The sequence below is a fragment of the Scardinius erythrophthalmus genome, assembly GCF_964197995.2.
Source record: "Scardinius erythrophthalmus genome assembly, chromosome: 6".
NCBI classification, from domain to species: domain Eukaryota; kingdom Metazoa; phylum Chordata; class Actinopteri; order Cypriniformes; family Leuciscidae; genus Scardinius; species Scardinius erythrophthalmus.
The window spans coordinates 23,161,857-23,378,918 of record NC_138226.1 but is presented as its reverse complement, the minus strand read 5'-3'; the positions used below and the strand labels follow the sequence as shown (position 1 = coordinate 23,378,918).

The 217,062-nt window shown below is 39.2% G+C and overlaps 6 protein-coding genes across 9 annotated transcripts; all 6 read left to right on the top strand.

Annotated features, from left to right (window-relative positions):
- The first annotated feature begins 57,624 nt into the window (after positions 1 to 57,624).
- Positions 57,625 to 119,839, top strand: LOC308692706 (protein mono-ADP-ribosyltransferase PARP4-like). Of its 3 annotated transcripts, none has more exons than XM_081368988.1 (35): positions 57,625 to 57,893; positions 58,145 to 58,277; positions 58,431 to 58,626; positions 59,067 to 59,181; positions 59,317 to 59,395; positions 62,657 to 62,755; positions 62,868 to 63,026; positions 63,144 to 63,281; positions 63,372 to 63,530; positions 63,666 to 63,817; positions 63,898 to 64,029; positions 64,626 to 64,724; positions 64,841 to 65,024; positions 65,120 to 65,267; positions 65,605 to 65,747; positions 66,203 to 66,334; positions 66,424 to 66,510; positions 66,600 to 66,764; positions 66,860 to 66,903; positions 69,244 to 69,322; positions 69,442 to 69,579; positions 69,703 to 69,910; positions 70,075 to 70,145; positions 81,925 to 82,112; positions 82,195 to 82,294; positions 82,407 to 82,577; positions 83,037 to 83,117; positions 83,229 to 83,309; positions 83,403 to 83,498; positions 116,602 to 116,733; positions 117,064 to 118,438; positions 118,554 to 118,699; positions 118,789 to 118,891; positions 118,983 to 119,115; positions 119,189 to 119,839. In XM_081368988.1, the coding sequence occupies exons 2-35, from the start codon at positions 58,152 to 58,154 to the stop codon at positions 119,388 to 119,390; spliced, it is 5,661 nt and encodes a 1,886-aa protein (XP_081225114.1). In that variant the 5' UTR covers positions 57,625 to 57,893; positions 58,145 to 58,151; the 3' UTR covers positions 119,391 to 119,839. The 3 variants fall into 3 exon arrangements, with proteins under 3 accessions (XP_081225114.1, XP_081225113.1, XP_081225115.1); XM_081368987.1 differs by having other exon boundaries at positions 57,748 to 57,893; positions 116,602 to 116,739; XM_081368989.1 differs by lacking the exon at positions 116,602 to 116,733 and having other exon boundaries at positions 57,748 to 57,893.
- Positions 119,840 to 120,482: 643 nt separating this feature from the next.
- LOC308692440 (protein mono-ADP-ribosyltransferase PARP4-like) lies at positions 120,483 to 134,076 on the top strand. 2 transcript variants are annotated; one of them, XM_081368452.1, is made up of 35 exons: positions 120,483 to 120,586; positions 120,856 to 120,988; positions 121,142 to 121,337; positions 121,647 to 121,761; positions 121,895 to 121,973; positions 122,341 to 122,439; positions 122,552 to 122,710; positions 122,824 to 122,961; positions 123,052 to 123,210; positions 123,346 to 123,497; positions 123,578 to 123,709; positions 124,246 to 124,344; positions 124,461 to 124,644; positions 124,740 to 124,887; positions 125,198 to 125,340; positions 125,808 to 125,939; positions 126,029 to 126,115; positions 126,205 to 126,369; positions 126,464 to 126,507; positions 126,643 to 126,721; positions 126,841 to 126,978; positions 127,102 to 127,309; positions 127,480 to 127,550; positions 127,878 to 128,065; positions 128,150 to 128,249; positions 128,362 to 128,532; positions 128,981 to 129,061; positions 129,153 to 129,233; positions 129,327 to 129,422; positions 130,296 to 130,427; positions 130,867 to 132,166; positions 132,282 to 132,427; positions 132,519 to 132,621; positions 132,713 to 132,845; positions 132,919 to 134,076. In XM_081368452.1, exons 2-35 carry the CDS (start codon positions 120,863 to 120,865, stop codon positions 133,118 to 133,120), a joined length of 5,586 nt encoding a protein of 1,861 aa, XP_081224578.1. In that variant the 5' UTR covers positions 120,483 to 120,586; positions 120,856 to 120,862; the 3' UTR covers positions 133,121 to 134,076. The 2 variants fall into 2 exon arrangements, with proteins under 2 accessions (XP_081224578.1, XP_081224579.1); XM_081368453.1 differs by having other exon boundaries at positions 120,574 to 120,696.
- Positions 134,077 to 136,165: 2,089 nt separating this feature from the next.
- LOC308691814 (protein mono-ADP-ribosyltransferase PARP4-like) lies at positions 136,166 to 169,849 on the top strand. The gene is made up of 36 exons (XM_081367377.1): positions 136,166 to 136,383; positions 136,646 to 136,778; positions 138,982 to 139,177; positions 139,294 to 139,408; positions 139,540 to 139,618; positions 139,898 to 139,996; positions 140,106 to 140,264; positions 140,378 to 140,515; positions 140,606 to 140,764; positions 140,900 to 141,051; positions 141,132 to 141,263; positions 142,207 to 142,305; positions 142,414 to 142,597; positions 142,693 to 142,840; positions 144,394 to 144,536; positions 144,995 to 145,126; positions 145,216 to 145,302; positions 145,392 to 145,556; positions 145,652 to 145,695; positions 145,799 to 145,877; positions 145,994 to 146,131; positions 146,255 to 146,462; positions 146,650 to 146,720; positions 161,066 to 161,253; positions 161,332 to 161,431; positions 161,545 to 161,715; positions 163,355 to 163,435; positions 163,509 to 163,589; positions 166,185 to 166,280; positions 167,117 to 167,248; positions 167,616 to 167,799; positions 168,146 to 168,340; positions 168,619 to 168,764; positions 168,858 to 168,960; positions 169,053 to 169,185; positions 169,259 to 169,849. Exons 2-36 carry the CDS (start codon positions 136,653 to 136,655, stop codon positions 169,458 to 169,460), a joined length of 4,665 nt encoding a protein of 1,554 aa, XP_081223503.1. The 5' UTR covers positions 136,166 to 136,383; positions 136,646 to 136,652; the 3' UTR covers positions 169,461 to 169,849.
- Positions 169,850 to 177,792: 7,943 nt separating this feature from the next.
- Positions 177,793 to 192,598, top strand: LOC308692441 (protein mono-ADP-ribosyltransferase PARP4-like). Its single transcript, XM_081368454.1, has 34 exons — positions 177,793 to 177,880; positions 178,509 to 178,704; positions 178,821 to 178,920; positions 179,036 to 179,114; positions 179,394 to 179,492; positions 179,605 to 179,763; positions 179,879 to 180,016; positions 180,107 to 180,265; positions 180,429 to 180,580; positions 180,661 to 180,792; positions 181,723 to 181,821; positions 181,930 to 182,113; positions 182,209 to 182,356; positions 182,667 to 182,809; positions 183,274 to 183,405; positions 183,495 to 183,581; positions 183,671 to 183,835; positions 183,931 to 183,974; positions 184,132 to 184,210; positions 184,330 to 184,467; positions 184,591 to 184,798; positions 184,964 to 185,034; positions 186,357 to 186,544; positions 186,623 to 186,722; positions 186,835 to 187,005; positions 187,458 to 187,538; positions 187,604 to 187,684; positions 187,778 to 187,873; positions 188,597 to 188,740; positions 188,840 to 189,722; positions 189,826 to 189,935; positions 190,029 to 190,131; positions 191,001 to 191,133; positions 191,207 to 192,598. Exons 1-34 carry the CDS (start codon positions 177,866 to 177,868, stop codon positions 191,406 to 191,408), a joined length of 5,019 nt encoding a protein of 1,672 aa, XP_081224580.1. The 5' UTR covers positions 177,793 to 177,865; the 3' UTR covers positions 191,409 to 192,598.
- Positions 192,599 to 197,429: 4,831 nt separating this feature from the next.
- vtcn1 (V-set domain containing T cell activation inhibitor 1) lies at positions 197,430 to 199,099 on the top strand (the record flags this gene model as incomplete). Its single annotated transcript, XM_081367376.1, has 5 exons — positions 197,430 to 197,461; positions 197,570 to 197,634; positions 197,740 to 198,099; positions 198,435 to 198,689; positions 198,939 to 199,099. The coding sequence occupies 5 exons, from the start codon at positions 197,430 to 197,432 to the stop codon at positions 199,097 to 199,099; spliced, it is 873 nt and encodes a 290-aa protein (XP_081223502.1).
- Positions 199,100 to 202,322: 3,223 nt separating this feature from the next.
- On the top strand, positions 202,323 to 214,201 carry trim45 (tripartite motif containing 45). The gene is made up of 6 exons (XM_081368131.1): positions 202,323 to 203,070; positions 204,976 to 205,727; positions 211,573 to 211,702; positions 212,630 to 212,744; positions 212,860 to 212,986; positions 213,082 to 214,201. Exons 1-6 carry the CDS (start codon positions 202,592 to 202,594, stop codon positions 213,231 to 213,233), a joined length of 1,755 nt encoding a protein of 584 aa, XP_081224257.1. The 5' UTR covers positions 202,323 to 202,591; the 3' UTR covers positions 213,234 to 214,201.
- Positions 214,202 to 217,062: the final 2,861 nt, after the last annotated feature.

Genomic DNA, 217,062 nt, shown 5'->3' with positions numbered 1-217,062 from the left:
TTTCATTCTTTCCACCAGCCAACAAACCTCAAACACATGTCTGTGTGATATACTGTAACAGGCAGGAAAGGATACATCTGTGCTGCTTTACTTTAAACTTTGAATTGGGATGTGCCTTAATGCTTCCCTACCTCTATATAGCCTACTTCCTATGAAGTTCCCAGGTTTTAGAAAAGAGTGGTTCCAGAGAAGATGAGTGGGGGAGATAACTCACTTTAAAGGATTAGTTCACCCAAAAATGAAAATTCTGTCAGTAATTACTCACCCTCATGTTGTTCCAACCCCGTAAGACTTTCGTTCATCTTCAGAACACAAATTAAGATATTTTTGATGAAATCTGAGAGCTGGATCACTCCTCCTGCAGGCTTATGGACACTATAACTTGCTGGCCCAGAAAATGCATTAAAGACATTGTTAATATAGTCCAAGTGACTCCAGTGGCTCAATCTTAAGTTTATAAAGCGGCGAGAATACTTTTTGTGCGCAGAAACAAACAAAAATAACGACTTTATTCCACTTTTCATTTCCTTCTCTCTGGACCTCGAGTTTTTTTTACGTAGTGTAATAGCGTAGTGCGTCTGTGTTTCACGTCACCACGTATCACACATGACCAGAGTCGCCCAATAGTGAGCCTACGTGGTGACGTGCAACGCTACGCTTAATCAACGCATGTGTAACAGAATAATGGATCCGTGCGTCGGGTCTTAAAGTTTGACAACACAATACTTAATTTATTATTTCAGCAGCCTAATATACCTGCAGCCGAATTATGAGATAATATTAAAAATATCTATATGGCAGATTTTTTCCCATGTCAAAATTGTGGCCAGTGAAAGTGGCTAGTAACTTTGGAAAATCACTAGCCACAGTGGCTGGTAAGCAAAAAAGTTAAGTCAGGCCCTGCACATCACTATATATGTATATATATATTATTATTATTTTTTTTAATTTATGTGCTCTCGTAACCTTTAATCAAAATAAATTATCTCCTTCTTGAAACAACATCTCTTCTCTGATGGCGTGACCTGTCAATCACATGAGATCACAGAAATAGCAAACCACAACAATCCAATCAATTCCCGGTGGACACAATCAAGTCTTGCCCATATTTTGGGGGGGGGGGGGGTTTGGATACACGTCACAATCTGACTAGAAACTTCCATTTCATTAGCCTAGAAATCTAGACGCACCCTAGCGGCAGCAAAACAACGGTCTTTCGAATCGGCTTTGGAGTTAAGTTTTTCTTTGAGAAAAGAGCAAAGAACGGCACTTAAGTCATTCTTAAAAAAAGGAAGATGTGTTCGTCGTTTTGCCGGCCAGATATGGCAAAAGTTGAATCTATCAACTAAGCTCCGCTGTTGGGAAAACGCTCTGGTTGGTTTAAGCGCTGTCCTATTGTGTGCAGAGGGAATTTGTAAGACAGCCGTTTATCCCGCCCCTCGGATTGAGCCATGTCTATGGTGAGTTTCCAGACCTAACATCTTGATGTAGGTCTGGCTTGCCAGGCTACCATTTCATGACAACTTTAAATGAATTTGAATCATTACATTATTGTCCACATCCCAGCTGTAGTATAAATAGCCACATTTTCAACATTGCCATTATCATCATCATCATTATCATTATCAATTCAGCTGTTAAACATCTTTTTTTTCCTGTTGGGGTCACGGTGTCCTCCAGAAGTCGCCGCTATGAATTGTTTGCTCTCATCAAGAGAGGTATGATGATGAGGAGTCCAGCTGCACACCGAGCCCACCTGTTCTAAGCACAACGCCAATCACTCCTCGCCCGACGATCCCGGGCAGCTGCAAGAGCCGGGCACAGCCTGGCAGTCACAGCATCTGCGCTGATGAACACGCTGAAGTTTAATCACTCCCGCAGCATGCCCGATGCTGGACGTTTCACAGCAGTAGCAAGCTCTGTTGAGCGACAGTCAGTTATGTAATTGTTTTTTCAAGCTTGAGAGGGTGTGAAAACAGTGGGCTGGTTTGGGACACGCAGTGGAGGTGAAGTGGTGGTGGACGAGGAGGAAGAGAAGGATGAAAAGCAGAGAGCTGAGCAAGGAAAAAGGAAGGGTTGAGTGCTGATGATTAATATGTAGTGAGCAATATTCACTTAAAGGAATAATTTACCAATTTTACTTACCCTAGTGTTGTTTCTAACCCATATGTAGTTATTTTTTTCAATGGAACCCAAAAGAAGTAATCTTTTTTTCATAAAGTGACGGTTCATAGTGACCAATGGCTGTCCAGCTCCAAAAAAAATAGCTCTATAAAAGTAGTCCATATGTTTTAAAAAATATTTTATCAGTGGAATAAGTTCTCCCATAAATGAAAATTCTGTCACCATTTACTCACCCTCATCTCGTTCCAAAACCCAATGAAAGTCTGAAGAAAGTCATAACGGTAAGTAATTGCAAAATATCCCATTGTTTTTAATGCATTTTAATGCACATGCATTATTAACTATATTAACTTTTCATTAACTGTATTAACTGTATTAACTGTACATTTCATTTTGTTATACAAAATATCAAGCCTGGCATCTACAAACATATAATACAAAAACCTCAGTTGGTGGATGTATGAAATCAGTAACCACAGGTGTATTTCATCATTGTAACTATGATCCACAAACATTTTGCATTTATTAAAAACAAATCTATATTCTGTTTAATCATTTTACACTGGAATAAATGTGTTCAATGTTTTGCTTTAAAGGTTTGTTTGTGCTGTCTTTAAAATTGATTCACTTGGTTTGATAACGCAAAGAAATCTATTTCATTTAAAGTGTGGCCCAAGTATGCAAATATTTGGGACCACTGCATGTGAATCTGTTCTTGTTAAGATGTTTATCATATGTTTGTAGACACTAATTAGAGCTTTATGCTCCCCAGATGATACGCTCTAATTCATTGTCTTCAATATGTATGTGTACTTACTGGGTACTGAATACTAAAGTCCTACTAAAGCAAACACAGACAGCATGTTGTAATCAAAGACTCACTTGTTTTACATCAAACTGTTTTAAAGGGGATTTAGAAAGAAACATAATTTTAGAGTAAAGCAAGCTGGAAAACATACTAATTTTTAGAAACAGAAATGCCTTGTGTCTTTTGCCACTGAATCAATAAGTTGCATTAGCACATATGCTACATGATGCACGTGACTATAGGCCTACAGAGCATAGAAAAGCAGACACGGTGGGACACAGACTGTGTTCTAGCCAGGTGGACCCGGGAAGACTAAAATTTTACTGTTTAATGTTATTTTTTTGTATTTTTCTTTATTCTTTTTCATAATATTTTCATAATGTATTTTGTGAAGTAAGAGTATGTTGTATGTGTGCTGATGAGAGATATGGGATGAGCTATATTTTGCTTAGAGGTATGTGTGCAATGCAACATGTTCACTGAGCAGAGATGTTCCACTAATGATGATACTTCAAATGTTTGAAACCACAAATGTATTCACCGAGGAATAGTTTATTAATATGGAACGTGGATTGTACCATGTGTAAGCATGAGGTATACGTTCCATTTTTAAACATAAGCAACATGTTTTTCTACCTTACAAGGAAGTTGTAAGTCCTAGAGTGGTGTATATAAGCTAAATCCTTACTGTACCACCTCAGAGAAACAGAGGCATGAGGGGGTGAGGGAGGAGAAACACAGAGAAACCATTACAGCTGGCATGATGGGGTGAGGGAATAGAGAAATAGGTAACAGAGAAATCTGGAATGAAGACCACCTCTCTTGTAGCCTTATTTTTATATGCCTGTTTCTCTCTGTCTGATACAACATAAATAGAAATCTCTTGGCAAAATATCTGGTGCAGCTTCTGTGACTCAACAATTACGGGGGAAAGCATGATTTTCAAATCTACAATTTGGCGTCACGAACATAGATGAATTTGCGGACAGTTGTCTCAATAATTTCAGGTATGGCTTTTTTAAAATAGTTCTAAGTCTGCCTGGTGAGAGAAAATGACTGAAACTGCTTAAAATAACCGTGTTATTTAAAGTACCATGTTGTGTTGCCAATGAATAAATGTGTCAAACATAGTAAAAAAAAAAAAAAAAAAACCTATAGAATTCAATTTAATTTGCCATATTTAAGTTTCTCTGAAAAGTGGATCTTTGAATTGATGCCAGTAATGACTTTCATTGACTTTCTGAGGTGCTTGGCAATTTCACAGGCAGGATTTATTTGGTAGAGATTATAGTTCACACTGAGCTACTGTCCTCCCTAGCAGCATTTGTGTGCATGTGTGTGTGCTTGTCACATAGACAGTGTGCCTCTCTCTCTCTTTTAAAAGTTCTGGCTCTCTCCCACTCACTCAGAGTCAGATTCCCATCTTCTTTCTGTTCCCTTCACTCTCTCCAATTGTATAATGCACTTAGCAACACACAGAGGGAAGAAAAGGAGGAGAATGAAAGACAGACAGGAGGAGGAGGAAGAGGAGGAGGAGGAGGTAGCTCAGGGAGAAATAAGTGGCTGTAGCTCATCCATAATGCAGTGTCCTGGTCAACAATCATGTCACTTCGGGTAGAACTGTCCAAAATTCACTCCATATGGCCAAATGCAAAACTCCAAAACCATTTCAGACAAACAATGTGATGATACACAAAGCAAAACTGTTGTTGAAGATGAAACGGATAAATAAATAATAATCTTGCCTAATGCAGAATGCACATGCTGCTCTGTGTCGTCTAATACATATTACATCAAAGACATTCACGCCAGCCACATGCCAGCTAGAGTCTGGCTTTAATTTTTTTCAGTTGTTGATAGTAAAATAGATGTCATTCAAAATCAAATTCACATTACCTAACAGTTCTCAAGTGATATAAGTGGAAGATAAATTGAGTCACGTGTGTGTGTGTGTGTGTGTGTGTGTGTGGTCTTGGTAAATCCTACATTATGGGGACAAAATGTCCCCGACAATATCCAAAATCCTTGTCCTTGTGGGGAGATTTTCTTGGTTCCCATGAGGAAAACAGCTTATAAATCATTCTAAGTAATGTTTTTTTTTTAAAATCTAAAAAAAAACGTTTTGTGATCAGTAGGTTCAGGGTTATGATATAGAATATACAGTTTGTACACTGTAAAAAATTTGCTGTAATTTTGCAGCTGTTTGCCAGTAACTTACTGTAGATTTAAATTTATGTTATTTACTGGCAACAGTTTGTTCAAAGTTAAATGAACATTATACATTAACAAGTCTTTGTCTTTAAAGAATAAAATGATAAAATAACAATCTAATGCAAAGCATTCTGGGAACCAGAAATCTTCATCAACCTTTTTCTGTTTTTTTCCTTCAGATTTTGGTTCCCAGAATGCTTTGCATGAGGATGTTATTTTAGTTTTATTCTGTAAAGATAAAGACTTGTTAATGTTTAATGTTCATTTAATTTTGAACAAATTATTGCCAGTAAATAACATCAATTTAAATCTACAGTAAGTTACTGGCAAGTAGCTGCCAGTAATACTGTAATTTCTACAGATTTTCACATCTGAGTCAGGTGAAAAGCATCCTCAGAACATTGACTATCCTCTGAAGCACAACCTGTCCAATGTTTGCATATGCATAATTTGGCTGATTTTACAAAGTGACATAAGAATTTGTGCCAAAATACTGTAGAATTTGAACCTTGAAAAATCTCATGTAGCCTACTTATTTTGCTAAATACCTTCATATGTATTTTTGGTTATGCATGTCATGCAAATAAAGTCAAGCAGTGTATTTTAAATGCAAATAGCAAAATGATATGTTCAGTGGTAATTAGCAAGTGACAGTTATAACAGAGGCTTATGTTTTAGGCATATATGATGCTCAGAAATGAGAGGGAGTGCCAATGTCAATCACCTCTGAGCATTAATACACACAGCAAACATCTCTTCAGTCATGGGGCTGTCGCAGTAATAGCTGATTGAGTTTGTCTCTCTCTTCTCAATACTTAAGCTGTCTCAGGTGTAGAGCACCCAGAGGAGTCAGTCACCATGACAGCAGCTCAGCCTGAAAGAGGCATCGGGGAGGAGAGCTGCCACTCATTCCTTCAACAACACTAACCACACACTCCAGCCTTGAACGTTCACAACCATTCATCCACAATAATCACATACAATGAATCTCCTGCTAAAACATCTTTGGTGGTAGACATTGTCTTGGTCATTTGCATATCCTCTAAAAAGTAAAGGTTCTAAAAGTTTTTTTTTTTTTTTTTTTTTTTTTTTGCATAGAAGCCATAGAAGAACCATCTTTAGTTCCCCAAAGAACCTTTCAGTGAACCGTTATTAAAAGAACAATCTCTTAGTGTGAAGAACATATTAATAATGTAAAGAACCTTTTTCCACTGTAAAGAGATTCCATGGATGATAAAGGTTATTCGTGGAGCCATATGCCAATAAAGAACCTTTATTTTTAATAGTGTATGTTATTTATTTGCAATAAATAATTCAAGAAATCGTTTAAAACATTTATTTAAGCCTTACTCGTAGGATTTGTTTGCGTATCAGTGAATTATTTTATTTGTTAATAATATTAAATAAAACAATAAAATAAAATAAAAAACAGATACACAATATGGAGTTAACTTAACCTAAAGATAAAAAGTACAGCTAAATGTTTCATTTTCTCTTCCACATTAAAACACATTATATAAAATACATTAATGTAAATACGCATTTTGCAAAACAATAACAAATGTGAAGCTTGATGACGCTATGAGATGTCGTTTTCATCATCCAGAGATATATGGTATAATTCTTATAATTCACAAATCATCTTCACGGATGAGGTAATATATTAGTTTTTTTATTACCTGTACGTTTGATCACACTATTCTATGTCATGAATGATGAATGTAATGAATTAGCTGTAAGGAACGTGAAATGTAATGCTATATTAGCCTGTTACTGATATGTGACTATTTTGTGTATTTGCGAGTAATGGCTAAATATTTTTGTTCAACACATACTGTATTTAATTTCACTGCCATAGACTTGGTCATCAAAAAAGCGTTACTGAAGTACAAACAAAGTGCAATATAACTGTATGTGTATAGTACAATATATATTTGCTTAACTGTCTATTAAACACATGCGAGAGCAGCGTATCTGTCAAGTCCAAGTTTGTCGCAAAGCTCTCTCCATCCTGAAAATGCCACGCTGATATTGATCCTAGTTTTATTTCTCTGTTTTTCCCAAAGCCTGCTTGCCTCAGCTGATCTACGTTTACGTTGTTTGTTTGTTTTTTGTTTGTTTTTTCTGTACTCGCAATCAATATTTTCGAAAATTTTGGGAAAATGTACACAACTGCATGGAATATATCACACTGTAGAAGTGGTTTTTGATTTTATTACAAACATCTTACATATTGTACCTTTAACATCAAAAATTACTTTAGTGTCTTTACAATCTAGTGGATGCCCCCGGTTTCACAGATAATGCTTAAGCGAGTCCCACTAAAATGCATGTTTGAGCTGTTTTAACTGAAAGCAACTTGCCTATAACATATTATCTTAAAATATATCAGTCCCATGTTTTGTGCACACCAGTATTTTTTTCTAAGGCACGTTTATAAAAGATACTTAAACGTCCTAATTGAACTAAGGCCTAATGCTGGCTTAATCTAAGCCCTTTCTGTGAAACCGGGCCATGGTGTTATAAGCCGTTAAAATGCAACACACATGTAACCGGTTTTCTGCTCTGTTTTTTTTTTTTTTTTTTTTTATCCACCAGGGATCTTGTTCTTGAACAAGTTTAAAAGACCCCTGGAATATAATTTGCTTTTATAATAAATTTGTTTTAGCTCTCTTCCAAATGTATGCTAGTAGACATAGTCAATAGAACTGTGCATGATCCACAGAGCATTAGAATAAACAGATGATTCACTTCACAGGAAATGTTTAGAGATGTGGGAAAACGGAGGCAGGGCAGTGTATTGTGCTCCACAGGTCCAATGGAGCTCTTGAAGTATGAGGTGTGCAGATCACAGTGTAGGGAGAAAGACATGGGCTGGCATGTTGGTGTACTCAAATGGCAGTGAGGGAGGACTGAATTGTGACTCAGTCATGACTCAGACTTTGGCAAACACTGTTTTAGATCCACAGCAGAGCTCTCACAGTGGCCGCCAGTTAAAGCTCTTCAAGCTCAATGCTAACAGTTACCATGGAGATCTCCACAGGGGCACATACTAAAATCTATCAGTTTTAAGTGTGAAAAAAAGTGCTTTTATACCATGTAGTGTGTAGTCTGTGTCTGGTGGTTGCTACAGCATGGCATGCTCAGGTCAGGTAAATGTTATCTTTAATAGCTGCAATAAAAGGATGACAAATAACCTGTTGATCCACTTGGTCACTCTCAGATCCCCTCTGCAGTCTGATTTCAAAGATTTGCCCACCATGACTTTTGTCTCTTTGTCCCACAGTCCCTGATTCTTGTTTTCAAGGGTTGCTGTGTCTCTAAAAAGCAGAACTGTTTTCAAACGGGTTTTCTGGACACTACCCATAACAGATAATCTCATCCCAAAACTCAATGGTTGGCTTAGACGTCATTGGTTGAGCTAATATTGCTGTTTCAGGATGGAAGGGTCATGGTTCAGATAATTGCTCCTGTATTATATAGATATATGATGCGCAGGGACCAGGAGTCATCGTTGAAGAGGGACACTGTGGTGGAGCTGATGGTGGGAGGAGCCAGGGTGGAGCTTTGGCTGAAGGGCTGGGCAGAACCTGGGGACTGACAGACGGAGGCAGAACCAAGGTGCTTGGAGTATCCAGCGGAGCAGAGAGACAGATGGAAGCGGGCCCCGAGGCAGAGACGGGAACTCAGCTGACCTGGGCGACGATGGAGCGAGCGAGGACGACGGGGAAACCGGAGGAATGGAGTAACCCGGTGGAACCGAAGGGGTGGAGGGTCGAGGCGCAGCCGGAGACCCGGAAGTCAGTGGCGGAAGCTGAGCGACTACCGACTGAGGTAGATCTAGAGGGACGAGCCCAGAAGAGTCCCTGGGCAGACAAGCCACGGTAGAGACGAGGGAAAGCAGAGCCGGTGCGAGCTGACAGGCCGAGGTGGAGACATAGGCCTTGAGGCCAGAGATGCCGCCAGGGACTGGTGGAGGGGAAGCCCGAGGCGGAGCACGGAGCTAGCTGCGGGGGCAAAGCCAAGGAACTGAGCGACACGAGTAGAGCCGATGGATGCAGGGAACTGGACTGAACCAGCGAAGGGAATGGGACCAGGAAGTCAGGCGGGAACATTGGAGGAGGAAGATTTCGTATGGGACCGGGGCATCCAGATGGCCGGACAGGACCGGCGGAAAAGAATTATACTCTAGGGTGGGGACTTGGGAGGGAACTGGATCCGCAGACCACAGATCGATAAGGCACAAGTCCACTCCCTGCTCTGAGATAGACTGAGCAGCTTGTGTAGACTCTGGGGTATTGAAGGAAGTCGGCTCTGGTTCTGGGACGAGCTCGGTGGGTGCCTTGGGCTCACACGCTGTAAGGGGGAGCATCCAGGCAAAATACTGGGAGGAGGAGAAAGCACCATGCTGGTGAGTGCATTATTTTAATATTTTGCTGTTGCAAGGACAAATAGTTTTTAATTCAAGTGCACACAGGAAAACAGAGATTACAGCAATGAAACATTGACGACAGAACCATGAGCAAAAAAAACAGGAAGTAGATAATATACACAGGGAACCAAATAAAAACTAATGTGTAGTCATGGTAACTAACAAGAACTAATGCAGACACAACAGGAACTAAACTAAACATAACATGACTTTTTTTTTACTTTGAAGCAGAAACAGGGATCCATATAACAGTGTAAAAGGGCTTACACACTTACACACTTGCCACTTGCCTTTCAGCACACTTTATGTGTGCATGTGTAAATGTGCAGAAGATGGGAAGTGGAAAACACTGTATCAGATACCTTCACAAAGTTCACAGAAAAGCTTCTGCAAAGAGAGCACACTGTAACACAGAAACGCAAGCCTAACATCTCCCCCAGGAAGCAGTTTTTCTCCCCAATACGGCAGTGTTGCGAGCTAGAATCTTTCACCTGCATTGACAGATCATGCGTAAACTCTCACTGTAGGTCACAGAGAGAATCAATAAACAGCTTTGCAGATGACAGTTCAATTGCTGGCAATAAGACAATACTGCAGCTCTCAGTTTTATTCCCATGACTGATAAAGTCAGTCTTGTGTAAATAACGTCAAACAGCAGTGATGCCACACAGAAGTGATGAACAAGATGTAAATAATGTATTACATCATTTCTCTATACAAAAAGCAGTTCAGTAGTGGTTCTGTCAGAAATGTTTTGTACTTCGCTGTTAAACAATTGCAAAATTATACAATGTGCTCATTTATACTGTCTGTATATACATACTGCCAAATACACATTCAAATATGGGAGTATTGACGATATAAAACAAAGGTCCCAATTACAGAACACTGAAATCTGCACATACTGCACATGTTTGATGCATGAACATATACAGTCAACGGCCACTTTATTAGGTACACCTGTTCAAATGCTTGTTAATGCAAATATCTAATCAGCCAATCACATGGCAGCAACTCAATGCATTTAGGCATTCAGACATGGGCTGTTTCTAAGTATGTGTTCTTTAAAGTTCATTATGCTATTTTAAAGGTTTCTAACTTTGTTTTGAAGGTCTCCTTCAAACAGGTTTACATGCAGCAAAGTTAAAAAAACACTTTCGTGTTCTCATAATATACATCACATCACCTCATTTTTCATAGTCTCTAAAACAAACTCACTCAAATATTTAGCCTCTCTAATGGCCCAGTCTGTTGTGATTGGTCTACCGCTTACAACGCGTGTTGGAAACGAAACGTCCATTACCATAACTGAATTTCAGCTCTGAAGGCTTCCTACAGCTCAGCGAAAGTACACACCCGACCCGAGCTGACCTTGCCGAGATTTGAAAAGCAGTCGTCAAAAGGTCAAACTGTTGTATTGCTGTTTTACCGCTGACTCTTCACACCCTCATCATTTGGAAGAGTATACAAAGAGAATTTGCTTTTGAAGAGCAGAAAACAGCAATCTTAAACTGGTTTCTTGAACATGACAATGAGTGCACATTACTCAAATGGCATCCACAGTCACCAGATCTAAATCCAATAGAGCACTTTTGGGATGTGGTGGAATGGTAGATTTGTATCATGGATGTGCAGCCGACAAATCTGCAGCAACTGCATGATGCTATCATGACAATATGGACCAATATCTCTGATGAATGTTTCTAGCACCTTGAATCTATTAATAATTAAGGCAGCTCTGAAGGCAAAAGGGGGTCCAACCGTATACTACAGTAGCATGGTGTACCTAATAAAGTAGCCAGTGAGTGTATATATGTAACCAGGGGTGCAAACACATGTATGGTCAAAAAAGAGAGAGGTAATCGAAGCCCTCGTCCCGCGGCATATATCCAGATACTACATTGCCACCATCCCCAACCCACCCCTATAGGCACACAGAGTCAAATAGAAAAACTATCTTGCACTTCTACTTCTTGCTTTATGGCTACTTCCTGAAAACAATTTCACCTGATGATTTGAATAGCTCTTTTTGTAAAGAATTAATAATTCTAGGATGATTGGGGTAATTGTGTAGGGTAGGCCTAGTGCATCTGCATAGAAACTAATAAACAAAATACAAATATAAATACAATAAAACACAAATACACGAGAAATAAAGCAGTGCTTTATGTTTTTCAGGTAAATTAACTGTATTAAGTATTAATACAGTTTATCTTTTGACAAAACGTGATTTTTCTCTTTCTCTTTTGTTGTTTGATTAACTTTGGTGACACACACAGCTGCAGGTATATTGGGCGCTGTCCCTTTAAGACGAATGCGCGTATCTAATACCGGTAATGACACGCATCCGTTTTATTTTGACTGCGTTTACGGGGAAACTCGTTAAAACGGACACTGGCTTATTTTTTCGTGCACATGTCTGTTCAAACACAAATAGATAAGAAAGAAAAGGGAATTCGGTGTTCACGAACTTCACGTGCGGTCTGCGACTGCGTGGCTCTGTGCGCCGACAGACCATCTACATTTGGATGTTAAACATAATATATATAGCCTGATACAGCAAAGACAACGTCGGCAGTATTGACGGCAAAATAGGCTACAGAATATTTCGTTCTGTAGGCCTATTGACGGGGCAATATTTGAAAATCGATAATTAGGTCTATTTTTTAAATTACAATTATATATGCATTTGTCAAAACCGAGAGACTTCCAAGCATCAAAATGTAATTTATTAATATGTATTTGCGCCTTCTATTTTGTCTGAAAACTTCCAACACTCTTGCGTGTCGCGTGAAAAATAGGCGTCGGTTGCGGTTCTATTTCTAGCACACGGTTTCGGCGCGACTCGAGAAGTGTGTGTGTCACGCAGGCATTGTGCTCTAACACAAGCTCTAACCAGTTAACATGAGAGCCGACATAAAAACGGACACTCCACGCCACGCAGAGAGAAATGTGATGCAGTGGCAGATCCAGAGTGAGACAGAAACACTAGAGGTTCACGCTTGCGCACATACTGCTGGTTTGGCGCGCAGTGTTCTGATTCGCTTATTTCCTATTTTGTTGGAGGACGCAATCCAGAATTACTGTTGGTTAAATTATAATCAGACCCTCTCAACCCCCCCCCCCCCCCCCCCCCCCCCCCCTCCTAAAAAAAAACCTCTTCGGATCTGCACGATTCACACAAGTCACCCAAACTGACGTGAAAAAAGCGGGAGGCGCCGAAAAGCGCGCTGTTTGCACCCCTGTGTAACTGTCATAGGCAGTCCCCAAAAGTATGGCAATCCCCAAAAGTATGGCAATACCAGAAATCTTTGACCCCGTGGGGAAATTTTTTGTCCCCTTGAGGAAAAAACCTTATAAATCATATTAAATTATGAAATATTTTTTGAAAATGTAAAAATGCAGAAAGTTTTCTGTGAAGGGTAGGTTTAGAGATAAGGGACAGAATCCACTGTATGGACAATGAGACATTTCTCAAAATATCTTCCTTTATATTCAGAAAAAAAGAACATAGGTTTGGATCATAGTGAGATTTAGATGAGATTGGGAGTTTGTTAAAAAGGTTGATGTTGTTTGTAAAAAACAAAGCTGTGTTCTGTGAAACAAAAATTAACCCAAACTTCCTCAGAGAAAATGAGTCCCATCCAAACAGGGCTAAAGGCAGAGGGCTGTGACTGAAGAAAACAGGCATCTGTGGTGATTACTGCAAGGAAATATATCAAATCTACAACAAGAGACTGGCCAGCATACATTTAGAGTGACTAAACCCACCCATTGGTCTGTGACTAAGTCCATTATACAAAATGAAAAGCATAGAAACGGAACATGCTGTAATGAGGTAGATGACAAATCACTGAAACATTCTTGAGTTTTTCCATTTGCTTCTATTTTCTTCTTTTCCATTTGCATACACAGATTTGTCACAACTATGAGTGGATTAGCAGTCTTGCAGTTCAGCCTGCAAAGAGTCAGGAGAAAAACAAAACTGTCAGAGGTCGCCAATTACTAATATATCAAAAAAGCATTTTTGAATGACTGAAAATAATATTTTCATGAAACTTTACACAATTGCAGAACTACATTCAATTGAATTGAATTTGAGTGTGTCTTATCCTGTGAAGTGATTCAGAGTCACCGATGCACCAGATCTCTGAAACACCAGCAGTCGTCTCAGGAAGACTGTAACTGGGAATAATGAACCACACCGTTGTTGTCATCCTTAATAATTCTCAACATTCATTATGACTTAATAAACCTAACTGTGTCTGACTGGCCAAACAAGCTGCCTTCAAAGCTTCCGAGGTATTGGAGAACTCAAGGCTGATTTAAGCTCTCCAAACAGTCTCATCTCCAAACAGGTTCATCTGCAGAGTGAATCCACTGAGATGTAGGTTTGAGGACTGAATATTCAGATAGTGAACAGTAATATGTTTTGCATGGCAATACAATATTGCTCATGCTTAAAGGAGAACTCCGGTCAATTTTAACATAAAGTAGTCGATTGCCGAGTTCACGCGCATATGTTTAGTTACCTATGATCACGCGCATGAACTCGGCAATCGATTACTTTGGACTTCAGCCGAAAACAGGATGTAAACACAGGTATTTGCGCTGGCTTAAATAACATCATTTTTATACATATCTTTCACATCTACTGCAGTCAGATCCACTCGTGTTCACTCAGAAGGAATCACTCACATTTTCTGTGCACTTGTAATGACACATCAAGGATGTTAAGAGGCTAAAAGCAGGTTTAGTACTTGCCCCATTGAAGTCAACAGGGTGCAAATTTTCAAAATAGAATAACTCGGTGTAGGCAACACCGATTTTTGTTGTTGTTCTCTGTATTGACAGCACTCCAAATGTACAAAAAAATGAGCTCAATGTTAAAATTGACCGGAGTTCTCCTTTAAGAGTAGTTAGGAACTCAAACAAACTCCTCTTCCTACAGTAACTTTGGCTCTCAACTCGCTTGTGATATTCCAATGAGGTTTAAAAAAACCTGACACTCTGACAACCACCAAGAAAAACCTAGCAATACCCCAGAAGACTCTGGCAAAAAACAAACAACCCCTTAGCAACTACCCAGAACACTCTAGCAACCACTAAGATTTCCATATCAACCATCCAGAACACCCCAGAACACTAGTAACACATAGAACACCCTGGCAACCACCCAGAATAATACAAAAAAATACCATCATCTACAACAAAAAAAAGCCCAAGAAATCATCCAGAATACTCCAGCATCACCTAGAACACCCTAGCAACTACCCAAAACACTATAATAACCACCAAGAACAACCTAGCAACCACCCAGAATACTCAATGACCCAGAATTTACTAGCAACCACTCAGAAAAACCCTAAAAATTACCCAACACACTATAGTAACCACCAAGAACAACCTAGCAACTACCCAAAACTCAATAGTAACCACCAAGAACACCCTAGCAACTACCCAAAACACTATAGTAACCACCAAGAACAACCTAGCAACTACCAAAAACACTATAGTAACCACCAAGAACAACCTAGCAACCGCCCAGAATACTCAACGACCCAGAAATTACTAGCAACCACTCAGAAAAACCTAAAAAACACCCAACACACTCTAGTAACCAACTAGAACACCCTAGCAACTACCCAAAACACTATAGTAACCACCCAGAACAACCTAGCAACTACCCAAAACACTATAGTAACCACCCAGAACAACCTAGAAACTACCCAAAACTCTATAGTAACAACCAAGAACACCCTAGCAACTACCCAAAACACTATAATAACCACCAAGAACAACCTAGCAACCACCCAGAATACTCTACGACCTAGAATTTAGCCTACTAGCAACCACTCAGAAAAACCTAAAAATCACCCAACACACTCTAGTAACCAACTAGAACACCCTAGCAACTACCCAAAACACTATAGTAACCACCAAGAACAACCTAGCAACTACCCAAGACACTATAGTAACCACCAAGAACAACCTAGCAACCGCCCAGAATACTCAATGACCCAGAATTTACTAGCAACCACTCAGAAAAACCTAGAAACCACCCAGAACACTCTAATAACCAACTAGAACACCCTAGCAACTACCCAAAACACTATAGTAACCACCAAGAACAACCTAGCAACTACCCAAAACTCTATAGTAACCACCAAGAACACCCTAGCAACTACCCAAAACACTATAGTAACCACCAAGAACAACCTAGCAACCACCCAGAATACTCAATGACCCAGAATACCATAACAACCACCCAGAACACCCGAGCAACAAGCTAAACGCACTCAGAACACCTGAAAAATTATTACATCATAACTGCAATTTTGGCATGATCAAGCAGCATTAACATTTTCTTCAAAATTATACAAATTAATTATCTTGTTGCAGAGTACAATCAAACACATAAGTGTTGCACTAAAGTCTTGTTGGTGATGGCCATATTGCACAATATGCCACAAATGTGACTGAAGCACCCATACTGCTTTATTGATTGAGTATCATGATGGCTGGATGTTGAGGTGTGTGTGTGGGAGGGGAGGATTGAATCTGGCCCCCTGAGGCAGGTTCCCTAGAAACCTGGCATATAAAACAATTTCATACTGTATTCTGAAATGCACTTTGAGAACAAGCCCCAACGCTGATCCTGTGAACTCTGATTCTCTCTCGTAAATATGAATCACTGAGCATGTACTGTACAGTATGAACCACTTGTCTTTGTTCTTGCATGTCACACACTGTCACTGTCCACGGGCCTTTGATGGTGTGTGACAGCAAGCTGTGCTGGTCTGAATGTCAGCCAGATGTGGGTGAGAGGATGAGCATGAGGAGCAGATGTCCCCTCTCATCACTCATCAGCCACTGCTTGATGATAACCACCTCAGGGCACATCAGCCGTGACCACACAACTGCTCTTTCAGCAGGCTGTCAGCAAAGCTCTGGGATTATGCTAGATATTCAGACTCCCCATCAGCCAGACAAGTCGCACATTGCAATAAATAAATAAATAAAATATTTAGAATTTACTTATACTGCTTTAATGCTACTTGTTTTCTAAGAATATATCTTGAATTATATTTATATTAAAAATATAAATTTGAATATAATAGAAAAGATATATTCTTTTTTAGAAGAAATCTGAAATTAAATCTTATAGTTGGGTTTATGATTAATATGTTTGAAATACATAATGAAATAATAATATTATCTCTATATTCTTTATTTTTTGTATTTAAAGTCACTAAAGTAATATAATATAATATAATATATGTTGCATTGATCATTATTTTCCTGTTTATGACTGTAAAGCTGCTTTGAAAAATTCTGTATTGTGTCACGGAATAGTTGAACGTGAGACGAGGATTCAAATGCAGAGGAAATTTATTAGTAACTTGCAGACAAGGTACAAAACTCAAACTCAGATAGCAAGCGGGAAGGAAACACCAGGAACAGGTAACTTGGACAACGAACCAGCACAGGACTACAAACACAGGGAGGCTAAATAGGGGAACAAACAAAGGAGGGTAATGAGAAAGACAGGTGGGACAAATTAACCAATAATCAGATAACAAGATGGGAGGGGCTAGACAATAGACAGAAAAGCACATGGCACAAAACAACAAAACACCCATGTGCAGCACAAGACAGGACAGGCATGTGACATTACCCCCTCCCTACGGAGCAGCTACCAGACGCTCAATAAGACCAGGGCGGGACGGGAGGGACAGAACAGGGCGGGAAGGGAGGGACAGACCAAGGCGGGACGGGAGGGACATACCAGGACGGGACAGGGGAAACAAAACATTTGGGACGCCAGAGCGGCCCACAGGGTTCGGGAGGCCACGGCGGAGACGATCCCTCGGGCGGCCACGGCACAGGAACTGGAACGGACCCCGGCTCAGGAACTGGAACGGACCCCGGCTCAGGAACAGACACCACCGGCTCGGCGGCGGTCATCTTCTCCGAAGACACAGGCTCGGCAGACGTGACGTGAACAGGCTCGGCGGCGGCCATCTTGTCCAAAGACCCAGGCTCGGTAGGTGTGACGTGAACAGACTCGGCGGCGGCCATCTTGTCCGAAGACACAGGCTCGGCAGACGGGACGTGAACGGTCTCTAGCTCGGCAGATGGGACGTGAACGGTCTCTGGCTCGGGAGAACCCATGTGCTTCTTCCATGCCTGCAGAACGGCCAATGCGTAGAAGGTGAAGACAGCCCTCTTGACCATGGCAGGACTGATGGTGGGAACGGTAGGCTCCGCGATAGTCCTCCTCCTCCTCCTCCGCTGTTTACGAGGTTGTGGCGGTGCTGCCGCCTCTTTGGCCACCACCGGACTTGAGACCCCCGATGTCGGGTCCTCTCGGACCACCGGGCTCGAGACCATCGGAACTGGGACCACCGGAACAGGGATCACTGGACTCTGAACCACCGGACTCGGGACCACCGGAACTGGGACCACCGGAACTGGGACCACTGGACTCGGGACCACCGGGACTGGGACCACCGGGACTGGGACCACCAGACCACCGGGACAGGGACCACCGGGACAGTCACGGAGGGAATCTTCCTTCTCCTCCGTTTCGGGACCACCAGAACTGGGACCACCGGAACAGGGACCAGCGGTGAAGGCTCTGCGCTGGACGGGACCAGCGGTGAAGGCTCTGCGCTGGACGGGACCACATGCACCTGGCTGAAGAGTGATTGGACCCTGGAATGACGTTGGGGTTCCTGACGACCATGTCCCCCTCTACGACCTCCCCGAGTCCCAGAGAATCTGGCCAAGCGGGTTCCCTCAAAGCGTTGTGGGTGTATAGGAGCTTTAGAAGAGTTGCCAGTCGCAGTACTGGGCTTACCCCCTCTCAGCTGACCGCCGTCTGCCATGGTCTCCTCAGTCCTTTGAGCGCACCTAGCGAAGTAGTCAAACAAGGAAATTGAAAATCCTTTATCCTCTCCTGGAGAAAAAAATCTCGCTCTGCTGTATCCACATATTTTGGCTGGTTCGTTCTGTCACGGAATAGTTGAACGTGAGACGAGGATTCAAATGCAGAGGAAATTTATTAGTAACTTGCAGACAAGGTACAAAACTCAAAAACTCAACACCAGGAACAGGTAACTTGTACAACGAACCAACACAGGACTACAAACACAGGGAGGCTAAATAGGGGAACAAACAAAGGATGGTAACGAGAAAGACAGGTGGGACAAATTAACCAATAATCAGATAACAAGATGGGAGAGGCTAGACAATAGACAGAAAAGCACATGGCACAAAACAACAAAACACCCATGTGCAGCACAAGACAGGACAGGCATGTGACATATTGTATAAAGCCCTATAAAATAAAAGTGACTTTTGGAAACTTTTCCTTCGTCAAAGCAGAGACCAGGAGATGTTGGGATATCTTTCAAGCAGAAGTTATTCTTTATGGAGGACTTCGCTGTGCGTTGCTGTAGTCATCCAACAAGTCTGACTAAGGAATGTTGCCTTACAATTTATATACATTTAGGGGGAGGGATTTACATTGAGGTTGAACAAAGGATGTAAATGAAGTATACAAGTTGAGGAACCCGCCCTAGACTCCAGAGTGTTACCAATCCTAATCCAATCATCATAAGTATTCAAACGCATATATGCTAATCCAATCAGCCTAACTATTCAACGACTGGGGCTGGGGCTCGGGCTCCAAGAGCCATTAAAGACAAAAGGTGAGAGTCTTTAACTTACAATAGAAAAAACAGGTCTGGCAGGAATCTCTTGCTGGAAACTCAATAATCATCATTTATGCCTCAAATGCTAAAATCAGTCTGCTAAACTTTCTCAGTTTATATACTATTGTAGTGGAACCTAAATTAAACATTTAATAAATTTGTAATACAACACTTCACTATAATATAATATTCATGATATATTCTGAACATATTCTTATTATTTGCCTTGTTTTAAATTTAGCTTGTTTTAAGATTGTTTAGATGTTTTTACTGGAAAATGGTAAAAAAAAAAAATATATATATATATATAGAGAGAGAGAGAGAGAGAGAGAGAGAGAGTGGTTAAGAAAGTATTATTTGCTGTGACACAAAGAATCATATGAACTTTTTATTTGAATTAAGATCACATGTAGCTTGTAACAGACTTGATAACTATCATTCATCAAACAGTTGACAAAGGTTCAGTTGCTGGCAAATGCAAGGAAATGTAGGAAATGAGTAGTGCAGTCTGGCCTGGCAACCCAAAGGTTGTTGATCCAAACCTTAGAAGATGTAATCCGTGTTTATGAACAAACCCCTTCAGCCAGCCCAGGTGGTTATATAGACAGTATATTTCATGCAGTTATGATAATTAAATAATTTGTTGTAATCACAGATTGCAGCAAGTCTAATACCCACCTACACAAAGCTCTCACTGAGACACAAACTAAGATCTCGATGCTGTCTGGGAACTGCAAGATCCTGTTTGTTTGGTCTCTAATTGTGGAGCAGCATTGTGGCAAATGGGAGACGCATGCTCAAAAACACAAAGAGGGAGAAACTAATTGGTGCAGCGAGCGTGTGGATGGCAATGAAGCGACCCAGTGATGGGTTTAATTGATTTAATGAAGTCATCAGCTCAGTGGATCCGTTGCTAGCACCTGTCACTGTCGAACATGCCGCTGCGCTAACAACGAACGGAGGCATGGGAGGAATTAAAGAAGCTGTTTTTTGGAGATAGGAAAACAAGCTGAGACGATCTTTTGCCTCTAGAAATGTTTATGTTGTAATGTCATTAAGAAAAAAGACTTAAGGAAACACTCTGAGGGGAAAATGCCATGTTGACAGAGATAAACACAAAATCACATTTTACCACACAGGCCCAAATGTTTTGTCATTAGCTGTGTGATAAGAGCAGACGACTTGTCTTCAGCTAGTTTCTCCTCTCACACAGGATCTTCTGCAAGGGGCATTACGGTGAAATGTCATATTGACTGTGGCATTTCTTCCCTTCGATACCATTATTATTACTGAGGGACGCAGGTGAGCGTGTGAGCTGTCGTCAGATAAGAGTATTGGGTTTTAAGAGTTTTTAGATTGAATGGAGGATATATTTATCTTGTCTATGACTGACGCAATTTATTGTTTAAAAAAAGATTAACTTTCTTGGCAACATGGGATGCATGCAATATTGCTTAAACTAGCCTAATGCTTTCCAGTAATACCAAAAGATTGCTCTTGCTCTGTGTGAAATGACATTTTCACTTTTGTGTCCTTGGTACACTTAACATTTCCACTATAATATGACATTTTATTGTATTTATGAGTAAGTTTTGTGGAAACTTAAACCTATTAGGTTATGTAGCCTATAGTATTTTGTAGCTTCAAGTACAAATGTCAACGAGAAGAACAAAAGTGAGTTTTATCCTTCCTCCACAAATAATTCGAGTCACTTTCCCCATAAAATTGCTAGTGATGCTGTTGCCTCAACAATATTTGTGCCAGCCATCCCAAGCGTCTGCCGTCAAAGAAGCTCCCCTCGCCGTGTGCCGCATAAAATTATATGCTTGAAAATCCCAGTGCATTTGTATACCGTATGTCTCCTCATTACTAATTCATCCGCTCTCTGTGTAGCTGTCACTGTTATTTGTCTGACAGGGATGCAAAATGATTTATTGAAGACATATTTGAGTAATTCCACAATGAAGAATTGCAATAATGATGCTAAAAACAAAACAACATAACTTGGGAAAAGCCAAATGTCCCCACTGTCAGAGATTGTTGGATATACAAGCCTGCAAACTGTTAAAAATGATATGTGTCTCCATTTACATGCCAGTTGCCACAGTGTCTTGAATTAGGGTTGCTAAGCAATGCTACTTGCTACTGTCCTGTTTTGTGTTGTATACTCCATCATAAACCATCTACAATCTGCTAATTAACTGCTGTTCGTGCAGGACGATTGTGCCGTCTCACATGCCCACAAGGCTCACATTATGAGATACACCTGTCTGTAGGAGAAACAGATTTGAACAGCTTATTGCCAAACTTTGGAGCTGTATGGAGAAGATTTCACTTCATATGCACTGACAGTCAAAAGTTCAAGTAATGATATCGCTGTTGAGTAGAGCGGACACATCCTACTTGTTCAACTGATATTGCAGTATTGCATATTATTACAGCAAATATTACAGAATGCGCATATATACAAAAGATATAGGTTGTAGGTTTTTAAAACGATCCCCGTTCAAACCAGTTCAAACAGACACATGATTAAAAATGCTGTATTAAGCATGCCAGGCCAGTAGTTGACAATGTCACTTTGTAAAAGAAACATACACACCTATAGACTGAACATGTAAATACGCGTGACGTCACCATTTTCACCAATTCGCGTTTTTGTAGTTTACACAGAGATGATAACGGTATGGGTTTCAAAAACATGCACTTTGAAACCCATTTTCAAAGTTTGTGTTTTCAGGCCCCTAAAACGCTGTTGTCATGTAAATGAACGGCCAAACACATAAAACATTTTCCGTTTTAGTTGGATACGGTGTCATATAAACAACCCCTTAGGCTGGTTTTAATGAAGTAATTGCTTAGAAAAGCAGCCTTAAGAATTCTAAAGAACTTCGCTGCATTTAGCAAACAAAATTTAACTCATTTAATTTTGAATTCACATTCAATTTTAAATGTAATTTAATATTTTTTAACTCTTTATTAATTAACGTTTTAATTAAAATTGTAATAAATAACTAAACATTTTATAAAAAAAAGAAAAACAAGCCTTGCAATCCCCTCAGTGAGCAAGCTAAATGCAACTGTGGCAAGGGGAAAAATATTAATAAGATATTAAAGTAGATGAGGACGAAACCTTGGGAAGGACAGAGACAATAGCAAGTGTTGAGCAAGGTTGTTAACGCATTAATTGTCCACAGAATCATCACTAGGACAAAACTGATGCTTCGACCACACAAACAATTAGTGAAGCTGACAATGATTCATGATGGCCTTATAATAGAATGTCCTTGCAGCATTTGAAAAAGGTTATAAACTGTTTTGTCAGCAAAGAAATAAAACTTGTTTGGTCTGTGCCCAAATTGAACCACCTGGTCTGTGCTTAAAAACACAAATAAAAATCAAACATAATTACATTCACAGCCATTCATCAATATTTCCATTATGTAGCTGTCAAGAAGGACAAGTGCTGAAGTTTGAATTTTTCATAAAAATCTATTTATTTTTATGTTTATTAGTTTATTTTTCACAGGCAAACGATGTTCAAAAACAAGTACATACACTAGTGCCACTGACAGTGGAAAGCACAACAATACCTTTCTGTCAGAACTAAATTGCAAATGGCTCTTACAAGTCGGTCCGAGACTTATTCATTTGTGACTGACATTTTAATATGTTGCACTATGGCCTCAAAATAGCATTAATTTTACTCCTACTAATTTATTATACAGCGACTTCCATGAGAGAACAAAGAGTGACCAAAGATAAAGAGATAGGAACTCCCATTCATTAGCACAAACACATTACTGTACTTGTGTTCAATGGCTGAGAGAAGCCTTGTTCAATGACAGCGCCCATGTTCTGTGATTTCAACTAGCGAATCCGCATTATTCAGTGTTAAGAGCCAGTTGGAAATAAATAGGCCAAATTTGCAAGTGTAAGTTATTAGTTAAACGCACTGTGAATAACAATTTCACTAGTTAATTCGAATGATTATATAAAACTCTGAGCCTTTCTTGCAGGCGAGGGTGATTTAGTTGATGTTGAGTATGTTAGAGAACTCTACAGAAACACTCGGATAGCATGGCTACACAATATATGTTTCCGGACATTTTGTAAACCGTGCAAATCATCTGCTATAAAAAGGTTTACCAGACTAGTGATTCACTCGCATTCATTTACACATAGAGAGAGGAAAAAGAAGAGCGCATTTATAGGAAAAGAAGGAGAGAAAGAAGAAGAGGATTAAAAAAGAAAGAGGAAGAATCAGAGTTTCCATGTGCACAGATATGAGTATAATGTCTTTTGAGGAAAGGCCTTGTATCTCCTTGAAGTGGGTTGTCACCGTAATGCCCCTGGATGTTCCTGGACCTTTGTGGCCGATTAGTATCTTATCCTTCCCATCATCCCCTGAGAGGAGCAAACATCCCTAAAAGCTTCCATCTTTCTGGGAAGACTTACCACTGGGTGTTGTGGGAAAAATATATGATTCTTTGTCTGAACTTAATTCAATTGTGGTTCCATGGTAAATGTAATTTTCCTCTGACACACAGCAAGATAAAGGTAGCATTGGTAGGTTATGGTGTTGGCAGGAAGTGCAAGGAAGACGAGACTAATCCTCAATCATTTCAGCCCTATAAACACAAGATCTACAATGGTAACTCAAACTCAAACTCCCCCAGATTAACAAACCCACTTTGGCATATTGCTCGGAAACATTTAAACATTTTGATTAGATGTTAAGAAAACAGAGCAGAAAGAAAGATGCATTCCTAACCGTGTCAAAAAATTTAATTGAGAGAGTTTTGTTACCAAGCATGGAAATATTTCTCCCTCACTCCCTCACATTTTTGCAATTTAGATCTAGATAGATAGATAGAACAAGGGCATGTTGACGCACTAACACTATGTATTCTCCACTGAAACTTACAAACAACTTTCCACTGTTGCTCCATATACAGAGTTTTTGTTTTGTGTGATTTTCTTTCCACTTTACCAGCAAGCTGTGTCCCAGGGGATGCTAGAATGTCTATGTAAAAGATTTAAGAAATACACCCATTTGTACAAGGGGTTGGTGAGCAAAACGAGTACATGAGTGTTTGGTGGCAAAATGAAGGAAACGCTTTCAAAATGTAGCTGGAGATGGAAAGTGAGATTTTACTGGCAGAGATGAGAATGCAAAAGGAAAGAGAAGAAAGATAAGCGATAATGACCTCCGGTAATGTGTAGATGCAGGTGTGAAGAGGAGTGTGTGAAAGAGAGAAAGAAAGCTTTTTTTAGACTTTCTGTAAATATGCTGTGGAGACAGCAGAACATTATGCAATAGACCAGATTTTGCAAAGGCTTTTGCATATATTACTGCTTTATGCTCTTGAAATTTCAGTTAGAAAGCAAAGATTCCTGTGTGTCAACCAGCATTTAGTCACAAGCACTTTGGCTGTTTTTTATCAAAACAAATAATATATAAATGCATCAAATATTGTGCTAAACTGCGACCGGTATTGCAAATTATGCCTGGAGGAAATCAAGCAAGAATGACAGAAAGGAATGTGGAGTGAAAAAAAATGGGTAGGAAATAAATGTATGGGTGAAATCATAGGAACAGAGAGGAAAAATGAAGGATGCAAGGCAGTATGTGAGTTAAAAACTGAAAAGGGATCAAGGCCTTGAGAAAAGATGAGAGAGAATGAGCTTTCATTTCACGCTCGCATGCATGTGCTGTCTTTGGAGATAGAGACGAACAGAGAACAGTGCCAGGAGAGATAGGTGACTTTCTCTGAATACTACCTCCCTACATCTCTATATATCTGAACTGCAGCGTGCATTCAAATATGTGAATTTGCTTTGATTAAAGTAAAAGATAGAATGTTTGTTGTTTATAAACTAATTGAGGACTTAAACTCAAGAAGGTCTATCACACCTGAAGATATATATCCATTAGCATTGCCTCAGTGGCAGTTGCTCCACTGTTTCATGACTGCCCAAAAGAGAGACAACTGTAATGATACATGGCAAATTTGAAAGGCCATCATGAACAAAGCATCTTAGCTATCTACTATCAAGCTGGACTATGATAACCACCATTTATGGAAGCCTGTTTCCACCACTGAGTAAAAAGGAAAATGTGTGGGATAAAGTTTAAGATAAAGAACAGTCACACTGATATCAAGTCACAAATATGAGAAATAGTCATAACTACCACATAAAGTCACATTGCAAGATATAAAGTCATATTTAAAGTAGAATTTGCGAGATATAAAGCTATAGTCACATTGTGAGATATAAACCAAAATTATCAGAAATAAAGTGACAGTTGGGAGATATAATGTCACAAAACAAGAAACAGTCGCAATTGTGATACATAAATTACAAGAAATACAGTTTTATTTGTGAGCAATACTCACATTGCAATATATAAAGTCACGTTTACAGTCGCAAAATGAGAAACAGTTGCAGTTGCAAAGTATAAAGTCACGTTGCAAGATATAAAGTCCTATTTAAATTTATTTGCGATATAAAGTTACATTGCGATATAGTTGCATTGTGAGATTTAAAGCCACAATTAGGAGAAATAAAGTTACAATTGGGAGATAAAGTCAAAAAACAAGAAACAGTCGCAATTGTGATGCATAAATCGAAATAAAATTGTGTTTTTGAGCAATACTCACAATGTGAAGTCATGTTGTGAGGTATACAGTTGCACAATGAGAAATAGTAGCAGTTGCAAAATATAAAGTCACACTGCAAGATATAAAGTTGCAATTATACTTTCTTTTGTTTTTACTCTGAGTCTTCTATAACCATTAAACTGGTTTATGTAAACACTCCCAATCAAACTACAGTAAAGAAGAAGTCACCTCATTAAAAATCCCACCCAGAACTCATTTGAGAAGAAAACACAAAATCAAGCACTGGGTCTAATGGCCATTATGGGACTTTGTCAAGAAAAGTAGTCATTCTAATTGTATCATGAGCTCATAATATCGGTATGGTAAATATGGCATCTTGTTCCCCACAAGAGAAACAAGAAGACAGCCCTAGAGGATAGTGTGACTGATGTGTGACTGAAGCTCTCTTGCAGTGTGAGTTAAGGATGTGAAACCCTGCTCGTCGCCCAGCCGCAGGAGTCCTGCTATGATGGGCACTGGTTTGGGTAATTTCAAGAGCGCCTTTTTGATCATTCTAAATGTGCCTATGAAATCAGATAGAGTGAAAGGTAGGAAGTCTGATAGAGAAAAAATATTTTGCATTCATGCACTGGTTAAAAAAATAGAAAAACATTCAAATGGCTGGCTGAAGTTTGCTTACAATTCAGTAACAACAATTACCAAACCAAGCCATTGTTAGTCTGTGTGTAAACACTTTACCATTATTGATGAAAAGCAGGGACACAGACACATTCTCTAAAGATTCTCTAAATTGCTAGCACCATTGGAGGCAAAGCTCTAACACTGAAGGATTCATTGCTGCTCTTTGCAGAAATGCACTTATGTATAGGCTACTAAGTGGAGGTGGAATCTATCCACATCATGAAATCAACACATACCTACTCTCTAGCTTCAAGGTAAATGTTTTTGCAGCCACAAAGCTTTATTTAAGCTTATAACCATATGGTGAGATCTTTTCAGCCCTGTTCACAATGTTCCATTAACTCGATACAGCTCATTACACTTCCTGGTGCTTTAAAAGACAGCTGACTGGAGATGATTTTAGAATGATAAGTCCTAATTGGACAAAAGATGGGTAGTTAATAAGGCTTAGCAGTCTAGTCTAAATAGTGAAATGGTTGTAAAGACATAACATAAACATTCCAGTTGCAGTCAGTATGGAGATGCTAAAGCAGTGGTTCTCACTTTTTTTTTACTCCAAGGCCTCCCTTGTCCAAGACAATATTTGCAGGCCCTCCTATTTAAACTGATATGTACCTCTCTTACTTATAATAAAATGTAATAAAAAAAATAAAAATAAATGATGTCAGTTTAATGTTGTCCATCTTTTTTTTTTGTGGGCTTTTTAACATTTTAAGATAGTTAATACAACTAAATGTAAAAACTTTTAAGACTTAAAATTATAGGTGCCCCCCGGAAGTTTGCTGAGGCCCCTTAAGGCCCTGAAACACCAATCGGACGTCAGCCAACATCAGGCCATCGTAGAGCATCAGCCGACCCAGTTATTTAGCACTAGTTGAGACATCGTCTGGGGATATTTAAGCCAATTGAGAATGTTGAATCAGCGTCTATCAGCACTGGCGCCATCAGTGAGAGAGAACTCTGATTCAATGTTCAGCTTAGCGAACAAGTCAGTGCATGAGAATAAAAGCAAAAGTGATGAACGCGAGTCAAGATGGCACAGACAGAAGGCTGCATTCATTTTATGTCGTCTTACCTGAGTATTTTCATAACATAAGCCACCAGGAATGAAGAAACTGATCAGCATGATTGATATTCAAAATCGTAAGCAAGTGCTGCTTTGTTTACGATTTGTATATTTGCAGTCCATTGAATGATGAGCTGTGTGAATGGGCCTACCTAATTTGTTAACTTAAAGAGAACAGTTTTTGGTGGGTCTCGAGCTTGATTATACTCTTGGTGGGACCTAGTGTAACCCCTCTCACCGGGTCCTTCACACCCCGCTCCGTGCGGGTCTCGAACCCGGGTGTTGCTAGAGCGCCTATTGAGATCAGAGGAGTGAGGTTTACTCGCACAGCAACTACTAGCTGGCCTCCGTTACACTAGCATAAAAAAAGTTTGGGAACCTCTGCCCTGTCTGCTACCCATCATGGACCACATCCCTACCACGTGACCTAAAGTAACAGTTATCATGCACTGGCCTTTTACAGTATGGTCTAATGCACAGAAGCCTTAACCTAATGCTCTTTATAATAGCACAGAGTCATTCCTCTTGAATCTTATGGTCCTGTTTTCCCCTCCAGTCTCCACAGGCAAATTCTACAGCCTTTAACCTCACAAATTATTCACAAGCATGCACTTTTCCATTCAAAGGCCTCAAAGAAAGACATAGAGTTTGCATTAGTCTACCACTTAGAAACTCTGTAAAGAAGCTATTACTAATTCCAGAGCGCTGACCCCCTTAAAATGGCAGAATAGAACAAAAATAGACATTATTCCACATAATGGATCATATTGCCATATTTTACAATTCAAGTATTTTTGGAAGCAACAGTATGCCATTGTGTGACGCATTGAATGACGTGTCATGAAATCAGAGACACATCTCTCGACAAAACCTGATTGCAGGTGGTCACAGAAGACCACTTAAGACAGGTTGTAAAAAGTTATAAAAAGTAAATAAAAAGTTAAATAAATACACAGTAATAGCTAGAAGGCAAATAAAAGATTGACAGTTACGATTTATTATCTTTATCTTTGCTACATGCCGTTTAATTGCTGCAGAGTGCAGACATTTGGGATCCAACAATAAGTTAAAACTTGGTTTCTGTAAAAAACTTGTGTTACTATATGCTAGCTTATTGTCAGGGGGAGGATGTGAGCGTTTAACCAGAGATGTCTCTGACATGAAACTGACTGCAACTATGAAAGACAAGCAAACTTACACTGACAGGCAATCCCACATGCATACAGTTATGATGCTTTATTTATTTAAACAATACTTTTTAAAGCAACCCTAATGAAAAAATATACTTTATTGTATTTGAAATATATTCCCTTTTTCAATAGTACATTGCACATATACCAACACATTTTTTGAAATCTTTAAAGCTGCAGTCCGTAACTTTTTTGGGTTAAAAATTTTCCAAAATAATTTTTTGAGCAAATACATAACCAGCCAGTGTTCAAAACTATCTGCTTGCCTTAGCTCGATTCAAAACGGTAAGCTTGTAATAATGTTTTTAATTCCAGTGGTACTGGTGGATTTCTGCAGGAAATTCGAGCATGTCTTTGCGTCATTACGTCACATCTGTACACATAAAGAAGGAGTCTCGGCTAGTAGGCTATATTGCGTGTGAGGATGTTGGAGATGGAGATTTATAGCCTTTTCTTACAGCACTTGATATATTTAAACTCATCAATTTGATGGCGGATCCAGAAAGGTTCAAACGACAATCACCAGTGACAACTGGAGATTCACCCGTTGTAAAATGCAAAAGACTTCGGACTTTGGAGTGGCTACAGAAAAAAAAGAGACTGCAACCGGGCCCATGCAAACAAGGATAAATATCGGAAGGGCATTAAGTGTAGTTGCGCAATGCTGATGTTGTTAACATTAACCATTTGAGAACAAAGTATAATTTGCACGGTTTGATGTGATATGATAGTTAGATCGTTAGATTTAATCAGCGTGATTTACTGCAATGCTTTTTTCCCCTTAGTTGGTCAGAACAAAAGTGGATGTTACTTACTTGATCAGACGACATTTTCAAGTGAAAATTCTTATGTTGGTCATACTTCCAAAAAGTAGAATCTGTGATTGCAAATGACAGTATCCACACCAGCACGGTGACTGACAGCCGCACATTCTCCTCAAAACATTGGATTCATCCGCGCTGTGCCGTGCCGAGGCACAACCCACGTAAAGTTGATAATTCCGCGAATAACTGCAATTCCAGATTTCGACAGAGATGGCAACAAAGAAGAAAAACTACGGACTGCAGCTTTAAATATATTAAAAGTATAGTAGCATCATGCTTTTACCTATTTTCACAAAACAACATTTAACACATTTTCAAATAATTGTACTTAAATATAAACTAGAAAAATATACTTAAAGTGTAAATTTAGTTTATTTTTTAAAAGTGTATTTATTTGCACTTTATTAAAAAAATATTTTAGGTATATTTTACTGGAAATGATCATTGTAACAATGTATTGAAAGTATACTTTCAAAATACATTAGTATACAATAGTATTTTGTACAAAGTATAGCTAAGTATTATTTGTTTATTAAAGGGGTCATATGATTGTTCTAAAAATAACATTATTTTGTGTATTTGGTTTTAGGTTAAAAAAGGTAATTATTTTACACACACTGTACTTTATAGTTGCTACTCTATGCCCCGCCTTTCTTGAAAGCGTTGATTTTTACAGAGCTCATCATTCTGAACACTATGGGGCCATTATGTAAACTTAAAACCATGTCTGCATTTGTGATCGTAGAAACAAACAACAAGTGCTATACTCTACACTGCTCAAAACTCGCGTTTGAATAGTCAAATTCCTAATATATGTAAACATACTTACAGGCTGTGTCTATGAGTCAGAAGAACCAGAATGTACTAGCAAAGATGGAATTGCCCCACTTTTTATAATCAGGGAACCAAGGTTATGTTAGTAACAGAGTCGTTCCCTTTCGAACGGTCAGTCGTATTGCGTAGCTATACGGTATGCGGAACCAATCCAATCACGCTGTGCTATGTTAAGCGTAACGACATGTTCTATGACCCAAGTTGGGACGCTTGAAAAAGGGTCCAAAGCAAGGGCTTAAGTCTGACATGACGCCTTGATAGGGCAAGACCCTAATGATGATGGCCTGGCTCGTGCAGAGGCTGGCTCAATCACACAGAAAGGACTTTTAAGTTATAAAATCTGGTGAAGGTAGACGGCGAGGACCAGCCGGCCGCCGTGCATATATCGCCAATGGATACTCCACTAGACCATGCCCAGAAGAAGGCCATGCCTCAAGTGGAGTGAGCTCTGACGCCTGTGGGCATTCCTGGCCCATAGAAGCGTATGCTACAGCGATAGCGTCCACCAGCCATCGGGATAATCTTTGCTTCATGACTGGAAGCCCTTTGGTGCAGCCAACGAAGCTTACAAAGAGCTACTCCAACTGTCTGTACTAGGGCTGTCACTTTTGTGAAAAAATCCTGTTCGATTTTTGAGACATAAGTGTTCTTTGAATCGATTGTAAAATCGATTTTCCATGTCTAAAGACGTTTCCATTTTAAATGCAAAATATGGGCAAATCCACGGACAACTAACAGAAATTAGGACGAACGTAAAGAGGGCGCTTGAGACGCGCACAAGTCTGCAATATTTCTGATGATTTATTGGCGTGAAGTTTCGTACACAATGACAAACAGGAGTGCAACATTCTCGAAAAACAATAAGCAGAGTGGACTGCCATAGCATAAATGAAAAACATTACCTCAGTCTTCAACATGGCTATGTTTACGATTAGAAATGTCAAACAAATTTCGCCTACGTAGGCGATTGTAGACGCGTAGCTCGAATTTGTATCTGAATGCATGAGACTGTCAGCATACAGGCAGAATTCACAGTTTTGTAGTAAAAAGAGACGCATTATTATGCAGAAAGATAATTTGCTGTTATGCGTGTTTGTCAGAGCCTGCAGTTGCTGTGTGACGCGCGTTCGCTGCGGGCGTATCGTGACGAGCTGGACGCGCTCTGAGAAAAGACCGTTAAAATCGATTCCCTATTTTCGTTTTCGAAACTTGCGTTGGTTGGTCCAATCGATTGTGCAATCGATTTCCGAACGTAAAGTGACAGCCCTAGTCTGTACTGGGCGGTGCATTGCATATAAGTTCTAAGCGCTCGAACCAGGCAGAGTAGGTGTAATTGTTGCTCGTCTTCCTATGTGGGAACAGCAGAAAGTGTAATTACCTTTGAACAGGGTTGAAAGCATTTTGCTCACGTAGCAGTGTTTTGGTTTGACGATGACTTTAGAATCGTCCAGACCAAACTCCTGACAGGACGCTTGATTGATGCTATGGCTAGCAGTAATGCAGTTTTGAGAGAGAACGGTTTTAATTCGGCCGATTGTAGCGGCTCGAATGGAGGCCCTTTGAGGGCCCTGAGGACTGTTGATAGGTCAAAGGGAGCACTGTAGGGGGGCGTGGAGGGTTAAGCCTCCTTGCTCCCCTGAGGAAGCGGACAATCATGCTCCTCCTTGCTCCCCTGAGGAAGCGGACAATCATTTTCCCTATCGACTGGCCAGCCACTGGGGGATGGCAGGCTGCGATGGCTGCCACATAGACTGAGCGTGGATGGGGTACGGCCTGCATCCAGCAGCTCTTGGAGAAATTAAATTATCAGAGATACTTTACATAAAGTAGGGCTCTGGTTCCTAGTTGAGCACCAGCCGGAGAACACAGACCACTTAAGAGCATAGAGACGTCTAATAGATGGAGCTCTAGCCTCGCTGATTGTGCTCAGGACTCAAGCCACACATGGAGGACCCATAGTTTTTGGATGGCGGTGCCAAATTCTCCTGTTCGCCTGGGAAAGAAGGTCTTCACTCAGGGGTATTGGCCACGGGGCTGATGTGAGCAGCAGAATCAACTCTGGGAACCAAGGCTGGTTCCGGCAGAGGGGGGCCACAAGTAGGACTGTGTGTCTGCCCTCCCTGATCCTTTTTATGACTTGAGGGAGGAGCATGACTTGAGGGAGGAGCATGACCGGTGGAAAAGCATACAGGGGAAGACTTGGCTATTCATGGGCCTGCGCATCCCTGTCCTTCGAGAAAAATATTTGGCAGTGAAAGTTGTCTTTGGAGGCGAAGAGGTCGACCTCTACCCTCCCGAAAACATCCCAGATTGTTTGAACCATTGGAGGGTCCATTCCCCTGGGGACTCTTGCCCGGCACATGCATAGCGAGCACAGGTTGCTTTTTGCCCATAAGAGGAGACTTCTGGCAAGTTTGTACAGACGTCTCACCTGAGCCCGGCCTGGCGGTTTATATAGGACATCACTGTTGTGTTGTCCATCCGTACAAGGACGTGGTGACCTGCCAGGTGTGATAGAAAGGTTTTGAAGGCCAGCAAAACCGCCAGCATTTTTAGGCAGTTGATATGCAACCATCCCTCTGTGCTCGTCCAAGAGCCGGAGGCCGGTTTGCCCTCGCACAGAGCCCCCCAAGCTGTGTTGGAGGCATCTGTCATGACCACCATCCTTCTTGACACTATCCCCAAGCTTACCCCTGACTCCAAGGGGCCACGGCTCTGGTGCAGCGGTGGTCCACCCTGATATGAAGATGGCTTGAGCGCCATGCCTGGGGAGGAACCTGTGGTTTCAGGCAGCACTGCAGGGGGCGCATTTGAAGCATACCCAGTGGAAGTGCTGATGACGCAGAGGCCATGAGGCCTAGCATCCTCTGAAAGGTTCTGAGGGGGCACTTGGTCCCCACTCTGAACGAGCTCGCGAGCCGCTGAATAGCCAGAATGCGTTTGTTTGACGGCCACGCCCTCATCTGAGCAGAGTCTATAACTGCACCCAGTAAGGAGATCCTCTGACTGGGAAGCAGAGAGCTCTTGGCTGTGTTTATTCTGAGTCCCAGGCATTCCAAATGGCTGAGGAGCACAGATCTGTGAGCGTTCAGTTCCGTCTCCGACTGAGCCAGTCGTCGAGCTAGTTCAAGATGCGCATTCCCTTCTGTCTCAATGGGGAAAGTGCTGCATCCATGCACTACATATAAAAGTGGGGGGCGTGCCACGACTTTGTCAGTTCTTTGTGAACCTCAGGGAAGAACGGTGCAGATCTCTGGTGAGGGGCTCTGCATTTGCCACAGCCATGGTGCGACATTTGAATCAACGCCGCTGCTCTTTTAGAAAAAATACCACCTTAAATCAGCTCGCCAGGGAGCGCAGGGAAACAGCGTGACAGCTCGCTGTGATGATCCGCCAGCTGATTGAGCGTGCTGGATCTGGATACAGTTCCGCTGCTTGGCTCTGCTGTTCACGGCAAAGAAGGCGAAGGCTTGTAGTAGAGCAGTTCTGCGAGGTCAGTAGATCGTCGCTGAAGGAGATAAATCTGAATCTTTGGCGATATCGAGCGTCTTTTATAAGCGGATGAACCGCCTTCTCTGGCGGGCTCTGCGCTCAGCTCGGCGGGCTTGCGCCAATTGGTTCGCGCAGTTACGCCATAGGTTCGTGCAGTCACCACTGACCAGCCAATAGCGTGCGATTAGTCTCTGCACTGTTATGGCTGTGAAGTAGAACTGCGTTATTATACAAAAGACTTCAGTATTTGGAGAAAAAGGAGTTCTCTTACGAGAGTTCTCTCGTACTGCGTTTTTGCTAAAAACGCTATGGGAAAAGTCTCTTTTCACGAAAACACTGAAGCAAAAAATTATCCTTAATTTTCATATATGTAAAACGCGTTGCGGCAGCAGCAGACAACTGAAGCAAGACGTCTGCTCATTGGCTGCTCTGCGGCAACTGCATAAGCCTATCGAGCGCAGGCTGATGCAACATCAGGCCAATGAGGGTGCTTCGCGCCCTCCTCGCCACTTCCCGCCGAAACGGGCGTGGCTTATCCCTATAAAAGGAGCTCGAAAAGGCTGATTCACTCAATTTTGTTCTCTTCAGCAGAGCGCACGCATCGCTGGATCACGGAAGCAAGCGTCGTCGAGGCAAGCATCTCAGCGGGACGAGCACTCGAAGCTGCTGGCCAACGCCGCCTTCTACAGCCATACCTACTGCGCTTTCCGACGCATCATATCCTTTCTATTATTGCTCTGTTTTTCTGTGTGTGCGTGTGGTGTATCAGTTACACTCACCCCTAAAAGAGCGGCGTCTTTTTCAAGATGCCTTCCTGCGGCTCGTGCAGAGCCCCACTCGCCGAGGGAGACAACCACCTCATCTGTGTTTCCTGCCTCGGTGAGGACCATGCAGCGCTCGCGCTCGCTGACGGCGGCTGCCCTCACTGCGAGCTTTTGCCGATGGTGGCTCTGAGGACCCGCCTGGCATCCTTCGCGAAGCCTGCATTCACCGCCGCGATGCCGCGCCGAAAGAAACGGCGCTCGCAGCGGATCCCGGAACCCGCTCCAGCCCGACTAAGCTCGCCGGTTCGCCCGCTAGCTTCACCGGCCTCGCTCGAATCACTCCCCGATGCTCAGCGCCCGCAGTCTGCCGCCGCTTCATCTGAGGGGGTCGTTTCAGAGGCCGCGTCGGGGGATAAGGATTCCTGTTCTCTCCTGGCTTCGGACAGCGAGGATTGGGCGGTCTCTGAGGATCCCGCGCCTCCTGCCCAAAAGCCCTCGGTGAGAGCCAGCATCGAGACGGAGCTCATGCGGATACTCGCACTGGCCGCGGCGAGCCTCGGCCTCGAGTGGTCTGCACCGGAGCCCCCCTCTCGCACCCGGCTAGATGGTAGCTTCCTCCCCGGTGAGCGCTCTTCTCCGGAATCAAAGCCCGCTCCTTTTCTTCCTGAGCTACATGAAGAAGTTGCGAAGGCCTGGAACGCGCCCTACTCTGCGCGGACGCGCTCATCTGTGTCGCCTGCATTTTCCTCGCTGGATAATGCTAAGGACCGAGGCTACCTCTCCCTGCCGCCGGTGGAACAGGCGATAGCGACACATCTTTGCCCGCCCTCTGCTGGACGGCGGACTAAACCGGTGTTGCCTTCGAAAGCCTGCCGCATGACGTCATCACTGCTCGCGAGAATTTTCTCCTCTGCTGGGCAAGCAGCGTCAGCGTTACACACCATGGCGACCTTACAGATCTTCCAGGGAGATCTCCTCCGTAAGTTGGATGAGATGGGACCTGATGCTGTCTGTTTGGCGGATCTAAGGAGTGCTTCGGACCTTACGCTCCGAGCTACCAAGGCTGCCGCGCAAGCAATGGGACGGTGCATGGCTTCCGCTACTGTCGCTGAAAGGCACTTGTGGCTAACGCTCACGGAGATGGCTGATTCCGAGCGCACAGCGTTTCTCGACGCCCCGCTGTCTTCCGCTGGCCTCTTTGGTTCTTCTCTCTCCGAGTTCGTGGAGAGATTTACCGAAGCCCAGAAAGCGTCCCAAGCCTTCAAGCACTTCCTACCGAAGCGCTCTGGTTCTGCGGCGAGTCGTGGAAAACGGACCCCGCGGAGCTCTCAGCCTCAGCCCCCGCCTTCGGCCTCATCTTCACAGCAGCCGCAACAGCGCAGCTCGAGGCCCCGTTCTCGATCAGCCGCCCGGCGCCCTGCGCAGGGGCCGCGACCGAGGATTGTGGTGAAACCTGAGGTTCCGAAGAAATCCTAGCACCGCTAGGAAAGCGCAGGTGTGTGAGTCCCGTTGCGGCCGGCCTCTCACCCAAGTGCCTCGCTGTTTCAGCCCCAAGATTCGCGGCTGTTCCAGTGCTACCTGCAAAGTACAAGCCTGTTCTTCTGCCCGCTTGCCTGCACACAAAAGCCGTTTTCACGGCTACCCAGATATATCCCAAAATGAGTGTGATTTCTGGTGTCCCGGCCACGGCCGATGGTGCTATAAATGTAGTATCGATGCCCACCCCCCCGTGCCCATCGTTACACACAAGCACAGCCCTACATTTAGGGCTCGCGCGAATAAAATCGACTCTGGTCGATTGCGCTTCCAACATAGTAAAAGTGCCCACTGCCCAGTGCCCACGAACACTATGTCTATCAGATCACAGGCTCTCCGTAAAAGCGAGACCTGTGAGCGCGCGCGCTGCTCACACAGGCGGCGCGCCCAAATCAGTAATGTGCCCGCTGTCAGCCCACATATACTTGCACACATGAGTCCCACGGGACTCTCGCAGCCCTCCCTCACTCAGCTAAACACTGTTGCGGGGTCGAGGGCGAGCGTTCCGCCCGCTGTATTAAGCGCGCCCCCTGCCTCAAATGCCACAGGCGAATCGCCTACGTTTGCGAGTCCCGTAGCACCTCTGTCGCACGGCGAACAGAGCGAGCTCTGTATCCGGCCCTTAGCCAACCATGCAGAAGCATGGGCAGCGCTTCCAGGGGTTTCGGACTGGGTCTTAGGCATTATAAGGAGAGGCTTCTCGCTACAGTTTTTTCGACGCCCTCCACGCTTTACAGCGCGCGTCGAAACCTCGTTGCCGTTGAAAGTAGCACACCTACTTCGCGCCGAAATATCAAAACTGATAAGCAAAGGGGCGATAGAACGTGTTCCCCGTGCGCAAAGCGAACAGGGGATGTACAGCAGATACTTTCTAGTCCCCAAAAAGGACGGTGGTATCAGACCCATTCTGGATCTAAGACGACTGAACAGAGCGTTAGCGAAACGCAGTTTCAAAATGCTCTCGACCAGCAAAATTCTCGCGCAGGTTCGCCGAGAAGACTGGTTCATATCGATAGATCTGAAGGACGCGTATTTTCAAATACAAATAGCGTCGCACCACAGGCGATACTTGAGATTCGCCTTCGAGGGTCAGACATACCAGTATACAGTCCTGCCTTTCGGCTTGTCCCTGGCACCTCGTACGTTTACGAAGTGCATGGACGCGGCGCTCGCCCCTCTCAGAAACAGAGGCATGAGAGTGCTGAACTATTTGGACGACTGGTTAATCCTAGCCCAATCACGATCTCAGCTCATAGAGCACAGAGCCATCTTACTCGATCACCTCGAGAATCTTGGTATCACGGTCAATTGGGTGAAGAGTTCACTGATCCCCAGTCAAACGATTTCGTTTCTGGGGGTAGTTCTGGACTCACTATCTATGACAGCACAGCTGTCGCCGCAGCGCGTGCTGAGTGTTCAGAGCGCGGCGAGGTCTTTCCGCTGCGGCGCTTTAACCCCGCTCAGGAAGTTTCAGAGGATGCTGGGTCTTATGGCCTCAGCATCATCAGTTCTCCAGCTGGGCTTGCTCCGCATGCGCCCGCTGCAGTTCTGGTTGAAAGCGCGGGTACCACGCGGAGCATGGGTAACCGGTCGATTGCGCCTCAAGGTCAATCAGGGCTGTGTCACAGCCCTGGTACCTTGGTTGGCGAACGACTGGTACCGGTCAGGTGTAAGCCTGGGGACTTCCTCGAGGGTAACGATGGTGTCGACAGACGCATCCACCTCGGGATGGGGAGCGCTGCTCGAGGGCAGACCGTGCTTCGGCCTATGGTCGGAACGAGAAAAGCTCCAACACATAAACTGCCTGGAAATGATGGCAGTACACAACGCGCTGACGCGTTTTTGTCCCCACATCATGGACCAACATGTCATAGTCCGTTCGGACAATATGGCTGTGGTGTCCTATATAAATCGCCTGGGCGGTCTGAAATCAGCGTCCCTGTACAGGCTGGCGAAACGCCTCCTAATATGGGCTCAACACAACTTACGTTCGCTGAGAGCAGTGCATGTGCCCGGACTTCGGAATGTGGGCCCGGACAGACTGTCCAGGAACAACATTCCCCCAGGAGAGTGGTCTCTACACCCACAAACAGTCCGGCTGTTGTGGGAGAGATTTGGCAGAGCGGAGGTGGACCTATTCGCGTCCCACGAAAACGCTCACTGCCCCGTGTTCTTTTCAAAGACCAGCAGCGCGCTGTCCCGAACGTGACCGCGCTGCCCGCTATACGCTTTCCCCCCCGTCTCACTCCTGCCACAGGTGCTGGAACGGATCAGGGAAACAAAATGCCCAATACTGCTTGTGGCACCATTCTGGGAAAACCAGGCGTGGTTTCCGGCTCTGATGCAGCTAGCAGACATCGCTCCATGGCCAGTGCCGGCGAGGAGAGACCTCCTCTCGCAAGCCTTGGGCTCGATTTGGCACCCACACCCGGAGTTGTGGTCCCTTCATGTGTGGGCACTCAACGGATATCCGTTGGTCTCACAGGGGGAGTCTTAAATACCATCACTGAGGCTAGAGCGCCGTCGACTCGGCGGCTCTATGCTTCGAAGTGGTCGGTTTTCTCCAGCTGGTGTACGGCTCGGAGTTTTTCACCCCTCGAATGTGAGGTAACGGAGGTTCTCTCCTTCTTACAAGAGCTGTTGGATAAGGGCAGATCCCCTTCCACGCTTAAAGTGTACGTGGCGGCTATCTCAGCGTTCTCTGGTTCAGCGCTAGGTCAGTCACTGGGAAGGAATGATTTAGTCATCCGCTTCCTCAGGGGAGCCAGGAGACTGAATCCGCCCAGACCTCCTTCAGTCCCTATTTGGGACCTTTCTACAGTCCTGGCGGCTATGAAAAGTGCCCCTTTTGAGCCTATTCAGTCTATCAGCCTCAAACACTTATCTCTTAAAACAGTGTTTTTGATGGCTCTCGCTTCAGTGAAGCGCATAGGCGACCTGCACGCGCTCTCTGTGAGCCCGACGTGCTTGGAGTTTGGTCCTAATGACTCTAAGGTCATACTCAAACCTAAGCACGGCTATGTGCCGAAATCCCTCAACACGCCTTTTCGGGCTCAGGTTATTTCCCTTGCTGCCCTGCCGGCGTCGAGTGAGGAGGGGGACTCGAGTTTTCTTTGCCCAGTTAGGGCTTTAAGAACTTATGTATCCCGCTCTGCTGCCTTCAGACAGACAGAGCAGCTCTTTGTCTCGTTCAGCGGTCGTTCCAAGGGAACGGCTGTTTCGAAACAGAGTCTATCCAGATGGATAGTTGACGCCATTGCGCTGGCTTATACTGCCAAAGGCATTCAATGCCCGTTGGGAGTTAGAGCGCACTCCACGAGAGGCGTTGCTTCCTCGTGGGCTTGGTCTAGCGGGATTCCCTTACAAGATATATGTATGGCGGCGGGCTGGGCCTCGCCGTCTACATTTATTAGGTTTTATAACCTAGAGGTTCCCGCCCTGCAGGCTAAGCTTTTGTCGGTGTAATCTGCTTACAAGCGCTATGCGCTGCAGATTTTACTGGGCAAACTACGTAAGACCCACGTTTTTCCGCATTAGTGCAGGCTCCTTGCCTTGGCTATGTGATGTATTCGTGTCTGAGGACATGTCTATATAAGGACGGGGGGAAACCCTTTTCGTCTTTAGACTTTCCCCGTGAGGTAATGTAACCCACGGACGCTACAGTTTAGGGAATTTAGGCCTCCTCCCTTATTCCCTGACTCTGTGTGAGTCTATCCGGTGATTATGCACTGTATGCCTGAACTAGCTTCCGGTGATTGGTGTTTTTGTCCCGGCACGCACGGCGTTTTGCAAGGGGTTCCCATAGCGTTTTTAGCAAAAACGCAGTACGAGAGAACTCTCGTAAGAGAACGTACTCGGTTACTAACGTAACCTCGGTTCTCTCTAGAAGAGGGAACGAGTACTGCGTTCCCTGCCGTGCGTTTGGTTTGCTCTGGTTCGCTTCAGCGATCAAAATTGAGTGAATCAGCCTTTTCGAGCTCCTTTTATAGGGATAAGCCACGCCCGTTTCGGCGGGAAGTGGCGAGGAGGGCGCGAAGCGCCCTCATTGGCCTGATGTTGCATCAGCCTGCGCTCGATAGGCTTATGCAGTTGCCGCAGAGCAGCCAATGAGCAGACAAGCCGTCTTGCTTCAGTTGTCTGCTGCTGCCGCAACGCGTTTTACATATATGAAAATTAAGGATAATTTTTTGCTTCAGTGTTTTCGTGAAAAGAGACTTTTCCCATAGCGTTTTTAGCAAAAACGCAGTACTCGTTCCCTCTTCTAGAGAGAACCGAGGTTACGTTAGTAACCGAGTACGTTTTCCCCATAGCGTATAGCTACGCAAAACGACTGACCGTTCGAAAGGGAACCATGTCCACGACATGGCGGCACCGGCAGCAACAATAATACCTATAGTCAGAATAAAAGTTTTGCCTTCTTTCTTTGCGTATACATTTGGGCGGTGTTATGAAACTCTGCCCCCACATACTAACGTATATTTGTGGGGGTGTGTTTAAACAAAGCGTTTTAGGAAGGCATGGCTGAGTCTCAACTTTTAAAAAGAATATCTCTTTAGGTTTAACACTTTGAGCTTTGTAACTCTGCAAATCTTATACTTGCACTAACAGCTACATAACACATTAAAGAAAAAGGAAAACAGGAAATCGCATCATATGACTCTGATTGGTTTATTTCACGTTACGCCCAAACCACACCTATGAATAATGAAGCTACTTCAGACCAACCCCTTTTAGATTTACGCCAGGCGCAAGAGTCATTTATCCCGCCGGGAAAATAGCAACAGCGCCCAAGACCCACCCACAAAGTTACTTGCGCTTTGCACTTGACACTTGCGTTTCAGATCGTTAAAATAGGGCCCAAAGTGTGCAATTTGTAGTATTTGGAATAAGCCAAAGGTATTACTGAGCACTTGTTACTCAAATAAAATACATTTACGGTTGGCACCGATAGCCTCGTGGGCGAGTGCGCTGATGTAGTGCCGTTGTGCTTCACGAGACCCGAGTTCGAGTCCTGGCTTGTAGTTGGTTTGTTTGTTTTTTGCCTTTTTTTGTATATATACACACTTATGGAATATTGCTTGTATCTTTCGAAGACACTCATAATTAATTTGGAATGTACTTGTAACACAAATAAAGTACACTTTAATATCACTAATCACACATATAATTAGTCCATACACATATATTTAAAGTATACTACACTGTAAAAAGGTTTTCAAGCAGTATTTCATCCAATTAATAATTTGTCTTTCAATTCAGTTTACCATTATTTGTTTTATTTTTCAAATAATATTTTTTTCGTTCAAAACATAGTTAAATATAAATATTTTTCATTAAGAGCTCAAATAAGAAATATTTGTTTCGACGAATGTACAATTTCAAGGTTACACACAGGATTGCGCATGGGCATTAAACACAAATCTTCTCGACGACCACGACCAGTCAGCAGACCGATGTAACCGCTCTTCTACGTTCCGTGGATCACTTTGCTGCTCCAGAGAGAATCAGATTTCATCGCGGATAAACTGAAGTAAGTGAAGCAAACAACCATTTAAATGTGCTGCTGTATATTCTGTACAAGACATGTTGCTCTGCCGAATTTATCTGGTAGATATCGTAATGTAACTTACATTAACGTTAGTTTAAAAATGTGTTAGCTAGCTTAGTTTACACTAGGCAAGTTAACGTTAATGTGTCGACGTTAATTCCTGACCGATTGCAAAAGGGAACATATACGTTTACCCCTGGCTTATTTTGATTTTACAATGATAAGAATGACGTTCTCTGATTAAAACCGTAGAAACCTGATCAACAACTAGGAGCTCAGCTAACGTTAACTTACATGTAAAAGGACTGGCGTTCACTTGTGATTAATGGTAACGTTAACTAACACTTATGACTGTCGACACTCACAATGGTCATCTATTTATGGATTGTATGCTTTTTATTTATGGAAGTATTGCTCCATTGGCGCCAATCGGTTGATGTCAGTTGGTTTTCAAAAAAGTGTAGTACTAGCCAGAGGACACTGGGGGCAGACATTTTTTTCGTGGCGTTAGTAATAGGATTGACACACTATTGAATCATATATTGTAATGATTATTATATCAACTGATAACGTATATTGTGCTAAAGTTTGTTGACCATAATGTACCCTCATGCCAAATTTGTACTATCTTGATGCAGGATACTGACACACCGCTACAAAGAGCACTTAAATATCTCATCCTTTATGGGAGAAACAGTGGAGGACCTCATCAAAGATTTCCTGGTAAGGCCAGATTACTTTAGAGATGTGAAAACGCTAGATATGGCTGTCCACTTCAAAATTAGCCATCAGACTATGTTCAGATATATGTCTGAAAACAGTCTGAAGGCTAATTTCAAATATAGAAACAATTAAGTTACTTTCAGCTAAAATCAGAGTCCCATGTGCTGGAAAGTTTGTGCAACTTATATTTATGTCAACAACAAATTGGAGTAAATTTTATAATTAGTTATAAGTATTAGTATTATGTAAACTAATTTGGGGGGAAACCCAAGTGGTATTGATTCCTTATTCTTTTTTTTTCTTTTTCTTTTCTCCTTCCTAAATTCTTTTCCAGGTGTTGGAGAAGGAAGAGGCTGAAAAAACTCTTCAGCAGAAACCATGGAAATCTTTGTCATCAGAGATGCACAAGCTGTATACCCACAAACATTGAAATCATACTTGAGGGTCAAGAGGTTCTGAGGGACTTGCCGTCTGTCGCAAATGTTGAAAATCTGACACGAAATTGTGGATGTGTGGAAGTAATGTATATAATAATTCAATAAATATCGATTTAATGAAAATTATGTGTCTTTTTTATTTGATTTTGGACAAGATTAATTAATGTTCCTTAATGGGAAATATGTTTTATTGGATCCATATCTTTTTGTTTGTTTAAAATAAATAATTTCTATTAACTTGTATTTCTAAAAATGAGAAATATTGTATTATTAAATCAATATCTATTTAATTGGAGAAAACAAATAATTTCTAATACATATTTATTAAATGAGATTTTTTGTTTTGATTAAATCTATATATTTTTGTTTAGATCAAAAATAGAATTTAAATTAATTGATTTTTTTCAACAAGAAAAATATGCTTTGTGCCAAGTGTTATAAAATAGTTTTCATTGACATAGAAAATATTGGTAAGGGCAAGTTATTTATTTTTCATTGGCTCAAGTTATAAAATATAGATGTGAACCATTACCCTAAAATTTTTTAATTGGATGAATGAAAATCTTTTATCAGTGTAAGCATACTTGAAGTTGTTCAAATGTAGCACACAAAAGCACAGTAAATACACTTAAAGTTATGCTTTACTAATTAGAACTCAAATATTCTACTTACTAAATATACTACATAAAATAGCACACTTCAAGTTAACTAATCATTAACACACTTGAAGTATACTAAATTAGTCTGGCTGCAATATACTTAACATATATATTTTTTCATCAGGGAAGTGCTTTCTAAATCATACATTTTTTAGGTTATTCATCTTGACAAAACACAGGGCCCAGTTATTGAGGTTCACCCCTTAGAACATTCCCATTCAGTCTCACTGCTTTATTTGTTGGTTGTTGTGCCTTGTCCTCACCTTTTCTGGCCTTTAATATCTGTGGCCATAATAGCATGTGACTGGAGGGTTATGAATTCTGAAGTTATAGTTCTGAACTCTCTCAGATGATGAAGTGGTGATTCTTTGTTCTCTCAGAGCATAGTGAATATCTGATGCTGGTGTAAATAGCAAGATTTAAACTCGCAACTATGACTTTATAATTCACATTTACGAGTTTATCTCGCAATTATGACATTTTTTTTATATATTCACACGCAACATCGTACCAGTAGTCTAATTTGTAGAGTCAGTCTCCTTAAACTATTTTAATACTTTTATATAAATAGGCCTATACAGTATAATATATAAATAATATATAGTACAAATAATATAGTATAAATAATATATAATTTCAAAATGTGCATATATGAACATTTACCATTTACCAAACAAATACCTTTGTCTTTTTAAAATGCTTTTTTTTTTTTTTACATCAAAATTTGAAATGTTGGGATTCACCTCGTAACTGGTTGGTTTGGTTCATGGCTTATAACATTCTAAAATGAAAACTTTTTTTTTAAATACATATGGGAAAAATGAATGGGACTGCAGTGCAGAATAAAGTTATTGTTTTCAACAACAAAAAAACCTGAACACTTTTCCTCTTTGCCATTGGTCAAACGAACATATAGTCCTGCCTCAATCTAACACCATTGGTTCAGTCAGTGCTGCTGTGTTGAGGTGGTTGGGTCTTGAAATGCTCAAACAAACAGAACAGTGCCACAGAAGTGAATCAAACTTTGAATTACTTGAACTTGTCTCTGAATTTTAAGTTGGATAGGAAAAGTATTTAAACATCAACAAAATTACACATCCCATTTAAATATTTAACAATAAACATAATTCAGCTTCACAGGTCCTGTATTGTGAATGCAAATGCTGTTAGATGATATGGATTTGTTAATATGATCTCTATGTTCATAGTCTCCAATGAAAGATTAGCTATTTATTAAGATAGAACAGCAAACAGAATCTGGTCTTTTTCCTTTCAGCCTGTGTTGCACCCAGACCCAGATGAGCTTTCATTTATTTATGCCAGAGTCAGTTTCAATTTTATTCATCTCAGTCCCTTCTGTCTTCAACAAAGGTGGATTAAAAGAGCTGTTCCCTGTGGTTAACGACAGACACAAAAGAAAAGCAACATTTCCCTGGGAATGCACATGCACATTTCTTTCCCTTGCCAAGAAAATAATAGATATTTCACAAGGGCGAAGAAAAAAACATTAAACCAAATACCTCAATTAAATGGCACCCAAAGCAGTGTTTTCATTCACTGCACAAACACAAGCATTGTGATATTGTTACTCAGACACTAAAGCTAATTTGCTTGTGCTAAATGAATACAGTAATGTGTGTAAACTGCTGTGCAGGCCATTAGGCCAACCTCTGGATAAAGGTGATGCTAATGAGTCTCGCAGAGAGGATGAGTTTAACGTAAGGTTCTGAGGGGTCACCTGGCACTCCACCAACACTCCATCAGGATCTTCAATGATCAAACACACAATAACATGTTCTTAACTTTGCACTGCTCACCCACAAATAGTGTGGGATTCTGTATAGTGGAAAAAAACAGGGGTTGGTTTAACATACAGACAAACACAGACATCTAGCTCAATTAACAGCTTTTGAACCACATGTTGTATATTGATCTGTGTTAAATTCACACTTCACATTATGTTCTCTCAACAGCACACTGAAGGCATTTGAGGGGCCTCATAGCTTGAACCTTATTGCGCATTTTTTATATATACTTGCAATAACATTGTCTTGTTTTAATGCACCTGTTTTTTTTTTTTTTTCAATATGAATACATTTAAAGAGGACCTATTATGCTTTTTTACATGATTTACATCAATCTTCCTTATGTTGCTGTTTGGCCATGAAAAGGTCTACAAATCACAAGTCCACTCTAAAGGGAAGCACTGTTTCTGAACTCTCTGAAACGCCTCGATTGTAGGCTTGAGTTATGTCACAATATTCTATTCCTAATTTAAATAATTCACACCCAAGGCATATGCAAAAAAGAAAAGAAAAAAGGAGTGAGGCCTGGTTGAGTTGTGTTAATAGAGTGTTAATAGTTGTTTTTATGGTAAGGGGCGTGAAATTTCCGAAAACAAGATGGAAGTGGTTGACCGAACATAACACACTGGTCCAGCTGACCAATCAGAGAAAATTTAGCTTTTTTAGAAGGAGGGGCTTTATAGAGACAGGAACTAAACAAAGCGTTACTGACAGACTGGGAAGGTGCTGCATGCAATAATGTAAAATATGAGAAAAATAATGGGTTTTTAACCTAATCTAGTTGACCACCAAAAAAAATCAATACTTTGTAATAGGGCATATATGGCAAAAAAAAGTCTAATCGCCTTTGGTAGTGATGGGCGTGTTCGCACTGCTTCATGAAGCTTTGAAACCTTTTTGAAAATTATGTTTCAAATTTGTGGTCCGAAGTGCATAACAATCTTGCCACGTCATGGGATTTTGGCAAACAAGGCTTTGTTATGTCATTGTTTATCTTTGTTTCGAATCTTGGAACTTGGAATCTTTTAGAACTGAGGATTCTTTCAAATGTTTAGTGAAACCCTGTGGGCCACATCATTTAAACATGATGAAATACATTGAGGATGGGCATCCCGCAAAACACGTTTTATAGAAAACTATTATGAGTACTGTCTTCAGTGTACATCATTCAAATGACGAAATATAATTTATTTCTTAATGTGTGTCAAATTAGTACTACATTGCTGAATACGCCATTAAGGAGACTGTAAGAAAATACGGGAAATAAGGAAAGATTGTTCACCCCTCATCATTTGCCTCTATGTCTCTCCCTGTATCTCATTTTCTCTCCATAAATATGAAACACATGGCTCTTAAATCAGATCCAAGCCATCATAAAGGCCATTAGGAGGATATGGACATTAGCCATGTGAAAATGCATCTAGGGCTTTCTCACAAAACAAATACAGTTTATGGATGACTGAATGTCCATTTTCAACCTATGAAAGTGCAATTTCAGCTGAGAGAGAAGAAGAACTTATCAAAATGTCAGTGGAGATGTATTTAGAGTTGTGGGAGGTGATAAAGAAAATTCGGGAAAGAGCTCTGAGGGAATAGGCCTAAACAAAGAGGAGGCAGAAGATTGAGGAAAACTCATGATCATTTACTGGTTGTGAAGATGGGCAAATTTTTTTCTTTTATTTGTTTTCTGTCAAGTCACAAACTGAGGAAAATTTGTGGGCTCCTGGATGCAAAGAACACCAGCAGTCAACACTTGTTTACTACTTGTAAAGCCATAATGTGTTTTAATCTCTTTTCATTTTCTGAAAAGCCAAAAACTCAGAAAATAGATGTTTTTTACAGTATGTATGTGGGTGGACGCCTCTTGAGTGTTAATGCTGTGCGTTCAGTACTGCTAAAAGTGTGAGAGAACCTCAAGTTGAGGGTGTTTTTTTGGAAGAGCCAAGGCAGTGGGTCGATCATTTTGAACGAATCTTTAATATGAACCGGGAACAACGAGTTGCCTCATAGAGTGATTCAGTCATTTTGTGTTGAGAGCACACAAGCAAGATCTTATAGGTTCTGTGCTACTGGAAACAGAAATTATTATTTCACCTGCCGAGTCTTTGGGTCCAACCCGTTCGTTCATCAAGTGACAGCCCCATAGGCTAAGGCTATGCAGTCTGTATCGGAAACAGAAATGATTAGTTGATTAGTTAGTTGGTCTCAAATTTCTTACAATTTATAAATTAGTGAATTTCTGTCATGGTTCTTTTCCATAACACTAGTAATAAAGAGTTGGCTGACACAAGATGAATGAACGACTCTGACCCAAAAACTCGAAAGCGGAAGTGTTTATTTCTGTGTCCGGTACAGACTGCATAGCTTCAGCCTCTGGGGATGTGACGTGACAAAATAACGAAGGTGAATAGGTGAGAGGTGAACTAACAAACTGCATAACCTGGAGACCCAGCTATGCAATGAATTAATCATTTCTGTTTCTCATAATTTGGCTTTAGCTGCATTATCGTTTTTTTTCTTATTCGAAATGTGATCAACGTTTGCATAGATGTGTTGGGGAATTTGGCTATGAACATGTAACAGAATGAACAGTTATATTCTACTAAAATGATCCGTACTTCCCATCACAAGGCAGGGCATTAGTATTACAGAGAGAAAAAAAGCGTTCAATTTCTGAGCTGACTTGCCTTTCTGTGTTTGTTCCAGACAGACTGTCAGTCTGAGAATTAGTTGTGGAGATTTTTCAGTGGCGACAAGTCACTGTCTTAATGAGTGAGTCATTTGAATCATTCATTCAGCCAATGCATTCAAGACACTGATTCATTCAGGAAGGAACAAATGACTGTTTTTACAAGTGAGTCATTGAATTATTCACTTAACAGATTCGTTCAAAAACTTTAAACACACGGATTCAATCAGAAACAAAATCAATGAAACAGCCGATACTGTGTTGATCAGAGATGCATAATAGTTTATTTGGAACTATTTTCATTGACGAAACAAAAATAACCAGCAATTTTGCATCTGAACTGTAAGAGATATTCAAAATAAGCATATCGCTTTAACATGTATAGGCCTAGCTATTCAGTTGAAACTTCTCATAGACATACATATCGGCCCCAAAAATGTTTGGACAATGAAACGGTATTACATAAGAAAGAAAGTGTAGCTATTTTTGCAACTGGTAATTTTTAGTTAAAATATAAAGTCTGTTCCCTCAAGTTAACAGCAGGAATGTGTCCAAAATATTTTATTTATTTATTTATTTATCTATCAGTTTATTCGTCCATACATTTATTTGACCAAAATTAACATTTGGTCATCATTTTAAGTTGTTTTATCATTTAAAACCAAACTTTTGTGAAATATTTTGTTTGGAGAGCGAGTTTGTGCTACATTTCTTTAAAAATAGAATGGTCAGTCTGTCGTTCATATAGGCTACTGTATTTTATGGTATGGCTTAAGGGCCCAACAAAATATATTATATGCACAAGTACAAAAAATGCTTCTAGATGGTAAATTACTGGAAGTTGGAAAGGGAATAAAGAAGGTTTGTTGGGTTACAAAGGAACGCTGAGGGAATTGTCCATGTTGGCAGGAGCTCTGGCCTGGGGAAAGGAGCAGTGCAGGTGTCGATTTGTCCTAGTTTTCAGGGCATAACTGTTTTCTGTAGTGAGGAGAGACACTGTAAAAGAAAATGGCAATGGTAGGACGGTAAGATTATGATTTTCCCCACATTCATTTTCGTCCTACTGTAGATGCTTATGTCTGTGAGTGAGGAGAGCTGGCAACCAATTATTTCCTCTTAGAGTGTGATGATGCAGAGCCAAAGCACCAGACGAGCAGAAAGGTTGAGAGGACAGATTCAATCACAGCTGTGTAGAACTGAACCAGAAGCCCACATTTCCTATGCCGTGTGCCTTTAAAAATAAGCCTTCAGTAGGCTATTATCAGAGTTTTAAGACATCCTTGAAAATGTAATTAAAAGAAAAACGGCAAATTACATACTTTCACACAAGTACACGATATTAATTGGATATTGTGGAAATTCAAGATGAAGTAGCTAATGAAATTACACTCACGGGGAAAAATTACCCAACAGCTTGTCACTGGCAGTACACTCAAAGGGACATATTTACCCATAAAAGATAGTACCGTAAAGGGTACATATTATTAATATTATGCCAATCTAGAGAAAAATTCAAAGGTCAATACAAAATATAGGGTGAAAAGAAAGGGATTCAAAGGACAGGTACTTTTTTTCTCAGAACAATCAGACTAGTTACAAAGATGAGACTCTAGCAACATAAATACACCATCAACACAAGGGGTTTAAAGGCTTTGTTTTTGTTGTGATAGTTCCGTGTGCGAAAGATCCCAATAATAGCAGTGTTACCAAGATCATGTGAGTAATAAGCTAAAAATAAAACTGTATTTCTAATGAAATGGAGTTTCATGTGAGTATACTTGATTTTAAACATACAACATTTCTCAAACGTAATATTTATCCTTTGAGGGGTAAAACGTTTTACAAAATAGAATAAGACAATGCATTTTTAAATACGAGTAAATATGAGCTGACGAGTCACCAGCAGAAACATTTCTTATGAGGACAAATGCCTCCCTCTAGTGTTCAAGAAGGAAGGTTCAGGAGAATATCTGTCAATCATTACATCACTTTTTTTTCTGACCAGTTTTCTGCTTGACATCATTAAATTTCAAATCATGTGGAGAAACTGAGAGATTTGACATTGACACTTTGCCATTAAGGTCAAGATGCACAAAAGTAATGGATGACACATTTCTCGGAAAAGGAACACAATGAAACACAAAGAGCAGCATGATGTACTCTGAGTCATGTCATTATCTGAGATCACAGAGTCTTCATTATGCAGAACAGAAGAGTGTTCCTTTGAAGCACTGCACCTCAGTGACATTCTCCCAGGCACAATTGCTGATTTGATGAAAAAGCCGAAAAAAATTATTTTCAGTTTTAACATGTAAATAACACCATCAAACCCATGTTTAGCATTGTGTGCTGAGAATTTATTAAAGTTAGATTATGCAAATTTAAACCAATATTCATGTCAACAGACAAACAACCCACAGAGCAAAGTGACTAATCATTTCCTTTGGAGAAACCTGGAGTCAATGGCACAATGGTGATAGTTCACGGCTTATTCTGCAGGACTTTATACAGCAACCTCATACTCACGGCCTTGAGCTTTAGCCAGTACACCATATATCAAAACAGACATGGCCCACAAATCAGTCAGTCACAAAATTACTGCAACTGAACAGCTGTGACTTCAGTGTGCTTTTTAAAACTAAACAGAATATATGAATACAATTCTGCCCTAACAAGTAGTGAGGAGGAACCTCATGTGGAAATAAAAAATCTGACATCCACCTTGGCACATAGGTCAATATTAAAACATTCATGGGCTGGGATAACAAATATTCAAAAAGTTAATTCATGACGCATGTAATTGTAGTTCATAAAATGCTATATAAACACACACTGTAAAAAATTTGCTGTAGTTTTGCAGCTGTTTGCCAGTAACTTACTGTAGATTTAAATTTATGTTATTTACTGGCAACAGTTTGTTCAAAGTTAAATGAACATTAAACATTAACAAGTCTTTGTCTTTAAAGAATAAAATTATAAAATAACAATCTAATGCAAAGCATTCTGGGAACCAGAAATCTTCATCAACCTTTTTCTGTTTTTTTTTCCTTCAGATTTTGGTTCCCAGAATGCTTTGCATAAGGATGTTATTTTAGTTTTATTCTGTAAAGATAAAGACTTGTTAATGTTTAATGTTCATTTAATTTTGTACAAATTGTTGCCAGTAAATAACATCAATTTAAATCTACAGTAAGTTACTGGCAAGTAGCTGCCAGTAATACTGTAATTTCTACAGATTTTTCTAACAGTGCATGCCATTGAAGTTCTAGTTGTCTGTTGATAATACCACACCAATAAAGCCTACAATTACCCCTATATTTTAAACGGCATGCATTTTGTGGAAAAACATTGTTTTGTGACTGTGCTGATGAATATGGTTATCCGACTGATCATAAAACATTCACTACTAGGCTTAAGAGATATAAAAGGATCTCAAGCTGACTAGCTGAAGATGTTACTGCAGCTATCCTCATTAACAGACAGCACTTCTTTGAAAAATAAATTCCAGCACAAGTGCTACAACCAGTGTTAGGGAAGGTTATTTTTAAAAGTAATGCATTACAATATTGCGATACTCCCTAAAAAGTAACTAATAGCATTAGTTACTTTTTTATGGAAAGTAATGTGTTACGTTACTTTTGCATTACTTTTTCTCATCTGGGCCTGGTTAGCTTGTGTCACAATTCATGTCTGTGTTCCCCTGTCTCATCCTATGTTTAGCAGTTCCCCATTATGTTGATTAGTCTTCCCAGGTGTTTCTTATTTACTACGCCCTCTTGTTAAGCTTTTTTGCCTTTGTATTTATACCCCTGTGCTTCAGTTGTTGTTTGTCGGCCGTTGAAGCTGTTTCTGGTTTCTTGTTCCTGTCCTGAGTTCTGTTATTTGCTGGATTACCTGTTTGTTTAAATAAATTACTGCTGCATGTGGATTCTCTCACCACTTTGTTCCTACCTCACCGTAACAGCTTGTTTGTTTTTTGACAAAAAAAGTTATATTTTTGGCAAATGTAAAGGCCCTTTCACACCAAAAGTTAAATGAATAAGCCTAAGGCTGAAGGAAATGCAAATTCACGCGTGTAAAATAGAGGGGGCGCAGCTCAAACAAACCCTTTAAACAATGCAGAAGAAGAAAGTTCACCAATAAAAACCAGGTTCAGAAAGTAAAAGTCCTCCTCAGTATTTTGTTCCAATCACCTGGATTTGCTAATTAGCACAGTTTTTCAGCCAGGAGATAGAACTAATTAGTGCGATCAGCTGGCTGAGTTCATGGGTGGAATAAATATATGGCAGGACTTTTACTTTCTGACCACTTTACAAACAAACAAACCCCAATGTGATGTTTGATTAAAGTCATTTTTGCTTATTAGCATGGTTGAATTTGATCATCGAAGGTCAGAAGCAGAGACAGAAGTTAATAAAGTGAGATTATTTGTATTATTTAACATATTTGAGTATCGCAGGTTAGCATTATATTCTGAGTTTGCATTTCAATGTTTTTATTCATATTGAGGAATACTAAATCTGTTTTTGTGCAAGTGAGGTGAGTAAATGCACGCTCACTGCTCACATTTAGTCTAGAACTACAAAAACCATCATGTTCACACAGCGCACACAGCATTGTAATGCTTTACAATGAATTATGTTAGAGAGCTACATATGCAATTTATCTGTTCAATAAAATACCTTACATTTTGAGTAATAAAAACGGCATCTCTGCATCGCCTTTACAAAATTTCACATCACTCAGTTCTTCCCATCTCTGAATAGCAAGACAATGTTGACTCTCATTATATTACAAGCTCTGTCACGTTCTCTTTTTGCCTGCAGACTCTCCTCCTCATACTCTCCATTTTAAATGGGTGATTCTCCAGAGGTTCAAGATTCATGGTGCTCCCTTTTAACCTTTCCCACTCATTGTGAAAACTAACCTATGCCACTCCCACACCATACACGTGTCAAAGTAGCCGGAGCAACTTTTCTCCATTTACTGATATGACGAGACCACCCCGTCAGGTCTAGAATATAATCTCTTATAATAGGATTACCATAGTGAATCAGGGTAAGATAAAAACACGTTTGGGAATGGTTGACGATGTGTTCACTCATTATTTAAATTTTGTTACATAGTGTACATTTAACAAACCTTCACCCATATTTGTAGAAAGAGGACACAAGCTTTTGTGTTTAAAGTCATGCACAAGAGTAATGTGCCAAATAGTCTCACCTTTTAACCCATTAAGTTAAAGGGTTAGTTCACCCAAAAATGAAAATTCTGTCAGTAATTACTCACCCTCATGTTGTTCCAACCCGTAAGACTTTCGTTCATCTTCGGAACACAAATTAAGATATTTTTGATGAAATCTGAGAGCTGGATCACTCCTCCACAAGCTTATGAACACTATAACTTGCTGGCCCAGAAAATGTATTAAAGACATCGTTAATATAGTCCAAGTGACTCCAGTGGCTCAATCTTAAGTTTATAAAGCGACGAGAATACTTTTTGTGCGCAAAAACAAACAAAAATAATGACTTTATTCCACTTTTCATTTCCTTCTCTCTGGGCCTCGAGTCTTTGCACGTAGTGTTTTTGCGCAGCGCGTCTGTGTTGTATATCACCACGTAGGCTCACTTTTGGCCGACGCTAGTCATGTGTGTGATACGTGGTGACGTGCACAGACGCGCTACGCTTAAACACTATGTGAAAAGACTCGAGCCCCAGAGAGAAGGAAATGAAAAGTGGAATAAAGTCGTTATTTTTGTTTGTTTTTGCGCACAAAAAGTATTCTCGTCGCTTTATAAACTTAAGATTGAGCCACTGGAGTCACTTGGACTATATTAACGATGTCTTTAATAACTTTTCTTGGCCAGCAAGTTATAATCCCTTAGAAGCCTATGGAGAAGTGATCCAGCTCTCAGATTTAATAAAAAATATCTTAATTTGTGTTCCGAAGATGAACGAAGGTCTTACGGGTTGGAACAACATGAGGGTGAGTAATTACTGACAATACCCTTCAATAATATTATTGTAAAGAGAAAAGTGAATCTTAGTTCACAAAGAAATAACACAATAATATTATTGTAAAGAGAAAAGTGAATCTTAGTTCACAAAGAAATAACATCCACATTTATATCTAAGGATTTTTTTATTATTTTATTTATAGAATCAATTAGCCTATAGAAAAACACTTGCCTCAACTACCATTATATCTAAAAAACATTTCTTCAAGTTGCTGCCCCCACACATACTTAAAAATAATAACTTTAGTCATAATAAAATAACAACAGACAAACAGAGAAATAACTACTGGAGTCCCAGTCAATTTACTGAGGCTAGGCAAAAAGTTATGGATCTATTTCAGAGGTCTTCAATACAGTACAAAGTTTAAAAAATTGTAAAAAGTTTAGCAAAAAAAAAAAAAGATCATACTGTTTTTAAGTTTGGTCCTTTTTGTTGTTGTTTAGTCTGAGAGTTTCTCATACATTATACAGTACATAGTCATGAGTTACTTTTAAGTCTTTTTTGGTTCTTGTGCATTGGATCTGAAATACTTATTGTAACAATAACTGCATAGCAAATGCATTTTCATTCACCCTATAAAAACACAAAACATTCTGAGGCTAACAGCACAATTTGGAGTCGGTAAGAATTAAGTTTTTGAAAGAAGTCTCTTATGCTCACGAAGACTTATTTGATAAAAAATAAAGTAAAAATTCAAATTTAAATAGCGGTTTCCTATTTTAATATATTTTATGTCATTTTTAGCACCATCACTCCAGTCTTCAGTGTCACATGATCCTTCAGAAATCATTCTAATATGCTGATTTGCTGCTCAAGAAACACTTATTATTATCAATGTTGAAAACAGTTGTTCTGCTTAACATTTTCTTTGATGAATAGAAAATTCAATAGAACAGCATTTATTTGAAATAGAAATCTTCTGTAACATTACAAACGTATTTACAAGTTTTGTTGTTGATCAATGTAATGCATCCATGCTTAAAGTCCACATGAAATCAAAATTGACCGTATTTACTTTGTTTGCCTAAATTGATCGTTTTGTAGTGAACAATTCATCCATGCAAGTCAATCCACAAAAAAACATTTTTTGGCTTCGTAATCTTTAATCAAAATCTGAAAATGCTCCTCCCCTCTGCTTTGGAGGACCTTCCCTGATGACGTATGTTTGACGGCTTGGTTTGGGAAACGCTTAACCACTCCCCTCAAACCGTTAGTCTGTTATGAGCAGAGATGGAGAGGAGGAGCGCTAGATTAAAACCCTGCCCTCTGTTCAATATTCCGTTTCACTGGGAAATACGTCACAACACTGGAGAAAAGTCGTTTGCAACTTCCGGTTCACACAGACTTTAATAAAAGTATCATTTCTTTCAAAAGAAAATCTTACTGACCCCAAATTTCCTCACACAATAACCTACTCGTACCTCTGTACTTTATTTAGAGTTCTATTAAACCTCTAAATGTATGTATAGCACTTTTTTTGCAATATAGAATGTAATATTTTGTAAGTTTGCTTGTGTCTCAGTATTTAACATAAAATAACACCACAATTAAAATGTGTTTTTATAATATGCAAATAAATGTGAAAACCAGTGATACACCATTACTTTGGCAAGATGCAGGTAGTAGGCTCAAAACTGAAATTGCCTATGGAAACTCTGTTAAATGTAGGGCCGGGTCTGATATTTGATGCCACACATCTTTTTCAGTGTTCCCTAATGGCTGATACTGAACATGACGAGCATCGCCCTGAGTGGTGTTCATGTGTGGATTCTCAATGTTTCTCAGTGAAATATCACTGACATGCCTGGCTCTGTCCACTGCTTTTTCATGTAGTCTCTCCTCCAGAATGGCTGAAGTCTCCCGCTCCAGATAAACCTCATAGATCGATTTATAATACGGCTTCCATCGGGTCATGAGAGATGAGCTTATCGTCAACAAAAATGAAAGGCCAAGAATAAGAATTAGGCCAATTACCTAGAAGAAGAAAAAAACAACTGAAATTGAAAAAATGGCATAGGTCAAGGTCACAATCTATTTACCCATTTTACAGGCCTCTCTACCATTTGGTAGAACACATTTAGTGTAAAAAAAATATTTTTAAATCAACTTTACAATACACTATTTTCACCAGCATCATTTCAGGATGTTAGCAGCAGTGAAATCCATTACCGTATGATCATTTTCATTCATTTTAGAAAGGTAATAATTTATTTTGTAAAAAATATAGTTTCAGAGGGCATAGTGAACAGATTAAATAAACTTTTTTTTTTTTAAGAAGGAAAACATGCTCAACCAATTGGTAGACATGTCTGTTAATTGTAAAAGTGAGAACACTTTCAATTCTGCTAGTATAACTAAAACTGTTAAAAACAGTTTTCGGTAACTGAAAATAAAGCTGAAATAAAATATAATATAAAAATGAGATGAAAAACTTAAAAAAAAAATGCTGCCTTGGCAACTAACTGAAATAAGTTAACAAGCACATTCTGTCATTTCTTGTTTTCGCCTAACATATGTAACCAGCAAAATAGTTATGGGTTTCCCCTTTTGGAAACCAAATCATTTTAGGAAGCCAAAAAAAAGAAAATTCTTCTTCTTGTTTTTACCAAAAACTTCCCAGTAGAAAGTTTTGAGAACCGAAATTGTTAACTGTGTGATCAAATATGAGGGATAACAATATAATAAATAATAAATAACACAGATCAAATTTACCCGTGATTCACTGTCAAATTTTCTTAGAGTCTCTGCTTCTCCTGGAGTTGGTAGATCCTTGCACGCGATTTGCTCCCCGGTACCGTTCGCATTAACGGTCCGCATGCAAACGTACCAATCCCCGTCAATAAATGCAACGACAATCCACAGCGATCCCGCATAAAATACATTGAACAGATGCTTCCATGTAATGCCACAGTAATACCATCCTTCCTGTCCACAGTGTTCTGGATGATAACAGTAACCCCCAGCACAACAGCAGCATTCAAAGGTATCGCAGCACTCACTTCTACAACATCTGCTCTGGCTTCTGACGCAACATCTGCAAACGTAACATCTGCACATCTTCAGGAGCTGAGCGTTGATGAGGATCATAACAAAGAACAGTATGCCTATTGGCAGACACAGGTAGAGCCAGCAGTGCAGGAGAGTTATCTCGCGAGTTGTGCAAGGGCACGTGAACACATATTTGAAAAAGATAAGCATAGCCAGGACTATGACAGCTGTCCTGACGGGTACATTTCTGAGTAACGTTACATAAGTTGAAAAAAACGTGTGTCGAGCCATTTCTGCATTTACGCTTAACGGAACCCATACAAGAGCTGTAAAGCACCGCGGACTGAAAAAAATCTCAGTAGTTCAACAAACATAACACGGCTTCCTGATTTCCGCTGCTCCGTCTTCTCAGTGGATGTGGAAGAGGAAAAGGAGGGACAGTTAGGATTTATCCCACAACAATAGTAAGGTTGGAGAGATGCAGCGCCCCTCTTTGCTTGTATGTTTTAGGAAACTGTATACAGTAATCTCTGTAAGGACCGTTTCAACCACTGGATGGAGCCCTGTGTTTTTATAGCAGGGAGGTGTGTCTTTACAGGAATATGAGTCAGGAAGCCAAAGCACTATTCTAATGAAACTTACACGGGAGATTGTTTACTCTTTCTTTAATGGTATTTTCTTAAAATCTAAACGTATCTAAACTCGACTCTGACTTCACGGTAAGATGTTCTTCCGTCTGCTGGCATGACAGCACGTATGCCGACTGTTTAACTTTATATCAATGGAAATATAACTATGTGTATGTGAATACAAGAATTATAATGTCTGATTTGTTAAATAAATAGTCCAGGTCGAATATGTTTATGTTGATAGTATCAAATAGAAGGAGTCGCACACAGACGCTGTTTTTATTGTGTGATTTACTGTAGCCTTTTTTTTTTCTTGTCGTTTTTCTTGCCATGTTCTTCAGTGGCATCATGACAGTGTTTGAAAACTGTACTGTAGTGTTAGATGTGAAGAATGTGCCTTATAAAGAGAAGAACAAGCTGAGATTGGCTCTTCTGGAAAATGGAGGAAACATATCTTATGTCATCAACAAAGAGGTTCGTATCCCACAAATAACATGGAAATGGGAACTGCCCTTCATGCTTTATAATGCTTAAAATAGTGCCTCAAAAGGTTAAAACAATTAAGTGAGCAATAGTTCCTACTAAAGATCTGTAGTGTCTCTTCTGACCTGCTTTTCTCTTCTCCAGTGCTCTTTTGTGGTCACTAGCAGTGTGAATGACCTGAGCAGTAACCGGCAGCGCAGCATCCAGAAGCTCCGGATCCCAGTGGTTGGGACGCAGTATGTGTGGAGCTGTCTGGATGAAGGGCGTCTCCTGCCTTTGACGCAGCATGATTTGGCCCCACAGCTGGCTTGTCCCACCTCTGAATCCATCTCTCATCCAGGTAGAAGTTTCATTAACCTAATTTATTGAATTCTCAGATTTTCTTTCTTTGGTTAGAATAGATATGAGATGTTTGTGTCAAGTCACATGAGATGTGTAAACAAAATGGAGGAACAGAATGGATGGGAGTGTCACAGCCAGGGGTGCGTTTCCCGAAAGCATCGTTGGCCAACTATGGTCGCAAGTTCCGTCGTTACCAATAGAGTTCAATGGACATTGCGATGAACTTGCGACCATAGTTGGCCACGATGCTTTCGGGAAACGCACCACAGATTAGTTGTGTTTGCTTACTGTGGGTGTGTTTTGTTCTTTTGTTGTACTCTTCTGTTGCAGCACATTTTTGTTGAGAAATATATTTGATATATTTAGGTATTGAGTAAATGAGATTAAACCATGCGTTTTTGTGGAGCTGTTGACATACTGTTGTTTTTCACCATAAAGAGGGAAAAGTGTCGACCCAGATACAAGAAAAAGAGGAGTTCAAAGGTCAGTCTGAACTCCCAAAGACTGAGATTGCGGCTCTTGAGAAGGGCGGACCCAGTCTCGGCAGGTTCAGGTATATTCTCTTTTTTTTTGTCACCGTCAGTCCTTGAGTGTTATTAAACAGTTTCTTTATTGTTCTACAATTTTCACATAATTTATTTAGATGTGCTAGTTTACCTGACTGCATCTTTTCATTTACCCAATGCAGAGTTTACAGAGGCGGCGAGCATGAGCTGCCTGAATTTCCTTCATATTTTCAAGTGGCCAAATATTCAGTTTTTGAGAGGGTGAGTGAGTGTCATAGTGTGTCACATCATTAAGGGGGGGGGGGGGGGGTGAAATGCTCATTTTCACTCAATCTCCTGTTAATCTTGAGTACCTATAGAGTAGTATTGCATCCTTCATATCTCCAAAAAGTATTTAGTTTTATTATATTTATAAAAGAAAAATAGGCTGTACCGAGTCTTTCCGGAAAAAAAACGAGCGGCTGGGGGCGGGCGAAGCTAAAGCTGTGTGCTAACGCGCCACACTAACAACACAGAGACATTTGTATGGAATGCCAAAGCTGTCAATATTAAAAATAAATAAAAACATAAATAAATATACAAATAAATGTAAAAAAGAAAAAAGAAATATATATATAAATATATATATAAATAAATATACATAGAAAAACAAAAAAACGAAAATAAATAATTATTTATACATTTATTTCCTTATTTATGTATTTATTTATTTTTTTCCATATTTATTTATTTATTCTTTTATTTATTTATACATTTATTCATTTATACATTTATTTATTTATACATTTATTTATTTTTACATTTATTTATTTATTTATACATTTATGTATTTATACATTTATTTATTTATTTCTTCCTACATTTCTCCCTGCATAGGGTAATGAGGAGGGGGTGGTTTACCTCAGACATAGCAATCGAGCTCAGAGTAAGCGAAGGGTTGAGGCCACAGTGACACCCTGTGGCGAAATACAATAAGTATAGCTCACTGACGTTGATACGGTCTATGACTGCGAGGTATATGGTCAAAATCCTAAATCTTACTGTGTGACATGGATAGGCTACTCTTTATTCCGGACATGGCCGTTGAACATCGTTTGTCTGGATTTGTAATTTTCGTTTTTTTGCTTTTCTATGTATATTTATTTATATATATATTTATTTATTTTTTCTTTTTTACATTTATTTGTATATTTATTTATTTATTTATAATATTGTCAGCTTTGGCATTCCATACATTTGAAGCTGTTTTACCAGTTTTACTCACCGCGGTTCCAATCACGACCGCGAACCTTTATCATTGCGACTGCTCGATCCTTAAGCATTAGACGATCTGCAAATCCGTCGATCTGGGCTTTGTTTATAAAACAATCATCGTCGAAATGCAGGGAACAAAGTCTTACACAGCTCCGTTGATGCTCAGGAAAAACAAACTCCATCCACTGGTCCCTTTAAGGGTTTCCGCGGGGTTGTAAAAGGTAGTAAAACTAAGGTAGTAAATTAAATTATGCCAAATTAAGGCCAGTAAAAAGTAGTAAACGTCATCTGACGAGGTAGTAAATTTTCGAAGCCCCATCTAACTGGGTCTATATCATGGTTGTCCAAATTACGGCCCGCGGTCCAGTTTTTATTGGCCCGCAGCCAGGGTCCGAAATTAACACCCGCCAAGCGCCAAGTGCGGTTAGATTTTCCGTTTGGCGAGTAAATCTCAAAAGGCTATCCGCCACAATGGCGGGTGAATGTTCATCATACCAAAAATAGTAATAAAAAATATTACAATTGCCTTTTGTGATGTTATGATGCCTGGAAATTAGTTCAAATCTCCTGCGAATCTAGAGCGAGCAAGCGAGCAAAAGCGTGCGGCAGAGAGGGAGAGACCTTGCGTCTCTCTCTCTCTCTCTCTCTCTCTCTCTCTCTCTCTCTCTCTCTCTCATGCTGTGATGACGCGTTCATATAAACGGCACCTAGACGCTGTAAAAAAAAAAAAAAATTATGACATTCTAATTGTTTATTAATAAACAAGTGTTTCTGTCTCAGCTGCAAAGATGAAGTTGACACTGACTCGCGATCTTCGCAGTAGCCTAGTGAACGCGCCGGAGAAAAATGCATTTCTTACGGATTATAGCCTAGCCTACTTTTATTTAGTTTTGACTGGTTCTGTTTAAAAGTAGAAATTTCAAGCTTTCTGTAGATAATAGATATAGGAAATTTCTAATTTGTTTAGGTCTGTGAGGCGAGTAGCCTACTACCTATAGCCTATGCTGAGTTTCGGTTCATGTCTGAACGTGTTGTGATTATACAAAATAATGAAACATGGATTAAAATTAAGATAAAATTAATTAATACAAAACGAAATTCGTTTCAAAGAGAGGCTTTGTGTTTTCTGTTTGATGTCTCTGTGAAAGTTTTAAAAGCATCCTAAATGGAGAACGAACGGTTAGGCAACATGTTTTTTTCCTCAGATGCAAACACGAAATAAAAGACAAAATACTTTATAAAAAGACAAACCGTCCATTTTTGGGGAAAAAATATGGATTTAAAGCTTTTGAAAAAAAATATAGATGGATTAATAGCGTTTTGGAAAAAAATATGGATGGATTTATAGCGTTTTGGAAAAAAATATGGATGGAAAGATATTTCATGTCTTTACTTGTCACTTTACTTAACACTGCTACAGTTGAAGTTCGAAGCCGTGGTGGTAGTAAAAATATTGTGATGGTAGTAAAATAGGTGGTAAAAAGGTAGTAAATTCAATTTAAGAATCTGTATAAACCCTGCCTTAACGCTGGGTTCTTTGGGAATATGTGCAGGGTTGTCTTGCCCTGGCAACCAAAAACACACTTCTTTGGTGACATTGACTTCCAAAAGCCGAGCAGAGCGCTTTGATGGGCGTACTGCTTTCGCTATCTTGCTATGGTCTACGAGTGCGCGCGCGCCTGTGGTTCTTCCGGCAGAAGTGCCCTTAGGACCCATATAAGGAAATTCCGCCCCAGCTGACGTCACGAAGACCCATACTCGAAAAAAACTTTCCGAAACTTGTGACAAACCGGAAGGACAATTTTTGGCACAGAAATACTCCTTCAAACGTACAATTACATTTTTTAAACTTTGTCCATGTTTAGCATGGGAATCCAACTCTTTAACAGTGTAAAAAACTCAGTATGCATGATATAGCATTTCACCCCCCCTTTAAAAAATGTTCCTTCGATTTTCCCTTAATCTTTTAATTATAAGAGTTAGTGTATTATGAAAAACACACTGTACATTTCAGAACTCAAAGTAGACCATTTATTCAAAATACACTGCACAAATGACTTACTTTCAACTTCCACAACTTTCTGAAGTCAGACATACATGCACACAACACCCATAGGTCATAAATTTGACAAACATAATAAGTGGATCTAGGGGGGGAAATAAAATAGTAATAAAATGTATGATGACCAGTTTAACACATTCCTGAAGTGATTCTTGTAGCCTTCATCACTGCCTGAGTTTGAAGGAGTTTTCATGTCTGTGTTGCAGGTCAAACCCAAGACTTTGTCTGTTTTGGAGCTGCAGAGTGCCAGAGGACGAAAAGGCCAGCAGTATCGTGTGTTGTCTTCAATCTTGCGTGAAGCTGAGGTTTGGTCATCTCGAACACCGTTTAAACTGTTTAGATGTTGTTATCATAGGACTCATATATTGTGAGAGAGGTAATGAACTCTTGACATGTCTTGACACTCTCTCACTGTAGAGCGCAGTGGTGCAGGACAAGCTTGTGTACTGCGTGACGTCTGAGGATGCTGTGGAAGCGTATCTGCTGCTGATGAAGGAGATGGAGACGCAGGGATTCACAAGGACTCACACGCTTCCTCCTGAGGTTGAACGCTTGGCGTCCTACAGCCTGCAGCAGGTTACACAGAAACAGATCTATGAAGATCTATTTTATTCAGTTGATACTGTACAGTATGTGTGCATATATATAACGTGTCCGATGAGTGTAAAATCAGTTCACTCTTTTGATTTGCAGCTTCTGTTGGAGGAGAAGCTGAACTGCTGCTCATTATCACAGGAAGTTGGCGTCTTTGTGGAGCTGGTTTGGACCGAAGCTCTCGGTTCCCTTAGTAACATCCTGACAGTCCCTGTCTCCAGAATCAGCCTTAATGATGTGAGAATGAGCCTTAAATAATCACACACACACATCCAATCATGAAGCTCACAGGAATGTTGTGTGTTTAATGTCTCTGTGCTGTTGCAGGTGAGCAGGGTGGAGGGACTGTTACTGCAGGCACAAAAGACTCAGAAAGAGGATGAAGTCAAGGCCCTGCTAGAGGAGGTCAACACTCTTCTACCCCTCAGAATGATCGACCCTCCTTCCAAACACAAGCTTGTGTCTCAGAAACTTGATCTTTGTCAGGTAACATTTATGCAATTATAGTACATGGTTAAATAGATTCCTTCATACTTGGGGATTTTGGTAGATTCTTCAATATGGATTTTTAACTCCACACACAGTGCAGACTGGTACTTTAAAGTCTTCTGTCGTCCTCAGCTGATAAGAGACATTCTGAATGTGAGTGAAGCCACTCTGGGAAGCCCCTCGCCCTCGTCTCTGGGAAAGTATCGAGCTCTGAGGTGCAGCATTGAGGTTGTTCCACCACAAAACCCTGAGTTTCATGTTGTCTCTCAACTGCTTCAGGAAAGGTAAACTTGATTGTGACGACTGTGGTCTGAAGTTCAAACATGAATATATTATGATGGTGTTAATCTTGTATCCACTAAAGGCCTGTTCAGATTCAGCAGATACTGCGTGTAAGCAGAGGGGTGGAGCTTCAAATGTTTTGGGAGGATTTAGGAAACATTAAGCCTCTCCTTCACTCCACCAGTCCCAGTAGTTTTGTTGGAATACTGTCACGGTAAGAGCATTTTCTTTAAAAAATAATATTTACACACAGTGACAAAACCACACAAACCTGTTTATGACAGACCATATACTGTGGTGGAGCAAGTGAAGACAGATACAGTCGGTTTGGTTGAACCATGATTCTTGATATGGCTGATAGTAAGTGAATTTAGAAATAATAATGTACAAAAATGGACATTGTTGTTGAGATTTGCATTAAATGTAATAAGATTAAATTTAACCATTTATTTTAACCAGTTTAAATGCTGTTTAAAACCCAGTTTTAATACATTTATCAAATGTTATTAAATGATTAATAAATTATGGCAAATTTATCTAAACATAAAAATAGAGGAAATGAGCATTACTAAAAACAATGTAGACCAACCCTGAAAAACTCTAATATCTGTCTATAAATTGACAGAAATCACTTATTGTAATGTCTATTCAATGATTTACTCTTCTGCAATAATCATGTAATGTCTTTTGTTCATTTTTGGGATTTTCTCAGCAAGTGTTAATGCAATTCATTGTCATTCATTTGATTGCTTATTTGTTTTATCATGTAATTAATTAAATATACATTTTTTAATGGAATATTCTATGTAGAGGTCTGTTGCTGCCCAGAGTTGGAGTCGAACAGCATGGAATTGAGAGGACGGATATCGGGAATCTAGGAGGAGGAATCTACTTCAGTGACTCTCTAAAGTCAGTGGTCTTTTGCATTATTCAGGAATCTTTAATTGTGACAGATTTGTAAATACTCCACTTTCATGACAACTGAAGACTTGAGCCAGTCAGTAAGTTTCTGCTCTGTGTTAAAGCACTAGTTTGAAATACTCCAAGCCCAGTGTAACTGACGGCTCTCGGCTGCTGTTGGTGTGTGAAGTGGCGTTGGGTCGCTGCAAAGACCTGCTGAAGAAAGACACCACTTTGACCTGCGCCCCTGTCGGCTACCACAGTGCACACGGAGTCCGCCGCACACCCAACAGACTCTCTGAATTTGAGGTGCTAGTCATTTTCTCTGTACTCAATTATTCTGCTCATGTTTTTGGGATCTAATGTGATTCTTGTGTTTGTGTGTGCTGGTTTCTATTTGACAGGATGATGAGTTCGTTGTCTATAACACAGAGCAGATCAGACTGAAGTATGTGGTTCAGTACACTCTGGAGGGAGACGAGTTAAAAGAGTTCCAGCCTCATATCAACACAGTTGTGGAGTTCACACAGCTCACTGACACGTCTGACGTCTGTGAGTAATGTCCAGTGAACAGGACATGTAGTAAGAGCTTTTATATGTGGAGGAATCTGTTGTAGATCTGTCAAATCCATTAAAAATGTAATCAAATTACATGATGACGGAGCCCATATTGTTGTGTGCAGCACTCCAATATAAACTTTTAATATATAGCGCTACAGCGCTTTGGGTGACCCAAGTTTGAGTCCTGCAGAACAGCCTTTTAACTGTGAACTTTGACATAGCGGAGGGAAAAATCATTCCTCAGCGACATCTGATGCTCTGTAAAGCTGAATGCTCTGATTTGGATTTGTTAAATTGATCATTGGTTTTGTTTAATGTGTTTCTTTAGTGTCCAGTGATGACAGTGAGGGTTTGGAGTCCACTAAAAACCCTCTGGAGGAGATGACTGCAGGTTTGCTGGACAGCAGTGGTCAGAAAATTCCTCTTCAGGCTGTCAATGTGAGGTGCAAGCTGATGGACCTGCTGTGTCAGGTGTGATACTACAGCTGGACTGCGAGTGTATGAGCGATACAAAGCAGCTGTGTGTTTTTCAATCAAAGCATCACTGTTTTCTCTCACTGCTAAGGTCAATCATGTGTTCAACAATGTTATGAAATATAAAAAGTGAGAATAAAGGATAAATAGAATACGTGAAATATCAGAAAATATAATGATTAAAAATATGAACATTTTAATTAGTGTTAAAGAGGCTGACAGCAAATATGGGGTGGTGAAAAATTTGTTGTAAAATTTTAAGGCAGATGAAAACAAAACAGCAATGGACACAGTTAGGGCGTGCAATAGGGAACAGAGACATGACATGGTGATCAAGAACTTCAAAGTAAAATCCAATAGGGTTAACAAAATAAAAGAAAGAACCATAGTAAAATTATAATGACAATTTCAAACTGTAACCATAACCAAAACTTTCTCTGTTCTGTCATCAGGTCATCATTTTTCAGACCTACACAAACAAGAGTGCTGTTCCCATTGAAGCAAAGTACGTTTTTCCACTGGAGGAGACGGCTGCAGTGTGTGGGTTTGAAGCCTTTATCAATGGAAAACATGTCGTTGGAAAGGTACAAGTCATTCAGAATCTGTCGAATGCAGCCTTTGCTCTTCATTTCTGCTTTCTCATCAGTTTTCAATGTCTTTCTTTGTCCTGTAGGTAAAGGAAAAAGAGCAGGCTCGTAAGGAGTACAAGCAAGCCATAGAGAAAGGCCATGGAGCCTACCTGATGGACCAGGATGCACCTGTGAGTTACTTACTACTGTTTCTTTCTCTGATGCATGAGTGATAATATATCAGAAGGCTTCTTTAAGGTCATGTGTTTATGTGAGGCAGGATGTATTTACTATCAGCGTGGGGAACCTTCCTCCCGGAGCCACAGTTTTGATCAAGGTGACGTTCATCACTGAGCTGGTGGTGAGATCAGGCTTTATAGTCTTCTCACTGGCTGGCAGCGTGGCACCATGGCAACAGAGCGCCGCCCTTAATCTGACAACTCAGGTACGGCACGATTGGTCTTTAGTCACTGTAGTTAAACTATTGTATGGGCTGCTGTTAGTTACAGTGTTTTGACTGAGAGTTTTGTTGTATTTCAGGCAACTGTTGAAAAGATTGGTGTGACGGAGCTTCAGTCAGAGGGGTGAGAGTCTCAAACGCTGGGGAATTCACAGGGATATTCACTAAAGATTTACTAAAAATCTAAATGCATCTGCTGATGATTTACAATATTAAATTCAATTAAAGCTGCAAGCAGCCTTTCCGGGGCCAAGCCCTTCTGGTTGTTTGGCTTGTTTGTATACATTATTTTTTACTAGGAATCTTTTGAACATTGCACAATTCACATGGTTTAACATTTGCTACACATTGGAAATGATTTAACAATCTTCAAAGTTAAAGCCTTTTGCTTTACTTAGTATTTGGTTTACACTCATACACTGTGGTTTGCTTAATAATTTTACAGAGACTTAAGATGTTGAAGGTAGAATCGCTGTAGCACAATGCGGAGCCAGAAGAGCAAAAGATTAGTAGAATGCTTGAATACAAGAATCGACTTGACATAATACACAATTTTATGTAGTCATCCTACGAAGGATTTGAACCCCCAACCAGAATGGTTTGGGACTCATAGCACATGGATTAACAGCTTGCACCACTTAGAGGACATAGAGTTACAAGCTGCAGAGGAGAGCATTCACTGTAAGAATGAGCACACAAAAGCAAGTTAACTAGATTAGCATGCTAAGCTATCTTAATGCTGATGTAGCTTATGGCTTATGACGTGGTACATCCAATCCTAACAAAATAGATATCCTCGGATTCAACATGACGCAAGGAATCGATAGACTAGCAAGGAATTTATGATTTTGTGACAAACGGTTCACAAATTACAGCCTCTGAACCAATTTTGGGTCAACCTTGTTAAATTTGATCTCATCTAATCCCACTGTAAGAAACATTAGTACAGCTCTTACCCAGATAATAAAGGAGCTCAAATTCCAATTTATACACAATTTTAAAGTTGCCCCACACTGGTCTCGAACCCACGACCGCAATGGTTCGGAATTCATGACGCATGGTTGAACCGATTGCGCCACCCAGAGGACTTGTTTTACAATGCTGCAGAGGAGAAGCTTCAGTGTAAGAATGAGCACACAAAAGCAAGTTAACCAGATTAGCATGCTATGCTAATGTAGCTTATGGTTATCCTGATAGCTGAAGAGCCACATTAGAAAGAATGGCATCTGGTTAGCATGCTAACCAATGATTATGCTAAGCTAACAAGCATAAGGCAACAAACACAGGCTAGGTCAACTTTGGAGACGAATATCTTGAGAACGGTAGCGAATATCAAAAATCTGTTCACTCACGTCTGTGCGGCTTACTCCAAAGAACATCTGATCAAAATTTGGGCAAAATTGAGCAAGATTTTAAAGAGGAGTAGCGAAAAAACAGTTTTTCATTTGTTCCAATATGGCTGACAGTCACATTGTTGGAAAATGACAAATTAGATGTCTTCTCATGGACCTTCAGGACATTAAGTCGATGATCCATACTAAATTTTGTGAAGATATGTCAAATAGTTTAAAAGTTATTGCAAATTATAACAAAATTCAAAATGGCGGACACGTGGTTCATCCGATCTTGGATAATTCGGCATCCACGGATTCGGCATGATGCAAGGAATCCATAGATACCACATTTATGATTTTCTGACAAACTGTTCAAAAGTTATTGGACAAAATAGCAATCTTTCATATCTCATGACACGTAGGCGGCGCTGTTCCCAACTTTGGCAAGGAACCTCAGATCGTCCTTCCGATGAAGTGTACCAATTTTCGTTTCGATTGATCAAACTTTGGCCGAGATACAGCCTCTTAGCCGATTTTGAGTGGACCTTGTTAAGTTTGCGACATCATAACTTTTGAACAGAGATTAATAAAAAAAATCTGTTCACTCACTTCTGTGCGGCTCAGTCCAAAGATCATTTGAGCATATGTTTGGACAAAATTAGACCAATTTTGAAGGAGGAGGAGCGAAAAAACTGAATACTGTACTTTTCAAAATGGCTACTACTGTAATGGGTGGAGTCTTAATGTAAGATATTGGTTCTGATCAGCATGATGAGATTAATCAGGTGTACTAAGTTTCATGTCTCTAGATCAAAGGGTTCAAAAGTTATAACCATTTTAATGTTTAATTTTTTAACTGGTGGTGGCGCTATAGAGTTCGTCCTAGAGACACCAAATTTGGTCCAATTACTATTCATGGCCATCTCTATCACTGTGCAAAATTTCATCATTTTACTATGTACGGTTCATAGGGCTGCCATAGACTTCCAGAGGAGGAATAATAATAAGAAAACTAACAGATACAATAGGTGCCTTGCCCCTTCGGGGCTTGGCCCCTAATTATTTCATTTAGCAAACCACGTTGTCTTTATAATATCACAATCTCTTTCATTCGTTCCCTCTTTCTTCAGGGAGTTTTCTCTCTCTATGTCCATTGAAATGCCTTACGAGATCATCAACTTGAGTTCTTCACACTATTTCAAATCCAAGGTTATTTTACTTATTTTTGTGGATTGTCTTACTAAATACTTGTTGTGTTCTCCAAAGGAAATAAAACATATTTGTTTATGAACAGTATTAATAACAGTATCAGTGTTTTTCCCGTTCAGATGACCGACTGTAAGGTAATGCTCAGCACGTTACCGGGACAGACTCTTGGATCTGAAGGGTTACAGGTGTACTTCAGTCTTTCTAATATCCACATGCCCAGGATGTTGGTCGAGAACCATCCAGATAAATATAGTCAGGTAATGAAATAATAAGTCACATCTGATTCATATTGCAGACAAAAATGCCTCTTTTTCTTTCACATGGCCTGATCTATAAAACACACAGAAAGGTCGTTCTCTGACACTCTTTGATCCCTACAGGCCTGCATGCTGGTGTTTTATCCAGACTTTAAGTCAAGCGGGGTTTCCAGCTCTGGAGATCCGTCCAGTGTAAGCGATGTGGTCATTCTACTGGACTCGTCCAAGTCCATGCGGGGAGATGCCATGCTGAACGCTCGCAGGATTGCCCTTCAAGTCCTTAAATCTCTGGACCGCTCCCTGAAGATCAACATCATCTCTTTCAGCACTGGTTAGTGCTCACTGAAACAGTCTGCTGTTGTTCTAGTGATCATCTTGTAGACACTTTCATTTCCCTATTATTCTTGTGTTTCACAGTGAAGCATTATGGGTGAAGAACATTATATGCTGGTACTTCATTCACACAGTGTTAATCTTAAAATATTTGTTTTTAAGATTACAAGGAAGCTTTTCCTGCACCAGTGCCTTTAGATGAAGCATCTGAACCAGCCAGAACATTTATAATGGTGAGTAATGTATAAAAATGGTTAAAGATGAGTGTTTCTTGGCTTGGAAAGGAGGCATATTGAGATATTCTTCAGGTTTTTTGGCTTCTTCCATCAGGAGACATCATTCGATTCACATTATGCATCATCTTCACTTCATTTCAGCTTTTCAGTTGTTGCTCATGGACACTCAGTTCCAACTAGAGCAGGGCTATTCAATTAGCTTCATTTCGAGGGCCGGATTATCAAATCGAAAAGTTGAGGTGGGCCGGTGGGTTGGTTTGGGGATTTAGCTTATTTATTGAAACATAACAATTTCAATAAATAAGTTAAAGTAACCTTAAAAAAGTATGGTATTTACATGGAAATGTGGTACCCAATAGTATGCAGATATATAAAACCATAATAAATAAAAACTTGATAATTTACAGCTGTGTACAACTATTTTTCTTGGAACAAATAAATAAATTATACAAAGTCGTAGCTGTTGGTGAGAAATAATAATTATTTTATTTATAATTGTTATGCTTAAAATGAAAATATTCTGACAGTGAGACTTGATAACCACAGGCTACTCACTCCCACTGTATAAAAAATGCCTAAACACAAGTTAAAAACTATACACACCATTACAAAGAAACTGACATAAATTACAATTACAATTACACAATTACAATTACAATTTTTTCATAACAAACATTAATTATATATTCCTCTACCCACCTAATAAATCTAATGCAATATAAATCACTATATTTATTTATTTATTTATTTATTACTAGGCCTACATAGTATTCAATATAAATATTGCACATTTCTGCCCAACCATGGTAAATTACTACAGTACATTCATGGTAAATGTTTGTAAGAGTGATTATGGGATTTAAAGTCTTCTAATTTCATTCATGCCACAATGTTTCTCCTGCTTTCCTCATCAGTATTGTTGGGAATGTTGAGGCTGTTTCATCTGATTTAATACTAAATCATCGAGTGATTTGTGGTTTGTAACAGAGGGGTTTCTGTCGAACTGAAACGCTTCCCACTGGTTGTCGCAACGCTGTTTGGGTCATTATACGAAAACGTGCCATTTTGTGTCCCTCAGAAAAAAAAAGTTCTGTAAATCTTATTAAACCATAAAACAAATAAAATATTTAATAATTTATTTTCCATAATATGTCTCATAATATAAGAATAAATTAATTTCTGTTTCTTTTGTTTTTAAAGGATTTTAATCACATTTTTGTGCAAAGCATCTTGCAGAAATGTTGAAAATGGCCTGTCCCTCAGTATGATTTTTTAACTTCTACTTGCTATCGAGGCCAAAAAAGTCAAAATATCATAAAAAAAACATACACTTGTATAAAGCCTTAAGTGTCAGTTCATTAGTCATGAATGGATTTTATTCTTAACGTGTCAAATTTTGAAAAAATACACAATTTAGTCGGGTCCCTAGGTTCTCGTCAACCCTGTTACTTTTTATGAAAACACCTCTTTAAAGATAATGGACTGTTCCAAAAGTTGCATCAGTTCCGGGAAGTGACATCATCTGCCTTTCATGATGTTGATGGTAGAAGACAAGTAAGTGTTATCTTCTTTTAATTAATTTTCTTTGAGTTTATGTAATGTCTGAAAGACAAGGACACGCTCACTGTGTCAGCCCTGTTACCAGAAAAGCATACGTTAAAAATTTATTTGTACATATTTAAAAATGTACATATATAACAACATTTAAGCCTCTCATTAAGGCACATAATGTGGTGTCATTACCTATACCTCATGGCTAGTAATGGCCGCCAATAACATTTTTCGTCAACCCTGTTACCATTCCAGGGTAACAGGGTTGACGAAAGTATGCTTTTGTGTGTCTTACCCATGTTGTATACCCAAGAAGGGTTAAATCAAGGGCAACTGGACTTTCATATTTGAAGATGTTTTGCCTTTCATCCAAGGGGTTTCTTCAGTTCTAAATGACTGATGGGGAGTGCCAGGTATTTAACCTCTGTGGGGTTGTCACCCCTGAGCCAACCCTTCTTGGATAACTATGACCTGGATGACTGAGAATTTTCACAGACGTACTTTTCTTACTAATAGTATTTACATAATATACAGTGGGGAGAACAAGTATTTGACACACTGATGATTTTGCAGGTTTTCCCACTTACAAAGCGTGTAGAAGTCTGTCATTTTTTTCATAGGTACTCTTCAACTGTGAGAGACAGAATCTAAAACAAAAATCCAGAAAATAACATTGTATGATTTTTAAGTAATTCATTTGCATTTTATTGCATGACATAAGTATTTGATACATCAGAAAAGCAGAACTTAATATTTGGTACAGAAACCTTTGTTTGCAATTACAGAGATCAAACATTTCCTGTTGCTCTTGACCAGGTTTGCACACTCTGCAGGATTTTGGCCCACTCCTCCATACAGACCTTCTCCAGATCCTTCAGGTTTCGGGGCTGTCGCTGGGCAATACGGACTTTCAGCTCCCTCCAAAGATTTTCTATTGGGTTCAGGTCTGGAGACTGGCTAGGCCACTACAGGACCTTGAGATGCTTCTTACGGAGCCACTCCTTAAGCCTAGTTCACACTACATGATTTTAAAACGTCGGGCTGAACTGTGCGGTTCACACTACATGACTTGCTCTCTGTGAAATCAGGAGTGTTCAAGTTGTTGAGCTGTTCACACCACACAACACAACGTGATTGATCCACAACAGGAGGTAACGCACTACACGAGTTGACAACAACTCTGTCACCCAACGATTCTATCTTTTCTACAAACCACGTTTTGTCACGAAAAATCACACGATAAAACGAACCGGAAATGATGCAAAACAGCGCGCGCGCCACTACCCAGCAAAGACGAAAAAGAACACAACACGTGAATATGACGTCAGACAGACATTAGTGCTGCAAACTGTTTGCGTGATGATTTGCTCTGAAAAAAAAAAACGCAAAAAAAATAAAAATAAGATAGTATGGGCGAAAGAGTGGATCTGCATACGCGAACAGCAGGGATTGTCTGTGCTACAGAAAGAGTTGGAGGTGAGTAGGAGGTGAGTAGGCTACAGCATGTTTATATCGGAGATGTAGCTACATGCTTATGTTTGGCTGACGGCCCGCGTATTTACTTTTTTACAGTCTATGGTATTTACCCGGTGACCTCAACCCATGCCTTGCTCTGACTGCCTGTAGCTCATGACATCACATGAGATTGAGTCGTGCGACAGCTCCGGATATCTAGCATGCTAGATATTTTTCTGGGCTCTGCGAGGCGTCTGCGAGCGTCTTTGATGCGTTGTTGGCTCTTTCATACTAACAGATTGGCGAACGTTCATCGCTCGCTAATCCCCCGCAATTTGCACGCGATAACACCCTGACCTGTCGACGAGCTCAACGATTTGCAAATCGGGCTTAAAATCGTGTAGTGTGAACTAGGCTTTAGTTGCCCTGGCTGTGTGTTTTGGGTCGTTGTCATGCTGGAAGACCCAGCCACGACCCATCTTCAATGCTCTTACTGAGGGAAGGAGGTTGTTGGACAACATCCATGGCCCCATCCATCCTCCCCTCAATACGGTGCAGTAGTCCTGTCCCCTTTGCAGAAAAGCATCCCCAAAGATTGATGTTTCCACCTCCATGCTTCACGGTTGGGATGGTGATCTTGGGGTTGTACTCATCCTTCTTTTTCCAAACACGGCGAGTGGAGTTTAGCTCTATTTTTGTCTTATCAGACCACATGACCTTCTCCCATTCCTCCTCTGGGTAATCCAGATAGTCATTGGCAAACTTCAGACGGGCCTGGACATGCACTGGCTTGAGCAGGGGGACCTTGCGTGCGCTGCAGGATTTTAATCCATGACGGCGTAGTGTGTTACTAATGGTTTTCTTTGAGACTGTGGTCCCAGCTCTCTTCAGGTCATTGACCAGGTCCTGTCGTGTAGTTCTGGGCTGATCCCTCACCTTCCTCATGAACATTGATGCCCCACGAGGTGAGATCTTGCATAGTGCCCCAGACCGAGGGAGATTGACCGTCATCTTGAACTTCTTCCAATTTCTAATAATTGTGCCAACAGTTGTTGCCTTCTCACCAAGCTGCTTGCCTATTGTCCTGTAGCCCATCCCAGCCTTGTGCAGGTCTACAGTTTTATCCCTGATGTCCTTACACAGCTCTCTGGTCTTGGCCATTGTGGAGAGGTTGGAGTCTGTATGATTGAGTGTGTGGACAGGTGTCTTTTATACAGGTAACGAGTTCAAACAGGTGCAGTTAATACAGGTAATGAGTGGAGAATGAGTGGCTTCTTAAAAAAAAACTAACAGGTCTGTGAGAGCCGGAATTCTTACTGGTTGGTAGGTGATCAAATACTTATGTCATGCAATAAAATGCAAATTAATTATTTAAAAATCATAGAATGTGATTTTCTGGATTTTTGTTTTAGATTCCATCTCTCACAGTTGAAGTGTGCCTATGATATAAATTACAGACTTCTACATGCTTTGTAAGTGGGAAAGGTCAAAGAAGGAGAGTTTTTTATACTTTTTTATAGTGGCCTTTAGTAAGTGATCGTTTGTGTTTTTTGCTTATTCTGTTAAGGCCAAACATGTTCAATTGGTCATTTAATTGCAATGTAATGTTAATGTTTTAATAAAACAATTGGTTTACATTTACATCCGCAGAATCATCATCATTTTTCATAATTTTATGCTAAAATATCTCAATAGAGCTGTCTCCAAAATATGCTGATTAGTCATGTTGAATTAAAGGTTTATGAATGTCCAATTAAGACTCTATTGCACCCATAACTGTAACTCAAACAAACAGTATAACCAATACGGTAACTGTTGTCAACCCTGTTACTGATGTGTCAACCCTGTTACTTGTATAATATTCTAATATCATTTAAAAAATGAAAATAAAAATGTAATCAACTAATTGTAAATGTTTAGTAAGAGAGGCTAATAATCCACTCAAAATTGAATTGAGGTCTTTTATTTTTGTTTCTATACATTTTTCTTAAAACAGAAGATGCTGGGAGAGTGTCATTTGGAAATGAACGTAGCCTATTCATCCACTAAAAAAAATAAAACTTTCAATATTCTCAATTCACAAACACTCTTAATGTAACAAGGGGGGGCTTATCTTTCACAGTATATAAGATTTGTTCTATATATGTATTTAAAACCTTTTCAAAAAGTAATTAATATGTCGGTAACAGGGTTGACCAAACACACACATTTGCGTTGGTTATATGAAAATAAAATAAAAAATAAGATAGCCTGAGATGGCACGGCACATTTTCCTAAGAGGTAAGGGTCTACCAAAGAGTATAGAAGCCCAAGAGGCGAAACTCAATAGAACGCTCCATAGCAACAGTTGCCCCCATGACGTGACGGCGCGGCCGCCATTATGGACTGAAAACTGAAGGAAAACGCCGAAAAATAATGGGAGTCAATGGCACTGAAAAACTTAACATAACAAAAACTTAACATAACTTAATTTTTTCTGGCCGTCATATCTCAATATGAAAACAATTTAAAATACATTAATGAGGATGACCGACGTTAAATGACGTTAAATGACAGAAAATATACGTCTATGTGTTGGTTATGCATGGCCTAATTACCCTTAGGAAAATAGTATTTTGGGACAAAATATTACTATAGAAGTACTATAAGACTACTATAGAAATACTATAGAGGTATTACAGAACATAACATACTTCTGTGATTTTCTGTAATACCTCTATAATATTTTAAAGCTGCTACAGTATTTATATAGTAGTCTTATCGTACTTCTGTAGTATGTCCCAAATTACTATAGTATTCCTATAAGATTACTATAATATTTTGTAATATTATAGTTTTTATAATTTTGTCCCAAAATACTATAAGATTCCTATAGTACTTTTTAGTAAGGGTATGTCCCCCACCGAATCGGCTTCATTAGCCTACCACTTACGGTTTGCAAAGATAAAATTATAAAATTACTGCAAAACTTTAATCTATCAATATTTATGTTCTATTATGCATTTTCCTAGTTATATGACTAACAGAAATTCATGAAATAATATAGGCTATAGGCAGACACACAGTAATAAGATATAAGTAATAAGATGTTTATTCAAATGTTGATTTTGAAATTAGTGAACATCACCATATATATGATTTGGAAAAATAAATAAATAAATAAAATTATAAATGAACATTTCTAAAGACAGTTAATATTTTACATAGAATATCACAAAAATATTAACTTGTTTTTTCAACATCTTCAGTGAAAGTGCACACAGTGAACGTTTCAATGGGAAGAACAAAAACAATCTGTGAATGTCCTATTACAGGCGGAAAGGTACAAAAAAGATGTGCAATCTAGCAAGTGCACACATGAACTATAAACGCCTATTAAAATGGATTTTGCCATTGACTGGCGCTAACGATTTCAGCAGCTTTCAGTCCATAATGGCGGACGCGCCTCCGCAGCGCCATCTACAGACTGTTACCCATAACACAACAGAGTTTCGCCTCTTGGGCTTCTATACTCTTTGGGTCTACTTCATCCAAAAAGGGGCTTAAAGATTTTCAAAACAGTACTTTGAAAATCAAACATTAAAAGTGGGAAATGGCACGTTTTCGTATAATGACCCGTTTAATAATAGTGTCCGTGACCGGGAGAAAACGCAACTATTTGTTGTTACTGTGCTGACCGAGAAACCGCTTCAGATGATTCAGCGACGGAGCGGTCCAAATGAATCCGAATAGTTTTAGACCGTTACTGACCGGCCACTTTGACACTCTCTCCCATAGTATACATAGACGCCCTATTGGCCGCTTTGGAACGTTGCTGCGATACGTCAACGCGTCCGCCATTTTGTGGAGGGCAAGACTGCGCTGTAATCAAATGCAAGTAAACTGCTGAGCTGCGGTTTTTCTGTATAAAAACCAAAAAAAATTACATTTATCAACCGATTTCAGTGGTTTGTATGTGGTGTACAAAAAAAGTTCCATCTGTAGTTAGTTAAACTCTCGATAGTTAGACTTATATATTATTATTATTTTTTTTTAATAAGGAATGGCCAAAGCTCTGGCTTGTCATGTATTTAGCTTTTCATTCTTGGATAAGAATTGTGAACACCCCCATACTGAGATATAATTTAATTTTCACATTAAATTAAATAAAGTTTTCTTATTGTGGGAAAAGCATATTCTGTCATTGACCCGATTTTAGCAATAACAAAGATAACTGATGGATCCTTTATGGTAATATGATATGGTACAACTACAGTGCAATGCAAATAGTAAATATAAGATAAAGTGAGAGGTAGGCTAATAGTAAATAGTTTAGTCAATAAAATAAACAAACAGTATACAGTAAATAAAATAGTAATGAAAAGTATAATTATATAATATCATAATATAATAATAATAATAATAATATATTGATAATAGCATATAGTTTATGTATACTTTAATAATAGCAGTAGAATATGAAATATCAATTACAGAATATAGACAATAAAAAATAATAGGTTAAATAGTTACTATGAATAGTAAAATAATTTGACAGCATAACTATAATAGATTGATAATTGTAAGTGGTATATTATTATAATAACAATAATAAATAATGTAAATTTATACATTTTAAAATATTATTACATAGGCTATATAAAATAAAAAATGACGCAACCCTGTCTCTTTTTGTTAAATTTCAGTTTTTAAAAGGTATAAGAAGCTATACAAATCAAGAAATAAAGTAAACGATCCAGTCAAACATACAGCAGGCTACACTGTTATAATAGCCTAAATATATTAAGTTATGAAACTTCACTTTGCCCTCAGCCAAAACAATCTGCCAAGGAACAAATTATAGATTAATGAAACCAAAGATCGCCCGTTAGATAAACACAAGACGAATTATTCTCACTAGACTGACAGCGACTAACGTCAGAACTCAGAAGCGGTGTACGACAGGCACTATAGCCGAGGCAAGGCTGTTCTCGGCGGGGTACATGAGCGCTGAGCGCCCGCGGGGATCGCTGGATCTCACAACTCCGAAACCGTCAGATAACATTTTTAAAAAGGCGCTATCTTTATAAATAAACCACAGATTTGAGCTTTAAACAACTACATTGTCGACTGAAAAACTCTTAAAACTACATTTCGTGACACAATAACAGTATTTTTAAATTTCGTGGCCTTTCTCCTCTGAAAATAAAAATAGTAAATGAAATGCAACCAGAAACAAATTTTCAGTTTTGCTTGAGAAAGGTAATTCCCTGAGACCTGTTTTCAATTGTGTGGCGATTTGTAACAAGTGGTACTCGATGCAGAGCCAAATGGGAGGAGCTAGAGCTCCAGCTCCTCCCCTCGCTAGAGCTCCAGCTCCTCCCCTCGCTGGATTTAGTGGGAGGGGCCGCGCATGCGCAGGTTAACTTTCTTGCTATCAAAGAGTTACGTCACGATCTTTTCCCGCAGCGTTGCATTCCGGGAAGGCGCCGCCATTTTAGGTGGTAACTCTATCAGTCAAAGAGTATAATGACAGCATGAAATGCTGCAGGTCGTAAAGTAACGTAACGTAAACAAGGTTAACTTATATAAAAGCAAATGCTGCACTGCTAACATTACATTACTAACTTAGTCTAACATGATAATTCATACATGCATCACAGTATGTCCGGATTCGTAAACAGTTGGACGTTTTACATATGTTATAATAATATGAAACACAAACAAACAGATCCAACTCTGAAATTGCAGTTTATTATTAAGTCAACAAGAAATTACAAACAATGGGAAATCTACGTTAATTACAATATCTTTACAGAATTCGGCATAACAGATAGCGGGTTTTTTGCCTCCTGGATGCGCGCGCATCCGGTATTGTTTGTATACAAGAAACCCGTGTATACTCTTTGTATCAGTTGCCATGGTTACTTCTACAGTGAGGCCAAGATAAATAGCAAAAGAGAGAGAAAAGATCAGCTTGATATGCGTTTGTATTTTAGCGATATGCCACAGTTTCTTGGGAAGATATGGAGAAGAAAAAAAAGCTTAAAGAAACGGCCTATCACGTTAATGACGTAGCCTACGACATTGCCAGAATGTACGATCTGTCCGCACACAGCAGGTCCAAAATGCACATCCAATATCAGATTTATTTCCACATATAAATAAACCCCAGGCAAAATTAATCAGTGAGGCCCATTTTTTAAATATATTTTATATAGTCCTATAATGTTTTTTATATAATATATTAAAATGTATATTTGTTAATAGGCTATCTTCATTGCCTAGATATAATTAAACAAAAACACATCTAACAGAACATAACCTGAGTTGTTCATTTTTTACAATATGTTCTTATTTATTTTTTATTTATTTATTTTTTCATTAACGAAATGTCAATCTTCGTCTTTGTAACAGAAGATACAAAAATCTTCAGCCTATTAGGCTACATGTATAACGGATTATCACCTTATAAACAGTCCTTTGTGGAATAAGGCCTAATGCTATATAGAAATAGCATAGCCTATGGTTATAGCATCTTAATTTAAACTTTATTTTGGTATTAGGTAATTAAAATGCTAACTCGTCTATGTAAAGAGCTGGATACTAGGCTACTTAAATAGTATGTCATTAAATGTAGGCCATCTACGATAGACTAAATATTTTTAACGTTAGTCATTCATTTAAGCAATGACTAATATCGCACGTTAATCAATCCTGGGTGCAGTTCAAGCATCAAGCACCGGCAAAAGTAGGCTAATGATAATAAATGTGTCTAAAACAAAAAATAAAGCATTTTCATTATGTATTAATAGGCTGTGTACAGTATCAGTATCATAACACTGAACAACTCAACAGAAATCAGATGATTTAGATTAATTCACAAATAACACACACGTAAATGCAGTGGACAAAAAATAAATAGGGGTGCACTATCTAAGCTTTCACAGCCTTTTAAGTCTAGTAATTTACATAATAATAGCAGACGCTTTTGTCCAAAGCAGCTTTAAAAGTGAGTAAAACAACGAAACCGTTATAAAGATAAAATAATACATAGATAAAAAGTTTCAACCGTTTTGAAACACACACACACACACACACACACACACACACACACACAGTGTGAGCAATGTTCTTATTAGGTGTTTACGCATTTGTCACAGAAACGATAAATATTTAATCATAATCACAACAAATATTAGAGAAAAATACAATATGATGTATGCCAGCATATTGCGCATCAAAACAAACTTGTCCTTCCATCACGGTTGAACTCGCACTAGATCCAGCAACAGTGAGCTAGCTCTAGCTCCTCCCATTTGACGCTGCAGCGAATCCCCGCTCACTAAATTTAGCAAGGTGGAGTTGGAGCTCCAGCGAGGGGAGGAGCTGGAGCTCTAGCTCCTCCCATTTGGCTCTGCATCGAGCACCATCTCATTTGTAAAGCCCCAAGCAGCACAAGAAATAGGCATTTTTCTCAATTCTCGTTATGAGAGGTATGGGAAAGTTGCCCTCCGCAGTATGGCGGCGCCGTTGACGTACGATCCAGCGGCCAATAGGGCGTCTATGTATATTATGTCTATGAGTGTACACACACCGGACGAGAAGCACAGTGCGGTTCAATTCGGGGTCTGTCCGCGGCGCCCAGCAACGGCTCAGGACCGTGTTCAAAATCCTGCCGCGACACAGAGCGCAGAAAAAAGTGTTCAGATCACAGACTCAGCAACTATTGTATTTAATTGTACAGTATAATCATAACATAGTACAGACATTATCTCAATTCCATAATGTCCTTAAACATAATGATATTGCTGGCCATAAACTGAGAAAGTGCGTGTCCGGTGTGCAATACCTCGAGTTGTCATAGACGCGACGCGGCTATTATTTTACTAGTCATCATGGAATGGGAAACGTGACATTAACTGTTAACAGGGGGTTTCTGTGTTCATATATTTAATAAAGGGTGATTATTAAAATTAAGAACCCCGTTTTCTTTACTCATCTTATTTTTGTATTTGTATTTGCACTTGATTTTTTTATTCAAATCTGCTATCTGCATGACTTTATTGGCGCCAGTGCAACAACAGGTTTAAGAGCTTTTCAGTTCTTCAGGAAACCTCCAGACAGTGTTTGGCTTCAGTTTGAAACCAGATAAACTTCACATGCTTGTCTTCCTTCACAAAAATTTGCCATAGATTGAGTACGCAAGAAGTAAAAATGCATGTGCCTTGTGTTTATCAGTATCGATGTTTGTTGGGTAAAAAAGAAAAACTATAAACAAAGTAAAAATTAATTTGACTGATAACTACCCCCCTCCCCCCCATAGATTCTATAGATATCGCGATATATCGATATCGTGAATTCTTTTGGCCACAATAACCGTGGTGTGAAAAATCTAACATCGTGACAGCCCTAATTTGAACCAAAAGAATGCTTCATTCACGAATGATTGGTATCGCTGGTTTAGTCGACATAAATTCGGGACACATATAATAACTGCTGAAATGTTCGCACGTAAAACGTTTCTCAGGTCAATCGGAGTAAACTAAATTTGCCGCACCGCCAGGAAAAGAAGAAGGAGGGAGGTTGGTGCCGTCGGGCCGGATGGAGATGATTGGCGGGCCGCCAATTGAATAGCCCGGAACTAGAGCGAGATGTTTTGCCACCATAATGTTGTAGTTACAGCATCATCCAGCAGGGTGTAACTGTACCACATTAACCAGCTAAACCTTGAGCCCTTGGTTAATGACTAAAGTTCATGTTCATGTCATTGCATGTGTGGTCTCTTCAGTCCTGTAGTGGCGCTGGTGGCGGCACTGAGCTGTGGCGGCCTCTCCAGAGCCTGAGCCTTCTGTCTCCCAGCCGGGGCGTGAGGAACATCCTTCTGCTCTCTGATGGACATGTTCAGAACCAGCCTCTGACCCTACAGCTGGTCCGAGAAAACTCCTGCCACACGCGCCTCTTCACCTGTGGACTCAGGTCTGCCTTTGAAGAGTTCAACACAAATCTCTTTAACACTTCAATTCATTTCTGAACCTACAGTTTGTGTTTGTTTGTCTAGCTTGACAGCTAATCGTCATATGCTCAGAGCTTTGGCTCAAGCAGGGGGAGGAACATGTGAACTTTTTGACACAAAGATGAAACACACTTGGGCAGAGAAGGTGAATCACGCTGTTTATTGTATTGTTGTTTTTATTTAGAAAAAGGGAACATTATCAGTTCAACATGGGCCGCTCTGAGGCTTGAGTTCACCAGATTTGCTGGTAATTTCAGGTGCGCGCCCAGGTTCAGCGTATGGAGTCTCCAGGCTGCAGATCAGTGGCAGTGAAGTGGCAGCAGTTTAATCCCACAGCGCCTCCTCCTGTTCAAGCCCCCTCACAGCTTCACGGCCTCTTCAGTGACTGTCACACTCTCATATACGGCTTTGTGCCGAACTGCACTCAGGTAGACCTGCGCTATTTACCAGCTGATCTGATTGTGTTGCAGATGGTTGTTGCTTATTGTAGTTCGGACTGAGTAATATATTGTAAAATTCACAGTATATCCGAAAGATTTTTCTAAAACTGTAAAATTAAGAAACATTACGAATGTAGCTATTATTTTAGTATTTTTTACTATTAAAGTTAGAATTTGATGATGAATTATTTCCAACTGTTTCATAAAATACATTCAAAGCTCTGAATCAACAGTTTGTGTGCATTATCATGTTCATGAAGATTTTGTATGGCATTTTTGATATTAAAATATTTTTAAATATACAGTATGTAGGTAAATATTGATGATTATTTTGTCAGTATAGTTATATTGTTGCATACTATTAATGAAGTAATTAAATATTGTTCTTCATATAGGTATGTTAATTTCTGCTGTAAATTTTTAATTGTGTAATATTCACACTTTTAGGCCACACTGTTTGGTGATTTGAGTGGGAAGGAGATCAAAACAATGGTTTCCACCACAGAACTACAAAAGACAAAAGGAACTGTGAGTGAACATCTTAAATAGTTCATATAATCTGAAATATCATCAATTTTTGATCGTGTGTGTGTGTGTGTGTGTGTGTGTGTGTGTGTGTGTGTGTGTGTGTGTGTGTAGTTCCTTCACAAGTTAACAGCAAGAGCGATCATCAGAGACTATGAAGATGGCATTCTAGGCAACAGTGAAGCAGAACATGAGGTTCAATATTTTACTGATTGTTGCTGTTTTTAATAGAACTGGCAAATTTGCTATCAGAAGAACTTGACTTGCTGTCTTGTATCTCTCTATCAGGGGAAGAAAGCAGAGCTGAAGTCCTACATCATTGAGCTCAGTAAAGAGTTCTCCATCTTGTCCCAGTTCACAAGCTTTGTCGCCATCGAAGAGAGGGTATGATTGCTGATAATGTAGGGGTTATGTGTTCAGATCATTCATTCTTTTTTTTTTTTTATGATTTATTTATACAATTTAAACCATTACAAAAAATACAAAAATAAAAATACAAAAAATAAAAATAAAAAATAATAAAAATAAAAAAATAAATTATATATATATATACAAAATTTACAGAAACAGGGGAAGATGAAAATACACAAACCATTACAGAGAGAAGATGCACTGAGGGTTATTTCCCCCTAAAAAAAAAGTTAAATAAATAAATAAATAAATAAATAAATAAAGAGTACAGTACAATCACATACAGTAACAGTAAACATAGCAGTGTATTGGCCAGGCAATACAAAATTATAATCAACATCTAGATTGGTGAAGGATGTGGGGGTAGAAAAGGGGATCACACACAAAAAGCAGGGTCAAGCTGGACAGTTTTGATATGTTCACAAAGGGGTTGCCAAAGCTTGATGAAAATGGTGCTAGGTCGGTGAAGAGAGTATCTAATTTTCTCCAGTTTCATAAAATAAAGTACATCTCTTATCCAGCGAGTGTAAGATGGAGGGTGAGGGCTTTTCCAATTCAATAGAATTAAACGCCTAGCTAAAAGAGTCAGAAAGGCTACAAAATCTGAAAAGTGAGAAGGCAAAGAATGGCCAGGCGGCAAAACCCCAAATAAAGCTGTGACTGGACAGAGTGGGATATCCGCCGAAGTGATGGCTGACAATGAGACAAAAATTTGTCTCCGAGGACTTCCGGCTGACATGTCAAGTCAAGTCAAGTCAAGTCAAGTTATATATAGCGCTTTTCACAACATGGGTTGTATCAAAGCAGCTTCACAGTAATAAATTAAAACAATACATCAATGTTTGTTTCTAGTGGAACGTCCACGTTTGGTAATGCTGATCAATAGTATCGTTGATTGATTAATTAAATTAAATATTCCCAAATATCCCCAACTGAGCAAGCCAAAGGCAACAGTGGCAAGGAACCGAAAAACTAGATTCATGAACTAGAGGTCGGATTTAACTGTAAGATTAAAAGTATTATATGAATGCCTGGCTGAAGAGATGCGTCTTTAATCTAGTTTTAAACTGGGAGAGCGAGTCTGAGCAACGAACAGTATCAGGAAGGCTATTCCAGAGTTTTGGTGCTAAATGTGAAAATGCTCTCCCTTCTTTGGTGGATCTGGATATCCTAGGTATGACCAAAAGCCTCGAATTTACTGACCTTAAAGAGCGCAATGGATTATAGGGCGATAGAAGATCCGTTAAATAGACTGGAGCTAAGCCGTTTAGGGCTTTATAAGTCAGTAGCAATACCTTGTAATTAATACAGAACTTTATAGGTAGCCAATGTAGTGATGATAAAATTGGTGTTATATGATCATATTTTCTTGATCTAGTTAGAACTATAGCGGCAGCATTTTGGACTAACTGTATCTTGTTTATTGAGGATGCAGGACAACCAGCTAATAAAGCATTACAGTAATCTAGTCTCGAGGTCATGAATGCATGAACTAACTTTTCTGCATCAGAAACAGATAGGATATTACGTAGCTTAGCAATGTTTCTAAGGTGGAAAAAGGCTGTTCTTGTAACATATGAAATATGATTTTCAAAAGACAGGTTGCAGTCTAATATAACACCCAGGTCTTTTACTGTAGAGGATAAAGTAACAGGACATCCTACTATGTTAAAGTTGTATTGTGAGAGGTTTTGTGGGTGGTTTTTTGAACCGATGATTAGTACCTCTGTCTTGTCTGGATTTAATAAAAGAAAATTGCGCGTCATCCAATCTTTTATATCTTTAACACACTCTGTCAATTTGGATAATTTAGCGTTTTCATCTGGCCGTGATGAAATATAGATTTGAGTGTTATCAGCATAACAATGGAAACAAATTCCATGTTTCCTTATAATATTTCCAAGTGGCAGCATGTATATTGAGAATAATAGAGGGCCTAACACAGATCCCTGCGGCACTCCATAGTTTACTGGAGTTATGATCGATTTTTCTCCATTTAAATAAACAAAATGGTAGCGGTCAGATAAATACGATCTAAACCAGCTTAATGCTTGTCCTTGAACACCAGTATAATTTTGTAGTCGATCTAAGAGTATTGTGTGATCTATAGTATCGAACGCAGCACTAAGATCAAGTAAAACTAGTATTGAGATACAGCCTTGGTCAGAAGCTAAAAGTAAATCATTTGTGATTTTAACAAGCGCAGTTTCAGTGCTATGATGCGGCCTGAACCCAGACTGAAACTTTTCATAGATGTCATTTTCTTGCAAGAAAGAGCCCAGTTGAGCGGACACAGCTTTTTCTAGTATTTTAGACATAAAAGGTAGATTTGAAATGGGTCTATAATTTGCTAGATTATGTGGATCTAATTGTGGTTTCTTAATGAGAGGTTTTATAACTGCCAGTTTAAATGTTCTTGGAACATAACCTAAAGATAAAGACGAGTTAATAATATTGAGGAGAGGCTCTTCCACTATAGGTAACACTTCTTTCAAAAGTTTAGTTGGTATAGGATCTAGTAAACATGTTGTTGTTTTAGATGAAGTGATAAGTTTATTTAACTCTTTTTGTTCTATAGTTGTAAAGCATTGTAATTGTTCTTGCGGGGTGATAATTGAGGCTGAATTATAAGACGCAATTGAGGATTGAACGTTTACAATTGTGGTTCTGATGTTTTCTATTTTCTCAGTGAAGAACTTCATGAAATCATTACTACAAAACTGTAACGGAATATTTTGTTCAGGAGACATCTGTTTATTTGTTAGTCTAGCCACGGTGTTAAATAAGAACCTAGGATTGTTTTGGTTGTTTTCTATTAGTTTGCGGAGATGCTCAGACCTGGCCTCTTTTAGGGCCTTTTTATAACGTGACATACTGTCTTTCCATGCGATTCTAAAGACCTCTAAGTTAGTTTTTTTCCATTTACGCTCTAAATTACGGGTTTCTTTCTTTAGAACATGCGTAGTATTGTTGTACCATGGTGCTTTACTTTTCTCTCTGACCTTTCTTAATCTAATGGGTGCAACAATATCCAATGATCCAGAGAGAATGGTGCTCATAGTGCTAGTTAATTCCTCAAGTTCATCTGTTTGTTTAGGTTCACTGAGCAGCTGAGACAGATCAGATAAGCTATTTGAAAAATTATCTATGGTGGATGGAAGGATTGTTCTGCCTAATAGATAACGTGGCGCAGCATGACATATTACAGGAGTACGTAATATGCAAGTTACCATGTAATGGTCAGTGACATCGTCACTTTGTGGAATGATATCTATATCGGTTGGATCGGTTCCATGTGATATAATTAAATCGAGTGTATGATTAAAACGATGAGTTGGTCCGGTAACGTTTTGCTTAATCCCAAAGGAGTTTAATAAATCTGTGAACGCAGCCCCTAGCGCATCATTTGAATTATCTACGTGGATATTAAAGTCTCCAACAATTAATGCTTTATCGAAATTAACTAATAGGATCGGTGTGCATGTGAACATGTGTGGGGAATAGCAGCATTTCGCCCGTGCTCCCACAGTTTTCAATTTAAAGTTTTTTTTTTTTGGCCCATCAACGACTTGATTATCCATTTAATCAGCCAGCTAAATACTTTGAAACTTTCTGGGCGAAAATGGCTTCGAAATCTAGACAAAACACCAAGAAAGGCGAAGTTAAGAAAGACGAAACACAGACTAGCGGGAACTTAGCAGATATTGCTACCCTGACGACGCTGTTGGAAGAACACCGTCAGCATTTTCCACCTTGGAATCGAGACTCGACATTTTACATACAACGGTAAACGACCACGAGCAGAGACTTTGCTCACTTGAAGCAAATAAAAAAACATGCTAAACTCAAAGCCAAGGTTATGGATCTAGAAGGGAGGAGCCGCAGAAATAACATACGAATCTTTGGCTTACCTGAGACGATTGAGGGCCCTCGTCCGACTACTTTCTTTTCTGAACTCTTAGTGGAAATTTTTGGTGCAAGCCAATTTACCTCTCCTCCTGATTTGGATTGTGCCCATCGCGCCCTCACAGCGAAGCCAAAGTCGGGGGAGAGACCTAGGTCTGTGATAATTCGTTTCCACAAGTTCCAGACCAAGGATTTGGTGATTCGCGAAGCCCGCAAGCTAAGAGGAAAGCTTCAATATCGCGGCAATCCGGTCTTCATCAATGAGGACTACAGTCCCGAAGTTTTGGAGATGCGTGCTGAATACCGAGCGGTGATGAAGGAGCTGTACCAGCTTGGTCTGAGACCTTCTCTTCATTTCCCATCTAAACTTTTCATCACGACGTCGGATGGTAAGAAGAGGCGGTTATCGTCAGTTCATGAGGCTGGTGAGTTTATCAAAACCCACCGGCGCGAGTCGAGAGAAGCTACGTGAGCTGTTGACTTTTCTGACTAACGCTACTCGCGCCTACTCACACGATGCTGAGTTTCGGATCTAATTTTTTTTTTTTTATTTATATTATCATCTAGTAGGCTATACAATATCTGGACACCGAAGTTCGTAGCTATTTGTTATGATATACAAGATTCGTAGTTTTCGCTCTTTTCGCTCATCTTGCTCCTGGATGATCATAAGACTGACAAGACTGTAATTTTTGTACATCTGCTGCCCAGGAGAACTTTCATGCTGACTGTTAAGGGTCATATACAATGTTGTTTTGTGTTTACTGGTAGTTTGATTTTGATCAGCTTTTGTTTCTCATTCATGGGCTAAAATACATATTTTTATGGAGCTGGGGTCCTTTGTGCAATTTGATAGTAAATTTTGTAATTTTGAAAAATTGCATTGAGATGCTGATGTTTAGCAGGTTCTCTGCGTGGTTCTGGGTTGATATGTTAGGAATGGGATTTAGGATTTTGAAATGTGTTTTTGTTTCTTTCTCTTTTTTGAATGTTATGGCTTTCCAAATCGCTTTGTGTTTTATTTTATTTTCCTTGAAGTGTTTCTTTTCTCCTTTATTTTTTTGCGTTTGGCTCAGATTTGAAACTGTCATGTGGCCGATTGATAATGGCTAAGACTCGAGAGAGTTCCAGTATTCGTTTCTTATCATGGAATGTTAAAGGGGTGAACAATAATATTAAAATTAGCCGCATTATGTCTCATCTCCAACATCTGGGGGGATGTGTTCTTTCTTCAAGAAACCCATCTTAAGACAAGTGATATTCAACGGCTTAAAAGAGCATGGGTGGGCCATTTATATCATTCAAATTTTAGTGCTCGAGCAAGAGGTGCTGCTATTCTTATTCACAGAAGTATCCCTTTCGAGTTGGCTAATGTTATGTCTGATCCTAATGGGCGTTATGTCCTAATTACTGGCAAACTCAGAGATGTGCCTATCGTTATGGCAAGTATTTATGCCCCTAACTGGGATGATGAAAAATTTATATCCAATTTCTTTTCATCCATTCCTGATATTGACAGAAGACATATTATAATAGGGGGTGATTTTAACTTTGTTCAAGACACTGTTTTAGATCGATCCTCGAGCAGACCTTGTGTATCAACTAACTCGGCCAAAACTTTGAATACCTTTGCTGGGCGATTGGGCCTGTCCGATCCCTGGAGATTAAAATTTCCCACAAATAGGGCCTATTCATTTTTCTCCCACGTTCATCAGTCATATTCACAAATAGATTTTTTCCTATTAGACAATAGACTACTTTCAAATTTATCGAGCTGTGAATATCACAGCATTGTCATTTCAGATCATGCACCCACCTCTGTTGACGTTAATATTTCTCAGATCACACATTCTCCCAAACAGTGGTGCTTCCCCCCTCTCTTTTTGGCTAATGATGATTTCAAGAAATTTTTGGCGGAGCAAATAGCCCTATTTTTTTAGGTCAACGATATGCCAATTATTAATAGAGGGACTCTCTGGGAAGCATCTAAGGCATATTTGAGAGGTATGATAATTTCTTATTCTTCTGGTAATAACAAGGCTGACAAGCTTAAATTAGATACAATCCTTAAGGACCTACAAAGTTTAGATCATCAGTATGCTGTTGATCCAAATAAAGATCTGTATAAAGAACGCCTTCGTTTACAAACGGAATTTGATCTTTTGACCACGAATAAGGCTGAAGTGCAGTTGCTTAAGGGTGCTTTCACATCTGTAGTTCGGTTCATTTGGTCCGGACCAAGGGAGAAAAATTATACTTTGTAGCATTTTTCAGGCGTTTTGGTTTCTTTTCACACCACACTTATCGCTCTGGTCCGGATCAGTTTATGAAATGAACCAAAATGCAGTCATGTGACAACATCCACATCACTCGTTGGCCAGATGGGTCTTGAACGTATTTTCATAACTGCACTTCGATTGTCAGAATTAACGTGCGGGAAAATTCCAACAGAACTCCCGGAATTAAACAAAGAGGAGGAAAATCCGGCAGACAACACGCCACTTTTTACTATGGAGAGACGACTGCGTGGGCTGATTGTATCCTTGATGGTCATATGTTATTATAGTTTACACCACTTTAGACAAACAATAATGTTTGAGAATGAAGCGAGGATGCGGCTGTTAATAATTTCTATCAGGCTCCACACATCCTCACAACTCCAAGTTTGTCCGCGAGTGCAAACTGTCAACAAACATTTCTCCTCATCCCATAATCACAGCGCAGTTGACTACGGCAACTGGTTTAGTCCAAAAATGCGCATTTCTTTGGCAGTTGGTTCTGTTCGAGGTCGGATCACGTTCTCACCACAAACGAACCGCACCAGAGTTCGTTTCAAAGCGTACCGAGACCACCTCTTCGAGCAGGTCTCGGTACGCTTGTTTGGTCCGCTTTTGGTGCGCACCCGAGTGCGATTGCCGCATTCACACCTGCCCAAACGAACCAATGGGGAAAACGAACTCTAGTGCGATTCAACCGAACTAAATGAGGCAGGTGTGAAAGCACCCTAAATCTAAGCAATGTTTTTTTTTAATTAGGTGATAAGGCAGGTAAATTATTAGCTCATCAAGCCAGAGCGTCAGCAGCATCAAGGCTGATTAATGGAATAAGATCGCCACAAGGAGACGTGTTTCATGATCCACATAAAATTAATAACATTTTCCTAGAGTTTTACTCAGGCCTTTATACTTCTGAGCTTTCCTTATGTTCTGATTGTGGGGAATGGCCCTTGGATAAGATCACTTTTCCCAACATTGATAGTAACATAGCTAAGACCCTTTGTGACCCAATATCAGTTTCTGAGGTGGTGGAAGCTATCAAACTTTTACAGAACGGCAAGTCACCAGGCCCTGATGGGTTAACTACAGAGTTTTATAAAGCATTTTCTACATCCCTAGCACCTGCGTTACAGAATATGCTTAACGAGCCTTTTTCTAAAGGCTGCCTGCCTCCCACCCTGTCGTTAGCGTCAATCACTTTAATTGCCAAAAAAGACAAAGACCCTTTACTGTGTAGCAGCTATAGACCCATTTCACTTTTGAATGTGGACTATAAAATTTTAACTAAGATTTTAGCGTTGCGTTTACAACAAGTCTTGCCCCAAATAATTTCGGATGACCAAACAGGTTTTATGATTGGAAGACATTCTTTCTTTAATACAAGGAAACTTTTCAATATCCTCAATATGCCTAGTTCAGATGTGCCAGAAGTGGTTCTGGCATTAGACGCTGAAAAGGCGTTTGATAAAGTCGAGTGGGGATACCTATTTCGTATAATGGAAAGCTTTGGTTTTGATGATCGTTTTATTTCCTGGATCAAACTATTGTATGTCTCCCCACAGGCATCTATTTTAACTAATGGTGTGGTTTCACCACCCTTTGTGCTTCAGAGGGGCACTAGGCAGGGCTGCCCTTTGTCGCCTTTGCTTTTTGCCATTGCCATTGAGCCCTTAGCTATCTGGCTTCGTGAGGATGTAAATTTTAAAGGTATAAATCGGCTAGGTAGAGAGTATAAATTATCCCTATATGCAGACGATCTTCTACTCTTTATTTCTGATCCAGAGACTTCTGTCCCCGTTATTCTTAACATTTTAAACCATATCGGTAAAATTTCAGGGTATAAGATTAATTTTCATAAGAGTGAATTGTTCCCTGTAAATTCTTTAGCGAATAACCTTGCACATTCACTTCTACCATTTAAATGGGCGGCTGATGAATTTAAGTATCTGGGTATTACTGTGACCAAGTCTTTAACTGGAATGTATGTTTCTAATTTTGTCCCCTTGCTTAAAAAGGTTGAGTCTGACATGGAACGTTGGGCTAACCTCCCTCTTTCCCTTGCTGGGCGTATAAGCCTAATCAAGATGACTGTTCTTCCCAAGTTTTTGTATTTATTTCAGCATATTCCAATTTTTCTTAAGAAAAAGTTTTTTATGGATTTGGACAAACGAATAATTTCCTTTTTATGGGGAAATGGACCAGCTCGAATTAAGAAATCAGTTTTAGAGCTCCCTAAAAATAAGGGAGGTCTTGCACTCCCAAACTTTTTGCACTATTATTGGGCCTGCAATATCCAGAAAATTGTATACTGGAGGAACAATCTGAATTCTGAACCCCCTTGCTGGGCCTACCTGGAACAGTCCTCAGCGCGCCTCTCTGCACTCAGTTATATATGCTCTCAACTACCATTGCCTACCAACATTAGTTCAAATTTAGTAGTATCTCACTCAGTTAAGATATGGACTCAATTTAGAAAACAGACTGGGTTGCATAGGTCTTCTACACTCTCTCCGATAATTAGAAACCACAGTTTTGCACCCTCTAATATGGATGAGGCATTTCGAATATGGTTTGATAAAGGCATAAGGACCATTGATGATCTCTATGAGTGTGGAGTTTTCTCGTCCTTTAATAACCTTTCCAAAAGATTTGACTTACCTAATTCCCACTTATTTCGTTTCTTTCAAATCAGGCATTTTGTGCAAAAACTATTCCCTCACTTTCCGAATCGCCCCCCTGAATCGCCATTGGATGATTTCTTAAAGCTTGAACCACATTCAAAACACTGTATTTCTGTAATTTATAATTTGATTCACAATAATAATCCAGCCACTACAAGTAGGACCAGAGCGGCATGGGAGGGAGACTTGGGATTTGAAATCTCTGATGAACATTGGGAGCGCATTCTTGCTCTCATACACATGTCATCTATAAGTGCAAGACATGGCCTGATACAGTGTAAGATTTTACATAGGGTTTACTACACAAATGCTAAACTTGCTAAAACATACCCCTCTGTCAGCGATGCATGTAATAGGTGCAAACAATCACCAGCAGATCTCATTCATATGTTGTGGGGATGCCCTAAATTATATGATTATTGGACTAAAATATTCAAAATTCTGAGAGAAGCCTTTGCCATAGATCTTGACCTAAATCCTCTTCTGGCCATCTTTGGGATGACCGTTGAAGTTAACCTTTCTGTAAAGGTTCAAAAGGCTCTAGCCTTTACCACTTTGCTAGCAAGACGTCTCATACTCCTGAAGTGGAAACATGCCTCACCCCCTTCTTTTGATTCATGGCTGAAAGAAGTGTTCACTTGCATTAAATTGGAAAAGATCAGACTGTCACAGACTGGATCTTTAAGGACCTTTGATAAACTGTGGCGCCTAGGGGTGGGAATCTTTTACCATCTCACGATTCGATTCGATTCCGATTCTTGAGGCCACGATTCGATTCAAAATCGATTTTCGATTCAAAAAGATTTTCGATTCAAAACAATTCGATTTTATTCATAATGATTTCTAATCAGGTTTCTGAGCATGATCTACTCTCATCTGCTTTGCTATACAGAATGACAAACATAATGACAGACATTAAAGTGTCTTTTTCACATTTATTAAGTTCAATTCTCAGGGAAGTGCCTTTTATCAAAAACATTGAAAAAATGTTTTTACTTGGTACTTTTAAAGCAAAGTATTTATGATGACACATAACGAACTTACTTCCGATACTTCCTATATTAATTTTATTAAAAAAACAAATGGAAGTGATTTGGCAAGTCAACTGTAAGGTTACATTTGCCAGCATATGTCCCAACATTGCTGAGAACCAACAGGAAAATAAATGTGTGCTTGTACTAGCAGCATACTTGTAGTAAATTAATACAAACTTCAGCATATTCTGAATCTCTAGCATAGTAGCATTTAATAATAGACTTCTAACCAACATCCTCTTGTTATTTCCAATTAGCAATATAATCCTTCAGACATAAAAAACATTTTGCTGTAGCAAATTCACAAACAGTTTTCGTTCAAAAATATATAATTATGTACCAGAAGCTATCATAACGTATAATGCTTGTGGACTTATGCATATTCTGAATAATTAGTAACATACAAAGTCGTTCTTGACTTATAGTACACAACTAAATAATAAAGAGTTATGACTTGAAATGTTTGCTGTATACCACAATCAAAAACAGCTTATACAAAGAAAGTGAATGAACATCTGCAGAGAGTAACTTATAGTCAAAATGTAACTTTTTGTGACTGGCATTGCACATTTGGCGCTCAGCCATCATGCGTCCGTTATGTGCGCGTCTCTGTTATGTGCACGCCACAGACTGTCCGCGCACGTGCACGTCCGCTTCAGAGTTCCGCCTTTTGCGTTCCGTCAATGTTACGTTATTAGAATTTTTTTTTTTTTAGAAAATCGATTTTTGACATTTGTGAATCGATTCAGAATCGTCCACGTCCCGAATCGCGATTCATCTAAGAATCGATTTTTTCCCCCACCCCTAGTGGCGCCCCTTTTTAGACTATTTACTAGCTAATTCTCAAGACACTTAAGCTGAGCATCCCCTGATGATTTATCTATTTTATTTTGAAAATGCTTTAAGATATCAATATTGTATTATTATTTTTTTATTTTTTTATTATTATTATTTTATTATTATTATTATTTTTTTTTATTATTTTTTTTTTTATGTAAGTTGCTGGGGTTTTTTTTGGAGGCTGTAGGTTGTTTACTTGAGGGAGGGTTTTATTGGGGTATTAACAGTGTGGAACGATTATTCTATAAAATCATTGTTACTATACGTTGACTTGATGTTCCCAGCAGAAAAAACAACAAAGAAATTTAAATAAAAATTTGTCTCTAAAAGGAAGGCAGGGCAGGGCAGGACCAGAACATGTGAATTAAAGTGCCTGAACCAGAATGACACCTGTCACACTCCGAGTCAATAGACGGGTTAATGCGTGCTAACCTGGTCTTCGACCAGTGGGCTCTATGAACCACCTTGCACTGTATTAGCCTGTGACGTGCGCAGAGGGAAGAGGAGTAAACCCTGTTCAGGACTGCCCTCCATGTCTCCTCGTTAATCTCAGTACCGATGTCTTGGGACCAGACAAGGCGTAAATCATCAGAAGAAGATTGCAATTGAACAATTATATTCACTAATTTACAAATTGACCCTTTAGTACAAGGATCCACACCTAGAATGGTATCTAAATCTGAAGGGAGAGGTGCATTTGGAAAGTTGACCTTTTTTTTTGTACAAAATCTCGAATTTGTAAATATCTGAAAAAATGTTTTTTGGAAATATTAAAATGAGAAGTCAACTGTTCAAAAGAGGCAAAAACAGCATCGATGTAAAGGTCAGCAATAGAAACCAACCCAAGGTCTCTCCAAGAGGTGTAAGCAAGGTCTAAAATGGAGGGGTAAAACAACGGGTTAGAATGTATTGGGGATAACAGGGGGGTATTATGAAGACCAAAATGTCGCAAAAATTGGGCCCAGATTTTAAGACTGTTTTTAACAATTATATTATTTGAATATTTCATTGGGGACAATGTGTATGGGAGGCATAAAAGAGCCGCCAGGGAAGATGATTTACATGAGGCATTCTCGATATGCAGCCAGGATGGGGAGTTGACAGAGTTGTTTGGCTGGAACCAGTAATAGTTGGGGGCCTTAAGCACATAAATAGGTAATTTCGCGCAAATTCATCTAAAAGCGCCAAATTTGGCACAGATGTAGCTCAGGTCATACCGAAATGATTTAGCTAGGGCGCCGGAGCCAGCGACCCTCGGAGCCAAGATGGCGGCCAAATCCAATATGGCCGCCGCCCGAAAAGGGTTCCGGCTTTAACTTTTGAACCACATGAGTTACAAATACAAACTTGATATGTTTTTCAGCTTAATTGATCATGAGAAACACATAGGAATGTTTATATTTATGACCCAGTATATCTGGACCCCTTGATCCTCCAATTCCAATATGGCTGCTGTCCAAAAAAGCAGTTTGGGCTGTAGTATGGGGCCTTACACACCATTGTTCGCGCAAATTTATCTACAAGCACCAAATTTAGCACAGATGTAGCTGAGGGGATACTAAAATGATTTAGCCAGGGCGCCTGAGCCAATGGTCCCTGAGACCAAGATGGCGGCCAAATCCAATATGGTCGCCGCCTGAAAGGGTTTTGGCTAAAGCTTTTGAGCCAGATGAGATACAAATACAAACTTGATGTCTATTTTACCTTCTTTGACCATGGGAAACCCATAGGAATACTTACATTTATGATTGGGTATATCAGGACCCCCCAAATTCCCTAAATTCAATATGGCTGCTGTCCGAAAAACGGTTTTGGCTACAAATTTTGAACCAAATGCGCTACAATTGAGGATGTGGTGTCTATTTTATGTTTATTGACCACAGGAAGTCCATTGACATATTTATATTTATGCTTGTGTAAGTCTGGAACCTGTATTCTTTTCAAGACTGTGGTTGAAAATCCTTTTTTTTACCACAACCTTGAAGGTTATTCTCAATGTTGATTAATTTCCTTATAAAAGTGAAATGGTTTTCAGTTTACCACAGGTGAATACATTTCAAAGTGTAACATATAAGAAAGAATAAGACACAATTATTATTGCAAGGCAATATTTATATTATATCAAATTGTTAAAATAATAATATAGTCAATTTTTCCAAAACTCTTAAAGGTTTGCTTAGCATAACAAAAAACAGCAATAAAATAAAAAAGGACAGTGAATTCTCATGGTCTCTCACATGAATTATCATTATCACTCACAATCACTGGATCTCTCATTGTCTTCACCATCATTGTTTGTATAAGCACCCTCACATGCACATATAGAAGTGCAACGAACTCCGGCTTTACAGCACTTACAGTGCCCTCTACATGCTGTCTTGCAGCCACAGTGGAGGAGAATGGTGCAGGCTTTACTGGCGTTTCCGAGATTAGTCCAGTAAGGTTCCCAAGTCTTGCTCGTAGAGTCCCGAAACCATCCCCATGCATTGAACTTTGGGATATCTTGCTGGACAGCGGTTGCCTAATTCCAGTTGAAGCTGGCCTGCAGCAGTGCTCTTTTGATGTGCTGAATCAATGCAGCTTGGGTGGGTGGCAGGTTCTCGAGAGACTTGGTACCATTCGAGAAAGGGTGATGTCTAGCTTCATCTACACGGCTGGAACCACTATATAAAGAGTGGTGCGTATATTTGCTGCCCAGTAATATATTAGAAAATTAGGAAGAGCTAGACCACCTAATTGTTTTGTCTTCTGCAGAATGCCTTTTCGAATCTTTGGGGTCTTTTTATTCCAAAGAAAACTAGAAATAGAGCTGTCGAGTGTAACAAAAAAAGACTTTGGAATAAAGATAGGAATACACTGAAATAAATATAAAAATTTAGGGAGCACGCTCATCTTAATACAATTAACCCTACCGATCAGGGATATAGGAACGCTGATGCTGTGTACACACTACGCACTGATATGTGTTATGATTACGGCGCTAAATATTGCCCTGTATCCTCAGTGCAACCGGCTATTCTGATTACGTATGCACAGTCGATGTCGCTATGCCTCTGACGCTGTGTTTTTGTACACACTAATGTAAATTCTATTACGTTGCCCTGTACCCTTCAGTGCACCTAGCTATCCCATCTAACTGTGCATAGTCACAGTTTGTCGTTACAACGACTTGCGCTGCATTTGTGTACACACTGAAGCGTTATGCTGTTATGTTGCCCTTCAACGTAACTGACCATTGTGTTTGAACTGCGCATATTCATGCCGTTTCGGTCGCTACGGCGACTTGCGCTGCATTATACACACAGATGTTTAAAATGTGCACACTGTTGTGTTATGCTGCTATGTTGCCCTCTATAGTGCAACAACCAGCTATCCTATCTAACTGTGCATATTCATAGCTCTGTCGCTACGGCGACTACACTGCACTTATGTACATACAAGGACGTGTTTTTGCTATTTGTTGCCCTGTTTCCTTCAGTGCAAAACTAGCTATCCTAATCTATCCGTGCATATTCACAGTTTCTGGATGTATGCACGTACACGGATGTGTTATGCTGTAATGCTGCCCCATTTCCTTCAGTGCAGCTAGCCATCCTAATCTAACGGTGCATCTCAGTTTCTGTCTCTACACAGTTTCTGTCGCTACTTCGCTGCGTTTATGTACGTACATGGATGCGCTATTCTTATGCACTTGTGTTATGCTGTCATGTTGCCCTGTATCTTTCAGTGTAACTAGCTATCCCAGTCGAACTGTGCATATTCACAGTCTCTGTCAATACGGCGACCTGCGCTGCATTATTACACATGGATGTGTTCATGCTGTGGTGTTGCCCTGTATCCTTCAGTGCCTATACTGAGCTAACTGCTTATATTAAGTTGGCGCTACAGCGACCTATGCGGTTACGTGCATGTGCTACGTTGTTATGTTGCCCCATTTCCTTCAGTGCAACTGGCTATTCTGTGCTAACTCGTATATTCACAGTTGTAGCTACGGCTACGACTGTGTTTGTGTACTTACTGAGGTGCATGCTATTATGGGGCTATTATCTAACTGCGTGTATTCACAGTTGTTGTCGCTACGGCCACTGGCACTGTGTTTACGTACATTCGGTTATGTGTTGATTTGCACTTCTGTACATCGGCTATAGAACATCGCTATGTTCTACAAGGGAGTGTCAGTTTCTCCGGTCCACAGACCTGAGAGAGTTATGGGGCTCCCACATAACAATCCCCCTCAGGAGGTCCTGCTTCTACAGGCAATCGGCACGATTGGCACCCCAGCCCTAAGCTGTGGAACCTTCTTGTGTGTCCGCTGCTGGGTCCATAGTTGAGCAAGACACTTTACACTAACAAGTGCTGAGAAAAGCTCTCCCAGCTCTCACCCCAGAGAAGCACTTTGGAGACCTACGCTCATTCTAAGTGAATGATGTTGCATTGTCTCGGACCTGGTGACTGCAGCGTCACTCTCCGTCCGATACCAAGCTACGTTCCAAAGTCGCTTAGCACCGTTCAGAGCACAGATTGATCCCTGCCCGCCTTATCTGCTGAGCCGTCAGCCTCGCATGATGCAGATGCTCAGAGTGCTGTTGGCCCTGTAAGGGCTTTGCGGATGTACGTGGTTCACTAGGCAGCAGTCTGACCAGCTGTTTGTGTGCTTGGTGGATGGTACTAGGGACGTGCTGTTTTATACAGAGACTTTCTCACTGAATTCGACGCTTTTCAATGTTGGCTTATGCCTACAGGATTTAGGTATGCTGGCTGTCTTCTCAGAACACGTTCTAACGTCGCCAGGGTTTCAAGTTTGATGCACCGCCTATAGCGTCGTGGGTTCGGTGAGTTTTATTCTTGTACTCATGAAACTGTTACCTCCAGCTGTGCAGTAGTGTGCATTATGCAGAGTTACCATCGCTGCTAACTCTGTGTTATGACTATAATGTTACATAGCTGTTTCCAATTACGCAGTAGTTTCCAATACTGTTAACTCTGTGTATGGCTATAAGGTTATGCAGCTGTCACCGCTAATGCCGTCGACACTGTGTTAACTCTTGTGCTCGAGTGCTTATGGTGTTGTGCGGCCCTGTCCAGTGCAGCCTTCGCTTCATTGCATTGGATATGCAACTTTGGTAAGGTGGGAGCAGACGTTTCTTGGTCTAGTTTCGCCTATCAGTTTTGAGTGCTCCTAGCGGCGCTGCTGGCTTAGAACTGTTGTCTCTTGTTGGAGTGTAGCTGACCCCGTTCAGGGCTTATCTTCACTGCGCTCACGGCGGGATTCTATACAGTTACCATATACGTCAGTATGACGTAATGTCGAAGTGACCACCTTGAAAGGGAACGTCTCCGGTTACTTTCGTAACCTCGGTTCCCCGAGAGGCGGGAACGAGACATTACGTCAGCCGCCGTGCTCACCGTTTGATCAGCTGTGCTAGCGTTCAGTCTTGATTCTGACGTTATTGTCGCGCCCATGCTATTTATACTGCCCGCGGTCCGGTCAGCATTTGCATGTTTCGCGTCAATTGGCCAGCTGTCTCCAGCTGGCGTTAGCCTATAAGATTTCAGTGGAAATGGAGAAGGAAGGAGTTCCCATATGCGTCATGCGTAATGTCTCGTTCCCGCCTCTCAGGGAACCGAGGTTACGAAAGTAACCGGAGACGTTTCCTAACTCCTTGTCCTCCCATAAAAGGTGCATAACCTCAATAGTGATTATCAGAAATTACTGACAGACATTCTTTAGAAACAAAACTAATGCAAAATATAAGCGCAAACTTTTAAAGAAAATAATAATAATAATAAAAAAAAAATATATATATATATATATATATATATATATATATATATATATATATATATATATATGTATATATATATATATACAGGTGCTGGTCATATAATTAGAATATCATCAAAAAGTTGATTTATTTCAGTAATTCCGTTAAAAAAGTGAAACTTGTATATTATATAGACTCATTACATGCAAAGTGAGATATCTCAAGCCTTTATTTGTTATAATTTTGATGATTATGGCTTACAGCTTATGAAAACCACAAAATCAAAATCTCAGAAAATTAGAATATTACATGAAATCACACAGTAATTACACAGTAATCCCATGGTCATTGAACCAGGTTTTGGTTCTTTTGGCAGTGTGGGCTGGTGCAAATCCTGCTGGAAAATGAAGGAAGCATGAAGTGCTCTAAAAATGTCCTGGTCGACGCCTGCATTGACTCTGGATTTAATAAAGCACAGTGGACCAAAGTCCTCTTTTCTGATGAGAGCACATTTTGCATCTCATTTGGAAACCAAGGTCCCAGAGTCTGGAGGAAGAATGGAGAGGCACACAATCCAAGATGCTTGAAGTCCAGTGTGAAGTTTCCACAGTCTGTGTTGGTTTGGGGAGCCATGTCATCGGCTGGTGTTGGTCCACTGTGCTGTCCACTCAACGCAGCCGTCTACCAGGACATGTCCAGAGCACTTCATGCTTCCTTCAGCAGACAAGCTTTATGGAGATGCTTCCTTCATTTTCCAGCAGGATTTGTACCTGCCCACACTGCCAAACGAACCAAAACCTGGTTCAATGACCATGGTATCACTGTGTAATTACTGTGTGATTTCATGTAATATTCTAATTTTCTGAGATTTTGATTTTGTGGTTTTCACAAGTTGTAAGCCATAATCATCAAAATTATAACAAATAAAGGCTTGAAATATCTCACTTTGCATGTAATGAGTCTATATAATATACAAGTTTCACTTTTTGAATGGAATAACTAAAATGAATAAACTTTTTGATGATATTCTAATTATATGACCAGCACCTGTATATATATAACTTGGGCAAAAGGACAGTAAAACTAGCTGTCCAAAATTAGCACACCATGTATGAATTAAGCTTAATCAAATAGCAGGGACTTTGTGGTGAACAAGTTCAATATAAAACAACTCAACTTTGTCAAGTTTAACAAACAATCCAATGTCAAATTCACTAAGCCCACATTATCCTTAACAAAAAGCTGAAATTAACAACAGTTCTAAGCCAGCAGCGCCGCTAGGAGCACTCAAAACTGATAGGCGAAACTAGACCAAGAAACGTCTGCTCCGACCTTACCAAAGTTGCATATCCAATGCAATGAAGCGAAGGCTGCACTGGACAGGGCAGCACAACACCATAAGCACTCGAGTACAAGAGTTAACACAGTGTCGACGGCATTAGCGGTGACAGCTGCATAACCAGAGAAACAAACTTGACTAATAACCGACTTCCAAAGTTATAGTGCCACCAACTGGCATATATATATAGCTGCGAGCAGTGATTGCGGGCCCAAGCTGGTGGCACCGCCACCCTGGTGCCTTTAGTTACACTAAAGCCACCGGGGTGGCGGTGTCACCGGCTTGGGCCCTCCATCGCTGCTCGCAGCTATATATATATATATATATATATATATATATATATATATATATATATATATATGCCAGTTGGTGGCGCTATAACTTTGACTCACAATAGTTACATCCATCTGATCGGCCTCTTACCACAAACACACTGCTGAAGTTTCATCAAGATCAGTTAACGTATGCAGAAGTTATATTACTTCGTGTTTCGCTTTTCTCGCCATTGTTTCCTCACCACGGTCAAACCGTTCAAGATATCAAAAATCCGTCCGGAATTTATCATCCTCAATGTCTTGACTTCATGCTGACCGAGTTTGGAGGCGATTGGATGAATTCTCTAGGATGAGTACATTAAATTCCACAGCATGCGTTTTTCAAACAACCCATAATAGCCGACATCCTGTTGGGCGGAGCTAATAACTTAGAGTGCGGAAGTTGTTCGGCCCGATGAGATCTATATGTGTACCGAGTTTCATATTAATTCATGCAAGCGTGTTTGATATATGGACCAAGTTTTCAGACCGTGTCCAAGGGGGCGCTGTTGAGCCCCCCTGCCACGCCCGGGTACCAGCTTCAGCCCGGCTCTGATGACCGTGGGTTCTGACCTGTGTGGAAAGTTTCAAGAGTTTTTGAGCACGTTAAGGGCCCCAAAAGCCCCTGAAACCTTGAAAAACAAAGATTAAATGGAATAGACAAATCCCCCCCTCCCACACACACACAGACACACAGAGAGAGAGAGAAAATTCTCCAGAAAATCCACATTCAAACCAAAATATCTGACTTCCTGTGGGTCTGAGGTTATGACTGTAAATTAGAAAGGTGTCCTGCTTGATGAGAACAATACACCTACCAAGTTTTGTGATTCTAGGAAAAACTAAGCCCCCATTTTTGACTAAAGGTGGCGCTACTGAGCCATTCCACCACGCCCATTTCTGAAACTTTGCACATGTCTACTGTATAATAAATGTGATGTGTCTGTCGAGTTTCATGCATTTTCAAGCATGTGAAGAGTCTCAAAAGCATCCGAAAAGAATATTAAAGTTTGATGCATTGCCACGGCAACAGTATCTAAGATATCAATAATCCTTTCACAGGTCTACATCTGCCGTGTGTCTACATTATACACATAAAGTTTTAAGCAAATCGGGTAAAAAAAGTGATTTCAAAGCATTTTGAAAGTGACACACTTCCTGTTGCCAGTTGGTGGCGCAATAACTTTGACTCACAAAGCTCACATCCATGTGATCGGCCTCTTACAACGAATACACTGCTGAAGTTTCAGCAAGATCAGATAATGTATGCAGAAGTTATAACACACTTCCTGTGTCCCATTATTCACCATAAATTTGTTTCCTCGCCACGGCCAAACCGTTCGAGATATCAAAAATCTGTTCGCAAGAATTCATCCTCAATGTCTTGACTTTATTCACACCGAGTTTGGCGGCGATCGGATGAATTCCCTAGGAGGAGTATTTCACATTCCATTGTATGCGTTTTCCAAACAACGTATAATAACCGACTTCCTGTTGGGCTTTTCTAAAACTTAGAGCACGAAAGTTGTTCGGCCCGATGAGATCTATATGTGTACTGAGTTTCATATTATTACATGCAAGCGTGTTTGATATATGGACCAAGATTTCGGACCCCATTCCGGGGGCGCTGTCGAGCCCCCCTGCCACGCCCGGGTACCAGCTTCAGTCCGGCCCTGATGGCCGCGGGTTCTGACCTGTGTGCAAAGTTTCAAGAGTTTTTGAGCATGTTAAGGGCCCCAAATGTGGCAAAAAGGCAAAGAAAAAAAAATATATAGCTGCGAGCAGCGATTACGGGCCCAAGCCGGTGGCACCGCCACCCTGGTGCCTTTAGTTACATAAAGGCACCGGGGTGGCGGTGCCACCGGCTTTGGCCCTTCATCGCTGCTCGCAGCTATATTTATATATATATTTATATATATATATATATATATATATATATATATATATATATATATATATATATATTAGGGCTGTCAATCGATTAAAAAATTTAATCGCGATTAATCGCATGATTGTCATGAGTTAACTCGCGATTAATCACAAGTTTTTTATTTGTTCTAAATGTACCTTAAATTAATACTTTTCAAGTTTGTTATACTCTAATCAACATGGGCATGGATAAATATGGATGCTTTATGCAAATGTATGTTTATTATTGAAACCATAGTCAACATAGAGCATGAAGACGAGACATATTTCAAAGGTCATAGATGTTTTTCAAAGAACTTGTTCATGTCTATTAGACACATATAGAAAGAACAAAGAAATACCAGGTTCCCATTACTTCTCTTTCTTTGCACTGAGCAATTCACTAACACAAACATGTTGAGATTTTTGCATGACAGGGCAGCTCTTCTGAAAATGCTAAATGTACATTTATTATTTATTATTACATTAGTGTGTCTCTCTCTATGCCCATTTTGATGAAGCTAAATTCTCAATAAAACTGTTTTCATTGGTATATTTTACTGTTTCTGTTGTCAAACAACGGAATGAATATGAAATAGTGACTGAAACGCGACCCATTAAGACATAACCAGCTCTCAGCGCGTGCGCGAGAGAGAGAGAGAGAGAGAGAGAGAGAGAGAGAGAGAGAGAGAGAGAGAGAGAGAGAGAGAGAGAGAGAGAGAGAGAGAGAGAGAGAGAGAGAGAGAGAGAGAGAGAGAGAGAGAGAGAGAGAGAGAGAGAGAGAGAGAGAGAGAGAGAGGGGTGCGCGCGTGCTGGGAGAGCAGTATACGACCGGCGGTACCGGTAGATTCTCACAAACTAAATATGGTTTGGGCGCTTTTTTGAAGGGAAAAAATCGCTAAAGGGGTCTGCAGTGTCGCTAAGTTGGCAACACTGTGTATCTCCATTTCTCCAACTAGGGGTTGGGCCACGGGTCAAACAGAAAATACGCGCTGCGTTAATCGCGCGTTAAAAAAATTAGTGCCGTTAATATGATTTTGCGTTAACGCGTTATTAACGCACTAACTTTGACAGCCCTAATATATATATATATATATATATATATATATATATATATATATATATATAAAAGACAGAAACCTTATTACCTTATTCTGATTTTATGATACACTCAAAATATCCCACAACAAATCTTTTAAATTTAATGTAAAAATTAAAACGAAAGTAAGCACTGTTGGGCTCACGTAACCCTCTCATTAGAATCAAAATGTTTCAGCATTTGCGATGTATTTGGATGCTAAACTATTCTTTATTATAGGCTTTGTTCTTCACTCGTGTTCCAATATCGACAGAAAAAATCATCCTCTTCACACGCGCAAAAATGTGCTTGAAACATCACAGTGGAGCGGTGCTTACTGTGAATGTACGAATTGTACTACTGACTATTTAGAGCAGTGTAATTTTTATATGTTAGGTTAACTATTTTATTATTATATTTTATTAAGGCTATAATGAACAGGCTGCGATGTCAAGATTGCAATGCTGGAATGTGTGTTTGTGTGTGTGTGTGTGTGTGTGTGTGTGTGTGTGTGTGTGTATGTGTGTTCATGTTTTTCTATCCCGGTGGGGACTTCAACCTGAATGCACACAGACTCATGGGGACTCGTGTCACAGTGGGGACCTAAATAGAGGTCCCAATGGGTAAACAAGCTTATAAATCATACAGAATGAGTTTTTTTTGGAAATGTAAAAATGCAGAAAGTTTTCAGTGATGGGTAGGTTTAGGGGTAGGGTTAGTGTAAGGAAATAAAATATACAGTTTGTACAGTATAAAAATCATTAAATCTATGGAGAGTCCCCACAAAGATAGTAAACCGTGTGTGTGTGTGGGTGGGTGTGTGTGTGTGGTGTGGGCGCGATTGAACAGTGGACACATAAAAACATACTCTGTCATTATACAGGACGACATTCAAACTGCAAAGTGTTAACTTATATTTGTGTACAGTTGCAATAAAACACAACATTGTGCTTTTGTAAAATAATTTCAAGCAATCAACCCCCGAAAGGCGCTAATTTTAAAATTAAACTAAAATGCTCATGGCTGCACGGGCATTCATAACGGTGCGCATCCACGGTGAGGAACGAGCAGAACAGAGTGAACGTTTTTCAGTTAATTCCTACTTCCATAGGAATTCATTTGAAACGCTCGCTCAACCACTATCAATGTCAGTGTGGACGAACATATTTTACTTTCGTTTTTAAGTTGGCGATTCAAAAGCCTCCAGCGGTGTCACACGTCGATTAACCGGTGGTAAAATATTCTCACCGTCACATACCTAGTATATTTTTATGTAGATACAATAGGCCTACCTGATTTTGAACACAAGAGGGCAGTATAGCCCTATGTATGACTTGACTTTTATGGGACTAAATAGTACAATTACTATTTTTAAACTTATAAATATTTATTAAATTGAAAAAAAAAAAGAATAAAATGGGTTTAGTTGTGATATTTTTATACTTTTATATAGAAATAAATGGTGTTTAATTACATTTTTAGAAGATGAGGCTTTAAGTGTTACTTTACTTTAGTCCCTCACTATAGCAAAACCGTTTGAGATGTTTAATATCCGTTCACAATTTAGCATCTTTAATGTATCTTTATCATTTTGAAAAAGTTTGGTGTGAATAAAATAAAACAGTTAGGAAGAGTAGCTCAAAAACTCAGAGTCTGAAATATCCAAAAAATCCACATTCAAACCAAAATATCTGACTTCCTTTTGCTCTGAGCTAATAACTGTAAATTAGAAAGTTGTCCGGCTCGGTGAGACCAATATATATACTGATTTTTGTAACTGTTGGTAAAACTAACCCACCCACTTTTGTCAAACGCATGTTGAAAGTGACACACTTCCTGCTGCCAGTTGGTGGCGCTATAACTTTGACTCACAATAGTTACATCCATCTGATCGGCCTCTTACCACGAACATACTGCTAAAGTTTCATCAAGATCAGTTAATGTATGCAGAAGTTATAACACTTCGTCTCCTCTCTTTTCTCGCCATAAATTTGTTTCCTCGCCACGGCCAAACCGTTCGAGATATCAAAAATCCGTCCGCAATTTAGCATTCTCAATGTCTTGACTTCATGCTGACTGAGTTTGGAGGTGATTGAATGAATTCTCTAGGAGGAGTACATCACATTCCACAGCAAGCGTTTTCCAAACAACCCATAATAGCCGACTTCCTGTTGGGCTGGCGTGAAACTTGACAGAGGGAAAGTTGTTCGGCCCGATGAAATCTATATGTGTACCGAGTTTCATATTAATTCATGCAAGCGTGTTTGATATATGGACCAAGTTTTCAGACCCTGTTCAAGAGGGCGCTGTTGAGCCCCCCTGCCACGCCCGTTTCTGAATCTTTTCACATGTCTACTGGCTAATAAGTGTTATGTGTCTGTCGAGTTTCATCCAATTTCAAGCATGCTAAGAGTCTCAAACGCATCCGAAAAGAATATTAAAATTTGATGCGTTGCCACGGCAACAGTATCTAAGATATCAATAATCCTTTCACAGGTCTACATCTGCCGTGTGTTTACATTATACACATAAAGTTTGAAGCAAATCGGGTAAAAGTAAGAGGGAGATTTCAAAGCATTTTGAAAGTGACACACTTCCTGCTGCCAGTTGGTGGCGCTATAACTTTGACTCACAATAGTCACATCCATGTGATCGGCCTCTTACAACGAACACACTGCAGAAGTTTCATCAAGATCAGTCAATGTATGCAGAAGTTATAACACACTTCCTGTGTCCCATTATTCGCCATAAATTCGTTTCCTCGCCACGGCCAAACCGTTCGAGATATCAAAAATCTGTTCGCAAGAATTGATCCTCAATGTCTTGACTTTATTCTCACCGAGTTTGGTGGCGATCGGATGAAATCCCTAGGAGGAGTATTTCACATTCCATTGTATGCGTTTTCCAAACAACGTATAATAACCAACTTCCTGTTGGGCTTTTGTAAAACTTAGAGCACGAAAGTTGTTCGGCCCGATGAGATCTATATGTGTAATGAGTTTCATATTATTACATGCAAGCGTGTTTGATTTATGGACCAAGTTTTCGGACCCCATTCCAGGGGGCGCTGTCGAGCCCCCCTGCCACGCCCCGGTACCAGCTTCAGCCCGGCCCTGATGGCCGCAGGTTCTGACGTGTGTGCAAAATTTCAAGAGTTTTTGAGCATGTTAAGGGCCCCAAAAGTGGCAAAAAGGCAAAAAAAAAAATAATGAAGAAAAAAAAAAAATAATCCTTACGAAAACAATAGGGCCTTCGCCCTTTCAGGGCTTGGGCCCTAATGAAGAAAAAAATATATATATAAAGCTGCGAGCAGCGATTACGGGCCCAAGCTGGTGGCACCGCAACCCCAGTGGCTTTAGTTACCTAAAGGCACCGGGGTGGCGGTGCCGCCGGCTTGGGCCCTCCATCGCTGCTCGCAGCTATATTTATATATATATTAGGGCTGGGGGAATTAACGCGTTAATCTGTGCGATTAATTTGAAATGTTTAACGCGTTAAAAAAAAATAACGCATTTAACGCAGCACTTTTTTTTTTTGCCTCGTTTTAATGATTTCCTGTTGCGGCTGCTATTGAAAAGCCGAAAATATGTGCATCGGGTTTCATTCTCGCGCAGCTTTCATGAGCGGGTCTTTTCCGCTCCGTGAGCGCCGCCGCACTCTCCGTTCCGTGTGTCTGTGTGTGTGTGTGTGTGTGTGTGTGTGTGTGTGTGTGTGTGTGTGTGTGTGTGTGTGTATGTCGGCCATAGGTGTAGGCGGCTGTGCTCTCTGCTCAATGTTCGACTCCGTGTTTGCGCTGCGCGTTCTGCTCTGTCGTTCACGGCCCAAACGCTTCAATCATGTACCGAGCACTGGAAAAGCAAAGTCCGCTCAAATAAGGTGAAATTTCTCTTTAGACTTCTGTTTGCTGAGCTGGTATAGTAGGATATTGCTGGGCAACAATGTTAAAGGGATAGTTCACCCAAAAATGAAAATTCTGTCATTTACTCTCCCTCAAGTTGTTCCAAACCTGTATGATTTCCTTTCTTCTGCTGAACACAAAACAAGATATTTTAAAGAAGGTTGGTAATTAAACAGTTGCTGGTCCCCATTGACTTCCATAGTATTTTTTTTCCTACTAACGAATCAATGGGGTCCATCAGTCGTTTGGTTACCGACTTTCTTCAAAATATCTTCTTTTGTCTTCAGCAGAAGAAAGAAAGATATAAAGGTTTGGAACAACTTGAGGGAGAGTAAATGATAATCATACATGCTCTGGTAATAATAGCTTTTTTAGGACTATAGTTTATTTTTATATCGGGTTAAAAAAAATGGAAAAAAAAATCTTAAATTGATTGTTGATTGATTATTGAAAAAGAATAATACATTGATATATTGATGTTTAATATTATTTTAATATAGGGCTATTTTCTGTTCCTTTTTTTCCGGTGATTCTAAGTTTAATTATTGATGATTACAAGCTTGGAGGAAATGCAATTAATTGCAATTAATTACAGCAAATTGTGCAATTAATTAGTTAATTTCTTTTAATCGATTCCCAGCCCTAATATATATATATATATATATATATATATATATATATATAACATTTTTAGAAGATATGGGGCTTTTAGTTTTTACTTTTTTGACATTATTTAAATCCCTCGCCATAGCAAAACCGTTTGAGATATGTATTATCTGTTCACAATTTAGCATCTTTAATGTATTTTCATCTTGTTGAAATAGTTTGGTGGGAATAAAATAAACCACTTAAGAGGAGTGGGTAAAAATTCAGAGGCTGAATTTGCAAAGAAATCCACATTCAAACCAAAATACTTCCTGTTGGTCTGAGCTAATGACTGTAAATTAGAAAGTTGTCCGGCTCGGTGAGACCAATATACGTACTGATTTTTGTAACTGTTGGTAAAACTAACCCCCCCCCCACACACACTTTTGTCAAAAGCATTTTGAAAGTGACCCACTTCCTGCTGCCAGTTGGTGGCGCTATAACTTTGACTCACAATAGTTACATCCATCTGATTGGCCTCTTACCACGAACACACTGCTGAAGTTTCATCAAGATCAGTTAATGTATGCAGAAGTTTTAACACTTTGTGTCTCTCTTTTCTCGCCATAAATTTGTTTCCTCGCCACGTCCAAACCGTTCGAGATATCAAAAATCCGTCCGCAATTTAGCATCCTCAATGTCTTGACTTCATGCTGACCGAGTTTGATGGGGATTTAATTAATTCATTAGGAGGAGTAGTTCACATTCCACAGCAAGTGTTTTCCAAACAACCCATAATAGCCGACTTCCTGTTGGGCTGGCGTGAAACTTGACAGAGGGAAAGTTGTTTGGCCCGATGAGATCTATATGTGTACCGAGTGTCATATTAATTCATGCAAGTGTGTTTGATATATGGACCAAGTTTTCAGACCCCGTTCAAGGGGGCGCTGTTGAGCCCCCCCGCCACGCCCGTTTCTGAAACTTTTCACATGTCTACTGGCTAATAAGTGTTATGTGTCTGTTGAGTTTCATCCAATTTCAAGCATGCTAAGAGTCTCAAACGCATCAAAAAAGAATATTAATGTTTGATGCATTGCCATGGCAACAGTATTAAAGATATCAATAATCCTTCCACAGGTCTACATCTGCCGTGTGTTTACATTATACACATAAAATTTGAAGCAAATCGGGTAAAAATAAGAAAGTGACTTCAAAGCATTTTGAAAGTGACAAACTTCCTGCAGCCAGTTGGTGGCGCTATAACTTTGACTCACAATAGTCACATCCATGTGATCGGCCTCTTACAACGAACACACTGCTGAAGTTTCATCAAGATCAGTTAATGTATGCAGAAGTTATAACACACTTCCTGTGTCCCATTATTCGCCATAAATTCGTTTCCTCGCCACGGCCAAACCGTTCGAGATATCAAAAATCTGTTCGCAAGAATTCATCCTCAATGTCTTGACTTCATTCACACCGAGTTTGGTGGCGATCGGATGAATTCCCTAGGAGGAGTATTTCACATTCCATTGTATGCGTTTTCCAAACAACGTATAATAACCGACTTCCTGTTGGGCTTTTGTAAAACTTAGAGCACGAAAGTTGTTCGGCCCGATGAGATCTATATGTGTACTGAGTTTCATATTATTACATGCAAGCGTGTTTGATATATGGACCAAGATTTCGGACCCCATTCCAGGGGGCGCTGTCGAGCCCCCCTGCCACGCCCGGGTACCAGCTTCAGTCCAGCCCTGATGGCTGCGGGTTCTGACCTGTGTGCAAAGTTTCAAGAGTTTTTATGAGCCTGTTAAGGGCCCCAAAAGTGGCAAAAAGGCAAAAAATAATAATAATGAAGAAAAAAATAATAATAATCCTTACGAAAACAATAGGGCGTTCGCCCTTTCAGGGTTTGGGCCCTAAAAATCCTTACAAAAACAATAGGGCCTCCGCCCTTTAAGGGCTTGGGCCCTAATAAAAGGTGAAAAATAAAAGGTCAATAAAATGTGAAAGTGCACATTGTGAAACGCATTTTCAGACTTGGGTCACTAAATGGCCCAGCGGCAAAATTTATTGCCGATGCTATATAATGAAAATATACCAAATAGGGAGATCACGTGACCCTCTGACAGAGATGGCTGCTTGAGTCTTTAGCTCCCCAACTCGGTGTCGATTAATCATCCGTTTAAGTTTAAACTTCGGCACTAACGCAGCATATAGGTTTGTTACCAGTGGTGATGTCTAAACGTCAACTTTTACCAGCCTCTCCGGAGAAAAAACGGCTGAAGGATCCTGATAACGACGCAATGCGTGTCATGGTGGCCGACGAGCTGAAACTACAGCTTGGTGTCGTGCGAGAAATATTTAAGGAGGAATTTCAGCCGATCGCAGAAAGAATTGGTTCCCTGGAGAAAGAGATGAGAATGATTAGCAACAACTTTGATAATATTCAGATGGCAGTTCGGAAAGTTAAGCAAGACTCGGCTACAGTTAAGTTGGCCGTAGATATGCTTCAAGACAAGATGGCGAGGCTGGAAGACAAGAGTCGTCAATGCAATATTCGCCTCGTTGGTCTTAAAGAAGGGGAAGAGGGCAGCGACGCTGTGGGCTTCATGCAGACTCAATTACCCCTGTGGATTCCCTCTCTTAAAGACAGACCGATAGAGATAGAAAGAGCACATCGCATTTATGCCGGGGACAGCAACAGAAAGGGCCCGCGAACATTAATCTTCAAACTGCTACGCTTTCAGGACAGAAACGCGATCCTTAAAGGAGCCCGATCTGTGGGTCAAATTCTTCACAGGGGTAGCTCGCTTCTTTTCTTCCCCGATTACAGTAACCAAACCGCCATGAAAAGACGTGAGATGAACCAATCTAGGAAAAAACTCACGCAACTTGGGATCACATCCTTCATGATTTATCCCTCTACGATCAAAGTGATGCATCGCGGATCAACCTCTCTTCTCGAAACGCCGGCTGAAGTGGAATCGTATTCTGCCCAGCAACAGGCATTCACTACGCCTCTGCCCGTATCTGATGACACATCTGTGGGAATGTTAACGGACGCCGACAGCCCCTAATCTCTAGGAACGGATTTAAAGGTTCTACTAACGCCGCGATTGTGCCGAGCAAGTTGGTGAACTGTGATGCCGAGTCGGCCCTTGGACTCGAGTGATCGACTGTTATGTTGGCCACGTATCCAGACGAGTTTTCTGTTTTGGCAGGCAGGAGAGTTCGTTCTAACTCTCTGCTTTCTGCCCTCTCATTCGGTTCCTGTTGTTGTTTCTTTAGAGATTCAGATGCCATGATTTTCCATGTAAGTCCACAATTGTTTGTTTTATATTCAAAGGGAGGTACTTTATTATTAATGATTTATGGCTCTTAAAGTAGTATCTTGGAATGTTAATGGTTTAAATGGCGCCATTAAGAGAACTAAATGTTTGGATTATTTACGAACTAAGCAAGCATCTGTTGTATTAATACAGGAGTCTCATTTGAAAGCTTGTGACGTACATCGTTTTCAGAATAGGCACTATAAATTAGTTTATTTTTCTTCGTCTACTAAGAAAACTAAGGGGGTTTTGATATTGGTAGCTCGGCGCCTCCCCTTTTCCATACATTGTTCGAAGAGTGACACAGAAGGTCGGATTACTTGTATACTCGGTACATGGTCCAATATTAAATGCGCGTTTGTTTCAGTTTATGCCCCTAATGAACAAGATAGTGAGTTTTATCAACAGCTTGTTCGTATGATACTAAGTTTTAGTGATTATTATCTTGTGATAGGCGGGGACTTCAATGCTGTGCATAATCCCTTACTTGATAGGTCCCAAATATCTCACTCTGATTTAACCTCCTCAAAGTTGTTTAATGATTTTATAAAACAGGTCAATGTATGTGACATATGGCGACTACAGAATGATAGCGCTAAGGATTATACATTCTTTTCAGCTCGCCACAAATCATACTCACGCATTGATTATCTGCTTGTATCTCCTGTCTATATTCCATTTATTGACAACGCTGATATATTACCCGTTCTTCTCTCAGATCATTCCCCGGTAACTTTGTGTCTTCTCCCATTTTCCTCTCCCTCTGGACGTAAACGTTGGAGATTTAACACATCCTTACTCCATGACCAAAAATTTATTTCGCAATTGCGTACCTCCTTAGTTGAGTTTATTGATTTGAACAGTGGTTCTTCAAACAACCCACAATCCTTATGGGAGGTGACAAAATGCTTTATTAGAGGGAAATGCATTTCTTTCTCTTCTTTTCGTCAAAAATCTAGAAATAGCCGCATAATTGAGCTGGAGAAACAAATTCAGACGTTAGAACAGGACCTTAAAAACAAATATTGTCAACGGAATGAGGAAGAACTTTGTGCAATTAAACATGAGCTAAAAGGATTACTTTTACACAGAGCTGAATTCATTATGCATCGAACAAGGCAATCTTATTATTTCAACGGAGAGAGACCAAGTAAATTATTAGCATTACGAATCAAGCAGATGGAATCTAGAGCAATCATACACGCTATAAAGAATGAAGACACTTTATGCACCCAACCCGAAGATATAAATCAGACTTTTAAAACTTATTTTGAACAACTATACACTTCGAATTCTTCAAGTTACCAACAACATACATCTTTTCTTCAACAGCTTCATCTTCCTAAAATTGATAAACATCATCAGGAGATGTTAAACTGTCCCCTGTCACTTGAAGAATTGAAGTTGGCTTTGGACTCTATGCCAAAGAAAAAATCTCCAGGAATTGACGGAATTCCCCCTGAACTAATCTTTGCTATTTGGGATATAGTATCACCACTTATTTTAAACTCATTTAATTTTGCAGTTGAAAACGGAGCCCTACATAGGGACCAAAACACAGCTCTGATAACCCTTTTACTTAAAAAAGGAAAAGATCCTCTAGAATGTGCTAGCTACCGTCCCATTAGTTTAATCACCACCGATGCTAAACTTTTCGCCAAAGCTCTAGCTCTTAGACTGAATAAATGCATAGACAGTATCGTTCACTTTGATCAGTCCGGTTTTCTCAAAGGCCGATTGGCGTCAGACAATATCAGACGACTATTACATATTATTCATAAATCCGATTCTTATCCAGCCTCCTCCGCAGTTCTCTCACTGGACGCGGAGAAGGCCTGTGATAGAATCGAATGGAGCTTTCTCTGGGCGGTTCTTGAATATGTAGGGGTCGGACAAGGATTTATTAAAATGGTTAAAACACTCTACAATAGCTGCTCAGCTCGTGTTTTTACGGGATTCTTAATGTCTTTGCCCATTGCCCTTAGTCGGGGTACTCGCCAAGGCTGTCCATTATCGCCTTTGCTTTTTACTTTATCAGTGGAGCCCTTGGCTCAAGCAGTACGTCAGTCAACAATTATACAACCCATTATCTGTGTAGATACCTCGCACAAAATCTCTCTTTATGCTGATGATATCTTGCTCTATGTTTCCAATATTTCTGAGTCTGTTCCTGAATGTTTAAATCTTTTTAATTTATTTGGTACTCTCTCGGGTTACAAAATTAATTGGAATAAATCAGAATTAATGCCCCTTAATGATGCAGCGAATCAGGAATCCAGTAGCTTACCTCCTTTGATTCCCATAGTTAAACAGCTTACATATTTGGGCATCATTATATCCCCTTCAATTCATCTTATCCCTAAATTTAACTATCAAACTCTCCTAAATAAGATCAAGGAAGATTTAGATAGGTGGTCACCCTTATGTTTAGCTCTTCACGGAAGAATATCTACTATTAAAATGAATGTACTTCCAAGGGTAAATTTTTTGTTCTCTATGTTACCGTTAGCACCACCTGAATTTTTTTTCAAAGAACTCAACACGGCTATTTCTAGATTTATCTGGATAAAGAATAAACCTAGAATCCGACTTAAGACGATGCAGCGTAAGAAACTTGATGGAGGTCTTTCATTCCCTGATTTTAAGATTTATAATCTAGCCTTCCAAACAAGAACAATCCAAACCTGGGTTAATCCTGATTACCGGGTTCCATGGCGAGACCTAGAAGTAAATATCACCCATCCGGTTCGCCTACAAGATCTACCCTTTGCAGGTGTTTCTAAATGTTCTAAGAAAAAGTATGGACCAATCATTGAGTATTCCCTTGAGGTATGGAAAAAGGTTGAGAAAAGAATGGGAGGCCCCTTCTTGTACACCGAAATAACACCATTGTGGCACAATACTTGTCTGTGTACTGGTAACAAACCTTTTGTCTTCAAAGCTTGGTCTGATGCTGGTATTTATACCTTGAAGGATTTTTTCTGTAAAAAAGGCATCAAATCGTTTCAGGAATTAAGCTTAGAATTTTCTTTACCTGGATTTTCTTTTTTTTTATATTTGAGACTGAGGTCAGCCCTGAAAGCATATGGCGTTCCTTGGTCCACTAACATTTTACCACATCCATTGTGGAAATGGCTGGACCCTAATACTTCCTCTAGTGGCTTAGTTTCTAAGGTCTACAATTCAATTCTTGTATTGCAATACTCGTATATTCCAGCTGTCCACTCCTGGGAAAGGGATGGTTTAGCTAAACCTGACTGGGATGTGGTATGGGCCAGATGTTTCACTGCATCTAAGAACCTGGCTCACCAGATGATTCATTATAAATGTATTAATAGGGCTTATATTACTCCCAGTGTATTATATAGGATGAAAGTTAGATCTGATCCATACTGTCATCTATGCAACACATCTACAGTAGGTTCTTATTTGCACATGTTTTGGGGATGCCCAACGGTGGTTCCTTTTTGGACCTTTGTAAGTATTGTTCTTTCGGAAATCCTACATTTGGATATACCTCAAGACCCATTGCTATTTCTACCTTTAGATGACTCAGCTCTTCAGTTGAATGCTCATCAAAAAAGGACCTTACTGACAGCAAGTACTGCTGCCAAAAAGACTATGTTAAAGCTATGGATAGAGCCATCTATACCAACAACTTTCATTTGGCTATCTTATTTCAGAGACATTGTATTGCTGGAAAGTACCACTGCAAAGGTCAATGGCGCAAAGGACAATACTATTCAGAGCTGGATAAAAATTGCGGACATTCTGTTAGATCAGCTGAGATTTTGACATCTTACATCTCCCTCTCTCTGTAATTTTATTATATATATATATATATATATATAATTTTCTTTTTTTTATTATTATTATTTATTTTTTTCTGTTTATATATGGACAGTTCTCATGGCATCTGTCTGTATATAGTTCAGTGAGCTTTGATATGTTTCTGGTCTGATAACATAATAAAAATATTGATCACAAAAAGAAAATATACCAAATATTGATAATGAAAATATACCAAAAATTCTCTGATATAAGAAGTCAACTTCTGCTAAAGTGTGATATATGACAGTTAAACTAAAATGACTTTTGTGATCTCAATTGCTCTTTGTAGGACCAGAATAAGCTTGAAACTGGATTGACAGATATTCCTAAACTCATATCAGAAGAGGATGTGGATATTTTGCCATATATGGGCTGGAGAACATACAGGACCATGGCTGGGCCTAGTTTTTGTGCTGATCATGTATGGGTAACAACAAAATGGTCTATTACAGCTGTTGTCATGCAATGTTGTATAATATAGTAAAAAGTAGTGGCTTTCCTGTATCTCAAACATCAGAGCATTAGCGCTTGCAACACCAAGGTCATGGGTTCAATTCCCATGGAAAGCAAGAACTGATAAAAATGTAAAAGTGTCCCTTGAAATGCAATGTAAGTTGCTTTGGATAAAAGCATCTGCCAAATGCATAAATGTCAATGTAAAATGTAGTATCTAAGCTGACATCATTCTGTATTCATACCAATCATTTTTATTTATATATATACAGTATATATAATTTTTATTTTTTTTTAGATGGATTCAGAGGAATCGTCCAGTAGCGGCTCCAGATCTCTTGACGGTTCAGCTCGTAGTTACATTGAAGAAGAAGTTACATTGTATTATGATAAAATTGATTCAGAGGAATGGCAAGAAAAAAAGAAGAAAAAAAAGAAAACAACTGATTTAGAGTGTGACTATGCGGATCCTACTGAGGATTTTGAAATGGAATTATCTGCAGCTCTCCCTCGTCTTCGCTCCAGTAGCAGCTGGCGTCCTTCACGTTTTGAAGGTAGCATTCTCGGTTTCGCAGGCTCAGCAAGAAAGTTTAGTTGTTCGTCTAGTTCTGATGAAAGTGATGCGACGCCTCACACAACCTCATCACAGGCTCCTGTAGGTGCCTCAATGGGTGCTCTCCCTCATCATCAAATTCTTAAAAAGTCAATGCAACCTCGGATTTCTCCTCGTCCTTCTGGTAGTGCCTTGATGTCCACATCTGACTCCATGAGTGACAGGCTTCCCCCTCCAACTACCCTTTGTCGTGTCTCCAAGGTTGCCTCCTCAGTGCCTCCTCCCCTTCGTGATTCTGCATCGGCGGACTCTCTCTCCATTGATTGCAGCCTTGATTCCTTTCTCCCCACGAGTGAAACTTATGCCCTTCGTCGTGCTGCAGCATTCGAGCATAGCACCTCAACTCCTCCTGTCTTTGCAGGTCCTCCTCCTCCTCCTCCTCTTAATTTTTCATCTAATCTGTTCTCGTCTTCCAGCCCCACTCCTCCTGCTCCTCTTTCTGGCAGGGTGAGCACATCTTTTTCAATGAGTGAAACTCCTGCCCTTCGCAGTCTGTCAGCGATCGATCATGGCATCTCAACTCCTCTCTTTGAAGGTCCTCCTATTCCTCCTCGTCTTACATCTAAGCAGAACTTGTCTCACAGCCCTACTCCTCCTCCTCCTCTTTTTGGCAGGCAGAGCGCATCTTTTTCAACGAGGGAATCTCTAGACCTTTGCTGTCTCTCAGAGATCCAGTGTGACGCCTCAACTCCTCCTGTCCTTGAAGGTCCTCCTATTCATCTTGCATCTAAGCAGTACTTGTCTCCCAGTCCTACTCCTCCTCCTACTTTTTTTAGCAGGGTGGGTGCCTCTTTTTCAAGGAGTGGCAAGGCTGCTGGCCCCGCTGTCTTTGGTTATCCCACAATGTCTGCGCCGCCCTCTCTCCCTGCATATTGTAGCTTTGGTGGTTTCCTTCAAAGTACGAATGAGCCTTTGGGCCTTTTTGGTTCCTCATCCTCCGGACTTTATGAAGCTTCTCATCAAGAACAAACACAACTAATGGAACCAGCAGCACAAGAAGCGCAACAACTAAAACGGCAAAGACTACTACAGTCACTAGACACTGTGACTTTTGCACAATGTAAGTTGGCTCACACTGATGAGGTTTCAATGTTGATGTGGAGTAAAAAAATCTTTCTATCCTTTGTCTCAATTTTATATCATTGTCTCATCTTTCTATCTTTTGTCTCATGAAGCTACAAGAAGGGCTGCTACTGGTTTTCAACTAAGGACTCAGCAATTTACAAAACCTCATGACATCTTGAATCTGTCGGTCATGGCAGATAAAACAAGCAAGCCTGACACCGTGGCCTGGAATGAGCTGTTTGAGCTTCAACATGAGGTTTTTACACATGATTTAATGCACTAGATTATACAGTATGTAAATGTGTAAGTCAAGGGAATATGAACTTTTGTATTGTTTGGATGTAGGATGGATACTGGGAGTGCACTGAGAGACTGAGCAGCTTCCTCAACCTGGACGTAGACTTTTTTGCCAATGTCTTCCTTCAGGAGAAAGGCATCCGTTCCTTTGGTATAAGATTTTTAAAATCGAATCTTCTTAATTTTTCAGACACAGTTTGTCTGTCAGAATCAGTTAATCAGTCACATGTTTTGTCTGTCAGGTGTGAAGGCTCATGCTGAAATTCTGAGACTGGTGGCGACTCTGCTGGTGCTGCAGCTGATCCGGGTGAAGAAGCTGGCAGTGGGACGGTTGCTCGAGTCTCTCCTCCGGCTGAAAGAGTCTCAGGAGTCCAGGTACGAGCACACGTCCTCATAGTGATTCACTCTTGTATATTTGATCCATAACTTTGTGCTCTTCTCCATTCAGGCCGATGCACTGGGAGGCAGTGAAGAGGGCCGTGGACTGGGCCTGTTGGACAGACAGACAGTATCCGTGTGTGTGCAGCAGGCTGGAGATCGGCCGGGATTGGGAATCTTCTACACGTCAGCTGCTGGGCTGTGATTCTCCACACCCATATTCCCCTCTCAAACCTGTTCTGGAGAGACGTGCGTGTGTATCAGTCATGTAGAAACTGGACACACACTTCATTTACAGTTGCTGCTTTACTTGCTGATTGCTTATTGCAAACAAATCTTTCTAGCCTTTAAGTGGTCTTAACAATATATTTAGACACTTTTGAAATATTAGATTAACTCAAAATATTGATGTAAAATGTCTGAATTTCATTGTATTCTAAAATATCAAGTGTTTGCAAGCTTTTTTTTAGAACTAGACATTTTTTCAGTTACAGTAATTGTAGTAGTGACTTTTAGTGGATCTATTAAGTAATTTCTCCTCAAGTTCGCACTGATGTCTTAGCGGAGCAACCACTAATGTAGGTCATCATCTATGATCATTAAGCAGTATGTTGATTTATCATTTAAAATTAAACAAAATTTGCCAAATGTTTTGTTGACACATGTGCTTGTGCTGTCTTTCTTTTAAGTAAATGAAAATAAATATATTGTTTGTTACCGTAAACGTTGGTGCCTCAAGGACCTGCACAGTCACAGAAAAGCTGTTGCCTCCTGTTCTGTGTAATAATCATCCATCCTAATGGACTTTCTCTGGATTCATGTCAACTAATTGTGCAAAAAAATATTATTGGGTTGTAATTTTTCTGGTTTGCTCTGCCAATTTTTATCCATCAGTAAAATAATGTATCACTCAGTGAAAGGCTGTCAAAGTTGTGGCAAGAACTCCATCAATTGATGTTCTAGGGATTCTTGACTTTTTATTCTGCTCTTACAATGTAAAAAAAAAAAATAGACTTTGTCTTGTCACCCGATTTAATTAATAATATTCTATAAATTAATTTGCTGTACTTTAATAGAAGAAACTCCTCAAATGGTATTTTTACGACATTGTGCCTTTTTTTATTTATTAGGTTTATTTATCATTTCTAAAGCAGGAAAACACAAGTGATGAAAAAGAGCTATGAGGTGCCGTGCAACTTGAATATTCACTTCAAACATATTACACCGATACACAGTCACTCACACACACACACACACGAAAACTCACCGTGTAGCTATGCTGTAGCCTACACGGCGCCTCATGAAGAACTGAGTTTCGACCACTGGATGGAGCCCGTCTAATGTTTATAAAGGGAGGGGGGGGTGACATACTGTACGAGTCAGGAAGTAATTTAACGAACTTTACATGCAGATTGTTTACGTCTCCTTTAATTGTATTTTCTTAAAATAGGGTATAAACTTCTCCACGGTAAGATATGCTCGTCCGTCTTCTAATGACGTGATATCTATCACACTGCGATTTGGATTATTGCCTGAATGTTTAATTACTTAAAAAGAAAATAAATTCACTTGTTTTAGGTATGTGTATAGTATGCATAATTTGTTAATACATATTCGATGTTTATTTGAACATGTTTGTGTTGATGCATAAAGTACATATATTTTATAGCGTTCGTATGATTGATTGATATATTTTCTTTGTTTATCTTCTGTCGTTTTTCTTGGCATGTTCTTCAGTGGCATCATGGCAGTGTTTGAAAACTGTACTGTAGTGTTAGATGTGAAGAATGTGCCTTATAAAGAGAAGAACAAGCTGAGATTGGCTCTTCAGGAAAATGGAGGAAACATATCTTATGTCATCAACAAAGAGGTTCGTATCCCACAAATAACATGGAAATGGGAACTGCCCTTCATGCTTTATAATGCTTAAAATAGTGTCTCAAGAGGTTAAAATAATTAAGTGAGCAATAGTTCCTACTAAAGATCTGCAGTGTGTCTTCTGACCTGCTTTTCTCTTCTCCAGTGCTCTTTTGTAGTCACCAGCAGTGTGAATGACCTGAGCAGTAACCGGCAGCGCAGCATCCAGAAGCTCCGGATCCCAGTGGTTGGGACCCAGTATGTGTGGAGCTGTCTGGATGAAGGGCATCTCCTGCCTTTGACGCAGCATGATTTGGCCCCACAGCTGGCTTGTCCCACCTCTGAATTCATCTCTCGTCCAGGTAGAAGTTTCATTAACCTAATTTATTGAATTCTTATATTTTCTTTCTTTGGTTAGAATAGATATGAGATGTTTGTGTCAAGTCACATGAGATGTGTAAACAAAATGGAGGAACATAATGGATGGGAGTGTCACAGCCAGATTAGTTGTGTTTGCTTACTGTGGGTGTGTTTTGTTCTTTTGTTGTACTCTTCTGTTGCAGCACATTTTTGTTGAGAAATATATTTGATATATTTAGGTATTGAGTAAATGAGATTAAACCATGCGTTTTTGTGGAGCTGTTGACATACTGTTGTTTTTCACCATAAAGAGGGAAAAGTGTCGACCCAGATACAAGAAAAAGAGGAGTTCAAAGGTCAGTCTGAACTCCCAAAGACTGAGATTGCGGCTCTTGAGAAGGGCAGACCCAGTCTCGGCAGGTTCAGGTATGCTCTTTTTTTTTGTCACCTTCAGTCCTTGAGTGTTATTAAAAAGTTTCTTTATTGTTCTACATTTTTCACATAATTTATTTAGATGTGCTAGTTTACCTGACTGCATCTTTTCATTTACCCAATGCAGAGTTTACAGAGGCGGCGACCATGAGCTGCCTGAATTTCCTTCATATTTTCAAGTGGCCAAGTATTCCGTTTTTGAGAAGGTGAGTGAGTGTCATAGTGTGTCACATCATTAAAAAATGTTCCTTCGATTTTCCCTTAATCTTTTAATTAAAAGAGTTAGTGTATTATGAAAAACACACTGTACATTTCAGAACTCAAAGTAGACCATTTATTCAAAATACACTGCACAAATGACTTACTTTCAACTTCCACAACTTTCTGAAGTCAGATAAATACATGGACACAACACCCATAGTTCATAAATTTGACAAACATAATAAGTCGATCTAGGGGGAAAAATAAAATAGTAATAAAATGTATGATGACCAGTTTAACACATTCCTGAAGTGATTCTTGTAGCCTCCATCACTGCCTGAGTTTGAAGGTGTTTTCATGTCTGTGTTGCAGGTCAAACCCAAGACTTTGTCTGTTTTGGAGCTGCAGAGTGCCAGAGGACGAAAAGGCCAGCAGTATCGTGTGTTGTCTTCAATCTTGCGTGAAGCTGAGGTTTGGTCATCTCGAACACCGTTTAAACTGTTTAGATGTTGTTATCATAGGACTCATATACTGTGAGAGAGGTAATGAACTCTTGACATGTCTTGACACTCTCTCATTGTAGAGCGCAGTGGTGCAGGACAAGCTTGTGTACTGCGTGACGTCTGAGGATGCTGTGGAAGCGTATCTCCTGCTGATGAAGGAGATGGAGACGCAGGGATTCACAAGGACTCACACGCTTCCTCCTGAGGTTGAACGCTTGGCGTCCTACAGCCTGCAGCAGGTTAGACAGAAACAGATCTATGAAGATCTATTTTATTCAGTTGATACTGTACAGTATGTGCATATATAACGTGTCCGATGAGTGTAAAATCAGTTCACTCTTTTGATTTGCAGCTTCTGTTGGAGGAGAAGCTGAACTGCAGCTCATTATCACAGGAAGTTGGCGTCTTTGTGGAGCTGGTTTGGACCGAAGCTCTCGGTTCCCTTAGTAACATCCTGACAGTCCCTGTCTCCAGAATCAGCCTTAATGATGTGAGAATGAGCCTTAGATAATCACACACACACATCCAATCATGAAGCTCACAGGAATGTTGTGTGTTTAATGTCTCTGTGCTGTTGCAGGTGAGCAGGGTGGAGGGATTGTTACTGCAGGCACAAAAGACTCAGAAAGAGGATGAAGTCAAGGCCCTGCTAGAGGAGGTCAACACTCTTCTACCCCTCAGAATGATCGACCCTCCTTCCAAACACAAGCTTGTGTCTCAGAAACTTGATCTTTGTCAGGTAACATGTATGCAATTAGAGTACATGGTTATATAGTTTCCTTCATATTTGGGGATTTTGGTAGATTCTTCAATATGGATTTTTAACTCCACACACAGTGCAGACTGGTACTTTAAAGTCTTCTGTCGTCCTCAGCTGATAAGAGACATTCTGAATGTGAGTGAAGCCACTCTGGGAAGCCCCTCGCCCTCGTCTCTGGGAAAGTATCGAGCTCTGAGGTGCAGCATTGAGGTTGTTCCACCACAAAACCCTGAGTTTCATGTTGTCTCTCAACTGCTTCAGGAAAGGTAAACTTGATTGTGACGACTGTGGTCTGAAGTTCAAACATGAATATATTATGATGGTGTTAATCTTGTATCCACTAAAGGCCTGTTCAGATTCAGCAGATACTGCGTGTAAACAGAGGGGTGGAGCTTCAAATGTTTTGGGAGGATTTAGGCAACATTAAGCCTCTCCTTCACTCCACCAGTCCCAGTAGTTTTGTTGGAATACTGTCACGGTAAGAGCATTTTCTTTTAAAAATAATATTTACACACAGTGACAAAACCACACAAACCTGTTTATGACAGACCATATACTGTGGTGGAGCAAGTGAAGAGAGATACAGTCGGTTTGGTTAAACCATGATTCTTGATATGGCTGATAGTAAGTGAATTTAGAAATAATAATGTACAAAAATGGACATTGTTGTTGAGATTTGCATTAAATGTAATAAGATTAAATTTAACCATTTATTTTAACCAGTTTAAATGCTGTTTAAAAACAAGTTTTAATACATTTATTAAATGTTATAGCTTATATAAATGTTATATGTTATAACTGTTTAAAAACTCTAATATCTGTCTAGAAATTGACAGAAGTCAATGTTTGTAATGTCTATTCAGTGATTTACTCTTCTGCAATAATCATGTAATGTCTTTTGTTCATTTTTGGGATTTTCTCAGCAAGTGTTAATGCGATTCATTATCATTCATTTAATTTATTATTTATCATGTAATTAATTAAATATAATTTTTAATGGAATATTCCATGTAGAGGTCTGCTGCTGCCCAGGGTTGGAGTCAAACAGCATGGAATTGAGAGGACGGATATCGGGAATCTTGGAGGAGGAATCTACTTCAGTGACTCTCTAAAGTCAGTGGTCTTTTGCATTATTCAGGAATCTTTAATTATGACAGATTTGTAAATACTCCACTTTCATGACAACTGAAGACTTGAGTTGGTCAGTAAGTTTCTGCTCTGTGTTAAAGCACTAGTGTGAAATACTCCAAGCCCAGTGTAACTGACGGCTCTCGGCTGCTGTTGGTGTGTGAAGTGGCGTTGGGTCGCTGCAAAGACCTGCTGAAGAAAGACACTACTTTGACCTGCGCCCCTGTCGGCTACCACAGTGTACATGGAGTCCGCCGCACACCCAACAGACTCTCTGAATTTGAGGTGCTAGTCATTTTCTCTGTACTAAATTATTCTGCTCATGTTTTTGGGATCTAATGTGATTCTTGTGTTTGTGTGTGCTGGTTTCTATTTGACAGGATGATGAGTTTGTTGTCTATAACACAGAGCAGATCAGACTGAAGTATGTGGTTCAGTACACTCTGGAGGGAGACGAGTTAAAAGAGTTCCAGCCTCATATCAACACAGTTGTGGAGTTCACACAGCTCACTGACACGTCTGACGTCTGTGAGTAACGTCCAGTGAACAGGACATGTAGAAAGAGCTTTTATATGTGGAGGAATCTGTTGTAGATCTGTCAAATCCATTAAAAATGTAATCAAATTACGTGATGGCGGAGCCCATATTGTTGTGTGCAGCACTCCAATATATAGCGCTACAACAAGTTTGAGTCCTGCAGAACAGCCCTTTAATGGTGAACTTTGACATGGCGGAGGGAAAAATCATTCCTCAGGGACATCTGATGCTCTGTGAAGCTGAATGCTCTGATTTGGATTTGTGAAATTGATCATTGGTTTTGTTTAATGTGTTTCTTTAGTGTCCAGTGATGACAGTGAGGGTTTGGAGTCCACTAAAAACCCTCTGGACGAGATGACTGCAGGTTTGCTGGACAGCAGTGGTCAGAAAATTCCTCTTCAGGCTGTCAATGTGAGGTGCAAGCTGATGGACCTGCTGTGTCAGGTGTGATACTACAGCTGGACTGCGAGTGTATGAGCGATACAAAGCAGTTGTGTGTTTTTCAATCAAAGCATCACTGTTTTCTCTCACTGCTAAGGTCAATCATGTGTTCAACAATGTTATGAAATATAAAAAGTCAGAATAAAGGATAAATAGAATAAGTTAAATATCAGAAAATATGATGATTAAAAATATGAACATTTTAATTAGAGATGAAGAGGCTGACAGCAAATATGGGGTGGTCAAAAATTTGTTGTTAAATTTGAAGGCAGATGAAAACAAAACAGCAATGGACACAATTATAATAGGGAACAAAAAGTGCAATAGGGAACAAAGACATGACGTGGTGATCAAGAACTTCAAAATAAAATCCAATAGGGTTAACAAAATAAAAGAAAGAACCATAGCAAAATTATAATGACAATTTCAAACTGTAACCATAACCAAAACTTTCTCTGCTCTGTCATCAGGTCATCATTTTTCAGACCTACACAAACAAGAGTGCTGTTCCCATTGAAGCAAAGTACGTCTTTCCACTGGAGGAGACGGCAGCAGTGTGTGGATTTGAAGCCTTTATCAATGGAAAACACGTTGTTGGAAAGGTTAAAGTCATTCAGAATCTGCCGAATGCAGCTTTTGCTCTTCATTTCTGCTTTCTCATCAGTTTTCAATGTCTTTCTTTGTCCTGTAGGTAAAGGAAAAAGAGCAGGCTCGTAAGGAGTACAAGCAAGCCATAGAGAAAGGCCATGGAGCCTACCTGATGGACCAGGATGCACCTGTGAGTTACTTACTACTGTTTCTTTCTCTGATGCATGAGTGATAATATATCAGAAGGCTTCTTTAAGGTCATGTGTTTATGTGAGGCAGGATGTATTTACTATCAGCGTGGGGAACCTTCCTCCCGGAGCCACAGTTTTGATCAAGGTGACGTTCATCACTGAGCTGGTGGTGAGATCAGGCTCTATAGTCTTCTCTCTGGCTGGCAGCGTGGCACCATGGCAACAGAGCGCCGCCCTTAATCTGACAACTCAGGTACGACACGATTGGTCTTTAGTCACTGTAGTTAAACTACTGTATGGGCTGCTGTTAGTTACAGTGTTTTGACTGAGAGTTTGTTGTATTTCAGGCAACTGTTGAAAAGATTGGTGTGACGGAGCTTCAGTCAGAGGGGTGAGAGTCTCAAACGCTGGGGAATTCACAGGGATATTCACTAAAGATTCACTAAAAATCTAAATGCATCTGCTGATGATTTACAATATTAAATCCAATATCACACTCTCTTTAATTCGTTCCCTCTTTCTTCAGGGAGTTTTCTCTCTCTATGTCCATTGAAATGCCTTACGAGATCATCAACTTGAGTTCTTCACACCGCATCAAAACCAAGGTTATTTTACTTATTTTTGTGGATTGTCTTACTAAATACTTGTTGTGTTCTCCAAAGGAAATAAAACATATTTGGTTATGAACAGTATTATTAACAGTATCAGTGTTTTTCCCGTTCAGATGACCGACTGTAAGGTAATGCTCAGCACGTTACCGGGACAGACTCTTGGATCTGAAGGGTTACAGGTGTACTTCAGTCTTTCTAATATCCACATGCCCAGGATGTGGGTCGAGAACCATCCGGATAAATATAGTCAGGTAATAAAATAATAAGTCACATCTGATTCATATTGCAGACAAAAATGCCTCTTTTTCTTTCACATGGCCTGATCTATAAAACACACAGAAAAGTCGTTCTCTGACACTCTTTGATCCCTACAGGCCTGCATGCTGGTGTTTTACCCAGACTTTAAGTCAAGCGGGGTTTCCAGCTCTGGAGATCCGTCCAGTGTAAGCGATGTGGTCATTCTACTGGACTCGTCCAAGTCCATGCGTGGAGACGCCATGCTAAACGCCCGCAGGATTGCCCTTCAAGTCCTTAAATCTCTGGACCGCTCCCTGAAGATCAACATCATCTCTTTCAGCACTGGTTAGTACTCACTGAAACAATTGTGCTGTTGTTCTAGTGATCATCTTGTAATGTAGACACTTTCATTTCCCTATAATTCTTGTAATTCACAGTAAAGCATTATGGGTGAAGAACATTATATGCTGGTACTTCATTCACACAGTGTTAATCTTAAAATATGTGTTTTTAAGATTACAAGGAAGCTTTTCCTGCACCAGTGCCTTTAGATGAAGCATCTGAACCAGCCAGAAAATTTATAATGGTGAGTAATGTTTAAAAATGGTTAAAGATGAGTGTTTCTGTGCTTTGAAAGGAGGCGTATTGAGATATTCTTCAGATTTTTTTAACTTCTTCCATCAGGAGACATCATTCGATTCACATTATGCATCATCTTCACTTCATTTCAGTTTTTCAGTTGTTGCTCATGGACACTCAGTTCCAATTAGAGCGAGATGTTTTGCCACCATAATGTTGTAGTTACAGCATCATCCAGCAGGGTGTAACTGTACCACACTAACCAGCTAAACCTTGAGCCCTTGGTTAATCACTAAAGTTCATGTTCATGTCATTGCATGTGTGGTCTCTTCAGTCCTGTAGTGGCACTGGTGGCGGCACTGAGCTGTGGCGGCCTCTCCAGAGCCTGAGCCTTCTCTCTCCCAGCCGGGGCGTGAGGAACATCCTTCTGCTCTCTGATGGACATGTTCAGAACCAGCCTCTGACCCTACAGCTGGTCCGAGAAAACTCCTGCCACACGCGCCTCTTCACCTGTGGACTCAGGTCTGCCTTTGAAGAGTTCAACACAAATCTCTTTAACACTTCAATTCATTTCTGAACCTACAGTTTGTGTTTGTGTTTGTCTAGCTTGACAGCTAATCGTCATATGCTCAGAGCTTTGGCTCAAGCAGGGGGAGGAACATGTGAATTTTTTGACACAAAGATGAAACACACTTGGGCAGAGAAGGTGAATCACGCAGTTTATTGTATTGTTGTGTTGATTAAGAAAAAGGGAACATTATCAGTTCAACATGGGCCGCTCTGAGGCTTGAGTTCACCAGATTTGCTGGTAATTTCAGGTGCGCGCTCAGGTTCAGCGTATGGAGTCTCCAGGCTGCAGATCAGTGGCAGTGAAGTGGCAGCAGTTTAATCCTACAGCGCCTCCTCCTGTTCAAGCCCCCTCACAGCTTCACGGCCTCTTCAGTGACTGTCACACTCTCATATACGGCTTTGTGCCGAACTGCACTCAGGTAGACCTGCGCTATTTACCAGCTGATCTGATTATGTTGTTGTTTATTGTAGTTTGGACTGAGTAATATATTGTAAAATTCACAGTATATCCGAAAGATTTTGCTAAAACTATAAAATTAAGAAACATTACAAATGTAGCTATTATTTGAGTATTTTTTACTATTATAGTTAGAGTTTGATGATGAATTATTTCCGCCTGTTTCATAAAATACATTCAAAGCTCTGAATCAACAGTTTGTTTGCATTATCATGTACATGAAGATTTTGTATGGCATTTTTTATATTAAAATATTTTTATATACAGTATGTAGGTAAATATTCACGATTATTTTGTCAGTATAGTTATATTGTTGCATACTATAAGTGAAAGTAATTAAATATTACTCTTCATATAGGTATGTTCATTTCTGCTGTAAATTTTTAATTGTGTAATATTCACACTTTTAGGCCACACTGTTTGGTGATTTGAGTGGGCAGGAGATCAAAACAATGGTTTCCACCACAGAACTACAAAAGACAAAAGGAACTGTGAGTGAACATCTTAAATACTTCATATAATCTGAAATATCATCAATTTTTGATCGTGTGTGTGTGTGTGTGTGTGTGTGTGTGTGTGTAGTTCCTTCACAAGTTAACAGCAAGAGCGATCATCAGAGACTATGAAGATGGCATTCTAGGCAACAGTGAAGCAGAACATGAGGTACAATATTTTACTGATTGTTGCTGTTTTTAATAGAACTGGCAAATTTGCTAACAGAAGAACTTGACTTGCTGTCTTGTATCTCTCTATCAGGGGAAGAAAGCAGAGCTGAAGTCCTACATCATTGAGCTCAGTAAAGAGTTCTCCATCTTGTCCCAGTTCACAAGCTTTGTCGCCATCGAAGAGAGGGTATGATTACTCATAATGTTGGGGTTATGTGTTCAGATCATTCATTCTAAACATATAGTAACAATAAATGGCTTTTTTAAATTCATAATAATTTACATTATCTGTAAAAACAAGATTTTAAATGTGTAGCATAATCTTTTATTGTTCTTTCAGGCAAAGAATTGTCTTTGTTCAAGTTTCAAGATCAAGAGAAACAAACAGAAAAATCAAAAACTGTTGCTCTGTCTTTCTTTCTAGCTTAAATTTGTTTGGTCACCCTTTTTACTCTGTAATGGTTTGCTGTGTTTTACTATTGAACCATCTTTACGAATAGTGTATTACCACCTATTCGTAAATTCGAAATTCGTAATACACCTATTCGTAAAGACTGTTCAATAGCAAAACAGAGCAAACCATTACAGAGCAAAAAGGGTGACCAAACAAATGTACAATAACATATAGTACCTAAGTAACATCTTCTACCTTTTCTTAATGCAACAATTTTTAATAATACAATTTTCTCAAGCATTTATGCTTTCAATGTCTAATCATGTAGCTATTCAAATTATGTTTCTTGCATGTGTTTTTAGGCAGCTTTTCCTTATACTTACCTATTATAATCGTTTGTTAAAAATGTTTTAATAAAAATAAAAGTTGAAAAATAAAAGGTCAATAAAATGTGAAAGTGCACATTGTGAATCGCATTTTCAGACTTGGGTCAATAAATGGCCCAGCGGCAAAATTTATTGCAGATGCTATATAATGAAAATATACTAAATATTGATAATGAAAATATACCAAAAATTATCTGATATAAGAAGTCAACTTCTGTTAAAGTGTGATGTATGACAGTTAAACTAAAATGACTTTTGTGATCTCAATTGCTCTTTGTAGGACCAGAATGAGCTTGAAACTGGATTGACAGATATTCCTAAACTCATATCAGAAGAGGATGTGGATATTTTGCCATATATGGGCTGGACTGAAGAGAAGCTCATGGATGGGCGTATTAAATGTGTTAATTATGTATGGGTAACAACAAAATGGTCTATTACAGCTGTTGTCATGCAATGTAGTATAATGTAGTATGTAATGTAGTAGTATAAATGCAACAGTGGCTTTCCTGTAGCTCAAACAGTAGAGCGTTAGTGCTTGCAACGCCAAGGTCATGGGTTCAATTCCCATGGAAAGCAAGAACCGATAAGAATGTAAAAGTGTACCTTGAAATGCAATGTAAGTTGCTTTGGATAAAAGCATCTGCCAAATGCATAAATGTAAATGTAAAACGTAGTATCTAAGCTGACATCATTCAGTATTCACACCAATCAATTATATATATATATATATATATATATATATATATATATATATATATATATATATATATATATATATATATATATATATATATAAAATAAAAAAATTATATATATATATATATAATTTTCTTTTTTTTTTTTTTAAGGAGGATTCAGAGGAATGGTCCAGTAGCGGCTCCAGATCTCTTGACGGTTCAGCTCGTAGTTACATTGAAGAAGAATTTACATTGTATGATGAAAAAATTGATTCAGAGGATGACTATGCGGATCTTACTGAGGATTTTGAAATGGAATTATCTGCAGCTCTCCCTCTTCTTCGCTCCAGTAGCAGCTGGCGTCCTTCACGTTTTGAAGGTAGCATTCTCCGTTGCAGACGCTCAGCAAGAAAGTTTAAGTTAAGTTCTGATGAAAGTGATGCGACGCCTCACACAACCTCATCACAGGCTCCTGTAGGTGCCTCAATGGGTGCTCTCCCTCATCATCAAATTCTTAAAAAGTCAATGCAACCTCCTCGTCCTTCTGATAGTGCCTTGATGTCCAAATCTGGCTCCATGAGTGACAGGCTTCCCCCTCCCCCTCCAACTTCCCTTGGTCGTGTCTCTAGGGTTGCCTCCTCAGTGCCTCCTCCCCTTCTTGATTCTGCATCGGCGGACTCTCTCTCCATTGATTGCAGCCTTGATTCCTTTCTCCCCACGAGTGAAACTTATGCCCTTCGCCGTGCCACAGCATTGGAGCATAGCGCCTCAACTCCTCCTCTCTTTGCAGGTCCTCCTCCTCCTCCTTCTCTTATTTTTTCATCTAATCTGTTCTCGTCTTCCAGCCCCACTCCTCCTGCTCCTCTTTCTGGCAGGGTGAGCACATCTTTTTCAACGAGTGAAACTCCTGTTCTTCACAGTCTCTCTGTGATCGATCATGGCATCTCAACTCCTCTCTTTGACGGTCCTCCTATTCCTCCTCGTCTTGCATCTAAGCAGAACTTGTCTCACAGCCCTCCTCCTCCTCCTCTTTTTGGCAGGCAGAGCGCCTCTTTTTCAACGAGGGAATCTCCTGACCTTCACCGTCTCTCAGAGGTCCAGTGTGACGCCTCAACTCCTCCTCTCTTTGAAGGTCCTCCTATTAATCTTGCATCTAAGCAGTACTTGTCTCCCAGTCCTACTCCTCCTCCTACTTTTTTTAGCAGGGTGGGTGCCTCTTTTTGTGGCAAGGCTTCTGGCCGCGCTGACTTTGGTTATCCCACAATGTCTGCGCCGCCCTCCCTCCCTCTCTCCTATAGTGGCTTTGGTGATTTCCTTCAAAGTACGAATGAGCCTTTGGGCCTTTTTGGTTCCTCATCCTCCAGACTTTATGAAGCATCTCATCAAGAACAAACACAACTAATGGAACCAGCAAAACAACTAAAACGGCAAAGACTACTACAGTCACTAGACACTGTGACTTTTGCACAATGTAAGTTGGCTCACACTGATGAGGTTTCAATGTTGATGTGGAGTAAAAAAATCTTTCTATCCTTTGTCTCAATTTTATATCATTGTCTCATCTTTCTATCTTTTGTCTCATGAAGCTACAAGAAGGGCTGCTACTGGTTTTCAACTAAGGACTCAGCAATTTACAAAACCTCATGACATCTTGAATCTGTCGGTCATGGCAGATAAAACAAGCAAGCCTGACACCGTGGCCTGGAATGAGCTGTTTGAGCTTCAACATGAGGTTTTTACACATGATTTAATGCACTAGATTATATACGGTATGTAAATGTGTAAGTCAAGGGAATATGAACTTTTGTATTGTTTGGATGTAGGATGGATACTGGGAGTGCACTGAGAGACTGAGCAGCTTCCTCAACCTGGACGTAGACTTTTTTGCCAATGTCTTCCTTCAGGAGAAAGGCATCCGTTCCTTTGGTATAAGATTTTTAAAATCGAATCTTCTTAATTTTTCAGACACAGTTTGTCTGTCAGAATCAGTTAATCAGTCACATGTTTTGTCTGTCAGGTGTGAAGGCTCATGCTGAAATTCTGAGACTGGTGGCGACTCTGCTGGTGCTGCAGCTGATCCGGGTGAAGAAGCTGGCAGTGGGACGGTTGCTCGAGTCTCTCCTCCGGCTGAAAGAGTCTCAGGAGTCCAGGTACGAGCACACGTCCTCATAGTGATTCACTCTTGTATATTTGATCCATAACTTTGTGCTCTTCTCCATTCAGGCCGATGCACTGGGAGGCAGTGAAGAGGGCCGTGGACTGGGCCTGTCGGACAGACAGACAGTATCCGTGTGTGTGCAGCAGGCTGGAGATCGGCCGGGATTGGGAATCATCTACACGTCAGCTTTTGGGCTGTGATTCTCCACACCCATATTCCCCTCTCAAACCTGTTCTGGAGAGACGTGTGTGTGTATCAGTCATGTAGAAACTGGACACACACTTCCCCCTTCATTTACAGTTGCTGTTTTACTTGCTGATTGCTTATTGCAAACAAATCATTCTAGCCTTTAAGTGGCCTTAACAATATATTTAGAAACTTTTGAACTACAAGACTCACTCAAAATATTGATGTAAGATGTCTGAATTTCATTGTATTCTAAAAAATCAAGTGTTTGCAAGCTTTTTTTTAGAACTAGACATTTTTTCAGTTACAGTAATTGTAGTAGTGATTTTTAGTGGATCTATTAAGTAATTTCTCCTCAAGTTCGCACTGATGTCTTAGCAGAGCAACCACTAATGTAGGTCATCATTATGATCATTAAGCAGTATGTTGATTTATCATTTAAAATGAAACAAAATGTGCCAAATGTTTTGTTGACGTGTGCTTGTGCTGTCTTTCAAGTAAATGAAAATAAATATATTGTTTGTTACCGTAAACGTTGGTGCCTCAAGGACCTGCACAGTCACAGAAAAGCTGTTGCCTCCTGTTCTGTGTAATAATCATCCATCCTATACTAATGGACTTTTTTTTTACAAAAGTTAAAACGGCTTAAATTCATGGAATGATTATTAGAATCAAATCTTTATTCCTTGGGAATTACTCGTCAAGCCACTTATAGCCCTCTGCGTTTTAAAAAAATTGGTTATTTCAAATATATGTCAACTAATTGTGCTAAAAATTCTTATTGGGTTGTAATTTTTCTGTTTTGCTCTGCCTATATTTATCCATCAGTAAAATAATGTATCAGTGAAAGGGTGTCAAAGTTGTGGCAAGAACTCCATCAATTGATGTTCTAGGCCGGATTCTTGACTTTTTATTCTGCTCTTACAATGTAAAAAAATTAAATAATTGTGAAGTCTTGTCACCCGATTTAATTAATAATATTCTATAAATTAATTATCTGTGCTTTAATAGAATAAACTCCTCAAATTGTATTTTTTACGACATTGTGCCTTTTTTTATTTTATTTACGTTTATTTATCATTTCTAAAGCAGGAAAACACAAGTGATGAAAAAGAGCTATGAGGAGCCGTGCAACACTTGAATATAAGAATGTTCACTTCAAACATATTGCACCGATACACCCAGAGCCGGATTAACGCAAAGGCAAACTAGGCACGTGCCTAGGGCCCGATTGGCGGGATGGGGCCCAGACAGAGGGACAAAAAAAAAAAAAAAAAAAAAAAAATTAAATGTCCTATCTACAATTTATTTCAAAATGTAGCCTATTAATCAACTAAAAATAGTGACGATGTTTATCTTAACCATAGACTGTTACATTACGTCACATTAACGCCAGCCCATGACTGTAGAGGCGCCAGCCAGTTTAGTCCGAGGGGACGTCAGAGGCGATCAGAGGCGGTCAACGAACGCATCCATCAGGTGCTGAGTGCGAAGCAAAAGCAGAAATAGGCACGCAAAGAAGCACAGCTCGTAATGCAGGTCATCGATTTTGGTGTGATTGCAATGTATTTTAAATATAAACTTGTGGGATACTGTAGATCAGCGTCATTTCTGGAAAAACCATTCACCGCTTTATGAGTTTAAAAGAGCGCGAGCGTCATTAACGTGCCCAGACGCGACGCTTTGAATTTGCGCGTACAATCAATGAATAACATCGCGTCCAGAGCTGACTAGTAAAAAAGCTACAAAAGTAAAAGACAAGACGTTTGTATTCAAAGTTAAAAAACCAACACACTGCAACATTTTTAAATGTTTCAAATAAAAGATCTCATATGGGTCTATCTTCTATATTCTGATGCTGATGATTAGATAATACCCTGACATCAAAGCCTATAGGAATATTAGTTTAGATTTTTTTTCCTGCTCAGTAGCGATCGTGTCTTTCTCTTCCACTTGATTTGTGTATAGCATATTTAAGGTAGCAATGCAATACATAATAACATATTACTGATATTAATAATATGACAATATCTGCAGTCAATATTGATTAAATGGGAGGGAAAAATCCTGCCCATAACGCAGAAAAATGATAAAAGCACGTTCATGTTCATCTACTGAAGTGGTATTCTGGAACTGTGAATAAACTGAATAAAACAGCAAAATAACAACAATAACAATAACATCTTCATTAAACAAAAAAAGAGATTAGCTTAGATAAAGTTTGATAGGCTACCAGTAAAAAGTCTGGACCCATTACTATTTTTAATGTTTTTGAAAGAAGTTTATTATTATGCTACAAGCCTGCATTTATTTGATCAAAAATACAGAAAAAAAACAGGAATATTCAGCAAGGATGTGTTAAATTTATAAAAGTGATATTGAAGACTTTTTTAAAACAACTTTTTAATAATCAAAGAATCATGAAAAAAAGTATCACATGTTATAAAATAAATATTAAGCACCATCTAACATTTGATAATAAATCAGAATATTATAAAGTTTTCTGAAGGATCACGTGACACTAAATTCAGCTTTGCATCACAGAAATATATTTTAAAGTATAGCCTAGTAAAATAGAAAACCATTATTTTAAATTGTAATAATATTTCACTATATTATTTTTCTGTATTTTTGATCAAATAAATCCAGGCTTGATGAGCATAAGAGACTTCTTTCAAAAACATTACAAATAGTAATTTGTCCAAACTTATGTACTGTGTAAGTAAAAATATACTAAATTTAAAATTAAATGTTGTATAAATAAAAAGGTTAGGAATCATATTTGTTTCAAGTGTGTTTTATTGGGGGTGGGGGGCCTCCAACATGAATTTTGCCTAGGGCCTCCAAATGTCTAGATCCGGCCCTGGATACACCTACTACAGTCACTCACTCACTCTCACACACACACACACACACACACACACACACACGAAAACTCTCCGCGTAGCTCAGTGGTTCTCAATTCCAGTCCTCGTGCCCCACTGCTCTGAGTCTGCACATTTTGTATGTCTCTTATCTGACAGACACACTCAGTTCAGTTTATGGAGTCTCTCCTAATGAGCTGATGATCTGGTTCAGGTGTGTTAAATAAGGGAGACATACAAAATGTGCAGAGCAGTGGGTCACGAGGACTGTGGAATTAAGAACCACTGGCGTAGCTGCTGTGTAGCCTACACGCGCCTCATGAAGAACTGAGTTTCAACCACTGGATCCCGTCTAATGTTTATATAGGGGGTGACTGACATACTGTACGAGTCAGGAAGTAATTTAACAAACTTCACATGCAGATTGTTTACGTCTTCTTTAATTGTATTTTCTTAAAATAGGGTATAAACTTCTCCACGGTAAGATATGCTCTTCCATCTTCTAATGACGTGATATCTATCATACTGCGATTTTGATTATTGCCTGAATGTTTAATTACTTCAAGAGAAAGTTAAATTCACTTGTTTTAGCTATGTATGTATAGTATACATAATTTGTTTATAAATATTCGATTTTTATTTGAATATGTTTGTGTTAATGCATAAAGTACATATAGTGTTCGTATGATTGATTGATATTTTTTCTTTGTTTATCTTCTGTCGTTTTTCTTGGCATGTTCAGTGGCATCATGACAGTGTTTGAAAACTGTACTGTAGTGTTAGATGTGAAGAATGTGCCTTATAAAGAGAAGAACAAACTGAGACTGGCTCTTCTGGAAAATGGAGGAAACATCTCTTATGTCATCAACAAAGAGGTTCTGCTCATTTTTATACTCTTTCTAACTGAACTATATTTTTTCTGTCATCAAAACAGTTACATTTTTACAACAGTAAACAGAGTTTGTTTACACAAATGTTAGATTTAGATCTGTATTGGTGCCGTGTGGTGGAAAGAAATATAATGAGGTTTAACCATTGGACTCCAGTTTAGCCCTATGGGCCATTCTGCAGAATTGGTTCATAGTCAGAGTTGGAAACATCTTTAAAAAAAAGGTGTCTTTTTCCACAAATGTGGTATGTATGCAAATTGTTTCCAGAGTACACATTTCTAGTAATGTGCAGTAAATTATCATATTGTATTTTCAGAAAGTTTTGGAATATTTTTCCTCTCCCCAAATTTGTCACTACCGAAATAATTTAATAAGATGGCTTCTATTGACCTATTAATATTTTGTTTACATCTACCTTGTAAACTTTTTTTTTTAAGTTTTCACAGGTAAATCAATAGCCTAACAATTACAATTTTAACAATATTTCAAGTGTAATTTATAAGATTTGTTGTATTTTGAATTTGAACCCAATTTTTCTTTGTAAAAGGCATTAAGTTAATCATACTGATTTCAAAGTTAAGTATTCATTAGTTTGAATATACATTGAACCAAACACTATAATAACATCTTAGTTGATAATTCAGTATACTTTATTTTAGACAAAACATCCATGTTTCGGTCGTGACGGCACATTTTCGGTAGAGACAGTAATGTTTTGGTAGCGACCACATCATATTACAAAATTTTAATTCACATACTAAAACACCTACGAAAACATACTAAGATATTAATGATTTGCATAACTACAATTTCCCCCAAATAAATGATTGTTCCCTTTTGTCACTACCAAAACAATGGTGTCATGTTTCGGTAATGACTGTTTCGGTAGTGACAATTTAAGATACTTTTAAACCCAGTTCAAAGATGTAGCCAGCACATGGTTACCTAGCACAGTTCTGAACAGTTGTACACATAAAAACTAATTTGTATGGAATTACACCCAAAAAGTTTGCTTAATTGCAGAAAAAAAGGTGTTTGGTAGTGACATCTCTTAAAGTTACACACAGATTTTCAGACTTTTAAACACATTTCCCTCAAAATGATGGTTCCTATCTATAATGAAAGAGAGGCTATGAGAGAGAGGCACACAAGAATATTTCCTGATCAAAAATGTAAGGGTGTGGTAAAAATCAGTCTCAACCAATGGACTAAAACACACACTGTTTTGGTAGTGACATGAAAATGTGGGACACATTTTTTTTACACATTTAAAAATAAAAAATAAAATAAATGTGTTTTTTTTTTTTTTTTTACTTAACTTGTTAAAAGAAATCAAAAGGATATTTGTAAAAAACAACAATGGAAAAAATAGAAAAAAATATTTCAATATCATTTTCACAAGTTGAAATTTAGGGGTTAGGGTTCGGGACAGCGTGGGTTAGGGTTAGGGTTCGTATATTAAGCTTACTTGTATTTTAAATATTATTGTGGGATTCAATAGATAATAGAAGGATCTTAGTAAACATCTAAAATTTGAATACTTAAATGCTTTTTAAATGTGTTTTTGGGTTGTCGGACAGCAGTTTGCACCAATTCTATAGAATGGCCCATATATAAATAAATACACAGGCCTGAGCAATTCCCTTTCTTTGAACAGGGTTTTCAGACATAATTACTTACATTAATAAGGCTAGGTTTTGCATTTGAAAAATTAAGACTTCTTGTCAAAGTTTATCATTTTTTTATTTGAAATTGAAATTAAAGTGTCAGTTTGTGCATTATCATTACATTCAAACCTGAACACAGAGAAAGTGTTTTACCTATAATTAATTTTTTTTTAAATCGCTAAAAGTGTAAAAAATGTCAGTACTTTGATCCATCTGGCAGTGATTTTTCAACCTCTTAGTTCAGTCTTCTGGCTCAACTAAACAGTCAAGTCAAGTTTTAGATCTTACTCTGCCTATTTTGTTTATTTTGCACTCTTGGCAATTTTTAGGTCTAAAACGACCGAACCGTACCAGTGGGTTAAAATGAACTACTCTCTATAAGCTAATTTTATATTAGTTCCTACAACAGTAACATGGCAACTTAAAATATGTAAAAGTGACACCAAAGTGTGCAATGTTTCTACTAAAAGTCACTAAAGAGCTGGAGTATGTCTTCTTCTGACCTGCTTTCTCTTCTCCAGTGCTCTTTTGTAGTCACCAGCAGTGTGAATGACCTGAGCAGTAACCGGCAGCGCAGCATCCAGAAGCTCCGGATCCCAGTGGTTGGGACGCAGTATGTGTGGAGCTGTCTGGATGAAGGGCGTCTCCTGCCTTTGACGGAGCATGATTTGGCCCCACAGCTGGCTTGTCCCACCTCTGAATTCATCTCTCGTCCAGGTAGGAGATTCCTGAAAATGTATTTGACATTGTTTTTAGGTTATAAGATTATTAAGTGAGATTTAAACATACATTTTTGTTGCTCTGTTGACATAAAGTTGTTTTTCACCATAAAGAAGGAAAAGTGTCGACCCAGATACAAGAAAAAGAGGAGTTCAAAGGTCAGTCTGAACTCTCAAAGATTGAGATTGAGACTCTTGAGAAGGGTGGACCCAGTCTCGGCAGGTTCAGGTATGCTCTTGTTTTTTGTCACTTTCAGTTCTTGAGAATTATTGAAGTTTATTTATTGTTCTACATTTTTTACATCATTTATTTAGATGTGCTAGTTTACCTGACTGCATCTTTTCATTTACCCAATGCAGAGTTTACAGAGGCGGCGACCATGAGCTGCCTGAATTTCCTTCATATTTTCAAGTGGCCAAGTATTCCGTTTTTGAGAAGGTGAGTGAGAAAAATGTTATTTACATTGATCTTTGAATTAAAAGAGGTCACGTACTATGTAAAACACAATGTATTGTTCAGAACTCAAAATAGACCATTTATTCACTTTAACCTGCAGAAACAACTCATTCTGAACTTCCACAACTTAATGAACTCAGACAGATAAATAGTATAAAATAATGATAAATGTATGATGACCAGTTTAACACATTCCTGAAGTGATTCTTGTAGCCTCCATCACTGCCTGAGTTTGAAGGATTTTTCATGTCTGTGTTGCAGGTCAAACCCAAGACTTTGTCTGTTTTGGAGCTGCAGAGTGCCAGAGGACGAAAAGGCCAGCAGTATCGTGTGTTGTCTTCAATCTTGCGTGAAGCTGAGGTTTGGTCATCTCGAACACCGTTTAAACTGTTTAGATGTTATCATAGGACTCATATACTGTGAGAGAGGTAATGAACTCTTGACTTGTCTTGACACTCTCTCATTGTAGAGCGCAGTGGTGCAGGACAAGCTTGTGTACTGCGTGACGTCTGAGGATGCTGTGGAAGCGTATCTCCTGCTGATGAAGGAGATGGAGACACAGGGATTCACAAGAACTCACACGCTTCCTCCTGAGGTTGAACGCTTGGCGTCCTACAGCCTGCAGCAGGTTACACAGAAACAGCTCTATGAAGATCTATTTTATTCAGTTGATACTGTACAGTATGTGCATATATAACGTGTCCGATGAGTGTAAAATCAGTTCACTCTTTTGATTTGCAGCTTCTGTTGGAGGAGAAGCTGAACTGCAGCTCATTATCACAGGAAGTTGGCGCCTTTGTGGAGCTGGTTTGGACCGAAGCTCTTGGTTCCCTTAGTAACACCCTGACAGTCCCTGTCTCCAGAATCAGCCTTAATGATGTGAGAATGAGCCTTAGATAATCACACACACACATCCAACCATGAAGCTCACAGGAATGTTGTGTGTTTAATGTCTCTGTGCTGTTGCAGGTGAGCAGGGTGGAGGGACTGTTACTGCAGGCACAAAAGACTCAGAAAGAGGATGAAGTCAAGGCCCTGCTAGAGGAGGTCAACACTCTTCTACCCCTCAGAATGATCGACCCTCCTTCCAAACACAAGCTTGTGTCTCAGAAACTTGATCTTTGTCAGGTAACATTTATGCAATTATAATACATGGTTAAATAGATTCCTTCATATTTGGGGATTTTGGTAGATTCTTCAATATGGATTTTTAACTCCACACACAGTGCAGACTGGTACTTTAAAGTCTTCTGTCGTCCTCAGCTGATAAGAGACATTCTGAATGTGAGTGAAGCCACTCTGGGAAGCCCCTCGCCCTCGTCTCTGGGAAAGTATCGAGCTCTGAGGTGCAGCATTGAGGTTGTTCCACCACAAAACCCTGAGTTTCATGTTGTCTCTCAACTGCTTCAGGAAAGGTAAACTTGATTGTGACGACTGTGGTCTGAAGTTCAAACATGAATATATTATGATGGTGTTAATCTTGTATCCACTACAGGCCTGTTCAGATTCAGCAGATACTGCGTGTAAGCAGAGGGGTGGAGCTTCAAATGTTTTGGGAGGATTTAGGAAAAATTAAGCCTCTCCTTCACTCCACCAGTCCCAGTAGTTTTGTTGGAATACTGTCACGGTAAGAGCATATTCTTTTAAAAATAATATTTACACAGTGACAAAACCACACAAACCTATGTCTGACATAAACCATTTCAAAGTCCCTTTTAAACAAGTCATTTCACTCGGCGGCCATCTTTGAAACACCTCTCGGGCATGCAAGTGCAGCTCTTTTCACCAAGCTCACGATTCAATTTCATATTTAAAATTACCAACGAAATCTGACAACAACTGTCTCATAAATTTTGTTTGAATTGTGACAGAAAATGAATTTTTTTAATTTTGGATCAAGCTAATGTGCATGCGCTGTGGAAGGGCGTCTTGACTGTTTCTATAGGAACCGGAGCTTCTAACGGCATCTGCAGTGAGGCGATGACTTTACCAGTCGGCGATTGGCTCTTATTTAGAAAGTGGGACTCATTCCGCTATATTGAGCGTTGCACTTTTCCACTTTCAAAACAATACGAGTGACGCGTCTTGTGTTATTCTATTGTCTTTGACCATATACTGTGGTGGAGTAAGTGAAGACAGACAGTGTGTGTGGCTGAACCATTTTTCTAACCAAATAAACATTTTTAATACCAACATTATAATGAACAAAACTGGACATTGTTGTTGAGATTTGCATTTAATGTAGTAAGATTACATTTAACCGTGTTATTAAATTAATAAATGATGGCAAATTAATCTAAATGTAAAAATAGAGGAAATGAGCAATACTAAAAACACAATGTAGACCAACCCTTTTAATCTCTAATATCTGTCTATAAATTGACAGAAATCACTTTTTGTAATGTCTATTCAATGATTTACTCTTCTGCAATAATCATGTAATGTCTTTTGTTCGTTTTTGGGATTTTCTCTACAAGTGTTAACATGATTCATTATCATTCATTTAATTCATTATTCATCTTATGTAATTAATTAAATATAATTTTTTTTAAATGGAATATTCTATGTAGAGGTCTGCTGCTGCCCAGGGTTGGAGTCGAACAGCATGGAATTGAGAGGACGGATATCGGGAATCTTGGAGGAGGAATCTACTTCAGTGACTCTCTAAAGTCAGTGGTCTTTTAATATGACTGATTTGTAAATACTCCAGTTTCATGACAACTGAAGATTGTTCAACTACAACTAACCAATCAGTAAGTTTCTGCTCTGTGTTAAAGCACTAGTTTGAAATACTCCAAGCCCAGTGTAACTGACGGCTCTCGGCTGCTGTTGGTGTGTGAAGTGGCGTTGGGTCGCTGCAAAGACCTGCTGAAGAAAGACACCACTTTGACCTGCGCCCCTGACGGCTACCACAGTGTACATGGAGTCCGCCGCACACCCAACAGACTCTCTGAATTTGAGGTGCTAGTCATTTTCTCTGTACTCAATTATTCTGCTCATGTTTTTGGGATCTAATGTGATTCTTGTGTTTGTGTGTGCTGGTTTCTATTTGACAGGATGATGAGTTTGTTGTCTATAACACAGAGCAGATCAGACTGAAGTATGTGGTTCAGTACACTCTGGAGGGAGACGAGTTAAAAGAGTTCCAGCCTCATATCAACACAGTTGTGGAGTTCACACAGCTCACAGACAAGTCTGACATCTGTGAGTAACGTCCAGTGAACAGGACATGTAGAAAGAGCTTTTATATGTGGAGGAATCTGTTGTAGATCTGTCAAATCCATTAAAAATGTAATGAAATTACATGATGGCGGAGCTCATATTCTTGTGTGCAGCACTCCAATATATAGCGCTACAGCGCTTTGGGTGACCCAAGTTTGAGTCACGCAGAACAGCCCTTTAAAGGGCACCTATTATGACTCTTATCACAAGATGTAAAATAAGTCTCTGATGTCCCCAGAGTATGTATGTGAAGTTTTAGTTCAAAATACCCAACAGATCATTTTTTACAGCATGTTTAAATTGTCATTTTTTGGAGCTCAGAAAAACGTGCTGTTTTAGTGTGTATACCTTTAAATGAAATATGAACTGCTCCTGCCAGCCCACAGGGCGGAGCCTCACGAGCTCGTGCTCAGAGCCAGGACTATCTCATCTGGTGATAATATCAGAACAGAAACTCTCTGTTGCGGAGTTCATTTCGACTCGGAGTCAGACAATAATGCCCACAGAGCCAGAGAATATATGCTGTATGGAGATCGAACAGGTATAGTTTAGTTTAATTATGGTTCTAACTTATTTGTCATCTGCTTTTATCCACTTAATTCAAGCCTGCTGTAGCAAACCCCGTCCGAATGATGACCAAAATATACTGACGAGTTCAGTGAAGTTTATTGTACATCACACAAAAGATGAGCGTTAGTTTTACTCCAGAGAATCACTGTAAGAGCTGAATAAACACAGTAAAAGAAGTGCGCATTAAAGTCTTATCCTTAAACTCTCTCTCTCTCCCTTTCATTATCAACATACACAGCGAAGTACACAAAACACTCATTACAACTAACAGTAAACAAATATATACACACCTTTTCAGTGAGTGCTTAATAAACTGGTAAACCTTATATCCGTAAAATGACTCGATGAGCTGTCATAAAGTGCGCGCTCTCACTTTCATTTCTGCCGTGGTCAGTAACGTTAGTCCTGTCGCTCTGAAGACCATAAGCTGGATCACAAACAGTACAGATCCATCCTCGAGTAACAACGAGAGTAAATGAAGACTGCTATGTTCATTCTTACATCCAACAACAAAACACCTCAATCGCTAAGGAGAAATTCTTGTCTACAGCTGCTCAAGCGTCGAAACACTAGTGGACTGTGTCCAGCTCACTCAGGGCGGGTCTATGCTCAAACTGCAGTGTCAATCAACAGTCGTGGGATGGGCCTGTGCAAAGTGATGTCACATTGCCCCGAATCTGAGAACAGCTCGTTCTGGACAGTGCTTATGATTTATGGGGATTATAAAAAAAGCACTGGGTAGATTTTTATCATTATAGGGTGGTTGTGTAGACACACTGCCAACACACATTTGTTCAAACACCATGTAAAAGTGAATTTTGCATAATCAGGTGCCCTTTAACGGTGAACTTTGACATGGCGGAGGTAAAATCATTCTTCAGGGTCATCTAATGCTTTGTAAAGCTGAATGCTCTGATTTGGATTTGTGAAATTGATCATTGGTTTTGTTTAATGTGTTTCTTTAGTGTCCAGTGATGACAGTGAGGGTTTGGAGTCCACTAAAAACCCTCTGGAGGAGATGACTGCAGGTTTGCTGGACAGCAATGGTCAGAAAATTCCTCTTCAGGCTGTCAATGTGAGGTGCAAGCTGATGGACCTGCTGTGTCAGGTGTGATACTACAGCTGGACTGCGAGTGTATGAGCGATACAAAGCAGCTGTGTGTTTTCAATCAAAGCATCACTGTTTTCTCTCACTGCTAAGGTCAATCATGTGTTCAACAATGTTATGAAACATAAAAAGTGAGAATAAAGGATAAATAGAATAAGTGAAATATCAGAAAATATGATTAAAAATATGAACATTTTAATTAGAGATGAAGAGGCTGACAGCAAATATGGGGTGGTAATAAAATTGTTAAATTAAGGCAGATGAAAACAAAACAGCAATGGACACAATTATAATAGGGAACAAAGAGTGCAATAGGGAACAAAGACATGACGTGGTGTTTAAGAACTTCAAAGTAAAATCCAAAAGGGTTAACAAAATAAAAGAAAGAACCATAGCAAAATTATAATGACAATTTCAAACTGTAACCATAACCAAAACTTTCTCTGTTCTGTCATCAGGTCATCATTTTTCAGACCTACACAAACAAGAGTGCTGTTCCCATTGAAGCAAAGTACGTCTTTCCACTGGAGGAGACGGCAGCAGTGTGTGGATTTGAAGCCTTTATCAATGGAAAACACGTCGTTGGAAAGGTTAAAGTCATTCAGAATCTGCCGAATGCAGCTTTTGCTCTTCATTTCTGCTTTCTCATCAGTTTTCAATGTCTTTCTTTGTCCTGTAGGTAAAGGAAAAAGAGCAGGCTCGTAAGGAGTACAAGCAAGCCATAGAGAAAGGCCATGGAGCCTACCTGATGGACCAGGATGCACCTGTGAGTTACTTACTACTGTTTCTTTCTCTGATGCATGAGTGATAATGTATCAGAAGGCTTCTTTAAGGTCATGTGTTTATGTGAGGCAGGATGTATTTACTATCAGCGTGGGGAACCTTCCTCCCGGAGCCACAGTTTTGATCAAGGTGACGTTCATCACTGAGCTGGTGGTGAGATCAGGCTTTATAGTCTTCTCTCTGGCTGGCAGCGTGGCACCATGGCAACAGAGCGCCGCCCTTAATCTGACTACTCAGGTACGACACGATTGGTCTTTAGTCACTGTAGTTAAACTACTGTATGGGCTGCTGTTAGTTACAGTGTTTTGACTGAGAGTTTTGTTGTATTTCAGGCAACTGTTGAAAAGATTGGTGTAACGGAGCTTCAGTCAGAGGGGTGAGAGTCTCAAACCCTGGGGAATTCACAGGGATATTCACTAAAGATTCACTAAAAATCTTTATAATATCACAATCTTTCATTCGTTCCCTCTTTTTTTCAGGGAGTTTTCTCTGTCTATGTCCATTGAAATGCCTTACGAGATCATCAACTTGAGTTCTTCACACCGCATCAGAACCAAGGTTATTTTACTTATTTTTGTGGATTGTCTTACTAAATACTTGTGTTCTCCAAAGGAAATAAAACATATTTGGTTTTGAACAGTATTATTAACAGTATCAGTGTTTTTCCCATTCAGATGACCGACTGTAAGGCTGTGGTCAGCACGTTACCGGGACAGACTCTTGGATCTGAAGGGTTACAGGTGTACTTCAGTCTTTCTAATATCCACATGCCCAGGATGTTGGTCGAGAACCATCCGGATAAATATAGTCAGGTAATGAAATAATCAGTCACATCTGACTGATATTGCAGACAAAAATGCCTCTTTCTCTTTCACATGGCCTGATCTATAAAACACACAGAAAAGTCGTTCTCTGACACTCTTTGATCCCTACAGGCCTGCATGCTGGTGTTTTACCCAGACTTTAAGTCAAGCGGGGTTTCCAGCTCTGGAGATCCGTCCAGTGTGAGCGATGTGGTCATTCTACTGGACTCATCCAAGTCCATGCGGGGAGACGCCATGCTGAACGCCCGCAGGATTGCCCTTCAAGTCCTTAAATCTCTGGACCGCTCCCTGAAGATCAACATCATCTCTTTCAGCACTGGTTAGTACTCACTGAAACAATTGTGCTGTTGTTCTAGTGATCATCTTGTAATGTAGACACTTTCATTTCCCTATTATTCTTGTAATTCACAGTGAAGCATTATGGGTGAAGAACATTATATGCTGGTACATTATATGCTGGTACTACATTCACACAGTGTTAATCTTAAAATGTGTGTGCTTTTAAGATTACAAGGAAGCTTTTCCTGCACCAGTGCCTTTAGATGAAGCATCTGAACCAGCCAGAAAATTTATAATGGTGAGTAATGTTTAAAAATGGCTAAAGATGAGTGTTTCTGTGCTTTGAAAGGAGGCATATTGAGATTCTTCAAGTTTTTTGACTTCTTCATACCTGTCAACCTTGAAATTATGGGGGGGGGGGGTGGATGACGACGACACGCATGCATTACATTGCATTGCATTTAATGTGTGCTGGTCAACTAGTCTAAAATTAAGAAACCCCTAGAATAAAGTTGTTGTTTTTTTTTATTGAAAATAGGAACATTGTGTACACTTAAGATAGGCTACTTAATTTATTATTCCAACATCCAAAATATGATCCTAATTCCCACAGGGAAAAGGGATTCTATTTGTGAAGTTCTGTCTTTGCGTTTAAACATTGCACATGTTAAACAGAACACGCATTAACTGAATAAATGTTAACATATTTTTAGAAAACAGGTGACAATGAATAGACAGGAGTCCAATAATAGCATAACGAATCACTTATTCTAAAAAATAATTTTAAGTAGCCTATAAGTTAGACGAATTCGACATATAATGAGGGCTGAGTTAACCAGGGCCGTTTCTAGGCATAGGCAAACTAGGCGGTCGCCAAGCAGGGCGCAAACAGCTGGGGGGCGCCATTGAGAGCCCCCACCACACCAAGAGATTTTTGCCCAAGCGAGGCAAATTTTTTTACATTTCTGATGATGGAGCGTATATTTGCACTAAGTGCCTGTCTTTTTTAGCAAAAATACGCCCACCACTAAATATCTACAGTGACATAGGTCGTAAGGTGTGAGGTGCTTGAAAGTAGCTTTGGATGCGTTCGACCCGAGTTCGAATCCGCCTTTTGCCGAAATCGCTCTTCTCCCTTTTCCCAACACTTGAGATGTAAAATTTATAGCCTAATATAAAGGTCTCTAGCGTTATATTTTGTCAACGAATTAAAATCGAAATCGTGATATGGCTTTGTGCCTTTATAAAACAGCACAAGACTTTAATTAAGTAGCCTAGACATTCTGTTTGTGCTGCGTGATTTAAAGAAGTGCGCACTTTGCTCATGCGATCAGCATGGTGATCTGGTGTTTTTCTCCAAAATAATAATAAATTCTCCATAATTTCTTGCAAGTGAAGAAATTAGGAGGACAAAAGTATTGTAATTTCCAGATACTATAGTGTAATGTAAAATATACTTTTGAAATATTCATTTTAATTTATAAAGTAGCCTACATATGATTGGCTATATGGATTTTACGTCATAGGAATACTTATATAAATCATAAACACCAGTGATAATGTAATGTAGACTGAGACTCTATATGATAACTAATAAGATGTTTGAGCCCTCTTTAGTGTCCAGGTACAAGTCAATGGTTTTTCTTTGTTCAATGTGCACAGTTCCTGGGTTGAAGATCAAAGTACCAGATTGATGCATTAATTTAACCTTAAAATGTAGCCTACAAAATTTTCTTTTTGGCCCTGGTGTTAACAGTAGCCTAAAATGTCCGTCACTTAACGAATATTAAAAACACGGATGGATAATACAAAATGCTTTCAGACATTTTGACAGAAAAAAAAGCAAGAACAAAATTTAAACTGAGCCTGTCAATTTTAATTTTAGTTATCTTCTCTCACTGTGCGCGCGTCCGTGTTTGTGAGAGAGAGCTCGCGCAGATACAACGGTACTTTTTAATCTAAGTAACTAACGCGCTAATTTTCATACAAAATAAATATGTAACATAATTAGGTACTTAAGTTATTATTAACACAATAACGTAACACATGAAGCTACATTTCTCAACACTGAGAATGAATAAATAGCCTACACGCATAGTTTCTCTAGACTCGCGTTTATCAGTAATCCACAAATCAAATCACCATAAATCGTCATGAATGCGATTTTCTAGTTTTTATGGTTCGTTCCAACGGTCAGACATGTATTTATCATTGAGTCCAGAGGAAACCCCGCTTGACTTAAAGTCTGGATAAAACACCAGCATGCAGGCCTGTAGGGATCAGAGAGTGTCAGAGAACGACCTTTCTGTGTGTTTTATAGATCAGGCCATGTGAAAGAAAAAGAGGAAATTTAAGGTTTTGATATTAAGATAATTACTTATTTTTCAAAATATAATGCATAGTGCTAGTAGGCCTAAGTTTATTAGTCACATTCTTCCACTTGAGTAAACTTAGAATAAACTATTGCTATATAATACATATATAGCCTAAATGAGCAAAACTTGGCCACTAAATATTTAATATTCAATTATTTTAATGATCACAATTCAATTTTTAATTTTATTAAATTGAACAAGCGCAACATTCAGCATTCAATCAAATATTCTAAAAGATGTTTTATTAAGAATAATGTTATTTCAACATAATATCTCGTTATTTCGACATAATATGTGTGCGTGCAACAAGTAAGAAGTGCATTTGTAAATCCGGTGACGTGCATTGATTTTTATTAATAAACTTCTGACAGTGTCGACTCGGCAGCAGAGATGAAGTTGACGATCGCCATCTCCGTAGTGAACGCGCCTAGAGAGAGAAATGCACATAATGGATTACATAATCAGAGAGTAGCCTAGCTTTTTTCTTTCGTTTTAAATTATTTCGTTTAAAGACTATTTAAGCTTTGTGTATTTGATGTATTTCTCATGTCTGTGTGAGGCATAGGCTGAGTTTCGTTAAGTTAGGATGAGATGCGCTCCAGTTAACGTGCAATAAGTAAGTGCATAGAGTGCAATTCTATGTATAATAATCATGGATGTACTGTTTGAAGATTGACAGGGAGAGGACCAGCATAGCCTACTATTAGGACTGTAGCCTACTTACAGGTTTTTTTTTTTTTTTTCATTAAAAGGTTTGAGTAGGCTACAATCGGTAAAAAATCAATCAAAATCAAAAGTTAGGAACAACACAGCACATCACAGCCAAAAGTGGGTATTGAGGATCAACTCCTGCATATTGTACATTTTAAACACAAGAGTTATTTCAAATAATATCTAAAGAATATTCACAGTTCATTAGCTGTGCGAGAATCACAGTTCATTTTCTTCCTCCAAGCAGAGAAATGTACACTGAACTTATAAAAACAACAACTTGACTACTACCATCCACAGAGTAAATGTAATCCCATGCTGTCTGGTTTAGATTTCGTTCGTGTGAACATCCATACGCAGCACAAAAGTCCGGTATCATCCATAAAATCAAAGTATAGGTGGAGATAGCAGCGTTACCTTGCTACTTCCTATGGCAAGACCCCTGTTCAAAGATGGCGGCGGTTTTGACGCATGTTTAGAACCCCAAGGCGACATCTAGTGTTTATAGAGTAACAAATCGTACCAGCGTACTTTAAAGTCAAAATGCGTATCCGATACGCAAAATGCGTAGATGTTGGCAGGTCTGCGTCTTCCATCAGGAGACATCATTCGATTCACATTATGCATCTTCACTTCATTTCAGCTTTTCAGTTGTTGCTCATGAACACTCAGTTCCAATTAGAGCGAGATGTTTTTCCACCATAATGTTGGAGTTACAGCATCATCCAGCAGGGTGTAACTGTACCACACTAACCAGCTAAACCTTGAGCCCTTGGTTAAAAGGTAACTCTAGCCAAAATTGAACCTAGGCTCTTTTTGTTAATGTACCCGAGTCAAACTTTCGTGTTAAAGCATAATTAGAATGGAAACGGCACTTTTAAGATTGACCGTATTTTTATTTTATTTTTGGTCAAAATGCCTTTTGAATTGGAGTGCATGGGCATTTCTATGATTGCTATTTTTAAAACACTAAGAAGGCTCGACACAACATGAAACTTTGCTTGAAGTATCACTAGGGGCTCTACGTGAACTCGAGCATTGACTACATTGTGTCACAAAGTTTACCAAAAAGAAAGGTTTTGTAGGACTCTATCAGTTAGTGTTTCTGGTGGCTGAAATTTAGTCAGTCAAAAGTAGTCGATCTCCGAATGCAACATAATGAACTGACTCCATATGAGGAAATGCCATGAACTTGTAATTTCAATGAAAAGCATGATAACTTAGATAAAAAATTATCCGTGAATTTATATGGAAACAAGTTTTAGGAGCTTTCCGTCTTTACTCTCCTCATGTTACGTTGCATTCGGAGATCGACTACTTATGACTGACAAAATTCCACTGGAAACACTAATTGATAAAGTGAGTCGTACGAAACCTTTCTTTTTGGTAAACTTTGTGTACACAAATAATGTAGTCAATGCTCAAGTTCATGTGTAGAGCCCCTGGTGATACTTCGAGCACAGTTTCATGTTGTGTCGACTGTCGAGCCTTCTTAGTGTTTCAAAAATAGCGATTTTGATGCTATCATAAAGGTGCCCCATGTGTGACGGTGTTGCCTGGTTGGTCTGTACACTGCACACTGCACAATGGAGACACAAACATGGAAATAGGCTTTTCACTTCTTCAGAGAATAAATCAGTTCCACAGCATATCTCGTCATTTCTGCTGTTTATTTGAAACAGTACTCTTTTTCTTTTTTAATCTTTTTAGATTAATGCAATATTTCTGTTGCGTTGTGATCGTATAGTGAGTACAATTAGCAGTTTGACAGTTATAATACATTTTCCAAGAGTTAATTACAAATCAACTCAATGAAATACAGAACAAATTTAATTATATCCAATATAAAGGGAAACATCCCCATCTAGTGGTGAACATGCACATGAAAGAGCAATTAATACATAAAACACATTATAACAAAATATTTACCTGCACAATGGAGACACAAACATGGAAATAGGCTTTTCACTTCTTCAGAGAATAAATCAGTTCTACATAAACACAAGACAATGCACAAATTAATTACGGTTATGCCTCGTAATACAAAATCAATATAACTCGATATAACATAACACACTCGACGCCAAACACACATCAAAACATGCCTTGCAGTTTCATTGCAGGATTAATCCACAATAAAGAGATTATTTATGTGTTTTGGACACTTTTAACTGCTTATTCTCTGATCGCTAAAACGTGCAACTTACCCACAGCATATCTCGTCATTTCTGCTGTGGGCGGTACCTATTTCGTGCCCTAAATACCATCACGCATCAGACAGATGGCGCTGTCCCATTTATGCAGTAATTTAACATATACATTTAACATACACTCCGTTACATACACCCCCCTTAAATTATGCTAAACTGGGGAAAGCGCCTGAACAATAGAAAACTTAATACAAGAATCAGAAAAGGTCAAAAACAAAACAAGGATGACTGGAAAAGAGAAAAGGTAAGAAACTCCTTGACATATTGCAGTGTAAGTATCAGTTACAAAATTCTTCCAGAGGAAGTATGCAAGTATGGACTGGTACCAAAATCCAGACTTAACACAGACTAAAGAGATGCCCTATACACCTCTCTTCATATACACAAGTCAAAGATTTAAATGACTTCTCGAGACAAAATCTCTACTCAAAACTATATCAAAATAAAATTTTACCCATGAAAAAGGTTTTTCACCACATCAAAAAGAGAAATCACTGGAGGTGATGAATCATGCACAAACTGACTATTCATCTCGCAAATCAATCTTCGTGGAGGTTTAATGATCCTACCAACCCTTGTACTAAATGTGCCTGTTTGAAAGTGCTTTGGTTGATTGCAAATTACAGGGTTAACTGTATCCGGAACAGGGTTATTTACTTCATGTGAAAGTGGAAAAACTGACACTGTCAAAGATTGCTGAGAGAAACTTTGATCTAACTCATCGTCAGTAGGTAGTCCTTCATCTAATAAACACGGAATGTCTTCTCCCAGTTCCATGCGTACAGAATGGTTGCAAGTATTAGAGTCTGCCTTTGAATCGGGATTCTGCACATCCAAGAAACACTGAACTCTGGACAAGGCAACTGAGTCACTCGCATTATCTGGACAATTATGCTGATCAGACTGCATTACCTAGTGGGCCGTTCTTGCATCACTCTCAGGAAGGTCAGGTAAATTTGAAGTTGAATCATTTGAATGGGACTCAAATGGTAAATCACGGCCATCCTTGTACAGAAAGTTAACTGGGAGTAAAAGGTTCCTGTGCACAACCTTCTCTCTGCCTGTTACAGTGTCTCTTATCCGAAAGACATTGATGGGTGATCTCACAGACATAACTTCGTAGAGGTTAGACTCCCATTTGTCTGCAATCTTTCGTTTGCCACGCTCGCCGCGATTGGCCAGAAGGACTCTGTCGCCCATTAGAGATGTGACGGTGATAATATTCTCCCACCGGTTAATCGACTTGTGACAACACCGGTATTACCAGTTTCATCGTGGGGGTGGGGGGTGTTAGAGTGATGTCTTTTTTTTTTTTTTTTTTTTTTTACATGGCGTCAATTCATCATTCGTATTGAGTTTGATTGACATGCGATCTAACCAATCAAATTCCACCATTTTTGTGCGATAAAGCAGTCAGAAGAGTTATTGATTAACTTCGGTGGATTTGAACTTGGCTTTAACTGAGGCAATCTGTCACGACACATTAAAGAGCCAAAAAACGGTAGGCCTATTTTATATTTGTTTGACTGACCAAATTTGAAAGTTGAGACTTTGTTTCATATTATTACCTGCTCGGTCCTGTCTTTCAGCGCGTTGTCCGTGTCCTCTATTTTTCACTGCTTGAGATCATTCATGTTGAGAACAATAACGCCCTATTTGAGGGTATAGGGCGTGATTTCGGATTCAACCACAGTGTTTGAATGGTGGGTTCATTATTATTCTTGAAAAACGCATGTTATTTCAGCACTTCGCGAATGGACAGCGACTCTTAAGTATCACGAACGCGTTCTTGCGCATTCATGTTAAGTGTATTTTTGGGAAACGCACGTGGAATTGCGGCGTGTGATGAGCGTAACCTTGCACATAGAGAACGCTCTTAAGATCAAAGATACATCGTTATCGGGAAACCCGGCCCTGGTCTCCGCACTAGCCTAACTGAAAACTATGAAAGCCGTGTGACCGGCCAACCGGTAAAAATAAAATAAAATAAAAAAATACATTAAAGAAACTATTCCCTCTGATTTTGTTTCATTAATAAAGTTTGACTAATCGTAGCAGTCTCACATTCGTTTAGAGCTCGTGTGAATTGCACGTATAAAATGAAGTTAACGAACAACCTCGTTTCATCAGGAAACGCCACATGAATTTCACTGCGCTTTATGAAGAGTTTTTATTTTGCGTGAAGAAGCCGTTCGCCGGAGATGTGTTAAAAGATTAATTCATGCACACAAGAGAGTGTATTCATGATTATTAGGCTACCGGTATACTAATCCTCCTGGCGCGGGGTCTGAGTGAGTAATTTACCTTTGTTCTTTGATTAACATTAATGACACTCCATCTGACACCGTCCCATTTTCTCACAAATTTCTACATTCATTTATGATATTATTTAAATCATTTGCTCTTATGAGGACACTCGACAAAACGGACATTTTGGCATAATTTGTGTGTGTTATGTTTTGTTCAAGGCCGAAAAGAGAACTCGATACTGACGCGTGTGTGTGTGTGTGTGTGTGTGTGTGTGTGTGTGTGTGTGTGTGCGCGCGCGCGCGTGTGTGTGTGTAATAGGGAGGACTTACAGCGCCGTCTCTTGTTTTGTCGCGCTTGAATGGTTGAGCGTGATCATACAACGCTAGTCAACTGGTGACAGAAAATACGGATACTGCGTAATTGCTTTAAAAAAATGTTTTTTTGCGGTGCTGCGGTGGGCAAGTGATGAAACCGGTGTTGCGACTGAACACCGTGTAACACCGGTAACACCGACTATCGCGCCAAGCCTATCGCCCATGGTCAAAGGTGACCCCTTCACTTTTCGATTATAGATCCTTGCATGCCGGGCTTGCTCAGTTGAACTGTGCTTTTGTGCAATCTTTGCAGCTTCACCAAGGTCGCACTTGAGTTTGGATACAAAATCTGAATACTTCACAACAGTATCGTCCCTCAGGACATGTTGGAACATCACATCGATTGGAAGACGCGGAACTCTCCCGAACATCAGATAGAAAGGCGCAAAGCCTGTGGTCTCGTGAACGGTGCAGTTGTAACAGAATGTCAGCATCTGCAAAGACTGTGGCCACTTGGCTTTGGACTGGGGAGGTAAGGCTCTTATCATGTTCCCTAAGGTTCTGTTGAAGCGTTCAGTGATTCCGTTTCCCATTGGATGATAGGGAGTCGTGTGTGATTTACTGACACCTGCCATATTCAGCAACTCCTTCATCAGCTTGCTCTCAAAACTTGGACCTTGATCTGAATGCACACGCCTGGGGAATCCATAAATGCAGAAGAGACTGTTCCATAAATGATGAGCAACCTGCTTAGCAGACTGATTCTTGCAGGGAAAAGCATAGGCTAATTTGGTGAAATGGTCTGTTGCTACCAGGACATCCACACTCTTGTCACCCTGCTCTGCTGTCCAAAAGTCAATGCAGATGAGTTCCATCGGCTCAGATGTGCGTATGTTCTCAAGGAGGGCACGATCTTTTGGTTCAGGTGTCTTGCCTACAATACATCTCATGCAGTTCCTTACATAATTCGCTATGTCGTATTCCATGCCTGTCCAAAAGAACCGTTGTCTGGCCAATGAAAGTGTCCTGGAGCGCCCTTGATGACCAGCAGCATCATGCAGACCATGAAGTACTTGTTGTTTTAAATCATCAGGCACAATGAATTGATACAACTTTTTGTTCATTTGATTGTCTCTTTTGACTTTAAAAAGCATGCCATCCCTGATGATAAGTTTAGTCCAATGCTTAAGAAGTCTCAGAACAGTACGAGGTTCACTAGCACGTTCATGCCTGCTAGGACGTCGGTGTCTCCGAACGTAAAAGAGTGCTCGACTCACAGCATTATCCTGTTCTTGTGCAGCTGAAAGTGCGCTCACATTAAGTGCAGTAGTCTGGTCGACATCAAGGAATTGCGGAATGGATTCCACGCCAATGAATTGTCCTACACTAACAGAAGAATGTGCGTCCAATACTGCAGCTACATCTAGTGGACTCAAAGCATCTGAAGACATTTGACATTGACTGCCAGCTCCAGCTGTACCAAAAGAATCATCAGCAGGACTCAGTACTTGACAGTTAGTGGTAAGTCGGAAGGAATCTTGGACAACGTGATCTACAACTCCATCAACCTGATTGAGTAAGGACTGGTAAGGTTCTGTCACTAGTCGATGACTCACGCTCGATTGGACGAAAGGTTCCCTGCTCAATGCATCTGCGACTATGTTTTTAGAACCGGGTACGTATTTCAGGTCAAAGCTGAAGGAGGCTAGCTTAGCAACCCAGCGCTGCTCGCAAGCATCGAGTCTCGGCTTGGTGAGAATGTAGGTAAGGGGATTATTATCCGTCCAAGCTGTAAAATGACGGCCCTTTAACCAAAAATGGAACTTGTCGCATATCGCCCATTTAAGTGCGAGGAACTCTAGCCTGTGGGCTGGGTAATTTATCTGTGAACGTGATAGCGTCTTGCTAGCAAATGCCACCGGCCTGGCCATAGTGCTACCCTCGGGGATCTGGGAAAGAACAGCACCCAATCCATCAAACGAGGCATCTACCGCCAGTATGAAATCACGTTCGAAGTCTGGGTGTGCCAGCGTTACACTTGTGAGAAGGTCCTCCTTTAAAGTGTCAAATGCTTTCCGGCATTTTTCCGTCCAGTCTGCTGGTGAGAGTTTAACGCACATAGCCTTTGAGGTGAGTTTCCTCCTCCTGCCTCTGGAGCCTTTAGTGTCTGTCTTTGAGATCAGGTCGAACAAGGGTTTGGCTTTAATGGAACATCTTTCTATAAAATGTTGGTAGTATAGTACCATGCCTAAGAATGATCTGATTTTCTTGTGGCATGGAGTGATTCCATCAGAGTCCATTAAATCCACTGCTTGTACTTCCGTAATGGCCTTTACTTTATCAAAGTCTGTTTTGACACCATCTTCACATATGACATGACCAAGAAACTTTACAGACTTTCTCAAGAAATGGCATTTTTTTAGGGGAAAGTTTGAGGTTGTGGGCCTTGAGTCTTGAGAACACCATCTCCAACCTGGTAAGTGCAACCTGCTCGTTAGGAGCAAAGACCATGAGATCATCAAGATAGCACAGTAAACTTGTGAAGTTTTTGTCACCAAAGATTGACATCATCATACGCATGAATGTAGCTGGACTATTGCAGAGGCCCTGCGGCATCCTGTTATATTCATGCAGTCCGAATGGCGACGAGAAAGCAGTGTACTTCTTATCGTCCTCGTGTAACGGAACATTATAGAAGCCTGAGGTAAGGTCCATAGTTGAGAAGAAAGCATTCCCCCCAAGAGCAGCTAAGGCGTCTGACTGGTGTGGCAGAGGATGGGCGTCTTTCAGGGTCCTGGCGTTCAACCATCGAAAGTCGGTACAGATCCTCAGGTCACCGTTCTTTTTCCACACCAGGACGAAAGGAGAAGCATATTCACTATTTGATTTTCTGATAATACCCTTCTCTTCCATCTCATCCAGTGCTACTCTCAGTTTCTCATAATGACTTGGAGGTACACGGCGGTAGGGAAGACGAAAAGGTTTGTCGTCCACTAGACGAATCCGATGTACAAAATCTTTGGCTTCACCACAGTCCATCTTGTCCCTTGAAAATATAGACTCATATTTCTCAATGAGACGAAGCAAATCAATTTTACATGCTGAGGACACTTCACACTCTGTCAGATCCAGGTCTTTCAGTCCCAAGTTGTTCAAGATATGCACCATCTCTTCCTCAGATCCCTGAGAAGCTTCCTCATGTTGAAAGTGTTGAACTTGAGATTTAATATGGTCACTCTCTGGAAGATCTTCAACTGCGATGCATGGAGAAACGTCTGCGATTTTTGCATTCCTTCTTAGTGTCAACACCTTATTCGTAGGATTTATAACTTTCACAGGTACCCATCCGTCGCCCCATAAAGGTGTAATGACTCTGCCTACCATGATCTGTCTAGAGCCACATTTGGACTGGGTAGGTTCCACAAGCACTGTACTTCCCACAGACATGGAGGCATTGACCGGAAGCTTGCCCCAAACAAGATGTTCACTATGAGGCTGAAGTATCACACAGTGCTTGAGTTTAACAGTACCGACTTTTTCAGGTGCGTAATCACCTCTCCATCTCTGAGTGTTGGACAGCAAAGAAATAAACTCTAAAGTCTCGTTTTCACCATTACCACTTGGAAGTGAGATCAATTTCCAGTAATCATCAGTATTCTTCAGGAGAGTCAGCATGCTTTTGATGGCATTGCTGCCCAAGATCATCTCATCTGTCTGTCCTGGAACAATCAGCACAGGTATTATCATTTTGCAACCATAAACACTGACAGATAGATCATACATTGCAGTTGGTGTGACTTGATGGCCACCACATCCGATAATTACAACATCATTGGCGGGACACTTTGTCAGCGTGAGAGCACTTGACAACAAACTAGCTTCAGCAGCCTCGCTGAGAGTGCAGGCCATCGAACCACTGTCGAGTAATGCAGTGAAAGACGGGCCATTTTCTACCGACACAGTTGTGTAAAATAATGAATCAGCTCTGGGGACTCGTTGTATTCCTTGAAAGACAGCCGTTTTATCATAGGGAACACTGGGTTTGTGCTGTTCATATATAGATTCGTAATCTTGTGTGTCAGAAATGGGAGGGTTATTGATCTGGTCTGCACTAACCTCCCTTACGCACAGACCTGCTAGTTTTCCTGATCGGGCTGAGGCGGTTGTCTTCTCCACCTGGGACAGAAGCGTCTGGAGTGACCTGGTGACTGACACTGGAAGCACAGTTGGTGCTCACGACAATGAGTTAAGGCAGAGTGAGCAGCATCTTTGCAGATGGCACAGGGTAAAACATCGAGACCTTCGATCCTAGGGAGACTCCTAGTAGGCTGGCGTCTTGAATGAGACTGAGGTCTGTTAGTGTTGGTTAGCAGGACTTTTTCAAGCATGTCAATGACCTTTTCAAGAGCAGAGAAATCTGTACATTTCTGTTGCTGTTGTTCGCAGACTGTGGGAGCGGGCACTGGAACTGCATTGAAATCAATCTTGTTGACTGAAACTTTCTCATTTCGACTACGATGCACTGTACTGGCGGCTTTGAAAGACAACTCCGACTGATAATCGTTAAGCACAGCCTGAACTTCATGTGCTGACCACTTGTCAATCGGTTTTGACCTGAAGGTTAGGGCTAAGTCTTTGCTTGGGCAGTGTCTAATAAACATGTGCACCACTTCCACACTGGGCTTTTCAAGTGTTTTACCATGCTCTCGCAGACATTCTAAAGCAACATCCGCTGCCTTGTTGAGTCTCAGCCAGTAGTCGTACGGATTCTCATTCTCCTCAGGCAAGGTAGTGTAAAAATCAGCAAGCGGGACAGGTGAGTAATGATTAGAGCTGAAATGTTTGCGCAACAGGCTATAGACAGAATTTGGACAGACAGTTGTGGCAGAATCACAGTTCCTGATCCAGAATTTGACTACATCCTTTGCTTTACCACGTAGGTGCACAAGAATTTCTTCTACATGTTCCTCAGGGTTCATGTTACTCTTTTTAACGAATGTTCTCAACAGATCTTCCCATTCCTCAATTTCAACTGTGTCAGAACCGTCCCCTCTGAATGAAGGTGGCTCCTTGACTTTTCTGTGCTGAATTACTTGACTTTGCGACAGATTCCCCATGCCTGATGGGCCATTAATAGTCTTAGAATCGTCAGGTAGTTGTCTTTTTGGCGTGTCAATGTCCAAGCTAAGAGGACTAAAATGGGACATAATGTTGTCTGCTAACTGCTGGCCAATTTGTTGGACAATTGAACTCATTTGTCCTAACATATCGGGCACACCATGGTCAGCATTAGGTGTTGACGTGCTGAAATCTCTAGACTTTTGATTGACATCTGAATTCATGTCTGCTGTATCACAATCTCTCACAGCACACTCCCTTCTAGTAATGCCAGGTCTGCTATCACTAATTCCACTATCGGGGCTGTCTATTGAAAAGGGAAGTGGTACACCTAAAACCCCTCTGCCTCTGCCTACTGGACTAGGAGTGAATTGATCACACAAATATCTCTTGCTGTTACTCATTATGAATGATAAAATGTGCTGCAAGTTCACACAAACACAAAAATAAAGTCAATGTCAATGATCAGAGCGTTTTCTCCTTTAAATTGAAAAAGGATAAAGTGAAAAAGTCTCTTGAACAGGAAAGGCTGTGACCCAAGAACGAGCTGTAAAACTGATGACGGATGCTTTCAATCCTTATGCAGCAGGACGGTGATTTCCATCAACTTCCTTGAAGACACGACCCACAACAACACAGCGACATCACAACTTCACGGCACCAATGTGACGGTGTTGCCTGGTTGGTCTGTACACTGCACACTGCACAATGGAGACACAAACATGGAAATAGGCTTTTCACTTCTTCAGAGAATAAATCAGTTCCACAGCATATCTCGTCATTTCTGCTGTTTATTTGAAACAGTACTTTTTCTTTTTTAATCTTTTTAGATTAATGCAATATTTCTGTTGCGTTGTGATCGTATAGGGAGTACAATTAGCAGTTTGACAGTTATAATACATTTTCCAAGAGTTAATTACAAATCAACTCAATGAAATACAGAACAAATTCAATTATATCCAATATAAAGGGAAACATCCCCATCTAGTGGTGAACATGCACATGAAATAGAGCAATTAATACATAAAACACATTATAACAAAATATTTACCTGCACAATGGAGACACAAACATGGAAATAGGCTTTTCACTTCTTCAGAGAATAAATCAGTTCTACATAAACACAAGACAATGCACAAATTAATTACGGTTATGCCTCGTAATACAAAATCAATATAACTCGATATAACATAACACACTCGACGCCAAACACACATCAAAACATGCCTTGCAGTTTCATTGCAGGATTAATCCACAATAAAGAGATTATTTATGTGTTTTGGACACTTTTAACTGCTTATTCTCTGATCGCTAAAACGTGCAACTTACCCACAGCATATCTCGTCATTCTGCTGTGGGCGGTACCTATTTCGTGCCCTAAATACCATCACGCATCAGACAGATGGCGCTGTCCCATTTATGCAGTAATTTAACATATACATTTAACATACACTCCGTTACACATGCACTCCCATTCAAAAGGCATTTTGACCTAAAACGAAAATACGGTCAATCTTAAAAGTGGCGTTTCCATTCTAATTATGCTTTTACACAAAAGTTTGACTCTGGTAGATTAACAAAAAGAGCCTAGGTTCAATTTTGGCGAGAGTTACCCTTTAATCACTAAAGTTCAAGTTCATGTCATTGCATGTGTGGTCTCTTCAGTCCTGTAGTGGCGCTGGTGGCGGCACTGAGCTGTGGCGGCCTCTCCAGAGCCTGAGCCTTCTGTCTCCCAGCCGGGGCGTGAGGAACATCCTTCTGCTCTCTGATGGACATGTTCAGAACCAGCCTCTGACCCTACAGCTGGTCCGAGAAAACTCCTGCCACACGCGCCTCTTCACCTGTGGACTCAGGTCTGCCTTTGAAGAGTTCAACACAAATCTCTTTAACACTTCAGTTCACTTCTGAACCTACAGTTTGTGTTTGTCTAGCTTGACAGCTAATCGTCATATGCTCAGAGCTTTGGCTCAAGCAGGGGGAGGAACATGTGAATTTTTTGACACAAAGATGAAACACACTTGGGCAGAGAAGGTGAATCACTCAGTTTATTGTATTGTTGTGTTTATTAAGAAAAAAGGGACCATTATCAGTTCAACATGGGCCGCTCTGAGGCTTGAGTTCACCAGATTTGCTGGTAATTTCAGGTGCGCGCTCAGGTTCAGCGTATGGAGTCTCCAGGCTGCAGATCAGTGGCAGTGAAGTGGCAGCAGTTTAATCCTACAGCGCCTCCTCCTGTTCAAGCCCCCTCACAGCTTCACGGCCTCTTCAGTGACTGTCACACTCTCATATACGGCTTTGTGCCGAACTGCACTCAGGTAGACCTGCGCTATTTACCAGCTGATCTGATTGTGTTGCAGATGGTTGTTTATTATTGTAGTTCGGAATGAGTAACATTGTAAAATTCACAGTATATCTGAAAGATTTTGCTAAAACTGTAAAATTAAGAAACATGACTGTAGCTATTATTTGAGTATTTTTTTACTATTGTAGTTCGAGTTTGAATTATTTCCAACTGTTTCATAAAATCAAAGCTCCGAATCAACAGTTTGTTTGCATTATCATGTTCATGAAGATTTTGTATGGCATTTTTGATATTAAAATATTTTAAAATATATAGTATGTAGGTAAATATTGACTAGGGCTGGGTATCGATTCAGATTTTACAAATCGATTCGATTTCGATTCTCAAGCTCTCAATTCGATTCGATTTCGATTCTCGATTCGATTTTCGATTTTGATTCTAAATTCGATTTCGATTCCACTCAATGAATAGCCTATATATTTAATACAAATCCTATATTTATAAAAAAAAAAAGAAAAAAAGAAAGTAAAGTGAACATAAGTTTGGAAGTGGTTAATTAATAAAAAGAAATTAAGAGCTACCAACCTGTATATTAAACTCTATTTATTTTAGGTACACTTGGGTACATTAAAACAGAACCCAACTCTATATTTCAAATGCATACAATAAATAGACAGAATTTTGATGCAAGATGAAAAATTGATGCTGAAAATTGGACAAGTCAGACCAGTCGCATGCCTTGATCAAACAGGTTAAAAATCCTCATATAAACCCATAAAAAAAAAACTTGCATATATTTTATCTGTCTAGGTAGGACATATAGGCCTACAGAGATTGAATAAAGTTATCAAACAGTCTGCGATGCATTAATTCTAAAGTATATATAGACTAATCCTTATTAAAGTTACAAAAGTTATTTAGTCAAGAGCAGTGAGTGTTTTTATCTGTTCCCTTTGTTCTTTGATTAACTTTAACGACAGAGATAATTAGTGGCTACTGTGTACTGTCCCTTTAAGAGACCAACCGCTGCTAACAGAGACGCGGATCTCACACGCGCCTCATCATTCACGTTCATCATAAGACTGCTCTTATGTTATGAAGATACTCGACAAAAAAACATTTTGGCATAATTGTGTGTGTTATTGTTCGTTCTAGCACGAAAGAGAACTGTATATTCTGGGCTGTCTTGTGCGCACGCACGATATCAGCGCGAGTCTTTCTGTGTGTCACAGGACATTCACGTCATTGCGTAGGCTTGACATCGCGATTGCGATATGATTAATTGTGCAGCACTAGTTGAGGTTATTTTATGATTAAGATAAAATAAACATAAAATCTCACAGCATTAGCTATAAAATGGAGTTTGCAAGCCTATGAACAGTGGAGGAAAACTAATACTGGCTTTTGGGTAATAGATAAATAAATATGGAAAAAAATCGATTCGTGGCGTTTGAGAATCGATTTTGAATCGACCACATTTTAAAAAACGATTAATCGAAAAATCGATTTTTTTGCCCAGCCCTAATATTGACAATTATTTTGTCAGTATAGTTATATTGTTGCATACTATAAGTGAAAGTAATTAAATATTACTCTTCATATAGGTATGTTAATTTCTGCTGTAAATTTTTAATTGTAATATTTACACTTAGGCCACACTGTTTGGTGATTTGAGTGGGCAGGAGATCAAAACAATGGTTTCCACCACAGAACTACAAAAGACAAAAGGAACTGTGAGTGAACATCTTAAATACTTCATATAATCTGAAAAATCATCAATTTTAGATCAGGTGTGTGTGTGTGTAGTTCCTTCACAAGTTAACAGCAAGAGCGATCATCAGAGACTATGAAGATGGCATTCTAGGCAACAGTGAAGCAGAACATGAGGTACAATATTTTACTGATTGTTGCTTTTTTTTCTTTTTTTTTCACCTTTTTTTATTAAGCAGGTTTTTAAATGTCAATGTGCATGACATGAAAAACAACACAACCTGCTTTTTTCAACCATAAGAATGAGTAAAGAAAATGTATACAAATATACAGAACACTCTTAACACTACCCAACCCAAAACATCCCATACACCCAAAAAAAATAAAAAATTATAATAATTGTTTTATATATATATATATATATATATATATATATATATATATATATATATATATATATAAAATACACACAGACACACACACAGAGAGTGAAGGTACAGTCTCAAAGTAGATAATAGGTCTCCACACTTTATAAAATGAGTCAACAGAGTCCCTGATGGAGTGTTTAATTTTTTCCAGATGTAGAAAGGACATTAAGTCTTTCAGCCAAGTAAGATTAGAAGGGGGGGCATGAAGATTTCCAATGCAACAGTATTCGTCTTCTGGCTACCAATGAAGCAAAAGCAATAATATCAGCATGACGTTTGTTGTACAAGCCATCAACCGGTGTCATTCCAAAAATCGCAATTATTGGGCAGGGTTTCACAGAGACATTGAGAGCCTTTGACAGTGTATCAAAAAAAAGGAGACCAGTATGAATACAATTTAGGACAAGTATAAAATGTATGAGTGTGATCTGCTGGGGAGAGCGAACATCTATTGCACCTATCATCTTCTATTAAAGAAAGTTTCTTCAATTTAGCTTTGGTGAAGTGAATTCTGTAAACAACTTTAAACTGAATAAGATTCAAGCGAGCACAAATGCAGACAGAGTTAATTTTAGCTAGGGCATTATTCCACAGCTCCATGTCAAGCTCCAGACCCAGCTCTCTCTCCCAGGTTCCCTTGAGTGCAAAAAGAGGAGGGAATTGCGAAGATCGTAACAAGCCATAAATTGAGGAGATATGGCTATGCGATTTCGGGAGAGACATTATATTTTCAATTAAAGTTTTCATTGGCTGGTGAGGGAAGGTATTAAAGTGTGCTTTAGCAAAGTCACGCAATTGAAAGTAGCGGCACAAATTGGACCTAGATATGAATCTACTCAACAAATCATTGAATGACGCAAATACATGATCATCAAGAAACAAATCATGAAATAGAACAAGGCCCTTCTCTCTGAGCTGGGCAAAAGTTGAATCTAAAGTAGAAGGAACAAAAAGATGGTTACCGCAAATAGGCATTAAGGTGGACAATGAGTTTAATTTAAAATGACGACAAAACTGTTTCCAAATTTTGAGTGATGAAAGCACAATTGGGTTGGTGGTGTATTTAGAAGGCCGTTTCAAATTGGGATCAAAAACGAATGCCGATAATGAGGATGATAAGCAGGAGTTAGCTTCCATTATACACCAATCAACATTCTGAGAATTACACCATGCATATAATTTCTGAATATTAGCTGACCAATAATAGAAAAGAAAATTTGGAAGAGCAAGACCCCCATCCTGTTTGGTTCTTTGAAGAGTTGACTTGTTTACACGCGGAGGCTTACCAGCCCAAATATATGTGGATATAATGGAGTCGCATGATTTAAAAAAAGATTTAGGAAGAAAAACAGGAATAGTCTGAAATAAAAAAAGTATTCTTGGTAGAATATTCATTTTGATTGATTCAATCCTGCCTACTAGAGAAAGTGGAAGATTGTTCCAACGCTGGAGATCTACTTTAATGCGGTCTATTAATTTAGTAAAATTTTCTTTGCGCAATGACCTGAATGAGTTTGAAATATGAACCCCTAGATAGCGGAAACCTGTAGAGGACATGTGAAAAGGGAGCATAGCTGGAGGAATTTGTTTCGCCAAGTCATCTATGGGAAAACACTCACTCTTAGCAAAATTCAACTTATAACCTGAAATTAATCTGAACTCATTCAAAAGGTGCATTATATTATCTATGCAGTTTAGAGGGTCTGAGACATATAACAGGAGGTCGTCTGCATACAGTGATACACGATGCTCCCTTCCTCCTCTATAAATACCTGAGAACACTGAAGACGATTTTAATGCTATAGAGAGAGGCTCTATAGCTAAGGCAAAGAGGAGAGGCGAAAGTGGGCAGCCCTGACGGGTGCCACGAGAAACTGAGAAATAAGGGGACGTTTCAGAATTAGTTTTCACGCAAGCTGATGGAGTGGAATATAATAGACGAATCAATGATATTATTTTAGGTCAAACCCAAATTTTTGTAAAACCATGAATAAATAATCCCACTCCACCCGGTCAAAAGCCTTCTCCGCATCTAGCGAGATAACCATTTCTGGCTTTGATGAAGATGGAGTAAAGATAACATTTAGGAGTCTACGTATATTAGAAGACAACTGACGACCAAGTATAAAGCCAGTTTGATCTTCTGATATAATTGACTGGAGATGAGCCTCCAAGCGTTTGGCCAATACTTTAGCTAGTAATTTAATGTCATTATTAATTAGGCTAATAGGTCTGTAACTGCCACAAAGTTTAGCATCTTTGTGATTGTTGCTGTTTTTAATGGCAAAACTGGCAAATGTGCTAACAGAAGAACTTGACTTGCTGTCTTGTATCTCTCTATCAGGGGAAGAAAGCAGAGCTGAAGTCCTACATCATTGAGCTCAGTAAAGAGTTCTCCATCTTGTCCCAGTTTACAAGCTTTGTCGCCATCGAAGAGAGGGTATGATTACTCATAATGTTGGGGTTATGTGTTCAGATCATTCATTCTAAACATATTGTAACAATAAATGGCTTTTTTAAATTCATAAAAAAAATTACATTATCTGTAAAAACAAGATTTTAAATGTGCAGCAATAATCTTTCATTGTTCTTTCAGGCAAAGAATTGTCTTTGTTCAAGTTTCAAGATCAAGAGAAACAAACAGAAAAATCAAAAACTGTTGCTCCGTCTTTTTGTTTGGTCACCCTTTTAACTCTGTAATGGTTTGCTGTGTTTTACTATTGAACCGTCATTATGAATAGTGTATTGCCACCTATTCGTAAATTCAAAATTCGTAAAGACTGTTCAATAGTAAAACACAGCAGACCGTTACGGAGTTAAAAGGGTGACCAAACAAATGTACAATAACATATAGTACCTAAGTAACATCTTTTACCTTTTCTTAATGCATGCATAGACAATTTTAAATACAATTTTCTCAAGCATTTATGCTTTTAATGTCTAATTGTGTAGCTATTCAAATTATGTTTCTTGCATGTGTTTTTAAGCAGTTTACCTTATACTTGCCTATTATAATCGTTAATTAAAAATGTTTTAATAAAAATAAACAGTGAAAAATAAAAGGTCAATAAAATGTGAAGGTGCACATTGTGAATCGCATTTTCAGACTTGGGTCAATAAATGGCCCAGCGGCAAAATGAAAATATACCAAAAAAACGAAAATATACCAAAAATGATCTAAGAAGTCAACTTCTGCTAAAGTGTTAAAAATGACTAAAATGTTAACTAAAAAAGTTAAACTAAAATGACTTTTGTGATCTCAATTGCTCTTTGTAGGACCAGAATGAGCTTGAAACTGGATTGACAGATATTCCTAAACTCATATCAGAAGAGGATGTGGATATTTTGCCATATATGGGCTGGACTGAAGAGAAGCTCATGGATGGGCGTATTTTTTGTGCTGATGATGTATGGGTAACAACAAAATGGTCTATTACAGCTGTTGTCATGCAATGTAGTATAATGTAGTATGTAATGTAGTAGTATAAATGCAACAGTGGCTTTTCTGTAGCTCAGACAGTAGAGCGTTAGCGCTTGCAACGCCAAGGTCATGGGTTCAATTCCCATGGAAAGCAAGAACCGATAAGAATGTAAAAGTGTACCTTGAAATGCAATGTAAGTTGCTTTGGATAAAAGCATCTGCCAAATGCAAAATGTAAATGTAAAATGTAGTATCTAAGCTGACATCATTCAGTATTCACACCAATCATTTTTATTTATATATGTATGTATATATTCAGTTTTTTTTTTTTTTTTTTCTTTTTTTTTTTTTTAGATGGATTCAGGAGATGAGTCGCTACTGCGCCATTCCTCTGATCAGCTCCTTAAACGAGCTTCATTTTATGATTATGAAATTGAGTGTGCCTATGTGTATCCTACTGAGGATTTTGAAATGGAATTATCTGCAGCTCTCCCTCTTCTTCGCTCCAGTAGCAGCTGGCGTCCTTCACGTTTTGAAGGTAGCATTCTCGGTTTCGCAGGCTCAGCAAGAAAGTTTAAGTCGTCTAGTTCTGATGAAAGTGATGCGACGCCTCACACAACCTCATCACAGGCTCCTGTAGGTGCCTCAATGGGTGCTCCCCCTCCCCCTCCCCCTCCCCTTCCCCTTCCCCTTCTCCTTCCCCCTCCCCCTCCCCCTCCCCTTGGGGGAACTTGTACTCACAGCCCTACTCCTCCTCCTCCTCCTCCTCCTCCTCTTTTTGGCAGGCAGAGCGCCTCTTTTTCAACGAGGGACACTCTAGAGTCTAGACCTTCACAGTCTCTCAGAGGTCCAGTGTGACGCCTCAACTCCTCCTGTCCTTGAAGGTCCTCCTATTCCTCCTCATCTTGCATATAAGCAGTACTTGTCTCCCAGTCCTACTCCTCCTCCTGCTTTTTTTAGCAGGGTGGGTGCCTCTTTTTGTGGCAAGGCTTCTTGCCCCGCTGACTTTGGTTATCCCACAATGTCTGCGCCGCCCTCCCTCCCTCTCTCCTATAGTGGCTTTGGTGATTTCCTTCAAAGTATGAATGAGCCTTTGGGCCTTTTTGGTTCCTCATCCTCCAGACTTTATGAAGCATCTCATCAAGAACAAACACAACTAATGGAACCAGCAGCACAAGAAGAAGCGCAACAACTAAAACGGCAAAGACTACTACAGTCACTAGACACTGTGACTTTTGCACAATGTAAGTTGGCTCACACTGATGAGGTTTCAATGTTGATATGGAGTAAAAAAATCTTTTTATCCTTTGTCTCAATTTTATATCATTGTCTCATCTTTCTATCTTGTCTCATGAAGCTACAATAAGGGCTGATTCTGGTTATCAATTAAGGACTCAACATATCACAAAACCTCATGACATCTTGAATCTGTCGGTCACGGCAGATAAAACAAGCAAGACTGACACCGTTGCCTGGAATGAGCTGTTTGAGCTTCAGCATGAGGTTTTTACACATGATTTAATGCCCTAGATTATATACGGTATGTAAATGTGTAAGTCAAGGGAATATGAAATTATGTATTGTGTTTGGATATAGGATGGATACTGGGAGTGCACTGAGAGACTGAGCAGCTTCCTCAACCTGGACGTAGACTTTTTTGCCAATGTCTTCCTTCAGGAGAAAGGCATCCGTTCCTTTGGTATAAGATTTTTTTAAATCGAATCTTCTTAATTTTTCAGACACAGTTTGTCTGTCAGAATCAGTTAATCAGTCACATGTTTTGTCTGTCAGGTGTGAAGGCTCATGCTGAAATTCTGAGACTGGTGGCGACTCTGCTGGTGCTGCAACTGATCCGGGTGAAGAAGCTGGCAGTGGGACGGTTGCTCGAGTCTCTCCTCCGGCTGAAAGAGTCTCAGGAGTCCAGGTACGAGCACGTGTCCTCATAGTGATTCACTCTTGTATATTTGATCCATAACTTTGTGCTCTTCTCCATTCAGGCCGATGCACTGGGAGGCAGTGAAGAGGGCCGTGGACTGGGCCTGTCGGACAGACAGACAGTATCCGTGTGTGTGCAGCAGGCTGGAGATCGGCCGGGATTGGGAATCTTCTACACGTCAGCTTTTGGGCTGTGATTCTCCACACCCATATTCCCCTCTCAAACCTGTTCTGGAGAGACGTGTGTGTGTATCAGTCATGTAGAAACTGGAGACACACTTCCCACTTCATTTACAGTTGTTGCTTTTCTTGCTGATTGCTTATTCTAAACAAATCTTTCTAGCCTTTAAGTGGCCTTAATATATTTAAACACTTTTGAAATATTTGATCAACTCAAAATATTGATGTAAAATGTCGGAATTTCATTGTATTCTAAAATATCAAGTGTTTGCAAGCTTTTTTTAGAACTAGACATTTTTTCAGTTACAGTAATTGTAGTAGTGACTTTTAGTGGATCTATTGTAATTTCTCCTCAAGTTCGCACTGATGTCTTAGCGGAGCAACCACTAATGTAGGTCATCATTATCTATGATCATTAAGCAGTATGTTGATTTATCATTTAAAATTAAACAAAATGTGCCAAATGTTTTGTTACATGTGTGCTTGTGCTGTCTTTCTAGTAAATGAAAATAAATATATTGTTTGTTATCGTAAACGTTGGTGCCTCAAGGACCTGCAGTCACAGAAAAGCTGTTGCCTCCTGTTCTGTGTAATAATCATCCATCCTATACTAATGGACTTTTTTTTTACAAAAGTTAAAACGGCTTAAATTCATGGAATGATTATTAGAATCAAATCTTTATTGCTTGGGAATTACTCGTCAAGCCACTTATAGCCCTCTGCGTTTTAAAAAAATTGGTTATTTCAAATATATGTCAACTAATTGTGCTAAAAATTCTTATTGGGTTGTAATTTTTCTGTTTTGCTCTGCCTATATTTATCCATCAGTAAAATAATGTATCATTCAGTGAAAGGGTGTCAAAGTTGTGGCAAGAACTCCATCAATTGATGTTTTAGGGATTCTTGACTTTTTATTCTGCTCTTACAATGTAAAAAAATAAAATAATTGTGAAGTCTTGTCACCCGATTTAATTAATAATATTCTATAAATTAATTATCTGTGCTTTAATAGAATAAACTCCTCAAATTGTATTTGTCACGTGAATTACAGAAAACAAAGGGAGGACTCAAATGCAAAGGGAAAATAATTTATTTACAAAAGAAACACTAAACACAAAACAAAACCCACGAGGGGGAAAACATAACTAAATACAAAACAACTTCAAAAACGAACATACCAAAAGGGGTCACGGGAGAACAGGAGACGTGTACAAGACAACGATCCGACACAGACTGCAAACACAAAGGAACTTATAAAAGGGACAAATCAGGCAGGTAATAAGGAACAACAGGTGGGGCAAATGAAACCAATAATGAGATAACAAGGAGGGTGGGGTCAAACAGTGACAGGAACACAAACACCACATGTGCTACACAAGACAGGACAGGCATGTGACAGTATTTTTTTACGACATTGTGCCTTTTTTATTTTATTTACGTTTATTTATCATTTCTAAAGCAGGAAAACACAAGTGATGAAAAAGCTATGAGGTACGGTGACGCATTGCTGCCACATACATATTATTTTTTTTCCCCCAATTATGTCGTAATAACGAGATCTTATGTCGTTTTAACGACATCTTTTCTCGTAATAACGAGATCTTATGTCGTTTTAATGACATCTTTTCTCGTAATAACGAGATCTTATGTCGTTAAAACGACATCTTTTTCTCGTAATAACGAGATGTTATGTCATTAAAACGACATCTTTTTTTGCCCTTATAAGGACATGTGTCATGTACAAAATATGCCTTTATCCACATACAATTGAAAGCCTATCGCGCCTTTATCACACATTCAAAAAGCTTAAGCAAATAGTAGCAGCCCTCAATCATGCAAAATTAATCAATGAGGCCCTTTTTAAAAATATATTTTATATAGGCTGTTTTTTTTAATATGATATATTATATAGGCCTAATAAGATTTTATTTTTGTTAATAGGCTATATCTTCATTACCTAGAGATATAATTAAACAAAAAGTATTCAAAACACATCTAACAGAACATAGCCTGAGTTGTTTATTTTTACAACATTGTGTTCTTATTTTGTTTAATTAACGAAATGTCAATCTTCGTCTTTATAAGAAGATACAATAAAATACAAAAATCTTCAAGATGTATAACGGATTGTCACCTTATAAACAGTCCCTTTTTAATGGAATAATACACCCTTATAATAAAGAAAACGCTTCAGTTATAAAGAATATGAACGCAATGCATTTAATTATACATTAAGCGTTTTCCTTCCCTTTATTATAAAGAAAATAGGTGGCTCTTAACGTGTCTTTCTATGGGAGGGTGGTATTGCGGTGCACAGCGAATATTCAATGCATTCAATGAAAATATTCAATGGTATTCAATGCAAAACAAAAATGAAAAATACAATTAGCCAATAAAATAAACAAATTATTGTGGCATTAATTAGCCCATAAACAATATTTATTTTAAAGTCTAAACGAATTTGTTTAAAGAAAAACACCAGCGTTGGGCGTTTATCTGTAGGCTAAGTGTTTCAGCTGCCCTTTTCAAACTGGCGCAATAAAATGCAACAGAATTTGATTAGTTAAACATGAAGAGGATTATCCGTCTGGCATGACCGCTCGCTCTAACGTTAAACTAGATAAATGTTTGCTATTATGAAGCGCATATCCAAGTGTTTGTGCGGAGTGTGGAGCGCGCACTATGACATGGATGAAGGCGCCGGTGCCATCACTCGCATTTTCCTATCAACAGTGGAAACAACTTAAAATACTCCATCATTTCTGGTCATACAGAACATAATAATGCATCAGTCGCAACTACTTTTATTCGTGTAAACTCACAACAACAAGAAAACGGTGTGCCTTTGTAAAACAAAATAAAACGAACAGGGCGCGCTTTCATGATCTCTGTGAATTGGAGCGCGCCTCAAAAATGAACTGACAAACAGTGTATAGACAAGACTCACAGACATGAGAAATGTCCACCAACGAAAAAAAAATCCAATCGAAAGCAAATACGGTAGCTACTATCTGATTAAGTAATCCTGTCCGTAATAAAGGCGCATCTAGGCTACATTACAGCGGAGATGTATGGAGATATGTATGCAGGCAGCCTACACTGATTTAGAAAAGACTAGTTAATTAATAAACAATTAAAATGCTTCGTTATTTTTTTCAGATACATTTATTATATCATTAGCCCACTTTTTCCGGTGCTTTGCGGCAAGTTTTATGCATGCGCTTGAGCGCGGAATATAGGCTATAGCCTACATGCACCCAGGATTGAATAGTGCGATTAGTCCTAATTGCTTAAATTAATGACTAGAAAAATCCTTTAGTCTTTGGCAACTCTTATCAATAGCCTACATTTAATATTTGACATTATTTCATTAGTAAGTATCCAGCTCGTCACATTTAATTAGCTGAGTTAGGTATTAATGAACTAATAAAATAATAAAATAAAATTTAAATTAAGATACTAACCATATATTTCTATATAGCATTGCTTATTCCACCACACAAAGGACTGTTTATAAGGTGACAATCCGTTATACATGTGAAGATTGTAGGCTGTATCTTGAAGATTTTTGTATTGTATTGTATCTTCTGTTATAAAGACGAAGATTGACATTTCGTTAATTAAGCAAAATAAGAACACAATGTTGTAAAATTTTCTTTTAGATGTGTTTTGACTACTTTTTGTTTAATTATATCTCTAGGAAATTAATGAAGATATATATAGCCTATTAACAAAAATAAATCTTATATATAATATATTATATTAAAAAAAACTTACAGGCCTATTTAAAATATATTTTCAAAAAGAGCCTCATTGATTAATTTTGCATGATTGGGGGCTACTACTATTTGCTTAAGCTTTTTGAACGTGTGATAAAGGTGCGATAGGCTGTCAATTTTATGTGGATAAAGGCATATTTTGTACATGACTACACATGTCCTTATAAGGGCAAAAAATGATGTCGTTTTAACGACATAACATCTCGTTATTACGAGAAAAAGATGTCGTTTTAACGACATAAGATCTCGTTATTACGAGAAAAAGATGTCGTTAAAACGACATAAGATCTCGTTATTACGAGAAAAGATGTCGTTAAAACGACATAAGATCTCGTTATTACGACATAATTGAGAGGAAAAAATAATATGTATGTGGCAGCAATGCGTCACCGTAATGAGGCGCCGTGCAACACTTGAATATAAGAATGTTCACTTCAAACATATTGCTCCGATACACCTACTACAGTCACACACACACACACACACACACACACACACACACACACACACACACACGAAAACTCTCCGCGCTACAAGCGCCTCATGAAGAACTGAGTTTCGACCACTGGATGGAGCCCGTCTAATGTTTATATAGGGGGTGACTGACATACTGTACGAGTCAGGAAGTAATTTAACAAACTTCACATGCAGATTGTTTACGTCTTCTTTAATTGTATTTTCTTAAAATAGGGTATAAACTTCTCCACGGTAAGATATGCTCTTCCGTCTTCTAATGACGTGATATCTATCATACTGAGATTTTGATTATTGCCTGAATGTTTAATTACTTCAAGAGAAAGTTAAATTCACTTTTTTTAGCTATGTATGTATAGTATACATAATTTGTAAATAAATATTCGATGTTTATTTGAATATGTTTGTGTTGATGCATAAAGTACATATAGTGTTCGTATGATTGAATGATATTTTCTTTGTTTATCTTCTGTCGTTTTTCTTGGCATGTTCAGTGGCATCATGACAGTGTTTGAAAACTGTACTGTAGTGTTAGATGTGAAGAATGTGCCTTATAAAGAGAAGAACAAGCTGAGATTGACTCTTCTGGAAAATGGAGGAAACATCTCTTATGTCATCAACAAAGAGGTTCTGCTCATTTTTATACTCTTTATAACTAAACTATATTTTTCTGTCATCAAAACAGTTACACTGAGCGTTTGTTTACATAAATTTAGATCTTTTTTTTTTTAAGGTCGTTTACACAATTTACAGACGTTTATCCCTCTTGTACTGTTAAACGTTGAAGTTAACAACGACATTGAAAATCTAGATTGGTGCCGTGTGGTGGAAAGAAATAGAAAAGCACCTAATGTGGTTTAACCAATGGATTCCTGTTTAGCTCTATATGGGCCATTATACAGAACTGGTTCAAAGTCAGAGTTGGATTGTGCAGTAAATTATCATATTGTATTTTTAGAAAGTCTCTCCCCAAATTTGTCACTACCGAAATAATTTAATAAGATGGCTATATTGACCTATTAATATTTTGTTTACATCTACCTTGTAAATATATTTTTTGCTATTTTTAAAAAAAGTTTTCACAGGTAAATCAATAACAATTACAATTTTAACAATATTTAAAGTGTAATTTATAAGACTTGTATTTTGAACCCAATTTTTCTCTGTAAAAGGCATTAAGTTAATCATACTGATTTCAAAGTTAAGTATTCATTAGTTTGAATATACATTGAACCAAACACTATAATAACATCTTAGTTGATAATTCAGTATACTTTATTTTAGACAAAACATCCATGTTTCAGTCGTGACGGCACATTTTCGGTAGTGACAGTAATGTATTGGTAGCGACCACATCATATTACAGAATTTTAATTTGCATACTAAAACACTACTAAAACATACTAAGATACTAATGATTTGCATAACTGTACAAAACTGTTGTTTATTTCCCCCAAATAAATGATTGTCCAAATAAATGAGTGTTCCCTTTTGTCACTACCAAAACAATGGTGCCATGTTTCGGTAATGACTGTTTCGGTAGTGACAATTTAAGATACTTTTAAACCCAGTTCAAAGATGATAGCCAGCACATGGTTACCTAGCACAGTTCTGAACAGTTGTACACACATAAAAACTAAATTGTACGGAATTACACCCAAAAGTTTGCTTAATTGCAGAAAAAAATGTGTTTGGTAGTGACGTCTCTTAAAGTTACACACAGATTTTCAGACTTTTACACACATTTCCCTCAAAATGATGGTACCTATCTATAATGAAAGAGAGGCTATGAGAGAGAGGCACACAAGAATATTTCCTAATCAAAAATGTAAGGGTGTGGTAAAAATCAGTCTCAGCCAATGGACTAAAACACACACTGTTTTGGTAGTGACATGAAAATGCAGGACATATTTTTTTACATAAAGTTTCATTATTTAAAAATAAAAAATAAAATAAATGTTTTTTTTTTTTTACTTAAATGTTTTAAAGAAATCAAAAAGATATTTGTAAAAACCACAATAGAAAAAAATTGAAACAAATATTTCAATATCATTTTCACAAGTTGAAATTTAGGGGTTAGGGTTCGGGACAGCCACCTCCCAATTGAAAGTACCCAATACAGTAAATGATGATTCTATATATATTAAGCTTACTTGTATTTTAAATATTATTGTGGGATTCAATAGATAATAGAAGGATCTTAGTAAACATCTAAAATTTGAATACTTAAATGCTTTTTAAATGTGTTTTTGGGTTGTCGGACAGCAGTTTGCACCAATTCTATAGAATGGCCCATATATAAATAAATACACAGGCCTGAGCAATTCCCTTTCTTTGAACAGGGTTTTCAGACATAATTACTTACATTAATTAGGCTAGGTTTTGCATTTGAAAAATTAAGACTTCTTGTCAAAGTCTATCTTTTTTTTTATTTGAAATTGAAATTAAAGTGTCAGTTTGTGCGTTATCATTACAGTCAAACCTGAACACAGAGAAAGTGTTTTACCTATAATTAATTTTTTAACCCGTTAGCGTTCCTGCAAATTCTGCCAAAAACGCCTAAAAAAGGCCTACCCAAATTAAATTGCATGCTGTTCTTGAACCATTTGGAGTATATGCATGGTATTGGTCTCTTTTGAAAGGGGAGACTTTGAGGTTTGTTCCCAAACAGTCAGAATCACTGTAAGTCTCACTGGTATTGAGTAATAGAACTTTGAACACACTAAAAAAGATGGAAAAATTTTCCGCCTAACTTTTTTTTTGTAAAAATATGCCTGCAGATAACTATAGCTGGGAGGTATTAGCTGGAAAACACAGTGGGATCACAGCATGAAGCCTTACCAAGCCCAATTTAAATGTTGATAACAATACCTAAGCTAATGAGTGTTTTACACAGGTTTATCTAAGTTTATGTCTAGGCGCTCCCCAAAAAAGGCCACTTGGAGACTCCAAATGACACTTTGTAACCACAGACACATAACATGCTGCTATTCTTGAATGCTTTACTGTACAGTCATAATTTTGGGCTCTAATGAAAGGTTACACTTAGAGCTATTCTATTCCTTATTCAGATTCACTGAAAATAATTGTTGACACATAGTAACTGAAGAATAAACATATTATATTGTTTTTTTGCAATTCTTGAAACTGAAATTTGTGCAAATAACAATACAAAACAAGTGTTATGGTATTAAAATATTGTTTAATATTAGTATTTTATACTCTACATATATATCAAACTATTTAAAAATGTATGATTAGGTTTTTCTTTGGTTATTGAACCTCTCTAGGAAGGTGAAGGAAAGGGTTCCTCTCTTGATGTCCATCATGGCTTTCTGCTGACTCCCATTCTTCATCCAATTCAATGTCAGATGATTTTCTGTGATATAAAAAGGCAAAAAAAACAAATAATTTACATCTTTTATGTATTGTGTACTATTTTAAACACACACACACACACAAACCCGTGGATAAAGACACACAGGGACATAAACAACGATACACGCACACCTCATAACAATAACAAGAGCGCTAAAAGCACCAAACACACACAAACAAACACGGACAAACACAAACCCGTGGATAAAGACACACAGGGACATAAACAAACTGATAAATGTATAGTAACATGAGCGCTCAATGCACAAATACGCTTGAGGACGAGCGTTAGCCATCAGCAGTTAGCATTGGGCATCTCAAAACAGTGAAACACAAACACAAGATACTCAGAAAACGCGTCAAATATGTTATATAGTATAATAAAACACTTACTTGTCGAAAGAGACGATGTCCCATCAAAAAAGCCTTTCTCCAAAGTCATATGTCATTTGCTACAGCGTTACGCAGTTTAGCGCACGGGCGCGCTGATCCAAATCAAACGTTTGCGCACCGTCATTGCTGGCCGTGTTTGGATTCCTCCCACAAAAACTGCATATCAATGTCTTCAGGAGATCATTGGCTATACGAAACGTCAGTCATTTGCTAACATTGCTCCAATTGGAGTAGCCAAATGTCCGTCAAAGCGAAGGATGGACCGTGTCCCTAATGCGCGGTGACTGGCTCAAGCTGGAGGAAAACCCCCCCTAAAACTCCGTGATTCGCTGAAATCCGCTGTCACTCAAAAGTTCAGGGGTCAGCGGCCATTTTGAAGTCAAAATAGCTGTATTATTGACATGTAATTTGAAGATTTACCATAGTATGTTTCATAGTTGTGAGAGGTCTGTCGGCTAACTTGGAATGCTACTATTCACAGTAAGTGGCTGTTTATTGATATATAAATGTGTTATGGACTAAATACTTCGCTGAATTGATTGTATGGAGCCTTTACAGTGTAACTAAACCATTGTTGTTGCAATGTAATGGATCAGTGGACGAACAGAAGGCTTTTTAGGCAAGTGTCTTCCACTTCCTGTTTGTTTATTTGGCTGTTGGTGGTCTGACAAAGACACAGATTGTACCCGCTGTGTTTATTGTATCCTAAAATGGCTTATATCGTTAGAATCACAAGAATCTCAGCTTTCCATAGATATGCGACTTGTAAAAATTTTTTTTTTAATTTTTTTTGTCTTTCATAAAGTTAACCCTCAAACCACCCAATGTCCCGCGGGCGACCCGTCGGACCACTATAGAGTCAAGTTTTTGATCTTACTCTGCCTATTTTGTTTATTTTGCACTCTTGGCAATTTTTAGGTCTAAAACGACCGAACAGTACCAGTGGGTTAAAATGAACTACTCTCTATAAGCTAATTTTATATTAGTTCCTACAACAGTAACATTAACTTAAAATAGGTAAAAGTGACACCAAAGTGTGCAGTGTTTCTACTAAAAGTCACTAAAGAGCTGGAGTATGTCTTCTTCTGACCTGCTTTCTCTTCTCCAGTGCTCTTTTGTAGTCACCAGCAGTGTGAATGACCTGAGCAGTAACCGGCAGCGCAGCATCCAGAAGCTCCGGATCCCAGTGGTTGGGACGCAGTATGTGTGGAGCTGTCTGGATGAAGGGCGTCTCCTGCCTTTGACGGAGCATGATTTGGCCCCACAGCTGGCTTGTCCCACCTCTGAATTCATCTCTCGTCCAGGTAGGAGATTCCTGAAAATGTATTTGACATTGTTTTTAGGTTACAAGATTATTAAGTGAGATTTAAACATACATTTTTGTGGCTCTGTTGACATAAAGTTGTTTTTCACCATAAAGAGGGAAAAGTGTCGACCCAGATACAAGAAAAAGAGGAGTTCAAAGGTCAGTCTGAACTCTCAAAGATTGAGAAGGGTGGACCCAGTCTTGGCAGGTTCAGGTATGCCCTTGTTTTTTGTCACTTTCAGTTCTTGAGAATTATTGAAGTTTATTTAATGTTCTACATTTAGATGTGCTAGTTTACCTGACTGCATCTTTTCATTTACCCAATGCAGAGTTTACAGAGGCGGCGACCATGAGCTGCCTGAATTTCCTTCATATTTTCAAGTGGCCAAGTATTCAGTTTTTGAGAAGGTGAGTGAGAAAATTTGTATTTACATTGATCTTTGAATTAAAAGAGGTCGCGTACTATGTAAAACACAATGTATTGTTCAGAACTAAAAATAGACCATTTATTCACTTTAACCTGCAGAAACAACTCATTCTGAACTTCCACAACTTAATGAACTCAGACAGATAAATAGTATAAAATAATGATAAATGTATGATGACCAGTTTAACACATTCCTGAAGTGATTCTTGTAGCCTCCATCACTGCCTGAGTTTGAAGGAGTTTTCATGTCTGTGTTGCAGGTCAAACCCAAGACTTTGTCTGTTTTGGAGCTGCAGAGTGCCAGAGGACGAAAAGGCCAGCAGTATCGTGTGTTGTCTTCAATCTTGCGTGAAGCTGAGGTTTGGTCATCTCGAACACCGTTTAAACTGTTTAGATGTTGTTATCATAGGACTCATATACTGTGAGAGAGGTAATGAACTCTTGACATGTGTTGACACTCTCTCATTGTAGAGCGCAGTGGTGCAGGACAAGCTTGTGTACTGCGTGACGTCTGAGGATGCTGTGGAAGCGTATCTGCTGCTGATGAAGGAGATGGAGACACAGGGATTCACAAGGACTCACACGCTTCCTCCTGAGGTTGAACGCTTGGCGTCCTACAGCCTGCAGCAGGTTACACAGAAACAGCTCTATGAAGATCTATTTTATTCAGTTGATACTGTACAGTATGTGTGCATATATAACGTGTCCGATGAGTGTAAAATCAGTTCACTCTTTTGATTTGCAGCTTCTGTTGGAGGAGAAGCTGAACTGCAGCTCATTATCACAGGAAGTTGGCGTCTTTGTGGAGCTGGTTTGGACCGAAGCTCTCGGTTCCCTTAGTAACATCCTGACAGTCCCTGTCTCCAGAATCAGCCTTAATGATGTGAGAATGAGCCTTAAATAATCACACACACACATCCAATCATGAAGCTCACAGGAATGTTGTGTGTTTAATGTCTCTGTGCTGTTGCAGGTGAGCAGGGTGGAGGGACTGTTACTGCAGGCACAAAAGACTCAGAAAGAGGATGAAGTCAAGGCCCTGCTAGAGGAGGTCAACACTCTTCTACCCCTCAGAATGATCGACCCTCCTTCCAAACACAAGCTTGTGTCTCAGAAACTTGATCTTTGTCAGGTAACATGTATGCAATTATAGTACATGGTTATATAGTTTCCTTCATATTTGGGGATTTTGGTAGACTCCACACACAGTGCAGACTGGTACTTTAAACTGGTACTTTAAAAGTACCAGTACCAGACTGGTACTGGTACTTTTACTGGTCTTCTGTCGTCCTCAGCTGATAAGAGACATTCTGAATGTGAGTGAAGCCACTCTGGGAAGCCCCTCGCCCTCGTCTCTGGGAAAGTATCGAGCTCTGAGGTGCAGCATTGAGGTTGTTCCACCACAAAACCCTGAGTTTCATGTTGTCTCTCAACTGCTTCAGGAAAGGTAAACTTGATTGTGACGACTGTGGTCTGAAGTTCAAACATGAATATATTATGATGGTGTTAATCTTGTATCCACTACAGGCCTGTTCAGATTCAGCAGATACTGCGTGTAAGCAGAGGGGTGGAGCTTCAAATGTTTTGGGAGGATTTAGGCAACATTAAGCCTCTCCTTCACTCCACCAGTCCCAGTAGTTTTGTTGGAATACTGTCACGGTAAGAGCATATTCTTTAAAAAATAATATTTACACACAGTGACAAAACCACACAAACCTATGTCTGACATAAACCATTTCAAAGTCCCTTTTAAACAAGTCATTTCACTAGGCGGCCATCTTTGAAACACCTCTCGGGCATGCAAGTGCAGCATTTTTCATATTTAAAATTACCAATGAAATCTGACAACTGTCTCATAAATTTTGTTTGAATTGTGACAGAAAATGAATTTTTTAATTTTGGATCAAGCTAATGTGCATGCGCTGTGGAAGGGCGTCTTGACTGTTTCTATAGGAACCGGAGCTTCTAACGGCATCTGCAGTGAGGCGATGACTTTACCAGTCGGCGATTGGCTCTTATTTAGAAAGTGGGACTCATTCCCCTATATTGAGCGTTGCACTTTTCCACTTTCAAAACAATACGAGTGACGCGTCTTGTGTTATTCTATTGTCTTTGACCATATACTGTGGTGGAGTAAGTGAAGACAGACAGTGTTTGTGGCTGAACCATGTTTCTAGTTATGGCTTAAGTGAATTTAGTAATACCAACATTATAATGAACAAAACTGGACATTGTTGTTGAGATTTGCATTTAATGTAGTAAGATTACATTTAACCGTGTTATTAAATTATTAATAAATGATGGCAAATTAATCTAAATGTAAAAATAGAGGAAATGAGCAATACTAAAAACACAATGTAGACCAACCCTTTTAATCTCTAATATCTGTCTATAAATTGATAGAAGTCAATGTTTGTAATGTCTATTCAATGATTTACTCTTCTGCAGTAATCATGTAATGTCATTTGTTCATTTTTGGGAATTTCTCTGCAAGTGTCAATGCGATTCATTATCATTCATTTAATTCATTATTCATCTTATCATGTAATTAATTAAATATAATTTTTTTAAATGGAATATTCTATGTAGAGGTCTGCTGCTGCCCAGGGTTGGAGTCGAACAGCATGGAATTGAGAGGACGGATATCGGGAATCTTGGAGGAGGAATCTACTTCAGTGACTCTCTAAAGTCAGTGGTCTTTTAATATGACTGATTTGTAAATACTCCAGTTTCATGACAACTGAAGATTGTTCAACTACAACTAACCAATCAGTAAGTTTCTGCTCTGTGTTAAAGCACTAGTGTGAAATACTCCAAGCCCAGTGTAACTGACGGCTCTCGGCTGCTGTTGGTGTGTGAAGTGGCGTTGGGTCGCTGCAAAGACCTGCTGAAGAAAGACACCACTTTGACCTGCGCCCCTGTCGGCTACCACAGTGTACATGGAGTCCGCCGCACACCCAACAGACTCTCTGAATTTGAGGTGCTAGTCATTTTCTCTGTACTCAATTATTCTGCTCATGTTTTTGGGATCTAATGTGATTCTTGTGTTTGTGTGTGCTGGTTTCTATTTGACAGGATGATGAGTTCGTTGTCTATAACACAGAGCAGATCAGACTGAAGTATGTGGTTCAGTACACTCTGGAGGGAGACGAGTTAAAAGAGTTCCAGCCTCATATCAACACAGTTGTGGAGCTCACACAGCTCACTGACACGTCTGACGTCTGTGAGTAACATTCAGTGAACAGGACATGTAGAAAGAGCTTTTATATGTGGAGGAATCTGTTGTAGATCTGTCAAATCCATTAAAAATGTAATCAAATTACATGATGACGGAGCTCATATTGTTGTGTGCAGCACTCCAATATATAGCGCTACAACAAGTTTGAGTCCTGCAGAACAGCCCTTTAATGGTGAACTTTGACATGGCGGAGGGAAAAATCATTCCTCAGGGACATCTGATGCTCTGTAAAGCTGAATGCTCTGATTTGGATTTGTGAAATTGATCATTGGTTTTGTTTAATGTGTTTCTTTAGTGTCCAGTGATGACAGTGAGGGTTTGGAGTCCACTAAAAACCCTCTGGACGAGATGACTGCAGGTTTGCTGGACAGCAATGGTCAGAAAATTCCTCTTCAGGCTGTCAATGTGAGGTGCAAGCTGATGGACCTGCAGTGTCAGGTGTGATACTACAGCTGGACTGCGAGTGTATGAGCGATACAAAGCAGTTGTGTGTTTTTCAATCAAAGCATCACTGTTTTCTCTCACTGCTAAGGTCAATCATGTGTTCAACAATGTTATGAAATATAAAAAGTGAGAATAAAGGATAAATAGAATAAGTGAAATATCAGAAAATATGATTAAAAATATGAACATTTTAATTAGAGATGAAGAGGCTGACAGCAAAATATGGGGTGGTCAAAATTTGTTGTTAAATTTTAAGGCAGATGAAAACAAAACAGCAATGGACACAATTATAATAGGGAACAAAAAGTGCAATAGGGAACAAAGACATGACATGGTGATCAAGAACTTCAAAATAAAATCCAAAAGGGTTAATAAAATAAAAGAAAGAACCATAGCAAAATTATAATGACAATTTCAAACTGTAACCATAACCAAAACTTTCTCTGTTCTGTCATCAGGTCATCATTTTTCAGACCTACACAAACAAGAGTGCTGTTCCCATTGAAGCAAAGTACGTCTTTCCACTGGAGGAGACGGCAGCAGTGTGTGGATTTGAAGCCTTTATCAATGGAAAACACGTCGTTGGAAAGGTTAAAGTCATTCAGAATCTGCCAAATGCAGCTTTTGCTCTTCATTTCTGCTTTCTCATCAGTTTTCAATGTCTTTCTTTGTCCTGTAGGTAAAGGAAAAAGAGCAGGCTCGTAAGGAGTACAAGCAAGCCATAGAGAAAGGCCATGGAGCCTACCTGATGGACCAGGATGCACCTGTGAGTTACTTACTACTGTTTCTTTCTCTGATGCATGAGTGATAATATATCAGAAGGCTTCTTTAAGGTCATGTGTTTATGTGAGGCAGGATGTATTTACTATCAGCGTGGGGAACCTTCCTCCCGGAGCCACAGTTTTGATCAAGGTGACGTTCATCACTGAGCTGGTGGTGAGATCAGGCTTTATAGTCTTCTCTCTGGCTGGCAGCGTGGCACCATGGCAACAGAGCGCCGCCCTTAATCTGACAACTCAGGTACGACACGATTGGTCTTTAGTCACTGTAGTTAAACTACTGTATGGGCTGCTGTTAGTTACAGTGTTTTGACTGAGAGTTTTGTTGTATTTCAGGCAACTGTTGAAAAGATTGGTGTGACGGAGCTTCAGTCAGAGGGGTGAGAGTCTCAAACCCTGGGGAATTCACTAAAGATTCACTAAAAATCAAAATGCATCTGCTGAGGATTTACAATATTAAATCCAATTATTTAATTTAGCAAATCACGTTGTCTTTATAATATCACACTCTCTTTAATTCGTTCCCTCTTTCTTCAGGGAGTTTTCTCTCTCTATGTCCATTGAAATGCCTTACGAGATCATCAACTTGAGTTCTTCACACTATTTCAAATCCAAGGTTATTTTACTTATTTTTGTGGATTGTCTTACTAAATACTTGTTGTGTTCTCCAAAGGAAATAAAACATATTTGGTTATGAACAGTATTATTAACAGTATCAGTGTTTTTCCCGTTCAGATGACCGACTGTAAGGTAATGCTCAGCACGTTACCGGGACAGACTCTTGGATCTGAAGGGTTACAGGTGTACTTCAGTCTTTCTAATATCCACATGCCCAGGATGTGGGTCGAGAACCATCCGGATAAATATAGTCAGGTAATGAAATAATCAGTCACATCTGATTCATATTGCAGACAAAAATGCCTCTTTTTCTTTCACATGGCCTGATCTATAAAACACACAGAAAGGTCGTTCTCTGACACTCTTTGATCCCTACAGGCCTGCATGCTGGTGTTTTACCCAGACTTTAAGTCAAGCGGGGTTTCCAGCTCTGGAGATCCGTCCAGTGTAAGCGATGTGGTCATTCTACTGGACTCATCCAAGTCCATGCGGGGAGACGCCATGCTAAACGCCCGCAGGATTGCCCTTCAAGTCCTTAAATCTCTGGACCGCTCCCTGAAGATCAACATCATCTCTTTCAGCACTGGTTAGTACTCACTGAAACAATTGTGCTGTTGTTCTAGTGATCATCTTGTAGACACTTTCATTTCCCTGTTAGTCTTGTGATTCACAATGAAGCATTATGGGTGAAGTATATTATATGCTGTTACTTCATTCACACAGTGTTAATCTTAAAATGTGTGTTTTTAAGATTACAAGGAAGCTTTTCCTGCACCAGTGCCTTTAGATAAAGCATCTGAACCAGCCAGAAAATTTATAATGGTGAGTAATGTTTAAAAATAGTTAAAGATGAGTATTTTTGTGCTTTGAAAGGAGGCATATTGAGATATTTTTTAGGTTTTTTGACTTCTTCCATCAGGAGACATCATTCGATTCACATTATGCATCATCTTCACTTCATTTCAGCTTTTCAGTTGTTGCTCATGAACACTCAGTTCCAATTAGAGCGAGATGTTTTTCCACCATAATGTTGTAGTTACAGCATCATCCAGCAGGGTGTAACTGTACCACACTAACCAGCTAAACCTTGAGCCCTTGGTTAAAAGGTAACTCTAGCCAAAATTGAACCTAGGCTCTTTTTGTTAATGTACCCGAGTCAAACTTTCATGTTAAAGCATAATTTGAATGGAAACGCCACTTTTAAGATTGACCGTATTTTTGTTTTTGGTCAAAATGCCTTTTGAATGGGAGTGCATGGGACACTTCTATGATTGCTATTTTTAAAACACTAAGAAGGCTCGACACAACATGAAACTTTGCTCGAAGTATCACCAGGGGCTCTACGTGAACTCGAGCATTGACTACATTGTTTGTGTACACAAAGTTTACCAAAAAGAAAGGTTTTGTACGACTCACTTTATCAGTTAGTGTTTCCGGTGGCTGAAATTTAGAAATTTTCGAATGCAACTTAATGAACTGACTCCATATGAGGAAATGTCATGAACTTGTAATTTCAATGAAAAGCATGATAACTTAGATAAAAAAATTATCCGTGAATTTATATGGAAACAAGCTTTAGGAGCTTTCCGTCTTTACTCTCCTCATGTTACGTTGCATTCGGAGATCGACTACTTATGACTGACAAAATTCCACCGGAAACACTAACTGATAAAGTTCCACCGGAAACACTAACTGATAAAGTGAGTCGTACGAAACCTTTCTTTTTGGTAAACTTTGTGTACACAAACAATGTAGTCAATGCTCAAGTTCATGTGTAGAGCCCCTGGTGATACTTCGAGCACAGTTTCATGTTGTGTCGACTGTCGAGCCTTCTTAGTGTTTCAAAAATAGCGATTTTGATGCTATCATAGAAGTGCCCCATTGACTCCAGGAAGAATAGCTGTGCTTGTTACAGTTAATGGAGATCAAAATAAATACAATACAATACGCTCCCATTTAAAAGGCATTTTGACCTAAAACGAAAATACGGTCAATCTTAAAAGTGGCGTTTCCATTCTAATTATGCTTTTACACAAAAGTTTGACTCTGGTAGATTAACAAAAAGAGCCTAGGTTAAATTTTGGCGAGTTACCCTTTAATCACTAAAGTTCATGTTCATGTCATTGCATGTGTGGTCTCTTCAGTCCTGTAGTGGCGCTGGTGGCGGCACTGAGCTGTGGCGGCCTCTCCAGAGCCTGAGCCTTCTGTCTCCCAGCCGGGGCGTGAGGAACATCCTTCTGCTCTCTGATGGACATGTTCAGAACCAGCCTCTGACCCTACAGCTGGTCCGAGAAAACTCCTGCCACACGCGCCTCTTCACCTGTGGACTCAGGTCTGCCTTTGAAGAGTTCAACACAAATCTCTTTAACACTTCAGTTCACTTCTGAACCTACAGTTTGTGTTTGTCTAGCTTGACAGCTAATCGTCATATGCTCAGAGCTTTGGCTCAAGCAGGGGGAGGAACATGTGAATTTTTTGACACAAAGATGAAACACACTTGGGCAGAGAAGGTGAATCACTCAGTTTATTGTATTGTTGTGTTGATTAAGAAAAAGGGAACATTATCAGTTCAACATGGGCCGCTCTGAGGCTTGAGTTCACCAGATTTGCTGGTAATTTCAGGTGCGCGCTCAGGTTCAGCGTATGGAGTCTCCAGGCTGCAGATCAGTGGCAGTGAAGTGGCAGCAGTTTAATCCTACAGCGCCTCCTCCTGTTCAAGCCCCCTCACAGCTTCACGGCCTCTTCAGTGACTGTCACACTCTCATATACGGCTTTGTGCCGAACTGCACTCAGGTAGACCTGCGCTATTTACCAGCTGATCTGATTGTGTTGCAGTTGGTTGTTGTTTATTGTAGTTCGGACTGAGTAATATATAAAATTCACAGTATATCTGAAAGATTTTGCTAAAACTGTAAAATTAAGAAACATTATGACTGTAGCTATTATTTTAGTATTTTTTACTATTATAGTTAGAGTTTGATTACTAATTATTTCCAACTGTTTCATAAAATCAAAGCCTTGAATCAACAGTTTGTGTGCATTATCATGTTCATGAAGATTTTGTATGGCATTTTTGATATTAAAATATTTTAAAATATATAGTATGTAGGTAAATATTGACGATGATTTCGTCAGTATAGTTATATTGTTGCATACTATAAATGAAAGTAATTAAATATTGTTCTTCATATAGGTATGTTAATTTCTGCTGTAAATTTTTAATTGTGTAATATTCACACTTTTAGGCCACACTGTTTGGTGATTTGAGTGGGCAGGAGATCAAAACAATGGTTTCCACCACAGAACTACAAAAGACAAAAGGAACTGTAAGTGAACTTCTTAAATAGTTAATATAATCTGAAATATCATCAATTTTTGATCGTGTGTGTAGTTCCTTCACAAGTTAACAGCAAGAGCGATCATCAGAGACTATGAAGATGGCATTCTAGGCAACAGTGAAGCAGAACATGAGGTACAATATTTTACTGATTGTTGCTGTTTTTAATAGAACTGGCAAATTTGCTAACAGAAGAACTTGACTTGCTGTCTTGTATCTCTCTATCAGGGGAAGAAAGCAGAGCTGAAGTCCTACATCATTGAGCTCAGTAAAGAGTTCTCCATCTTGTCCCAGTTCACAAGCTTTGTCGCCATCGAAGAGAGGGTATAATTATTCTAAACATCTCAGTCTCAATTAATGACAATTTTTTTTCTTTTTGCATAATATTTATTAAAAATCCACTTAAACCTAAATCTAATAAATCTATCAAATAAAAAAAATACATATTTTAAATGTGTAGCAATAAACGTGTATTGCCATTTTTGGAAAAAAAATTGGGTCTTTGTTCAAGTTTCAATTATTTACTGAAAATTTCTTCCAAAATCAAGAGAAACATACAACAACAACAACAACAACAACAACAATAAAACTATGCTGCCATCTTTCTTTCTATCTTAAAATAAACACTTCGTGAAGATATAGAAAACCATTACAGAGAAAAAATGATGACTAAAATAACATCAATAGTAAACATTTTCTACCTTTTCTTAATGCATAAACAATTTTAAATAATACAAATGTCTCACACATTTATGCTTTTAATGTCAAATCTTTTAGTTATTCAAATTATGGTTCTTGCATGTGTTTTAGGCAGCTTCTCCTTGTACCTGCTTTTTCTAAGAGTTAATAAATAATTAACAAAAAATAAACATCTCTACACATTGAGAATTGCATTTTCTGACTTGCGACACTATAAAATGTCCATTTATAGCAGATACTGATAATGAAAATATATCCAATATTATCTAATACATCAGTCTTGTTGATAAGAAGTCATTGAAAGTCTATGAAAGAATTGACTTGTATGTCCTCATTTGCTCTTTGTAGGACCAGAATGAGCTTGACACTGGACTGACAGATATACCTAAACTCATATCAGAAGAGGATGTGGATATTTTGCCATATATGGTCTGGACTGAAGAGAAGCTCATGGCTCAGCATAGTATTGGTGCCGAGGAAGATGACATATGGGTAAAACCAAAACAGTCTATTACAGCTCTTGTCACATAATGTAGTGATTATGGATGTAATTATTCAGTATTTAGAACAGTGCATTTTTTATTTTTCCAGTTGAAATCAAAGGAATGGTCCAGTAGCATCTACAAATCTAGTCTTCTGGATTTTGATTGTACTGAATCTGATAAGGGGGATGGCTATGAACCAACGTATGGTTTTCGAGAAACACCACCTGCAGCTCCCCCTGCCCATTATTCATTTTCTGGCTCTCTTTCTCATGTTTTTCAACCTTATCTAAAGACAAAATTTACTTGTTTGAGTAGCCCTGGTCGTATTGAAGCCTTAACATTGGATGAATCTCCTAATATTGAGGCAAGTGCTCTAAAGCTTCCCCCTTCCCCTGGCATCTTTGGTGCTCCAATGCGTACTTCCCCTGGCATCTTTGGTGCTCCAATGCGTACTTCCTCTGGCATGTTTGGTGCCCCAATCTGTGCTTCTCATCATAAACTCCTTCAAGACCCCCCTCCATCCTATAGGTCAATGGAATCTCTCTCCATGACTCACAGCCGTCCTCCTCCTGGTCCCACGTTGTCCTCACTTTTCGACACGCCTGGCAGTCTTCCTCCTGCTCCCAGACTTGACACCTCAGTGCCTTCTTTTGTGGATTCCTTTTGTGGCTCTCCTCGACGTATGTCAAAGCCCATGTCTTACTGCAGAGCTCCCAGACCTCCTCCTCCTGCTTCTGCCAGGAGGTCTGTATCTTTTTCCATGAGTGACAGGGGCTTGCTGGCTCCACCTCTTCCTGCTGCTTTTTCCTTTGGTCAACCTAAAACCTGTAAGCCTGCCATTGGTGCGCCAAATGCCTTTGCATACAGTAGCGCTCCTGCCATTCTGCGAGAGACAATTAAGCCTCTAGACTGGCAGAGTTCTGCTCTTTCAGTCTTTAGCTTTGGAACATCTCAGCAACACCAAAAAAAGTCTGCGTTTTCTGTAACTGGTAAGTTGAATCACATTGATGAGTTTCCCTATTTGATCAATGTTCAGATGGATTAAAATCATGTCAAATGTATGTCTCATTTCTTATTATGTTGAAACCAAAGACAGTACTGGCTTTCCTATTCAAAGACGGAAGACATCATTGCTTCTGGGAAAACAAATCAGCAAGCCTGACACAGTGGCCTGGAATGAGCTGTTTGTGCTTCAACATGAGGTGTTAACACGTGATTTAATGCACTAGATTATATACGGTATGTAAATGTGTAAGTCAAGGGAATATGAACTTATGTATTGTGTTTGGATATAGGATGGATACTGGGAGTGCACTGAGAGACTGAGCAGCTTCCTCAACCTGGACGTAGACTTTTTTGCCAATGTCTTCCTTCAGGAGAAAGGCATCCGTTCCTTTGGTATAAGATTTTTTACATGCTCGTTTCTGGTCCATTTTGCAGCTTATTCTGGTAAAGAACCACCCACTTAGACAAGAAGAGCTGTCTGGCTGATGTGTAAAGTGACCAATCACAGTTTGTTTTGTTCGTATACCGTTTAAAGGCAGGTTATCTGGAATACACCACACTAGCATGTAAAAAATCTCAATTCAATAATGGCGCAGCAGTCTCAGATAAAGCTCTGAAAATCTTTCAAAGATTTGATGTCATTAACCTGGCATTTAGTACAGATTATTTCATCCTCAAAATAATTCGAACACCTGTGTGCTCTTACTCCAGGAAGTAGCATAAACCAACCATCTTACTAAATCAACAAAGTCCCACCTACCTAATGCTACAGTGTCTTAATCAAGCATGACATGACAAGATTCTAGGCTTGTTCGACTTGATCCGGCGCTGCACAGACCGATCGGTTTATGACATCAAAGTACCGCGAGAATGATTCAAAAGCATACGGAGCCGTCTTTGATGTAATTCACCGATCGGTCTGTGCAGCGCCGGATCAAGTCGAACAAGCCTTACGACACCACAGTTCATCTGTCTACACTCAACATGAATCTGTCATGTGAATTGACACACAGCCAATCAGAAGATATCTAATGCTTTATGTACAGTAATGTGGTGCTGGATTTTGGACTAATGATATTTCACAGAGGATGGCACATTTGACAGATTTGACAAATATATTTGTGTTTTATTAAATGTAACTTTTTATCTGAAATATATGTATTTATCTGTTTATTTTGAAGCTTAATTGAAGTGAATCTGATCTAATATCTTTAACAGACACAGTCAGAATCAGTTAATCAGTCACATGTTTTGTCTGTCAGGTGTGAAGGCTCATGCTGAAATTCTGAGACTGGTGGCGACTCTGCTGGTGCTGCAACTGATCCGGGTGAAGAAGCTGGCAGTGGGACGGTTGCTCGAGTCTCTCCTCCGGCTGAAAGAGTCTCAGGAGTCCAGGTATGAGCACGCGTCCTCATAGTGATTCACTCTTGTATATTTGATCCATAACTTTGTGCTCTTCTCCATTCAGGCCGATGCACTGGGAGGCAGTGAAGAGGGCCGTGGACTGGGCCTGTCGGACAGACAGACAGTATCCGTGTGTGTGCAGCAGGCTGGAGATCGGCCGGGATTGGGAATCATCTACACGTCAGCTTTTGGGCTGTGATTCTCCACACCCATATTCCCCTCTCAAACCTGTTCTGGAGAGACGTGTGTGTGTATCAGTCATGTAGAAACTGGACACACACTTCCCCCTTCATTTACAGTTGCTGTTTGTTTAAAGGGTTAGTTCACCCAAAAATGAAAATTCTGTCATTTACTTTTTTTTGTTTTTTGTTTATTTAAAAGGGACAATGCACATTAATTAACATTTTTTGTTTACACTCAAAATGTACAGTAAATGCGCCAGAGTTAGCTAGAAAGCTAATTTTTATCTGTAGTCCCTTGGCAGGTCGACACAGCATCAAAATACAAAAAGAACACATGAATACACTCACATTCAAGTCGTTCCAGATCAACAAAACTTTCATTCATCTTCAGGACAACAAATGAAGATATTTTTTATATTAAATCTGAGAGATTTCTGTCCCTCCATTGAAAGTCTAAGTGTGCATAAAAAGATTGTAACATAAATCCAAATGAATTGAGCGGCTAATATGTCTTCTGAAGAGACACGATCGTTGTATATGATGATCAGATTCATTTGTCATTTATTTACATTCAGATTTGGTCATAGAAGGTCAAGCATGCTTGCTTGACTCCCGAAAATCAGTGAAGTTCATTCTCTCGTGATACGCCCGCATGTTTGAGCTTCCACAAGAATCAATAAAGGTTGTTCTCGCATGTCAAGAATGGCTGAGCTTCTGTTTATATTCGCTGATTTTTGGGTGAACTATCCCTTTAATATTGAAAAAAAAAATTTACTGTTATAGCTTTAAAGTGGTCTCAACAATATATTTGGACAATTGTGTCACTTAAAATGTCAGAATTTCTTTGCATTGGATTGAAAATGTAAAACCAAGTGTCATTTGCCAGTAAATGCTGGTCTCAAAGTGATTTTTAGAGGATGTATGACGTAGTATCTCTTCAAGTTCACACTTATGTCCTATCAGAGCAAAGTTCATTACATTATGACACACTATGATGTCAAACATGGTGCACTGTTCATTTGAAATATAAAATTCTGTTAAATGATTTGCTTGAAAAGTGTGGCTATGCTGTCTTTAAAATAAATTACATTTGGTTTGATGTTTTATATATATATATATATATATATATATACATATACATATACATATACATATATATATATATATACATATATATTCAGATTTTAAGTTTGGATTAAATATTTTTAGTCCAAATACTTTTTCGTAGAAGTGTATTTTTCAAAATATGAATTACCTGTTTGAAATGCAAATATATCAACATGACAATTTTTTGCTTGGTTTATTTTTGTTCTTTCATTCTTTAAGCTTGGCACACAGAAAGCCGCTTATCGGACGCCAGCGCACAACTCAATTGAGCTCTCTTTCGTGTCTTTTCACGCTTGACTAGACAAATGTCAGTTTTGGCCAATGTTCAGTAAAGTCGGTTATGTCTTAAGGGAAAGTATACAGTTGGGAGGAAGTGCATTCGTGTATTGGATCGGTGCATTCGGCCTTAAAGTGACAGCAGTCTAATAAACTAGATGCTGATGTCTGTCATTAATGTTAATCAAACAACAAAAGAAAAAGAAAATCACTAAATGCGCTTGAATGAATAACTTTAATAGCTTTAATAATGATTAAATAATATTTAACTTACAAATATACCGTTTTGCTCAAAATTGGCAGAATCTGCTTATAATTTTAACAAAATAAGAGGGACCTTTTTTAATCAATTGTCTTAAAGGTGAAAATATAGTCACTGCTGAAAGGGTTCAAATATGCAAAAGATGCTGGAAAACTGAAGAATTTGCAGGAACTGAAATATTTTTCTGAAGAACATTGGGCAGTTCAACTGCTCAGGACAAACAAGGGACTCAAGAACAACCATCACAAAACAAACAAAAAACAGTCGTGGATCATAATGACACACAGGATTAAGAATCAATAAACTGGGTCATTTTTATGAATTCAGCAAAAAAAATAATAATAATAATTTGTGGACTATAAACATCTTTTGTAAAATATCTTATTCAGGACAATACTAACTCAAAAATAACATGCATTTTTACGATCCCTCTTATTTTGGTAAAATGATTACAATTTTTGCAGATTCTGCAAAGTGTATGTAAACTTTTGAGCACAACTGTCCGAATGAAGAGTGTTGTATGCAAGTTGTTATGAAGAATGCATCATTAATTAAAAAAAAGACCATATTCTTGTTTCTTTATGAGAAGTGTTTTTATTTAATTTGAAGATAAATACATGTTATATGTCACAGGCTCAGCAGTTAAATTTCTGTGTGAATTGCATTTTCAAACCTTAATATCATTCATATTAACAGCTTAATAGATGTTTTCTCCAAGTATAATAATAAAATATGACTAAATTGCATTATAGTCAAAAGACAATAAAACTAAATCAAATCAAACTTTGTGTCAAAATTAGCACTGTGCTTGGGTTTGGATTTGAGATATGAATGTAGTAGAAACTAATCATTTAACTTGATTATTTTTAATGAAGCACAGAAGTGCAAAAAAACAAGATATACACATACATATACTGTTGTTGTTGCAGTGTCTCATGGAGCTGCACACACAGTCATAGAATGTCTCATTCTGTGTAAGCATTCACACACCCTGGTGCTCCATAACAGAAATCCAGATTTGACAAAAAAAAAAAAAAAAAAAAAAAATCAGGATTGTTAGAATATCTAAAAAATCTTTGCAATCATAAACTTTACTTTGTACAGCCATTTGTATTTACTAGCAATTATTCAGCATTCACGCCCGATTACTTTAGTCACTGTCACCCCTGGTCGGACTGGAACAGAAAATATCCAAGATATAGGATTCTTTAATAAAAAGGTTTGGCTTTTGATTTTCAGAAAGGTCTGATGTATAAAAACCTGGTTGAGATATTTCACACCAAGCGTTCCTAGCATCTTCAGACATTTGTGTGGTTATATTTGTGTTAAACTCACTCTTTTCAATATGAGCAATGTGCTTTGAACATATCCCTTCTGCTCTCTTTTTGGCAATTTCTTGCAATTTTTCATGCAAGTGTTTATCTGTTTCCACAGACAGGAGCTCCTCATACCGCCTCTCGTAGTACGGTTTTCTTTCGCAGATCTTGTCGCAGCAGTCCTTCAAACACTGACAAGAACATCTGTCACAATAGATCCCAACCTTGGTGTTTGATATCAGCCACCATCCAAAGAAACCAACAGCTATGCTGATGTAACCATACAACTGCACAAGAAAGAACAATAAAACCATAATGAACAATTAAATCAATGAAGGATGATTTTAACCAAAATGTTCGACTGTGTTCTCGGAACAAGTGTATTCTTAAATGTCAGGTTGGGTCAAGTTCAATCAAAACAAATAAAAATAAATGTTTAATCAGCTGTTTTGCTTCCTAATTGTGCTTAACTCATACATTTGTGGGAGGTTCCACTGTGACAACATCTCAACAAAGAGATTACATTTACTGTATCTATTTTCCTGGGCAACGATGGGGACGTTTAATAGCTTTTTGCTGTCATTATTTAAGGTGTGTCAGAAATGAACCCACATTTTGAAAATCAACTGGAGAAAAATCATTCTCCCAATCAATCATCTTTGATATAATACACTCTAAGAAAACTGTCAAATGTTTTCACAGGTTATACCCATTTTTTGAATTATGCATTGCATGTTTAAAGATTAAAAGAAATGTCTGTAAACTTAACGGATAATGTCCTGGCAGGAAATTGTTTTTTTTTTGTTTTTCTACTCTTTTTTTCTTTCTTACAGTAGCCTATACCAAATAAATAAAATCACGCCCACATTCAGAAGAAATCTAACTCCTAAATGTTTAAATACAAGTTGACTAAATATAATTGAATTGTTCTAATAAGAGTACTTACCTGTAATAATGCTCATTTCTTGAAGAGTGAGATTCTTCTTGCATGGAAGTTCACGCTGTGTGTCATTATGTTTGGTTACCATACAGAGATACAAGTCTCCGTCCAGAAGGATGAATCCCGCCCAGAACAGACCGACTCCAAAAAGCTGGAAGATCTGAGTAAATAAACCGCAGCAACAGGCCCCACAAACTTTTGTTCTGGGTTGTTTAATTAGTTTTAAAATAAAAAACAATATTATAGGAATGAGCACAATGTAAATGACCACAATACCATGAAACTCTTCTGTGCAGGAGCATGAAAACTGAGAATTAAAGATGTACTGAAAAATGTAAATCATAACAATAACTAGAAATAGATTCGCAGCCTCTGACAGCAACACACGCAGTTTGTCTGGAATATCAGAGAAAAGATGCGGCATGGTTGATCAGCTGAAGCTCCGACACAAGTACTGTAGCTGTTTCTTCTCTCCTCAAGTCTTGACGGAGTCCTTCAGGCACCTATATATATGCCAGTCAAGATGTCTGCATTACTACATTACTTTCTCATGACATTTTTGAACAGTCTGCTTTTACCACAAAATCAATATATGTTCCCCATTGGAAGTTTGAAAGTGGCATTTAGATGTGTGAATGTGGGCTATTTTTTTTTAAAAATGCAGCGTGTTAAGGTTTCAATATGAGGGCTTGAGGGATTTCATCTACAGCTCATGATATGTTGATTACGCAACTCGTTCAACCGTGAACTTTTTTAGTTGCCAAAAAAAAAAAACTGTCAAATCTGGATCTCATGCTATTTTATATAATTCATTTCATGGTCCTTTATACATAACAGAATATCACTGGCTCCACTATACAGTATACAGTATCTCCACTTTCATTTTGTATTTGTTATACCTTCACATCTGACTTCATCATAATAACCTCTCGATAATACCAGCCACGTTTCAGGCTTCTCTGTACATTTTTTGTGAAAAGTGAAGTAAGACAGTAGAGCGTCACCTGATGTCTGGGTTTCAATACCACAATTGCAAAATATGTTTTTCCCACATACGTTACACTCAAAAAAAAAAAAAGGATACTTTAACCTAACTCAATTCAATTATGGACAGCGGTTCCACACAACTAACAACTAACTATTTTTTAATGAAAACAAAATCCTTGTGTTGTGACAACACGACTGAGGAAGAATCTATATGTAAAATAGTTATGTCCAACCAACTCAATTCAATCACTTCATTGTAATTTAAATGGGTTACGTTTTCTGAAAATGTTTAGTAAAATCTCTCCAATTGTTTTTTTATGAAGACTAAACATATTGTTTAGTCCTGTGAGTTACATAACAACAAACTAAATAACTTTCTTTACACATGTGATGTTCGGTGTTGGCACTCTAAGTGATACTGGTTTCACCCAGCACTGCAGCATTACAGTGTTTTTCAGTTGGTGTATGGTTTCACAAAATCACAAAAAAGCAAGTTTTATGAGGATTTCTTCTCGCAATTGAGAATTTATTTCTCAAAATTCAGACTTTTTTCTTTCGATTGCAAGTTTCTAACTTTTTTCTCCGAATTTTGAAATTCAAAATATATCAGGATTTATTGTTCATTCTGTAGCGGAAACATGCAATAAGTAAACTGTAAAAATCTGATTATTGTAAGCTAACATACTCCAATTACGGTTCATGGTTATTTACAGAGCTCAATGAAACAGAACTGAATGTTTTCAATTGTGTGACTTTGACTCTTATATCTGAGTCATTAAATATTGTCTTTAAGGTGGCTCAAGGAAGCTAAAGGATGATGGTTTTAATCAAGCAGAAACTTCCAGGCAGGTGTGTTGAGGCGAGTTGAAGCTAAACTCTGCAGGACAGTGGCCCTGGACCGATTTTTGGACACCCTTGGTTTAGCCAGTCTGACTTATGACCATTTGCAACTGTTTGTATTTCGTCTCATGAACACACTTACTCTTGTCAAGCTGTATGTTAAGTGTGTCAGGACACTCCTCTCAGAGGTAATATTGACAGAGGGAGGAGGTGCTGATCTCCTTCAGTGGAAGTACAGTTTGAAACTAGTCTGGGGGATTAGGAAGCGCTCGTCTATCTTAGCCCGTTGATTTATTATGCCATCGACAGAGATGAAGAACAGAGTGGAACATCGGTTCATCAAAGATTCTGCTTGAAAGTAGGAACAGATTACCAGAATGGCTTCAATTGGACAAATAATCTTTGCAAGGTAAGAATTGAAAAAAAAAAAACTACTTTTTCAAACAATTTCAGGTTGAAGATTATATTACAATGAGTCAATACTGAATGTTTTTCATCAAATGTATGTCTTTTGCAGTATGATTGTTCTGATAGTAGCCATTTCAGGACTCATCATTTTCATTTTGGCTATTGCATTTTCAGGTTAGTAAAACATTCATTGAACTCTAACAGTTTGCACAACTGTTAGTAGTACACTTGGCTTTTGATGTATAAACTAAACGTCCGTGTGTATGTTTGATTTTCAAGTGTCCCAAGGTACCGTTGAAAGCAGCAGTCCCTCTATTGTGGGGAATATTGACAAGGATGTGGTCCTGGATTGCAGGTTTCTTAGCAACAGTGGCAATGAGCAATTGAGTGATGTGTCAATTACTTGGCTAAAAGATGCTGTCAGTGGTGTGGTCTATGAATACAAAAACAAAGCAGCCCAGCTCCAGAGGCAGAACAATCAGTTCAAAAACAGGGCTCAACTGTTCTCAGATGCTATATCAACTGGCAACGCTTCCCTTCTGTTGAGAAATGTGAAGATGGAGGATGAGGGTGTGTATCGCGTCACTGTCAATGCAGCAAAAGTCTCAGGAACTACCAGCGTTAACCTTAGAGTGGCTGGTAAATACATTCTTTATTCATTTATTTCAAAGTAAATTAATGTTTAAACCCACATATCTTATTTATTCATGCTTTATAGATCCACAAGGTGACATCAAGTGAGTCTCTTTATGAGCGAGTCACTGAATCATTCTCTCATTCACTGAAATCCAAACTAGTGTCTGGCTGCATCCAAAATTGTATACTTTCTTGAGTCGCATGAGATAGTAAAGTTTCCATCGAATGTACACTTCAGATTCGCGCCACTTAAATTATTTGTTCTAAATAATCAAATGATATATATTTATACACACATTTAGCGTATATCTGATCTGCTCATTTCGGTTTCTTTGCAGCTTTCACAGCTCCCACGTTTACTCTACGGGCAAATGGCTCTCTATTTGCTGAGGCTACATGGTTTCCCAAACCAGAGGTTAGCTGGATGAGTCAGAGTGGGCAGCTTTTAAACAGCAGCACCAATTTCACCAACAACAATGCTGGAATCACGCAAGTTACCAGTGTCCTCGAAAACCAAGTAAAAGTGGATGACATCTACACCTGTCTTATCGAGAACGCTCTTGTGAAAGCTATTTCAGAGGCAACTGTAACAGGTAAAACCGTAGATATTGACAAAACAAAAATGTATAGACTAGTTGTTAAGAAGGGCTCACCCATAGATAATATTTGCACAGAGCATTTGCACATCAAATCAAATTTGTTAAAACAATTTTCTGGACAGCATGGACAAACAAAATGTATGTCGCTCATTAAATAGCATGACACGTGCAGTATGTTGATCAAATCATGAGTTTCTGTTTTAAAGTCAACATTGCTATTTCTTTATGATTATTCTTCTTCAGCAAACAGTGTGACGGAGAAGACATACTTCATTTTCAGTGCTGCATCTACAAAAGTGTCATCCTTACAACTTCTGTTCACAGTCATCCTTATTCTCTCTGTAACCCAGACAAGTCTCTCCAGTGGTGTACTGATGGTCAAACCAATCAGTTACAAAGACTGACATGTTTTCTTGGGTTGGTTGCTTACAGTACATACAAAAAAAATTCAATCTATTAGCCACACGCATCCTTAATGACATTTCCCAATAAAAAGACAAACTGTATATATATTTTTTTTTTAATTACATGAGATTTTGTAGAAACCTGTGATGGACATATAATCTAAATCCAAATTCATGTTTCACATGATAAATCCAATGAATTATTTCACAGGAAACCTTTTGTTATTGACAAAATGTCAGCTAATCTGCAATGCGATATTATTTATTATACCTTTTTTGTCATACTATTATCTGAAACTGTTCTTGGAAAATGCTTGTATTACCAATAAAGGATTTGCATTACACTTAATTTTGAGACATTGTATCAGTATCTCTTTTATTATTTCATAGTAGGCATGTCTAGAAATTCATTCATGATAAAAAGGCACAATTTACAATAAGGCCACTTTGTTCATTGCATTAGTTAACATAAAATAACTATGAAAATGTTAATTAATGTTATTTAATGTTAATTTCAACATTTACTAATATAGTAATTAAATCAAAACTTGTATCTGGTAATATATGAGCTAACATGAAATAATTCGCATTTGTATTTTTATCAACTGTTAACAAAGATGAATAAATACTTTAACCAATGTAGGCTATTGCTTTTATTTTATTGAAACATTAATGATTTCTAATGTAAAGTGGTACCGATAACAAAGACCTTTGCTTTTTAATTGCTGACTATAACCAATACAATGATATTGTCAAACCTACATCCAAAAACAGGGACTTGTATTACATTGTACATTGTTAAGGCTATTACAAATATAGTCTCCATGGTTTATTATCATCACGTTTTGGGTTTTGTTTCTTGTTCTTGTCATGTTTCTGTGTCTTGTCATGTGATTCCCTGTTTGTCATGTGATCCTACCATGTGTCTTGTCATTGGTTAATGGAACGGGGTTTGAGATATGTTTTCTCTTGTTTGGTGGGTGTGTCAGAACTGCAGTCCAATCAACAGCAACATGTATATAAAGCACGCGGTATTAAAGTGAACTCGCATAATGGGTTCAAGGAAAGTAACTTACAAATGTGTTCAATACAGCTCGGTATACGCAACAACTGAAGATATTAGAAGACATGTTTGTCGTAAGTTTTATTGTAAAAATATAGGATATCAACATAATGATGTAGTTGTTTATATTTTTAGCTTCATTGCAAGTGTATGACATTTGGTATAGAAATAAACAATGGTAATTAAGTGCTTTTCCTAAAAATGAGAAAGAAAATAGAGGGTATTAAAACAGTATGAACTACAAATAAAGTCAGTATGTGAGGCTAAATAGATGTGTTTTAGTCTGAATTAGGTAAGATGTGTGCTTCCATTTAAGTTTCAGCAATCCCTTCACTCGATTGCGATGTTCTCTTTTGTTCTTGGCGGCAAGTGCAGTAACTGGAACATCGGGCATATTTTGTAGTATTAAACACATATTTATACCGACTTCATCAGGCTCAGAAAATTCTTCACAAAGAACACAAAGAATGACCTTCTCAGCTGCCATAGTTGCAACTCTTGCGTCATCAGAACAGTGTGTTCAGAGCCCATCTACGGAGAGCCTGCCCACACCCTATTAAATCCTATTGTACCGAATTGTGGTTGTAGTTCCACCAGAGTTCCACTGGGGGCGATCGCCCATGAGTGCAGAATGAATGGGAGTCAATGGGGCTAGACGGCTAAAATTGTCTCTTTCACCCGATTGCCGTTGAGAAGTCTCAGATTTGTTTGTAGGTTTTGCAAGTTCAACATGGGTTATAGGTCGAAAGTTGAATGAACGAGTACTTATGTCCTTTCGATTTCTTACAGGTTGAGTTGTTGTTGCCCATAACACGCTAGCATTCTGCTAATGAACGCTGATTGGTCAGTGAAAGACTGATTACGACCAGAGATATCGCTTGATGGCATCGTGGCATCCGAAGCGGGACCAGAAACAAACAAAACAAAAACTCTTCTAGCACGTGTGTTTACCTGTGTCAGCTGTGTTGTCGATGCCTCGAGAGAAAAGAAAGTGCAGAGCGCGAAAGCACCAAAGCGACTGAAGGATTGCCGTACAGCAGTATCTCTGGTCGTACGATGTGTATGACGTCATTGACACTTTAAAAGACTTTTTAAAGCAAATAAGTGACTCTAAAAAATCTAACACCCAGCAATGTGTAATTTCTTTGCATCCCCTTTCGAATACAATATTCAAATTACTAGACAAAAAATTATATCCTGAGAAAAGTGGATTTTGAGGGGTATAGCGCCATAGACCTCCATTCATTCTGCACTCGTCCTGTGAGCGCCCTCGTATGAAATCAGAGTGGTACTGCAACCAGTTCAGAAGCCGGAAGTGTACTGAGAGTGAAACTTCTCGCCTTATTAGACATTCTCTGGTGTGTTCAACGCATCACCGTTTCTGTTTAAAAAACGTTGTGCAAGGTTTTGTCGGGGCTGAACGCAGCCCAGCTCTGTATTTTCACTGCACAAGAGGCGTGATCAACGGGCATAGTTCATATGACTGTATGCAATTGAATAGTCCTTCAACCAATCAGACCAACGATCCAGGTGATGTACTTTGCAGCGAAAACTCCAGGCAGGAAAAGTGTCAACAAACGTGTTGGTTTGTAGCATTGATCAGTGGTTTGCAGAAGCAGCAATGGCATCGAGCGATTTTTGCAGGTTGTGCAAAAACAAAACATGAAAGTGAGTGGTATTTACACCCAATTGAGTGATTTGTTTGCTAAACTAAAGAAGCCATTGAGCATCGTCGAGAGATTAAAAGGAATTGGATTGGATAACCTGCCAATAGCGCCCCAGGTGGATAAGCCAGTTTGTGATTGGTCCCTGCAAATTTGTAAGCAGGATAGAAGAATGTACAGGTTTACAGTATGTGATAAGAGTTCCATGCCTCATCATGCCTTTGTTTTATGTTTGATCATGTTTTTGAATTAAAGTTGCACTTGGGGTCTCACATCAACTTGCCTCCAGTAGTAATTGTTACAATTATAGGCTAGAGACAAATGCCCATATTTAATATAACTTTTGCAAATGGATTAATTAAACACACACACACACAAACACACACACACACACACACACACCTGCAGTTTTGAAATAAGCCTGAAGGACTTGATTAGCTGATCAGGTGTGTTTAATTAGGGTTGAAGCTAAACTCTGCAGGGCTGTAGCCCTCCAGGAACTGAGTTTGACACCCCTGGATGGGGACTGTCTAAAATAGGTCAGATTTCAGGCCACGCCCCCAAACGTGAACGCAGAACATGATTGGATGGCGAGGCACGTTCTCAAATAACATGAGCGAAAAAGTTAACTCTCAGAGAGTTTGGTCTGAGTTGAATTTTTTTTTTTAGTAAATGCTATCAAAACCAGACTACTGCTGTCGCATCATATTTTGTTAATGAATAAGCGCGAGTTATAATAAAACCCTCATAAAAATAACAACTACGATGTCACTTTGCAAAGAGCGATTGACGTTAGTTCAAGAAGAAAAGCGAGAAACAGTCTTGAGTGAAAGCAATGGGGACACGGGAAAGAAGTCCAGAGCGGTCTGTGGTGTTTGTAATCGGATGTATCGAGACCCTAAAATCCTGCCTTGCTTGCACACTTTCTGTGCGGACTGCGTTCGCCAGCTCGAGCCGTTTTCTGAGCGTCGCGTGAACGGGGAACGACGCTCGCCTGAAGATGACACGCACGGGCAGAACTCTGGGTCCACGATCCTGTGTCCCGAGTGCGATTCAGAGGTGAATCTGCCGCCATCGGGTGTGGACGGGCTGACCACTGATCATCTCGCGCTGGACGAGGTTTTCACGGAGACCCTGCTAGTGGACAGCAGCGTTTTGTGCGACTTGTGCAGCGACAGTGACGCGGGGAAGCGCTGTGAGGTGTGCTGTGTCAACCTATGCGACTTCTGCAGTCAGGCCCACAGGTCAGTTTATCACGGACTGAGAAGAAATATAAAGTCATTTATTCACCCTCATGTCGTTTCATAAGCCACTTTATTCCTTGAACACAAATGGAGATGTTAAAGGTATAGTTCACCCCCCCAAAATGAAAATAGTCATTATTTGCTCACCCTCATGTTGTTCCAACCTGTATTTCTTTCTTTAAAATTTTGAGAGCCAAACAAGTTTGGTTATCATTGACTTCCATTGTATGAACAAAAAACACCTCTCAACATTTCCCTAAAATATATAAACTAAAGCATTCTAAATATAATATTGAGTAGCCTACAATCATTATTTTTTAAATACTTTTTCAAAGTGGTGTATTTGAAGAGTTCAGATGCTAAAGCCTCTAAGTGCCATCTGAAATTTTCTTCTAGAATTATAATTTTTATCAAGCTCGTATATTTAAGTTCAGTAATTTCTCTTAAATGACAATAGGTAATTTCCATTGCCATTTAAGTGAAATTACTGAACTTAAATATACAAGCTTGATAAAAATGCTCATTCTAGAAGAAATTTCAGATGGCACTTAGAGGCTTTTGCATCTGAACTCTTCATTTTGACAGCGTAATATGTCAGTCTACTGTATAATAAATATTACAGAGGTTGTGCTTCCACTTCAGCTATTGAACATGTTGTTATAATAAAAAACACAATACCTGCCCATGCGAATATGCCGCCTACTTCTCTATAGTAGGAGAAAAACAGTGTGTGATACGAGTCGTATATCTGAATTCTATGGAAGTTTGTTTGTCTGTGGCGGAAACAAGCTTCCATAGAATTCACAGTATTCAGAAAACAGTTGGTGAAAATGACCTACTACTTCAGGCAAGATTCTAGAGTGTGCATCTGATGAACATTTTACCATCCCATGAGGCAACGGGATAGGAGTAACAGACGCAACAGACACTAGTCACATAACAATGAATCAGGGTTACAAATACTATATCATATGTGCTTATTATTCATAGAGTATGATTTCATAACATTTAAAGAGGATGACCAGATTAGACTTTTAGGTTAGGGTCAAAGGTCAAGACCTATGGTTATTCAGATGTAACATTACACCTTGAATGGTCAAAAATGGCTGTCCCAAAGATGTGTCCTGTGTGAACACCCCCCAATACATTCTCTGCTTTGTCATTTAAACGGCCATTGCAAAATGGTGTGTTCAAGTTCTCTTGCGAAGTTTGTTTACACGACTTGGTAAGTCATAATTAAGATGCCAGGTGCTTTCAAAACAATATGGTCGGTTCAAGATGACGATGCACGTTTTCTACAAAAAAATAAAGCAAGAACTTTACTTCTACTAGGCTAAATGATGAAGAATGCACATCATGTGTTTTTCTTTGTTTTTGTGTAATAAACTGAATCGAACTGAAATTCCTAATATTAATTATTAACAATAATTATACATTTTGTTAATGTTTTCTATTAAAACAACCAAAAAAGACTTTGTATTGTAGCACAGAGGTTGCGTAACTGCATTTATTCAGCAACCACAAATTGTGACCATGATTAAAATGATTAATCATGTTAAATATATTGTATCGTAACTGTTAAACACTACTGTATTTTGTACACTATTGTACATGTATGCAACTTAATTAAATGAGGAAATTTATTGTGTAATTTATTGTAAATGAGGAAAAAAATCAATAATTTCATTCTAATTACAAATTTACTGTCAATACAGATGCTTCATTCTTTGATTCCACCATGTTTTCTCTCTGAAATGCCCTGAAACTCTGAGCTGAAAGAAAATCCAGGGATTTTCCGAAATTACAAATTTGTGGTGGCGTTCATGAGCATTCAACTCATAAATACGATCTTTCTATCATGACTTGAATGCAAACTAAGTCCTCTAATGTGTATCTTCCCTGCAGGAGACAGAAGAGGACCTCCTCTCACTCTATCCAAAGCCTACAGGAGCTGAAATCCCAGGGTCGTCTCACTAGACCCGTCCTGTGCTCGCTACATCCTGGTCAGGAGTTACGGCTCTTCTGCGAGCCATGTGACCTCACTGTGTGCCTGGAGTGTGCGGCCACCTTTCACCGTGACCACCACTGCTGCTCTGCCCATGAGGTCATCAGTCGCCATGGAGATCGCATCAGGGATTTGGTCGTCAGGAGCTTGAGGCCTCGTCTTGCTCGTCTGGAGGATTCAATGAGATGCGTGGACACGTCCCAAGAGGCTTTGCGGGCACGGACTGACACGTTGGCGGGTGAGATTCGGGCGTTTGCTCGGAGTTATGCCAACGCTGTGGAGGCACATTGCTGTTCGCTGCTGCGGTCACTGGAGGACTTGAAATTGCAGCGCAGGAACCAACTCCATCTGCAGAAGGCTCAACTGCAGCAAGCCTTGTCTGACGTCCGTGGTGGAGTGGACTTTGCAGAACGCCTGCTCACGTGCGGTTCAGACGCCGAAATCCTCAGTGCCAAAGGAGTCACTATGAGGAGATTGATGAACCTTATAGAGTCAGGATACGACCCACACCCAACGACGATCGCCCACGATAATGCCAGCAGCATCTGTTTTCTTCCTCAGGAGAGTGCTGGGGAGATTGAGGGATTTCCTGTGGTTGGAGTTATACATGCCAAGACTTTGGATCCCAGCAAGTGCACTATCCAGGGAGAAGGTGAGAGTAGGTCTGGGCTGCGTTTAACTCCACTTTTAGACATGCACTCGCAAACTTCCCTAAACACTTCCTCTCAGGGGAATCTCCACCACCATTTTGAGAAATGCGATCAGCTTCGTCAGGTGGACGAGGGAAGTTTATTTAGACAGACCCTCGAACCCTTCAATTTTACTCGTATGTATACTTTAGGCAGATCCACTGACCACAATGCAACACGATTGTGACGTCTCAACAGTAATTTGCAAGGCAGGCTCCATAGCAGATTCCAAGTGATCAAGGGCTTAGGGCAGGGCTATTCAATTGGCGGCCCGCCAATCATCTCCATGCGGCCCGACGGCACCAACCTTCCTCCTCCTCTTTTCGCTCCGATCGACCTGAGAAACGTTTTACGTGTGAATATTTCAGCAGTTATTATATGTGTCCCGAATTTATGTCGACTGAACCAGCGATAGGCTACCAATCATTCGTGAATGAATCATTCTTTTGGTTTGATTCTTTCTAAACGCGCTTGCATAACGGTCTAAAACTATTCGGATTCATTCGGACTGCTCCGTCACTGAATCATCTGAAGCGGTTTCTCGTTCAGTACAGTTACAACAAATAGCGATGTTTTCAGTTGTTTCACTAGTTGTTTAAACACGGCCCAGCGCGGAGTTGCGTTTACTCCCGGTCCCGGACACACTAATATTAAACAGCGTTGCGACAACCAGTGGAAGCGTTTCAGTTCGACAGAAACCTCTCTATTACAAACCACAAATCACTCGATGATTTAATTAGTATTAAATCGGATGAAACAGCCTCAACATTCCCAACAAGACTGATGAGGAAAGCAGGAGAAACATTGTGGCATGAACGAAATTAGAAGACTTTAAATCCCCTAATCACCCTTACAAACATTTACCACATTTACTGTAGTAATATACCATGGTTGGGCAGAAATGTGCAATATTTATATTGAATACTATGTAGTAATAAATAAATATAGTAAATATATACTATAATACTATATAGTAGGCCTATAATAGTAAATATAGTGATTTATATTGCATTAGATTTATTAGGTGGGTTGAGGAATATATATTTAATGCTTGTTATGAAATTATGTCAGTTTCTTTGTAAAGGTGCGTATAGTTTTTAACTTGTGTTTAGGCATTTTTTATACAGTGGGAGCCTGTGGTTAACAAGTCTCACTGTCAGAATATTTTCATTTAAGCATAACAATTATAAATAAAATAATTATTATTTATCACCAACAGCTATAAGTTTGTATAAATAATTTATTTGTTCCAAGGAAAATAGTTGTACACAGCTGTAAATTATCAAGTTTTTATTTATTATGGTTTTATATATTTGCATACTGTTGGGTACCACATTTCCAAATACCACACTTCTTTAGGGTTACTTTAGCTTATTTATTGAAACTGTTATGTTTCAATAAATAAGATAAACCCCCAAACCAACCGACCGGCCCACCTCAACTTTTCAATTTGATAATGCGGCCCTCGAATGAAACTAATTGAATAGCCCTGGCTTAGGGCTTTCCATTTAAACAATGCCAGGCTTCTGCCAGTAGTGGGCACTCGTAAGCAATGACATACATCTGAGTGAACGAGACAGAGAGAAGTTAGTGGGGGAAGGGCATAAAAAAAGTGGACTTAAACGCAGCCCTGGTGTGGAGAGACAAAGTGCTTGTCGCTGGAATCATATCGCATGGTTAGGATATGGTTTAAGAGATTTAGAACTGCTGACATAGAGGAAGACCTCAGCCTTAAAGGGGAAATGAAGCAGTCAATCAAGTTTACATGATTTACAAGATGGATTTCCACTTTAATCAACAATTATATAAGAAACATGACAAATGTAAACATATATAAAAAAAAAAAAAAAAAGAAAAACCGTTATATCTTTTGCTGCCAGGGCGCTGCCATTGTGTGCAGTATTCTAAAGTGTGACGTCACGGGGTTGGTTGGCTTTAATAAACCTGGCTGAATGTATTAATATCACGACGTCAAACTGTCTACACCACGGAGTTTTGACCGCGAACAACTAACGTTAGGTACAGTCATTATTAGCTAACAGCTGTAAGCATGAACTAGCTAACACTAACTTAGTGTTTAGCTAACTTTAGTGGAGTTTATTAGTACCAGACAAAAAGACGACGTCTAACGTTAACGTTATGTTAACAAACTGCACATGGAAACATTGTTCGCGATGTCTGCCATCATATTCATGTCTCTTGTCAACAACACCATGTAAGTTAGCATGTATTAATATATGCATTTGAGCCGATACGGCGTGGGAACCGAGCAGTGGTAAGTTACGTTGTTATGACGAACAGCCGGTGGTGGTTTTGGGCGAAGAACGGGTTGGTAAGTTGCAGCGCGTGTGGCTGTTGTAATGCGATGCCCACCGTGTCAGAGTCCATCTGCTGTATATAACATATGTTAGACTTCATTAGTTGTTCGCGAATCGCGGTCAAAACTCCGTGGTGTAGACAGTTTGACGTCGTGATATTAATACATTCAGCCAGGTTTATTAAAGCCAACCAACCCCGTGACGTCACACTTTAGAATACTGCACACAATGGCAGCGCCCTGGCAGCAAAAGATATAGCGGTTTTTCTTTTTTTTCTTTTATATGTTTACATTTGTCATGTTTCTTATATAATTGTTGATTAAAGTGGAAATCCATCTTGTAAATCATGTAAACTTGATTGACTGCTTCATTTCCCCTTTAAAGGGATAGTTCACTTTGAAAATAAATTTTGGTATGTTTTAGCTTACCTCAAGGGCATCCAAGATGTAGGTGTCTTTTTCCGCAGTAGTTTCAATTTGGATATTTTTAGGTCAAACCGTTCTTGTCTGTCAGTCATATAATGCAGGTCGATGGTCACTGTATCAAAACACAAGCACAGAGTCCAAATTAAAACAATTCCCCATCGTCCAAATTAAACAATTCCTCATCGTAAGTACACATTGATGGCCTAAGACACGAAACGAGCGGTTTGTGTGAGAAAATGAACAGTATTTATATCGTTTTTACCTCTTGTAACACAGCACACGTCCAAATGATCTGAGGGCGCGGGCGGGTATAGATGTATACATAGATGTCGCCTTGGCTACGGTTTCGTTCCAATGAACTGCAGAAGCCAAGGCGACATCTATATAAATATCTATACCCGCCCGCGCCGTCAGATCATTTAGACGTGTGCTGTTTTCAAGAGATAACAACGATATAAATACTGTTCGTTTTCTCACACAAACCGCTCGTTTCGTGTCTTAGGCCATCAATGTGTACTTACGATGGGGAATTGTTTAATTTGGACGATAGGGAATTGTTTTAATTTGGACTCTGTGCTTGTGTTTTGATACAGTGACCATCGACCTGCATTATATGACGGACAGACAAGAACGGTTTGACCTAAAAATATCCAAATTGAAACTACTGCGGAAAAAAAGACACCTACATCTTGGATGCCCTTGAGGTAAGCTAAAACATATCAAAAATTAATTTCAAAGTGAACTATCCCTTTAAAGGAATAGTTCACCTGTTAATGAAATTTCCACCTGGAAATTGTCAGTTGTTAAAGTTATTCCAAACTTTTAGGACTTTGTTTACTCAAAGAAGCACCAGAGAAATTTTGCACTGTTCTGATCGCTCTTTCCATGCAATTGGAATTCCATACAAGGTATGAGAACTGATACTTTCAAGCTTCAGAAATGACACACAAGCACCATTAAAGTACATTAAAACCATAAAAACCATATGAAAGTGTAATGAACTGATTGAAAATAAAATTTAACTTCTGCAACTAGATTATAGTCAGTAGGTAGGTTGAACGGGTAAGTCTGATTTATGAAAATCTTTTTAGATTTTGTGAACTGAATCAGCTGTTTATTGAAAAGTAATTGAAAAGTCATTCACAAATCAGTTGTGGTTAAGGAGATCTAGGGAAGATGCCAAGATTTCCATTTAATAATTATTCAAATTGTGGTATTTTTCTCACACAAGCTATCATCTGGCTTTAAAAGACTTAAAGGTATAGCGGAGGATTTTTTACTTCCGGGTGGAGGTGATATGCTATTGGTCCTCCTAATTGTCAATCATTCTGGTGAATCAATTAAACTTTTCAAAAAGTGGAGAGGGCGGGTCTCATCTAAAATTCGGAAAGATCCTCACTGTCATTTTGACAGTGCCATTTCCTTTTAACTTTCATTATATTATTATTATTCATTAAATATTTTTCAAAAATGTATGTTCCACTGAAGAGTGTCATAAAGGTTTGAAATGAAATGAGGGTGAGTAAATAGATGACAGAATTTAAATATTTTCGTTAACTGCTTCTTTTAAAGTGAAATCTGATATAAAACTGCAAGTACTTTTATGAGCTCCTCTCCCCCTGAATTGGGTCATTAGTCCGTATTGAATCATGAATGACGTTACTCATGAAACTGTGGTAACATGCTGTAGTAGAGTTTGGTTTTGTGACTTTTCTGTGGAATCTTAAGCTCTTTGTCAAACACATGACGGTTCAGTGCACATTCCTCAGAAGCCATAGTTCAGATGAAATTTGATGAAAGTTTTCTGTCTAACAAGATCTGAAGTCTGAAAGAGAGACTTAAGATCCACATTTGTTCCACACACAGATATACATACACAAGTGCACACAACAAAAGGCCTAGGGCATGACACTGGGATAAATAGCAGACATTCCTGGATACTATGACAACAACTCAACCTTTTTATGAACTGGTCTGGTCTGGTCTGGTTTGGTGCTTCTAGAGTGTAAAAGGGTCACTTATCCAGCTCTGTCCCAGCATGCCACATGCAGGTTCACCTCAGGAGGACGATATACTGCTGCTTGACTGTATTTTGATATTGATATATATCACAATATTCATTTACCATTAATGGGAAAGGAAATGCTTTCCACATTTGTTAGAACTTGAGAAAGAAAATGTGTTTGTTCACAATTAAAGAGTAGCTACCTTTTAATTTAGGGCCCCATTAAATCCATTTTATTTTCCCCTAAATTCAGTTATTTATTTTAACTATGATTTAATACTAATTTCTATCAACTTCAACAATTAAATGAAGGTTTTAAAATGTAATAAAATGAAAATATAACAATTCATTTATAACAAAATATTGCATTATTTTTGTCAAATAGGTTTCTGCACAACAACTGTATAAATTTAAAACAGATGAATAAATGTCTTGGGTTTTATGATATTCCTTAGAAATACTTTTATTATTATTATTAATACTTTGAGAAGTACATTTAAGTATGCAGTAGTGATAGCCTATATTTCTGTCATAATTTCTTGAAGTTAAACCAAACTTTTATTTTGACGGTTTGTTGCGAAGATCTTTCAGTTTCAGTGTGTATTTGACCATAGTTTTTTTTTTTTTCTCAAATGAAACGGTGAAAAGCACGAAACCGCGCCGTTCATTCACACAGCGACAAAAAAATTTTTTATAAATCTAATTCAGTTGTTTTCTAAAATTTTTAGAGTTTTCTTTCCTTTTCTAAATTAATCTTTTTTTCTTTTTCTTTTTTTTTAGATAGTTCATGTGGTTTTTTTTTGTGTTTTTTTTACCTCATAATTCTTAAACAAAATATCAGAACTGTGATCTTCCGATGAAATGACAGACTTATCCTATCATTTATATGGCTTAAATCCCCACCCCTTTCCTCGCAATCGACTGCAAGCTCTGCCTTCATCCAATTAACAGCCAGTTTTTCTTTTCGAGAATTTGTTTCACTCAGATGTACGTCATTGCTTCCGTTGCGTAGCCTGTGTCCACTCACATGTGTCTGTCCTTGTGTGTGAATAACTCCCAGGTGTGGAGCGAGGGCGTGAAGGCCAGCGGGACGAGTTCACTCTGGTTTGCAGGGACTCCTCTGGAGAGCAGATGGGCCGCGGTGGAGACCCTGTGCTGGTCAGCATAGTGCACAAGGACAGGAAGGACTGGTGAGTACACAGGGAAAATTAAGTGTAACAGTAGAGTCACTAAAGTCTTTACGGCTGAATCATATTTGCCATTGCTTACAGATTCTACTCATAACTATCAATGCACATGCCATTTTATCAAATGGAATTTTTTTATTTTTTTTATATATTTTTTCTGAGATTCTGCTTGTTCATGAATAAATGAATATTTTAGTTTTTATCACTTTATAATATTTCAGTTTGTATTACTTGATATTTAGGCCTGAATTAATGAATATAATATGGCATATAATATTTTCAAACATTTGGATTATACAGGATTAACTTAAAGTAATAAACTAAATGTGATGCTTATTTTTCAGTCATGCATAAAGGAAACAAGTAAGAATGAGATTTCTGTATTGGTAATAATAAACTGAATGTGTTTTAAATTCACAATAACAAAGCTTGCAGGCATATAAAGGATAAAATAAGACATTTGAGTTAAAATACTGCACATTATCAGCATCTGAGATCAAATCGTTGCATTATTTAGTTTAAAAAATGACAGACTGCCTCGACCCAGATTCCACTCCAAGATAGGTGGCTGAGCGCGCTCACTTCCAAAAATGGCTTAATTATCATATAGAAGTAGAACAAAGTCAACAGTTTCATTACGATTTGAGTGGATAAAATCCTGAGCAAATGTAGAATCCATTCAATTGTAGAATGGGAGCAAGTGAGAGGACCCTAAGATCCATCTCCGACAATAGGGTGTCTAACTTTGTACAAAAGGAGCAACTTTACATTACATTAGGGGTGGTAAACTGTAACAGGGTTTGAGTTTAGGATGTTTAGGGTTCATTCTGACAGACTGTCACTGCTACGCTGCAATAAAAGTTCTTCATTCATTTCTTAAATGTCCTCATAATTATTAGACTCCACTTTTTCCTCTCTGTGGCATTACAGCTCTGTGGAGGTGTCTGTGGTGGATAACAGTGATGGCTCCTATGGTGTGTTCTACACCCCTGCTGAAGCAGGTCTTTACTCTGTGTGGGTCTGTGTTAAAGCACAGCACGTCCAGGTAACTGTGCAGTTAAACCAAAACACGTGTCTAATAATAACAATAACATTATTGGCCAGTTTGAAGGAATATCAGTGATGCCAGGACTGACATTCCAGCAATCTGTGTTTTCCAGGGATCACCTTTCGTGCTAAATGTGAAGAGGAAGTTCAGATGTCACCGTGGCGTATTCCATTGCTGCTCCTTCTGCTCTAGTGGGGGCGCTAAAGAGGCACGCTGTGGCTGCACAGGGACCATGCCAGGTACTGTAGCACAAAAAATGGTTTTAATATAATATTTATTTAATCACATTAAAGGGAATGTGTGTGTGTGTGTGTGTGTGTGTGCGCGCACTTAGGAGGGTTTCAGGGTTGTGGACATGGTCATAAAGGGCACCCCGGTAAGCCCCACTGGTCATGTTGTGGAAGCGTAGTGGAGGCTTCAGAGTGTATTCTACATAACCTGGGCAGCGTTTCTCCTCGTGGACATCTCCGGACTGTGGAGCTCTGAGACAACCGGCAAATTTGTACCATAAACCATTAACCAGTCAACATATAAAGCACAAATTCACATTCAGAAGTGTAATTCTCATTATTTTGAAAGATTAAACTTTTTAGGGTGTCCATAATTTGGGTGTTGATTTTTCTTTTCAGCAGTGCCTATATTTATTGTGCCACTTAATCATGGCAGATAAACAGCAACTTAAATTGTGTCTGTTCTGTTTTTCAAAGTGCCAACACTAATACTTTTGTATCAGTATTATAAATATTTAAGAGCTAGTGTTATATTTACACATTCAGAACTACTGTATTTAGGGCCCGAGCACCGATGGTGAGAGGACCCTCTTGGAATTGCTCTGTTTTTTTGTGTGTGTTCACTGTAATATTTTTTATCCATAATTTGATCATAATTAGCATTTAACAAAAACATTTTAGAAATGTCTGTGGATATTTTTGTTAATGTCTGTGGTATTGTTTTATGCGCTTTTTTATCATAATCATCATGTTTCCTTTGATAATACCCTTTTATATAGACAATGTGGTTTGTATTATTATAATGGTTTATTTTTATACATGTGCATGACTTGATTTCAAAGACTGTGTTTATTATATGCATCCCATTACATTTTAGCTGCCTTTGTATATGCTGTACTGGTACCTCGGATTAAACAACTCTTACCTCTCCACTCTCAGAGTGTGGGTATGTTTGATTGTGCTAATGTGATCTGTTTTGCATAGTGTATATTCTGTGTAGTGAGGTCTATTAAACACGTGTCGTGACAAATAAAAGGTCTTTATTACTTGCATACCTTTAGTTCTCACCACCATGTGGTTTACCTTGCTTATTGAGCAAAATATAATTTGTATCAATGCAGTTATTTGGTTTGCCGTTTTCATTTGTGCTGATTTTGAGCACAGACTTTGAGAAAAGGATTAAAACAACACAATTAAAAGTGGATATGTAAAACAACATACTGGATTGCTCTTTCTAACGCTAGATGGCAGCTGTGCTTTGAGGAAGTTACCTCTCTCTCTCTCTCTCTCTCTCTCTCTCTCTCTCTCTCTCTCTCTCTCTCTCTCTCTCTCTCTCTCTCTCTCTCTCTCTCTCTCTCTCTCTCTCTCTCTCTCTCTCTCTCTCTCTCTCTCTCTCTCTCTCTCTCTCTCTCTCTCTCTCTCTCTCTCTCTCTCTCTCTCTCTCCCACCTATGAAAACTATCTCTGACTTTAAAGCAACACTAACCCTTATTGAAATACATAATCTATAAATATGCCATTATTGTAATGTTTCATTTCTATATTATGCCGTTTGCATAAAATTATACATTTTAAGTGTCAATGTGACCACACAATATAAAAAAATGTTTTTACAATTGTATTACAAAATATATACATTTATAAAATGTATACATTACATAATATTTATTCACTTTGAAAAAAAGGAGCCTGTGAAAGATATCAGTGAATGACCTTTAATATTTTTTCCCAGTATGCCATGTACACACAAAGCAGTGGATTAAAGTAGCAATCAATCTGATTCAGAAGGACAACATGCACGCTTTGAACCCTCGGTTTTCTCTTTGAAATCTCTGAGCTCACACAGTCAAGGACACGAGTAGTTCTGTAAGCCTGCAAACACTCTTTTATCACAAATGTACAATGTAATATTTGGATTTATCTATTCTGATGATGGATTTTCATAAGAAGTGGTCTTTTCATCTTAATACCCCATCATTAATACCCATAGTTTATATATATATATACATGTAGACACACACATATGGTCACCCTAAGTTTGCGTAACCCTACCCCTTTCCTATTTATATAACAGGAAAAAGGGTAGGGTTACCTTTTTTAAACGCATACATGTAAACTAGGGGTATTAATAAAGAAAACTATATTATTTTCCCTTTCCTTTCCCTATTCCTAAAAGATGAAAACAAATCTAGGATGTTGATCCACATGTCCTAGTTGAAAAAATCATGGTCACCCACACATAATCTCAATTATCATTGGAAAAAAAAAATATTTTGATTGATAGATATAGAAGTAGTGTTCTAATTTGCATTTCAGAGAAGAATCTCATTTGTGGCCCACTAGGGCATTCTAGGGGGCTAAAGTAACTATGCATTAATCTACATGCATAGGGTTTGACAGCACACATCACAGATTCAAGCCTCTTTGGGGGGGGGGGAGGGTCTGTTACTCCGATGCCATGACCTGGATAGAATCTAAATGGCTGTTGGATGGAAAAATGTTGAAGAAGAGAAGCAGCAAAGTGTGTCATTATATCTTGATGTAGGTGAAGAACATGGTCAAATTATTTGGCTGGTGCAGGCATAGTATATGCCAATATTTATCAAGCAAATTAAGTTAGGAATATATAACATTATGACCAGTCAAAGATTAATGTTGTTGATCATTTCCTAATAAGGTCACATTTTAAGATAGATGGTTAGATGGTCGTCTGTTAGATGGTAAGCAAAATATCAGTTCTTGTAATCAACATGTTGGCTGCAGGAATAAAGAAGAAAGAGTTTTTGTTTTTGACGGGGTCCAAATGTTGTGGCAAGGCAACTGGGTCAGAGTATCTCTGAAACGGCATGGTTTGTCGGTTACTCCTGGTCAGAAGTGGTGAGAATTTACCAACAGTGGTCCGACTCCGAGGATTGACAAAGCACAATAATTTTAGGCAATAGGGTGTTGGGCGCCCAAGGCTCATCGATGCACGAGGGCAACAAAGGCTATCCTGTCTGGTCTGAGCGACAGAAGGTCTACCGAGGCACAAGTCACAGAAAATTTTAATGATGGTTATGAGAGGAATGTGTGACAACATACAGTGCATCACACTCTGCTGTGCAGTCGCAGACCAATCAGAGTGCCTATGATGACCCCTGCTGGGAAACTCTGGGTCCAGCCATTCATGTGGGCGTAAATTTGACACGTGCCCCCTACCTAAACATTGTTGCAGACCAGGTACACCCTTCATGACAGTGGTGTTCCCTGGTGGAAGTGGCCTCTTTCAGCAGGATGATGTACCCTGCCACACTGCACACATTGTACAGGAATGGTTTGAGGAACATGATGAAGAGTTCAAGGGGTGTCCTGGCCTCCAAATTCCCCAGATCTCAATCTATTTGCGCATCTGTGGGATGTGCTGGACCAAGTTCAATCCACGGCATCTCCACCTTGCAACCTACAGGACTTGAAGGATCTGCTGCTAACATCTTGGTCCCAGAGACACATTCAGGGCTCTTGTAGGGTCTGGGTCAGTGGATCGTCGCTGTTTTGGACCAACATCACATTAGGTAGTCATAATCTTTTGGCTCATCATTGTAGCCTATATACAGTATCACTTAGTTGTATAATAATATGGCTGCTATGTCATCCAGAAGATGTCATTAATGACATGCATCATTAAACTCGTTGCCTGTTTTCCAGAGACCTCGTATTCCTCGGTGTGCACTTTTTCTGTGAACGCCTTTACGTAATCCTCATGGGCTCGAGAGCTGCACGCTATCTGTTGATATTGGATGCACTCATTCATTCAGCTGCCTCCTCTTCTCATTGCATTTGTCATCTCTCTGTCTAAAACACATTGTCTTGTTTGGCAGTGTTTACCTCTACGAGCTCCTCTCTGTCTACACTTCATTTATCATTCACACTTGAGGTCTAATGCACATTCTCTTGCTCTGGTATTTTTCCTCCACATGCCCTTTTGTAAATTGTTCTGTCTGATGTACACACTCTGCTTTTACCGTATTCATTAGTATGTGACTACAGTCTGTCTCAGATCTCTAATCTCCCATCAATCCCTCGCAAGGTGAGAACTCTTCCTCAACT

What these genes read in the sequence shown, in the direction of transcription:
- LOC308691814 (XM_081367377.1), top strand. Translation starts at nt 136,653, where the DNA reads ATGACAGTGTTTGAAAACTGTACTGTAGTGTTAGATGTGAAGAATGTG. An exon ending in ACAGACTCTCTGAATTTGAG is followed by an intron (nt 142,598 to 142,692) that starts GTGCTAGTCATT and finishes TCTATTTGACAG; the next exon opens with GATGATGAGTTTGTTGTCTA. An exon ending in ACAGTGAAGCAGAACATGAG is followed by an intron (nt 163,590 to 166,184) that starts GTACAATATTTT and finishes TCTCTCTATCAG; the next exon opens with GGGAAGAAAGCAGAGCTGAA.
- LOC308692440 (XM_081368452.1), top strand. Translation starts at nt 120,863, where the DNA reads ATGGCAGTGTTTGAAAACTGTACTGTAGTGTTAGATGTGAAGAATGTG. An exon ending in CTTATGTCATCAACAAAGAG is followed by an intron (nt 120,989 to 121,141) that starts GTTCGTATCCCA and finishes TCTCTTCTCCAG; the next exon opens with TGCTCTTTTGTAGTCACCAG. An exon ending in TTGTCGCCATCGAAGAGAGG is followed by an intron (nt 129,423 to 130,295) that starts GTATGATTACTC and finishes TGCTCTTTGTAG; the next exon opens with GACCAGAATGAGCTTGAAAC.
- LOC308692441 (XM_081368454.1), top strand. An exon ending in CCCAGTCTTGGCAGGTTCAG is followed by an intron (nt 178,921 to 179,035) that starts GTATGCCCTTGT and finishes TACCCAATGCAG; the next exon opens with AGTTTACAGAGGCGGCGACC. An exon ending in GTCTGCGTTTTCTGTAACTG is followed by an intron (nt 189,723 to 189,825) that starts GTAAGTTGAATC and finishes TTGAAACCAAAG; the next exon opens with ACAGTACTGGCTTTCCTATT.
- trim45 (XM_081368131.1), top strand. Translation starts at nt 202,592, where the DNA reads ATGTCACTTTGCAAAGAGCGATTGACGTTAGTTCAAGAAGAAAAGCGA. An exon ending in TTCTGCAGTCAGGCCCACAG is followed by an intron (nt 203,071 to 204,975) that starts GTCAGTTTATCA and finishes TCTTCCCTGCAG; the next exon opens with GAGACAGAAGAGGACCTCCT. An exon ending in TTAAAGCACAGCACGTCCAG is followed by an intron (nt 212,745 to 212,859) that starts GTAACTGTGCAG and finishes TGTGTTTTCCAG; the next exon opens with GGATCACCTTTCGTGCTAAA.
- LOC308692706 (XM_081368987.1), top strand. Translation starts at nt 58,152, where the DNA reads ATGACAGTGTTTGAAAACTGTACTGTAGTGTTAGATGTGAAGAATGTG. An exon ending in ATCCAGATAAATATAGTCAG is followed by an intron (nt 69,580 to 69,702) that starts GTAATGAAATAA and finishes TGATCCCTACAG; the next exon opens with GCCTGCATGCTGGTGTTTTA. An exon ending in CAGCCAGAACATTTATAATG is followed by an intron (nt 70,146 to 81,924) that starts GTGAGTAATGTA and finishes TGGTCTCTTCAG; the next exon opens with TCCTGTAGTGGCGCTGGTGG.